General features: G+C 37.6%; 32 protein-coding genes, 1 long non-coding RNA gene, 2 other non-coding genes and 2 pseudogenes across 76 annotated transcripts; 25 read left to right on the top strand and 12 right to left on the bottom strand.

Moving 5' to 3' along the window:
* Window positions 1-35140: 35140 nt before the first annotated feature.
* LOC135676351 (arogenate dehydratase 2-like) lies at window positions 35141-38725 on the bottom strand. The gene is made up of 11 exons (XM_065187437.1): window positions 38465-38725; window positions 38317-38381; window positions 38105-38197; window positions 36598-36798; window positions 36417-36497; window positions 36158-36253; window positions 35987-36064; window positions 35776-35865; window positions 35630-35697; window positions 35450-35531; window positions 35141-35375 (listed from the first exon to the last, which is right to left on the bottom strand). The coding sequence occupies exons 1-11, from the start codon at window positions 38571-38573 to the stop codon at window positions 35316-35318; spliced, it is 1023 nt and encodes a 340-aa protein (XP_065043509.1). The 5' UTR covers window positions 38574-38725; the 3' UTR covers window positions 35141-35315.
* A 751-nt stretch (window positions 38726-39476) lies between these two features.
* LOC135676350 (protein RETARDED ROOT GROWTH, mitochondrial-like) lies at window positions 39477-43934 on the bottom strand. The gene is made up of 7 exons (XM_065187436.1): window positions 43554-43934; window positions 43336-43447; window positions 42043-42205; window positions 40796-40944; window positions 40562-40713; window positions 39843-39957; window positions 39477-39754 (listed from the first exon to the last, which is right to left on the bottom strand). The coding sequence occupies exons 1-7, from the start codon at window positions 43907-43909 to the stop codon at window positions 39560-39562; spliced, it is 1242 nt and encodes a 413-aa protein (XP_065043508.1). The 5' UTR covers window positions 43910-43934; the 3' UTR covers window positions 39477-39559.
* A 1386-nt stretch (window positions 43935-45320) lies between these two features.
* LOC135676349 (uncharacterized) lies at window positions 45321-48655 on the bottom strand. The gene is made up of 2 exons (XM_065187435.1): window positions 48405-48655; window positions 45321-45735 (listed from the first exon to the last, which is right to left on the bottom strand). The coding sequence occupies exons 1-2, from the start codon at window positions 48502-48504 to the stop codon at window positions 45467-45469; spliced, it is 369 nt and encodes a 122-aa protein (XP_065043507.1). The 5' UTR covers window positions 48505-48655; the 3' UTR covers window positions 45321-45466.
* Window positions 48656-48908: 253 nt separating this feature from the next.
* Window positions 48909-49898, top strand: LOC103987906 (large ribosomal subunit protein uL10c). The gene has a single exon (XM_009406368.3). The coding sequence runs from the start codon at window positions 48969-48971 to the stop codon at window positions 49671-49673; it is 705 nt and encodes a 234-aa protein (XP_009404643.2). The 5' UTR covers window positions 48909-48968; the 3' UTR covers window positions 49674-49898.
* Window positions 49899-53249: 3351 nt separating this feature from the next.
* On the top strand, window positions 53250-57159 carry LOC103987905 (probable serine/threonine-protein kinase PBL7). Of its 4 annotated transcripts, none has more exons than XR_671928.3 (6): window positions 53250-53428; window positions 54380-54597; window positions 54927-55116; window positions 55215-55606; window positions 56306-56662; window positions 57008-57159. XR_671928.3 is itself a non-coding variant. In XM_009406367.3 (5 exons), the coding sequence occupies exons 1-5, from the start codon at window positions 53359-53361 to the stop codon at window positions 56594-56596; spliced, it is 1158 nt and encodes a 385-aa protein (XP_009404642.2). In that variant the 5' UTR covers window positions 53251-53358; the 3' UTR covers window positions 56597-56931. The 4 variants fall into 4 exon arrangements, 2 of the variants coding, with proteins under 2 accessions (XP_009404642.2, XP_009404641.2); XR_671927.3 differs by lacking the exon at window positions 57008-57159 and adding an exon at window positions 56753-56931; XM_009406367.3 differs by lacking the exon at window positions 57008-57159 and having other exon boundaries at window positions 53251-53428; window positions 54383-54597; window positions 56306-56931.
* Window positions 57160-60259: 3100 nt separating this feature from the next.
* LOC135583853 (probable protein phosphatase 2C 38) lies at window positions 60260-65279 on the top strand. Its single transcript, XM_009406365.3, has 4 exons — window positions 60260-60815; window positions 61380-61747; window positions 63693-63929; window positions 64458-65279. Exons 1-4 carry the CDS (start codon window positions 60491-60493, stop codon window positions 64671-64673), a joined length of 1146 nt encoding a protein of 381 aa, XP_009404640.2. The 5' UTR covers window positions 60260-60490; the 3' UTR covers window positions 64674-65279.
* Window positions 65280-65829: 550 nt separating this feature from the next.
* LOC103987902 (uncharacterized) lies at window positions 65830-69634 on the top strand. Of its 2 annotated transcripts, none has more exons than XM_009406363.3 (4): window positions 65830-65986; window positions 67471-67583; window positions 68299-68513; window positions 69040-69634. In XM_009406363.3, exons 2-4 carry the CDS (start codon window positions 67491-67493, stop codon window positions 69338-69340), a joined length of 609 nt encoding a protein of 202 aa, XP_009404638.2. In that variant the 5' UTR covers window positions 65830-65986; window positions 67471-67490; the 3' UTR covers window positions 69341-69634. The 2 variants fall into 2 exon arrangements, with proteins under 2 accessions (XP_009404638.2, XP_065043506.1); XM_065187434.1 differs by lacking the exon at window positions 65830-65986 and adding an exon at window positions 66033-66053.
* A 645-nt stretch (window positions 69635-70279) lies between these two features.
* LOC135676348 (serine/arginine-rich splicing factor RS2Z33-like) lies at window positions 70280-76194 on the top strand. The gene is made up of 7 exons (XM_065187432.1): window positions 70280-70331; window positions 71628-71741; window positions 72492-72531; window positions 72699-72794; window positions 72918-73114; window positions 73215-73304; window positions 75565-76194. Exons 2-7 carry the CDS (start codon window positions 71635-71637, stop codon window positions 75977-75979), a joined length of 945 nt encoding a protein of 314 aa, XP_065043504.1. The 5' UTR covers window positions 70280-70331; window positions 71628-71634; the 3' UTR covers window positions 75980-76194.
* A 135-nt stretch (window positions 76195-76329) lies between these two features.
* On the top strand, window positions 76330-85197 carry LOC135586488 (uncharacterized). Of its 5 annotated transcripts, none has more exons than XM_065187431.1 (4): window positions 76330-76777; window positions 79502-79622; window positions 79706-82485; window positions 82586-85197. In XM_065187431.1, the coding sequence occupies exons 2-4, from the start codon at window positions 79599-79601 to the stop codon at window positions 83817-83819; spliced, it is 4038 nt and encodes a 1345-aa protein (XP_065043503.1). In that variant the 5' UTR covers window positions 76330-76777; window positions 79502-79598; the 3' UTR covers window positions 83820-85197. The 5 variants fall into 5 exon arrangements, with proteins under 5 accessions (XP_065043503.1, XP_065043499.1, XP_065043501.1 ...); XM_065187427.1 differs by having other exon boundaries at window positions 76941-79622; XM_065187429.1 differs by having other exon boundaries at window positions 76330-76964; window positions 77082-79622.
* Window positions 85198-87332: 2135 nt separating this feature from the next.
* LOC103987896 (protein SIEL) lies at window positions 87333-99263 on the top strand. Of its 6 annotated transcripts, none has more exons than XM_009406352.3 (15): window positions 87333-88046; window positions 88154-88234; window positions 88387-88617; window positions 88857-89048; window positions 90311-90451; window positions 91722-91811; window positions 93330-93787; window positions 93892-94101; window positions 94177-95060; window positions 95327-95542; window positions 95696-95805; window positions 95884-96914; window positions 97105-97248; window positions 97841-97931; window positions 98006-99263. In XM_009406352.3, the coding sequence occupies exons 1-9, from the start codon at window positions 87339-87341 to the stop codon at window positions 94802-94804; spliced, it is 2739 nt and encodes a 912-aa protein (XP_009404627.2). In that variant the 5' UTR covers window positions 87333-87338; the 3' UTR covers window positions 94805-95060; window positions 95327-95542; window positions 95696-95805; window positions 95884-96914; window positions 97105-97248; window positions 97841-97931; window positions 98006-99263. The 6 variants fall into 6 exon arrangements, with proteins under 6 accessions (XP_009404627.2, XP_065043494.1, XP_065043493.1 ...); XM_065187422.1 differs by having other exon boundaries at window positions 93892-94724; window positions 94801-95060; XM_065187421.1 differs by having other exon boundaries at window positions 93892-95060; window positions 98006-98125; window positions 98509-99263.
* LOC135677447 (uncharacterized) lies at window positions 98530-99060 on the top strand. The gene has a single exon (XM_065189805.1). It carries the CDS (start codon window positions 98530-98532, stop codon window positions 99058-99060), a length of 531 nt encoding a protein of 176 aa, XP_065045877.1.
* A 2451-nt stretch (window positions 99264-101714) lies between the features above and the next one.
* LOC135676347 (calcium-transporting ATPase 1, endoplasmic reticulum-type-like) lies at window positions 101715-109413 on the top strand. The gene is made up of 8 exons (XM_065187418.1): window positions 101715-103446; window positions 103919-103988; window positions 104102-104223; window positions 104809-105087; window positions 105172-105555; window positions 106226-106335; window positions 107348-107576; window positions 108563-109413. Exons 1-8 carry the CDS (start codon window positions 102043-102045, stop codon window positions 109139-109141), a joined length of 3177 nt encoding a protein of 1058 aa, XP_065043490.1. The 5' UTR covers window positions 101715-102042; the 3' UTR covers window positions 109142-109413.
* A 768-nt stretch (window positions 109414-110181) lies between these two features.
* On the top strand, window positions 110182-112434 carry LOC135586333 (probable LRR receptor-like serine/threonine-protein kinase At1g05700). Of its 3 annotated transcripts, XM_065187426.1 has the most exons (7): window positions 110182-110329; window positions 110409-111404; window positions 111498-111630; window positions 111696-111764; window positions 111847-111918; window positions 111995-112066; window positions 112156-112434. In XM_065187426.1, the coding sequence occupies exons 1-7, from the start codon at window positions 110251-110253 to the stop codon at window positions 112349-112351; spliced, it is 1617 nt and encodes a 538-aa protein (XP_065043498.1). In that variant the 5' UTR covers window positions 110182-110250; the 3' UTR covers window positions 112352-112434. The 3 variants fall into 3 exon arrangements, with proteins under 3 accessions (XP_065043498.1, XP_065043496.1, XP_065043497.1); XM_065187424.1 differs by having other exon boundaries at window positions 110409-111630; XM_065187425.1 differs by having other exon boundaries at window positions 110198-110326; window positions 110409-111630.
* Window positions 112435-115520: 3086 nt separating this feature from the next.
* On the top strand, window positions 115521-119645 carry LOC135676346 (calcium-transporting ATPase 1, endoplasmic reticulum-type-like). Its single transcript, XM_065187417.1, has 4 exons — window positions 115521-115786; window positions 116458-116567; window positions 117580-117808; window positions 118795-119645. The coding sequence occupies exons 1-4, from the start codon at window positions 115577-115579 to the stop codon at window positions 119371-119373; spliced, it is 1128 nt and encodes a 375-aa protein (XP_065043489.1). The 5' UTR covers window positions 115521-115576; the 3' UTR covers window positions 119374-119645.
* Window positions 119646-120413: 768 nt separating this feature from the next.
* LOC135676345 (probable LRR receptor-like serine/threonine-protein kinase At1g05700) lies at window positions 120414-122666 on the top strand. Of its 3 annotated transcripts, XM_065187416.1 has the most exons (7): window positions 120414-120561; window positions 120641-121636; window positions 121730-121862; window positions 121928-121996; window positions 122079-122150; window positions 122227-122298; window positions 122388-122666. In XM_065187416.1, the coding sequence occupies exons 1-7, from the start codon at window positions 120483-120485 to the stop codon at window positions 122581-122583; spliced, it is 1617 nt and encodes a 538-aa protein (XP_065043488.1). In that variant the 5' UTR covers window positions 120414-120482; the 3' UTR covers window positions 122584-122666. The 3 variants fall into 3 exon arrangements, with proteins under 3 accessions (XP_065043488.1, XP_065043486.1, XP_065043487.1); XM_065187414.1 differs by having other exon boundaries at window positions 120641-121862; XM_065187415.1 differs by having other exon boundaries at window positions 120430-120558; window positions 120641-121862.
* Window positions 122667-125752: 3086 nt separating this feature from the next.
* LOC135676344 (calcium-transporting ATPase 1, endoplasmic reticulum-type-like) lies at window positions 125753-129877 on the top strand. The gene is made up of 4 exons (XM_065187413.1): window positions 125753-126018; window positions 126690-126799; window positions 127812-128040; window positions 129027-129877. Exons 1-4 carry the CDS (start codon window positions 125809-125811, stop codon window positions 129603-129605), a joined length of 1128 nt encoding a protein of 375 aa, XP_065043485.1. The 5' UTR covers window positions 125753-125808; the 3' UTR covers window positions 129606-129877.
* Window positions 129878-130645: 768 nt separating this feature from the next.
* On the top strand, window positions 130646-132898 carry LOC135676343 (probable LRR receptor-like serine/threonine-protein kinase At1g05700). 3 transcript variants are annotated; one of them, XM_065187411.1, is made up of 7 exons: window positions 130646-130793; window positions 130873-131868; window positions 131962-132094; window positions 132160-132228; window positions 132311-132382; window positions 132459-132530; window positions 132620-132898. In XM_065187411.1, exons 1-7 carry the CDS (start codon window positions 130715-130717, stop codon window positions 132813-132815), a joined length of 1617 nt encoding a protein of 538 aa, XP_065043483.1. In that variant the 5' UTR covers window positions 130646-130714; the 3' UTR covers window positions 132816-132898. The 3 variants fall into 3 exon arrangements, with proteins under 3 accessions (XP_065043483.1, XP_065043481.1, XP_065043482.1); XM_065187409.1 differs by having other exon boundaries at window positions 130873-132094; XM_065187410.1 differs by having other exon boundaries at window positions 130662-130790; window positions 130873-132094.
* A 3627-nt stretch (window positions 132899-136525) lies between these two features.
* Window positions 136526-136599, bottom strand: TRNAR-UCG (transfer RNA arginine (anticodon UCG)). Its single transcript has one exon. It is a non-coding gene; the product is annotated as a tRNA-Arg (tRNA).
* A 75-nt stretch (window positions 136600-136674) lies between these two features.
* Window positions 136675-136748, bottom strand: TRNAR-UCG (transfer RNA arginine (anticodon UCG)). The gene has a single exon. It is a non-coding gene; the product is annotated as a tRNA-Arg (tRNA).
* A 161-nt stretch (window positions 136749-136909) lies between these two features.
* Window positions 136910-141575, top strand: LOC135676340 (UDP-glucuronic acid decarboxylase 1-like). 6 transcript variants are annotated; one of them, XM_065187402.1, is made up of 8 exons: window positions 136910-137669; window positions 138113-138259; window positions 138447-138526; window positions 138701-138784; window positions 138887-138997; window positions 140567-140659; window positions 140750-140902; window positions 141328-141575. In XM_065187402.1, exons 1-8 carry the CDS (start codon window positions 137048-137050, stop codon window positions 141436-141438), a joined length of 1401 nt encoding a protein of 466 aa, XP_065043474.1. In that variant the 5' UTR covers window positions 136910-137047; the 3' UTR covers window positions 141439-141575. The 6 variants fall into 6 exon arrangements, with proteins under 6 accessions (XP_065043474.1, XP_065043478.1, XP_065043476.1 ...); XM_065187403.1 differs by having other exon boundaries at window positions 136913-137669; window positions 138887-138961; XM_065187406.1 differs by lacking the exon at window positions 141328-141575 and having other exon boundaries at window positions 140567-140678; window positions 140750-140889.
* Window positions 141576-142081: 506 nt separating this feature from the next.
* LOC135676342 (aquaporin TIP1-2-like) lies at window positions 142082-143186 on the top strand. Its single transcript, XM_065187408.1, has 3 exons — window positions 142082-142216; window positions 142299-142549; window positions 142650-143186. Exons 1-3 carry the CDS (start codon window positions 142084-142086, stop codon window positions 143022-143024), a joined length of 759 nt encoding a protein of 252 aa, XP_065043480.1. The 5' UTR covers window positions 142082-142083; the 3' UTR covers window positions 143025-143186.
* A 14931-nt stretch (window positions 143187-158117) lies between these two features.
* On the bottom strand, window positions 158118-159350 carry LOC135583826 (transcription factor MYB59-like). Of its 4 annotated transcripts, XR_010514249.1 has the most exons (4): window positions 159116-159350; window positions 158900-159029; window positions 158379-158837; window positions 158118-158283 (listed from the first exon to the last, which is right to left on the bottom strand). XR_010514249.1 is itself a non-coding variant. In XM_065187397.1 (3 exons), exons 1-3 carry the CDS (start codon window positions 159237-159239, stop codon window positions 158429-158431), a joined length of 663 nt encoding a protein of 220 aa, XP_065043469.1. In that variant the 5' UTR covers window positions 159240-159349; the 3' UTR covers window positions 158317-158428. The 4 variants fall into 4 exon arrangements, 3 of the variants coding, with proteins under 3 accessions (XP_065043469.1, XP_065043471.1, XP_065043472.1); XM_065187397.1 differs by lacking the exon at window positions 158118-158283 and having other exon boundaries at window positions 158317-158837; window positions 159116-159349; XM_065187399.1 differs by lacking the exon at window positions 158118-158283 and having other exon boundaries at window positions 158317-158825; window positions 159116-159344.
* A 2921-nt stretch (window positions 159351-162271) lies between these two features.
* Window positions 162272-162991, top strand: LOC135676339 (zinc finger protein ZAT12-like). Its single transcript, XM_065187401.1, has one exon. It carries the CDS (start codon window positions 162392-162394, stop codon window positions 162869-162871), a length of 480 nt encoding a protein of 159 aa, XP_065043473.1. The 5' UTR covers window positions 162272-162391; the 3' UTR covers window positions 162872-162991.
* A 2001-nt stretch (window positions 162992-164992) lies between these two features.
* LOC135677718 (type I inositol polyphosphate 5-phosphatase 8-like) lies at window positions 164993-168369 on the top strand. Its single transcript, XM_065190096.1, has 10 exons — window positions 164993-165244; window positions 165514-165601; window positions 165688-165763; window positions 165836-165980; window positions 166162-166269; window positions 166382-166784; window positions 166858-167030; window positions 167107-167215; window positions 167288-167427; window positions 167515-168369. Exons 2-10 carry the CDS (start codon window positions 165590-165592, stop codon window positions 167792-167794), a joined length of 1446 nt encoding a protein of 481 aa, XP_065046168.1. The 5' UTR covers window positions 164993-165244; window positions 165514-165589; the 3' UTR covers window positions 167795-168369.
* A 2493-nt stretch (window positions 168370-170862) lies between these two features.
* LOC135676338 (soluble inorganic pyrophosphatase 4-like) lies at window positions 170863-174928 on the top strand. Of its 3 annotated transcripts, none has more exons than XM_065187395.1 (10): window positions 170863-171046; window positions 171597-171705; window positions 172122-172262; window positions 172360-172388; window positions 172693-172758; window positions 172829-172936; window positions 173207-173272; window positions 173374-173494; window positions 174074-174155; window positions 174675-174928. In XM_065187395.1, the coding sequence occupies exons 3-10, from the start codon at window positions 172130-172132 to the stop codon at window positions 174715-174717; spliced, it is 648 nt and encodes a 215-aa protein (XP_065043467.1). In that variant the 5' UTR covers window positions 170863-171046; window positions 171597-171705; window positions 172122-172129; the 3' UTR covers window positions 174718-174928. The 3 variants fall into 3 exon arrangements, with proteins under 3 accessions (XP_065043467.1, XP_065043466.1, XP_065043468.1); XM_065187396.1 differs by lacking the exon at window positions 170863-171046 and adding an exon at window positions 171463-171481; XM_065187394.1 differs by lacking the exon at window positions 171597-171705 and having other exon boundaries at window positions 170872-171046.
* Window positions 174929-176826: 1898 nt separating this feature from the next.
* LOC135676337 (organelle RRM domain-containing protein 2, mitochondrial-like) lies at window positions 176827-180528 on the top strand. The gene is made up of 3 exons (XM_065187393.1): window positions 176827-177132; window positions 179861-179929; window positions 180028-180528. The coding sequence occupies exons 1-3, from the start codon at window positions 176913-176915 to the stop codon at window positions 180261-180263; spliced, it is 525 nt and encodes a 174-aa protein (XP_065043465.1). The 5' UTR covers window positions 176827-176912; the 3' UTR covers window positions 180264-180528.
* Window positions 180529-181965: 1437 nt separating this feature from the next.
* LOC103987885 (uncharacterized) lies at window positions 181966-183599 on the top strand. Its single transcript, XR_010514247.1, has 2 exons — window positions 181966-182137; window positions 183280-183599. It is a non-coding gene; the product is annotated as an uncharacterized LOC103987885 (long non-coding RNA).
* Window positions 183600-196514: 12915 nt separating this feature from the next.
* Window positions 196515-198193, top strand: LOC103987884 (actin-depolymerizing factor 7). 3 transcript variants are annotated; one of them, XM_009406336.3, is made up of 3 exons: window positions 196515-196712; window positions 197502-197767; window positions 197860-198191. In XM_009406336.3, the coding sequence occupies exons 1-3, from the start codon at window positions 196710-196712 to the stop codon at window positions 198008-198010; spliced, it is 420 nt and encodes a 139-aa protein (XP_009404611.2). In that variant the 5' UTR covers window positions 196515-196709; the 3' UTR covers window positions 198011-198191. The 3 variants fall into 3 exon arrangements, with proteins under 3 accessions (XP_009404611.2, XP_065046167.1, XP_018683001.2); XM_065190095.1 differs by lacking the exon at window positions 196515-196712 and adding an exon at window positions 196720-196872 and having other exon boundaries at window positions 197860-198193; XM_018827456.2 differs by lacking the exon at window positions 196515-196712 and adding an exon at window positions 196725-196890 and having other exon boundaries at window positions 197860-198193.
* Window positions 198194-204621: 6428 nt separating this feature from the next.
* Window positions 204622-208997, top strand: LOC135583808 (THO complex subunit 4A-like). 2 transcript variants are annotated; one of them, XM_065187392.1, is made up of 5 exons: window positions 204622-204959; window positions 205065-205211; window positions 206220-206288; window positions 206365-206522; window positions 207001-207587. In XM_065187392.1, the coding sequence occupies exons 1-5, from the start codon at window positions 204801-204803 to the stop codon at window positions 207062-207064; spliced, it is 597 nt and encodes a 198-aa protein (XP_065043464.1). In that variant the 5' UTR covers window positions 204622-204800; the 3' UTR covers window positions 207065-207587. The 2 variants fall into 2 exon arrangements, with proteins under 2 accessions (XP_065043464.1, XP_065043463.1); XM_065187391.1 differs by lacking the exon at window positions 207001-207587 and adding an exon at window positions 208590-208997 and having other exon boundaries at window positions 204627-204959.
* A 386-nt stretch (window positions 208998-209383) lies between these two features.
* LOC135676336 (ACT domain-containing protein ACR9-like) lies at window positions 209384-213105 on the bottom strand. Its single transcript, XM_065187390.1, has 6 exons — window positions 212819-213105; window positions 211703-211918; window positions 211519-211624; window positions 210588-210930; window positions 209791-210075; window positions 209384-209710 (listed from the first exon to the last, which is right to left on the bottom strand). Exons 1-6 carry the CDS (start codon window positions 212970-212972, stop codon window positions 209564-209566), a joined length of 1251 nt encoding a protein of 416 aa, XP_065043462.1. The 5' UTR covers window positions 212973-213105; the 3' UTR covers window positions 209384-209563.
* A 1148-nt stretch (window positions 213106-214253) lies between these two features.
* LOC103987881 (glutathione hydrolase 3) lies at window positions 214254-220911 on the bottom strand. The gene is made up of 7 exons (XM_009406330.3): window positions 220715-220911; window positions 220281-220630; window positions 218319-218837; window positions 217734-217969; window positions 217074-217338; window positions 216528-216665; window positions 214254-214723 (listed from the first exon to the last, which is right to left on the bottom strand). The coding sequence occupies exons 1-7, from the start codon at window positions 220821-220823 to the stop codon at window positions 214439-214441; spliced, it is 1902 nt and encodes a 633-aa protein (XP_009404605.2). The 5' UTR covers window positions 220824-220911; the 3' UTR covers window positions 214254-214438.
* A 698-nt stretch (window positions 220912-221609) lies between these two features.
* Window positions 221610-223449, top strand: LOC135676335 (uncharacterized; annotated as a pseudogene).
* A 341-nt stretch (window positions 223450-223790) lies between these two features.
* LOC135676334 (heat shock 70 kDa protein 4-like) lies at window positions 223791-229905 on the top strand (annotated as a pseudogene).
* LOC103987880 (wall-associated receptor kinase 2) lies at window positions 229842-232346 on the bottom strand. Its single transcript, XM_009406329.3, has 3 exons — window positions 231400-232346; window positions 231155-231325; window positions 229842-231066 (listed from the first exon to the last, which is right to left on the bottom strand). Exons 1-3 carry the CDS (start codon window positions 232280-232282, stop codon window positions 229913-229915), a joined length of 2208 nt encoding a protein of 735 aa, XP_009404604.3. The 5' UTR covers window positions 232283-232346; the 3' UTR covers window positions 229842-229912.
* A 562-nt stretch (window positions 232347-232908) lies between these two features.
* Window positions 232909-234343, bottom strand: LOC135676333 (wall-associated receptor kinase-like 10). The gene has a single exon (XM_065187388.1). It carries the CDS (start codon window positions 234209-234211, stop codon window positions 233102-233104), a length of 1110 nt encoding a protein of 369 aa, XP_065043460.1. The 5' UTR covers window positions 234212-234343; the 3' UTR covers window positions 232909-233101.
* On the bottom strand, window positions 234238-235451 carry LOC135677445 (wall-associated receptor kinase 2-like). Its single transcript, XM_065189804.1, has 2 exons — window positions 234593-235451; window positions 234238-234524 (listed from the first exon to the last, which is right to left on the bottom strand). Exons 1-2 carry the CDS (start codon window positions 235449-235451, stop codon window positions 234238-234240), a joined length of 1146 nt encoding a protein of 381 aa, XP_065045876.1.
* A 613-nt stretch (window positions 235452-236064) lies between these two features.
* LOC135583800 (E3 ubiquitin-protein ligase PRT6-like) lies at window positions 236065-257507 on the bottom strand. 10 transcript variants are annotated; one of them, XR_010514240.1, is made up of 20 exons: window positions 257149-257507; window positions 255794-256885; window positions 254360-255552; window positions 254133-254273; window positions 252374-252617; window positions 251503-252288; window positions 248515-248709; window positions 247602-248263; window positions 245065-245116; window positions 244301-244949; window positions 243190-243398; window positions 242528-243060; window positions 242321-242425; window positions 242128-242194; window positions 241967-242044; window positions 239846-239914; window positions 239583-239671; window positions 239389-239454; window positions 238042-238631; window positions 236065-236385 (listed from the first exon to the last, which is right to left on the bottom strand). XR_010514240.1 is itself a non-coding variant. In XM_065187387.1 (18 exons), exons 1-17 carry the CDS (start codon window positions 257212-257214, stop codon window positions 239597-239599), a joined length of 6216 nt encoding a protein of 2071 aa, XP_065043459.1. In that variant the 5' UTR covers window positions 257215-257507; the 3' UTR covers window positions 236065-238631; window positions 239583-239596. The 10 variants fall into 10 exon arrangements, 1 of the variants encoding a protein (XP_065043459.1); XR_010514241.1 differs by having other exon boundaries at window positions 236065-236364; XR_010514239.1 differs by having other exon boundaries at window positions 236065-238191; window positions 238437-238631.
* Window positions 257508-258743: the final 1236 nt, after the last annotated feature.

Here is a 258743-nt window from a genome sequence, read left to right as displayed (position 1 = left end):
TCAATCTCTCAATAGTCCTCAATCAACCAAAACCCTAATTAGAATAACTCAATTGACTTAAACCAAGCTCAATTCGATTATCACCCAACATAACCAATCTCAAATTATTATAAAACGTGTCTGGAATCACCATAGACTAGTCTAATTTAGATTTGATTGATCTCGATTAGATCAAGTAGGTTTAAATTAGTCTGAAAAGGAGGTGATCCAATCGCACCTTCCAGTACAGCTACCTTGTTATGACTTCACTCCAGTCACTAGCCCCACCTTCGACATCCCCCTCCTTGCGGTTAAGGTAACGACTTCGGGCATGGCCAGCTCCCATAGTGTGACGGGCGATATGTACAAGGCCCGGGAACGAATTCACCGCCGTATGGTAAGAATGAAACTCAAAGAATTGATGGGGCCCACACAAGCGGTGGAGCATGTGGTTTCGTTTCTCTTAATTCATCAACGTCACTAAACACAATATATCAAATCAAATAACAATTAAGTAAATTAATGAGTTCAAACCAATAAAGGATGAGTCACATGTGTTGCACATGCTTCCAAGTAATATGTTAAGTTGAGATACAACGGGCTAGATAGAGGAGCGACGATGTGTCTAATGCTAATTGTATAGTTGGGCAAGCTTAACTTCATGGACTAGGCTAAGCCTCACTTATAAATTGGACTGAGCCTTACCACTGAATTAGGTCATGCTTGGCTTGCGAGTTGGTCATACCTAGACACATGAGTTGGAGTCATATCTGACTACATGGATTGGGTCGTACATAACCACACGAGCTAGCACATGCTTGTCCACATGGACTAATTTATATATGGTCACACGGAGTAGATCATACCTAGTCACATGAGTTAAGTCATACTTGTTGAATCTCGGATTTTGATGATGAAACCAATTGATAAGTGTTTATGATTTAATCTGCATTTTGAGTGATGTAGGATGCTTCGATCGGGGAGAGACAATTAAAGTAGGAATAATCATGTTGGGCCGGAGAAACATGTTAGAAGATTGGACGTCGGGCCGGAGGATTGGTCAACGTATCGATAGAAGGCTTCGGGCCATGGATTTGGGCATCGGGCCAAGAAGAGCGGATATTGCACCAAAAATATCGGAGTTGTGGAGTTAATTGGCCGATTGGGTAATAGACCACAAGAGAGGACGATGCGTCGAAGAATCGAACGAAGCGTTAGGGACCAATGACATGTCGTACAACATGATTAATGCTTAGTATTAATTGTTTAGATCGAAGTGTGTTTTACATGTACAGAATTAACTACGATAGCAAGGCATGAAGCAAAATGAAGTCTTAGAGTTAAGGATGCGATTTCATTGGGAGTTCGAGAGTTCGTTGGAAGTCCGGACGTTCGTCGAAAGTTCTGTTGAAACCAGTCGAGAAGTCTCGAAGTTTGCTAGAGAAGCTTGTCAAAACTCTCCAAGAAGATCGTCGTGAAGTCCAGGAGCTTGTCGGGAGTCCATCGGAACATTGCTGAGAGATCGTCGGAAGTTCGCCGGAAGATTGTCGGAAGCTCGTCGGAAGAAACCGGACTTATCTTGCTTAGATTATGTCTTAGGAATCGTAGTTAGCACATAATTAGAGTTGGAATTGAGAGATAAGCCCATCAACTCTGTTAGGGGCCAACTAGGCTCAAAGTTGGGTTGGTTTGGGCCGGATTCAAGGCCCAACCAAGGTGCTGAAAACCTGGTTGGTGGTGGCACCGCTTGGGGAACAACACCCCAAGAAATCTGGGCGATGGTACCGTCGGCAGCAATGCTGCCAGCGGTGGTACCACCCCTGTTCGGTGATGATACCGCCCCTGTTCGACGATGGTACCGCCTAGCCATAGATTATCTTGGGCGGTACTACCGCCAGTACCTAGGAAACTTGGGATGAGACTTTTTTAAGCTCCAAGTTTGAATCAACTTGAAGCCTATAAATACTCATCTCATCCCTGGTTAACATACACAAGCACAGAGAGTTTTAAAGTGAGAAAATGCTGTAGAAATCACTTGAGAAATCCCTCCTCTCAAGTAATATAAATAAATATTCATGTAATATAAATAAATATTAATAATTCAATAAGAAATGATAATATATTGATTCATCATAAAACTTATGCATTATAAAAAGATAATAATTTCTTACATAATAAACAAAATCATGCATCAACCATATGCAATACATGCATGATAACTAGATAACAAAGGTGTACATGACATCCGATGGTGCACTCTCTCAATAACGGATAGAGAGACATAGGCCACGGGATAGATTCCTCCAAATAACGGATGAAGATAATTCATATCGCACTCCCAACAGTGGATAGAGTGGTATCCCTTACCCGCCTAAGTGGAGATATGTTCCTCCCAACAGCAAATAGAGGAACCATCTAATCATTACGTTTGACGATCCACTAATCTCCGAAGGGAATTATTATACTTGCCCTCGACATGGATATATAAACATTCATGATCATTCATTTACACTTATCTATTCACTCACGGATGCATCAAGAAATCAATATGATTAAATATTATTAGAGACCATACTTGATGTAAATATGCTAGACTATATTCATTGGTGGCACCTCACTATAATAGGCCCACAGCTCCTTTCACAGGTTGCACTTCCAATGTGAACTATTAGCCTAGTTACATCTACTACATGATAACAATCATATCGATACCATAAACTTAAGAAATATAAAAAATCAATAATCATTTTCAAATGATGTCTTCACATAAAACCTCTAAGTTCATCAAATTATAAACGCATGAAACATCAATCTCTCAATAGTCCTCAATCAATCAAAACCCTAATTGGAATAACTCAATTGACTCAAACCAAGCTTAATTAGATTATGACCTAACAAAACCAACCTCAATCCCTTATAAAACTGGTCTGGAATCACCCTACACTTGTCTAATTTAGATTTGATTGATTTCGATTAGGTTAAGTAGGTTGAATTAGTCAAGTTAATCTGGAATCACCCTAAATCGGATTTAACTGATCAAACATATTTGATTTAGTCAATTAACGAGCTTAAATCAATAAAAGACGAGGAAATTGGACTATGTGATATAATGCTAGCACAAACCGAACCAACCCACTTAAGTCTTGGATTGGTCACATGCGCTGCACAAATCATATTTAAATTCACTTAAGCTTAAGAGATCAATATAAATCAAATAATCATTCTAACATCACAAATCAATTATCATTATTTACTAATCATAAAATTTTGAAATTAAAACATCATTATGCATCATAAAATTATAATAATCTCAACATTAAGATTTCAAAACATAAATCAAAGTTAAGTAAAAAAGAAATGATCATACCTCTCTTCGGCTTATCCTTTACTCGATATTATCTCGGGAAGTCCTCTCCTTAATTCTCTCGTTATTAGGCTCGATGAGGAATAAGGGAGGAATAATCCCCTTTATATATAAGAAGACGAGATCTCTCCGAAAGGTAAATGATAATTTAGTTTTATTTTTAATTTATTTTTAATTTACTTTCATACATAAAGAAAAAAAATATAATATTCATTTCTTATAGTTCACACACAAAAATGGAATGTAAACTATTAATTTCCTAAAAATCAAATCATTTATTAAGAAATAAATAAATTAATAATTTAATTAATTAGTAGAGTTATTAACATATCGATATGATTAAGAAAATCAAATTTAATCATTTCCTTAACTATAGTATACAAATATAGAAGTTAATAATAAAGTAATACATCAATTATAGTAATTAATTTATATTAAGGGAGAAATTATCGGTGATTACATTTCTCCCCCACTTAACAGAAATTTGGTCCCCAAATTTGATTAAAAATAACATTAATCAATATAGTTAGCTTTTGAAATACTAAGTCGAAGGACAAAAATAAATTAGCTTGAAAAATATTTTGATTAAATGTGTCGCTCGAAAACTTTTAAGTCAAAAATATATATTTTTTTAACATAAAATATATGATAGATTAATGCAACTTATTGAATAAATTTGGTTTTAGATTACCCATAACAAGTATATCAAATTATATATCTAATAAATCAATAATTTTTAAAGTTTTAAAAATTAATTGATTGTTGATATAAAATATAAGTTAGGTACAATTCAACAAATAAAAGCAATTGAAATGATAAAAATTTATCCAACTATTCAACATATATTATTTTATAATTTTAAATTATTTATATATTTTATGTGTCAAAGAAATAACATTATATTTAATTCTCATTAAACTCGTCATTGCATTAGACAAATAATATCTGATAATTAATTTGACATTAAATCAAAACTCTATTTAAATTAATTACTCATACAATTAAGTTTAAATATCAATACATCATCAAATTTATTCAATTTTAAAGACACATATTTTATTAATATCAATAATAATTTCTAGAAACCATCCTAGCACATGTCAAATCTAATCTCAATTTTAAGAATAATAAATGGTAACAAAAATTATAAAGGTAAATACTTTTTAATTTATATTTTTAAAAGATCATATAAAATTTTGAACTTAAAATTATCAAAACTTTTACATCCGAGAAAATAATTGATACTTAATATAATTTTCAATTAGTAAAACTAGATATGTTAACTATAAATATTCATAACAATGTAAGACAAAACTGTAAAAGATAATTAATCCCTAAAGAATCCATACAGTAATAAATATGTTTTATTAAATTTATCCTATTCATAATTATAGATAAAATAATATTCTAGAACAAAGGGTAAACAAAATAATATGTTAAACTATAATAGAAATTATGTCAAACTTCAATATAATCTACTTTAAATTTATAACAAAATTATATGAATAAATTTTTGATCCCCAACATAAAAATGATATGATCGAAATAATAAATGCTATACAACTTATGCAATAAAATTAATTTATTTATTTTTTATAAAATAAAATAAAAATCTAAATATTTACAATGAACATAAGCATCATATAATATTTCTAGTTAGATTACTAAATTATTAATATTATTTTTTAGTATTGGATATAAATCTAATATGTGTATCTTCACCGATAACTAAGCCAATTAATATTATTTATTTATCATATATATCTTAAAAGGAAAATAATACATTTAATAATTAAATTAATAACCCTTATCTACTTTGCAAAAAAAGGGAGAAGAGGGCAACGACAAAATCATATTCAAAATGTAAAATCTATAAAATCATATTTAAAATGTAAAATCTTATGAGAGTTTATAAGATAAACTAATACAATACTTATTTTAATTTAGAGAAAAAATTAAAATTTTGACCTTTTACTCAATAATCTCATTTCAAATCATTTAACGAGATTCTCTTTTGAGTAACATCTTTAATCAATTATTTTTTTATAAAGAAACTTATATTTGACTCACTAAGATCCTAATATCTTAAATTCATATTTTAGTTGTATTATAATCTAATTCTCAAAATTTAAATTTCAAAAATGAATTGGATAATCTAATATTCCAACCCTATGATCCCATATTCTAATAGGTCCTCAAAATCATTGCTATGATACCATTAAATTTGTCACATCCCAAATTTATAAAAATAAAATAAAATCAGTATTTTATAATCCATAATTTGCATTATAAACTCTCTCTTTTTTTTTATTTTTATTCTTCAACTTAAATCCTTGTCTTTACAATACTAAATATTATATTAACTAGAAAAAAGGATGACATTTTCTTAGTAGGGTCATAAGTCTCTTTCACCAAAGCTTCATATCTATTACAAAGTAATAGATTACACTGAAAATAAATATAAGATAAAAACATAGCACCAACCATACATGCTACTAGGAACCTCAAGAAAAATCATAAAAATAATCTTTAATATTCGTGTAATATAAATAAATATTAATAATTCAATAAGAAATGATAATATATTGATTCATCATAAAACTTATGCATCAGAAAAATAAAAATAATTTCTTACATAATAAATAAATGGAGTCATATCCCTCCCATTAACAGATGGAGGACTCGTCTAACCATCATATTTGACGGTCCACTAATCCTCGAAGGGAATCGTCATACCTACCCTCGGCATAGATATATAAACATTCATGATCATTCATTTATACTCATCTATTCATTCACCGATGCATCAAGAAATCAATATGATTAAATATTATGAGAGACCATACTTGATGTAAATCTACTAGACCATGTTCATTGGTGGCACTACATTGTAATGGGCCCACAACTCCTTTCACTAGTTGCACTTCTAATGTAAACTACTAGTCTAATTACATTTACTACATGAAAACAATCTTATTAATATCATAAACTTCAGAAAAGTAAAAAATCAATAATCATTTTCAAATGATATCTTCAAATAAAATCTTTAAGTTCATCAAATCATAAATGGATGAAACATCAATCTCTCAATAGTCCTCAATCAACCAAAACCCTAATTAGAATAACTCAATTGACTTAAACCAAGCTCAATTCGATTATCACCCAACATAACCAATCTCAAATTATTATAAAACGTGTCTGGAATCACCATAGACTAGTCTAATTTAGATTTGATTGATCTCGATTAGATCAAGTAGGTTTAAATTAGTCTGAAAAGGAGGTGATCCAATCGCACCTTCCAGTACAGCTACCTTGTTATGACTTCACTCCAGTCACTAGCCCCACCTTCGACATCCCCCTCCTTGCGGTTAAGGTAACGACTTCGGGCATGGCCAGCTCCCATAGTGTGACGGGCGATATGTACAAGGCCCGGGAACGAATTCACCGCCGTATGGTAAGAATGAAACTCAAAGAATTGATGGGGCCCACACAAGCGGTGGAGCATGTGGTTTCGTTTCTCTTAATTCATCAACGTCACTAAACACAATATATCAAATCAAATAACAATTAAGTAAATTAATGAGTTCAAACCAATAAAGGATGAGTCACATGTGTTGCACATGCTTCCAAGTAATATGTTAAGTTGAGATACAACGGGCTAGATAGAGGAGCGACGATGTGTCTAATGCTAATTGTATAGTTGGGCAAGCTTAACTTCATGGACTAGGCTAAGCCTCACTTATAAATTGGACTGAGCCTTACCACTGAATTAGGTCATGCTTGGCTTGCGAGTTGGTCATACCTAGACACATGAGTTGGAGTCATATCTGACTACATGGATTGGGTCGTACATAACCACACGAGCTAGCACATGCTTGTCCACATGGACTAATTTATATATGGTCACACGGAGTAGATCATACCTAGTCACATGAGTTAAGTCATACTTGTTGAATCTCGGATTTTGATGATGAAACCAATTGATAAGTGTTTATGATTTAATCTGCATTTTGAGTGATGTAGGATGCTTCGATCGGGGAGAGACAATTAAAGTAGGAATAATCATGTTGGGCCGGAGAAACATGTTAGAAGATTGGACGTCGGGCCGGAGGATTGGTCAACGTATCGATAGAAGGCTTCGGGCCATGGATTTGGGCATCGGGCCAAGAAGAGCGGATATTGCACCAAAAATATCGGAGTTGTGGAGTTAATTGGCCGATTGGGTAATAGACCACAAGAGAGGACGATGCGTCGAAGAATCGAACGAAGCGTTAGGGACCAATGACATGTCGTACAACATGATTAATGCTTAGTATTAATTGTTTAGATCGAAGTGTGTTTTACATGTACAGAATTAACTACGATAGCAAGGCATGAAGCAAAATGAAGTCTTAGAGTTAAGGATGCGATTTCATTGGGAGTTCGAGAGTTCGTTGGAAGTCCGGACGTTCGTCGAAAGTTCTGTTGAAACCAGTCGAGAAGTCTCGAAGTTTGCTAGAGAAGCTTGTCAAAACTCTCCAAGAAGATCGTCGTGAAGTCCAGGAGCTTGTCGGGAGTCCATCGGAACATTGCTGAGAGATCGTCGGAAGTTCGCCGGAAGATTGTCGGAAGCTCGTCGGAAGAAACCGGACTTATCTTGCTTAGATTATGTCTTAGGAATCGTAGTTAGCACATAATTAGAGTTGGAATTGAGAGATAAGCCCATCAACTCTGTTAGGGGCCAACTAGGCTCAAAGTTGGGTTGGTTTGGGCCGGATTCAAGGCCCAACCAAGGTGCTGAAAACCTGGTTGGTGGTGGCACCGCTTGGGGAACAACACCCCAAGAAATCTGGGCGATGGTACCGTCGGCAGCAATGCTGCCAGCGGTGGTACCACCCCTGTTCGGTGATGATACCGCCCCTGTTCGACGATGGTACCGCCTAGCCATAGATTATCTTGGGCGGTACTACCGCCAGTACCTAGGAAACTTGGGATGAGACTTTTTTAAGCTCCAAGTTTGAATCAACTTGAAGCCTATAAATACTCATCTCATCCCTGGTTAACATACACAAGCACAGAGAGTTTTAAAGTGAGAAAATGCTGTAGAAATCACTTGAGAAATCCCTCCTCTCAAGTAATATAAATAAATATTCATGTAATATAAATAAATATTAATAATTCAATAAGAAATGATAATATATTGATTCATCATAAAACTTATGCATTATAAAAAGATAATAATTTCTTACATAATAAACAAAATCATGCATCAACCATATGCAATACATGCATGATAACTAGATAACAAAGGTGTACATGACATCCGATGGTGCACTCTCTCAATAACGGATAGAGAGACATAGGCCACGGGATAGATTCCTCCAAATAACGGATGAAGATAATTCATATCGCACTCCCAACAGTGGATAGAGTGGTATCCCTTACCCGCCTAAGTGGAGATATGTTCCTCCCAACAGCAAATAGAGGAACCATCTAATCATTACGTTTGACGATCCACTAATCTCCGAAGGGAATTATTATACTTGCCCTCGACATGGATATATAAACATTCATGATCATTCATTTACACTTATCTATTCACTCACGGATGCATCAAGAAATCAATATGATTAAATATTATTAGAGACCATACTTGATGTAAATATGCTAGACTATATTCATTGGTGGCACCTCACTATAATAGGCCCACAGCTCCTTTCACAGGTTGCACTTCCAATGTGAACTATTAGCCTAGTTACATCTACTACATGATAACAATCATATCGATACCATAAACTTAAGAAATATAAAAAATCAATAATCATTTTCAAATGATGTCTTCACATAAAACCTCTAAGTTCATCAAATTATAAACGCATGAAACATCAATCTCTCAATAGTCCTCAATCAATCAAAACCCTAATTGGAATAACTCAATTGACTCAAACCAAGCTTAATTAGATTATGACCTAACAAAACCAACCTCAATCCCTTATAAAACTGGTCTGGAATCACCCTACACTTGTCTAATTTAGATTTGATTGATTTCGATTAGGTTAAGTAGGTTGAATTAGTCAAGTTAATCTGGAATCACCCTAAATCGGATTTAACTGATCAAACATATTTGATTTAGTCAATTAACGAGCTTAAATCAATAAAAGACGAGGAAATTGGACTATGTGATATAATGCTAGCACAAACCGAACCAACCCACTTAAGTCTTGGATTGGTCACATGCGCTGCACAAATCATATTTAAATTCACTTAAGCTTAAGAGATCAATATAAATCAAATAATCATTCTAACATCACAAATCAATTATCATTATTTACTAATCATAAAATTTTGAAATTAAAACATCATTATGCATCATAAAATTATAATAATCTCAACATTAAGATTTCAAAACATAAATCAAAGTTAAGTAAAAAAGAAATGATCATACCTCTCTTCGGCTTATCCTTTACTCGATATTATCTCGGGAAGTCCTCTCCTTAATTCTCTCGTTATTAGGCTCGATGAGGAATAAGGGAGGAATAATCCCCTTTATATATAAGAAGACGAGATCTCTCCGAAAGGTAAATGATAATTTAGTTTTATTTTTAATTTATTTTTAATTTACTTTCATACATAAAGAAAAAAAATATAATATTCATTTCTTATAGTTCACACACAAAAATGGAATGTAAACTATTAATTTCCTAAAAATCAAATCATTTATTAAGAAATAAATAAATTAATAATTTAATTAATTAGTAGAGTTATTAACATATCGATATGATTAAGAAAATCAAATTTAATCATTTCCTTAACTATAGTATACAAATATAGAAGTTAATAATAAAGTAATACATCAATTATAGTAATTAATTTATATTAAGGGAGAAATTATCGGTGATTACATTTCTCCCCCACTTAACAGAAATTTGGTCCCCAAATTTGATTAAAAATAACATTAATCAATATAGTTAGCTTTTGAAATACTAAGTCGAAGGACAAAAATAAATTAGCTTGAAAAATATTTTGATTAAATGTGTCGCTCGAAAACTTTTAAGTCAAAAATATATATTTTTTTAACATAAAATATATGATAGATTAATGCAACTTATTGAATAAATTTGGTTTTAGATTACCCATAACAAGTATATCAAATTATATATCTAATAAATCAATAATTTTTAAAGTTTTAAAAATTAATTGATTGTTGATATAAAATATAAGTTAGGTACAATTCAACAAATAAAAGCAATTGAAATGATAAAAATTTATCCAACTATTCAACATATATTATTTTATAATTTTAAATTATTTATATATTTTATGTGTCAAAGAAATAACATTATATTTAATTCTCATTAAACTCGTCATTGCATTAGACAAATAATATCTGATAATTAATTTGACATTAAATCAAAACTCTATTTAAATTAATTACTCATACAATTAAGTTTAAATATCAATACATCATCAAATTTATTCAATTTTAAAGACACATATTTTATTAATATCAATAATAATTTCTAGAAACCATCCTAGCACATGTCAAATCTAATCTCAATTTTAAGAATAATAAATGGTAACAAAAATTATAAAGGTAAATACTTTTTAATTTATATTTTTAAAAGATCATATAAAATTTTGAACTTAAAATTATCAAAACTTTTACATCCGAGAAAATAATTGATACTTAATATAATTTTCAATTAGTAAAACTAGATATGTTAACTATAAATATTCATAACAATGTAAGACAAAACTGTAAAAGATAATTAATCCCTAAAGAATCCATACAGTAATAAATATGTTTTATTAAATTTATCCTATTCATAATTATAGATAAAATAATATTCTAGAACAAAGGGTAAACAAAATAATATGTTAAACTATAATAGAAATTATGTCAAACTTCAATATAATCTACTTTAAATTTATAACAAAATTATATGAATAAATTTTTGATCCCCAACATAAAAATGATATGATCGAAATAATAAATGCTATACAACTTATGCAATAAAATTAATTTATTTATTTTTTATAAAATAAAATAAAAATCTAAATATTTACAATGAACATAAGCATCATATAATATTTCTAGTTAGATTACTAAATTATTAATATTATTTTTTAGTATTGGATATAAATCTAATATGTGTATCTTCACCGATAACTAAGCCAATTAATATTATTTATTTATCATATATATCTTAAAAGGAAAATAATACATTTAATAATTAAATTAATAACCCTTATCTACTTTGCAAAAAAAGGGAGAAGAGGGCAACGACAAAATCATATTCAAAATGTAAAATCTATAAAATCATATTTAAAATGTAAAATCTTATGAGAGTTTATAAGATAAACTAATACAATACTTATTTTAATTTAGAGAAAAAATTAAAATTTTGACCTTTTACTCAATAATCTCATTTCAAATCATTTAACGAGATTCTCTTTTGAGTAACATCTTTAATCAATTATTTTTTTATAAAGAAACTTATATTTGACTCACTAAGATCCTAATATCTTAAATTCATATTTTAGTTGTATTATAATCTAATTCTCAAAATTTAAATTTCAAAAATGAATTGGATAATCTAATATTCCAACCCTATGATCCCATATTCTAATAGGTCCTCAAAATCATTGCTATGATACCATTAAATTTGTCACATCCCAAATTTATAAAAATAAAATAAAATCAGTATTTTATAATCCATAATTTGCATTATAAACTCTCTCTTTTTTTTTATTTTTATTCTTCAACTTAAATCCTTGTCTTTACAATACTAAATATTATATTAACTAGAAAAAAGGATGACATTTTCTTAGTAGGGTCATAAGTCTCTTTCACCAAAGCTTCATATCTATTACAAAGTAATAGATTACACTGAAAATAAATATAAGATAAAAACATAGCACCAACCATACATGCTACTAGGAACCTCAAGAAAAATCATAAAAATAATCTTTAATATTCGTGTAATATAAATAAATATTAATAATTCAATAAGAAATGATAATATATTGATTCATCATAAAACTTATGCATCAGAAAAATAAAAATAATTTCTTACATAATAAATAAATGGAGTCATATCCCTCCCATTAACAGATGGAGGACTCGTCTAACCATCATATTTGACGGTCCACTAATCCTCGAAGGGAATCGTCATACCTACCCTCGGCATAGATATATAAACATTCATGATCATTCATTTATACTCATCTATTCATTCACCGATGCATCAAGAAATCAATATGATTAAATATTATGAGAGACCATACTTGATGTAAATCTACTAGACCATGTTCATTGGTGGCACTACATTGTAATGGGCCCACAACTCCTTTCACTAGTTGCACTTCTAATGTAAACTACTAGTCTAATTACATTTACTACATGAAAACAATCTTATTAATATCATAAACTTCAGAAAAGTAAAAAATCAATAATCATTTTCAAATGATATCTTCAAATAAAATCTTTAAGTTCATCAAATCATAAATGGATGAAACATCAATCTCTCAATAGTCCTCAATCAACCAAAACCCTAATTAGAATAACTCAATTGACTTAAACCAAGCTCAATTCGATTATCACCCAACATAACCAATCTCAAATTATTATAAAACGTGTCTGGAATCACCATAGACTAGTCTAATTTAGATTTGATTGATCTCGATTAGATCAAGTAGGTTTAAATTAGTCTGAAAAGGAGGTGATCCAATCGCACCTTCCAGTACAGCTACCTTGTTATGACTTCACTCCAGTCACTAGCCCCACCTTCGACATCCCCCTCCTTGCGGTTAAGGTAACGACTTCGGGCATGGCCAGCTCCCATAGTGTGACGGGCGATATGTACAAGGCCCGGGAACGAATTCACCGCCGTATGGTAAGAATGAAACTCAAAGAATTGATGGGGCCCACACAAGCGGTGGAGCATGTGGTTTCGTTTCTCTTAATTCATCAACGTCACTAAACACAATATATCAAATCAAATAACAATTAAGTAAATTAATGAGTTCAAACCAATAAAGGATGAGTCACATGTGTTGCACATGCTTCCAAGTAATATGTTAAGTTGAGATACAACGGGCTAGATAGAGGAGCGACGATGTGTCTAATGCTAATTGTATAGTTGGGCAAGCTTAACTTCATGGACTAGGCTAAGCCTCACTTATAAATTGGACTGAGCCTTACCACTGAATTAGGTCATGCTTGGCTTGCGAGTTGGTCATACCTAGACACATGAGTTGGAGTCATATCTGACTACATGGATTGGGTCGTACATAACCACACGAGCTAGCACATGCTTGTCCACATGGACTAATTTATATATGGTCACACGGAGTAGATCATACCTAGTCACATGAGTTAAGTCATACTTGTTGAATCTCGGATTTTGATGATGAAACCAATTGATAAGTGTTTATGATTTAATCTGCATTTTGAGTGATGTAGGATGCTTCGATCGGGGAGAGACAATTAAAGTAGGAATAATCATGTTGGGCCGGAGAAACATGTTAGAAGATTGGACGTCGGGCCGGAGGATTGGTCAACGTATCGATAGAAGGCTTCGGGCCATGGATTTGGGCATCGGGCCAAGAAGAGCGGATATTGCACCAAAAATATCGGAGTTGTGGAGTTAATTGGCCGATTGGGTAATAGACCACAAGAGAGGACGATGCGTCGAAGAATCGAACGAAGCGTTAGGGACCAATGACATGTCGTACAACATGATTAATGCTTAGTATTAATTGTTTAGATCGAAGTGTGTTTTACATGTACAGAATTAACTACGATAGCAAGGCATGAAGCAAAATGAAGTCTTAGAGTTAAGGATGCGATTTCATTGGGAGTTCGAGAGTTCGTTGGAAGTCCGGACGTTCGTCGAAAGTTCTGTTGAAACCAGTCGAGAAGTCTCGAAGTTTGCTAGAGAAGCTTGTCAAAACTCTCCAAGAAGATCGTCGTGAAGTCCAGGAGCTTGTCGGGAGTCCATCGGAACATTGCTGAGAGATCGTCGGAAGTTCGCCGGAAGATTGTCGGAAGCTCGTCGGAAGAAACCGGACTTATCTTGCTTAGATTATGTCTTAGGAATCGTAGTTAGCACATAATTAGAGTTGGAATTGAGAGATAAGCCCATCAACTCTGTTAGGGGCCAACTAGGCTCAAAGTTGGGTTGGTTTGGGCCGGATTCAAGGCCCAACCAAGGTGCTGAAAACCTGGTTGGTGGTGGCACCGCTTGGGGAACAACACCCCAAGAAATCTGGGCGATGGTACCGTCGGCAGCAATGCTGCCAGCGGTGGTACCACCCCTGTTCGGTGATGATACCGCCCCTGTTCGACGATGGTACCGCCTAGCCATAGATTATCTTGGGCGGTACTACCGCCAGTACCTAGGAAACTTGGGATGAGACTTTTTTAAGCTCCAAGTTTGAATCAACTTGAAGCCTATAAATACTCATCTCATCCCTGGTTAACATACACAAGCACAGAGAGTTTTAAAGTGAGAAAATGCTGTAGAAATCACTTGAGAAATCCCTCCTCTCAAGTAATATAAATAAATATTCATGTAATATAAATAAATATTAATAATTCAATAAGAAATGATAATATATTGATTCATCATAAAACTTATGCATTATAAAAAGATAATAATTTCTTACATAATAAACAAAATCATGCATCAACCATATGCAATACATGCATGATAACTAGATAACAAAGGTGTACATGACATCCGATGGTGCACTCTCTCAATAACGGATAGAGAGACATAGGCCACGGGATAGATTCCTCCAAATAACGGATGAAGATAATTCATATCGCACTCCCAACAGTGGATAGAGTGGTATCCCTTACCCGCCTAAGTGGAGATATGTTCCTCCCAACAGCAAATAGAGGAACCATCTAATCATTACGTTTGACGATCCACTAATCTCCGAAGGGAATTATTATACTTGCCCTCGACATGGATATATAAACATTCATGATCATTCATTTACACTTATCTATTCACTCACGGATGCATCAAGAAATCAATATGATTAAATATTATTAGAGACCATACTTGATGTAAATATGCTAGACTATATTCATTGGTGGCACCTCACTATAATAGGCCCACAGCTCCTTTCACAGGTTGCACTTCCAATGTGAACTATTAGCCTAGTTACATCTACTACATGATAACAATCATATCGATACCATAAACTTAAGAAATATAAAAAATCAATAATCATTTTCAAATGATGTCTTCACATAAAACCTCTAAGTTCATCAAATTATAAACGCATGAAACATCAATCTCTCAATAGTCCTCAATCAATCAAAACCCTAATTGGAATAACTCAATTGACTCAAACCAAGCTTAATTAGATTATGACCTAACAAAACCAACCTCAATCCCTTATAAAACTGGTCTGGAATCACCCTACACTTGTCTAATTTAGATTTGATTGATTTCGATTAGGTTAAGTAGGTTGAATTAGTCAAGTTAATCTGGAATCACCCTAAATCGGATTTAACTGATCAAACATATTTGATTTAGTCAATTAACGAGCTTAAATCAATAAAAGACGAGGAAATTGGACTATGTGATATAATGCTAGCACAAACTCAATTATTTTTTTATAAAGAAACTTATATTTGACTCACTAAGATCCTAATATCTTAAATTCATATTTTAGTTGTATTATAATCTAATTCTCAAAATTTAAATTTCAAAAATGAATTGGATAATCTAATATTCCAACCCTATGATCCCATATTCTAATAGGTCCTCAAAATCATTGCTATGATACCATTAAATTTGTCACATCCCAAATTTATAAAAATAAAATAAAATCAGTATTTTATAATCCATAATTTGCATTATAAACTCTCTCTTTTTTTTTATTTTTATTCTTCAACTTAAATCCTTGTCTTTACAATACTAAATATTATATTAACTAGAAAAAAGGATGACATTTTCTTAGTAGGGTCATAAGTCTCTTTCACCAAAGCTTCATATCTATTACAAAGTAATAGATTACACTGAAAATAAATATAAGATAAAAACATAGCACCAACCATACATGCTACTAGGAACCTCAAGAAAAATCATAAAAATAATCTTTAATATTCGTGTAATATAAATAAATATTAATAATTCAATAAGAAATGATAATATATTGATTCATCATAAAACTTATGCATCAGAAAAATAAAAATAATTTCTTACATAATAAATAAATGGAGTCATATCCCTCCCATTAACAGATGGAGGACTCGTCTAACCATCATATTTGACGGTCCACTAATCCTCGAAGGGAATCGTCATACCTACCCTCGGCATAGATATATAAACATTCATGATCATTCATTTATACTCATCTATTCATTCACCGATGCATCAAGAAATCAATATGATTAAATATTATGAGAGACCATACTTGATGTAAATCTACTAGACCATGTTCATTGGTGGCACTACATTGTAATGGGCCCACAACTCCTTTCACTAGTTGCACTTCTAATGTAAACTACTAGTCTAATTACATTTACTACATGAAAACAATCTTATTAATATCATAAACTTCAGAAAAGTAAAAAATCAATAATCATTTTCAAATGATATCTTCAAATAAAATCTTTAAGTTCATCAAATCATAAATGGATGAAACATCAATCTCTCAATAGTCCTCAATCAACCAAAACCCTAATTAGAATAACTCAATTGACTTAAACCAAGCTCAATTCGATTATCACCCAACATAACCAATCTCAAATTATTATAAAACGTGTCTGGAATCACCATAGACTAGTCTAATTTAGATTTGATTGATCTCGATTAGATCAAGTAGGTTTAAATTAGTCTGAAAAGGAGGTGATCCAATCGCACCTTCCAGTACAGCTACCTTGTTATGACTTCACTCCAGTCACTAGCCCCACCTTCGACATCCCCCTCCTTGCGGTTAAGGTAACGACTTCGGGCATGGCCAGCTCCCATAGTGTGACGGGCGATATGTACAAGGCCCGGGAACGAATTCACCGCCGTATGGTAAGAATGAAACTCAAAGAATTGATGGGGCCCACACAAGCGGTGGAGCATGTGGTTTCGTTTCTCTTAATTCATCAACGTCACTAAACACAATATATCAAATCAAATAACAATTAAGTAAATTAATGAGTTCAAACCAATAAAGGATGAGTCACATGTGTTGCACATGCTTCCAAGTAATATGTTAAGTTGAGATACAACGGGCTAGATAGAGGAGCGACGATGTGTCTAATGCTAATTGTATAGTTGGGCAAGCTTAACTTCATGGACTAGGCTAAGCCTCACTTATAAATTGGACTGAGCCTTACCACTGAATTAGGTCATGCTTGGCTTGCGAGTTGGTCATACCTAGACACATGAGTTGGAGTCATATCTGACTACATGGATTGGGTCGTACATAACCACACGAGCTAGCACATGCTTGTCCACATGGACTAATTTATATATGGTCACACGGAGTAGATCATACCTAGTCACATGAGTTAAGTCATACTTGTTGAATCTCGGATTTTGATGATGAAACCAATTGATAAGTGTTTATGATTTAATCTGCATTTTGAGTGATGTAGGATGCTTCGATCGGGGAGAGACAATTAAAGTAGGAATAATCATGTTGGGCCGGAGAAACATGTTAGAAGATTGGACGTCGGGCCGGAGGATTGGTCAACGTATCGATAGAAGGCTTCGGGCCATGGATTTGGGCATCGGGCCAAGAAGAGCGGATATTGCACCAAAAATATCGGAGTTGTGGAGTTAATTGGCCGATTGGGTAATAGACCACAAGAGAGGACGATGCGTCGAAGAATCGAACGAAGCGTTAGGGACCAATGACATGTCGTACAACATGATTAATGCTTAGTATTAATTGTTTAGATCGAAGTGTGTTTTACATGTACAGAATTAACTACGATAGCAAGGCATGAAGCAAAATGAAGTCTTAGAGTTAAGGATGCGATTTCATTGGGAGTTCGAGAGTTCGTTGGAAGTCCGGACGTTCGTCGAAAGTTCTGTTGAAACCAGTCGAGAAGTCTCGAAGTTTGCTAGAGAAGCTTGTCAAAACTCTCCAAGAAGATCGTCGTGAAGTCCAGGAGCTTGTCGGGAGTCCATCGGAACATTGCTGAGAGATCGTCGGAAGTTCGCCGGAAGATTGTCGGAAGCTCGTCGGAAGAAACCGGACTTATCTTGCTTAGATTATGTCTTAGGAATCGTAGTTAGCACATAATTAGAGTTGGAATTGAGAGATAAGCCCATCAACTCTGTTAGGGGCCAACTAGGCTCAAAGTTGGGTTGGTTTGGGCCGGATTCAAGGCCCAACCAAGGTGCTGAAAACCTGGTTGGTGGTGGCACCGCTTGGGGAACAACACCCCAAGAAATCTGGGCGATGGTACCGTCGGCAGCAATGCTGCCAGCGGTGGTACCACCCCTGTTCGGTGATGATACCGCCCCTGTTCGACGATGGTACCGCCTAGCCATAGATTATCTTGGGCGGTACTACCGCCAGTACCTAGGAAACTTGGGATGAGACTTTTTTAAGCTCCAAGTTTGAATCAACTTGAAGCCTATAAATACTCATCTCATCCCTGGTTAACATACACAAGCACAGAGAGTTTTAAAGTGAGAAAATGCTGTAGAAATCACTTGAGAAATCCCTCCTCTCAAGTAATATAAATAAATATTCATGTAATATAAATAAATATTAATAATTCAATAAGAAATGATAATATATTGATTCATCATAAAACTTATGCATTATAAAAAGATAATAATTTCTTACATAATAAACAAAATCATGCATCAACCATATGCAATACATGCATGATAACTAGATAACAAAGGTGTACATGACATCCGATGGTGCACTCTCTCAATAACGGATAGAGAGACATAGGCCACGGGATAGATTCCTCCAAATAACGGATGAAGATAATTCATATCGCACTCCCAACAGTGGATAGAGTGGTATCCCTTACCCGCCTAAGTGGAGATATGTTCCTCCCAACAGCAAATAGAGGAACCATCTAATCATTACGTTTGACGATCCACTAATCTCCGAAGGGAATTATTATACTTGCCCTCGACATGGATATATAAACATTCATGATCATTCATTTACACTTATCTATTCACTCACGGATGCATCAAGAAATCAATATGATTAAATATTATTAGAGACCATACTTGATGTAAATATGCTAGACTATATTCATTGGTGGCACCTCACTATAATAGGCCCACAGCTCCTTTCACAGGTTGCACTTCCAATGTGAACTATTAGCCTAGTTACATCTACTACATGATAACAATCATATCGATACCATAAACTTAAGAAATATAAAAAATCAATAATCATTTTCAAATGATGTCTTCACATAAAACCTCTAAGTTCATCAAATTATAAACGCATGAAACATCAATCTCTCAATAGTCCTCAATCAATCAAAACCCTAATTGGAATAACTCAATTGACTCAAACCAAGCTTAATTAGATTATGACCTAACAAAACCAACCTCAATCCCTTATAAAACTGGTCTGGAATCACCCTACACTTGTCTAATTTAGATTTGATTGATTTCGATTAGGTTAAGTAGGTTGAATTAGTCAAGTTAATCTGGAATCACCCTAAATCGGATTTAACTGATCAAACATATTTGATTTAGTCAATTAACGAGCTTAAATCAATAAAAGACGAGGAAATTGGACTATGTGATATAATGCTAGCACAAACCGAACCAACCCACTTAAGTCTTGGATTGGTCACATGCGCTGCACAAATCATATTTAAATTCACTTAAGCTTAAGAGATCAATATAAATCAAATAATCATTCTAACATCACAAATCAATTATCATTATTTACTAATCATAAAATTTTGAAATTAAAACATCATTATGCATCATAAAATTATAATAATCTCAACATTAAGATTTCAAAACATAAATCAAAGTTAAGTAAAAAAGAAATGATCATACCTCTCTTCGGCTTATCCTTTACTCGATATTATCTCGGGAAGTCCTCTCCTTAATTCTCTCGTTATTAGGCTCGATGAGGAATAAGGGAGGAATAATCCCCTTTATATATAAGAAGACGAGATCTCTCCGAAAGGTAAATGATAATTTAGTTTTATTTTTAATTTATTTTTAATTTACTTTCATACATAAAGAAAAAAAATATAATATTCATTTCTTATAGTTCACACACAAAAATGGAATGTAAACTATTAATTTCCTAAAAATCAAATCATTTATTAAGAAATAAATAAATTAATAATTTAATTAATTAGTAGAGTTATTAACATATCGATATGATTAAGAAAATCAAATTTAATCATTTCCTTAACTATAGTATACAAATATAGAAGTTAATAATAAAGTAATACATCAATTATAGTAATTAATTTATATTAAGGGAGAAATTATCGGTGATTACATTTCTCCCCCACTTAACAGAAATTTGGTCCCCAAATTTGATTAAAAATAACATTAATCAATATAGTTAGCTTTTGAAATACTAAGTCGAAGGACAAAAATAAATTAGCTTGAAAAATATTTTGATTAAATGTGTCGCTCGAAAACTTTTAAGTCAAAAATATATATTTTTTTAACATAAAATATATGATAGATTAATGCAACTTATTGAATAAATTTGGTTTTAGATTACCCATAACAAGTATATCAAATTATATATCTAATAAATCAATAATTTTTAAAGTTTTAAAAATTAATTGATTGTTGATATAAAATATAAGTTAGGTACAATTCAACAAATAAAAGCAATTGAAATGATAAAAATTTATCCAACTATTCAACATATATTATTTTATAATTTTAAATTATTTATATATTTTATGTGTCAAAGAAATAACATTATATTTAATTCTCATTAAACTCGTCATTGCATTAGACAAATAATATCTGATAATTAATTTGACATTAAATCAAAACTCTATTTAAATTAATTACTCATACAATTAAGTTTAAATATCAATACATCATCAAATTTATTCAATTTTAAAGACACATATTTTATTAATATCAATAATAATTTCTAGAAACCATCCTAGCACATGTCAAATCTAATCTCAATTTTAAGAATAATAAATGGTAACAAAAATTATAAAGGTAAATACTTTTTAATTTATATTTTTAAAAGATCATATAAAATTTTGAACTTAAAATTATCAAAACTTTTACATCCGAGAAAATAATTGATACTTAATATAATTTTCAATTAGTAAAACTAGATATGTTAACTATAAATATTCATAACAATGTAAGACAAAACTGTAAAAGATAATTAATCCCTAAAGAATCCATACAGTAATAAATATGTTTTATTAAATTTATCCTATTCATAATTATAGATAAAATAATATTCTAGAACAAAGGGTAAACAAAATAATATGTTAAACTATAATAGAAATTATGTCAAACTTCAATATAATCTACTTTAAATTTATAACAAAATTATATGAATAAATTTTTGATCCCCAACATAAAAATGATATGATCGAAATAATAAATGCTATACAACTTATGCAATAAAATTAATTTATTTATTTTTTATAAAATAAAATAAAAATCTAAATATTTACAATGAACATAAGCATCATATAATATTTCTAGTTAGATTACTAAATTATTAATATTATTTTTTAGTATTGGATATAAATCTAATATGTGTATCTTCACCGATAACTAAGCCAATTAATATTATTTATTTATCATATATATCTTAAAAGGAAAATAATACATTTAATAATTAAATTAATAACCCTTATCTACTTTGCAAAAAAAGGGAGAAGAGGGCAACGACAAAATCATATTCAAAATGTAAAATCTATAAAATCATATTTAAAATGTAAAATCTTATGAGAGTTTATAAGATAAACTAATACAATACTTATTTTAATTTAGAGAAAAAATTAAAATTTTGACCTTTTACTCAATAATCTCATTTCAAATCATTTAACGAGATTCTCTTTTGAGTAACATCTTTAATCAATTATTTTTTTATAAAGAAACTTATATTTGACTCACTAAGATCCTAATATCTTAAATTCATATTTTAGTTGTATTATAATCTAATTCTCAAAATTTAAATTTCAAAAATGAATTGGATAATCTAATATTCCAACCCTATGATCCCATATTCTAATAGGTCCTCAAAATCATTGCTATGATACCATTAAATTTGTCACATCCCAAATTTATAAAAATAAAATAAAATCAGTATTTTATAATCCATAATTTGCATTATAAACTCTCTCTTTTTTTTTATTTTTATTCTTCAACTTAAATCCTTGTCTTTACAATACTAAATATTATATTAACTAGAAAAAAGGATGACATTTTCTTAGTAGGGTCATAAGTCTCTTTCACCAAAGCTTCATATCTATTACAAAGTAATAGATTACACTGAAAATAAATATAAGATAAAAACATAGCACCAACCATACATGCTACTAGGAACCTCAAGAAAAATCATAAAAATAATCTTTAATATTCGTGTAATATAAATAAATATTAATAATTCAATAAGAAATGATAATATATTGATTCATCATAAAACTTATGCATCAGAAAAATAAAAATAATTTCTTACATAATAAATAAATGGAGTCATATCCCTCCCATTAACAGATGGAGGACTCGTCTAACCATCATATTTGACGGTCCACTAATCCTCGAAGGGAATCGTCATACCTACCCTCGGCATAGATATATAAACATTCATGATCATTCATTTATACTCATCTATTCATTCACCGATGCATCAAGAAATCAATATGATTAAATATTATGAGAGACCATACTTGATGTAAATCTACTAGACCATGTTCATTGGTGGCACTACATTGTAATGGGCCCACAACTCCTTTCACTAGTTGCACTTCTAATGTAAACTACTAGTCTAATTACATTTACTACATGAAAACAATCTTATTAATATCATAAACTTCAGAAAAGTAAAAAATCAATAATCATTTTCAAATGATATCTTCAAATAAAATCTTTAAGTTCATCAAATCATAAATGGATGAAACATCAATCTCTCAATAGTCCTCAATCAACCAAAACCCTAATTAGAATAACTCAATTGACTTAAACCAAGCTCAATTCGATTATCACCCAACATAACCAATCTCAAATTATTATAAAACGTGTCTGGAATCACCATAGACTAGTCTAATTTAGATTTGATTGATCTCGATTAGATCAAGTAGGTTTAAATTAGTCTGAAAAGGAGGTGATCCAATCGCACCTTCCAGTACAGCTACCTTGTTATGACTTCACTCCAGTCACTAGCCCCACCTTCGACATCCCCCTCCTTGCGGTTAAGGTAACGACTTCGGGCATGGCCAGCTCCCATAGTGTGACGGGCGATATGTACAAGGCCCGGGAACGAATTCACCGCCGTATGGTAAGAATGAAACTCAAAGAATTGATGGGGCCCACACAAGCGGTGGAGCATGTGGTTTCGTTTCTCTTAATTCATCAACGTCACTAAACACAATATATCAAATCAAATAACAATTAAGTAAATTAATGAGTTCAAACCAATAAAGGATGAGTCACATGTGTTGCACATGCTTCCAAGTAATATGTTAAGTTGAGATACAACGGGCTAGATAGAGGAGCGACGATGTGTCTAATGCTAATTGTATAGTTGGGCAAGCTTAACTTCATGGACTAGGCTAAGCCTCACTTATAAATTGGACTGAGCCTTACCACTGAATTAGGTCATGCTTGGCTTGCGAGTTGGTCATACCTAGACACATGAGTTGGAGTCATATCTGACTACATGGATTGGGTCGTACATAACCACACGAGCTAGCACATGCTTGTCCACATGGACTAATTTATATATGGTCACACGGAGTAGATCATACCTAGTCACATGAGTTAAGTCATACTTGTTGAATCTCGGATTTTGATGATGAAACCAATTGATAAGTGTTTATGATTTAATCTGCATTTTGAGTGATGTAGGATGCTTCGATCGGGGAGAGACAATTAAAGTAGGAATAATCATGTTGGGCCGGAGAAACATGTTAGAAGATTGGACGTCGGGCCGGAGGATTGGTCAACGTATCGATAGAAGGCTTCGGGCCATGGATTTGGGCATCGGGCCAAGAAGAGCGGATATTGCACCAAAAATATCGGAGTTGTGGAGTTAATTGGCCGATTGGGTAATAGACCACAAGAGAGGACGATGCGTCGAAGAATCGAACGAAGCGTTAGGGACCAATGACATGTCGTACAACATGATTAATGCTTAGTATTAATTGTTTAGATCGAAGTGTGTTTTACATGTACAGAATTAACTACGATAGCAAGGCATGAAGCAAAATGAAGTCTTAGAGTTAAGGATGCGATTTCATTGGGAGTTCGAGAGTTCGTTGGAAGTCCGGACGTTCGTCGAAAGTTCTGTTGAAACCAGTCGAGAAGTCTCGAAGTTTGCTAGAGAAGCTTGTCAAAACTCTCCAAGAAGATCGTCGTGAAGTCCAGGAGCTTGTCGGGAGTCCATCGGAACATTGCTGAGAGATCGTCGGAAGTTCGCCGGAAGATTGTCGGAAGCTCGTCGGAAGAAACCGGACTTATCTTGCTTAGATTATGTCTTAGGAATCGTAGTTAGCACATAATTAGAGTTGGAATTGAGAGATAAGCCCATCAACTCTGTTAGGGGCCAACTAGGCTCAAAGTTGGGTTGGTTTGGGCCGGATTCAAGGCCCAACCAAGGTGCTGAAAACCTGGTTGGTGGTGGCACCGCTTGGGGAACAACACCCCAAGAAATCTGGGCGATGGTACCGTCGGCAGCAATGCTGCCAGCGGTGGTACCACCCCTGTTCGGTGATGATACCGCCCCTGTTCGACGATGGTACCGCCTAGCCATAGATTATCTTGGGCGGTACTACCGCCAGTACCTAGGAAACTTGGGATGAGACTTTTTTAAGCTCCAAGTTTGAATCAACTTGAAGCCTATAAATACTCATCTCATCCCTGGTTAACATACACAAGCACAGAGAGTTTTAAAGTGAGAAAATGCTGTAGAAATCACTTGAGAAATCCCTCCTCTCAAGTAATATAAATAAATATTCATGTAATATAAATAAATATTAATAATTCAATAAGAAATGATAATATATTGATTCATCATAAAACTTATGCATTATAAAAAGATAATAATTTCTTACATAATAAACAAAATCATGCATCAACCATATGCAATACATGCATGATAACTAGATAACAAAGGTGTACATGACATCCGATGGTGCACTCTCTCAATAACGGATAGAGAGACATAGGCCACGGGATAGATTCCTCCAAATAACGGATGAAGATAATTCATATCGCACTCCCAACAGTGGATAGAGTGGTATCCCTTACCCGCCTAAGTGGAGATATGTTCCTCCCAACAGCAAATAGAGGAACCATCTAATCATTACGTTTGACGATCCACTAATCTCCGAAGGGAATTATTATACTTGCCCTCGACATGGATATATAAACATTCATGATCATTCATTTACACTTATCTATTCACTCACGGATGCATCAAGAAATCAATATGATTAAATATTATTAGAGACCATACTTGATGTAAATATGCTAGACTATATTCATTGGTGGCACCTCACTATAATAGGCCCACAGCTCCTTTCACAGGTTGCACTTCCAATGTGAACTATTAGCCTAGTTACATCTACTACATGATAACAATCATATCGATACCATAAACTTAAGAAATATAAAAAATCAATAATCATTTTCAAATGATGTCTTCACATAAAACCTCTAAGTTCATCAAATTATAAACGCATGAAACATCAATCTCTCAATAGTCCTCAATCAATCAAAACCCTAATTGGAATAACTCAATTGACTCAAACCAAGCTTAATTAGATTATGACCTAACAAAACCAACCTCAATCCCTTATAAAACTGGTCTGGAATCACCCTACACTTGTCTAATTTAGATTTGATTGATTTCGATTAGGTTAAGTAGGTTGAATTAGTCAAGTTAATCTGGAATCACCCTAAATCGGATTTAACTGATCAAACATATTTGATTTAGTCAATTAACGAGCTTAAATCAATAAAAGACGAGGAAATTGGACTATGTGATATAATGCTAGCACAAACCGAACCAACCCACTTAAGTCTTGGATTGGTCACATGCGCTGCACAAATCATATTTAAATTCACTTAAGCTTAAGAGATCAATATAAATCAAATAATCATTCTAACATCACAAATCAATTATCATTATTTACTAATCATAAAATTTTGAAATTAAAACATCATTATGCATCATAAAATTATAATAATCTCAACATTAAGATTTCAAAACATAAATCAAAGTTAAGTAAAAAAGAAATGATCATACCTCTCTTCGGCTTATCCTTTACTCGATATTATCTCGGGAAGTCCTCTCCTTAATTCTCTCGTTATTAGGCTCGATGAGGAATAAGGGAGGAATAATCCCCTTTATATATAAGAAGACGAGATCTCTCCGAAAGGTAAATGATAATTTAGTTTTATTTTTAATTTATTTTTAATTTACTTTCATACATAAAGAAAAAAAATATAATATTCATTTCTTATAGTTCACACACAAAAATGGAATGTAAACTATTAATTTCCTAAAAATCAAATCATTTATTAAGAAATAAATAAATTAATAATTTAATTAATTAGTAGAGTTATTAACATATCGATATGATTAAGAAAATCAAATTTAATCATTTCCTTAACTATAGTATACAAATATAGAAGTTAATAATAAAGTAATACATCAATTATAGTAATTAATTTATATTAAGGGAGAAATTATCGGTGATTACATTTCTCCCCCACTTAACAGAAATTTGGTCCCCAAATTTGATTAAAAATAACATTAATCAATATAGTTAGCTTTTGAAATACTAAGTCGAAGGACAAAAATAAATTAGCTTGAAAAATATTTTGATTAAATGTGTCGCTCGAAAACTTTTAAGTCAAAAATATATATTTTTTTAACATAAAATATATGATAGATTAATGCAACTTATTGAATAAATTTGGTTTTAGATTACCCATAACAAGTATATCAAATTATATATCTAATAAATCAATAATTTTTAAAGTTTTAAAAATTAATTGATTGTTGATATAAAATATAAGTTAGGTACAATTCAACAAATAAAAGCAATTGAAATGATAAAAATTTATCCAACTATTCAACATATATTATTTTATAATTTTAAATTATTTATATATTTTATGTGTCAAAGAAATAACATTATATTTAATTCTCATTAAACTCGTCATTGCATTAGACAAATAATATCTGATAATTAATTTGACATTAAATCAAAACTCTATTTAAATTAATTACTCATACAATTAAGTTTAAATATCAATACATCATCAAATTTATTCAATTTTAAAGACACATATTTTATTAATATCAATAATAATTTCTAGAAACCATCCTAGCACATGTCAAATCTAATCTCAATTTTAAGAATAATAAATGGTAACAAAAATTATAAAGGTAAATACTTTTTAATTTATATTTTTAAAAGATCATATAAAATTTTGAACTTAAAATTATCAAAACTTTTACATCCGAGAAAATAATTGATACTTAATATAATTTTCAATTAGTAAAACTAGATATGTTAACTATAAATATTCATAACAATGTAAGACAAAACTGTAAAAGATAATTAATCCCTAAAGAATCCATACAGTAATAAATATGTTTTATTAAATTTATCCTATTCATAATTATAGATAAAATAATATTCTAGAACAAAGGGTAAACAAAATAATATGTTAAACTATAATAGAAATTATGTCAAACTTCAATATAATCTACTTTAAATTTATAACAAAATTATATGAATAAATTTTTGATCCCCAACATAAAAATGATATGATCGAAATAATAAATGCTATACAACTTATGCAATAAAATTAATTTATTTATTTTTTATAAAATAAAATAAAAATCTAAATATTTACAATGAACATAAGCATCATATAATATTTCTAGTTAGATTACTAAATTATTAATATTATTTTTTAGTATTGGATATAAATCTAATATGTGTATCTTCACCGATAACTAAGCCAATTAATATTATTTATTTATCATATATATCTTAAAAGGAAAATAATACATTTAATAATTAAATTAATAACCCTTATCTACTTTGCAAAAAAAGGGAGAAGAGGGCAACGACAAAATCATATTCAAAATGTAAAATCTATAAAATCATATTTAAAATGTAAAATCTTATGAGAGTTTATAAGATAAACTAATACAATACTTATTTTAATTTAGAGAAAAAATTAAAATTTTGACCTTTTACTCAATAATCTCATTTCAAATCATTTAACGAGATTCTCTTTTGAGTAACATCTTTAATCAATTATTTTTTTATAAAGAAACTTATATTTGACTCACTAAGATCCTAATATCTTAAATTCATATTTTAGTTGTATTATAATCTAATTCTCAAAATTTAAATTTCAAAAATGAATTGGATAATCTAATATTCCAACCCTATGATCCCATATTCTAATAGGTCCTCAAAATCATTGCTATGATACCATTAAATTTGTCACATCCCAAATTTATAAAAATAAAATAAAATCAGTATTTTATAATCCATAATTTGCATTATAAACTCTCTCTTTTTTTTTATTTTTATTCTTCAACTTAAATCCTTGTCTTTACAATACTAAATATTATATTAACTAGAAAAAAGGATGACATTTTCTTAGTAGGGTCATAAGTCTCTTTCACCAAAGCTTCATATCTATTACAAAGTAATAGATTACACTGAAAATAAATATAAGATAAAAACATAGCACCAACCATACATGCTACTAGGAACCTCAAGAAAAATCATAAAAATAATCTTTAATATTCGTGTAATATAAATAAATATTAATAATTCAATAAGAAATGATAATATATTGATTCATCATAAAACTTATGCATCAGAAAAATAAAAATAATTTCTTACATAATAAATAAATGGAGTCATATCCCTCCCATTAACAGATGGAGGACTCGTCTAACCATCATATTTGACGGTCCACTAATCCTCGAAGGGAATCGTCATACCTACCCTCGGCATAGATATATAAACATTCATGATCATTCATTTATACTCATCTATTCATTCACCGATGCATCAAGAAATCAATATGATTAAATATTATGAGAGACCATACTTGATGTAAATCTACTAGACCATGTTCATTGGTGGCACTACATTGTAATGGGCCCACAACTCCTTTCACTAGTTGCACTTCTAATGTAAACTACTAGTCTAATTACATTTACTACATGAAAACAATCTTATTAATATCATAAACTTCAGAAAAGTAAAAAATCAATAATCATTTTCAAATGATATCTTCAAATAAAATCTTTAAGTTCATCAAATCATAAATGGATGAAACATCAATCTCTCAATAGTCCTCAATCAACCAAAACCCTAATTAGAATAACTCAATTGACTTAAACCAAGCTCAATTCGATTATCACCCAACATAACCAATCTCAAATTATTATAAAACGTGTCTGGAATCACCATAGACTAGTCTAATTTAGATTTGATTGATCTCGATTAGATCAAGTAGGTTTAAATTAGTCTGAAAAGGAGGTGATCCAATCGCACCTTCCAGTACAGCTACCTTGTTATGACTTCACTCCAGTCACTAGCCCCACCTTCGACATCCCCCTCCTTGCGGTTAAGGTAACGACTTCGGGCATGGCCAGCTCCCATAGTGTGACGGGCGATATGTACAAGGCCCGGGAACGAATTCACCGCCGTATGGTAAGAATGAAACTCAAAGAATTGATGGGGCCCACACAAGCGGTGGAGCATGTGGTTTCGTTTCTCTTAATTCATCAACGTCACTAAACACAATATATCAAATCAAATAACAATTAAGTAAATTAATGAGTTCAAACCAATAAAGGATGAGTCACATGTGTTGCACATGCTTCCAAGTAATATGTTAAGTTGAGATACAACGGGCTAGATAGAGGAGCGACGATGTGTCTAATGCTAATTGTATAGTTGGGCAAGCTTAACTTCATGGACTAGGCTAAGCCTCACTTATAAATTGGACTGAGCCTTACCACTGAATTAGGTCATGCTTGGCTTGCGAGTTGGTCATACCTAGACACATGAGTTGGAGTCATATCTGACTACATGGATTGGGTCGTACATAACCACACGAGCTAGCACATGCTTGTCCACATGGACTAATTTATATATGGTCACACGGAGTAGATCATACCTAGTCACATGAGTTAAGTCATACTTGTTGAATCTCGGATTTTGATGATGAAACCAATTGATAAGTGTTTATGATTTAATCTGCATTTTGAGTGATGTAGGATGCTTCGATCGGGGAGAGACAATTAAAGTAGGAATAATCATGTTGGGCCGGAGAAACATGTTAGAAGATTGGACGTCGGGCCGGAGGATTGGTCAACGTATCGATAGAAGGCTTCGGGCCATGGATTTGGGCATCGGGCCAAGAAGAGCGGATATTGCACCAAAAATATCGGAGTTGTGGAGTTAATTGGCCGATTGGGTAATAGACCACAAGAGAGGACGATGCGTCGAAGAATCGAACGAAGCGTTAGGGACCAATGACATGTCGTACAACATGATTAATGCTTAGTATTAATTGTTTAGATCGAAGTGTGTTTTACATGTACAGAATTAACTACGATAGCAAGGCATGAAGCAAAATGAAGTCTTAGAGTTAAGGATGCGATTTCATTGGGAGTTCGAGAGTTCGTTGGAAGTCCGGACGTTCGTCGAAAGTTCTGTTGAAACCAGTCGAGAAGTCTCGAAGTTTGCTAGAGAAGCTCGTCAAAACTCTCCAAGAAGATCGTCGTGAAGTCCAGGAGCTTGTCGGGAGTCCATCGGAACATTGCTGAGAGATCGTCGGAAGTTCGCCGGAAGATTGTCGGAAGCTCGTCGGAAGAAACCGGACTTATCTTGCTTAGATTATGTCTTAGGAATCGTAGTTAGCACATAATTAGAGTTGGAATTGAGAGATAAGCCCATCAACTCTGTTAGGGGCCAACTAGGCTCAAAGTTGGGTTGGTTTGGGCCGGATTCAAGGCCCAACCAAGGTGCTGAAAACCTGGTTGGTGGTGGCACCGCTTGGGGAACAACACCCCAAGAAATCTGGGCGATGGTACCGTCGGCAGCAATGCTGCCAGCGGTGGTACCACCCCTGTTCGGTGATGATACCGCCCCTGTTCGACGATGGTACCGCCTAGCCATAGATTATCTTGGGCGGTACTACCGCCAGTACCTAGGAAACTTGGGATGAGACTTTTTTAAGCTCCAAGTTTGAATCAACTTGAAGCCTATAAATACTCATCTCATCCCTGGTTAACATACACAAGCACAGAGAGTTTTAAAGTGAGAAAATGCTGTAGAAATCACTTGAGAAATCCCTCCTCTAGATCTAACTTTAGAATTTTGTTTAGAGAGGAGTGTGTGTGCTTGTAAGGGTTGTCTCCTAAACCCGGTAAAAGGAGAAGAGGGGTGTAAGAAGGAGGTTGATCTTCGCCTATTAAAGGAAGATCAATAGTGGATGTCGGTGGCCTCGACGGAAGAGGAATCAAAGGAGTGGATGTAGGTCACGACGGCCGAACCACTATAAATCGATTTGCATTTCTGTTTTGTCATTTATCTTAACTGCAAACTGTCTTCCTTGCTTTACATCAACTACACTTCCGTATGCCTTCAATTTAAAGATATTTTTGAAACGATTTTCGTAGAAATCAGATTTTATCGTATGAAGGTTTTTCTAACCGACTTAATTTTTACCGCTGTACTAATTCACCCCCCCTCTTAGTGCCACTCTTGATCCTAACAATGCTTAACCACATGAGTTGGGTCATCTTGGCTACATGGGTTGGATCATATCTTATCACATGAGCTGACTCCTACTTAGCCATATAGGTTGAGTCATGCCGAGTCATATGGGCTAAGTTGTACTTTGCCACATGGGTTAAGTCATACATGAACACATGAGCCGAGTCGATCCGATTTGATAGATCAACTTGACTTAAGTCAGACCCCAATTAGACTTCTCTTATCAAATTAGATTTCAATATATATAATTATTAAATAATAATTCAAATCCATTAATTAAAATTTTTAATTCACGATCTTAAATTTAAAACTAATTACATTACAGAAATTCACATATAATTCTTGAAACATAGATATATCTAATTAAATAAATTAGAACTATTATGCTAATCCAAAAATAATAATTTTAATAATTAAATTAATATTAAAATTTACTTGAGCTTAAGAGATCAATATAAATCAAATAATCATTCTAACATCACAAAACAATTATAATTATTTACTAATCATAAAATTTTAAAATTAAAACATTATTATGCATTATAAAATTAGAACAATCTCAACATCAAGATTTCCTTGATATCATCTCGGAAGTCATCTCCTCAATCCCCTCATTGTTAAGTTCGATGAATCGAGTAGTCCCCTTTATATAGGAGAAGATGAGATCTCCCCGAAAAATAAATAATAATTTAACTTAATTTAATTTAATTTTACTTTTACACACAAAGAAAAAAATATAATATTCATTTCTTATAGTTCACACACAAAAATAGAATTTAAACTATTTACTTCCTAAAAATTAAATCATTCATTAGGAAATAAATCAATTAATAATTTAATTGATTAGTAGAATTCTTAAATTATCCACATGATTAAGGAAACCAAATTTAATCATTTCCTTAAATATAATACATAAACATAAAAATTAATAATAAAATAATATATCATTTATAGTAATTAATTTATGTTAAGGGAAAAATTATCAGTGATTACATTAGATACAATAAGATCATAGATCAAACACAGTTGAACATCCGAGCAACGATCTCAAATCTAAGGTTATGATAGATACAATCATAAAAACACCACGAAATCCCCACCTGCATACATACTCCAATTTGACTCAACAAAACTTTAAATCAGACTCACGCTAGAAAGAGTTCGGATGTACCCTCCAAGAAGAGAAAAAATCACCAATATTATTTGCTAAAAGGATAGCCAAAATCAAACGCACATATCAAGAGAATGAAAGAAAATTGTTTAAAGATCACCCCGACAAGATTAAAAGCCAAATGAACTGATCGACAAATTATTTGTCAAAAAAAAAGAAGAATCGCCAAAATCAAACATAGAAATCAAGAGAATCAAGCAAACCACAAAAAAGAACCCCCAACGAGATTAAATAGCAAGGGATTCGACCTTACAACGCAAAGCAGAAGGACGCCGAAGCAACGAGCTCAAATCTAGAGTTTAGATCATAGGCAACCATAGGAACCCCATAAAACCCGCAGCCGCATACATTCTTCAATTTGCCCAAGAAAAATACAATATCAGACTCAGAAAGAAATCGAAGAAACGATTGGATTCCCTCTAAGAATATAATGAATCGTCAAAATTATATGTCGAAAAAGAATGAGAATCACCAAACCAAATGCACAGATCATGCGATTAAAAAAAACCATTAAAAGATCGACAAAGGATTTATCAAAAAATAACGACAATCACCAAAATCAAACACATAGATCAAGCGAATCAAAGCAGGGGATTCGATTTTACCTTATGGAGAGGGATGGCTGAGAGAAAGCGAAGAATAAAACATAACCCGAGGATTGCCCCCGAGTTCCTTACATAGAGATCCCCTGTAGTCGAATGTCGTCGAGGGTTCCTTTGCTTCGTCCGATCCTTCCATCCAATGGTCATATGAATCGAACGACCATTCGAGGGGTGAGAGCACGAATCGTAAGATATGAAGATCCCGCTTAACATGGTTGGATTTGAATTATTGGACAATGGAAAATGTCACATGGTAAAAGACTGACGTCACTACATTTTAAATAAATTTGGCGGAAATATTTATTATGCCCATTTTTTTGTTACTTATTATTAGATAAACATGAATCCATTTCTTCATCTTCAATGGACGCTAATATTAAAGAACTCAAATCAGATTAATAGAAATTTTAGAAAATTGAATATATGCTAGACCTTTGAGTTATACAATCTTGAATGAATTATAAGCCAACGTTTGATTTTTTTAATCCAAATTTATTATCATCAACAATAATAATAAAATCATAAATCTCAATTATTTAAGATCGATTATGTAAATCTTTTATCAATCTATAAAAAATTATATATCTAATTAAACATAAAATACTTATAAACTTTATTTATAATTTTTATTAATTTTTTTAAAAACATATCACTAATATTATTTTATCTCTTATGACTATTATATTTAGAGATCTCCTTAATAAAACTAATATCATCTTAAACAATTTTTTTTATCTTATTATTTATCGAATCAGCATATTTATGCCCATACCATCAATAGATATTTAATAATCAACAGGTCCACGACAAATTTATTTTTATTTTCCTTTTGATAAAAGAGAAGCAACTCAAAATAATAATATACAAAACCAAAATTTTGGCTATATTCTATCTTTTTATAGAACAAATTTAGTCCTATTCTATCTTTTTATAGAACACATTTACCAATAGATAAATAAAATCTTTAAAAAGTCGCTTATCCTAGAGTATGTACCTACAAATAAAAAAATAATTAACAATGAACGTTTACACCTTCAGAAAAAAGAAAAATTATGACCAATTTACTAATTAGTGTTCCAATATAGTATACCAAGACACTTATTTTTTATCAACATTTGAACTCAAGAGTATGATAATTAACATTCAATCATGATAGCACAAAGTTAATATACTGAGAAACAAAAATCTCATAGGTGAAATGTCCACTTTTATCTAGGAAGTGATTGTCATTACCAATGCCCATCATTTTCCTAAAGTAAGTCATGCTTCACTCATGTCCCTAGGGTAACTCCCTAACACTCTCAAGAATGTGGCCAGCTCCTGTATGCACAAGATAACTTGTATTACTTTTAGATTAGCAACATGATTTTGGGGTGACTCAGAACAGTTTATACCTTCAGGTGCCCAAGAGCATTTTGGGCATTAGGAGAAGCCATTGATGCCTCAAAATCTACAAAGAATAGATAGTCGAAGTACCTAACCAACACATGTACAAAAAAAATTAGTACTCAACAATATTAAGAATCAATAGACATTCAGATTCAGTGAAACAAAGAAAAGGTTATAGTAATAACTTTAGACGTCCATTGGTGCCATTGTCAGTTATGCGTAAGGGTTTAGTTCTCTTGGGACGACTTTCAATCTGAGGAGACAAGTAGTAATCACATTAAGCATGCCAGGCTATAAAACTCAATACCTTTGATGAAACAAGATGTCAAACCTTTGTAAGGTTGATATTCCTCAGTGCAAAAACAGCAAGTGCCTTGAAAAGTACACCTGGGCCTTCTTCAAGAGAGAAAACTATGCTTGTCTAACAGGCAAAAATAATAGCATATCTGTCAACTAAAGTTGATAAACTGTCTATCATTACTGGTATAGAGTTGAAAATATAAGCTCAAAACATAGATTTTAGTGGCACATTTTAATGATACCTTAAATGGCTTATGGGTAACTGGAATAATAGGTTCTCGTGCCAGCATCAAGAATCTAGTAATATTATCAGGGTCATCCTAGAAGAGGTTTGACAATTTGATAAATAGAATACAAGTTAACCACCACAATTAGTTAACTGCAATGAATCGATAAGTAACATATATTATTACCTGAATATCTAGGGAAAGGATATCCAATCCATATATTTCAGCAGCCAATGAACTGGCAACAGCCCCTGCATCTTGGAGTTTGTGGGTAGCAATAAACTAGGTAGAGTACATGTTCATATATGTTTGGATCAGCCATGGTACTCAGGATAATCAAGCATTAAAACAAAGAACTTCAGTCTGAGTCTTTTATTGTCAGTTTTGTTGAACTGACATTGACAAACCAATCAAGGAAACATTAACTGAAGCATAAGCATCTTACTTTTGCAGCTCCTGCTGTATCATCTACAGCTTCTCTAACAACTCCTATTTTTGCAAGTGTGTTCTCACACTGTGCAAGAGCCTGAAGTTATGGTGTGTTAGCACTAAACACAATTAATCACCTACAACCAAAAAATGTTCTCCCAAGTTAAAAAAACAAGTGAATGGAATGATAGTTGCACCTGAGGATGACTGAGAACTCTTTTCAGATTTTCCTTCTTCACACCAGAATTGGCTAGTAAACAATGTCGAACTGCATATTTTACTTCCCCAATGATGTGCAAATTATGGCGAAGTAAAAGATCATAATTGCGATGAATGGTACCACCTAGTGAATTTTCAATAGGTAGAACTGCCCGATCAACAAGCATGCATTCAACAGCCTGCAAGATCATAGAATGAGGATTACCTTGTAGGCAGCAGACATGTATTTGTCATGTCTTGGAATGTATCGTTATGCTCTTTTGCATCTGACAGGACCCTGCAACAAAGAGTACATCTGATCCTAGAATGGATCTTCATGTTCATTGTCCGTTGGATCATTGAGCCTACATTGCTTACTCTAAGGTGATTCTTCTCATTCTTATTTATCTGAATATTCTCACTTTGAATTTTCTCTTTAAATTTTGGTTTAATGATTTAGCTTTATTTCATGCTATGAACTCAGAACATGAAAAATAAAAAGTACATTTATGTATTTCGTTTATTTCATGGAATGAGCAAATCATATAGTAAAATTTGATTCCTAGCAAGAAATTTTGATTTCTTTATTCCATCAAATATAATGATTTTATTTCGATAGATTAAGTGCTTAAAGGAACCATATAAAAACCTTCAAATTTGTAATTGTACTTTAGTTATCTATCCATCAATGCTTGACTAAACAAGGAACTATAACCTTTCACAATCTTGAATTTTTAATTTAACCATGAAAAGAAATCACCTTCCGGCAAAGCTAGAATTGCTAATTGGGTTTACTGTGTTGTTTATTAGCATATCTTTCTCAGATCTTCTTTCTATCCAAATCCTACCAGTGCATAAGATATGTGAGACCTTTTAGACTATTAAAGATATAAATTTTATCCAAAATATAAACATTTAGAACAAGAAATTAACATATAGTAAGTCGTGATTATTGCTACTTAATACTGATAGTAGGTCAAACCATGGGTCTGTTCATGCCTAATCTTAAGGTACATAAACTGGAATTAGAGCAAGGGAGATCCTAGCAGGCCTGTTGAAAATGAAGACTTGTTTAAGTGCAAAATCAGCACTACTCATAAAATGTCTGAGTCTTGCTTTTAATGGCTCATCATCTGAAAATAGTATCCACTTGATAAATTCAAGCTGTCATGACAGATCGCTTTACACACTAAGAGTAAACAATAGAAGTGTTCAATAGTATTTGGAGTTTTCAACAGTGTCATGCATCACTGGTAAGTGGCAGTGCCAGCATTTAGGCAAGAAATCTAAATGTTCTCTACATTCAAACCAGGAAATGTATACTTCCAAAACCCCTATTTTGTGCTCAATATCTCCAAGAACAGGTTAAGCTTTCATGCAGGAGGTTAACCAACAAACGCTGGAAATGCAGATCTCGGAAAGCAACAGAGGGGGGCAAATAACAACAACGAATTCAAAGATGCGGAAGCATTTGGAAATGAATACAGAAATAACCGCAAATCTCACATCGAAAGCCGTTTCAAACAGCTCGCACGGGACCGCTTCACAATCAGGATACGCCTTTGCTGCCGCAGCTTCACTGTATGCACCCGGGAGCCCCTAAAAGCACAAGAATTCAATGGACTCCAAATGTAAACTATCACAACCATATCGCAAGATGAAAAGAAACCAATCCAGTCAAATGCAAATGAAGAGACAAGAGAAATCGTTCTCCAGACCTGGTATGCAACACGAAGTCGATATCCATTAGCCGAATCAGATACATCAGATGCGGGTTTGGGCCCTAAACGAAGCCATGCCACAGACCAATAAGGACCGGAAAATGAAAGGGAAAAGGAAGGGCGAAAGGTGAGATCTAATATTCACCCGCGACGTCGGGAGGGGTATCGTCTAGCGATGCCCTCAATTCGAGAGCTCCGGCGCCGTTGCTACAGCCATTGGAGGCAACGAATACGCCGTCATGGTTCGATGCCATCGCGAGGGCGTTCGGGCGACCGTAGGGGCTGCTTCTTCCCAGTGGGTCTCCGCTCCCCCTCCACGTCGAATCGGCGTAGGAATGACGGATTCATTCCCCCGCCTGTCCCCGACGTGGGTAAGTGAGAGCCGGCAGGCAGCTCGACCATTCCCATGAAACATAAATCATGGTTTACGTGTCCGATGAAGATTAAAAAGAGGATCCGTTTTGTGACTCATGTCATTGATTATTAATGCTGAAGATTATTAACTTTTTTTACCTCAATTTGTGATAGGTATGAATAAGAGGATAGACGGTTAAAACAAAAAATAATAGATTATTCTTAAAAAAATTATATTAAAGTCTTTATAATTTTTAAAATAAAATAAATAATCTCATTTATCATAACATATTAACAAAAAATATAATATAAAATAAAATAAAAAATAATTTTAATATTTCAAGAATAAAATAAATTTTAAAATTATTTTTTTTATCTATTACTTATATGTCGATCCAACTGTTACATTTTCCATCAATATAATTAACAATATTAGAATAAATGAGATATAAAAATAAAAGATAATATATAATTAGACCGAGAGAAAAGGAAGACAGCCACTTACCACGGACTTTGCAGGCCCCACACAGCTACTCCCACCAACAAACACGAAGACAAAGACATATGAGCACCAACTAAGGTTCATAAAATAGGGATGACTGTGTTACCATTCGAAATCCACTTTGCTTGGTTGGTATTGTGGACGGTACTTTCCATCAGTTGTATCTAAAGCATCAGATTCTGCATCTCAACGTCATTGCTGACTACAAACCAGATGTAGTTTCTTCTTCAAATATCTTGGTCAAGATTCAAGAGGCAAAATTTCCACGAGAGAGCATTAGCTTTAAAGTTGATCTACTATTTTATAGCAAGTCAATAATGGTATCCAAGCAAGCTATACAAAGATCCAAAAGCCTACTGCTTAAATAAGAATCATATCACAGATCTAATTGCTGTAGTAGGCAGATCCTTCAACAATTTTCGGAGTGCCTGCTTTTGGCTGCAGAATTCTTGGTGTTGGATGACAAAAGACATTATACACAGAAATGAGGATCGCCACAGTAATTAAAAGAATGATTAGGCCCTCCAGAAAAACGGATGTCCTATTCTGAAGAATATCCTGGAGGAAGCGAATATTATGCTGCACAAGCGAAGTAATAGAAAAATTCAACCAGACAACCGGGGTAATTGAAAGTAAAACTTTCGAAATGGTAAGGGCACCAAGTTACCTCAACAAACTTCAACTTAAAATCAAGATTTCCAAATCTCTGTGTTAGCTCATATTCATCCCGTAGGTACTCCCATATCTGTGCATAATTAGCATTCTTCCAGGCGATATCTGACCTGCAGGGCATCATGGAAGAACATGGAATTCATGTATTTTAGCAATTAAAGTCATGTAAAAGATTTTCATAGCAAATATTAAATCCCCAAAATCCTTGCAAGAACATGGGATTCATGTATTTTAGCAATTAAAGTCATGTAAAAGATTTTCATAGCAAATATTAAATCCCCAAAACAATAATTGATGCACTGATAGCATCGCAGAACCGTTGGACGTATTTTGCAACTTTAAAGGCTTATTAATGATAATATGCTTCACATACAAGTTCGACCAATTGAAGTCAATGCATGTCTATACAATGAATATCACAGATACTGGAAATTCAGTGGAAATTCAGCAATGAGCATCGTATAGAATTTTGCTGATGAAATAGTTCGATTAATCTCCTCCATGTTGACAATCAAAAGAAATAAAATTCAGCCATCTCTATTCTTTAAAGTTCAAAACCTTCTGATTTAGAGTCTAGTCAAAGGAAACAAGAAGACTTACCAAAGGTAAACTTACTCGAGACCATAAGGCCCGCTATAGGTCTAAATTGTAAATGGCTAAAAGTATGTTACCATCCAGACATCAAACAGATTGGTTTTTGCACATCAAAATTACCTCTCAAAAAGCCCTAGTTTAAGAATGACATCAGCGAGATTAGAATTTGCTTTCCCCACTAACTGAAAGAGCTTTCTCCTTTTCATGGTAAATGTTCCAGTTTTCTCCAAACCACGGTTAATATCTGTGAACTCTGCAACCATACCATCAACCTAAGGAAAATGGCAGTGTAAGTTTTCTGTTAGTGCTTAAGATTAACACATTCAATAATCCAATGGATATCTTGCAACATACTTGTCGGATGTAGTAATCCAGAGCAATGCTTTGACCAAGAACACTTCCAATGGTACGTACACCGTCTATGTCCAGAGACTTGAGCACTATATAGTCGACTCCACCCTGCATCCAAGTCTCCAGATTTGGTTTTACAACTACTGCATAATCTAGATTTTCAAAAATCAAACCACTGTCACTAAAAGTTCAAAAACATTTACCTATATTCATTAACTTCGGTAAAAGCAAGATCAAATAAAAGAGGGAAATCTGACTGAAACCGTAGTTTAAAGAAAAGGATTTTCAGTCACATATACAACTGTCAATCTCTCTAATACAGGGACCTATGTCAAGTACCATATCAGTAGATTCTTGATGCAGAGCGTCGCACATCATTATCAAAATGCATTAATAGTGAATTGCAAGAAGAATAATATATAGCTCCTTATGTTGACAACTTTTTATACCATACAAAAACCTAAATGATTCTAAACAACACAAGACAGCCAATTCTTTATTTGGAACAGTCTGAAATCTCCATAGTGATGTTGCCTTTCTTAAAACATAATAGTATGCCCCAAATAAAATATCTAATACAATGTGATGCTTAGGCAACAAAGGAAAACCATGGTGTTTTAGTTTTCACTTTATTTATCACATATAAGCTTCCACCTATATAGGCAATATATCTAAAATCTAGATCACAATTTTTTGGTACATAACAATTTAAAAAAAAAAGCCAGAATATAGGACCTCCATCTTGATATAAGTTCCCAAGCTTCCTCCATTCCTATTGACAATATTTCCCCATAAAAAGCCCAAACGTTGTTCTAAAACTTTCTTCATATACTCAGACCCAGAAACATATTGATTGTTCATTCTAAATCAACAAAGTTCATATCATATTGGGATATATCAGACTTGTCCAAAAATCAAGGGAATCCAAGGGATGAATGGAACTTCTACCAAACTAAGTCATTATTCAACTCTTTGTATTCCTCTCACATACTTATATGTTCAACAAAATCTTAATTATATCAAGCATTCTGAAAAAACACCACCAATTCTGCAACAAATCAGACCAAGGATATATACATGTATTGGACTTCCTACTATTGCAAGAACTAAGGCATGAGTATAAAATTTTCTCCTATATTATTTTCTTACATTTGCATTCTTGCAGGTGCATGGCAATACATGATGGTTGCTTTGGTAAACTAGCAAAACAGAACTAGAGAAAAGCATATAGGCAACTTTGGCGTACTTACCATCCTTTCTCATCTCTGGTAGCAATCCGGAAGCATTTTTTTCAACAATCTTCAGATACCCCTGAGCTTCATGGTCAGAAACATTAAACAACACGGTAGAACCATAATGAAACACTACCATATACCGACAAATGCTTTCAGTTGGAAAACCAGTCTCGATTACCTGCAATATGAAGACAATTATCTTAGTTTACATGGTCTTAACTTGAAAGTAAATAGAATTAGGATGTCCATAAAGTCTATGAAGCTTCTATGAACTTCAACACAAACTCCATGGCACCATACAAGAAGAAAAATAGTGGCAGAACAAATACTATTTATTTCTCAACAAGTCCAGTCATAACACACAACATTCTTAGCATAGTTAACAGCCCTTTATGCCCTTAGAATCGTGATCCATGTCCCTCATTCTGATTCATGATACTACTGTATACTGAATCCTTGTGGTATGTGATTTAGAATGCAAAATTTTGGATCCAACCTCAGTGAGGTCACTCAAGTTTCTAGACATAAAGAAACTAAAGATAAATAGATGCATGCACATTCCCACACTAGAATCCTTCAGTAAAGTACTAAATATTAGAAACAACAATTTTCTGGTTACTGAGTTCACTACTACCATTGTTAGTAACCCAATTAGATGCTTACTTAACAAATTAGTAAGACCAAATATCTTATCTAGTATTGCTAATAATTTAAGTAAACGATTTAATATAAATCACAATAATGAACTAACTGATCTACCTCATGGTACTATAAGTGATGTATCCTATCGTCACATACATACCATGATCCAAAACATACCACATTCAAGATGACTAAGATTGTTAAATAAAGGAAAATCTTATTTTCTTAACCAAAAGAGAAACTTTTATTTACATTGTCAGTCTGTATCAATTAGTTGACTACATAACCTTTTCCCTTTTATCAAAGGATCAGATTTATGATCCTACTTTTAGTCTTCTCATTGCAGGAGGAACATATATTGATGCATCGTATAATGTACTTTGAAACTAATAGTTGGATTAGTGCATTGTGTAATGCTGCACTTTGAAACTAATATTTGGACAGGCAAGCAGATACAGTATCCAAACTCACAACCTGCGCCGGTTCCATGTTAGCATTTTTTTTCTTGGGTAAACATTAATCCAACAGCTTAAGTTGTTAAGAAATGACAGAACTTATATTAAACTCTACTATTTACTTATGCCGGAACTATAATGGCTATCGATTTAAAATATTTATCAGTAAACAAACGTTAAGAAATAAGCAGTATAAGAAACAGCAACTTACTTGAGGACCGTTCTTAACATCATAGTATCGGAGTACAACGTAATTGGTGGCACGAGAGGAAGGCGGAATGACGTTGGTCGCGTTCTGGGCCTGCAGGCTCCTCAAATCAATGCTGCAATTCAATCCATCACCACCAGAAACAACAATTTCACAACAAAAGAACCAAATCTAAGCCTCAGTCAGCTGTAAGCGCACATATGAGAGACGAATCAAGACACCTGGTGCATAAGAAGTAGGCCTTGACGGGGACGAATCGGCTCTGTTTCTCCTGCTGGGCCTGCAAAAGCGGGTCCTTGTACTCGTCTTCCGCGGAGCGCGACGAGGGGGACTCCTTTCCCTCCCGCAACTCGAGATCCTGGTCGGAAGAGATGGACGAGAAGAGCCTCGCGAAGCGATCTCCGGCGGCGGAGCGGAGGAGGGAAGCCGCACTAGATAGGCGACAGCCAGGGAGCGCGAGAGGGAGTAGGGTTTTGGAGGGGCGGCGCCGGAGGGGAGAGAACAGAGGAGGCAGAGAAGAAGAGGAGAGCGTGGCCTTGAGATGCCTTGCGAGAGCGCGGAACGCCGATGTCTCCATGGGGCGCGCGGAACGCTCAATTGGCACGCCGGCATAAAGGATTATAGGGGAAAATTACGTATTACCCGGCCTAATTTTTAAATTTTAAAAAATTATATTAAAATTTTTATAATTATAAAACTGAAATATTTAACTCATTTATCCTAAAAATAAATAAATAAAAAAAATAATTTTAATGATGGTGACTATTGTGATGGTAGTTAGAGATAACAATGCGATGATCGATCTTACCGATATCGATCTAAATATTGATGATGAGAAAAAAGATGAAACAAAATGGTACAATTTTAACAATGGTGACTCAATGGGTGATTGTTGTGGCGGTGGTCGGCGATAACAAAGTGGTGGTCGACCTTGTTGATGTCAATCCAAACATCGATGATGAAGAAGAAGAGGAGACAAAGCAATGAGGCATCTGCGTCAATGTTGCATCGCTTTATCTCATCTTTCGCGTTCGATGTCGCTTAGCATTTGTGTCGACACCAAAGGAGGAAGAGGAGACAAGTAAAGCCACCACCATGATGTCGTGCTCAAATCCTCGGATGATCATTTCGTCTAATGTCACAACGAATTCGATGAAAGGGTAGTAAGTGGCGAAAAGGAGGGAGAGGTTATAAGTGAGCTCGATGAAAAGACATGCCTACTTCGAGCTTTAGTCGGTATGTGAACGACATGTGCTCCCTGACCATAACGATATGTTGACCTGCTTCTAAATTAACTCCACCCATAATCGAAGGAGATCCGATCGGACGATGAGGATTGATCGTCACACAAAATGAAAACCCCAAGAGTACATATCTGATGACAAGAGAGACAACAAAGTCTCAAATTAGCGAGCCCTAATTTGATTTTTTTAAACATTAAATATGATTTTATATTTATTATTAATATTATTATTTTAATTTAATCGTTTGAAATAAGAATAATCGATATATCGACTGATGCTCAAAACAACACCTATCGAGATCAATACCTATCAACCGTACCATATAGTTTCCAAGTGGTAAAATAGTCTTTGCATTTAGGTAATTGCCTGATCCTAGAATTTTCGCCAGTGTGGACTGTCTCATGAACATAACAGACAAAAGAATGTCATATGTTCCAAAGAATCTTTAACATGATAGATTTGACAGCACGAGAGAGCAATGACCTTATCAAAACTCATGCACTAAAGCAAATAAAGAAACGATATTTGTTCGCTTGTTGTGGAAAGCGAAAATACTTCTTTGAATCAAGCTGTTACAAAGTACATTATAAACATCATTTCAGATCGCTCTTTAAGAGCTTGCCAGATATTTCATCTTCTCCGTCATGGAGGACATAGACATTAACATAAAACTTATCTTTTTTTTCCTGAGATACGATTACAAGTTGCCAGAATTCAAAAGCAAATAAAAGAGAGGTTAATAAGTGATAAAAAGAAGGAAGCTGGTTATAATCACATGGATAATTTTACATAATGCAGTCATAGTTTCTGTTGGCCAATCAATCCATACTACATACTGTATATAAGACTATATAAGACTTCTACATGGATTCTAATACGGAACGAGGAGATCACTTGAGCGGGGCTAAAAGAGTGTAAATGAGAAGCATTGAGACCACAATGATAGCTCCAACCAAGGTAAACTGTGGACTTGTCCATAACATGAGGTTGGACCTCTCTGTTCTTTTTATGGGATCTACTTCTTCTGACAATGGGTAGTCAGAACGCCTTGGATTCCAGCTGACATATTTGTCTGGCTTCAACTCGGAGAACATAGATTTCTTTGCCTTCTTCCGAAACTTAGACCAGGCCTTGTCCCAATCTGTAGACAGCCTATCACCTGTGTCTCAATAAAAGGCATGAAGATTCAGAACAACAAAATTTTCCATATATCCAGGAATTGCAACTATATTTGTAGAACATAAAGCACAGAGATCCATACCTTGTGAAGTTTGTGTACTTACGAATGTTGATTATTCACAGTAGAAGTTGTAGGTTTTTCACAGTATCATATATTTTTTTAACTATAAAGAAACCCCAATAAGTGGTGGAACAAGATATAAACTCCAGATTGTTACTTTATCACGAAAGAGTTTTTGAAAGAGATAAACTAGTGCATGAGGTTCCAATCAATACAGGGTGTGAGGAGAGTCGATTTTTACCTTCGGAAGTAAAGAGGTTGTTTTCTCGACTAAGACCTGGTCACTCAGGCTAAAAAAGGCAACCTTGACATGTGCTAAATCTCAGCTTTTCATCACAAATATCGTTTTGTACAAAAAAATAATAACTTTTCCAGTGTGCAAACAACAAAATGCAGAATTATCAACCTGTAATTCCAACCGACAGTACTTTGTTTTGTGGACAGAGACTAAAGACCCAACTGCAGAGTTCCACCAATACCCAAATGATGGTGCTAATCAGAATAACTTGTTCCAGAATGGACAGTCTAGTCGCAGGTCCCTTAGATAGCAGACCAGTCATTGCCACCAAGAGAAAAAGGACAAAATTAACGAGTTAAAAAGCAGACACTTGCAAAGAAATAGACATATGGACTGCCAGCCTGGAGATTATCTAAAAGCTGAATCGATGGTATTGAGTAGTTTCATATTATCATTCATCTGCTTCATGAATTTATATATGAACATGTCGTACCACCATAATCAGTGGTAAGTAGCTGGTTTAAGAGAGCTAGATGACTATGCTTTCTAAATTGTTTATAAAATCTAAACAATTAGCATATCCAGGATACTATATCATAAAAAAATCTTACAGAATTGACAGTTTAATTTGCTAGGTGAAATGCACCATCAAGTCACATGAATTCCAGTTTGTCAGGAGATTGACAAATACCGAGCAGCATAAAATTAATGGTGCTAAATATGCACTTGATTAAAGATGAACTTTATCTATGAAGTATTACAAATTGACAAACACAGCCAAGATCATACGGACAAAACTTCATCTATAGTAAGATTGGAGCTTATGATTTTGTTATGGTAGGAAACATTCACCTGACAATGAAACAAGCATCATGTATATATATTGTCTTTTGCATATCTAAGAATCACAATGAGAGCAAAGAAGCATTCTATATATGCTTCTGTGCTTGTGAAATCGAGGATACAAGCGACCAATTTAATTGACATAGTCTCTCCAAAAAAACATCAGGTTTTAAATTCCAACCCTACACAGAAAATTAGAATATACACATCAGATGATAAGTTTATTATTCTTTTTAAGATCACGATTAGAGTAACAAAACAGTGGTCAAACATTCTAGTATCAGTCCTAGGTGCCTGAATACATATGCTTATCTGTCCAAATCCATACATCATGGTTCAAACTTGTACATATTAATGCTAAACTATTGCATCTAGGCTTCTAACAACTCAACATTTTGATTTGTGTGAACAAACCAGATGACCATATGTGTTGGTAATTCTTGATAATGTGACGAAGGACCATTTCTCTTGACATCTAAATGGAAAAAAGAACTATTGTTGGCTCCTTATGTTCGAAAAAGATAATTGATTTATCAAACTTACCATTAGATCATTATTTGGATCATCAGCTTTGACGAAACTGAGTTAACGAACATGATAGCTGAGGCATTTTGTACAACCAGAAGCCAAAAAATATTGTATTCTAGTAAATCGATCGTTTAAGTAACTAATTCGTGATATTAAATGGGACAAACATGCTGCAAGCTTGTATAATAAGTGGAGCAACTAACTCGGGCATTAAGCAAAGTGATACATACTAAGATCTAGAAGGTTGTGGTATCTTCACTTTTATTATTTTGTTATTATTTGCACAAGTCTCATCTTGATATTAAGAACTCAATTTGATCTCCACAAGAAAAATTTCATAACAACAAGTTTAAGGACTGAACATGAAAAGGAAAAGTCTAGGACATGAAAAGGAGATTGCTTAAGGTACGGTTTAAAGTACTCCTTGACACTAGATGCTGTCGATCATATCTGCATATTGCGAAAAAGTTCTCCTATTTCCTAAATCCGAAAACATGCCAGTGTGCTTCTAGTTTTGAGCAACTTCCTGATAAATCGAAGATCTGTGCTTCTAAGACCAAACACAATTACAATATAACCAATCCGTTCAACAGGTGGTAGAATACTTGATCATGAACAAACGTTCTAGAAGACCTGCATCGCAACAGCATTTAAACCCCCAAATCAGATTATCATAATATCCAAGACATCATTTTTATGCACTTATCCCACATTAGATAGATCGTTTCTGTTCTGGAATTGCATTTCCAACAATTGTTTCCCTTTCTTTTTTTGACATACACAAACAATTTTGCTACAACCAATACAATTGGTTTAGAAACAAGAAAGATGCTTTTTTTGGCCATCTCTAATGAATCCTAGGCGATCAAACAATTTTTTTCTCATTTCCAAGCTTTTGAACAGAACAAAGGAACGATTGTACGAGCATAAAAAGGCAAGAAGAGAAGCATAAGCCTCATTTAGGAGGAAGAGGCTCGACCTTTATCGTTCTTGCCATTCTCCGGTGATCGAGAGTCGTTCTTGGAGCAACGAGGTCGGAGGGGAATCCGCGCTACGAGTCTCCCCAGCCCTAGATACATCTCACCAAGCCAATCGATTGACTAATGTGTTCCTGTGTATATAGAGTATTGAGGAATCAACAAGGGAAGCGAAGGAAAACAAGCAAGACGAGCTTTCGGGAAGACGAGAGCGGCTCTCTTCCGCCACACGATACAAGTCAGGGGAGTGTCCGGTCTGATGCGGTTGAGGCCGAGGATAAAAGAGGGCCCGGTGGTTTTGTCCTCGGTTCTTGGGTGAGTTGGCATATTACCTGTCACTTCCACGCCACCAATCAGGGAAAACGTCCTTCTATGGGGTAACAGATAACAGCGGGGCCCACTTCAGCGGGATGGGACCCTCATTTACATACTGAGTGAACCTGAGTTCTACCTTATCTCAGACAGCTGAGCCGCAATTTCCCAGGATAAGGCACGCATCATCATCTCACGTCTCACCCCCCTTCGCCTTCTTCCGCTTCCACTCTTCCCTTCGCTCCTAATCCCCAATGGAGGCCTCTCTCTGCTGCTTCCCCAACTCCAAGCCTGCTGCCCCGCGAACCCAGACGCAATCCCTTGCCCTCAGCCGTCTCTGCAACCCCTTCTCCGCCCCCTGCCGACCCCGCCGCAAAACCCTTTCCTCCAACACCATCGTCCGCGCCGCCATCAGCCGCGCCAAGAAGGAGGAGACGGTGGAGACCGTCAAACAGCAGCTGGAGGGCTGCCACCTCGTTGCTGGCATTTGCTACAAGGGCCTCACTGTCAAGCAGCTGCAGAACATCCGCACCGCCCTCCCCCCTACCTCCCGCCTCATCGTCGCCAAAAACACCCTCGTCGGCAAGGCCTTCGAGGGCACCCCCTGGGCCGCCATCGCCCCCTGCCTCAAGGGCATGAACGCCTGGCTCTTCGTCCACTCCGAGGAGATCCCCGAGGCCCTCAAGCCCTACCGCGCCTTCCAGCGCGAGTGGAAGCTCGAGGACAACGACTTCACTGGTGCCGTCTTCGAGGGCCGCTTCTACGCGCCCGACGAGTTCAAGTCCCTGGAGACCATGCCCAGCCGCGCCGAGCTCTACGCCAAGATCCTAGGCGCCCTCCAGAGCCCCGCCATCTCCGTTGTCAGTACGCTCCAGGCTCCGGCCAGGGACGTCGTCCTCGTGCTCAAGGCCTACGTCAAGAAGCTCGAAGAAGAGAGCGGCGGCGCTGCAGCTGCGTAATTCCTTTGCTTGTTCTTTTGTTACATGATCAAGTTGTCATTTTGAATTGGGACAACGAGAGTTCTTCTCGATTAATTCTGAAAGTCTATACATCTTCAATTGCACATCTCTTATGTTGTAGGTTTTTTCTTCGTTGCATGATCAAGTTGTCATTTTGAATTGGGATGATGATAATTGTTCTTGATTGATTCTGAAAGTCTATATACATCTGCAAATTTGCAATCATCTCTTATGTTGTAGGTTGTGCCAATGTCATCTAGTAACAAGAACTAAAGGAAATGCTGTGATAGAACCAATCAAAGGGTTTTCTTGACCTATAAATGTTGTTAAAATTCTGATTCATTAGGTACAAGGCAATGATGGAGCTGTCTCTCACTTCAGGTAATTGATTACGGTTCGATAAGATGTTTGGGTCATCGGGTAGAGATAGTTTAGGGCAAAGCTTAGACTTTTTACGACTCAATCAGTGTGGTAGGTTTGGGGGAGCTAAAACTAAAAGTGTTCTTCAATTATTTTGTTGGTAACTGCAATCAGAGTTGATTGGATGTGATCAATAAGGAGCAAGAGTTGTAGAGAGTTTAAATATTGTATGTTATGAAACGGAAAGTCCTTGTTAGTATTTTTGATTAAACCAGATAGTAACTCCTCTTTATACATACACCTCAGTTTTCTTGTGTCTATATCTTAGTATTTCTCATAGTAGGTTTCTAGTATCTGAGTATATAAATCTGGCAGGAGAGATGATTTTGCTATATCAATGTGTCTGGTATTGCATCAAGATTCCTGATCACAGATTCTGAACTTACGCGTTTCTTGGTCTTTGCGTAAGATTTAAGTCTGCTTCACTTTGGCTTCGTATCATTCTTTTAGATGATCCAACCACTTAAATTTACAGGCATTGATATACTAATTAGTACGAAAATGAAGATATTTGAAGTCTGGAACACATGCCACTCAAGCAATGCTTTATATTGATTATGAATTTTCAAACTAAAAGGCCAACAAGAAAGATTTGTTGCAAATTATATTTTACCGTGTTCCTGTCCTCGTCACCCAGGGATTGAACTGGAGCATCTTATCATCAGTTTGTTGGCTTGTTGCTTACTTCTGGAAACTGTGTTATGAATTTTCCTTAAGAACTAGCAGATCATGTGGCTTTGTGTGGTCAGCGATAAATGGTGAAATCAGAGGTATAATGACTTCAAATTCTGTCTTTATTTCCCCGTGTTAACAGAAACATGATATGATCGGTGAAGTTTCTGATATGGCCATCCTTATTGCCATCTCACTTCTATTTTGTTGAATTCTTTTAGTAGTGTTCTTAAAGGATCTTTCAGTATAGCACACCAATAAGCTGAACCAGGTTTGGCTTTCTGCATCCTTGCTGATACTTTTGTTGCAGATGATTCTTCTTGTTTTGGACAATGAATCAATCTTCAATTTTCTTTTAGGAAGCAGACTACTGATCAGTATATGCTTGCCATCCTATCTGAATATATGATTTGATTCAAACATTGTCAAACAGAAATATTCCAAACATGATGAATACATGATTTGCCAAGATGATTGAATGATGTGAATGTTTCTCTTCTAAAGATTTTATTTCTGTACACATTATTCTTGCCTGTGTAGATGCTAGTAATCAGTATTCTTCCTCATAAATTTGGCATTTTATGGAGTTTGTGTAAGATCTCGAGTGTTGGGAAACATCAGTGCAATCTTGATATCTGTCAAGGTTTGCTTGGATGTCAGTCGAAGTGATTGTAGATCTTGAAATCTCTGTGCATCTTGTGTTGGATCATGGAATCAATGTTTGACCAAATATGCCAGAGTTAGTCAAATAGCGAGAAGTCAAAAGAGAAGAAACAAAGTGCATCTAATTATAGTTCAAACAAGAACAATAGTGAAAGCGATGCTCACATTCTAGCGATGGAAACATTGACCGAAGAGTCCTACTCGGAATTCACAACCCAACTACGATATGATGCCTACGTATGATTGATCACAAATCATTATTGTGAGCAGAAGTAGTTGGTCGACCCAAAGCAATCTTTGTTCTCTTAGAACTGCACGCACGTTATTAGCCCATTGAAACAGTGGACTAAGCTAATCTCAAGACAGTTTTGTTATGTGTTTTGGCACTAATAATATCATGTTCTTTACCTTGTAAAATAATATTGGTTGGAGAACCCTATTAATCTTCTTTTTTTTATATTTTTTTATGTTTACATGTCTCATAACATAAGCAAATTGATTTGAGAGAGATTTGAACTTTCAATCAAAAAAAAAAATATATATATATATATAATTATTCAAATAATTCTTCTGTTCCTTTAATTCTGAATAAAATCGAAAGATATGTATGAAGAAAATTATGCGGAGTCAATACCCCGAAAACTTAGCTTTCTTAGAACAATAATCATGAATTTATTTTTATTTTATTTCACAAGACCCATAACAACTATTCAAGATAATGTCAACAAATCCATAAAAAGACATTCACACCCGAAAAATTATAATTTTGTTTATTGAGTTCAAACACTTAGTTCCTTATTCAAGGTGAAAAATATTTCTCAGCTGAGCACTTAGATGAAACACGGCCTGATTTGATTTACATCTGTTCAGTAATTACACATAAGGTAGAAATAAAAGAGAGGCAATTTTGAATGTATAAAAATATAAATCCCTTAAAAAAATTAATGTTGTGAGTGTTCCTTTAAATTTAAGTTTAGTGTATATATGTATATCAATTTAAAATCTAAAATCTTACATATGTGTCATCATGGCTAATCGTCCGCTAATTATCATTTGATAACTTTATTGTGAGTACAATAATATTAAACATATTTTAGATATTTTTATTTTTATTAAATTAACAAAAAAAATCATAGTTAGCTGTAATTTTGCTAAGTATTTTTGGAAAAAATGCCAATTAGAGGAATATTTTAGAAAAAAATTTGGTGTTTGGAATTATGTGTATATATGTTACATATCGGAATATTAGGAGGATTTGTTTGAAAAAGAGAATATTAGGAGGATAAATATATTTTTTTTGGATTTTAACTACACATATGTGAAAATTCTTAATAAAAAATAGCATATGCAAGAAAATTGTTATTTTTAATCCCAAAGCGAAATATGATGTAATTTTTAAATATAATAGACGAAATTATGGAAAATGTTCATTTTTTTTAAATTCCCACTCCAACTTTCAAAATTTTTATTTTTTAACTATTTTTTAACGATGATATTATTCCTATTGATGATGGCCTCTGCCTAGCATAGCGATTGTTATCGAACATGTCTCTACTTATATATATATATATATATTCTTGTGCGTCTAAGTAAGAATTATAAGAAATATATATATATATATATATATATATATATATATATATATATATATATATATATATATATATTACATGAAGAAGGATGTTCCGCTAGAATTGCTTAAACTAAGGGAGTTTTTCGAGAATGCGTTAAAATATAATTTATTTAAGTTATATTTTCTTTTTTATCTGTAAAATGTCCGTTAGTAATTAATATACTGAATACCTGAGTAGCTCTTCGTCTTTGTTTCCTCTGCCACTGTCTTCTTTTGTTTCGCTTCATCTCACCGGCTCAAGAGGAAGAGGCCAAAGGGGGAGAACCCTGCGAGGGATTGGTGGGAGAGAGAGGGAATATGGGAGGGTGCTTTCCCTGCACCGGAGAGCCGAAGACGGACGACGAGGATCCGCCCGACCTTCCGACAGGTATCCGAGGAGGAATCCGTGGGAAAAACTGTCTTTCTTCTAATGTTTGTGAGTTGATTTGTTGCGCACGCGATGGTTCTTGCCAGGCCGTGTATGTACGAGATCTAGTTTGGTTATTTTGGTCTCGGCAATTGGTTCTTCGTTGGAAGTTGCTAGATTTTGTCTCCAAGTTGGGTTTTTTATTCCGATTCTTTGGGTTTTGGGATGGAGCTTGGATTCGTGTTGCTGATTGCCTTCTGGGTATCTTTGATAGTTTCCCATTTATGATTTCGCCATAACTGATTAAGAAAAATGGCAACGATCGTTCGCGCTATGGGAATCGCTTTCTTTCGTTCTTGCTTTGTTTCCTTCTTTGTCTTTTCTTCTTGTGACCGATTTCTGTGAAAGACTTCCTTTCCTTTTCTTATTATTTTGACTGGTTACGCTTAGATTACCATTTCATGATGCCATATTTCTCTCTTTGTTTTGAAAAAAATCATTCTTGATGTCGACTTTTGCCAAAGTCTTCCTTTCCTTATTCCTTTTCTTCTTATTTTGATGGGTGACGCTGAGATTAGCATTTCACTTTGCCATATTAATTCGACGCATATCCCTACAATTTTTTGGTTTATTTTGTTATTAGGGCCTTTAAAAGCTAAATTCTATCTGCTCTCGCATCAGATGTAAATATTTTGCATAAATAGGTATTCCTTTTATCTCAAATTGTTCTTCGAGCAAGCTGGTTATCGGCTCACGTTGAGGCAGTTCTGGTCTCGGTGACCGGGTTGTGAGCTATAGAGATACATGTTATTTATACGTTTAATTTTCATAAGGATAATATGTATTTATGTTCTACTTGCTATCTTGAGTATCAATTGTTATCTTTGGTTTCTATTGTTCTGTATTTTTTTCTTTATTTTTCATGCATTTTTTCAAGTTTTTAATAAACGTTCTTCCTGTTAAATCTTGTAGCAGATAAATCAAAATCCAATCTCTCGTTCGATGTTAAGAAAGAAACCTTAATGAATGATAAGAAAGAGCTGTCAAGTAGTGGATCAGGATGCATTGCTGCGCAGACATTTACATTTCGGGAACTGGCTGCAGCAACAAAGAATTTTAGAGCCGATTGCCTTCTGGGAGAAGGGGGATTTGGTCGAGTTTACAAGGGAAGATTAGAAAGTAGCAACCAGGTCAGCTCATGCTGTGCCTCAGTCACTCATTTTCTTCTTTTCTGTTCATTGTATACTAAAGAGATATATTTTCCAAGAATCTAAGATTCTGATAGGTGGCTCTTTTAGTACAATCTTCTATATAATATACTCTAAAATACTTGATTTTTTTCATGTATCAAGTTTCCGTTGTGGTGGTTTTAAGTCCTTAAGAGTTGTTATTGCATATTGCAATTTCCAACTTAAAAACAAATGACATGTTTGAAATCCTTATTAAAGAAAATGGTTCTTTTGTTTCATACTGAATTAACATATCAAGATAGTTTACACAAACTTTACCTTGTCTACAGATTGTGGCTATAAAGCAGCTTGATCGGAATGGCTTGCAAGGAAACAGGGAATTTCTTGTTGAGGTTCTTATGTTGAGCCTACTTCACCATCCTAACCTTGTCAGCCTGATCGGCTATTGTGCAGATGGAGATCAAAGGCTTTTGGTTTATGAATATATGCCATTAGGATCACTGGAAGACCATCTTCACGGTAGTTCACCTACAAATTCTCATCATAATATTTTCTACAAGTACCTTCAAATGTATAATTCTTTACACTGAGAATATCTATTCTTATGATTGCAACAGACCTTTCCCCAGATAAGAAGCGGCTTGACTGGAATACACGAATGAAAATAGCAGCTGGTGCAGCGAAAGGATTAGAGTATCTACATGATAAAGCCAGTCCTCCTGTTATATACCGTGATTTAAAATGCTCTAACATTTTGCTTGATGAGGGTTATCATCCCAAGTTGTCTGATTTTGGCTTGGCTAAGCTTGGTCCTGTAGGTGATAACACACATGTATCCACTAGGGTGATGGGTACATATGGATATTGTGCACCTGAATATGCAATGACAGGACAGTTGACACTAAAATCAGATATTTATAGCTTTGGAGTTGTTCTTTTAGAGCTTATCACTGGAAGAAGGGCGATTGACAATTCTAGAGCTGCAGGAGAGCACAATCTTGTTGCATGGGTAAGGACCTTGTCCTTCTTCTTTGTCCATCTTCGAATCCATTAGTCAAATCTTGTTTTCCTAAATGTTTAATGAATTTTCATCAATCATGATGCTCTTTTGGTAAAGATGACAACTTTTCAATACTTTATAGTGTTAAATGTTGATATTTATATCGTCCTGAGTTTAAAAAGGACCAGTCTCAGATATTTAGTTCTGTAGTTCACAACTAGATTATATGGCATTAACCATAATACCCATAACCTATTTCATTTTTTGATTTTACATTTCCATCTTATTACAACATTAGTTTCTCTTAAACATGGTCTTCAGTTCCCTGTTCTGTGATTTTGATTGGATCTTGGGCAGGAAGTGTGATGTCGTTATTGGCATCCAGTTTTTGATCCGCCCCTTGAGCTGGCTGCGACAGGGACCTTAATACACCTTGGTAACTTTGACTCTGTGGCTTGAACTAAGATGCAAGTTTTCTCGCTAAACAGCATGCTCTGAACCAAGTTGCATCACAAACTACAAGTTGGTTTATCAATTTATTGTGGTTTCTAATTGTTCAAAATTACTCTTGCTGATCATTTTAGTAAATCAAATCTCTTTTAAGCTTGACTCTTCATGACGATGGAGAAGTTTTTTTGCCTCAGGATCAAGAACCTCTGGGTTCCTCCTTTGCATCAAACTCTGTAAATTTGCTCTGTTTGGATGCAGGCACGACCATTGTTCAAAGACAGAAGAAAATTCTCACAGGTGGCTGATCCAGTGCTTCAGGGTCAGTATCCTCCAAGGGGTTTATATCAGGCGCTTGCAGTTGCTGCAATGTGTGTGCAGGAGCAACCAGCTATGCGGCCCCTAATAGCCGACGTCGTTACAGCTCTTACATACCTTGCTTCACAAACTTACAACCCCGACAACCAACTGAGTCAGAGCACCTCTCGCTTGGCCACACCGGGAACACCCCCTCGAACAAGAAGGGACATCGAGAGGAAGTCAGGATATTGAGAACAGCCAGTGGAAGAACCTAATGAGTATAAATGAGTCCATGTGACACTCTTCCAGGAGCTAATGGTGAGTGCCTACATCTTGCAGCAGAATGTACATTTTTTGTGGTCTCTTGGCTGGTTCCTTGATGACCGATGTCAATTCTCGATTTGCCAGGTTGGCCTTGCTCGATTCAGGACTAAGTTAATTTTGGGGAATTAGATTCTTTTGTTGTGGTATATGTAGTTTTGTGTCCTTGTATCTAAGTGCATGTACCAGACGGCAAGTCTCTTGATATTTCTTATTGTCTTGCTTAAGAATTTAGCAAATTGTGTTGTTCCCAGTGCCTTCATATACATACCTTGCTTTAGAATTCAGTAAAATTTGGGCCTGTTATGGTGAAAACAGGAATTCATTATTGAAATTGTACAGGCATGAATCAGCTCAGCTGGCACATTATGAACAGCAATGTCATATGACTGCCAGCAGGCAAGTGGTGGCTTCCTCAGTGGGAATCGGTGTACTATCAGGCATAAATGGCATGAAGGCCACTAGTTGTTGCCTCAGCATTCTCAGGTGATCTGTACACCAGAAAGGCTGTTCACCTACTCCCAGAAGGTTCAGCCTTTTTCCTCAAGTTGCATTTTGCTTTATTGTCCTGCATGTGTTTGATCAAACTGTTTGTGTTCTTGCACTGCTGTTATCTACTATAGAAAGAGTAATGGCACCCTGTGTTCAAGTAAATGTGAGGTTATCATCATATCTAATTTGGACAGTTAATTGGATCCTTAACTTCTTTCATCTTACATCTCAATCATTTCATTGATGACAGTCACAGTTTTCAGTGTGGACTCCACCTCAAGAAAATGAATTTTTCATTTTATGTTTTGTTATTTTCTTTATTAATATAACTTATATAGGAAAAAAAAAAGTACAGAATGTGGTCTCCCCTGATGAAAATAGGGGGATCAGAAGCTTTCAAACATGTCCAGTATGTGAGACCTTCTCTAGATCTTGTAATGTAAGCATGCAAAGGAAATTTATTGGGTGGTAGGACAGTACCACCTTTGCCAACTGGGTGGTCCTTCACCAATAGATGAAATTATCAAGATATTTGTGTCAATCCAGATCTCAAATTACCGATATTAATTTTGAATAATCTTTTAGGATTATATTATATAGAGGTTATCATTGATCTAAAATATTTAAGTCTAAACTAATAATACTACGCCCATTAGATTCCTTATAAGTCAATTTCTATGAGACTAAACTGGGATGTGACATAAAGGAAATGTTGTAATTGGACATGTTAGCAAGTTGCTGCACCTTTGTTTTTAAGTAGAAGCATCAGCCTTCAAGAGGAATGTGGATGCACATGATGTGTAATTAGCTTTCTCCATTCCTTCAATGCTCTGCTTTCTCTTCTATCTGTCCTTGTCTTGTCTTGCATTTTATCTTGAAACAAATCTTGGTGGACCTAACAATGGAGCTAAAAAAGATATATGAATTACTGTGTGTTGAGTGGATGAGCTGCAAGCAAGCTAAAACAGCTGGAAGTTGGTCCTCAAGAGACCTCCTTTTTGGTAGAGTAAGTTTGATAGTCAATTCTCATAGTTTCATGTGGCATGCTAACTGAGGATTTTAGTATAATGTATTGGCTAAACTCCAAAAAATTATTTCTATTTTCTAGTGATTTATGAAGCTCCTAAAAATAATAATGTTTTGGCCTCTTTCTAAATGGAATGGCATACATCTTTCAGCTCCATCAAGGCCAAATTGTTTTTGCAGTAACTTATATCTCATATACCTCACTGTCTCTGCAAAAAATCTAATTCTTTAATAGGTGCTGTGATTATTGCAAGATCTAAGTAGGTTTCACTGGTTTCCTCCTCAGTAGGTGGCCCATAGAATTTCAATGCAAGCAATGCCAGCAAAAGCAAGGCCTCACCAAACAAATCTCTTATCAATTCCATCCTCCAGATTCTGCCAATTGGATCACAGAAAAAGAAAAAGGCATTTTAGCTGGAGAAAAGTAAGCTGCATAAGTCAAGTAAAGATCTTGAAACAACAAGAAAAAAGAACAAGCATATCCTGTTGTTGACTAATGTATAGAAAGCATGATACCCTAATGGAATCTCTTAAGGGGCTTAGCCTATAAAGCAGCTAAGCTCCATCTTCAAGGGTGGTTTAGGCAAATGATGGAGGACATAGTGCTTCAGATTAGACTGCAAAAGTTTGTCATTGAACCACATATAAAGACAAGGTAAAGAAGGTCAAATGACATAATCATGAACTCTCATGGATTGGGTTTTTCTATTTCCTTTTCTTTTTCTTGTAGTATTATGTATGTGTGTGATCTCTGTTCATTTTGCCACTGCTCATTAAAATGTAATAATACTTTTGAGTTCATCAAATTGCCGAGTGTTATTTCTATTACTGCGAAACAGTGATTATAAATTTCTGCTGAAGTTATATAATAGGAACATCTCATTCAGCAAACATAGCCAGTATAGCCTATTAAGCATGTTAATGTAGGTGTGATTGTTGTTTACAGTTGATAGATATGGAAGGGCGAAGTTGATGAAGAAACCAAATGCCGGGAAACAGATGAAATGAGTCCATAAACTTGCATCGAGGAAGATGGAATTCCTGATGGGTTTGGATGTGAAGAGTCAATTGGTTCTCGCAGACATCTCCCTGATGGTTGCTGCTGCAACAATGGCGATTTGGTGGACATCATTAGGAGGCATTCGATCATCATTTTGTTGCTGCTGGCAGCTGCTGCAAAATGCATGGCTTCCCCAATTCTCTTGAGAACAACTGAACCAGTTCAAGCTCAGAAGCTATCCGCACTGCTCTGCCATTTACGGCCAGCTTATTGTGCTTAAGCTGAGATGTGTCTCATACAAGCATTCAAGTCGTGCCGCTGCTTGGTTGACCTTCCATCAATCTGCACCAGTCTCTGCTTGCTTCACGGTCTTCTTTCTCACAAAGGTGAGAAGATTGCCTGTTCTACACAGTCGAACTACATCTGTAGTAAGTTCTATGGCTTGCCCACCTGCAAAAGAGATAACATCAACAGATATCTGTGTCTCATTTTTGGGTGTATAAGATTGATTCTGGGGCACGCAATCACGAGAAAACAGCTATTATTTCAGCTGGAGGAACAGCTCCCTCACATAACTTGGTCAATCTGGACACAGAAAAAGCCTCACCTAACGCAGCAGGAGCTCCACGAAGAAACGAAGAGAAGAGAGAGAGAGAGAGAGAGAGGCATAAAAGTAGCCAATAAAACAGGGGGCAGTTTTGGGCCCACCCGTTTACTCGGTCAAACCTCCGGCGTCCTCCCTCCATTATTTTGTTCTGTGCCTTCGCCGATCTTATTATTATTATTATTATTATTATTATTATTATTATTATTATTATTATTGTAGATAAAAGAATAAATAAAATAAACTATATATATATATATATATATATATATATATATATATATAAAAGCTTGAAGTAACTATATATAATATTGGGTTTTGAAATAAATAAAGAATTAAGATAAAAGAAACAAATGGGAATAACAGATTTTAGTTATTTAATAGTCTAAAGGAAAAGAAAATAAAAAGAAAAATAAAAATAAAAAATAGAAATAGTTGTTGCCCTCACATCAGCCTCCTCGAGAGGGAAAACCCCACCGCCGATCCCAACGCGGGCTCGCGGAAACCCACCCCCTCCCTCTTCCCCCCTTCCTTTCGCTTTCCTCATCGCCCGCCACCACCCACCCACCACGAAACCCTCAGCATTGCGGTCCCCCCATCGAAATCGGTGACTCCCCATATCCATCGAGACCGGTCGGAGCCTGGGGAGTTCCAATCGGAGTGCGTGGTTGTTGTATCGGCTGACGGCGCGGATGAGAGGTGGATGATCGGATCCTCCGCGCTGATGAAGATCGTGAGCCCTTGCTGGAAGCCGGCGGCCGAGGGTGGGAGTGGCGGCCGCCACGGCGGGTCCGCTGCCCGCGCCGACGGCCTTCTATGGTACAAGGATCTCGGCCGCCACGCCGTCGGGGAATTCTCTATGGCGGTGGCGCAGGCGAACAACCTCTTGGAGGACGGGAGCCAGATCGAGTCCGGGCCGCTGAGTTGGAACGAGGCGCCCCACGGCACGTTCGTCGGGGTCTACGACGGGCACGGCGGTCCGGAGGCGTCCCGATACATCACGCAGCATTTGTTCCCGAACCTCAAAAGTAAGCCTTTCTTTTTATGTGTAATCACGTGTCGATGTATTTCTCATATCTCATTTATCCGTTGACTTGGATTTCGTTTCATGTGTTCTTCGTTCGGATCGTGTCGTCGGTATCTTATAAATGACATGGACATTTTCCTCATGGATTGATCTTTTGTGTTGGCAGTTTCACAAAATGCTGATCCAAAATCCATTTCTTTAAATATTGGAACTTGTGTGTCTTTTATTATTGAATCCTATATATGTCATATTGCCTGTATCTGTGTGTCTGCTTTATCATCTTCTGATTGTTATATTTCATAACATAATTAGTTTCTTCTGAGACAACTGCCACTTATTGGCATTTATTCTGCAGTCTTTTATCAGGTAATTCCAAGCTCATCATTCCATTAGAAGATTCAGGTTTGGAATATAGCTTAGATTTTTGCTATTTGGGATCAAAAGATTCACAACTCTTATTCACTTCTTATTCAGATATTTCTACTATCTTATGATTTATGGCATCAAGATATGCTTGTGTAGCCTTTTTTTTTTCCATTATTGTAATGGTGTATACGATATGCAGAATTTGCTTCAGAACAAGAAGGCATGTCAGTAGATGTCATAAGGAAAGCATACTCAGCAATGGAAGAGGGCTTTATCTCTCTTGTGAGAAAGCAGTGGCTCAGTAAGCCACAGATGGCCTCCGTCGGTTCATGCTGTTTGACTGGTGTCATATCTGAGGGGATGCTTTATGTCGCAAATGTTGGAGATTCCCGTGCAGTGCTAGGGAGATTTGATAGAGGTATTAGAGAGGTTACAGCAGTACAAATGTGCGCTGAGCACAATGCGAGTGTTGAATCTGTGAGGGAGGAACTGTGTTCGCTGCATCCTGATGACCCACAGATTGTGGTTTTAAAGCACAAGGTTTGGCGAGTCAAAGGCCTTATACAGGTAATCCATTTTCTATTACTATTATGGTCATTACTGAGTTGGAGCAAATTCATGTGCATTGTAAATGCTTCTAGAAATCTTTGTTTTAGTACCTTGGTATAACAATATGCACTTTGAATAACTTTTATATGTTACGCTCTAGTCATCCTTGTATGCTTGTTACAGTTTACTTCAAATGGCAATGTAGCTGCAAGGAGAGAAGGATGGTTTTTTGAGATTTTCTTTTGCATGAAGCTTTTCAAGAACATTGAAAGTTTTTTCTTGGGCTATAATTGAAACATTAATTTGATCATTACATACCTTCATATACATTAGAATATGAATGCTTATGAATGCCTTCTCTGGTAAAATTGGTCTGCATATTACTTTCATACAGATCTTGCCCACACATTGTTGTGAGAAGTGGAGGAAAGATTACGTTTCAGCCACTTTCATGCTTGTTTAGTCTTTCTTTGTTATTATGTTTTGATTTTATTGCTTGCTTTTTAATGCTTAGAAGAAGTACCAGCCATACAAGAAATTATTCAACAATAAAATTTTCCAGTTTCTTCTTTTGGGCAAATAGTTTGACAAAATGGAATCTAAGTTATTTTATATTTATTTATCTGAAAGTATTTTATCTGAATCATCCAGTTACTCTGTTTCTTATTCTTATGATTCAAACAAGTATTGTTCTTTTTCCAACCATCATTTGTTGTTCTCAATATGTTCTCCTATAGACATAAAAAATCTCTTACAACCCATGTAGCCATGTATGAGATGAGAAATTGCCAGATAATAAGCACATTACATTTCTTCCAAATTAAAATATCAGAATTAGTGTTGAAAGTTGAGCAAATTCTTATAAGTTTATTTGAGCAGCCAAACATTTACAAGTGCAATTTGATAGTGGTATTTTCGATGTTGAATCATAGCTGTGATACCAAATTAGTTTCATTGGTAACTTTATATATGATCACCTAGAAAGAAATTTTATTCTACTGGATATCAAGGCTCAGTACTGAATGGCAGGGTTCTCAATTTCGATGTGCATCACCCGATATGGGCGGTACATATCGGTCCGAGAGGATACCGGTACGCAGACCGTCCTCTACTGGGCAGTACCAGTGTTTTGACCGGTATCGAGGCGTACCGATCGATACTGCCTTGGATTTTGACCGTTACTGAGGCATACCAATCGGTACGGCCTGACGTGGTAGGTGAAGGTATTTTTAAGGTTTTATGGTGTACCATCAGTGTGTCCTAGTGTACAGACAGTATATACCGGTACGTCGATGCAGACCGGCATTCAAAACCCTGTTGTATGGCACATTTAGAATTTGGATGCACAATGGAATGCCTAAAGTGGATGCTTTTTTTTTTCTTTATATTTTCTTCGAGCATGTCAATGCATATTTTTGTTTGATTTTTTGTAAAATGTTACTTTTAGATGAGTATTTGTGTGATTGGTTTCTGTAGCTTGGACCAGACTGAGAGTTGCAGGTTATATGACTTTGCTTTCTTTTCAAGCACGGGTACTGGTGTTAGCATTTGACTTTTTTGTCCAAATTCTGTGCATAAGGATGGCAACATAATATTATAATGCAAGCATCTTTCAAGTTTTATATATTCTGTGAAACAGCATAGATGTATCTTATGGACCATTTGAAGTTGTTGTGCACATGTGATATCAAATATATATTGTAGGACTTAACATTTTGTGCTTTCAAATCTTTGATAATTTGTAGTTTATCTAGGAATTCTTAAGATTAGTTCTGAAATCTTTCCTTTTTTACTTGATCCTGAAGGTGTTATTATAACGTGTGGTGTTTTTTATATGATGATGGTTTCTGTCAGTTGCAGTTCCTCTTGTTTGGCTTGCATTACAAGTAGAATTTTGGCATTTGCAAACATTGGACTGTGGTTATAATTATTTTCTGGCTTTTGCTATGCTTTATTTCTGCAGGTCTCAAGATCTATCGGAGATGCTTATTTGAAAGATGCAGAGTTCAACAGGGAGCCATTACTATCAAAATTTCGGCTTCCTGAACCATTCCAAAAACCGATCCTTAGTGCTGAGCCATCAGTAGTGACACATAAACTCTGTCCTGAAGATCAATATTTGATTTTCGCGTCAGATGGTCTATGGGAGCATTTGAGTAATCAAGAAGCTGTGGATATGATTCACAACTCACCTCGAAATGTAAGATGCCTTTCCTTTTTCCAGATTCTCTTTTCTGAATGGTGAAGGATGCCTCTCTATGCTTTAAATTTTTTAAGCATTTTTATTTAACCTATACATTCCATTATTTTTTGGAAACCTTCGTACATCTATCTGTTTAGGATTAAATCATGGCAGTGAATATACATACTGCAGCGGTACGTATCAAATTGTCAATAACTGATAAATAAGTCCTTCTTAAGGACTTTTCTATTTTAAATTGCTTGGCATTACAGATGCATATATTAGTTAATAGCTTCCAGTTTATTCAGTGAATATGATTTTTTAATCATACTTCAGCATTCTGTTCTGTAAGTTTCTTATACTTGTAGTATCAACAGAGTCGCAACCTGTGACTTCAAAATTATGTTAGTTTCATTAGCGCCTCATCTTTATTGTCGAGTTTTGCTCAGAATTTACAGTCTCATGCTTAAGGTTCAGCTTTCTGTCTGCTATCAATATTCAAATATAAAACCAGCAGTCATCTCCTGGCGCTTAATAATCTTTCAGGGTATAGCAAGAAGACTTGTCAAAGCTGCACTTAAAGAGGCAGCAAAGAAAAGAGAGATGAGGTACTCTGACCTGAAAAAGATTGATCGCGGAATCAGGAGACATTTTCATGATGATATAACTGTCATAGTTGTATTTCTTGATCCCACCATGATAAGTAAGAACTTCTACCATGGTCCTGTACTTTCACTAAAAGGAGCTGGTGTCCCTGTCTAAGCCGATTCCGTCCAGAGCTCCTAGATGCTTCATCCAGTGTCTCATTGGACATGATTCAGAATCTTCTCTTTACTAGCTTGGACTGTGGTTTCAGCTGTCAGCAAAGCACACAAAGTGCAAAGGATAGAATCCTAGGAGGAAGATGTTTCTCTAACATGACAATCTGCAATTTTGCACTGGAAATAGATACAATTAGCAAATATGAAACCTTCTTTGCCTTGACAGTGGAAGTCTGGCCTCATTGTGTCCAAAACTCAAAATCTTGTTCCAAGTTACAGCCTCTGGACTGCAGGTACATGGATTTGAGTGGTCTATAATTTGCATATCGTGAACGTTATTTTGCATGCTTAGCCATCATTTTGCTCTTTGCTTTCGCAGTTGGCTGTGTCCAGCTTCCAATCTTTTTCTCTCTTGTGGAAGTGTGTGTTTGAGGGTGAGAAGATGAAGCTGGATCCAGTTGATTCTCTGGTTTTATTTGTTATATCCGTCAATTGTATTTCTATCCCATTTATGATTCCCGATTATGTATCCTATCTCTCGAATGCATAAATGTATTATTTGGACATATAGGATTTTTATGCTGCTGCATCAGAAAATTTCCATCAATCTCATTCTAATTCACCCAAAGTAGACCTACAATTGAAACTTCTCTAGGCTTGTACATTTTTGGGACTAAAATGAGTTTTCGTCCACTGGTGTGGAAGGATTCTTTGTAAATTATTATACATGTTCATAGTAGACCAGTCTATGTAGTTTGATAGTAAATTCCTGAGATCAAATTTATTCAAAATAATTACCCAATGTAGAATTAATGTAAGCAATTTAGAACGAGATGTGTTTATAACTCAAGAATTAATTATTAGAACGTAAAGAAACAATTTACATCAATTTTAGAATGATATGTACTCGATCAAAATCTCGACAAGGCGATTCCAATATTACAAATGACAGCATCTTTGCTTACTAACTACGATCGAGGCCTAATACGTTCCCCCATATTTGACATCGACTTTGGAAAGCAGATGTCAGCGCGGTGTCAGTTTCGTTAATCTTGCAATAACGATGAATAATTGGAATCGGTCATCTCTAACATGGTGGTGGCGGTTTCGTTAATCTAACTATAAGGATGGATTATTTCGTAATAGATGCCCAAGGGAGTCATCGCTATTATTTCGTTGTAGTTATTACCACACTCCACCTTTTTCTCTTTATATATATATATATATATTTATTTATTTCACGGCCGACCATTCCTAAGTATCTCCTCGAAGTCTCTCCTGCTCCCTGTGATCGCCGCTTGAAGGATCCGACTGGTATGAGATTGATTCCTCACTCACTCACCCACCCTGGTGATTTCTTGCGGAGCTTTGTGCTTCATGTGTGAGATCGGCGCTAAAGATTGATTTTGTTTTCTTTCTCTCTCTCTCTCTCCTCATCCTGATCGGAAGAGTTTGGTTCTTGTGGTTGAAAATGGCGTAGAAAGTTGATGCCTTTAGCTGGGATCTGAGTTAGAAATTGTTTGTTTACTTGACCGAAGTGGTTGCATCTCTGGTTCTTTTGGCAAGAATTAAATTGATTTTGACCTGATCTCTCTTTTTGTATGTAGTCTTTTTGGGTGATGCTTTAATATCTTTGAAGAAAATATCAGCTTTTTGAAAGGATAATCTAAATTTTAGGTGTGGACTTCATGCGGTTCGTCTTTTGTCTGTTTCGCCTTTTGATTAAAATTTGTTAATGGGATCGATTTGTTCCAGAATTTAGCAGTTTGGTTGGGAGAACTTAAGCTTAGCTCCCGTCTTTCTGAAAGATTTTGCATCTTTGTGCCCCACCATGTTATAACACATGTTAGTGCGGTTAGGAAACCGTGATTATTGCTCTTTGCTTTCTGTCTTCTTTCGTTCCGTCACTTTTGTCATATTTTCGCTCTTTAACTAACTTGATAGGGTTCTATGGTCAATTGTGGTTTAAATTTTCTTGGTTTCCTTCTTTACACCGGAATAAAGTGTTTCTGTAATTTTTCCTTTTCATTGTTGTAGTCAGTTGTTAGATCCATAAATTTATAGTGTTCTTCTTTTCATTTGAAGCTTTCAGATTGATGAGTTTTTCTTTACATATTGCAACTGCAATTATTGGAGGTTAATAAAATTATGATAGCATTTTTAGATAATAATTTGTGTTATGAATGGAACCAAGTGTGGGCTCATAATATCATTCTTAGCCTATGGTGGTTCGAGCACTCTAATATCAGCTAAGGACTAAGAATTAGTTGCTATATAACTTGCTATATGCTAGAAATATCACTATTATTTCGTATTGAATATTGAGAGAGTTTGCTTGAAAAGAACAGTCAAGATAGTAGCTAATTGGTTATTGTTTAAAGCGCTTTAAAAGATTAAGTTGCAAAAAAAAATGATATCCTTTATTCAGTATGAAATTTGCTTATAATCATAATCTCTTCGAAATTTTAAAAATATCAGATTGCAGGCGTGATTACGACAACTGGTAAATCTGCAAAGATACTAGAAAAAAATTATTGAAACTCAATTTCTTGGTTCTTTCGGTTTTGTGAATAGTCATGCATTAACATCGTTTGATTCCTTTAGCTTTAAATAATTGCTACAGGCACAAATGAATTTTAGGAAATCAAGTAAGTTGATGACTTAATCAATTGGAAGTTTTCCGAGATCTGAATTTTAATTTGTTCATACACCTTATCTTTTAGGTCTAAGTTGAGAAGCACCACAAGAAGGTACTTTTTATATTTCTTTCTCAACATCTCTCACTATTTAATTTGCAGGGTGTTGGGGTATCGGACTGATGGCTCTAAACCAAACCACAAAGATTGCCCTTGCTGTGGCATTTTTTGGGTCACTGTCCTTTATATTTGGTGTAATTGCTGAAAACAAAAAGGTTCCTTTTCCTTACCTTTTTTTCTTATATTTAACATATACTGTGAAGATGAATATCAACCTAGTTCGGGGCACCTATTCCCTTGCTTTTATCAATTCCTTTACTGAAAAGAAAATCTTTTGACTGTTGATCTTCCAAATTACATAGCCCAGAGTTGAAAATTAAGACATGTATATATATATGTGTGTGTGCATAAATACACACGTATCTATATCACTGGTCCAATCATTGCTTACATCATAGATAGAGGAAGCGAATTAGATTTTCTGAGATTACTTATATAGTTAGAGTTGGAAATTAAGACTGGTTCTATACACACATTTGTACACCATAAATATGTATGTATACATAACATACACAACTATAATCACAACTTAACAGTGTGGAGAGAGGAAGCGAGTTGGGTTTTTTGAGGTTAATTAATTCTCACAAGACTCTATACTTTTTCTGCTCCGATCAACTGATACATCAAAAGTAATTTTATAGTTAAGGTAAAGAGTAATTTTATAGTTTGCTGTTGACATGCATCTGGTGGTTGCTTGTAACCCTACAACAAGTCCATGCAGAAAAAATCAGTGTCTTGGAACAAACACATTTTCAGTTTTTTTTTTTAAATTTTGGCTTGTACTTTTTTAATTAAAATTTATGTTTGCCTACATATTTTATTAGTAACTTCAATCACGATTATTATTTTGGTTGAGTATTTTCTTTGCAGCCACCTTATGGAACTCCGATTAAGGGAAAGGATGTTGTCATCTGCAAGTTCCCGAGTGATCCAACAGTTGCTTTGGGAAGTTTATCTGTTGTGACTCTCTTTCTAGCTGCTGTTATAGGGCACATTGCTGTGTATTATCCGTACAAAGGCAAGACAGTTCCCAATCAAGCTTTGTTCTGCAGTACTACATTGATTGTATTCTTGATGATTGCAGAGTAAGATCTTTTTATCTCTTTCTGAGGTGACTTACTTTTCCATGCACTACTGGTCAACTTTGTTGATAAAACTTAAAATACGGAATCTGGATGTGAAATATTAGTGATATTTAAGCATGAGGAAGTCATACCATGATTTTAGGAAGATTAAGGTATATGTAATCACACTTTTGATGGCTTATTTCGGCATCAGTTGTTGCACTCTGCGTACATATAAGATGCTACTGGTTGTATGGGTTCATCTTTGTTGCTGCATCTTATGGTTGCTTTTCTTATTTGCTGTTGAGCTAATGGAGATAAATTCTTTCAGGAGTCTTGTAATTTATTGTTTTTTAATTGGCTGCTTTGTTTATCGTTTGGTTGTGTTTTATGTTTCACAACATTGTCTTCTCAGAACATAATATTGTTCATGACCTTTTGAGGGATTGTCATTCATGATTTTATACTCCTAACCTTCTTGTTAGCTATTAGATATTGCCCAGCCGTCATTATGACTTTCTCTGATATGCAAATGTTCTTGCTTCAGGGTCGTCTCAATTCTTGCACTGGGGATGATGATGTGGGCTACCATCACAGAAGGCCTTTCCCGTTCACGCAATGTTCACCATGATCTTGATACAGAGTGTGCTACTGCCAAGACCGGTCTCTTTGGTGGTGCAGCTTTCCTCGCCCTCGATGCATCCCTCTTTTGGCTTGTCTGCCAGATGCTGACGCTAAATGCAAGAGCTGATTACCTGGACGAGGATGATCCAAAGGGAGAATACGGACAGGTCTATGCAACTGAATTTGATTCCAATGGAGCTGGGCATCCAGCACCCAAGGTGTGAAGTGTGAACCAGAAGTATATATATACAGAATTAGACAGCAGTGTGGGCACTTGTGTTTGGTTTGCAGCTCTTTATCATTTATGTCAGAGTCCTGGAACTTGTATTTTCATATGGATCAGTATCAGTTCATGATGGTCTTTCCAAGATTTGCTTAGATAATTGTTGTCCCATCTGCTGGAATCATGTACTTCCTAGATTGGGACATGAACTGTTTCAAGGCAGTACTTCCTTGCATTATAGTTTGGATTTACCCGGTAGTGTAATAGGTATTGACAGTGCCTATTCATCTGAGAAGTGCGTGTGTGACGTAGTTGAGTATTTGCTAACATGTTGCGATCAGTAGCAGTTGTGTTTTCGTTGTCCGGATGGGAGAAGAATTGCTTGAGATAGCCGGACCCGGTTTGATTCAAACTGAAATCGAATAGGAATCAGATCGGATCAATGATTCAATTGCTTCGAATAAGAATTAGGTGATTCAAATCAGATCGATTGTTCAATGAACCGGAGTGATTCGGTTCAGTTTCAATTCTAATTTTCAAACAAAAATCGGAAATCGGATGTTTCGGTTTGGTTTCAAACAAATAAAAAAATTTTAAAAATAAAAATCTTTATAAATGATGATTTTTTAATACAAATATAATCAATAACCTAAAACATGCTAAATATATTAAGAATATTTTAGTTATTTTTTAATATTATTATATATATATATATATATATATATATATATATATATATATATATATATATATATATATATATATATATATATATATATATAGGAAAATAAAAGCGTAGAAGCCTCGCACGAGTTATCCGCTCATCATACCGTTTTTCTACAGCGTCATCCAGCCGTTGGTAAAACCAAGAGGCATCACAACCGTCAAAACAGACAGAGGCCAGTACATCTATATATACCCTCGAAGGGGCCCCTAAGAGCCCCAAGCGTGATCTAGAAGCTTAGGGTTTTCGAGGTGCCATCCGACCCGAGGTGAGTCTCTCTCTCGAGCCCCTCGGTATTATTATCTCGCTGCTTATTTCTCTATTGATTCTCTCTCGTGTTCTTGAAATCATCGATCTTGAGCCATTTTTTTTGGATATGTTTTTCTTTGCCAGAATCGTAAAGATATAAAGGTTTCCTTTTGCTCGATTGTTATTCGTGTCTTTAGGAAATCTTGATCGGTCTATAGTCTTGAGTTGGGTTGGGTTTTGTTGATTGTTCTTTTTGTCAAAGATCAATTCGTGTGGGTTTGATAGGCCGGGATGTTAAAGAATGATAATGCTATTTGACTCTGCCTCGATCCATAAAGAATTATCTTATTACGAGGTTTTTTTGGTTGAGATAATGCGGCAACAGTATCAGATGGTTGGGTATTTATATATCGATCTTCTTCTAGAAGATCAATTCATGTGGGTTTGATAGGTGGCATTCTATTTTATATATAAAAGGCCGATAATAGAAGATGGATTTTGTACATCTTGTCAAAGTTCAGTGCATGTGGAACTGCAAGGAGAAAAGATGGTTGGTCTTTTAGACATCTTATTTGCTCAGTTCATGCTGAACATGTGAGGATAAAAAATTGTAGGTTTTTGTCCAAGTGCCTATGGAATAGATTAGTACCTCTTGTAGAATTAGTTTTACAATTCTTTGTTTCTTTTAGCCCTTTCATTTATTCAGTAGGTAGATTTGTGCCTCTATATACCTAGGAATGCTTGATTCTATAAACAACTAAATATTTTAACAAAGTTTTTCCATCTATTTCTTTGAGGAGGTTGTTCACTTCATCTTAAGGAAGCTTCTTTTCTACTCTTTTTAAGTCACTTAGTCTTGAAAAAAATAATTGGCAATATTATTAGGTAGCTTGCTATTGACCAAAGTATCTCAAGTGATGTCATGCTTCTGTTGGCATATTGATCACCTTTCTCCTTTAACAATATGCATACATATATATGTATATATGTACATATATATGAATGTATATAAATATATATAATTTAACTATTTGATAGGCTTGCAACTTATAGAGATTAATTACAGAAACTTTAATAGCCTATCATATTTCGTGACAATGACTATATATGTAAATTCACATTCTAGGATGGCATGTCTAAGCACCTGTTTTAGCCATAGAAAAGAAAAGGCATATTTAGGAGGAGTATAGAGACTATAAATGTGGTATTGTTAAAAGTAAGATGCTCAGTTTGGTTGGATCTGCTTCAAGTACATATTTTATATCAGTCTCTTGATCCATTGAAATTGCATGTTGATTATATTTATTTGTTGCAGTCCGAAGATGCCTCGTTATGATGATCGGTATGGTAGCACACGTTTATATGTCGGTCGAATATCATATCGCACTCGTGCCCGTGATCTTGAAGATCTCTTCAGCAGATATGGAAGGTAATATGTTATAGAAAAATAAATGATTATGTGATTCCATTGAAAAGGCTAATTGTTGCTTGTTGTGTTGCTTAAAAGCATTGTTGAGATGGGTAGTATTTACATTTTTTTTACTTGTTTTCTTTTCAGTATTTTCACTTTTGTTCTGTGAATTTAAAGATGCATAAAACCTGATGTTTAAACAATTACCATTATTTTGTGCTGCTCTGTCTTGAAGATGAATTATGAAAACCTCTTGTATCTACCTTAAATCTAACAGTCTATTATTCCTATGATGCTATACCTTTTACACTCATTTTCAGATTAAAGCATTTGGATTCTTCTTTTGGTCATCCGTACCTTTTTGTTTTTGACTTTTTTTTTTCATTCCAATTAGAGTAATTCAGGCTGGGTGGTGGGATGTCTTTTCAAAGTGCAGTGAGAAAGGCTATGTGCATTCTTATTCATAGTGTGTCTGAAAACATTAAACCACAGGGCATGTGTGTTTTAACTTGAATGATCTTGTTGAAGGTTTTTGGGGTTTTTTCCCAAACTGGAGGTCTTTGGTTGGAAGGTGCCCTTGGTGGATTTGGTGGCTATCTTTCCAAGTTTATAGGAGCCTTTGGCGATTCTTTCTGTAATGTTATTGCATGTTTTTGTGGAAATCACATCATCAAATGGTGTCTATTTCGTCTTCTGAGGGCTGAAGTATCATCTCTTTCAGTATTTATGTCCTGATGGCCTTACTCTTTCTGGCAACAATTTCCGCAGAGTACGAAATGTGGATTTGAAGCATGACTTCGCCTTTGTTGTATGTTCATCTCTACTACCCTTCCTAAACTTTGTATTTTTTTAATTGTGTTGCTGAAGTCAATGAAATATGTTTATACTAGCCTAACAAGATTGTTAAATATAGTCTACCTTTGTATATATATATATGTGTGTACATATATTTTTTCTGTGGTTTCCATTTTTTAGGAATTCAGTGATTCTCGTGATGCTGATGATGCAAGATACAGTCTAGATGGGCGAGAATTTGATGGAAGTCGTATTATTGTGGAATTTGCAAGGGGGGTAAGAATATTGTTTAATGTCATTGGTTTTGCAATTCATGTATCATTTTCATTTGATTTTATTTATTTTAAATAAGAGGGCACTCTAACTCTTAAACTCTTAAATGTTGCATCATGGATGAAGGGTCCTCGTGGCTCTGGAGGTTCTCGTGAATATCTCGGAAGAGGACCACCTCCTGGATCTGGCCGTTGCTTTAATTGTGGAATTGATGGCCATTGGGCACGAGACTGTAAAGCAGGAGACTGGAAAAACAAGTGTTATCGCTGTGGAGAGAGAGGACATATAGAAAGAAATTGCCAGAATAGTCCTAAAAAACTCAGGTCATGAAAAGTATTCATTTATTTTACTGCCATAGTGATGGAGATACTTCGCATGCTTTTTTCCTAGTTGACAAATAAGTGACACTTGTTCGTATATCAGACGCGGCCGGAGTTATTCACGTTCAACTTCTCCTCGTCGTGGTAGGAGTCGGAGCAGGAGTCAAAGTTATAGCCGAAGCCGCAGTTACAGGTACTGGTACAATTTGTTGGTTATCAAATTGATGTTGTATTACCTTGAAGAATTATAATGGAACGTAGTAGTTATTTAGATGGCAGCTGCAATGATTTAATTTTTTTTTTAATTATATTATCACTTTACTGTTTAAGATGCAGTTGGGATATTTGTTGCTACTGGAGACAATTTTCAAGACTATATGGAAACTTAGTGATATTTCCACCTTCTAGTCCACTTGCGTTATTTTTTATTCCTTATTCACTTTCTATTTACCTCTGATATCAACAATTATCTATTAGGTTGCTTAAAATTTCTCTTTTTTTGGGTTGGGAGTGGTGTGGTGAGCATAGTGTTTGCATATTTTAATGTGAACCTGAATTGTTTTTGCCTGGTATTTTTGGAGGTATACTCCTGGTCCTTAAGATTTCACTTCATTTTCTCCTCACACGATTGTTTTCAAGCCTTTTCAAGTGTTTTGTCTCATAGAACAAGAAAACATTACTAGACCTGCAATGTCAATTTCTATGTGCTTCTTGGACACAGGTTCATGGTTACCATAATTTAAAATCTTAGGAACTTAGCTAGGCTTTGAAACAAGCCAAATTGAGTTGACGTGAAAACTTACTGAAGTTCAAAGTTCTTAATTTATTTTAGATTTTACTGCTCAATATATAGGTGTTTAGTAAGAAGGTCGATAGAGTATAATGTACATCTGAGGAAGGAACTGTTGTTCATTATAATGCAGGAATTGGTGCTTGCATAATTCCATCAATTATCAGACAATTGGTTATCATTTAATATTCTACAGATGGCAATATAGGCATGCGCTTGTGTGAAGTGTTCACATTGTCATATGGTTTTCTTTCTTCTTAAATGTGCTTAATCTACAAAACTATTGTAGTCAGATTTCAAGTTCTGGTTTTGTGTCCAAGTCAGCTCAAAGATTAGCTTAGTAATTACCTTGTCATGATCTGGCCCGATAGAATAATTGACCCATCAGCATGTTTAGCATGAATGGCCTACCCAAAATGTTTAAGTCCAAGGTAAAGTTAATGCTAGTCATGAAACTTAGCCTTATGCCATTTCCAACATTAGACTAAATTGAGTGTTATTATTTTCCCACTTAAGGGCTTGACCTTCTCATCAAGGATTAACATAGTTCAAAATTAAAACTTAGTATGTGCATTAGAGGGCTGTAGGCCTGTGGTGGCTCCACTTCACGATATATGCATAGGCAAAATTTTCTTTTCTGCTACTTGAGCCTCTCGATATACTCAATCATTGGATGGCTTTGATGTTATTTGTCATAAATAATTGACCCATTAATTTGTTAAGTCTGAACTATGCCCAAAATATATCTAAGCTCAGCTTAAATGAAGTATTCCTATCAAGTAGACCATTAAGTATTATTTTACATCCGAAAAATGGGGGCGTTACACACCTGTCCCTTACTAATCCATTTCTATGAAAAAGCAACATAAATTTGAAACAAAGAAGGGGAAAAAAAAGAAAACCTTTTTTGCTGACATCTGCATTTCACCTCCTTTGCTGGCATCCTAAACTGCTTTGGGAAACCACCATCTATGAGCAGTACCTGCTTTGTGGTGCTTGTGGCATCCTAAGCTGCTTTGGGATACCACCATCTATATAAGCAGTACCTACTTTGCTGTGCTTGTGGCATCCTAAGCTGCTTTGGGAAACCACCATCTAAATGAGCAGTACCTACTTTGTGGTGCTTGTGGCACTCCATTCCTGCATGATTGAAGTGGACTATTGGTAGCATGGTTGGAATGTGGTGGGACTTGGGATTCAGATGGTGACAAGTGACATGATATCAACATCCACCTCTTAAGGTAACCTTAAATCCCAATGAAATAATGAGTTTCTAATCAATTCAATTTGAGTTTTGTTTGAGTTCAGTGAACTTTGAAGCAGTGATGTGGTGAAAGATATTGGAATCCAAAACATGGTAACAAAGCACATTTTCATCCATGATTTTCGATATGCTATTTCCCACAAAATGTTAAAGTAGAACATGCTTTTGTTGGAATTGCACATCGTGTCTTATCTAATTTTCATGTAATATTAGATGCTTTATTATGTAGGTAATTTTCTAGAGCTGGACCTTTTTGATGGTTTATGTTGATCATTCACCTTAATGATAGGTTAGCGTGTCCTAATCAAACAGTTTAGATCTTGAACCATATGTTGCTCCTTGTTACATCTGTTATCTGTTATGTTGGGTATACTTTATTAGCACTTGCTCTGTTTCTAGTCGATCAAGATCTCCTGTGAGAGATGGACGTGGCCGAGACCGCGAAGTTCGCAGATCAAGGAGTCCCGAATACAGCAGGAGCCCACGGAAGAGCCCGAGGAGGAGCCCTCCACCATCAGAGGACAGGAAGCGCAGCCCCTCACCTGACGGCAGCAGGAGCCCGAGAGACAGGATGAGCCCTCCACCAAAGGAAGAAGCCGAGCAATTGCGATCGGATCATGGTCAGAGCCCTCCAAGGGAGAACAGCAAGAGCCCCATGAGTCAAGAAAGGGAGAGCCCTCGGAATGGGAGGTACAGGAGCCCGGCAGCCAATGGGGGAAGCCCTAGCCCTAACTCTAACCCGAGCCCCCGGGACTACGAGGAAGACAATAATCGCCATGCTTCACCCAGGGGCAGCGAGTCTCCTCGAAGCTAACTTTGATCTCTGACAGTCGAACAGAACCTTCAAGGTACATTTGTGGGATGCTAAAGTTTGAGTGAGTTATGCTGGATTTTGCAAAAAAGATGTCGTTAATTAGGGTGTAATCTTTTTGTTTTAGCAGACCTGGAACATTGTTATTTTTAGAATCATGGTTGTATCTCGTCGTGATTGAGAGGCCGCACCAACATGGCTCTTACAAAGTTCTTCGAGATGCTTGCTCCTCTGTTTGACGCTAAATGGGCTATCTGGTAAGGCGTCTTAAAATATGTTATGATGTAGTGTCAATAATGAATAATTCATTAGTCAATGGAGCAACTGCGGAAGTGCCATAGAGTTTGCGTTCCTCGACCACCTGTCGTGGCGCCACCACGCCATTCCTCACAGGGGAGAAAGCTTCGGGGGTGGCTTTCATGGTTGTAGACACGTTTCGTTCACCTACCCGGTGAGACTATGCCCGCACCACGTGGCTTCACTGGACGTTGCTGGATCAAAAATGCTCTCCCTACTCTCGGGCATCGACCCGTTCATCTACTCGCTTTCGAATATGTGACGGATGGGTGAAATCACGACTACCAAGCACGCGAATGTGATCCTACGGGTTGGTGAGCAGGGGCTCGGCTCTTTTAGATTGGGCGTGTGGAAGATATATGCGATCTCTCCTCTCGGAGCGAGACACGTGGCGGTATGATGACCGGCTGCGAGGGTCCCTAAATGGACGGTGGAAGCCAATTCGCGGAAACCCTTGTGACGGCGTTCTCCCTTCTCTTATCCGGCGGTGTTCGATCGAGTCAGGTAATGCCGACTGGGGCTTAGCCTTTCTTCGCTGTAATCGTTTCTTTTCTTCTCTAATTTCCCCCTTTATTTTTGCTGGGTTTTTGTGGTTGATTCTGAGATCTTTCGGGTTCGTGAACTATGCGCTACTTTATTCTTCTTCTGCATGTTTCGAAAAGTCTAGACGCTCGAGATAAGGGCTTGGGAGGTGAGCCCTGATGTCTTATACGCAGTCCTGGCTCTTCCGATTGTTGATACTGGAAAGTCATCTTATGGCTTTGGTGGTGGTGGCCAAATTGTGACCTTTCGGTGATAATTTGGACAGATTTGCTTTGCCAAGAGCTTTTATATTTGCGGTTACCATTTCGCTGATCGATATGATTCGTCAGTGGAAGCTGGATGTTTGATAACGATCAGGAGACTCCTTACCTTTCGAGGTCAGCTTGTGGCGTTTTGGCACTCCAGAGGAAGAACAAGGAGGGCCTTTTGTGGTGGCTGCTGCTGCTGCTGCTGTTGTGATTCTGCAAAGAAAATCGCTGTTGCTGCTGCCGTGTCTTTTTAGATCTATTGATAATTGGTTTGTTCGATTAACGTGGTGCTTCATTCTAGTTGCTGGCAATATGACAACAATTGTGATCTCGGGTTAAGAAGAAGCATTAGCCACTAACTTCTCTGGTAGTCCTGCATCTAAGTAAGGTGTAGAATGGAGTTGATGGCTGCCACCGTTCCAATAGCTTTATGGAGTTCTGTTCAATGATTGAGAAGCATTTAAATCTTTAAGTAGCCAAATAGAGTCGAAGATATTATAAATCAGGACCAGTAAAGTGGTTATTTCACCTTAAGAAGAACTTTGGTACATCTTGATCATTGTGTGCATCTGATACTGCTTTGCTTCACTTGTACTTGGCATCTTCTCAGCTTTGTCGAAGTTCTATTACAGCTATCAATTGAGATCTTTGGTGATCATGATATAATTATTTTTAGTAAACTTTGGAATAAAAACTGGGACATTTCAATTTTGTTATCGGTCAATTGAAGACCTAGATCTTTCAGGTTTCTAGTGTAATTCATGATTTTTAAGAATGCAGAACTAGTTACAAGTCTCAGTTAAGAGCCATGTGAGCAATATAGGTTATAATTCTTTGCTCTCTATATATAAATTGTTCTTCAGAATGAGTAAACATCAGTTGTTGTTGCATGCTATGGATAGCTGATATGCGATGACTGATATTTCAGAAGCAGAACATCAACTCATGCCTTTGCTAGATATGAATATTGACAGACATCATGGTGAACCACTGGTTGGTGCAGTTCGTACTTTAGAGATTTGGAATGAACTACATATGTTGTGATATCAAACTCATGAATTTTACTGATTTCTTGGAGGAAAGCACCTTAATGGATGTTCTTGTGTTGAAATGCATATTTCATCTTGTGCAGTTAGGAGGTTTAGCATTAAAACCAAATATGGGATAATAAAATGAATGCATCATATGCATCTTTAGTTGAGGAGCTTTGCTAGTAGCAGGCAAGTTTTCGGGTAATGTAAGCAAGAAATTCATCCTGTGAGAGCCCTTTGATAAATCTTTGCTGATGTTCATTAGTAAACAGAATATGTCATTAAAGATTTGTGCACTGGATGAATACTAGAGTGGTCATCGGTTCATTCTTTTTATCTGGACTGCCTTCCTTCTGTCGTTCTCATTATTGAACAGATTGCTGGATTTTTATTTTGGAGTTGTCTTTTTGTCTTTCTCATCCTATTATCAGCTTGTAAGGTTGCAACAAGAATTAGTCAGTAGATCTTACCTAAAGGATGTCAAAGGTTACTTTTCATTATTGCCGCTATTATGAATTTGGGACATGGAATATTATGGATGGCTAGGCTGATGGTCTGTTACCTCTTAGCAACTATGTTTGAATGGCTTTCTTACTTTTCAAGATATATAACAGGGTAAAGGAAAGTCCCAGTGAGTTACATGTTTCCCATTGGAGAAATTTTCCTTCAAATACTAGTGCTGCTTCAACATATTTGGCATATGGACATTCTCCTCAAATGTTAGAAATGAAAAAAAAAATGAGTTCCTTGTAAACAGTATTATTATGCATTTCCTATTCAATTCCATATTGATCTGAAATCAAGAATTCATCTCAAAAGGTTCCTTTGGAGTTCAAAGCTTTGTTAGACAGTCAAGGACTAACTTCCAAAGGCATATCCTATTTGTCTGTGGCGGCATCATATTTTTTCTTTTAGAATAGCTAGTATCTTAGTTTATCCTTTTTTCTGGCCTCTATTATAATATCTTTTAATCAATTTACACTCCTAAAATATTTTGCCCATTCCAATTTAATTTAGACTTTCAATTTAAATAAAACCCAGAATCTTCAAGTTAAATAAAATCCAGAATCTTCTTTTTCATAACCTTCAACTTATATTCGTTTGTTTGTCCCGTTAGCACATATGAATGGTCAAGTGGATTTGACTGTATTCCTTCCAGCTGATCTTTGTTACCTATTGTGACATTAAAAGGTAAATTGTGTTCTTTGGCTGTACTCATGTTTGCTTCTGTTGGTCATATGAGCTTTGATATGAGAGATGAAATAGACTTCTAAAATAGCTTATGGTAGTATTTATGCTGGATTTCACCTGTTAGAGATTTTACAACTCTGAATCAGATAATTACTACTTCATTATTTTCTTTTTTGTATTTATATTTTCTTATAGCCTCATTGATGTCTTCTCAGGAGTGTGAACTTTAAGGTGCCTTCTATAAATAGGATCTTGCCTTCTGCCCGGTGCCAAAGAAAATTTTTGTAGACTTGCCAGCCATCACTTGAAGAGATGTCAGAATCAGACAATAATGAGGTTCTTTTATTCTTCATTGAATATAAATTATATGGAGATTTCATGTTTCCTTGGAATTAACATTTTAAAGTCTGTGTTGGCAGTCTGGACCTAATCTTGCATTCCAAAATTCTAGTGACTCTATTTTTGGCATGCCTATCAAGAAAAGGCAGTTTCATTTATCTCAGTGCCCATCTCCTAGATCTCAGGAAACAGATGTGTCTCCACAAGATTGTGGGATATCAATTAGTTCTACTGAACACATTTTACATACTGATATTATGCCAATTCCTGGAAGTTTCAGCCGAGCTAGTTCCCAGGAATTTGCATTAAAAGATGCTAGATCCTCTGGTCAGGGAACTAGTACTGCAAGCTTAACCATGGGTCACAAGTCTTTTGGATTGTCAATTATGGATACCAGCAAAAACATGTCAACTCCAAACAGACCACCTGGGCTGCCTGTAGGTGAGATGGATGTTGAAGAGAGAATTTCTAGTGTTAGGCCTACATACCCAGCAAATTCAGAGTTACGATTGACATTATCATCGGATGCAAAAAATTATGGTTACAACTTGGTTCAGCAAGGCATAACTGAAACATGTTCATCAGATCTGCCTCTTGATCCTCTGATAACAGTTAGTGAAACTGATGCCAAGACTGGTTCTTTTAATGTGGTGAACCGGTTTAATTTGGATCTAAATATTCCAGTTGACACATGGGATGCTACTGTCGGTGAGTCTGTTATTGAACATAGCATGCATGAAATGTTGAATGGCATTGAGGCATGCTCTGAACAAACAATTCGGGCTGATGTCACATCAGGTAAGTCTATTATTGGGAGAAGTCACTATGACCATTGGTTGTCTAATTTGGGGAAGACTGATGAGAGGCATAAGGTGTCTGGGCTTGGCTTAGATTTGCAGCTTAAACCACCCAGCAGACCGGAATCATGTATCAAATGGGGAGATGTTGCTCCTGATTTAAGCTTGTCCTTGGAAAGAAATGTGTCAAATGCTTCATTCAAAGTTATAAAGCCTGAACCACACATAGACAATAGTCAAAATGACTGTGTTAATGCTTATCTGAGTGGATCAAATCTTGCACTTTCTATGTCTGTAAAACCTCAACTATGTAGTGGACATTTTCAGGATGGAAGTGCCAAAGTAACTTGTTCTGGTGACGAGAAACAAGCAGTCAGAAGGGTGATGAAGATGGAGCTATCTGAACAGTTATCCAATGAGTACTTTAGTAGACCTGCTGTTAAGGCAGTTAGCATGGAGTTTCACAACAATAAACCAACACATCAGCATATAGAGATTCCATTGAGCATGACTGAACCCATGGATTCGAATTCTGTCACTGCTTCTGATGAAAATGTTCTTGATGTTGATGGCTCAGTGATGATTGTTAATACAGACATCAATACTAGTCCTGTGGCCTCGCCTTCTATTGTGAATCCATCTTCCGAAGAATGTTGTAAATTTGAAGATACACTTGATAGCACTTGTAGTCTTGAGAAGGCAGAAGTAAGTGCTTCAAAGGCAGCAGATTTGGATGTAGATTCCCTCAGTTTGGATGTTAAAGAGAAGTTCAAAGGCGCTGTAACTTCGGAAGATACTTGCTTGGGTTCTAACTCGTTTTATGAATATGTAGTACCTGTGGCACTTAATGGTACATCTGAAGGTATTGTACGCTCAGATGATGAGTACTGCAAATCATTGAAATCAATTGCAGAAAATAATCTTCGTTTGGATTCCATGGGAAAGGGTACAAGAGGTGAGGAAAAACAGGAAAGTGTAGACTTATTTTCTAAGATTCAGGAACTTTATGATGACAAGCAAGTCCCATATGATAGTCCTCATGGTCCCAGTGTTGCTAGAGATAAAGCTCTTACACATGGAGCTGGTGTTGGTGAATACAAAGATGGCAAACATGGGGATCTTGTCCCTCGTGAGCCAATTGAGGCTTCCTGTGAGGAACGAGAAAAGGCAGATAACGAGATAGCCGCCGATACAACTGCTGCAGTGGATGTTTCTGTCAATATGTTATCAAATTTGGAAGTTAATGGAAAACAGATACAAATTTTGGATGTAGTTGCTGATGCAATTGGTGCAGTGGATGTTGCTGCCAATATGCCACCAAATTTGAAAGTTAATAATGAACAGATGAAAATTTTGGATGTACAGATTGGTCATCATGGTGAAGCTTTTGATGGCAATTTGTGCAATTATAAAAATAAGACAGGCTCTAGTTTAACAACAGATTTGCTTGAGTCATCAGGAGTGAGGGTGCCAATGACTTCAAGTAGTACAAGACTTGCAAAACTTTTACAGCAAGCTAATAGGAAGGAAAGAGGCCCACCCATGAAGTCGAGGCGCACTAGATTACTTAGCTCAAAAGTTGTGAAAACTTGTGAGGATGATGTAAGCAGCCAACAGGTGAATGCTAAAGAGGAAAGAAGCCCACCCATGAAGTTGAGGCCCGTTGGATCACTTAGCTCAAAATTTGTGAAAACTTGCGAGGATGATGTAAGTAGCCAACAGGTGAATGCCAAAGAGGTGGAAAGTGGCCCACCCATGAAGTCGAGGCCCGTTGGATCACGTAGCTCAAAATTTGTGAAAATTTGCAAGGATGATGTAAGTAGCCAACAGGTGAATGCTAAAGAGGATGATATCCCTGTGAAAAATCCAGTGACATTAGAGAGTGATTCAGATGCCAGTGGTAAATGTAGTCAGATTAGGAAGGTAAATTCACCGGGTATCAACAAGTTATCTTCTGGAAAAATGAACTCAATTACAGCTAGACTTGTTTTTTCACAAACTGAGAGGAAAGGGTTGATTGATAAACCACACAGACATGAAGGGTCACACACTCGAGGTGGCAGGTGATGATTCTCTCTAGTCTTCTCTCTAGTCTTTCCTTTGGCATTTTCTTTATGTTGCAATTTGCAGGTTATTCTGATCTTTACTTCCTCTAAATTTTAGGAGTGAAAGATATGACAATAGGTCTTTTAGATATGGAAGCAATGATCAAGATCAACCGGTTCAAAAACGTGGTATGGATTTGATGAACACCAGAAGGGATGGTCATAATGTGAGTGCATGTGCCCGAGACTCTGGCCGTCGATATGCACCAAAAGTTAATGACTCTAAAGGTTACAGATTCACAAGGCCTAGTAATAGACACGAGGTTCCCTTGAGAATTGCAGCAGATGGTTCTGCTGGGAGTGATGGTCGGATCATCAGAAGGTTTATGAATAATGAATCACCACATTTATCTCATTTTTCATATAGTAGGCATTCTCTTGGGGCACATGATGGACCATCAATTGCTGTTAGGATTTCCAGAGGAGTCTATCAGGAAGATAGCTCCAATACGTTCACCGGTAGGCATGTCCCAACCATTCTACCAGATCATGAGAAGATGGTGAGAGGCTTGCCAAATTTAGTGATAGACCCCTTTTTTAATTCAGACCGATATGTGCAATATGAACAAGCTGATAATTACCCCTCGTTGAGAGAAAGAAACCTTTCACCTACTGGGAGGAGGGGTCCTCCCAAATGTCTACCTCGAGCACGCTCTCCTTATCAGTTTTCTCCACCTAGGTCGCCTGGTATAGTTTATGAGGGACATGTGGAGCTATTGCGACACAGGTCACCACCACTGAGATCACCTCCTCGACATCTTTGCTTACCTGAACATGCAATGGTCAGAAATGGTTTGCCACCTTATTCTCACTTAGCTAGTGACATGAGAGAAATGCATCCCATGAGGGAAGTGGATTTGTCAAGGCCTGTTAGGGGTTCTCAAAGGAACATCAGGAGGTTTAATTTGTGTGTTCAACAAGAGAATGCAGAGGACTATGGGTCTATGCACTTTGCTCAACAAACTCTCCACGCAGAAGATGAGCTGGTTCATAGGAGGAAGTATGATGGCAAACGTGCTTATCTTCAGTCTTGTGGGAATCACCATCCTGTTGGTGACAGTGGAGAGGAGCCTATTACTTATCCAGTCGATGGTGATCCTCCTAGACCTATAAGGTTTTGTCCTGACAGAGAAGGTTTCTCTGATAGAAGCAGCTTAAGGGGCCCTGTCATGCGAAGCACTTCAAACACATCAAGAAGAATGGCAGAACGAGAAGATTTCAGAAACCGTGGCCTGCCAGCAAGGCGTGACAGTGATTTCAATTATATTCAGCTAAAGAGGAGAAGAGTTTGACTATGAGATGTGTCATTTTAGGTGATTGCTTATGGCCCTTTAGTAGCAAATCCTGCTGTACATTTTGAGAACCAAATTGACATGAACAGTTCTTGCCACAAGATTTGTGGGACTCTTAAGAACCACCAATGGCCGGGCTTGACAAGTTTTGCTATGAATTATACCATATAGAGTAATGGTTAAGCCAGATGATGAGGTTGAAAACATCTCGAGTGACAGATGTTCTTATTGTCAGCCATGTTTGAGTTATTTGTCTTTTGGACATTTACAGTATTGAGACATCTTGGAATGTCAGGGCTCAGTCGACAGTGCCTTCCTGCTTACTCTGCTGGCAAATCGGTGCCTCTCTGCAAATTATATTTATATGCACATGTATGCATATGAAATTCTGGTTCCAAGATGAATGAGTGCTTCTGACTTCATTGATTTCATGATTGGATTCTTAGATGCTGCAGACACCTCAAACCTTGAAAATGAGAAAGTGTTTAAGATATTGTTAAAACATGCAACAGTTGTAATCCAAAATGAACTAGTGCGTGGCAATTTTCCTCCGGTTCTGCTGCTATTTTGGATGGCTTTGCTCATCACCTCAGAGGAGGGTTTCCAACTGGAAAACATTCTTATGGATCATTTTGCAGTTTCAATGGATATTTTTTGGGATCAAGGACTCCATTGTCTCCTTGGTGTCTATCCATAGATAAGAGATGCTGCTTGAAGGGAGTTGTTTCATCCTAATAAAAGAAAAGTTACAGTTAATGTCATCAACAGGTGCAGACTTGCTCCGTCATTTGAAACTTCCAGACTTTCCCGTCAGTTAATGGTTCCCATACAGCTTTCAGTTATCAGCATTTCTCAGCTCCCAGAGTTAATGCCTTATTGGGGTGTCTTCCATTTTCAATTTATATGGTTTGGATTGTTGGAACAGCTACCTAAATTCCATACTGAGCAAGTGGACTGTCTGAGTTTGACTTTATTGGGGTTCATGAGAACCAAAAGATTCTGGTTGACTTCAAAGAAGGTATTTTTAGACAGCTTAATTATGAACTTAAAACTGACTTAAACATGGGCAGAGGGATCTCTTAAATATTTAGCTTTGGTATAATGAAACCTGCAACAAAGAGTATAAGACTGGTGGCAATTCATAATTGAATGAATTGTCGAAGGACATGACATTTTAAGATGCTCAAAAAGGCATGGTATTTGTCACTTAACCAAGGCTTAAATATATAGTGCTCACAGTTAAATGAAAGGCTAAACAGTCAAATAGACATGTCTCATTTTGTACACTAAAGAAATGCAGATCACTGTGGTACAATATCACCAAGTGTCCATGTTATTTATACTTGTTAGCAAGTAGTCAAATCTATTCTACAGGGCACTGTAGCATCTGCAAGTTGAAGGATGGTGGTTGGCTTGAGCTTTAATCGCTCTTCATTTCCTCCAGCGGTGTTGGGACATTACTGTGTCACCCTTGTTAATGTTGATGCAAAGAGAAAGGGTAGTCAATGAAGTCATACAGTTTCTCGCATCTCGTAGACAAACTGCTTGGACAATGGAGAGGTTTCAGTGCCATGTAAGTCTTCCTCTCCTTCGTCATGTTCACGCGATGTCTTCACCGGATACGAAGAATATGGTATCGATGGAGATGGCGAAGAAGCCCCGCTGAGCAAGAAGCCCGGCGAGTGTGGATGCGCCCTGAGGCTTCTCGAGCTCGCGAATGGCGTGCTCGTACTGCCGGGGAAGAGATGCTGGATGCCACTCGGAGGCCCGTTGGATACCATCTTGGCCACGAGAGAGAGGAAGACGAGGAGGCCGAGCGTCCGTAGATCTGCCTGTGCTTTGACGTGATCACCATGCTCCCACTACCGTGGGCGATCAACTGCAAGAATTGGATCACCATGAGAGCGCTTGCGGAGTCCAGCCCCGAGGTGGGCTCGTCGATGAAGAGGATTATGTGGCCGTCGATGTCAGTTCCGATGGACACCCGGCGCCCCTCATTCCTATCCCAAACGATGGTTTTCGCCGCCGACTGCAGCCCGAGCTGGACGATCACCTCTTTCACTCCTCCTCCTTCCTTGACGCTGGGACAGAACGAGGCTGCCGCAACCTGACAGCGACCGTCAACGTCTCCTACACGGTCAGCGTCGGGGAAAAAGGTGGTCGACCTGCATCACGTACGAGGATATTATCTTCGAGACTCGCGCCATCGAGGGTGAACCTATCCTTAGAGGCCGGCCCTCTCGATTCGCTTAAGCTGTGCGTCGACGATGGTAGTCTTCCTCGAGCCGCTCGCCCCGAGCACATGACCTCCCCAGTCCTCACCTCGCCGGAGATGGAATCCAAAAGCTTCCTGCTTCCGGGTTGCTTCTTCCAGAAAAGTGACGACCTCCGTGTCTCCTTAAACGCTGTCGGAGAGAGAAAGAGATCGGCGAAGGCGAGGACGAAGATGCACGGCTACTCGCTGGCGGTGGCTATGGCGGGGAGCTGGGTTTATTCGACGGAATATGGTGTGGTGGTCGGCGTTGGAAACCATGCAAGGTTTTCGACAGTTGGTGGATTTCGCTGTTGCAAGCTATCACTGGTTTTGTCGCTTTGACGGCATGGTGGTGACAAAACATATATTTATTTTAACTAGATTAATTTATGTCAACTATAATTTAATCATTATTAATTGGGATGCTATAGAAAGGGATAATATATTTTATACTAAAATATATAAGGGCTAATACGGTCATTGAACCTCTTTCCTACATTTTACTTAAGTCTTATTGGTGGAATACGATTCCTAAATTGTCAGCCACACAAGCAAATAATTTGTTGCGAAATATCTCTGTTAATCGGTAATATAACAGATGATAATATGATTTTATTATATATAATTATAATATCTTTTAGAAATATATATATTATCTATAGTACTCGTTCGATAGTTGTCTTCATTGCTCATCGCCAATGCAAGGATAGTGTTAAGGTGGGGGACAAAACCTAGGGGAAGAAGGCAACTACAATGCCACCTTTGTCCTCTACTCTTGAAGTTGTTTTTCGTCTCTTCCTTTGTCTCTTGCTCCCAATATTATCATTATATTTTTATTTTTAAGGTGATTTATAAAAGTATTATAAAATTGATGTTATCTTCGGGGTAGGAGGCAAAGGTTGATTTCATTGTGTGACGTATGACAAAGGCGATAATGGTAAGATAGAATTCAGAAATAATATTATTTTAATAAAATAAGAGATGTTATGGGAGAATAAAGTAAAGAAAGGATGTTATGAAAAAAAAAAATTTAATTTTTTAAAAATATTATATAATAATAATAATAATAATAATAATAATAGTAATAATAATAATAATAATAATAATAATAATAATAATAATAATAATAATAATAAATATGTATTCCATCAAACGATAGCAATGACAGCGGGCCCAGAACGGGCCGGTCCGTCACGGAAACGGTTGGCCCAGTAGACTCTACGTCACTAAAACCCCGGAACCAGTTTTCGATTGGGGAGGAAGCTATGGAGCGTGCCCTCCTTGAGAGGCTCCAACGCCGCCTCTCTCCCGGCGCCGCCGATGCTCGCGGCCGCATCCAGGCCCTATACTCAGCCCGATCCCTCATCGCCAACCCCGATTCCACCGAGTCCACCCGGCGCTCCGTCATCGACGCTCTCGTCGCCTCCCTCCGCTACCACCAAGACGACCCCGCCTTCGTCCACCACGCCCTCAAGCTCCTCGGCGATGCGGCTGTCCTTTGCCGCCCCTTCGCCCACACCGTGGTCGCCGCCGTTCGCCCCTTCCTCGACGGTGGCCACAGCCTGACCGCTGACGCCGTCGCCGCCCTAGCCTCCGTCGCGGAGGCCGACAATGGAGGGGGAGGAGAAGGGTATTCTCTCGTTGCGTCGGCATTGGACGGCGTTCGCATTCTTTCGCTTGCTTCTAGCCCCATCGTGGTCGTTCGGTCGCAGGTTCTTGATCTCTTGGTGCGGAGTGTGGAGAGGGGTCGATTCTGGGATTCTTTTGGGCATCATACAACGATTCAAGTGTTCCTTGGGCTCGCGATGGATCTGTACCCACTGGTTAGAAAACGTGCTGTCGATGGCATAATAGCATTGCTAAGGGAAGCCGCAGGTGGCGTCGATTGTTTAATCGTGGAATGCTGCTATGATCGTGCTGTTGTGCTTCTTAAGGACGAGGAAAAGCTCGTTAGATTGACTGCCGTTAAGTTGGTGAGGAACATTATCCATAGACTTTGTTATACTGTCAAAATTTTGGCTTTATGATCAGTCAATTTTTGATTAAAAACCAGCTAATCTGCGTGATATTTCATGATCAGATCAGTGAGTGTGGGGAGCTTTTTGCAGCCAGCCAGGGGGAAACTGAGCACAGCGAGCAAATGGATGTGGTATTTGTTCAAGTATGCATTGTGTTGTTTAAAGCTTATTGCATTTTCTTAGTTCTCAGTGCTTGGGTGAATATCGTTGTCCAATTTAGTTTAATCTTCTACTTTCTTAGTATATATCTTGGTTATATTTAGGTTTACTATAAATCCATTACTCTTCTTTTCAGCTTTGTTTGATGGCAAGAGATATGCATATGGAAGTTAGATTTGAAGCTTTTGTTGCGCTTGGGAAAGTAAGACTGGTACATGAGACTGTTCTGTTACAATCCCTCTCTAAGAAAATTTTGGGCATCAAGAGCGGAAAAGCCATTGTTAAATGCTCCACAGAAGGAACTAAAATTTCACTGTTATCAGCTGCTGGCGCTTTTGTACATGGAATTGAAGATGAATTCTATGAGGTGAACTTGGTGCTTATCATCATGTTATTATTATTTTTTCTTTTGAGTGGTACATCATAATTCAATGAAACTTCACACACACACACACACACACACACACACACACACACACACACACATATATATATATATATATATATATATATATATATATATATATATATATATATATATATATATATATATGCAACCTCTTTGTGGTTTCTGCAATATATTATATTGTGCTAATTGTTTTCTAGGTACGGGAAGCTGCCTGTAGATCATTGGGAATGCTAACAATTTTCTCTGTCAAGTTTGCATATGAGGCTACAAACTTACTAATGGACATGTTAAATGATGATACAGAGGTGGTTCGATTACAAACCTTGCAAACATTATCTCATATGGCAAATTATGATCGTTTAACAATGCAGGACAAACACATGCAAATGGTATGCCATGGACCTTTATTTATTTGAGAGAATCATTTATTATTGATATGCATCAAAATTACACATTATTATGAACTGTTTAAGATTTTTCCTGTGCTATTTTTTTTACAAAATATCTTGAAATTTATCAAAATTATATAGTAGTATGAAAATTTTAAGATTTTTCGTGTGCTATTCTCTTACAAAATATCTTTTGCTAATATTGAATGTGCAGTGTTGCTTGTGTCACCAGTTGATGGTGAAGATTGAGGATAGTTGCAAGATCTTGCAGTATATTTCTGGATAGCATAGCTCGCAGACTCTTGGTATCAACTGCTTGCCTTTCAGTTGACATGTCAATGGAGAGGAATGAGAATAGCAATTGTGGGTCTGATATGTTTATCATTAATCTAGAGAAATAAATCTGAAACTTGAAATTCTTATTCACATAGTGGAAATGTTACTATTTTAACAACTTTAGTGTCAATTCTCTATTTGTGAGATGACAGAATGAACATCTCCAGCATATCTTTCATGATGCACATGGCGAAGAATATGTTATGCAGAGACACTTCTTATAAATGTTTCATGTGAAGGTCTAAAGAGCATTTATTTTCAATGGGAATGCTGAACTACGTATTGTGGTTTATGCATTAGCCAAGATTGCCTTATTGGGAACATTCCATTCTGTTTCCTTGTCAGACCAATATGCTGTAATGATGTGTGGTGTTCTGGTTGGTACCAGCGCCTTGCTGCTGGAAAATAGAAAAGATCATTACAAGTACATAATTCCTCCTCCTGATTTACTTATTGTTCACCTTCTTTTCTTTCACTTTCATCTACCACAATCCTCCTCCTACTATCCTTTTTTCAGTCATTGCCATGTCAAGTTGTGCTTCTCTTCTTGTTTTTGCTATTGTCACTTCATCAAGCTCAATATGAGGTTAATGACACTATTTACACTGATTCAATTTTGACTGAAACATGTGAAATTTCTTGACTGAAACCGCATATTGCAAGTTATTTAATGCAATCAGACTTAATATTGTTATGTGGCATGTGGCTTCTTATCATGTTCTATAAAATATCTTAGAAGCAGGAGTTTGTTTCTATTAATAAAATTGTTTGCCCATTTTTGACTGCAACCGCATATTCATTACTCTTGGTTTTCGGTTAATATATATTTCAAGGTTGTTTTGATTTCTTCGTGTACTTTTCCCATTATTTACTTGTCTTACAATACAGAATTTAGCTCACACTATGTTATTTGTGAAATTCTGCAGTTTCTTGGTCTATTGGCTGATATTAGTCCCTCGATAAGATGCGTGGCAAGAAAACTGCTCCAGCTAATTAAGTTGCCTGATTTTGTATCGTTTAGAGATACAATTGATTGTCTCGTCAGCAATTTAGAGGCATTCCCAGAGGTTTAATTATGTAGAATATTTTCTAGTATATTCATATACTATGCTTTGTGGAAGAGTCTACATATTAGCAACTTTCAGTTTTGTTGGGTACTTCAGGAGCTTCATTCATACTATAGGACTTGTTGGTACTTGTAATAGAACTTGTTGGTACTTGTACTTGATTAAGTCAAATGAAATGTATACTTTATTCTTAAGCCAGCTCAGACTTGCCTATAAGATTTTCATCTCATGCCATTATGTACATGTAGTGTTAATGGATGAGGATTAATTGCCATCCATACTACATCTCTTCAACTGCAGGCTTGGAATTGTGCATGTAACATGAGTCTTGTGTCATGTACCCTGGCAGTTTATAAGTCTGGGCATGCACCTATGTTAGATGTGATGACCCAAGCCCAAATACCATTTGAGCTGGGCATGTACCTTTTGGAGGTGGGTTTTAATTTATATAGTAAATCAAAGCCTAGTCTACATTTGATATGGGACTAGTCAGGGTATTACACTGGATCGTGGCATGGCACTACATAGCTTTTATGTACCATGGCACGTTTTGCACCAGTGGCTGGATACGGTGCGGCACGGCACTATTTTTTGTTGACAAAGAAAAAGAAAAAAATAAAAAAGATAAAGTTAGGTGAATTTTGGCAATTTGACTTAAGCCTTTTTAGATGTGGATAAAGTTAATTGAGTTAGGTACAATTTTTACATATACAATTTTCATCTTTACTTTTTCATGTTTTTTTAAATTTGACAAAAAGTAAATCTGCATAATTTTTGGCAGTTGACATGTGATATTTTTGCAAATATTTAATTAATCCTTACTATGATTAGACAATTGCCTCTCAGAATTGATGTCACCTCTTTTATGATCTCATGCTTATTTCTTGTTAAAAATATTTCTCTTTATAAACTTATTATTTTCATGTGTATGTTGTTTGAAAACTTCTGATGTTCAGTAGCATAGTGATTTGGTTCAAATTATACTGCATTTCCTTTTAACAAGAATATTTGAAATTATTGTTAATTTTTAACAGCCAATGATAAATGAATGCTGTTTATGTTTGTAAAATATAAGGTGATAGTAATTTTTATTTAAAGATTCTTCAGATTAAAAGTTTAAAAAAAGATGATGTAATGATAGCAAAATGGGAATAGACTAATCCTTTGTTTTCTATTTTTTAAATATCTTAGTTTAATTCATTGATATATTTGAACTTGTTAAGCATTATGTTATATATTTCTTATCAGCATCCCTGTTTTCTATATTCAGGAAGAAGAAGATATTTTCTTCGTTCTGTTTTCTGTCGGCAAGCAGCACAAGAACTTTTCAGCCAAGTTAGCAAAAGAATTTGCAAAAGAGGTGCATCCTTCTTCTTTGTCCATGGATATTAAGGGAGCAATATGACTTATTGTAGTATCTATTATTTAAAACTGACTTTCCCTGTTTGGAATTTTATATGTTTGTTTTGATGGATGAAGTAGGTTTTAGTAATGCACAAAATATTAAGCCCCTGTTTCATCTCATTTACTAAAGTATGTCAACACATGTACTTTACATCAATCTCTTTGCAGATGAAATCAAGGATAAATGATTCTGCTAATGGCAAATTAAAAGGACTAAAGAAAATTTATCAACTTCTATTAATCTTAAACCTGGAGCGATCTGGAACAAATCTTACTTTTGGAGATTGAAACCATGCCTTAAAAGTCATTGAAGTTGGGATGTGTAAATAATGAAGGAATCAGGGATTGCTGACCTTACAACCAACCTTGTCCTTCTTTGCTCACCTTTCTTGCTTTCCTGACTTTATCAGTAGTATCTTTCTTTGTTGGAGCTGTAATCTTAGAGTCCTTGCTTGCTTGGGTTGTTTCCCTGGAGGTGAAGAAAATTCCTTGATTCCTCTTTCTTGGACAGGATCCTCATTAATTGTTTGAAGGAAGCTAGTATCTGTATCTTTCTCTTCTGCTTGCCAAAAATGAAGAAGCCTTAATTGTTGCTTTTACATTGCTTATATACACCTTCAGCTGGTTCTTGTGCTTCTTGCCTTCTTTACATAGGCAGAAGTCAAGATAGTCCAAGATGGGCTCTTTTGTTATTTGAAACTGGCAACTTATATTATCATGGACCTTGATGAACTTGAGGCATAAGTCATTCATATCTGGATGCCGCTCAAGTTCACAAAAGGTTTGCTGGCAGAAGTGCTATGATATAATTGAATTAAGTGGTTTTATATCATTTGCCCTGAAGGCCTCGTGGATTTACTCATGTTATGAGAATACTGATAGTTTTTAATATGGATTACATGCAACATTTATAGAAAAGGTATCCCACACTTGTGCGGTGACATGCAGTAAAAATAAAATTCTACAGAAAGGCGGATAAACCTAACATCTACAGTTGTCTTATAGGTAGAATATGGATAATGGGGGCATTTCTATCGTAGTGGTCCAATTTTAGTTAAAGTTCTAACTCGGGTAGTTTACTGAACTTAGAAACAGAGATTTCACTTCGTAGAATCTTATTTACTTCAAGTGTCTGTTGCAAGTTATTTGAAGTTAAAATATCAAAGGTCATCAGATTGTCAAGGTGATGGTCCTGGCCTACTGCCCTCGGTGGTTGATCAATTTGTTGCCATGTGAGGGACAGAGTAAAAGTCATTGCTCTTTTTTTTTACAACCCTAAATCTTTAATTATATTGTTCATATGTTGGTAATGAATGCAAAAGTTTGATAGTTCTAAATTCTTTTAGGGTGAATGCTATGATGAATCCAGATCATGTAACTCACCTTTTATGGTTATTGTAGTTTCTAAGTTTTTAAAGTGACTTGTTACTGTTGTGTAATAGATATGCTGATTTCCACTTTGTCTGTTTTATAGATAGATCTATCCTGTGGAGAGCTGATTTTGGATAGCCATGAAGTGGCAGCAAAGTTAGTTTTATTCATCTCATCGTCTTTCTCCAATGGACAACGTACAACTGATATTCCTATGGCTCTATATTCTTATGCAGTCCCTTTTAGTGGAAGAATCACTCATGCCCTGAGAGGTGCTGTAGACCAAGATTCCCTTTTGGCCTATTTGTGTTCTTATAGTAAAGAGATCCACAAGATATGCACTTCATCGATGCCGATTCATGTTGCAATATCTGATATTACACGTAAGGGAAATGTGCTAGATTTTAGTAAAATATTGACACGCTCCGAGCAAACACAAGAGAAGTGTGTGTTCTTGAATGAGGAAACAATGCAGTCAATAAAGCTTAATTTAGAAACAGTTGGGAAAACTTGGTCTCTGATGAAGTCACATTGTACACAAGTAGTGCAAAACATGTTAAGGTATTCTTTATTTGTTTTCTGGTCTTTAGGTTCTCCTAAATAGTTTACTTTCTTTTTTATATGTCTAGGTTACTTAAGTATGCTATGTTATCTATGGCATGTAGGGCTTGCAAAGAAGAGTTAGAAACCATTGCTTGGAATGCTGATGACGGAGCTGCCAGTTCATTTTTAGACTTTGCAGCTCTGTATATTCAAGTAATCCAGTTGGTTACTGAAATATTGGACAAATCTCTTCCAAAAAAATCTTGCATTATTGGCATGACATCACTTGATATCATACTGGAAAGATTAGACATGAATCTCCGAAGGCTGAGGTATGGCTTTTCAGGTTTGCAAAGAGACGAAGAATGTCATATTCTAGAGTTGACGTTGCTTAGCTATGCTTTTAGACTATTGGAGATTGGAGTAAGCCCACAACCTATATTGGCGAGGCTGACTTCTACAATTTCTCGTTTGGAGTTCCTTTGTGAAGGACCATCTAATCTTTCTGATTTTGCCAAAGAAGTAAAGCATGCTTGTACTGAAGGCACAGCAGCCTTATTTTCTAATACATATGTTTTTCGTAAGTTACTTGAACTCTTCTATCCTGAGCAGATAACATTTACTGGAAGATTTAAACAGAAAAAGGCAGAAGTGTTAGTCATTGGTAATGATTCAGAGAATCCTCTGACTTTCGTGTCAGGTTTGCCTGTCGGAATCTTCTTCCGTATAACACTGTTTGAAATACTAAATAGTGACAGGTTGTGGCTCTTGTTGGCCGTGGGTGAGTCAATTCAATATGTCTTTCTTGATTTAATCCAATTTGAAGGCTGTGATGCAGTGAGAAGCTGCACTCTTAATGTTCCATTTCACGGAACTCCAAAAGCAGCATCATTTTTGCTAAGGGCTTCTGTAGGTATTGAGTGTCCATCTGAAGACGTCACAAGCCACAGTAAAGGTCAGGGAGGGCCATTAGATGATTATGCTATAATCTGCAAGGAAAATGATGTTCATTTTATTAGTGTCAATAACAGATGATATTTGGAAGCTGTGAGCTGGGAGTCAATGCTACATTTCTGCATATGTTCTCTATGGGGTAAGTCTGTGATCAACTTGTGCAAAGCAACTAGGTCTGGAGTAACCAGGTGAAACCTTTGCATGATCATCAATAGAAAGAACTGGTGTATACAGCGACACAGAGAAGCAGATTGAAGCAGTGAAACAGTTGGTCAATGAATTAGTGAATCATGGATTATATGAAGTTCTTTGTTATGAAGAACTTTGCTAACTTGGTGTAAGTTTCCTCTATTGTCCTTCCACTTGTGACAACTTGATCATACTCCTTACAACTCATTAGGATAGGTGGGAATTCAGTGTCACCTGAAATTGGTTTCCTTTTCTTTTTGGTCGATGCTTCTATTACTTAATACCATGCTTGACAATTGCCTTTGTTTACTATGCTTTCTTTAAGCCTTTTCTTATTACTCACGAATATTTTTTCTTTTGTGTTGCATGCATGCACGAGTTCCTTAAATTCACATGAAGTAAGTTTACATGCAGAATCATGTCAAGAATCCAGTATCGGATGGGAGATGCCCTCAGCATGACTATATTTTCCACCTCATCCTTCAACAAGCTTGAGGTTCCACCTGGTGCACCTCCCAAACAACAACCCGATTACCATAGACTAGATACACTATTGAGTATTGAGTATTGACAATCAACAAGCAGTCCAACTTCAGCAGCAGCCACTTGAAGAATCTTCTGCATCGGCTGGTAGGATAAGCTATATAACCATGACCACCCACTTTCTGATTAGAACAATCATGCCTTATCATGCTGCTTACTGGAAGAATTATTTGGAGACAAATGAATATTAGAGTGAATATGATTATTTTCATCTCACCTCAATCTGGTTATTTTCAACAGCCAGGAAATTCCATGATCAACAGGGTTATGATTCAACACCTTCCTATGGAACAGTGGACAAACTGTCACAAGAAGGATCCGCCTCTGCTTATTGTGCACCCCCATCTCAGGTCAGCCTTTTAATAGCAAGACAAGGTATCCTACTGATCGAACAAAATCATCTGGTTATGACAATTCTCCACTGGCAGCTAGGTACAGGAGCAAACCTGTGGCTCTGAATCGATATGGCCAAACAACACAACTGATCCATCCTAGTTAGTTATGGGCAGCCTTCACAGATGCAGAAGTCGCCATGTACTCCGGTTGTCAAGCAGACTATATGCAGATGGTTGTAGGCAAAAGCGGTCCTGTGGACTGCCGCCGCATAGCCAACCAGGTTATAGTCAGCAGCAGCACCCATTGACTCATGGTGATGATGGTTATTCACAGCCTCCTGCATGTCCTCAAGGACAATGATACTCTTTTTTATGCTTCTACTGCTGCACCAATTGTTTCAAAAGTAATTGTAAGCAAGGCACTCCCAACCTGATATTGCCCAGTAAGTCCTTTGTAGGGTTGTGGCCCTTGTGGACCATTTTATCATTGTGCTGGTTCAGTATCTAAGTGTTAATGATAACGGGGCTTTGTATTGTGTTTTACAGCTTTCCAATGATGTGATTTAGATTATCAGATTGCTGGTATGTTTTGTTGTCTTTTATGCTAACTCATCAACATGCAGAATGAAGTTATCTGGTGATAAAAGACTTGGCAACTTCGATATTTAGGATGTATTAGAAGCTCCTGTGAATTATAGTCAATAGGCACAGACGTAAATAAATTTATTTGGTGGCAGATTTACAGCCAGTTAGAGCCTATTTGTTTGGACCACATGTTTGTGGCGAGTCTGATCTTGGTAGGAAATTTCTAATTTTATGTTTGACAGTGTTAGGCATTGTCTGTTCAAGTGGCAGTTCAAGTTCACCTTTTGTGGTCTGAGTGGTACTGTCTTGCACTAATTTTTAGTACTCCCCATGTTCCTGCTTTTTATCCACGTTGTTCTGTATCACAGTTTGCCAATCTGTTTGCAGCGGCTATGGGATCCTAAAGATGTCTTTTCTAAAAGTGATGGGGTAGAGATTGTTATACCTTTTCTTGCAGCTTCCTGGAGCTGTTTCTTTAGAAGAATCTTTTCTTTTGTGCAGATGTTTGGAACCGAAAGATTCTGCATAATCTCTAGAAGGTATAAGATGACATCCTGCTATCTCTTTGCACTAATCTGCTGAAAATTCATTATGATCTGATTCTGTTGAATGAACTGTCTTAATAATCTGTTGATTTAGGTCTTACAATTACAAACTTTTCTCTTCTTGGACTAGGATTTCTTTCTCAACACTGACCTTTGATAAGTCTGTCTTTGGTGTTCCTTGCAGGGGAGAATTGGCCGATGTGGTTTTGAGTTAATGATCATTTTATTGCTATCAAAAACTTGCATAAACCAGAAGATCATCGTCTGTTGCATGGGACAGCCCACGCAGGGTGAAGTGTTTCATCTCTCGCAAAATCTTATACAGAAGGTACATCTCTTCCATTCGAGGACAGCATCCGAGGTTCATAACCTTTGTTATGTTTGCGTGGCTGGTAACATCTTTTTTGGCATCCTATGCGCCTGCTTGGTCTGTTCATGTTTCTTAATGACTAAAATTCTGAAATATTCTAATTCTTAATTCATGTGTGACAGCAATGATATGATCACTCTTCCATCTATCTGACAGATCCAACACTGATTATTCTCATCAGCATGTCCATAAATTTTGTTTATCCATCTGGTAGTAGTAATCTATGTCAGGCATTGCAAGTTCCACTATTCTTTTAAAGCATTTATACTGTAAATTCATGATCAATGGTATTTTATAAATACGAGTGTTTGGATGGTTGAAAAATAGCATATATAAAAAGTTTATATCAGTATTAAATAAAAACGTATTTTAAAAGATGTGAAATTATTATTATTAATGGTATGAAAATAAACAAGTTTCAAAAAGTAATTAAAAATTGAATATGACTCCTTAGGTGTGTGAAATGAAAAGGTTGCAGTGGATAATAAATTGATGTGTTTGATCTTTGCCCTTTCCTTTCTTCAGTGGTATCGTCTGTCAACTAATGCAGGTGATTTCTTGGACTCGCATGATATCTACAAACCAAGGACTGGTGACAATGGCCATTTCTCGGAGCGGCGACTGCAATGATAGCCCACATGGTCAGTGTACGCCCTTTTCTCCTCTGCCTGAAGTGACCAATCCTTTCTTCAATTCCAAGGCTTTGTTGGCGCAGCACAGTGGATTAGCATTCATCTTCTGCACCCTATGTCTCGGCTTTCACCGACAACTAACTGGAGGTGTTCGAGCTGCTTTGACCTGCAGTCCCCAACGAAGCTCACTTGCAGAATGGAAGGTAATCTCTTGCCCTTATCAGTAACCAAATGGAAGTCCCATTACCGTATTCTTATTCTCCTGTGTTCATTTAATGCTAACTTAAATGTTGAGTATACCCTTCATTCCCACCAGCCTCTCTGCAAGTACACTTCAAATCTCTTGCCAAATCAGAACACAGCAACTAGACCAAGAATAGATATAGAGAGAGACCAGTGTCACTGTCATTGGCACAACTAAGCAACAGATTGGAGGAAAGTAATTAAGTTTTCGTGTCAATCTCTCTTTTGTTCCTGGCATCCAACTCCCTATTTCTACTTTTTCTTGCGTCTGAAGGCTTTCCCACCTCCTGCTCATCCTTATGCCATATATAATCACCACTAAACAGAGCCCTTCCACTTCTAGGGAGAGGAGAGAGGTAAGAGTATGAGCTCCGGGTGCAAGTCTTCTGTGAGCTGCGTCGACGCACGTCGGCCGGCTAGACCAACCTATGTCAACCTCTACAGGTGGCCGGAGTCCGACGCCGAGTTCGTGAAGTCGATGACAGGAGGAAGGGACGAGAGAGTCGGTGATGACAACCTCGTCGACGGGAGGAGGAGGTGGAGTCCGAGCCCAAGGGTGGTGGATAGTTACTCATGCCGGCAGATGTACCTAAGGAGCTACACCTTCTCCAAGGAGGAGACCGCCACGGAGAAGGCACGACAGTGCCTCGGCAAGGCTAAGCGACGAGCTGTCGTCCTGTTCCCTTTTCTCCAGCAGAAGACCGAGGGCCGCAGCTGTGTTCCTGCTCATGCTGATACCAAGATGAGCAGACGTCGCAGCAGGAGGAAGGAGAAGAAGCGAAAGGTCTGCGGAACAGATAAGAAGCCAAGAGAGATCTCTTACTCCGCACTGTTCTCCATTTTCTTCCGGTTCCTCTTCTGCACCTCCAGCGTCGAAGTAGTCGACAGAAGGTGAATCAAATCAAAAAGGTTGATGATAAACTCTTTTCCAGCTCCAAAGAAGGTGAGTTCTTGGATCTATTCTATCTTATATTCTACTCTCAAAATTACGTGTTTTGCATCTATCTTACTAAAGATCAAAACTAAGAGTGAGAAAGAGTCTTAGTGTTTCCAGTTCCTGCTTGATCAAGAGACTCAGCAAAACTGTTTTCATACTCAGCAGTGCCAATTTCTTGTTATATTTCTTTTGTACATCCAATTCAAGTCCCCAGTAAGGTAAAGCAAAAAAACACCATGCGCTTGATGTAAAGGTTAGTGAGAGAACATGTGCTCCTCTCTCTTTCTCACAGACATCATGCAAATTCTACTCGTTAGTGAGAGAATATGAGAATACAAAAAGGCATGCATGCATTGCAGCCTGCTGTCGACAGACGTCTCTGTTTAAGTGGGCGGCCAATAAAGTTGTGGACGGGGGGTTGGAGGCTGTTACCATAGGTCTCCCTGAGGAAGGTTCTTGGTGTTGTGCCTCGCATGCTTGGAAAGTGATTGGTCCTCCCTCTCTGTCTTCATCTGGTGGTGGAATGGAGATTCAGCTTCCAATTTGCTGGCTACAACTGGGATGGGTGGGTGGGTTAGGTCAGGTTCAAGGTAAATCCTAGTTTAACTTATCCTCCTTCCTTATTCCCAATCCTAAACTCGGGTGGAGTCATTTTCTTAATCATGATCTAACCAGACAACTTGACTGGGGATAAGCTTGGGTGGTTTGAAATGGATAGGATTGGGTGGAGGAACCCAATCTTTTCCTGTTGTCCACCAGTCATTACAATTTTTCTTCCAATGCTATGATGGTGTTCTTCACCTATTTATTTGCCCACCCTTCCTTTCTTCCATGGGAGTGCAATGTTTCACATCTCAACTTTGGATGGATATCAAAACCATATGCCTCCTGTGGTTGCCATAGCAACCAGCCATGGTGGCTACAGGATGAAAGAAAAATTGAGATGAAACTGTTGATGCTTTTTTGAACTGTCATGTCAATTCTTTTATGATTCTGGAATTAGGCAAAACTGAAAAAGACAACAATTACATATCTCTATATTTAAAGAGACTATTTTCAGAGAAGAGATGATGCCACAGCTTATGAGATTTGTTGAGAACATATGGACAGGTTGGAAGAGATGATGGATGAGCCCAGAGGAATATTTCCAATGTTAATCTTACCTTTCCCAGGTTATATTTGCAATATTGAGCCCATATGTAATTTATGCCAAGCACACCAAATTCAGAATTCTAATTCCATGTTTTCATGCATTCAAAGGGGTCATTGCTTGTAGTATCAAAACATAAGGTTAGCTATTACAGATTTGAGGCATGTTAGACATGAAACCATCAGCTTCTGCAAGGAAATGAACCAATAAAAAGGGCATTATTGTATCAGTGAAACAATTTAGTTCAAATTGAGCTGAAGCAGAAAGATAATTCCAAGGAAAAGCACCTCTGAATTGAAGTCTTTACTGAATTAGAAGATGAAATCGATGAGACATTGGTTAACAGATCATCTATCTCATTCCATCATACAAGTTCTTCCAAGTGAAGCTGCTCTTCCTAAACATAGTGTATAAGAATTTGTTTATTAGATAGCGAGCATAAACTACCTAATCTATCTGATGAACTTGGCCATGATTATAACAAAAGGAGAAAGAACAGTAGCATACACTGACATATAGCTGGGACATAATCAAGTCATGCAGCCTTTGCTTTAACACTTTTCTTCTTTTTTTTTTCTCCAGTTAAAAGTCAGAAAAAATCCCCACTCGAACTTTACTCACCCATGTTCTTGGCATTTCAAAAGGAAAAAGAGTGATGTGCCACTATTAATCCTGCAATCCCCAGTGATCACATGTTTAATACTTAAAGAGCTGCTATTAAGGAATCATCAATACTCCTTGCTCTTTCATGCTTGCCATCACACACCATCATCTTCAACTCATCAATTCCATCATTATTTTTAAGAACTTTCACTAGAAATTTTTTTCCTTATTTTGATAGATCCCCCTTAATCTTGTTGAAGTCAACTCAATGCCATCTCTCACTTCTTTCAACAGGTTTCAATTCAAGGAAGCAGAATATACCAAGGAATTGTTTGAAGAAAATGTATCTTAGTCTCTTTTGCCAACAACTAGTCAGTGACTTGATCCATTAAACATTGAAACGGACATAATGCATCATCAGCTATGTGTCCCTGCGTTATTAGACCCAAAACATTTTACAATGGAGGTCAGCATTAAGAAGCGTGCACGTGATATCATCACACCAAATAAATTTACTAATATAACCCTGCATGATGCCTCCCGGAAATTTCCTGAAGTCGCCCTTTATTTACTGCCCATAAAAAATATTGTGCGATGGCCAATAAAATAAAGCTGATTAGGCCTCGGTTCCTGTGACCGGAGGTGGCGTCGGGGCCCGCGGGGACCCCATTGCAGGACAGATAGGTGAACACGACGGGTGACGGAAATGAGGGTGACGCGAGTGTGTTTACGGGGATCGGACTTACTCCGCCTTGAATGTGGGTCCCACGATGGTTTTACGGGTGAGATCACGACGTAGATGCAAACGGGGTAGATGGTGATGAGTGGTCGTGTTCGTTTCGTTGGGAGTCTAGCTGGCGGAGACGGCGTTCTATTTAGGGCGAGCGATCGGGAGATCGCTTCGCCTGAGGGTTTTCTCTTTCGTGTCGAAAGCGAGAAAGGAAGAAGTGAGGGAGGGATCACGGAAGCGAGAGAACCGCAAGCGAAGAAGTCTTCTTCGTGTTGGGTGACGAATCCCTGGTGCCCTTTTCCCTCTCTCTCTCTCTCTCGGCTTCTCTTTGCGGGTCGGTGGGGTCGGACTTTTGAGTCGGTGAGGCATGAAATGGCGTTGTCGGGAAGCATGGATTTGAGGGATTTGTAGGATAGATTTGGTTTTCGCTGGGATTGTCGGTTGGGGCGGCGTGGGGATGGGGAAAGGAGGGCAGGATGACGGGAAGAAGGGTGTTGAGACGCCGATCTCGAATTTTCCCGCCTGGGCGAGGAGTGTCCAGGAGTGCGAGGCCGAATTCAAGGTTTCGGCTAAGTACGGGCTCCGATCCGACGAGGTGCTGGCGCGGCGGGAGATTTATGGGCTGAACGAACTCGAGAAGCACTCTGGGCCATCGATCTGGCATTTGGTTCTTGAGCAGTTCAATGATACGCTGGTCCGGATCCTCCTTGTGGCCGCCGTCGTTTCCTTTGTGCTGGCTTGGTGCGATGGCGACGAAGGTGGTGAGATGGGGATCACTGCCTTTGTCGAGCCCTTGGTGATCTTCCTTATTCTGATAGTGAATGCAATCGTTGGTGTTTGGCAAGAGAACAACGCCGAGAAGGCACTTGAGGCCCTCAAAGAAATCCAGTCCGAGCATGCCACCGTTACAAGGGACGGTGAGCTAATTCCAAATCTGCCTGCTAAGGAGCTTGTGCCAGGTGACATTGTGGAGCTCAAGGTTGGGGATAAGGTTCCTGCGGATCTGAGGATTTTGCACCTGATCAGCTCTACTGTGAGGGTAGAACAAGCATCTCTCACCGGAGAGAATGCTGCCGTGAATAAAACCAACCATGTAGTTGAGTCTGAAGACATAGATATCCAAGGGAAGGAATGCATGGTCTTTGCAGGTACTACAGTTGTGAATGGCAGCTGTGTGTGCTTGGTTACACAGACCGGCATGAACACTGAAATTGGTAAGATACATTCGCAGATTCATGAAGCTTCACAGAGTGAAGAAGATACGCCACTGAAGAAGAAACTGAATGAGTTTGGTGAGGTCCTTACAGCTATCATCGGTGTGATTTGTGCTGTTGTTTGGCTTATCAATGTGAAGTACTTCTTAACCTGGGAGTATGTTGATGGCTGGCCGAGTAATTTCAAGTTCTCTTTTGAGAAGTGTACTTATTACTTTGAGATTGCTGTGGCCTTGGCTGTTGCAGCAATCCCAGAAGGGTTGCCTGCAGTTATCACTACTTGCTTGGCATTGGGTACACGGAAGATGGCACAAAAGAATGCATTGGTCCGGAAGCTACCAAGTGTTGAGACTTTGGGTTGCACAACTGTGATATGCTCTGATAAGACTGGTACATTAACCACAAACCAGATGTCTGTCGTAAGGCTTGTTGCAATGGGGCGCTGGACAGATACACTTAGAACATTCAAAGTGGATGGTACCACATACAATCCTCGTGATGGGAAGATCCATGAATGGCCATCCAGTGATATGGATGCAAATCTTCAAATTATTGCTAAGATTGCAGCTGTTTGTAATGACTCGAGCATCAGTCAGTCAGGACATCACTTTGTCACCAGTGGTATGCCCACGGAGGCAGCCTTGAAGGTAAGAATCCATATATTTCCCTCTCATTGCAGTTTTTCCTTGCTTGCTCTAGTTTGATGCTGAAGCACCTGTTCCTGAAAATTTAATATGGATATTGAAGCAGAATTATCCTTGAATTGGAAAGCTAGAGTCCTTATTTAGGTAAAATATAATGGACTACATAATCATGTGAAGAGAACTGGAAATCAAATAGAAGATCAATTACACTGTATCTAGATTCTTTTGTAAGTGCATATGTGAAATATAAAATGCACTGGTGAGTAGCTTTCTTGTCTGTTTGTTCTTGTTCTGAAGCCATTCAGTTAGTTGTTAAATATGCATACCTATATTTTAGCTGTTTGTATTAGATTTATTCTGGATGTGACTTTGGAATAGTAAATGTAATTCATATTTTTAGTTTTGATATATACTTGATCTTACTCTGTTGATAAATTAATTAATTATATATATATATATATATATATTATATCAGGTCTTGGTTGAGAAAATGGGTCTTCCTGGCGATTGTGATACTTCATTGGTGGACTCGGATGACATATTAAGTATGTTTCGAGCCTCAAATTTCAGTTTGCATTAAAATGATCTAATTATGATACTTTAATCCATGTTTGCTTATTTTCCTATAAATGATTATGATATTCTTTTTAAATGGAAGAGTGCTGTAAATGGTGGAATGAAATGGCTCAGAGGGTTGCTACTCTTGAGTTTGATCGCATTCGAAAGTCGATGGGAGTTATTGTTAAATCAAAGTCAGGAACCAACTGTTTACTTGTAAAGGTATTTTCCCCTCCTTTTTCTGTCTAATCAATTTGTTATCTTAATGGTGTTTTTATTAATTATGGTTTGAGAAAAACTTTGTTTTGTTCAGGTGAAACTGGCCTAAAGGGACTTATAGTAGGAGTAACTGATGGACAACTAATCATTTTGTCTTCATGTGTCTGTCTACATTGAGAATGTTGACCCCATTGTTCAACTGACGAAATAACTTTGACACCTTATTCATAGAAGATGTTTTATTGCCTTTACTCCCTGACCCTAGCATTTTGTCTTCTTTGTCCTAGGAAAAGAGCTATATTTTACACTTTGAGAAACACTTAATTTTGTTGGGCACACTTAAAGGGATTTATTTTCATTCTTTTTTATCACTTTATTTCCCAGCCTTATACTGGATTGCCATTCCTCCAATGGTTGATTTAGATATTATACTTGTTCTGCATGCTTGATGTACTGCTATTTGAAAAAGTTATTAAAATATAATTTCCAAGTCCCTCTCATGTTTTGTTATTTGTTTGTAACTGCAGTTAACTCCCTGTGAATGGAAAGTCTTTAGAATAATAAATAATTAATGTTGCATTGTGGCAGGGTGCTGTAGAAAATTTGTTGGAAAGAAGTTCCTACATTCAACTGCTTGATGGATCTGTAGTCCTGTTAGATGACAGGTCAAAAAGTCTGATTCTGGATGCTCTTCATGACATGTCAACAAATCAATTGCGCTGTTTGGGATTTGCTTATAAGGATGATCTAACAGAATTTGCAACATATGATGGTGAAGACCACCCGGCTCATAAACTTCTTCTTGATCCGTCAAATTATTCATCCATTGAGACTGGTCTCATATTTGTTGGACTAGTAGGGCTTAGAGTAAGACATCTTGCTTCACTGAACATCTTCTTTAGCCTCTGTTGGCACCATTGACATGTCTATATGCTTTTGAAACCATTATAGGATCCTCCACGGAAAGAGGTCCACAAAGCAATTGAAGATTGTAGAACAGCTGGCATCCGAGTTATGGTCATAACTGGAGATAACAAGGAAACAGCTGAAGCAATTTGCCGTGACATAGGTGTATTTACACTTGACGAAGATATACATTCAAAGAGCTTCACGGGCAAAGATTTTATGTCTAGATCGTCTAATGAGAAAAAGTCCCTTTTGAGGCAAAATGGTGGCCTTCTCTTTTCTAGAGCAGAACCAAGGCATAAACAAGAGATTGTGAGATTGCTGAAAGAGGATGGCGAGGTAGTTGCAATGACGGGGGATGGAGTGAATGATGCCCCTGCATTGAAAATGGCAGATATTGGTATAGCAATGGGCATTGCTGGGACAGAGGTATGTGCTGCACTCTTTCTTGTTTTTCTTTTTCTGCTTTCCATTGGCTTTATATTTTGTCTAGATTGTCATACCCAAGTAAGAAATTGTCCCACTATCTATGAGATTTATTGAAAATATGTTAATCTGTAACTATGCTTGGCGAGGATGGATAACTAGTTAGAGCTGTAAGTGAGGTAGTGTAATTGTAGACAATAATGAGCAACTTAATGTTCATACGGCACTGGAAGTTGATGGATATTCTGGACCTTTTATGTCAGCTTTGCCCGTTCCTATTTGTTCTGACCAACATCCTATGTTCACATGTAACCCATTTCCTGGTACTGGACTCTCCATCTTTGCCAGATGAAATTGATTTTTTTTCCCCCCTCTTTTGCCAACATGTTAAATTATCATCCAGTTGCAATTACTTTATCAGAGAATATTGTAATGTGATTGTGGTGTAATTGTAAAGATAGAGTATCTTTTGAAACTAAACTTTGTTTATGTCTAATTGTGTCAGTTTTACATCTAATTTTGGATATTTTGTTCCACTCTTATTTTCTATTCTGTTTGTCATCTTGAGACCTTGATCCTCTTAAACAAAGGTCATTTGCGTTTTTAAAAGATTGTGTTACCCTAACCAGTACTAATTCATGGCAACAGCTGTCTTAACATTGCTTTATTTCAGGTTGCTAAGGAAGCCTCAGACATGGTGCTAGCAGATGATAATTTTAATACAATAGTTGCAGCAGTTGGTGAGGGAAGATCAATTTACAACAATATGAAAGCTTTCATAAGGTCTTATCTTTTTTATTTAATATAGTATTCAATCTGTCAATTTTACTATTAGTAAGAACTGTTATTGTATCTTCTTATCCAGAATGTCCCAACCAGATTTATGCATATAAGCTAGCTGAATGCTTTGTATAATTTGGCTAGTTAAATAGTACGAATGGTACTTTATGTTCTTGTGAATTTTCACTAGTAAAAATGTAATATATAGCTAAGCGTAAAACTTTTTTTTTGTTGTAAAATTGAAGTCTGTTTGCCATGGTGTTTAATAAGATAATAGCTGGGAGGACAAACACTAACATAAAAGGGTAATTCTGGTGGAATACTAGAACCTGAAAGGTGGGATTCGTTGTTATTATATCTCTTTTCTTAAATTTTAACTGTATCTTGGAAATAAATGAGAACTTAAAGATAATTCTACCATTAAGACAATTCATTATTTTAGTTGTTTCTAGATATTTTAGCAGTGTTGGGCCATGAATTGCAATTTACTTTGATCTGTTTGGTTGGTTATTTAGCCTCTATGACTGGGCTTTTTAGTCATGGTTGGCATTGAATTTGATCACTTAATGACCTTTTACGGGAAGGTATTAGTCTGACTGCTGGATCAGAGATGAATGGAATTCTCACAATCAAATGTCGTGCACAGTGGACAACATGCCTTCCTGACATTTTCATTAGTTCCTAACACTACTTTTCTTGTTTTCATCGTTTCTGTATGCTACTGCTGTTCTCTGCTGCAGAAATGAACCTGCAGAAACTTACTCCACCGAGTAATTGGATGTGAGTCAGTCCTCTTGGTTTGGCCAACAGTAGTGCTTTAAATCAACTAATGAACATATGGGATTTTTTTTTTTTGTGGATTTCCTTGATTTTAGAATATACTATTGCTGTTGTCATGCAATACATGGACTCAAAATTCTGTTGAATGCCTAATTGCTGTTTAATCACTTTCTCTTTTTTTGTTTATGTTCATTGACGATTTTAGCTATGAATATCTCTCATTTTCTAACTACAGGTACATGATCTCCTCAAATATTGGTGAAGTTGCTTCCATTTTTCTTACGGCGGCTTTAGGTATTCCTGAAGGGTTGATACCAGTTCAACTTTTGTGGGTCAATCTTGTCACAGATGGCCCTCCTGCAACTGCTCTTGGATTCAACCCACCTGACAAAGATATTATGAAGAAGCCACCTCGTAGGAGTGATGATTCATTGATTACTGCATGGATTTTATTCCGTTATATGGTAAGTCATCTTTTATCTTTGTTTTATGCTATGCATTAACTTGTTATGTGTTTACTTGTATGTCTCATGGCCTAGGTTGTTTCTGTGGTGAATTGCTTATTCTTTTTCTTCTTTCAACTCTGAAATTCCAAGGCCCCATTGTGATTCTTTCTTTTTTCTTAAGAAAACCTGGAAATGAATGCAATTTAGTTTATTATTTTATTGATAATTGCCTTGAAGCATTTTTTTCATTTCTAAAAATTTCCAATAACTGTCTTAGCATGATAACCATCTTTTAGTCCCTGCAATCTAACGTCTGGTGATTTCCTTCCTTCGACCTTTGACCACATTTCTTCTCCAAATTGATATCTTGATAAGTTGATTACCATCTGTGTTCTCTATTATTAGTATTTTTGCAAAAAGATGCATGGATCCTATAAATGATTGAGATGAGGTTTTTGTTGATCTTTGATGCCTAAGCGTTGTATGATAATCCTCATGTTTAATAAAGAAGGGTAATTTCACTTTGATTTTGAACTCCAGCAAATTTTGAGTTAAATTTTAGGCTCTGCATCTTTTATATCCAAACAATTAAAACATACCAATAGTAGTTGTTGTATATACATGTTATGGGTATAAAACCTTTACAGGCATCTGCCAGGGAAAGGATGTTAAGATGCCTGTTAAAATTAGGGGGCTAAAGTTAAAAGAACCGAAAACTTAGATAGCAGGAATAAAGTTTTGATCAACTGGGCTTTTTTAATTATCAGCCGTCCCTGCATGGTATTGTCATCATTTATAGTTCAATGGGTTCCCATCGAATGGTGAGGTGTCATCTCATAGCAGTTAGTTATTTTTATACTTTACATGTAACACTTTTTTTTTATTTCAAAGATTCAGACCTTTTTAGTGGCAGGCTGTAGATGCAAGACTAGTTTTAACTTGTACTATGAATATATTTTAGCCAAAATATTTGATTCTACTGACCTATTTAACTCCATATATAGGTCATCGGACTTTATGTGGGGATTGCCACTGTGGGTATCTTCATTATATGGTATACTCATGGTTCTTTTGCGGGCATTGACTTGAGTGGTGATGGCCATACTCTTGTAACCTATTCTCAACTCTCTAATTGGGGAGAATGCTCCTCATGGGAGGGCTTCAAGGTCGCACCATTCACTGCTGGGGCACGGAGTTTCACCTTTGACGACAATCCCTGTGACTACTTCCAGACCGGCAAGGTGAAGGCTATGACCCTTTCGCTGTCTGTCTTGGTGGCGATTGAGATGTTCAATTCACTGAATGCATTATCCGAAGATGGGAGCCTTCTGAGCATGCCTCCCTGGGCCAATCCGTGGCTTCTTTTGGCCATGTCCATCTCATTTGGGCTGCATTTCTTGATATTGTATGTCCCTTTCCTTGCTCAAGTGTTTGGAATAGTGCCTCTCAGTTTCAACGAGTGGCTCCTGGTGTTGGTGGTTGCATTTCCGGTGATCCTTATCGACGAGGTCCTCAAGTTTGTTGGGCGCTGCACAAATTCTTCAGGTGCCAAGAGACGCCCCACGAAGCACAAGGATGAGTAGATGCTAGCATATAAGATTCATATTGTGAATCATATTTGACCAAGGTGGTCGTTCTGATTCTTTTCTTTCCTCCTTTTAAGTGGGTTGTTTGAGAATCAGGCAACCAGGGCAACATTCAAAATTAGTTTGGCTGGCAGAACTAGTATTGGATTTAGATATTTACCTTTGATTCTTAAACACATCTTTTATGAATCTGGAATTATACCGGAACCCTTCTGTAGTAGTAATTATGAGCTGGAATTACGAATCTGGAATTATGCTCGTCCGTTTAATATACTCTTCTTCAGTGAAGGATCGACATTAATTTTAAATATATTTTTGTTTCTCAGAGACAAATTATGCTGTTTCAAGCGTGCTGCTGCTGGTGGAGCATTTTTGGTTTCCAACTCTGAAACTTCGCCTTGGTAATTACCTTGAATTCCTTCTTCCTCCTGTTATAATCACCTCTGCGCAAACGACCAAATGGGAAGCGAACACTGTTCTGAGGGCTGCCGCTTATTGGGAAAATGTCGGGCATCAACAGCAACAGTGGCTTCCGCACCTTACATGATTCCAACCACAGCCGTTGTTGATACGCCGCCTCTCGTTCTCCAAGCGCGTAAAGCCAGACGCTGCGTCTGGCGACCTGTGTCTCGTCGACGTCGAAGACCTCGACACTGCGTTTGCCGACTTGTGTCTCGTCGAGGTCAAAGAGCTTGTCGGCGCAGGATGACCTCAGAGAAGTCTTCGACTTCCGAGATTCCCCTGGTGAGCAATGCCGACATGAGCATGTCACGACAGTAGGGATCGATTGTTGGTTCTATACGTGTGCCTGATGATGAACCATGGATTCTGCATCATGCGGATGCAGAAGCATTTAAAAAAAAAAAAACTTAAATTTTATTAAAATATACGAAGCTCATTAGATAACTAAAAGATCATTTACATAAATTATGACTTTATTAAATATAGAATGAACGAGGAGAGACAGTTCATGATGTGAAGTGAGACTTTTCCTCCACCACATTTCCACCGCCTCTGTCAGCCACTTCAGTCATGAGACTTTTCTTCTTGCAGAACGTTCCTTTAATTGTAGGTACGCCTCTTCTTCTTCGTAGTCTCCACCTTCCATGGCTAAGCACCTCAAGACCTCCCTTCTCTTGCTGCTTCCACTACTTCCTCTCCTCGTCGCAACTGTTTCAGCTGGTGGTATTATTCCTTCTCCCATGGAGCTAAGATTGCTAACGCTGCGGCGCATTCTAACCCTTTCCTGCTCTGTGACCTGCAGTGTTCCTCAGCATCGACTGTGGATCTTCGGAGTCGTTCATCGACGAAAGTAACATCGAATGGGTAGGCGACAACTTGTACATCGGGCACGGCCGAAGCTTCGTCTTCAGGAACCGCGGTTCGCTCTCGCGGGCCATGACCACACTCAGATTCTTCGACTCGAGGAGGAAGAGCTGTTACCGGATCGACGTTAGCGGCGGCGGACGAGTGCTCGTCCGTGCCAGCTTCAACTACGGGAACTACGACGGGAAGTCATTTCCTCCAAGCTTCGCTCTGCAGTTCGACGCCAACGGCTGGGACACGGTGGTGACGTCGCTGGATCAGCCGGTCTCGCGCGAGGCGATCTACGTGGTGAAAGGCGACGCCACCAGCGTGTGCGTCGCCCTGACGCTGACGAACCAGTTCCCGTTCGTGTCCGCCATCGAGGTCAGGAGCTTGGAGTGGAGCATGTATGCCCATGTCGACCCCAGCCGTGCGCTATTCCTGCGAACAAGGGAGGCCTTTGGTGCACAGCAAATCGTGAGGTACAAGGATGATGTTTATGACCGTATATGGACCCCAAGCATAATATCGAACGGGTTGACAGCACTCGCAAGTGATACAAGCTTCATCGTCCCGGATTCAATGGATAAGCCCCCAGCGTTGGTGCTGCAGACTGCAGTAGCACCCACCCAACCATCGAGCTTGTCGATTCTTCTCACTTATCGACCAACATCCACCCTAACAATCTTCATGAACATGTACTTCTCAGAGATGTCCGAGCTAGAGTCCACTCAGATGCGTTCCTTCGAGATCTATGTCGACGGCGTGAATGTTTCAGCACCTGTAAGCCCACCTTACCAGAATTTCATCGAGTTATCCTTTAACATGCCAGCAAACTCCAACACAGCCATCGAGTTGAGGCCCACGGCTGACTCCACGCTTCCGCCAATCATCAGCGCCATGGAGGTTTTCCTTGTCAGTGCTGCTCTGAGCAATGGAACCAATGCAGACGACGGTACGTCTTTGATCGAAACTTCATCCAATGTGGATAGCCGATGCTCAATCAAGCGAATACGAATGCCAAAAACTCCTGATTTCAACATGATAGTGAACGCACTTGGGACTCTGCAACGACAGTTCAAGGTCCTCCTGGACTGGAATGGCGATCCCTGCCTCCCATTATCCTACAACTGGGAATGGGTGAGATGCAGCTCCGATGAAAAACCTAGAATCACAGAACTGTAAGTTGGACGCACTCAAGCTTCGGACTCGCATCATTCCATTCTTAATCTCTAGTTTGATGCAGAATTCTATCCGGATTTAGACTTACTGGAGTTCTGCCCAACTTCGGTGCATTAACTGCCCTGGAAATTGTGTGAGTTGTATTTCTGAAACCTTGACAGCATTTTGTGTTCTCTGCTCAACCACTCTGATCTGTGTCCATTGGTGAGTTACAGAGATCTGCACGATAACTCCTTGAGTGGGGAGATTCCAGATTTCTTAGGCAATTTGCCCAAACTACGAATACTGTAAGCGATAGAATCTGCTTGGGATTTTAGCTTAGCATTCTGTACTGAAGATTATTGTGCATGCTCCATCTTGTAGAAACTTGGCTTACGACCACTTCAGTGGATGGGTACCCTCCTCGCTGACGCAGAACACCAAACTTGACTTGGAGTAAGCCAATCGAATTCCACAAACGGTTTGCATGCACGAATCGTAGGGTTGCTCAGTGTGTTCTTGCTGTTGTGCTTGTGCTTCCTCAGGGTTTCCGGTAATCAAGACTTGTGCCCGTCGGGCCGATCATGCAACGGGAGGAGAGGCTCGCCGAAGGAAGGGAAAGGCAAGGGACTTTGGTGGAAACTCGCCATTGTTGGTCTTGGCGTCTTTATAATAATATGCGCCTGTCAGATAGCCCCCGATCAATGGCAACAAGTTTATTCCTTTTTACAGAACCAATAAGGTTTAATTTTTGGGTATTTGTAAGATAATATTATTTAGGAATATTTAAAACTTACTTTGAATAAAGTTATTAATTAGCTTTATTCTGTCCTGAGTTGTGATTATGTGGAAAGTATGTCACATTTGGTGTATGTAATAAAAAAAAAATTTACAATTGTGATTTTTTTTTAATGATATTCGAGTATGATTGAAGGTTTACAGAGCCCTCGAATCGATATAAAGCATGGTTGAGAACCCTGATTTTGTAATTTCTTGATAGAAGATCAAGTGTTTAGATATCGCATTGGTATCATGTTTTGTCATTAAACTAAATAGAGACTTGGAGTCTCTTATTAAGACTATATTGGTGGTCATACATATTGATGATTTTTTATTAGTTAACCATATGTTTAAATGATGAAATGCCAGTTTATAAGAGTAATGAGCTACTGATTGATCTTATTTTCTAAGTAATGAGCTACTATTATGTTAGATTGTTTTAGAACAGTGAAACTTTTTTCTTCCATATGTTAGTCATTCTTTTTAATTTATTAGAACCCAAGAAGACTACTAAGAAAAGGTCGCAAATGATTCTTCGCTTTCATTTTAAACTTGGAAGAATCTAAGAAGATCATGCTACAAGATATCCTTGTTGTTAAGGATTTTTTAGAATTTTTTTTAAAGGATTTGCTTAGATTGCCTCCTAAATCGAATTCAACGTCAATCTTCTCCTTAGCACTATACTTATTTCTAAGCCTCTAGTATGATCTGAGTCGAACTACAAGAGATGAAGAGACAAATGTAGGACTTACTAGATGATGACTTCACTTAACTTAGTGTTTTTTCATAAGGTACTCTGTTTTATTTGTGAAAAATAAGAATATGTCGTTGAGCTTATGTATTAACTATAGGCAACTCGACTAAGTCATCATCCATAATAAATATCTTCTTTCTTGGATGAATGATTTATGATCATCTTTAAGGTATTTGAGTACATTCAAAGCTTAATCTAAGATATAAGTACTATTAATTGAAGATAAAAAAAATAGATGTATAAAAGATATAATCATTATAAATTTTTTGGTGATGCCTTTTGGGTTAAATAATGCACCGATTGTTTTAATTGATCTCGTGAACAAAATCTTTCACTCCTAGATAAATTTATAATTATATTTATTAGTGATATTCTGATCATTTTAAAAGTAATCAAATCATGTGGTCTTCAAGATTCTAAGGCATGAAAGACTATATGTGAAAGTAAAATGTTATGTTTATCATGGATGTGAAGTATAGTGTAAATATATTTATTAATCCTCAAAAACTTGAATCTATTTTAAATTAGAAGTAACCAATTAATGTTTTAGAAATCAGGAGCTTATTAGATTGACTAGTTAATATAAAATATTTGTTGAATGATTTTTTAAAGTGACAACTATTTGATAAGATTGACTTAAAAGAATGTAAAACTTGTTTAAAATGATGAATATCAATGAGGTCTTGAGGAATTTAAAAAAGGGTTAAATGATGCCCCTATTTTGGTGGTTCCTGTGAAGGAGAAAGATTTGTGATTTATGGTGATGGTTGTATTCAAAGACTTAGATGTGTACTAATGTATTTAAACAATTAAAGACTCATGAAAAGAATTATTTTACATATAATCCATAATTAGTAGCTATTATTTTTAGTTAAAAATCTATAGATATAATCTTTATGAGCATATTGTTGAGATTTTCACTATTCTTAAATATCTCTTTACACAGAAAAACTTAGATATGAGACAATGTAGATGGATGGATTTTTTTAAGCCCAGGTGTTTGAACACTTGTATCAAAAACTTTATCTAAGTGTTTGAACATTAAGTACCTGTTAGAAAATTACACAAGATGCATATTCTCGAATAGAAATGCGAACAGATTGATGCTAGCTTTTGTTTTAAGATTAGTTAGGATATTGAAGTGTTATAATTTTATTTGAGTGATTATTGATTGATTTATTAAATCTACGTATTTTCTCTCAATTGATAAAGGATATTCCTCAGATTACCTAAGTCAGATTTGAACCTAGGCTTAGTTAAACCTAGTCATAGGGTGTGGCTTAACTCACGTCTCGATCTGACCTAGACCTCGACTCAATTGGGCTTGACCTAAAGCATGCTACATGAGTCCGATATAGTTCCAAATGTTATCACGGAGCTACTCGACTTGACGAGCCATCGATGTGGCCTAATTTGGGAAAGCCCGATGTAGCTTGCGAGTTATGGTTTGATGTGTGCTAGCACGGTCCAACATCTATGACCCAAGTGCGGCTTGGCATTGCAATGCAACTCGATGCTTTTTTTTTTTCCCTCTAGTGAACATGCTAAGCACACAGCCCTGTGTTAGTATAGTTTTGGGCTAGAGTTAGCTTAGAAGTTTCATTTTGTATTTTGACTTGTTTTATGAGTTTGAGATCAATTAATCCTAAATTAAACATGAGATGAATCAATTTGACCTGTTATGATTGTTCGAAGTGATTTTATATCAAAATAGATTGGTTCAAATAGTTTGACCTAAATTGGACCTAACCAAATATAAATTAGACCTGACCTGGTTAGAATGCTTTTAGTTGGATTGAGTCTAATCTGAGGTTATTAGATGAATTCAATTGAGGTTTATACCGATTGAAGGATAATAAGAGTATGATTTTTTATACTGATATTGCTTAATCATTTTCCTCATTAATGGATGTACATTGTAACATAGTCCTAGAACTAACATAAAACATGAGTTTAATAGGATAAGAAGACCTAGACAACTCCTTTTAATTACAAAATATTATTATACCAATAGAATGATTTTATTCGAGGATATAACAGATCGTCAAACATGATAATTAAATAATTTTTTATTTACTATCGGAAGAAACATGTCTTTACTTTGATGAGCGAGGGATATCACTCAACCGTTAGAAACTTCTATATAGATTCACTTTATCGGATTCAGAGAGAATCCATTACGAGAGATAAAGTATCTTCGTATCCACATTATTTGTCGTTATGTAGAGCTGCATGGAGACACTTAGATTTATATATAGCTTTAGTTTAAGCCAAAAAACAAATAAAGGTATTTAAAAAAATATTTCAAACTTTATTATATGCTGCAGTTGTGAACACGTGCTTGAGTTGTGATTACGTGGCAAATATATTACATTTGTGTATTTACACTTGACGAAGATATACATTCAAAGAGCTTCACGGGCAAAGATTTTATGTCTAGATCGTCTAATGAGAAAAAGTCCCTTTTGAGGCAAAATGGTGGCCTTCTCTTTTCTAGAGCAGAACCAAGGCATAAACAAGAGATTGTGAGATTGCTGAAAGAGGATGGCGAGGTAGTTGCAATGACGGGGGATGGAGTGAATGATGCCCCTGCATTGAAAATGGCAGATATTGGTATAGCAATGGGCATTGCTGGGACAGAGGTATGTGCTGCACTCTTTCTTGTTTTTCTTTTTCTGCTTTCCATTGGCTTTATATTTTGTCTAGATTGTCATACCCAAGTAAGAAATTGTCCCACTATCTATGAGATTTATTGAAAATATGTTAATCTGTAACTATGCTTGGCGAGGATGGATAACTAGTTAGAGCTGTAAGTGAGGTAGTGTAATTGTAGACAATAATGAGCAACTTAATGTTCATACGGCACTGGAAGTTGATGGATATTCTGGACCTTTTATGTCAGCTTTGCCCGTTCCTATTTGTTCTGACCAACATCCTATGTTCACATGTAACCCATTTCCTGGTACTGGACTCTCCATCTTTGCCAGATGAAATTGATTTTTTTTTCCCCCCTCTTTTGCCAACATGTTAAATTATCATCCAGTTGCAATTACTTTATCAGAGAATATTGTAATGTGATTGTGGTGTAATTGTAAAGATAGAGTATCTTTTGAAACTAAACTTTGTTTATGTCTAATTGTGTCAGTTTTACATCTAATTTTGGATATTTTGTTCCACTCTTATTTTCTATTCTGTTTGTCATCTTGAGACCTTGATCCTCTTAAACAAAGGTCATTTGCGTTTTTAAAAGATTGTGTTACCCTAACCAGTACTAATTCATGGCAACAGCTGTCTTAACATTGCTTTATTTCAGGTTGCTAAGGAAGCCTCAGACATGGTGCTAGCAGATGATAATTTTAATACAATAGTTGCAGCAGTTGGTGAGGGAAGATCAATTTACAACAATATGAAAGCTTTCATAAGGTCTTATCTTTTTTATTTAATATAGTATTCAATCTGTCAATTTTACTATTAGTAAGAACTGTTATTGTATCTTCTTATCCAGAATGTCCCAACCAGATTTATGCATATAAGCTAGCTGAATGCTTTGTATAATTTGGCTAGTTAAATAGTACGAATGGTACTTTATGTTCTTGTGAATTTTCACTAGTAAAAATGTAATATATAGCTAAGCGTAAAACTTTTTTTTTGTTGTAAAATTGAAGTCTGTTTGCCATGGTGTTTAATAAGATAATAGCTGGGAGGACAAACACTAACATAAAAGGGTAATTCTGGTGGAATACTAGAACCTGAAAGGTGGGATTCGTTGTTATTATATCTCTTTTCTTAAATTTTAACTGTATCTTGGAAATAAATGAGAACTTAAAGATAATTCTACCATTAAGACAATTCATTATTTTAGTTGTTTCTAGATATTTTAGCAGTGTTGGGCCATGAATTGCAATTTACTTTGATCTGTTTGGTTGGTTATTTAGCCTCTATGACTGGGCTTTTTAGTCATGGTTGGCATTGAATTTGATCACTTAATGACCTTTTACGGGAAGGTATTAGTCTGACTGCTGGATCAGAGATGAATGGAATTCTCACAATCAAATGTCGTGCACAGTGGACAACATGCCTTCCTGACATTTTCATTAGTTCCTAACACTACTTTTCTTGTTTTCATCGTTTCTGTATGCTACTGCTGTTCTCTGCTGCAGAAATGAACCTGCAGAAACTTACTCCACCGAGTAATTGGATGTGAGTCAGTCCTCTTGGTTTGGCCAACAGTAGTGCTTTAAATCAACTAATGAACATATGGGATTTTTTTTTTTTGTGGATTTCCTTGATTTTAGAATATACTATTGCTGTTGTCATGCAATACATGGACTCAAAATTCTGTTGAATGCCTAATTGCTGTTTAATCACTTTCTCTTTTTTTGTTTATGTTCATTGACGATTTTAGCTATGAATATCTCTCATTTTCTAACTACAGGTACATGATCTCCTCAAATATTGGTGAAGTTGCTTCCATTTTTCTTACGGCGGCTTTAGGTATTCCTGAAGGGTTGATACCAGTTCAACTTTTGTGGGTCAATCTTGTCACAGATGGCCCTCCTGCAACTGCTCTTGGATTCAACCCACCTGACAAAGATATTATGAAGAAGCCACCTCGTAGGAGTGATGATTCATTGATTACTGCATGGATTTTATTCCGTTATATGGTAAGTCATCTTTTATCTTTGTTTTATGCTATGCATTAACTTGTTATGTGTTTACTTGTATGTCTCATGGCCTAGGTTGTTTCTGTGGTGAATTGCTTATTCTTTTTCTTCTTTCAACTCTGAAATTCCAAGGCCCCATTGTGATTCTTTCTTTTTTCTTAAGAAAACCTGGAAATGAATGCAATTTAGTTTATTATTTTATTGATAATTGCCTTGAAGCATTTTTTTCATTTCTAAAAATTTCCAATAACTGTCTTAGCATGATAATCATCTTTTAGTCCCTGCAATCTAACGTCTGGTGATTTCCTTCCTTCGACCTTTGACCACATTTCTTCTCCAAATTGATATCTTGATAAGTTGATTACCATCTGTGTTCTCTATTATTAGTATTTTTGCAAAAAGATGCATGGATCCTATAAATGATTGAGATGAGGTTTTTGTTGATCTTTGATGCCTAAGCGTTGTATGATAATCCTCATGTTTAATAAAGAAGGGTAATTTCACTTTGATTTTGAACTCCAGCAAATTTTGAGTTAAATTTTAGGCTCTGCATCTTTTATATCCAAACAATTAAAACATACCAATAGTAGTTGTTGTATATACATGTTATGGGTATAAAACCTTTACAGGCATCTGCCAGGGAAAGGATGTTAAGATGCCTGTTAAAATTAGGGGGCTAAAGTTAAAAGAACCGAAAACTTAGATAGCAGGAATAAAGTTTTGATCAACTGGGCTTTTTTAATTATCAGCCGTCCCTGCATGGTATTGTCATCATTTATAGTTCAATGGGTTCCCATCGAATGGTGAGGTGTCATCTCATAGCAGTTAGTTATTTTTATACTTTACATGTAACACTTTTTTTTTATTTCAAAGATTCAGACCTTTTTAGTGGCAGGCTGTAGATGCAAGACTAGTTTTAACTTGTACTATGAATATATTTTAGCCAAAATATTTGATTCTACTGACCTATTTAACTCCATATATAGGTCATCGGACTTTATGTGGGGATTGCCACTGTGGGTATCTTCATTATATGGTATACTCATGGTTCTTTTGCGGGCATTGACTTGAGTGGTGATGGCCATACTCTTGTAACCTATTCTCAACTCTCTAATTGGGGAGAATGCTCCTCATGGGAGGGCTTCAAGGTCGCACCATTCACTGCTGGGGCACGGAGTTTCACCTTTGACGACAATCCCTGTGACTACTTCCAGACCGGCAAGGTGAAGGCTATGACCCTTTCGCTGTCTGTCTTGGTGGCGATTGAGATGTTCAATTCACTGAATGCATTATCCGAAGATGGGAGCCTTCTGAGCATGCCTCCCTGGGCCAATCCGTGGCTTCTTTTGGCCATGTCCATCTCATTTGGGCTGCATTTCTTGATATTGTATGTCCCTTTCCTTGCTCAAGTGTTTGGAATAGTGCCTCTCAGTTTCAACGAGTGGCTCCTGGTGTTGGTGGTTGCATTTCCGGTGATCCTTATCGACGAGGTCCTCAAGTTTGTTGGGCGCTGCACAAATTCTTCAGGTGCCAAGAGACGCCCCACGAAGCACAAGGATGAGTAGATGCTAGCATATAAGATTCATATTGTGAATCATATTTGACCAAGGTGGTCGTTCTGATTCTTTTCTTTCCTCCTTTTAAGTGGGTTGTTTGAGAATCAGGCAACCAGGGCAACATTCAAAATTAGTTTGGCTGGCAGAACTAGTATTGGATTTAGATATTTACCTTTGATTCTTAAACACATCTTTTATGAATCTGGAATTATACCGGAACCCTTCTGTAGTAGTAATTATGAGCTGGAATTACGAATCTGGAATTATGCTCGTCCGTTTAATATACTCTTCTTCAGTGAAGGATCGACATTAATTTTAAATATATTTTTGTTTCTCAGAGACAAATTATGCTGTTTCAAGCGTGCTGCTGCTGGTGGAGCATTTTTGGTTTCCAACTCTGAAACTTCGCCTTGGTAATTACCTTGAATTCCTTCTTCCTCCTGTTATAATCACCTCTGCGCAAACGACCAAATGGGAAGCGAACACTGTTCTGAGGGCTGCCGCTTATTGGGAAAATGTCGGGCATCAACAGCAACAGTGGCTTCCGCACCTTACATGATTCCAACCACAGCCGTTGTTGATACGCCGCCTCTCGTTCTCCAAGCGCGTAAAGCCAGACGCTGCGTCTGGCGACCTGTGTCTCGTCGACGTCGAAGACCTCGACACTGCGTTTGCCGACTTGTGTCTCGTCGAGGTCAAAGAGCTTGTCGGCGCAGGATGACCTCAGAGAAGTCTTCGACTTCCGAGATTCCCCTGGTGAGCAATGCCGACATGAGCATGTCACGACAGTAGGGATCGATTGTTGGTTCTATACGTGTGCCTGATGATGAACCATGGATTCTGCATCATGCGGATGCAGAAGCATTTAAAAAAAAAAAAACTTAAATTTTATTAAAATATACGAAGCTCATTAGATAACTAAAAGATCATTTACATAAATTATGACTTTATTAAATATAGAATGAACGAGGAGAGACAGTTCATGATGTGAAGTGAGACTTTTCCTCCACCACATTTCCACCGCCTCTGTCAGCCACTTCAGTCATGAGACTTTTCTTCTTGCAGAACGTTCCTTTAATTGTAGGTACGCCTCTTCTTCTTCGTAGTCTCCACCTTCCATGGCTAAGCACCTCAAGACCTCCCTTCTCTTGCTGCTTCCACTACTTCCTCTCCTCGTCGCAACTGTTTCAGCTGGTGGTATTATTCCTTCTCCCATGGAGCTAAGATTGCTAACGCTGCGGCGCATTCTAACCCTTTCCTGCTCTGTGACCTGCAGTGTTCCTCAGCATCGACTGTGGATCTTCGGAGTCGTTCATCGACGAAAGTAACATCGAATGGGTAGGCGACAACTTGTACATCGGGCACGGCCGAAGCTTCGTCTTCAGGAACCGCGGTTCGCTCTCGCGGGCCATGACCACACTCAGATTCTTCGACTCGAGGAGGAAGAGCTGTTACCGGATCGACGTTAGCGGCGGCGGACGAGTGCTCGTCCGTGCCAGCTTCAACTACGGGAACTACGACGGGAAGTCATTTCCTCCAAGCTTCGCTCTGCAGTTCGACGCCAACGGCTGGGACACGGTGGTGACGTCGCTGGATCAGCCGGTCTCGCGCGAGGCGATCTACGTGGTGAAAGGCGACGCCACCAGCGTGTGCGTCGCCCTGACGCTGACGAACCAGTTCCCGTTCGTGTCCGCCATCGAGGTCAGGAGCTTGGAGTGGAGCATGTATGCCCATGTCGACCCCAGCCGTGCGCTATTCCTGCGAACAAGGGAGGCCTTTGGTGCACAGCAAATCGTGAGGTACAAGGATGATGTTTATGACCGTATATGGACCCCAAGCATAATATCGAACGGGTTGACAGCACTCGCAAGTGATACAAGCTTCATCGTCCCGGATTCAATGGATAAGCCCCCAGCGTTGGTGCTGCAGACTGCAGTAGCACCCACCCAACCATCGAGCTTGTCGATTCTTCTCACTTATCGACCAACATCCACCCTAACAATCTTCATGAACATGTACTTCTCAGAGATGTCCGAGCTAGAGTCCACTCAGATGCGTTCCTTCGAGATCTATGTCGACGGCGTGAATGTTTCAGCACCTGTAAGCCCACCTTACCAGAATTTCATCGAGTTATCCTTTAACATGCCAGCAAACTCCAACACAGCCATCGAGTTGAGGCCCACGGCTGACTCCACGCTTCCGCCAATCATCAGCGCCATGGAGGTTTTCCTTGTCAGTGCTGCTCTGAGCAATGGAACCAATGCAGACGACGGTACGTCTTTGATCGAAACTTCATCCAATGTGGATAGCCGATGCTCAATCAAGCGAATACGAATGCCAAAAACTCCTGATTTCAACATGATAGTGAACGCACTTGGGACTCTGCAACGACAGTTCAAGGTCCTCCTGGACTGGAATGGCGATCCCTGCCTCCCATTATCCTACAACTGGGAATGGGTGAGATGCAGCTCCGATGAAAAACCTAGAATCACAGAACTGTAAGTTGGACGCACTCAAGCTTCGGACTCGCATCATTCCATTCTTAATCTCTAGTTTGATGCAGAATTCTATCCGGATTTAGACTTACTGGAGTTCTGCCCAACTTCGGTGCATTAACTGCCCTGGAAATTGTGTGAGTTGTATTTCTGAAACCTTGACAGCATTTTGTGTTCTCTGCTCAACCACTCTGATCTGTGTCCATTGGTGAGTTACAGAGATCTGCACGATAACTCCTTGAGTGGGGAGATTCCAGATTTCTTAGGCAATTTGCCCAAACTACGAATACTGTAAGCGATAGAATCTGCTTGGGATTTTAGCTTAGCATTCTGTACTGAAGATTATTGTGCATGCTCCATCTTGTAGAAACTTGGCTTACGACCACTTCAGTGGATGGGTACCCTCCTCGCTGACGCAGAACACCAAACTTGACTTGGAGTAAGCCAATCGAATTCCACAAACGGTTTGCATGCACGAATCGTAGGGTTGCTCAGTGTGTTCTTGCTGTTGTGCTTGTGCTTCCTCAGGGTTTCCGGTAATCAAGACTTGTGCCCGTCGGGCCGATCATGCAACGGGAGGAGAGGCTCGCCGAAGGAAGGGAAAGGCAAGGGACTTTGGTGGAAACTCGCCATTGTTGGTCTTGGCGTCTTTATAATAATATGCGCCTGTCAGATAGCCCCCGATCAATGGCAACAAGTTTATTCCTTTTTACAGAACCAATAAGGTTTAATTTTTGGGTATTTGTAAGATAATATTATTTAGGAATATTTAAAACTTACTTTGAATAAAGTTATTAATTAGCTTTATTCTGTCCTGAGTTGTGATTATGTGGAAAGTATGTCACATTTGGTGTATGTAATAAAAAAAAAATTTACAATTGTGATTTTTTTTTAATGATATTCGAGTATGATTGAAGGTTTACAGAGCCCTCGAATCGATATAAAGCATGGTTGAGAACCCTGATTTTGTAATTTCTTGATAGAAGATCAAGTGTTTAGATATCGCATTGGTATCATGTTTTGTCATTAAACTAAATAGAGACTTGGAGTCTCTTATTAAGACTATATTGGTGGTCATACATATTGATGATTTTTTATTAGTTAACCATATGTTTAAATGATGAAATGCCAGTTTATAAGAGTAATGAGCTAATGATTGATCTTATTTTCTAAGTAATGAGCTACTATTATGTTAGATTGTTTTAGAACAGTGAAACTTTTTTCTTCCATATGTTAGTCATTCTTTTTAATTTATTAGAACCCAAGAAGACTACTAAGAAAAGGTCGCAAATGATTCTTCGCTTTCATTTTAAACTTGGAAGAATCTAAGAAGATCATGCTACAAGATATCCTTGTTGTTAAGGATTTTTTAGAATTTTTTTTAAAGGATTTGCTTAGATTGCCTCCTAAATCGAATTCAACGTCAATCTTCTCCTTAGCACTATACTTATTTCTAAGCCTCTAGTATGATCTGAGTCGAACTACAAGAGATGAAGAGACAAATGTAGGACTTACTAGATGATGACTTCACTTAACTTAGTGTTTTTTCATAAGGTACTCTGTTTTATTTGTGAAAAATAAGAATATGTCGTTGAGCTTATGTATTAACTATAGGCAACTCGACTAAGTCATCATCCATAATAAATATCTTCTTTCTTGGATGAATGATTTATGATCATCTTTAAGGTATTTGAGTACATTCAAAGCTTAATCTAAGATATAAGTACTATTAATTGAAGATAAAAAAAATAGATGTATAAAAGATATAATCATTATAAATTTTTTGGTGATGCCTTTTGGGTTAAATAATGCACCGATTGTTTTAATTGATCTCGTGAACAAAATCTTTCACTCCTAGATAAATTTATAATTATATTTATTAGTGATATTCTGATCATTTTAAAAGTAATCAAATCATGTGGTCTTCAAGATTCTAAGGCATGAAAGACTATATGTGAAAGTAAAATGTTATGTTTATCATGGATGTGAAGTATAGTGTAAATATATTTATTAATCCTCAAAAACTTGAATCTATTTTAAATTAGAAGTAACCAATTAATGTTTTAGAAATCAGGAGCTTATTAGATTGACTAGTTAATATAAAATATTTGTTGAATGATTTTTTAAAGTGACAACTATTTGATAAGATTGACTTAAAAGAATGTAAAACTTGTTTAAAATGATGAATATCAATGAGGTCTTGAGGAATTTAAAAAAGGGTTAAATGATGCCCCTATTTTGGTGGTTCCTGTGAAGGAGAAAGATTTGTGATTTATGGTGATGGTTGTATTCAAAGACTTAGATGTGTACTAATGTATTTAAACAATTAAAGACTCATGAAAAGAATTATTTTACATATAATCCATAATTAGTAGCTATTATTTTTAGTTAAAAATCTATAGATATAATCTTTATGAGCATATTGTTGAGATTTTCACTATTCTTAAATATCTCTTTACACAGAAAAACTTAGATATGAGACAATGTAGATGGATGGATTTTTTTAAGCCCAGGTGTTTGAACACTTGTATCAAAAACTTTATCTAAGTGTTTGAACATTAAGTACCTGTTAGAAAATTACACAAGATGCATATTCTCGAATAGAAATGCGAACAGATTGATGCTAGCTTTTGTTTTAAGATTAGTTAGGATATTGAAGTGTTATAATTTTATTTGAGTGATTATTGATTGATTTATTAAATCTACGTATTTTCTCTCAATTGATAAAGGATATTCCTCAGATTACCTAAGTCAGATTTGAACCTAGGCTTAGTTAAACCTAGTCATAGGGTGTGGCTTAACTCACGTCTCGATCTGACCTAGACCTCGACTCAATTGGGCTTGACCTAAAGCATGCTACATGAGTCCGATATAGTTCCAAATGTTATCACGGAGCTACTCGACTTGACGAGCCATCGATGTGGCCTAATTTGGGAAAGCCCGATGTAGCTTGCGAGTTATGGTTTGATGTGTGCTAGCACGGTCCAACATCTATGACCCAAGTGCGGCTTGGCATTGCAATGCAACTCGATGCTTTTTTTTTTTCCCTCTAGTGAACATGCTAAGCACACAGCCCTGTGTTAGTATAGTTTTGGGCTAGAGTTAGCTTAGAAGTTTCATTTTGTATTTTGACTTGTTTTATGAGTTTGAGATCAATTAATCCTAAATTAAACATGAGATGAATCAATTTGACCTGTTATGATTGTTCAAAGTGATTTTATATCAAAATAGATTGGTTCAAATAGTTTGACCTAAATTGGACCTAACCAAATATAAATTAGACCTGACCTGGTTAGAATGCTTTTAGTTGGATTGAGTCTAATCTGAGGTTATTAGATGAATTCAATTGAGGTTTATACCGATTGAAGGATAATAAGAGTATGATTTTTTATACTGATATTGCTTAATCATTTTCCTCATTAATGGATGTACATTGTAACATAGTCCTAGAACTAACATAAAACATGAGTTTAATAGGATAAGAAGACCTAGACAACTCCTTTTAATTACAAAATATTATTATACCAATAGAATGATTTTATTCGAGGATATAACAGATCGTCAAACATGATAATTAAATAATTTTTTATTTACTATCGGAAGAAACATGTCTTTACTTTGATGAGCGAGGGATATCACTCAACCGTTAGAAACTTCTATATAGATTCACTTTATCGGATTCAGAGAGAATCCATTACGAGAGATAAAGTATCTTCGTATCCACATTATTTGTCGTTATGTAGAGCTGCATGGAGACACTTAGATTTATATATAGCTTTAGTTTAAGCCAAAAAACAAATAAAGGTATTTAAAAAAATATTTCAAACTTTATTATATGCTGCAGTTGTGAACACGTGCTTGAGTTGTGATTACGTGGCAAATATATTACATTTGTGTATTTACACTTGACGAAGATATACATTCAAAGAGCTTCACGGGCAAAGATTTTATGTCTAGATCGTCTAATGAGAAAAAGTCCCTTTTGAGGCAAAATGGTGGCCTTCTCTTTTCTAGAGCAGAACCAAGGCATAAACAAGAGATTGTGAGATTGCTGAAAGAGGATGGCGAGGTAGTTGCAATGACGGGGGATGGAGTGAATGATGCCCCTGCATTGAAAATGGCAGATATTGGTATAGCAATGGGCATTGCTGGGACAGAGGTATGTGCTGCACTCTTTCTTGTTTTTCTTTTTCTGCTTTCCATTGGCTTTATATTTTGTCTAGATTGTCATACCCAAGTAAGAAATTGTCCCACTATCTATGAGATTTATTGAAAATATGTTAATCTGTAACTATGCTTGGCGAGGATGGATAACTAGTTAGAGCTGTAAGTGAGGTAGTGTAATTGTAGACAATAATGAGCAACTTAATGTTCATACGGCACTGGAAGTTGATGGATATTCTGGACCTTTTATGTCAGCTTTGCCCGTTCCTATTTGTTCTGACCAACATCCTATGTTCACATGTAACCCATTTCCTGGTACTGGACTCTCCATCTTTGCCAGATGAAATTGATTTTTTTTTCCCCCCTCTTTTGCCAACATGTTAAATTATCATCCAGTTGCAATTACTTTATCAGAGAATATTGTAATGTGATTGTGGTGTAATTGTAAAGATAGAGTATCTTTTGAAACTAAACTTTGTTTATGTCTAATTGTGTCAGTTTTACATCTAATTTTGGATATTTTGTTCCACTCTTATTTTCTATTCTGTTTGTCATCTTGAGACCTTGATCCTCTTAAACAAAGGTCATTTGCGTTTTTAAAAGATTGTGTTACCCTAACCAGTACTAATTCATGGCAACAGCTGTCTTAACATTGCTTTATTTCAGGTTGCTAAGGAAGCCTCAGACATGGTGCTAGCAGATGATAATTTTAATACAATAGTTGCAGCAGTTGGTGAGGGAAGATCAATTTACAACAATATGAAAGCTTTCATAAGGTCTTATCTTTTTTATTTAATATAGTATTCAATCTGTCAATTTTACTATTAGTAAGAACTGTTATTGTATCTTCTTATCCAGAATGTCCCAACCAGATTTATGCATATAAGCTAGCTGAATGCTTTGTATAATTTGGCTAGTTAAATAGTACGAATGGTACTTTATGTTCTTGTGAATTTTCACTAGTAAAAATGTAATATATAGCTAAGCGTAAAACTTTTTTTTTGTTGTAAAATTGAAGTCTGTTTGCCATGGTGTTTAATAAGATAATAGCTGGGAGGACAAACACTAACATAAAAGGGTAATTCTGGTGGAATACTAGAACCTGAAAGGTGGGATTCGTTGTTATTATATCTCTTTTCTTAAATTTTAACTGTATCTTGGAAATAAATGAGAACTTAAAGATAATTCTACCATTAAGACAATTCATTATTTTAGTTGTTTCTAGATATTTTAGCAGTGTTGGGCCATGAATTGCAATTTACTTTGATCTGTTTGGTTGGTTATTTAGCCTCTATGACTGGGCTTTTTAGTCATGGTTGGCATTGAATTTGATCACTTAATGACCTTTTACGGGAAGGTATTAGTCTGACTGCTGGATCAGAGATGAATGGAATTCTCACAATCAAATGTCGTGCACAGTGGACAACATGCCTTCCTGACATTTTCATTAGTTCCTAACACTACTTTTCTTGTTTTCATCGTTTCTGTATGCTACTGCTGTTCTCTGCTGCAGAAATGAACCTGCAGAAACTTACTCCACCGAGTAATTGGATGTGAGTCAGTCCTCTTGGTTTGGCCAACAGTAGTGCTTTAAATCAACTAATGAACATATGGGATTTTTTTTTTTTGTGGATTTCCTTGATTTTAGAATATACTATTGCTGTTGTCATGCAATACATGGACTCAAAATTCTGTTGAATGCCTAATTGCTGTTTAATCACTTTCTCTTTTTTTGTTTATGTTCATTGACGATTTTAGCTATGAATATCTCTCATTTTCTAACTACAGGTACATGATCTCCTCAAATATTGGTGAAGTTGCTTCCATTTTTCTTACGGCGGCTTTAGGTATTCCTGAAGGGTTGATACCAGTTCAACTTTTGTGGGTCAATCTTGTCACAGATGGCCCTCCTGCAACTGCTCTTGGATTCAACCCACCTGACAAAGATATTATGAAGAAGCCACCTCGTAGGAGTGATGATTCATTGATTACTGCATGGATTTTATTCCGTTATATGGTAAGTCATCTTTTATCTTTGTTTTATGCTATGCATTAACTTGTTATGTGTTTACTTGTATGTCTCATGGCCTAGGTTGTTTCTGTGGTGAATTGCTTATTCTTTTTCTTCTTTCAACTCTGAAATTCCAAGGCCCCATTGTGATTCTTTCTTTTTTCTTAAGAAAACCTGGAAATGAATGCAATTTAGTTTATTATTTTATTGATAATTGCCTTGAAGCATTTTTTTCATTTCTAAAAATTTCCAATAACTGTCTTAGCATGATAACCATCTTTTAGTCCCTGCAATCTAACGTCTGGTGATTTCCTTCCTTCGACCTTTGACCACATTTCTTCTCCAAATTGATATCTTGATAAGTTGATTACCATCTGTGTTCTCTATTATTAGTATTTTTGCAAAAAGATGCATGGATCCTATAAATGATTGAGATGAGGTTTTTGTTGATCTTTGATGCCTAAGCGTTGTATGATAATCCTCATGTTTAATAAAGAAGGGTAATTTCACTTTGATTTTGAACTCCAGCAAATTTTGAGTTAAATTTTAGGCTCTGCATCTTTTATATCCAAACAATTAAAACATACCAATAGTAGTTGTTGTATATACATGTTATGGGTATAAAACCTTTACAGGCATCTGCCAGGGAAAGGATGTTAAGATGCCTGTTAAAATTAGGGGGCTAAAGTTAAAAGAACCGAAAACTTAGATAGCAGGAATAAAGTTTTGATCAACTGGGCTTTTTTAATTATCAGCCGTCCCTGCATGGTATTGTCATCATTTATAGTTCAATGGGTTCCCATCGAATGGTGAGGTGTCATCTCATAGCAGTTAGTTATTTTTATACTTTACATGTAACACTTTTTTTTTATTTCAAAGATTCAGACCTTTTTAGTGGCAGGCTGTAGATGCAAGACTAGTTTTAACTTGTACTATGAATATATTTTAGCCAAAATATTTGATTCTACTGACCTATTTAACTCCATATATAGGTCATCGGACTTTATGTGGGGATTGCCACTGTGGGTATCTTCATTATATGGTATACTCATGGTTCTTTTGCGGGCATTGACTTGAGTGGTGATGGCCATACTCTTGTAACCTATTCTCAACTCTCTAATTGGGGAGAATGCTCCTCATGGGAGGGCTTCAAGGTCGCACCATTCACTGCTGGGGCACGGAGTTTCACCTTTGACGACAATCCCTGTGACTACTTCCAGACCGGCAAGGTGAAGGCTATGACCCTTTCGCTGTCTGTCTTGGTGGCGATTGAGATGTTCAATTCACTGAATGCATTATCCGAAGATGGGAGCCTTCTGAGCATGCCTCCCTGGGCCAATCCGTGGCTTCTTTTGGCCATGTCCATCTCATTTGGGCTGCATTTCTTGATATTGTATGTCCCTTTCCTTGCTCAAGTGTTTGGAATAGTGCCTCTCAGTTTCAACGAGTGGCTCCTGGTGTTGGTGGTTGCATTTCCGGTGATCCTTATCGACGAGGTCCTCAAGTTTGTTGGGCGCTGCACAAATTCTTCAGGTGCCAAGAGACGCCCCACGAAGCACAAGGATGAGTAGATGCTAGCATATAAGATTCATATTGTGAATCATATTTGACCAAGGTGGTCGTTCTGATTCTTTTCTTTCCTCCTTTTAAGTGGGTTGTTTGAGAATCAGGCAACCAGGGCAACATTCAAAATTAGTTTGGCTGGCAGAACTAGTATTGGATTTAGATATTTACCTTTGATTCTTAAACACATCTTTTATGAATCTGGAATTATACCGGAACCCTTCTGTAGTAGTAATTATGAGCTGGAATTACGAATCTGGAATTATGCTCGTCCGTTTAATATACTCTTCTTCAGTGAAGGATCGACATTAATTTTAAATATATTTTTGTTTCTCAGAGACAAATTATGCTGTTTCAAGCGTGCTGCTGCTGGTGGAGCATTTTTGGTTTCCAACTCTGAAACTTCGCCTTGGTAATTACCTTGAATTCCTTCTTCCTCCTGTTATAATCACCTCTGCGCAAACGACCAAATGGGAAGCGAACACTGTTCTGAGGGCTGCCGCTTATTGGGAAAATGTCGGGCATCAACAGCAACAGTGGCTTCCGCACCTTACATGATTCCAACCACAGCCGTTGTTGATACGCCGCCTCTCGTTCTCCAAGCGCGTAAAGCCAGACGCTGCGTCTGGCGACCTGTGTCTCGTCGACGTCGAAGACCTCGACACTGCGTTTGCCGACTTGTGTCTCGTCGAGGTCAAAGAGCTTGTCGGCGCAGGATGACCTCAGAGAAGTCTTCGACTTCCGAGATTCCCCTGGTGAGCAATGCCGACATGAGCATGTCACGACAGTAGGGATCGATTGTTGGTTCTATACGTGTGCCTGATGATGAACCATGGATTCTGCATCATGCGGATGCAGAAGCATTTAAAAAAAAAAAAACTTAAATTTTATTAAAATATACGAAGCTCATTAGATAACTAAAAGATCATTTACATAAATTATGACTTTATTAAATATAGAATGAACGAGGAGAGACAGTTCATGATGTGAAGTGAGACTTTTCCTCCACCACATTTCCACCGCCTCTGTCAGCCACTTCAGTCATGAGACTTTTCTTCTTGCAGAACGTTCCTTTAATTGTAGGTACGCCTCTTCTTCTTCGTAGTCTCCACCTTCCATGGCTAAGCACCTCAAGACCTCCCTTCTCTTGCTGCTTCCACTACTTCCTCTCCTCGTCGCAACTGTTTCAGCTGGTGGTATTATTCCTTCTCCCATGGAGCTAAGATTGCTAACGCTGCGGCGCATTCTAACCCTTTCCTGCTCTGTGACCTGCAGTGTTCCTCAGCATCGACTGTGGATCTTCGGAGTCGTTCATCGACGAAAGTAACATCGAATGGGTAGGCGACAACTTGTACATCGGGCACGGCCGAAGCTTCGTCTTCAGGAACCGCGGTTCGCTCTCGCGGGCCATGACCACACTCAGATTCTTCGACTCGAGGAGGAAGAGCTGTTACCGGATCGACGTTAGCGGCGGCGGACGAGTGCTCGTCCGTGCCAGCTTCAACTACGGGAACTACGACGGGAAGTCATTTCCTCCAAGCTTCGCTCTGCAGTTCGACGCCAACGGCTGGGACACGGTGGTGACGTCGCTGGATCAGCCGGTCTCGCGCGAGGCGATCTACGTGGTGAAAGGCGACGCCACCAGCGTGTGCGTCGCCCTGACGCTGACGAACCAGTTCCCGTTCGTGTCCGCCATCGAGGTCAGGAGCTTGGAGTGGAGCATGTATGCCCATGTCGACCCCAGCCGTGCGCTATTCCTGCGAACAAGGGAGGCCTTTGGTGCACAGCAAATCGTGAGGTACAAGGATGATGTTTATGACCGTATATGGACCCCAAGCATAATATCGAACGGGTTGACAGCACTCGCAAGTGATACAAGCTTCATCGTCCCGGATTCAATGGATAAGCCCCCAGCGTTGGTGCTGCAGACTGCAGTAGCACCCACCCAACCATCGAGCTTGTCGATTCTTCTCACTTATCGACCAACATCCACCCTAACAATCTTCATGAACATGTACTTCTCAGAGATGTCCGAGCTAGAGTCCACTCAGATGCGTTCCTTCGAGATCTATGTCGACGGCGTGAATGTTTCAGCACCTGTAAGCCCACCTTACCAGAATTTCATCGAGTTATCCTTTAACATGCCAGCAAACTCCAACACAGCCATCGAGTTGAGGCCCACGGCTGACTCCACGCTTCCGCCAATCATCAGCGCCATGGAGGTTTTCCTTGTCAGTGCTGCTCTGAGCAATGGAACCAATGCAGACGACGGTACGTCTTTGATCGAAACTTCATCCAATGTGGATAGCCGATGCTCAATCAAGCGAATACGAATGCCAAAAACTCCTGATTTCAACATGATAGTGAACGCACTTGGGACTCTGCAACGACAGTTCAAGGTCCTCCTGGACTGGAATGGCGATCCCTGCCTCCCATTATCCTACAACTGGGAATGGGTGAGATGCAGCTCCGATGAAAAACCTAGAATCACAGAACTGTAAGTTGGACGCACTCAAGCTTCGGACTCGCATCATTCCATTCTTAATCTCTAGTTTGATGCAGAATTCTATCCGGATTTAGACTTACTGGAGTTCTGCCCAACTTCGGTGCATTAACTGCCCTGGAAATTGTGTGAGTTGTATTTCTGAAACCTTGACAGCATTTTGTGTTCTCTGCTCAACCACTCTGATCTGTGTCCATTGGTGAGTTACAGAGATCTGCACGATAACTCCTTGAGTGGGGAGATTCCAGATTTCTTAGGCAATTTGCCCAAACTACGAATACTGTAAGCGATAGAATCTGCTTGGGATTTTAGCTTAGCATTCTGTACTGAAGATTATTGTGCATGCTCCATCTTGTAGAAACTTGGCTTACGACCACTTCAGTGGATGGGTACCCTCCTCGCTGACGCAGAACACCAAACTTGACTTGGAGTAAGCCAATCGAATTCCACAAACGGTTTGCATGCACGAATCGTAGGGTTGCTCAGTGTGTTCTTGCTGTTGTGCTTGTGCTTCCTCAGGGTTTCCGGTAATCAAGACTTGTGCCCGTCGGGCCGATCATGCAACGGGAGGAGAGGCTCGCCGAAGGAAGGGAAAGGCAAGGGACTTTGGTGGAAACTCGCCATTGTTGGTCTTGGCGTCTTTATAATAATATGCGCCTGTCAGATAGCCCCCGATCAATGGCAACAAGTTTATTCCTTTTTACAGAACCAATAAGGTTTAATTTTTGGGTATTTGTAAGATAATATTATTTAGGAATATTTAAAACTTACTTTGAATAAAGTTATTAATTAGCTTTATTCTGTCCTGAGTTGTGATTATGTGGAAAGTATGTCACATTTGGTGTATGTAATAAAAAAAAAATTTACAATTGTGATTTTTTTTTAATGATATTCGAGTATGATTGAAGGTTTACAGAGCCCTCGAATCGATATAAAGCATGGTTGAGAACCCTGATTTTGTAATTTCTTGATAGAAGATCAAGTGTTTAGATATCGCATTGGTATCATGTTTTGTCATTAAACTAAATAGAGACTTGGAGTCTCTTATTAAGACTATATTGGTGGTCATACATATTGATGATTTTTTATTAGTTAACCATATGTTTAAATGATGAAATGCCAGTTTATAAGAGTAATGAGCTACTGATTGATCTTATTTTCTAAGTAATGAGCTACTATTATGTTAGATTGTTTTAGAACAGTGAAACTTTTTTCTTCCATATGTTAGTCATTCTTTTTAATTTATTAGAACCCAAGAAGACTACTAAGAAAAGGTCGCAAATGATTCTTCGCTTTCATTTTAAACTTGGAAGAATCTAAGAAGATCATGCTACAAGATATCCTTGTTGTTAAGGATTTTTTAGAATTTTTTTTAAAGGATTTGCTTAGATTGCCTCCTAAATCGAATTCAACGTCAATCTTCTCCTTAGCACTATACTTATTTCTAAGCCTCTAGTATGATCTGAGTCGAACTACAAGAGATGAAGAGACAAATGTAGGACTTACTAGATGATGACTTCACTTAACTTAGTGTTTTTTCATAAGGTACTCTGTTTTATTTGTGAAAAATAAGAATATGTCGTTGAGCTTATGTATTAACTATAGGCAACTCGACTAAGTCATCATCCATAATAAATATCTTCTTTCTTGGATGAATGATTTATGATCATCTTTAAGGTATTTGAGTACATTCAAAGCTTAATCTAAGATATAAGTACTATTAATTGAAGATAAAAAAAATAGATGTATAAAAGATATAATCATTATAAATTTTTTGGTGATGCCTTTTGGGTTAAATAATGCACCGATTGTTTTAATTGATCTCGTGAACAAAATCTTTCACTCCTAGATAAATTTATAATTATATTTATTAGTGATATTCTGATCATTTTAAAAGTAATCAAATCATGTGGTCTTCAAGATTCTAAGGCATGAAAGACTATATGTGAAAGTAAAATGTTATGTTTATCATGGATGTGAAGTATAGTGTAAATATATTTATTAATCCTCAAAAACTTGAATCTATTTTAAATTAGAAGTAACCAATTAATGTTTTAGAAATCAGGAGCTTATTAGATTGACTAGTTAATATAAAATATTTGTTGAATGATTTTTTAAAGTGACAACTATTTGATAAGATTGACTTAAAAGAATGTAAAACTTGTTTAAAATGATGAATATCAATGAGGTCTTGAGGAATTTAAAAAAGGGTTAAATGATGCCCCTATTTTGGTGGTTCCTGTGAAGGAGAAAGATTTGTGATTTATGGTGATGGTTGTATTCAAAGACTTAGATGTGTACTAATGTATTTAAACAATTAAAGACTCATGAAAAGAATTATTTTACATATAATCCATAATTAGTAGCTATTATTTTTAGTTAAAAATCTATAGATATAATCTTTATGAGCATATTGTTGAGATTTTCACTATTCTTAAATATCTCTTTACACAGAAAAACTTAGATATGAGACAATGTAGATGGATGGATTTTTTTAAGCCCAGGTGTTTGACACTTGTATCAAAAACTTTATCTAAGTGTTTGAACATTAAGTACCTGTTAGAAAATTACACAAGATGCATATTCTCGAATAGAAATGCGAACAGATTGATGCTAGCTTTTGTTTTAAGATTAGTTAGGATATTGAAGTGTTATAATTTTATTTGAGTGATTATTGATTGATTTATTAAATCTACGTATTTTCTCTCAATTGATAAAGGATATTCCTCAGATTACCTAAGTCAGATTTGAACCTAGGCTTAGTTAAACCTAGTCATAGGGTGTGGCTTAACTCACGTCTCGATCTGACCTAGACCTCGACTCAATTGGGCTTGACCTAAAGCATGCTACATGAGTTCGATATAGTTCCAAATGTTATCACGGAGCTACTCGACTTGACGAGCCATCGATGTGGCCTAATTTGGGAAAGCCCGATGTAGCTTGCGAGTTATGGTTTGATGTGTGCTAGCACGGTCCAACATCTATGACCCAAGTGCGGCTTGGCATTGCAATGCAACTCGATGCTTTTTTTTTTTCCCTCTAGTGAACATGCTAAGCACACAGCCCTGTGTTAGTATAGTTTTGGGCTAGAGTTAGCTTAGAAGTTTCATTTTGTATTTTGACTTGTTTTATGAGTTTGAGATCAATTAATCCTAAATTAAACATGAGATGAATCAATTTGACCTGTTATGATTGTTCAAAGTGATTTTATATCAAAATAGATTGGTTCAAATAGTTTGACCTAAATTGGACCTAACCAAATATAAATTAGACCTGACCTGGTTAGAATGCTTTTAGTTGGATTGAGTCTAATCTGAGGTTATTAGATGAATTCAATTGAGGTTTATACCGATTGAAGGATAATAAGAGTATGATTTTTTATACTGATATTGCTTAATCATTTTCCTCATTAATGGATGTACATTGTAACATAGTCCTAGAACTAACATAAAACATGAGTTTAATAGGATAAGAAGACCTAGACAACTCCTTTTAATTACAAAATATTATTATACCAATAGAATGATTTTATTCGAGGATATAACAGATCGTCAAACATGATAATTAAATAATTTTTTATTTACTATCGGAAGAAACATGTCTTTACTTTGATGAGCGAGGGATATCACTCAACCGTTAGAAACTTCTATATAGATTCACTTTATCGGATTCAGAGAGAATCCATTACGAGAGATAAAGTATCTTCGTATCCACATTATTTGTCGTTATGTAGAGCTGCATGGAGACACTTAGATTTATATATAGCTTTAGTTTAAGCCAAAAAACAAATAAAGGTATTTAAAAAAATATTTCAAACTTTATTATATGCTGCAGTTGTGAACACGTGCTTGAGTTGTGATTACGTGGCAAATATATTACATTTGGCCCCCCCCCCACCCCTCTCGATTCTTGCAGATAGTGCAGCTATTCATTCTGATGCTTGACTCCATGCATGTATGTTTCGGCTGACACCTCGATCGAATGAATTCATGGTGGGACACCACAGTGGAAGCTCAAGCAGTACCACCGCGTGTAAACGAAGAGAACAGGATGGAGGTCGAGAGAACTGGTTGACTCCAATGACCCAACTCGGTTGATGGAAGAGACCAACGAGTTAGACTCGACAACAGGAAGCTAAACATATAAAAACAACTTAATTCGACCACAGTGGGAGTCGAACCCACGACCTTCTATTCATTCTGATGCTTGACTCCATGCATGTATGTTTCGGCTGACACCTCGATCGAATGAATTCATGGTGGGACACCACAGTGGAAGCTCAAGCAGTACCACCGCGTGTAAACGAAGAGAACAGGATGGAGGTCGAGAGAACTGGTTGACTCCAATGACCCAACTCGGTTGATGGAAGAGACCAACGAGTTAGACTCGACAACAGGAAGCTAAACATATAAAAACAACTTAATTCGACCACAGTGGGAGTCGAACCCACGACCTTCTGATCCGAAGTCAGACGCGCTAATCCACTGCGCTATGCGGTCTTCCTTGAAAGGCTGCTAACAAGATTATTGATAACAGTTATTTTTCTCGACATATTTCAAACGACTGACTTAAGTCGACCACAGTGGGAGTCGAACCCACGACCTTCTGATCCGAAGTCAGACGCGCTAATCCACTGCGCTATGCGGTCTTCATGGACACTCGCTTCGTCTTCACTTCCTCTTCTCTTCTCTCTCTCTCTCTCTCTCTCTCTCTCTCTCTCTCTCTCTCTCTCTCTCTCTCTCTCTCTCTCTCTCTCTCTCTCTCTCTCTCTCTCTCTCTCTCTCTCTCTCTCTCTCTCTCTCTCTCTCTCTCTCTCTCTCTCTCTCTCTCTCTCTCTCTCTCTCTCTCTCTCTCTCTCTCTGTGCTTCCTGGACTACAGGGGTAGTTCTCCGCAGGAGGCACTGTAGATCTACTCTTGATTCGAGTCTCCGGCCGTACGATCCAGCGATGAAGCAGCTCCACAAGCAAAGCAGCCTCAACCAGAACCAACAGATCCCCACGTACGCCGCCAAGCCAGCCAAGCCGCAAGCCCGCCCCACCTCCGCCTCCTCGTCCCCCTCCTTTTTACGTGCCGCCGCCGGCTACCTCCTCCGGGAGCAGCGCCTCCTCTTCGTCCTCGCCGGCGCTGTCATCGCTTCCACCTTCTTCCTTCTTCAACCCTACTATCACTCCTCCACCTCCGGACTCCAGCCCTCTGATCACCTCGCCCACCGCCATCCGTCCTTCTCCTCCTTCGGCGGCGGCGGCGATGCCGCCTTGGGTGGTAGTGGGAAGAGGGTGCCGGTGGGGCTGAAGAAGCCGTCGAAGCGGGTCGTCGTCACGGGGGGCGCCGGCTTCGTCGGGAGCCACCTGGTCGACAAGCTGCTGTCCAGGGGGGATAGCGTGATCGTGATCGATAATTTCTTCACCGGGAGGAAGGAGAACGTGGTGCATCATTTCGGGAACCCGAGGTTCGAGCTGATCCGCCATGACGTTGTCGAGCCGATCTTGCTGGAGGTGGACGAGATCTACCATCTCGCATGCCCGGCTTCGCCGGTGCATTACAAGTATAACCCCATCAAGACTATCATATCCTTCTGATTTGTAAACAATCTTCATTTCGCAACATTTGTTCGAATTCCATGCTTCTCTCGTACTCTGGTAATGGTTGGCTTCGACCTCAGATGGATCTAGGAATTATGTTTGCATTTGCATAAAAATTGAAGGCATAGATTCGTGGAATTAGGATTGGTTCTGTGAAAGTAACTATTTTTTTTATTGATCTATTGTCAAAGCATGATCTTTTTTGTTTGGGTGAATTGAATAAATTGCTTTTCTAATTCATTTAGTTACCATTTGCATGAATTTAGAGATTGAAGTATGTAGCATGTCTTTTCTTATTTCTTGTTTTGAATTACTTTCATGCTGAACGTCTGTTGGATTCCTTTAGGCACTGATATGCTTTTTAATGGAGTAGCAAAGATGATTCTTTTTGTTTCATATATTGTTTTAAATTCTTAACAATTGAGTACAAGACAAATGTGATGGGAACATTGAACATGTTGGGATTGGCAAAGAGAATTGGAGCGCGATTCCTGTTGACAAGTACCAGCGAGGTGTATGGTGATCCACTTGAGCATCCACAGAAGGAGACATACTGGGGCCATGTCAATCCTATAGGTTTGCCAAATTGTATTCAAGCTTGTTGATGCTTCTTTTAACAAAACATTTTGTTGTTCTCACACATTTCACTGTAGGGGTTAAGCATTTTCTCGGATTTCTTGTTTATTCTGTTCTTTTTGTTATCTGTTTCTCCATTTATATTCACTGGATTGATGTTTTAACATTAATTGTCATTAATCCTTAGGTGTTAGGAGTTGCTATGATGAAGGAAAGAGAACAGCAGAAACTTTGACCATGGATTACCATCGTGGTGCTGAAGTTGAGGTGACTTTATGTACTTGTAAAATTAAGCCTTGTTTCTGTTGATGGTTATGTTGTGGTTTGTGATAGTACAGGACTATGACAATAGCCAAACATGTAGTGCATCTTTGTCAGTTAAGTTTCTGTAATCTTAAACTAACTAACTTGCATTTCTGATTTATGGCAATGCATTTTCAGGTCCGTATTGCACGAATATTCAATACATACGGACCTCGTATGTGCCTAGATGATGGCCGGGTTGTCAGTAACTTTGTTGCGCAGGTATCTTTTCTTCAAGCATAATGTTTTCTCTTTTGGGATTCAAAAAGCAATGAAGATTAGATATCATGAAGATGTAACGATCTTAAGAGTCACACTTTGCAGGCACTTCGTAAAGAACCTATGACAGTTTATGGTGATGGGAAGCAAACTCGAAGCTTCCAATTTGTTTCAGACTTGGTACTGAACAATGTCCTTGTACCTTTTATATTCACGGTAGACCTAATCTATCCTGCTTGCAGTAATATAAACTTTGCATGAATTACCTAATTCTTTTTAAAATATTGCTTTATGAGTCAAACCTTTTTCTTTCTGCACTTTTACTGGTTTGCTCAAGTAACAGGCCTGAAAAGCACTTCTCCTTCTTGACAGATCTTATTTTTGGTAATTGCAGTTAATGTTTACCATCTTAGAAACTTGAGAATGATATGTAGTGTGTGTTGTCTGAGACCCCCAATCTAGGAATTGTCCAGAACGTCTACCATCTATTTTATCATTTTCATGGTAAATATAATGGGCTCATTTAGGAAAATGCTTAACCTATATCCTACCTCTGAGTTGAACTAATTGGAATTCCATTGTCTGGATGCATCAGCAAGAATGAGTTTCTAATTTGTCCAGGCTTCTTGTGGTAGTTGTGATGTTATACTGGATGGCTCTCATTTTCCGTAAAGATAGTTGTCTAGCTTTGACTCCTAGAAGTCAAGTACATGAAAGAGTTGGTTGTTGTGGAGTTCTGGAGACATTTGAAGTATATCCAAGTAAGAGACTTACCAGAGCAGATCAACTTTTGAGTGAGACCAGTGCATCTCGGCTTACATTTGGCTTTTTTTTATCAATCTTACTTTGGGTTAATTGCATAATATTTCAGTCATATATGTCACATTACCTTGTGCGTCTTAGTTTCCCTTTGTATAGTTTGCTTGTATGCATATGTTTATACGTCACAGACTTGGCTCAGGATTCTCCAAAATGTTGGAACTAGCACGATATTCTAGATATTCTCATATGCTACATCATCATAAGATTACACGGATCGTTATGTATTGTATCGTCAATGATTTAGCTGGATTTTACAGTACATGCATGTAAAACAATCATTGTATCGTCAAAGATTGTATCGTTATGTATTGTATCGTCATATTATATGATTTTTTGGATATGATAATCAAGAACAGGGGCAAATGATATATTTGAGCCATGTATTCAAATATGTCTCCTAGTATGTTGATGCATATGTAGCCATTACTTCAAAAATCCTTCTGGTGTTTTCCTTTAATATAACATTTGATATTTGCTTTATTAACTCCTGTAATTTGCATGCTCAAGTTTTCACAGATGTCTATCTTAAGTAGTAGTTATGACTTTCTGAAGGAATATTGTTGTTGTCACTGCTGCAATTGCCATAGCTATAACTCTTTATATAAGAAAATGGGGGAAGAAAATAAATTTTCAATTTCTTATAAAACATTATAATCGACTTGTTCTAAGGCATTCCTGAGTTACACATTTTCCTTTATTTTGTGAAGAATCCAAGTAATGGAGGGTGAGAAAGATCGAAACAGTATTAGAAACAGAGGTGCCTCTGGCAGCCTTTTCCAATCAACACATGCTTGACCGACAAACGTGTGCAATATTCCTGTGTTACTGAGTGCATCTGCTTAAGCAGAACGTGATCGAAATTTGATTGTGAATATCTCTTCATTTCTAGATCATTTGTTGTCATGTGTTTGTTTCGAGCTGGCAGAATAAACTAGTGACGATTGCTACATGAAAATTTGCCAGGTTGATGGATTAGTGGCTCTTATGGAAGGTGAGCACATTGGACCTTTCAACTTGGGTAATCCAGGAGAGTTCACCATGCTGGAGCTAGCTGAGGTACTACCAGAAAGTTGAAGTATGTTATCATTCATTTTCTCCGCCCTTCTTTCAACATGTTAAGGTAACAATGTTCTAACATTTTTCCAGGTTGTGAAAGAAGTTGTTGATCCTTCTGCAACCATAGAATTCAGACCTAACACTGCAGATGATCCACATATGAGAAAACCTGACATATCGAAGGCAAAAGAACTGCTGAACTGGGAACCAAAGGTTACACTGCATGAAGGGCTGCCCCTAATGGTGACCGACTTCTCAAAGCGGATCTTAAGCACTGAGAAATGATTGTTAAGAGTATCAAATTGCATCTATCAGTTATATTAATTGCTCTCTTTGTTGCTGCAATTTTTGGAAATTCTGACTGCAGTTGATTCATTTATAGTATCATCAATAGCAAATTAATTAATATTATTTACATGTGAGATAGGTTTTGAAGACAACTAACTGTTCATTGTAACTCTAATATTTTGCCAGCCATTTTCAAAAAAGATTGATGCCTTTTATGGTACTTAAATTGAGATATAGAGATTGAAAATTGTGGTATTTGTTCTGCGTCACTGCATGCTTCTTGGTTTCTGTAAGCAGGATTGTATTAGAAAAATACATGATTATGTAGCATATTATGTGTTATCAAGAGACTAGTTATTATTGGTCTATTTGGATGTCAGGTGGGGCCCATTTTACGGCGACTATGGGCCCCGACTGTGGCCCAACTGTCCCATGATCCTCGCTCCATCGAACGGTTCGCGTCGCTGATTGATGAATCCCGACGAATCTGATGTGACTTGAAGAGCGACGGACGGGGTGTGGTACCATTGCAGGCGTAGCGACCCGTACTTAATCACGGAATCACGTCGGCGACTGATGAATCCGACGGTTCCGATGTGATTAAAGGTACGAGTCTTCCGTTCGCTTGACGCCCCACCGCCTTTAATCCGAACTCATTGTCCGTCGCACTGCGAAATCACCTTACGCTCTCACCTCTATTTTCCGAAATGCCACTCTCCTTTCCCGCGATGGATGAATACACAGAAGAGGACCTGGAGAGATCAAAGCGTGGATGGACGTCGATCCACCTTCCTTTCCAACGGCTTCAGAGGATGAGGGTTAGGTGCTGGCTTGTGCCTAGTCCTTGCCTCATCAGTGGTTGGAATGGCCGACGGAGACCACCGCCCAACCAATCTATCACTAACCATTTGTGGATCACGCGTTCCAGATCGAAGCAAGAAGAGCATCCACGTTTAGCCACGACCCCGGTGGGCTCGCCGACCGAAAGCGATCCTTTCCCACCGGCTTCAGCGGCTCTTCCCCGTCATGTCGCCGTTCATCTCGCCCACCTATTTAACTACCGCAGCTGCAAAGAGGCCAGCAGAGTGAAGCCGGACAAGAAGAAGAGCTGCTGCTGCTCGTGATACTAGGAGAAGATGCCGATCCTTCGCATAACGATCGGAACGCCAGAGGAGGCGCGCCACCCTACCGCGCTTAAAGCCGCTCTCGCCGAGTTCATCTCCGTGCTCATTTTCGTCTTCGCCGGCCAGGGATCGGGGATGGCGTTCAGTAAGCTCCGTCTTTTCCTGCCGAGTGTGCATGACGAGTAAGAAGAACTAAGCTGGTTGACCTGGGTGAATTGTTTTGGCAGATAAGCTCACGGATGATGGCTCCACAACCCCAGCGGGGTTGGTGTCGGCGTCCTTGGCCCATGGCTTCGGCCTCTACGTCGCAGTAGCCGTCGGGGCCAACATCTCCGGCGGCCACGTCAACCCGGCCGTCACCTTCGGCGCCTTCCTCGGTGGCAACATCACGCTGCTTCGGGGCATTTTGTACTGGATCGCGCAGCTGCTCGGCTCCGTGGTCGCCTGCCTGCTTCTCAAGTTCGCCACCGGCGGCCTGGTGATCTCTCGATACCATGCGCTTAGATACAAGGGCTGGTGACACCCTCGTCGTCCTGCTTGACATGACCGACCTGCTGCCGTTGTGCTTCCATGTGCAGGAAACGACGCCCTTCTCGCTGTCGAGCAGCGTGACCGTGTGGAACGCGTTGGTGTTTGAGATCGTGATGACCTTCGGGCTGGTGTACACGGTCTACGCGACGGCCATAGATCCGAAGAAGGGCAACCTGGGAATCATCGCGCCCCTCGCGATCGGGCTCGTCGTGGGTGCCAACATCCTGGCAGGCGGGGCGTTCGACGGCGCCTCCATGAACCCGGCCGTCTCCTTCGGCCCCGCGGTGGTCAGCTGGACCTGGGACAATCACTGGGTATACTGGGTCGGCCCGTTGCTCGGCGGGGGCATCGCGGCCTTGGTCTACGACGGCGTCTTCATCGGCTTCGGCACCCATGAGCAGCTCCCTACCACAGACTACTAGCGTTCGTGGGCTTTGTTAACGAATAATCGCCAGCGAGACTCGCTGTGTTTGGAGTCGTGGTTTCTGAATAGGGAGGTGCGACAGATGATTCTATTGGTTGGTTGTGTCTGCTGTAACAGTTCATGCAATGCATTTATCTCAGATCGAAGTTCCTTAGTGCAAGTCAGAATATTCGTGTTCATCCACAAATATAAATCACCAAAGTAAATATATATTAACATAAATATCTACTTAAATTGCAACGAGTAATTTGGGAAACAAAAGTTTAACACAATTTCGACGAGTAGTGTCAAAAGGTGCATTGCATGCATACTATACTATAATTAAGGATAATCTCATCTTTTAAAAATAAATAATATAATATCGAATTCTTAGATAATTTTGACAAGCAACATTTTCGGAAGCGCCATTGGTAACAAATAACAGCTCTCTTGTAACGGATTGCAACCGTCTCTGGCGATTCCCGTTATATACTGGCTTGAAAACTTCGTTTTCGTCGCTCCATTTCCCCCGTTGCCCCCTTCGCTCTCCGTGCCGCATTCAAATCCCCCACCGACTCGCCTCACTTTCTTCCGCGATGAATCCTACGAAACCTAGTCGTCTATCGTACTCACCCTTCGGAAGCACCGGTGCGCTGTTTCATCGGATTGGATGTGCGCAACAACGATCGAGAGATCCAATCCGGGTATGAGAATGAATTCCATGTTCATGCCTTCGTAATTTTCTCCATGTTGAACATGCATTGATGGATTTGAGTGTTTCGATCGACCACAAGGATTCCTTCGTGTGTTTCTTAGGGTCTATTCGAAACCCTAAGAAAAGAAAGGTGAGGAAGCACTAAAACTGTCTTTCGTGTTCTGATTCTTAGAACAAACCGTATGCTTGTTTCGAAGAACTCGCAACTCGCGGGACTTGCGTATCAACTGCTCTCTGTGCCAAGTTTTTCCTTCTTCAAATATCTTTAGGGTTTAGAGAGACATTCTGTCTTGATTTAAATTGCTTTTAAGTGACACTGTGCAATTAGGTGACATGATTAACATGCACAATCTTGGATGACAAGGAAATATAGCAATTTGGTGAAAATATTGAATATTTTCAACAGGAAAAATAGTTACATGCACTTAGATCCAAATTAATTTCGGCAAACTTGAGGATGCATTTTGAAGTTCTTTACCCAAGATTGTACATCCATGCTATGAAGGTGACACCTAAAATTAATAGCTGCATTATGAGCAATGCTATATTTTCTCTGGTCAGTGTAGTTATGGTAAATATATCCAAGTTTACCGTCAAAGATGGTGGATGTCCATTACGTGACTATGAACCATACCATGGTGGTATATCAGCTAATGGACGCTTCCAACATGGTGGTATAGCTTTTATGAGATATGATGAAGAGTTTGGGTGTATGAACTTATTTTCCTCACATTTATTGATGCATTTTCTATTGGTAAAAACACTAGAAAGAGGCTAAATTTATTTTAATTAAGTGGTTCTTTCGTTCTAAATGTTTTATTTGTTACGGAATGCAGGGTTTATATATTGAGAAATAAACATCAACATTGAGCTCTATATATTGTGTTTCAATATTAATTGGATCTATCTGAAAATTATGGAGACTATTATTCATGCATTAGATCATAAATTATTTCAATATTACTTGTATTCTAATTTTACCACTTGGGATGGATGGTTAATGTTATTTGTTCAGCATTAGATCATAAATTAATTCTTCAGCTTATGTCTTGACTCTGTATGATGAGAATGCTATAGAAATTGAGGAGCCTTCTGTAACCTGTATCAAGATCTACACCTCAGTATCTTGTGACTTGTAGAATTTGCTGCTTTAAGTTCAATTGATTAATGAAATATGGATCATAGACTTTGTATCTTTTGTGAGAGAAAGTTCTATATATTATCATTACATGTATTTCATATCTGGCATATAAATTTTGTTGTCTGCTTGTTGATGGTTATTATGCTAGCTGCGGCATCAATGATATAATAATTAAAGTGATATTGTCGTCACATATTATGTGATTTATAGCATGAGATTTAAGTAGGAAGATGCCTCATATCGCAAGATTGACCATTGAGTCCTCTTGAGGAGAGGTATAAAGCATTTGACCCAACAAATTGCCTTAGCCTTAATGCATTTGTTTTCTTCAGAATACATGAGTTCCCTTGTATAAAAAATAGTTTTCTCTGGAAACCGATATCTTCTCTCTAGTGAAAATCTCAAAAGATATTTCTGGAACTTTATGGTTCAATAGTATTACAAGTTTGGCATCTTCGTTGTTATCCTGGTCATTTTAGTGTTGAATCTCGTATTTTGATGATGAAACTAATTGATAATTATGTTTATGTTTAACTGTATTTTGAGTGATGCAGGTCTACTCGATCAGGATTAGACAGTTAACGCAGGAGGAATTGACGTTGTGCCGGAGGAGATCACGTTAGGGTATTGGACGGCAGAAGGCTTCGGACGTCGGGCATCGGGCCAAGGAGAGCGAAATTGCGCCAAGGATATCGGGGTTGCGGAGGTCAACCACCGATTGGGCAACAAGCCGCAAGAGAGGACGATGCACCGAAGAATCGGATGAAGCGCCAACCAATGACGTGCCTGGCAACAGAATGTCAATTTGCGTTATAATAATTGTCTAGATCGGAGTAGAGTGTTTGCTTGTGTGTGCAGGATTAACTACGATAACCAGAAAACATAAAGCAAGGATACCGGAGTTGAGCTCGATGGACGTTTAAGAGACCGAAGAATCATCGGAGATGCTGCCGGAACCGTCCGAGAAGAAATCAGGAACGTGTCGGAAGTTCGCCGAAGAGATCGTCGGAGGTTCACGGAGATCACCGAGAAGGCTCGGCTACTCATTAAAGTCATCACAAGTTTGGGAGCTTGCTAGAAGCCCGTCAGCAGAAAGTTCGTCGGAAAGCTCGCTAGAACAAGACTCGACGTTCACGGTTGAAAATTTGCTTAGGATGTGTTTTGGTTATGTAGTCCACTTGTAATTAGGATTAGGATTAAGAGATAATCCTATATCCTGGTTAGGGGCCAACTGGGCCCAAAGTCAAAGTTGGTTTAGGCTAAAAATTAAGCTAAACCAGCGAACTAGAGAGCCAAGATTGAAGCCCAACTAGTGGCTGAAAACACTGTAGTCGGGCTGAAAACACTGTAGGCGGTGGCACCGCCTAGCTGGGCGGTGGCATCGCCCACCACCCGAGAGCTGGGCGGTGACACCTCCTGGCTGGGCGGTGGCACCGCCCAGCACCCGAGCCCTGGGCGGTGGCACCGCTTGGCTGGGCGGTGGCACCTCCAACAGCGGGAACCCAAAGAGAATTCAAATTTTGAAGCCCAAATTTGAATCCTCTTGAGGCCTATAAATACCCCTCAAATCTCAGCTGAGAGAACAACTTTTTGAGCAGCAAGTGTTTGAGAGAAAGGCATTAGAAAAGTCCTAGCTAATCTTGTTTTCATTTTGCTAGTGTTCACCTCCTTCATTGTTGCTAAAAATTTGTAAAGAGAGTGAACCGCTTGTAAAGAGTTGTAAGAGGGGTATTTACCCTTCCATTTTCAAGAGATTTGCTAGTGGAAGGTGGGAGCCTCATCGAAGAGGGGCCTCGCAAGTGGAGTAGGTCATTTGACCGAACCACTCTAAAATCGGCGTCATCCTTGGTTTGCATTTCATTATTGCCATTTACATTATTGCAAACCTTCTTATATGCTTTAGTTCCTTATTACCTTTGCTGCACAACTTTAAGAATACGCCTTCAAGTTAAGCTTTTCAAGTTTCGTTCTTTTCGTACGAAAGATTTTGATAAAATCGAAGTTTTAATCCGCTGCACTAATTCACCCCCCCTCTTAGTGCCGCTTCGATCCTAACAATTGGTATCAGAGCCACGTTTTTCTACCTTGGTTTAACACCCAAATAGAAATGGCTCTTTACGGCTTTCAAGAGGGTCACTCTCTCATTTGTCCTCCCTTTTTCAATGGGACGGATTACACTTATTGGAAAACTCGAATGAGAGTTTTCTTACTTTCTTTGGATTTGAATTTATGGCACATAGTCGAAAATGGATTTAAAATGTCTTCTCTTCCAATGAACCAATGGAATGATTTGGAGAAGAAGATGTTTTCTTTAAACGCAAAGGCTATGAATGCCTTATTTTGCGCTTTGGACAAAAATGAGTTCAATCGGGTTTCTTTATGCGAAACGGCTTTCGACATATGGCACACTCTTGAAATCACACACGAAGGCACTTCTAGAGTTAAAGATTCGAAAATCAACATTTTAATGCATGATTTTGAGCTTTTTCAAATGAAGCCGAGCGAAACCATTGTTGACATGTACACCCGTTTCACGGATGTCGTCAATGGTTTACAAGCTCTTGGCAAATGTTTCTCGAATTTTGAACTTGTTAGTAAAGTTTTACGATCACTTTCTAAAGCTTGGGAATCAAAAGTAACGACAATACAAGAAATAAAAGATTTAAATATTTTTCCACTCGAAGAACTTATCGGCTCATTGATGACATATGAAATAGTGTGCAATGCACATGATGAACACAATGAACACTTGGACCACCTTCCAAAGAACAGGAAGGATTTGGAACTCCGGACAAATAAATACCACTTGAGAGATGACTCAAGTGATGAGGACAATGATGAACTTGAACTTCGAACACTAACTCTTAATAAGTTTATTAAACAAAAATCTAAAATAAACAATGAACTTGAACGGAGGAAGAGGCCAAAGAAGAGGAAGGCAACCAAGGATGAATCAAGAACTTCCAAAGGTGAAACGACGTATTGGGATTTGACGGGCTTCGACTACAAGGTAAGTAACTCAACTCTCTTGAATTATTTTGAAATTACTTGATGTTTTCCATGATGCATTTTCTCTTTTCTTTTGAATAATTATTTTTCTTGAAAATTGTATGTTTTATGTTAATAGAATAAAATTTTAGATTTAAATAATCATATATATGTGCTTGAGAAGCAAGAATGTGTATTTTGATGATTTCCATATTAACTTTCAATGATGATGCATGGTTTTTATATGAAAGGCTTGATGATATTTTTTTTAAACCTTGTCTTTGGTTTTCAAACATGATGTATGTTTTTGACATAAGAACAAAACTTGAGCATGCTAATATAAAGTCAATCACATAAATTAAAACTAAAGAAGTTTTAGTTATCTATAAGAATCATTCAAAATTATGTTCAATAAAAAATGTAAAATGATGGAATGAAAATATTAAATGTTTTAATACCATTTTATGCATGAGATTTTAAACGTTATACATAATGATCTTGATGGTTTTTATGACAAAATTCATTTTTCGATCCTAAATGTTGATGCACATTTTTATCTAGCATAAATGACATGAATTTAAATAACTAAAAAGAGAAAAGCATTGTTCTTGAAAATTATTTTTCTCTATCTTGTTGATTTATATGAATCCCTTGAAAATGATTTTGGTTTGATGATTTGAATTAGAAATGAGTTATATCAAAATCATGATATTGATTTGACTTGAAGTAATGAGTTGAAATCATTTTTTTTTTGGAATTATGTGTTGCACTTTTTTATCTTGATGATCTTTGATTTTTTTTGTTTTAAAACGATGATGCATGGATTTGAAAGAAAAGGAGATGCATGCATGGAATCAATCAATAAGTTGAAACAAAAGGAGGAAAGATTTTTTATTGAAAATTTTCTTTTTCTCTATCTTATTGATTTATACCTAAGAGACCAATAAAATTATTTATGTCATTTTGAATCTCTTGAAATAAATGTTGAGATTTTGATGATTTAGACGATTTGAATTTGAATGAGTTTTATCTAAAATCATGATCTTGATTCCGTGATATTTACAAATTAAGATTTATTATGAATCAAGATTTTTCATTAATCGATCTCCTAAGATTTTCTTTTGATTATTAATGAGTAGGTTTTTCAAAAAGAAATCATGTCTTTTGGTATTCACATGTTCTAATCCTTCATGATAAAATTTTTATGTAATCCCTTATATTCATGAAATGTTTATCTCATCACCAATTATTTTCTTCTTGATATTCCTTATTTGGTGATATAAAATCATGCATGAAATACTCTTGAGATTATTTTGATGCATACAAATGAAAAGTTATGATCATGCATGGTAGGATGCAATTTGACAAATTAATACCGTTATGATTTGAAATATTTATAATTTGGAATGATGCATACAATACTTATGCCTTTTATTATGATAATATATGTGATGTATTGCATATGATGTGAATCATGAATGCTTTAAATGATAAATGTCTTGATATCATGATTGATGATTTTGTTCTATGCATAAGATTTTTAAAATTATGCATAATGAATCTTGTAATTTACAGATTATCGATTTTCTTTTTACCATAATGAAAGTGCCTTATTGATCCTTGTCATAATAAATCTAGCACTTTCGGTTTTAAACATGATACATGTTTTTATTTGACATAAAAAAAAAAGGGAGGCATGCTTGAATGAAATAAATCACATGAATTGAAGCAACTAAAAGAGAAGAACATTTTTCTTCTTGAAAATTATTTTTTCTATATTATTGATTTTGATGAATCTATTTGTATTATTTTTATGAATCTCATGGATTATGAAAATGATTTGAATTTAATGGATTTTATTGAAATCATGATCTTGATTTCTCACAATTTTCTATTGAATGAATCAAGTTTGTTTTCTATTTAAAAGGATATTTATCAAAATTTTCATGGTCTTTTAGTATTCATGATATTGATAATTATATTTTGAAACTCTATGTAAATCAAGATTCTTCATCATGATTCTCTCGTTTTATAAAAGAGGAGATGTTCTATGTGAATCATAAGATTTTATATGCATGAATTGAGATTCTTTTTGCTATTAACTAGCAAGAAACTTGTTTTTGTAAACCATGACATGCTACTTGACATCTTGATAATTTATAACTTGAGTTTTCTTTTTGAATCAAGATTGTTTCCTATCATGTTTTCTATCTACAAAAGAAGAAATTTGTCAAAAATGATATATGTCTTTTGACATTCATTTTTCATCTTTATTATTTACCCTTATCATGATTTGAATATTATAGTAAAGAGAAATGAATTACATGATTGTATTGTTATTCCCTTCTATTTGACACTAACAAAGGGGGAGCAAAACTTGCTAGATAGCAAATTTGCTAGCTTGCACAATTTGAAAAGAGGCAAAATAGTCCATCTTGCACATCTCAAAAGATGTAAAATTTTGCTAACTTTTTATGTGCAAAAGTTGATAGCTTGTATACTATAAATTTGCATACCAAAAATACAATCTTGTTTATCTCAAGATGCAAAACATACTAACTTGCACTTTGCAACGGAAGCAAAATTGCTAGCTCAAACATTGCAAAGGAAGCAAAAATTTGCTAGCTTACAATTTGCATATTTCAAGAAGCAAGAGTTGCTTTCTTGAACATCTCAATATTGCTAGCTTGCATGATGTAGAATTTGCTATCTTGAACATTACCAAAAGTGCTATCTTATATGCTGTAAAACTTGTATATCTAAAACTTGATAGTTTGAATGTCCCAAGCATGATGCATTACTTGCTAAATTTTCTATCTTCAAAATTGCATGATGATAAAAATTTAATATTATGTTTTTCATGCAATGGTTTGAACCCATATAATAAACACATAAGAGTAGCTACTTCTCCTTTTTGTTGATGACATAGGGGGAGAAGTATATTGATGACTTCATGCATTGAATTAAATATTTTATATATTTGCATGATAGTTTAAATGTTTTTCATAACATGTGATGAATGTTACTTGGATTTGGGATAATCCAAGTGTTCTATCAATAGCATATTGATAGGGGGAGTTTGGTTAAACTCCGGGGAGTTAAAGTTAACTCCGTTAGTCATCAATTAGTTGTCATCATCAAAAAGGGGGAGATTGTTGAATCTCGTATTTTGATGATGAAACTAATTGATAATTATGTTTATGTTTAACTGTATTTTGAGTGATGCAGGTCTACTCGATCAGGATTAGACAGTTAACGCAGGAGGAATTGACGTTGTGCCGGAGGAGATCACGTTAGGGTATTGGACGGCAGAAGGCTTCGGACGTCGGGCATCGGGCCAAGAAGAGCGAAATTGCGCCAAGGATATCGGGGTTGCGGAGGTCAACCACCGATTGGGCAACAAGCCGCAAGAGAGGACGATGCACCGAAGAATCGGATGAAGCGCCAACCAATGACGTGCCTGGCAACAGAATGTCAATTTGCGTTATAATAATTGTCTAGATCGGAGTAGAGTGTTTGCTTGTGTGTGCAGGATTAACTACGATAACCAGAAAACATAAAGCAAGGATACCGGAGTTGAGCTCGATGGACGTTTAAGAGACCGAAGAATCATCGGAGATGCTGCCGGAACCGTCCGAGAAGAAATCAGGAACGTGTCGGAAGTTCGCCGAAGAGATCGTCGGAGGTTCACGGAGATCACCGAGAAGGCTCGGCTACTCATTAAAGTCATCACAAGTTTGGGAGCTTGCTAGAAGCCCGTCAGCAGAAAGTTCGTCGGAAAGCTCGCCAGAACAAGACTCGACGTTCACGGTTGAAAATTTGCTTAGGATGTGTTTTGGTTATGTAGTCCACTTGTAATTAGGATTAGGATTAAGAGATAATCCTATATCCTGGTTAGGGGCCAACTGGGCCCAAAGTCAAAGTTGGTTTAGGCTAAAAATTAAGCTAAACCAGCGAACTAGAGAGCCAAGATTGAAGCCCAACTAGTGGCTGAAAACACTGTAGTTGGGCTGAAAACACTGTAGGCGGTGGCACCGCCTAGCTGGGCGGTGGCACCGCCCACCACCCGAGAGCTGGGCGGTGACACCTCCTGGCTGGGCGGTGGCACCGCCCAGCACCCGAGCCCTGGGCGGTGGCACCGCTTGGCTGGGCGGTGGCACCTCCAACAGCGGGAACCCAAAGAGAATTCAAATTTTGAAGCCCAAATTTGAATCCTCTTGAGGCCTATAAATACCCCTCAAATCTCAACTGAGAGAACAACTTTTTGAGCAGCAAGTGTTTGAGAGAAAGGCATTAGAAAAGTCCTAGCTAATCTTGTTTTCATTTTGCTAGTGTTCACCTCCTTCATTCTTGCTAAAAATTTGTAAAGAGAGTGAACCGCTTGTAAAGAGTTGTAAGAGGGGTATTTACCCTTCCATTTTCAAGAGATTTGCTAGTGGAAGGTGGGAGCCTCATCGAAGAGGGGCCTCGCAAGTGGAGTAGGTCATTTGACCGAACCACTCTAAAATCGGCGTCATCCTTGGTTTGCATTTCATTATTGCCATTTACATTATTGCAAACCTTCTTACATGCTTTAGTTCCTTATTACCTTTGCTGCACAACTTTAAGAATACGCCTTCAAGTTAAGCTTTTCAAGTTTCGTTCTTTTCGTACGAAAGATTTTGATAAAATCGAAGTTTTAATCCGCTGCACTAATTCACCCCCCCTCTTAGTGCCGCTTCGATCCTAACATTTAGGTGTCACCTTTTTAAATAAGGTGGTCAAGCATGAAATAAGTCACTGAAATGCAGTGCATGTCCATATTAATTGAATCAGTTGCTAACTGACCATACTTGCTTCATGCCTAACTGGTTTGTAGGGAGATAAATGGGAATGCAAGCATACAATAGATATATTAATAATTGCTTCCTCCACAATTGGTAGCATGAACGCCCATGAAAGTTTTGCATGATCAGGATCAATATCATAGGCTTCTGTATTTTGTTGAACTTCATGTCTACTGCCACCATATATTTGATGCAATATCACCTAATTATGATGACAAATTGTGCATCCCTCATCGACCAGTTTTCTACATTTAGTTGTCTGTCATGATTAATAGTTCTGAAAAAAGGGAGTTTCATAAGCCGTAGATGTCCTGGTAACCAAGTCTTTCTGTCACTTCCTGGTGATCAACCATCTGGCAGATATATGTTTCCTCAAGTGGACTACAAAATTTTCAGCCCAGTTCAATTTAACCACTGGCGTGTTGCCCATTATCACTGTGGAAAAAATAGTTCTTGTTAGAGTTTAGCTGCTTCTGAGGTTGTCTTTAATGGTTTTGTGTAGTATGTTCATCAATTCAAACAGGCTCGGTGTTTTACAAAGTTAACTGACATGTAATCCTTGTTCACTTAATAAATTTCTAGGATTATATCATTCCACAATCTACACCTAATCTGAAAAATCCTGTTCGAATGCTGGAGTAACAACAGCTTCGGCAAAACTAACATGAATTTTTTTTTTTTTTTGTATCTTTTGAGTATGAGCAACAAAAGTTGAATAATATGTATTATCAATAGTAATTGGAAGGATGCAACAGCATTATCGCATAAATGTCATGGTAAATGCATTGGAAGATCTATCATATTAATATAGTTCACTGAAAAAAAAAAAATCTAAAACCCAACAGCTTCTGGCTTTAGTGAAGCACAGCTGGTTCCCTTGCTGGTTGTAAGATAATCTCTTGTACATAATAAATTGTATGATACATTGGTGATCATACATTTGCGGAGACAAATTAATATATGGTTTCTGTGTCATTCACTTAGGTAAAAAGTTCAAGGATAGTGAAAAGTAGTCTTGTTAATATAATTAGATGATATATATGAAAATTAAGGTAGCACTGGAGGATGAAGCTGGGTTATTGATAATGGCTTAGTCGATAAGGATTTATTATATTTGCATTACATTAATTTATCTCTTTATTGCCTGCCTCCCATTTTCCCAGAAGTGCTTTCTGATGTCAATAGAACTTCTGCAGAAGGGAGAGAGATATCGGAAAGGTCTGCATAACACATCTGCCTTGCCAACCAGAAACATACATTGTACAGGTGTCAAGGTTAGCACACAGTTTTACATTGCTTTTTAAGGTGCAGATTGGTCGGTCATTAAAAACCATATCTGAAGTATGATTATGTGTTTTTTCATCATGCTTAATTTTCTTTTGTCTTTATTCTTCTTGAATATCTCATTTATGACGTGATTGACTTGATGGCTTGAATGATAATCAAGAACAGTTTGTTTTTACTATTTAATTGAAAATTATTGATGTGGATCATTTAATCTCAGTGCTACAATTATTATCTGGCATCCTCCATGTCATCCACTATATGGGCTCGACTCCCTTTTTATTTGTCAGTCTCTCTTACTAGCCGACATTCACTTAGACCACCACCACCTTCTTGAAAAGGAACATGAAGTGTTTGAGGACCACCATGTTGATTCCTTGTTGTAGCATTATTTTTTATTAATTGAAAATCATTTTATACATAGATTTAGCTGTGCTCTCTTTTACAGAATTAATCAGTATATGTGAATGTAACACCATTAATGTTGATCATAATTCCAGATAAAAAAGATACAGGATTATATTAGGTCACTGATAAGTAATATAAAATTATATCAGGTCTTATCGATTTTGCTATAGAGTTAGGTTGTTTATCGAAAATGACACGAGGTATTTTCCCACCTAGGTTTCTCGAATTATAAGTCATGGACTATGAGGTTATCTAGAAATAGCCCATCACATCAATGCTCGGATATAGTGTAAAGTAGGTAGAGGTTCTTTCATTATTTTGGATGGAGTAAAGAAATTAATCCAAGAATAGAATATCATATTAGCAACTTGGCACATAGGAATGCCTTTTGGAGAAAATAGAATTGATAAATATTATGATAAAAAAATATATATATTATTTGCTTATAAAGACTAAGTGGGTAAAAAAAATGAAAAGATTGATAGTAAAAAAATTATGCATATAAATGATATAAGAATTATTATTATTATAAGGACCTTAAAAATAATATTATATATAAAAAGATTTAAAGATAAAATTATAATTTTAAAATTTATAAAAGGATAACATATTTTTGAATGTCATTAATGCTTAAATCCCTCCGGCTCGATTGGACGATATAACTGAAAGAGAATTTTGAGAAAACTTAGATAATATAATTCAAGGTATATATATAATCAAAAAACTTGTAATTGAAGAAGATTTAAAGGTCTATATGTAGGAAAAACATATAGAGAATATAAAGGGGGGCTTTAGTTATTAGGAGAGAAATAAAAATATCGATATAATTTTAGATTTCATAACTTCGTATGATCTTATAATTATAAATACTCACTTTATAAAGAAAGTTAAATATTTAATTACTTATAAAAGTGGTCACAACTATAGTCAAATAGATCTTTTTCTTACTAGAAAAGTAGATAAAGTTATTTGTAAGAATCATAAAATTATATCATATGAAAGTTTGATAAGTAAATATAGGTTAATGATATTAGATATTTACTATAGAAAATATAAAAAATAGTACAAAAATTACTAAGACTAGATGATGAAATTTAAAAGATGATAATGTAAACACTTTTAAGAATAAAATTAAAAAAAAATGATTTGAAATTTAGATGAGGATAATATTAATTTTATTTAGACTATAATGGTTGATAAAATTAGGAGCTTAACAAGGAGATTATTGTGAAATTAAAGTTAAAGATGTAATCCTAAGAGAGAGATGGTGGTGGTATGAGGAAGTTTAAAAAATAATTTCTACCAAAAGATAGTGTAGAGTGAGTTTCCTAATAACAATCTTAATTGAGTCTTTTTTTTCTTTTCACATTTACAATGGATGGATGATCTTATTAGTCATTTACCTAATAAATCTCCATAGTATATATTATTTGTTGATGATATTATATTAATTGATAAGAATCTAGATGAAATTAATTATAAACTTTGCTTCTTAGAAGTTTTAGATTAGATAGAATTAAAATTAAATATATAAAATATAATATTAATGATTCCAAAAAAAAATTAAAAATATAATTAAATTGGATAGATAAAAAAGTCTCCATATTTTTAACACTGACGTAAAGTAGCTGTTATTTTACATCAAAATTGAAATTATGTGGTTTCCATGTTTCTTTACCTTTCCAATCGTTTAACCGTATCATTCTGGCATAAGTGACCTAAATCATGAAGACAGCTAGTGATCATTTAGCTGCCATTATAGTGCTGATTGAGCCTGAATACTCTTTTGACCTACACCTCAGGGTGAAGTTTGGTACCTACAACCATGCTTCAACTGTTTAAGCTGTGGGAACTGACTCAAAATTGAGTCAGACTTAGGCTCAATCAACCGGTTAGTCAACATCTCAGTGGCCCCCACGTCCCGTCCTCGTCGCAGCGCACGCTGGTTGCCCTCGCGTCGCCGTGCTCACGCGAGGGTTTCACCGCGCAGCCCGCCACCGCTGACAGCAGCGCCCCCCCCACCGCGGCAGCGCTCACTGCGATCCTCGTCGGACGCGCTGCTGCCTGCGGCCAGCGTGGAAGTCTTCATTGCTGTCTCCCCGTGGGCCCGCACCGCCCGCTGCAGCCGCAATCGCCGCGTGCTGCTCCGGTTACTTCATCTTTTCATTGTATTTGGACAAGCTTGTTTCGGGTTTTCTCCTGGGGAGATGTCGTGTTGTGACTCTCCCATTACCGACGCTCAAGCCATTTATTAGGATTTTTTTTTTCTGCTGTGAATATATTTATTTTATATTTTATTATTCGATTTTTTTCCCGACTTGATATGTATGTCGTGACTTCCGAACCTCCTAATCCTTCCCAACACAAACCTTAGGTTAGTCTGTTGAACTCGTTTGATGCCCATCACATCCTGTTAAGACAATGCATCATGAGTAAATAAATTTACCACCACTCCATTTGTATGTTATCACAGTCTACAAAATCCTTCTGGCTACTGGCTTCTTCTGCAGTTTTGTTGGCACCTTGACTCTGTCGATAGATAGCATTATTTTCACATATAGTAGAAACTTGTAGTTGGATTGCATTCATGTTCCTCTTTCTTAATGTTGTAGATCGCTGCTTTATGATTATTGGGACATCCTATCTTTCCACATGCTAAGAACCTTCAGCGCATCTATATTGTATTCAAATATCCTGTCTTAGAAATTCTGTGTTTCGTCCACTTCATGATGTGAATGCTAATGCTAAGGGATACATGAATCTCCAGTCATCGAGTTTTATTACTCTTATTTGCCTCGTGTATACATGATCTCATCTTGCCAAAACCAGTAAGGTCCAGAAGAATGTTGAAGCAAGTTTTGTGATCATCCTTGACCTGACTGTAGTTCTCATAAAGGAATCCTGAAGGGCATGATTCATGTTAATGGATCAAACCATCATGAACATGCATGTTTAATGTGGCAGCATCACAATCATGCTATTTTATTGGCTTAATTTGTGAAATTAAGTAACTAACAAAAAAATATATCTTTTGCACCATATCAAACATTCCAACAGTATTCTTTCGTCAAATTATGTTCCTAATACTGTTCCATCCACACATATTTTCAATCATGAGAAACAAAAGGAGCCCATAGTGGAATCAGTAGCACTTATGGGCAAGTAGGATCCACCTTTTTTGTCATGGTTTCAGTGGAAATAACCAATTAACATTCCTGAACTTTAGTATAGATTTTAGGTTCTCTCTCGGGTACTGTTTTGGGACTATTATCTGATGATGAAATCAGGACACATGTTCAGAGGTTGCTTTCTTAGCTCACAATCTACGATGTTCAATTTGCAGTAGTGCAAGATGACCACTGTGCCAAACAGTGTGCTTGAATGCGAAAGAGGAGAGCTGCGTTGCTAGTGGAGCCAAAATTCATTGAAGGTGAATTAGTGGGCGCCGGAGACTCGTGCATGTCTACCACCTTTTCTAACACAAACAGATGTTTGACAGGTATGCACTGACGCATTAGCTTTATTTTATCCCTGAAGATAATGCTATAATATTGGGATCACTTCCCTATCACTACTCCAATTGCTCTATGGAAACCACACAGCTTCACCACTTGGGTAGAAAATAGTTTAAACATAAAAGGGGGCAAAAGGTCCTCTTCCTACTATTCCCTCTCTCTCCTCCTCCTCCAAGGCCTTGCCATGAAGGGGGTGTGAGCAACAAAGTTAGGAAGTACAGACAAGACAAAGCGGTTTGGTCGAAGCACTTTGCATTTTATACAGAACGATTCTTGGACTCAATGTGGAGCTTTTCATGAAAGCTTTTTTCAGGCTCTGAGCTTATCAACAAAGTCCAGATCAGAGGATGTTAAGCTTTAGCAGCATCAGCTATTACTACTGAGGGGTGTGGGTTCTCCGTCTATAGATACAATGCATTGAAACAACAGATCGGTTAGTAAAATCGTTCGCCGGATGAGGTATTATAACAAGCACTTGGTGGATGCATGATCTTACTTAAATTTACAGGTCTCGCCCATAAGGCATCTCGCAGTTATAACAAGAGATCAGACACGGGGTGGGTTCGAAATCCTCAGGTCTTCATCTAATCTCCAGAGTGATTCGGACTTGTCTTCCCATATGGAAGAACTCGTCGGAGGGCACTCCATGTTGCACGATTCCGATGCGGCGATCTCGTTCCAGATCTGGTCCATCGTGTACCCCTTGACTTCATCATCGGTCAATTCGAGCCCCGAGGTGAAAGCGCTGCCCTCTGCAACGCTGTCGCCGTCATGCTTTTCCACTCTAAGTTCCGATGGAGGTCCGTTACTCGAAGATGATGAAGATGGCGAGGGCGACGAGCACGTCCTCCGCTCCTGTGCCTTCTTCCTCATGTGTGTCCTCCAGTAGTTCTTGATCTCGTTGTCGGTGCGCCCTGGCAGCCGCCGAGCAATGCGAGACCACCTACGATCAAACCTGGCTAAATAACTTAGACTACAGGCAACGAGGCATGAAGATGTTGCGTGAGTGGATCAGACCTGTTGCCCCATTTAGCATGGAGTTCGACCACAAGGTCTTCTTCCTGGGGCGTCATGCGGCCGCGCTTGAGGCCGGGATGAAGATAGTTAACCCATCGTAGCCTGCAACTCTTGCCCGACCTGTTAAGACCTATACAACGCAGAGGTTAAACCAGAACTTTCGTCGAACACCCTGACTGCACTATGGGCCTACCCATCCCCCGCCACCGCTCAAACCTGACACCTTGGCTAAGAAATCCCAACGACGTTCACCGAGCAGGCGGACGAACCATACCAGTTGGAGGTCCTCCTGCTCCGTCCATGGCCCCTTCCGTGTCATCATCGTCGGCGGCGGCACCATTGGTGAGTAGCACACGGGCTTCACGGACGCCTCACGTTTCTCTCTCGGCGTTGCGTCGCTTTTATAGCCTCACCAACGCCACACCATTACGACATCCTCATTAACCCCTCTCATTTAAGTCGTCTTCTCTGGTTGGTGTTTTCCTATTAATAGGACAAACAAGAATCCGATTGCTTAGGCGACTCCATGTCCTTGGAAAGGACGTGCTCATTATTGCACTGCTTTGTGCACAGACAATTTGTGATTGATTAGAAGTCGGTGGTTTTAATCTATATATTGATATTAGATGTAAACTAGGCGGTCCACAAAAACCCTAGGGAAAAAGAAGCCTCTCTCATTAATTCACAAGCGTCTCATGACATGATTGCTTGAATCACAAGCCACATGTTGTTTTCCCTCATCAACCCACAGTCTTTAACAAACAAGATAACAACACTGTTTGCGAGAAGGCTTGACAACCTCAAAGCTGGGATGACCCATTAGCGGAAGTGCGGAGTGGCATAAAGCCGAGGCATTGTGATGTGGATGCCACCACTTCCTTATCTCGCTCTCGGCTTGCCCTTTTCTTTATCTTTCCTCGCCTTCCAACTTTTGGCCGCCTTCTTCGGACTTGCCATTCTCCTTCTCCGACCGCGCATTATAATCGTTATCCTGTTTGATTTGTCCGCTTGCCATCCGCATGGCTTTCTCGTGCATGTCATCAGCTGGAACGAAGAAACGACAGGGACCAAGCAGTGGCGTCGTCTTCGTAGGTGACGGCGTGCAACGGTGAGCATCTTAACGAGGTTTGTTCCCTGTTCTACTTAGGATTGATTGGGAACGAACCACTAAGCCAGTGCGTGTGCCCCATACCTTGAGCTCGTCGAGGTGTTCGACCGCAGGCACGCACCACAGTGAAGGGGTTGAACGCTGTGTGATGTGCAAAAGGATTCCACGTAGTGGGACGGTCTGCAGCCTTTGCCGCTCCAATTTCTATGGTCCCAAAAGGCCATGGTGATCTCGGGAGACACCGGTGGTGCTGAGTTGTACGCCCGTCGGACTGGTTGAGCGTGCCTTTGGTTGTCCATGACCTGTCGTGTCAGTCTTTTTTATGACGTTGGAGTTCGCACAATGATTAAATCTCTGACGTTAATATACAACATCCCGATTTAACTTCCACCGGTTACGGATCAGATCTTTGAGAACTCAATGTATATGTTCTTATTAATTTAGACTCGAAATATTTTGGATGAGTGATTCAAGCTCATCGAATTAATCAATCAAGGCTTAAGCATTTTGAGTTACGTGATTTTAGAATTATTAAAATAATAAATTAAATTTTAAATGATTAAAAAAGAAATTTAATGTAAGTTGGGCACGCTCATATTCCACTTCAGCGCATTCTAGGAATGCCAGGAATGCAGGGTTCCGAGATGTGTGTTCTGAACTTATCAAAAATAAGATTAATTATAAATTATATCATATAGTTAGTTACATTTAATATTTCAGTTTTTACATCTTAAAAAATTATTTTAATATTTTCTATAATTTTGAAAATAAAATATCTAAGTTTATATATCATAATGATGTCGATTTTACCAACGACAATATGAAAATAAAAGGAACAAAAAGATAATTTAAACGCTACAATTGATGATGATGGATGATGACCGTTGTGGATAAGGAACGATGGTGTTGTTGCTCTCTTTATCCAAAACAGTCACCCGTATCTCTTAGCAACGTAATCGTCCATCATCACCGATTAGAATGTTTTACTTTTATAATTATAAAAATATTAATATAACTTTCTAAAATATAAGGATCGAGATGTTAAAGCTAACTAACTACGGAGAATAATATATAATTAGCCCTTATAAATACTTAATATGTGTGGTGGTTGACCGATCCATAATTTTTATTGAGAAACAAAGGATGTAATTTTCGCTCATGACTACCACCCCAATCATGTAACTTGGAATTCTTGTCTTAGTATTGTTGAGGGTGGTTTCCTTGCAGGTTTGCTTACCACTGCTTTAATCTAGATGTGTTGATTCTTGAAGGCCCAAGAGATTGCTTGTTCCAATCTGCATCATTTCCTAGTAAGGCCTCAACGTTATCCAATCATAGTGGCTCCTGCTACAGAGAGGAGGAGAGAGACAATATTGGGCTCAATATAGGTGTGGGAGATCGTTAGGAATATAGATCAAGTCTGGTCTAACAGCACGAGCTGGAAATTTTTATTACGACACCGCACTTCTCCGGCAATTTCCTGAGTCAGACGTGTGACACGACACTGTCCCTCTAGAAAATATGGACGCGATGGAAGTAAAAAAAGATACAACATTTCAACGCCAATGACTTGATTCTGCTACTCTCTCATCTAACTTTTGGTGGTTGGTTTCCGATATCACGAGCTTTCGCTCATGGTTTCACATGATGTTAACAGAACTCATTACTCTCCAGTCAACCTTCCATGTTTCCTTCCTCCCTCCCGTATTTAAGTCTAAAGACTTGTCTCGATGTACAGTGTTTGGGATCGCATCACGAGACGTATCAATCGAGAGCTGAAATGGATGGAAAGATACACCACTGGGTGCTTGGTCAACCATATCTCGAGCCAGCTGGTGGCTTTTGGATACCCAAGAGAGGGAAGTCCGGTGCCCGTTCACAAGCGCGATGACGCCCGGAAGGCGTTCGGGTGGCCTTTGCCACAAGTCAAAGAATATAGTGATAAATGACGACTTGTATTACGTTGACCTCACACGCATCCGCCTCCCTAATCCATCCATGTGTGAAACCATCAGCATATCGATTCAAAACACGTTTCATCCATTCTTGTATTTCCACTGTGGTTCTTCTCCTACGCCTCCGCGGGTTGGTGCCGTGGTAATACGTCATCCAACACACACTTGCTGACTCTTCCTCGCTCTTTGTTTCAGATTCAGAGCACAGGCCTGAGACCTCCTTGGCACTCTAGAAGATAAGTAGGGCGACTGAGTCCTCTCTGTGCTGGTCTCGTGAAGGCTGCTGTCACCTCTACCTCATCCCTTACCCCTCCCCCACGAAACACTGGTTGAGCCGACTCGAGAGCCTATAAATGTAGCTCTTCCTTCTTCTCCATTTGTGTTTAGGATCTCTTTGACCACCGTTGGTGTTTTAGCGGTTAACAAGGCATGAAGAGATTGGTGGCTGAACAGGCAGGAGGAGAAATGGAGAGCATCAAAAACATGGCTCGCGCACTGATGCTTCGGTCTCACGGCGACGCCGACGTGTCGTCGGGGTCGCCGCCGGCCCGTGTCTTCGAGTGCAAGACGTGCAGCCGGCAGTTCCCGTCGTTCCAGGCGTTGGGAGGCCACCGGGCGAGCCACAAGAAGCCGAAGCTCGCCGAGGACGGCCGCGGCCATGGCGAGGCCGCCAAGCCGAGGGTGCACGAGTGCGCCATCTGCGGGCTCGAGTTCGCCATCGGCCAGGCCTTAGGAGGTCACATGCGGCGCCACCGGGCCGCCACCGACGCCTTCGCGCAGGGAAGTCCGGAGAGGAAGGCGGGCGAGGAGAAGAAGAGGGTCATAAGGATCTTTGGGTTCGAGCTTGTGGATTCGACTCCCAGTGGTGGTGGTGGATTGCTTCCATTGATGGATACCATCACCTTTTGATCCTTATTTAGATATACAAAATCTGATTTTATTTATATACTGTCTGTACACACAAAATCATGAAAATTGATTGGGTTGTAAAGAAATTATCTTTGGGCCAAAAATTTTAATTTTGTGTTATATGATTCCGGCTGAGAATTTCTAGCTACAGAAATATCCAAGGAGAAGATGAATTGCGTAGAGAAAACCGAGTATAAAGTTCACCTGTTTAGAGCACAATCGAAACCATACAAACCAATTAGAACAGATGTGAATGGAACTTAGCAAGTAAGATGTCTATGAATATATGATTTCGAAAAGTCAATGTGCATAGTCTTATCCTATAAATAAAAAGTATGCTCTCGTGATGCAAGCCCTAATCACGTTGAAATTTTGAAGTAGCATTAAGTAATGCAATTTCAACTTGGTTCACATTACTGTTCTGCTAATTTTGGGCTTGTTATGGACGTCTCGAGGAAGAAGGCAGAAGCCACTTAACCCCTTCTCTTCATCACGTCTTAACACAAATATTTTAGTACACTCAGTACGAGATAGATACGTTTCATTTTGGATAAAGAGAGAAAGAATCATAAATAAATAAATAAATAAATAAAAATATTCTTTGGATGTTGGATTTGGTTCATCAAGTCCACCAAGACATAATGTGTGAACGTGGGAAGCACAGGGACTCAAAGTCGCTGTCACCCCAACTCCGACGATTACATATAGTGATATCAATGCACTTTCTTCTTCATCATGCCTTGTCATGCTCTCCACTCTCTATCTATCGAGGTGGCAAAAGGCCTACCAAAAGCACCTATTTGTTATTGCCACCCCTCACCTCACCATTACGACCGACGGAAAGCAAGATCCCGATGACAGCACACTCCCTTCTCCTGCCAAATCCTGGGAAGCACACCTGGCAGAGAGAAGATCGCCTTCGATTTGGATTGAGCCATCGAAAGGGATCACCACTTATCCGGCTGCGTTCTTTATCTACTACTTCATCCGGATGAGCTTGCCATGCAAATGGGACAACTCCATTCTACTGTTGGATTGCGATCCCTAACCACTCTGCAGCTACTTCCGGCCGGATAATTGCTGGATGTCCGGCGAGCTCACCACTGAGACGGGAAGATTGTTATGGCCTGAACAATCTGTGTGATTAGATAAACAAGATCGAGAGTTTGTGATTGATTATATGCATGAATTAGAAGTTGTTTGATTAGCTTGGGGGAGGATCTTAAGGGAGCTCCCACCCAGCTGTCCTCGAGAACTCAATGATCGGACTGCATCTCTCACCACATAAATATTGATGGAAGAGGGCATCCTTTCTTCTCCATTGTGTGCATTAAGGGCACGAGTAGACCACTCTAAGAAAAAGTACGCATAACGAATAGTCAAAGACGTACGTTTGATGTGCAGAATGATACAGCAGCACGTGTCAAAGACGAGCGTTACCCAACAAAACTCTGTATCTTCTTCTTTCTTTTGCTTCCCGTATCTTTGAAGTAAGCTTTAAGAGCTCTTTTTATATGTGATATGAAGCAAAGAATGCGAACCACGAGTGGATGTCGGATCTCGGTAGCTTCCATCGGCTTACATGGAACGATTGTTATCTCTGATTCGGTCGTCCAGTTTTTGACTTGTATATTTGGGATTTCGATTGTTCGGAATCGACCCACCCATTAAATTCATGCTTTTGGGACGAAAAAGATGGTCAAAACAGCGATTAATCGAGTGGCTATTTGGTACATCTGCTGGAAGATGCAGAGTGGAGCTTCTTCATGTTTGGTTCCTTAAGAATGATGCCGTCTGCAATCCTCTGTTATCGGCGTGCACTGCTTTCTGGTAGAAAAAGACATGGTTAAGCACTGCGGTGCTGCTCTTGAGAACACCCATGATGATGATGACATGGAATGGAATACAGATGTGTTTCCTGGAATGTAGACTGTGGTCAGTCTTTTGCTTGTTTCAGGCCAAAGCAGCAGCGGATGGGCACTCATTTGGCCTAACGATTGCTCTTTTCTTGCATCAAACATCTTATAATATCTCTGAAACAGGTTAAAGATTTATAGAGAGAGAGAGAGAGAGAGAGAGAAGAGACAGATCACATAGGCGACCCCACTCCGACGGCAGCGACACCGTCGTTGACTCGTACTCCTTATAAAAGCCGGAGGAGCAGCTCCTCCGTCCTCCTCCCTCTGTCTCTCTCTGCTTCGCTTATCGTTCCGCGAAAGCTCTGAGCCTCTAAGGAGGGAGGAAGAGAAGAATCGAACCTCAGTCGAAGAAGGGTAAGCCTCCTCCTCCTGCTGCTGCTGCTATGGCTCTTGGTTTCTTTCCGCAGTAGTACGAGACAGTTTCTTCTGCTACAGATCTCATAATCGAGCAAGTGTAAGTACCTTCTCGTGCAATCTTATCTCAAGTCGACACCTTTTTCATGAAACCACTCTGTTCTTGATCAACCGTAGCTGCTCTCTTTGGTTTCTCTTTACTGTTTCTCCCAAAAGAGTATCGTACTTGTGTCATGGAATTCCGCGCAGACGCTTTGAACTTCCGTCGTCTTCGGTTTCCTTTTACTCGAAGTGCATGTTGCTTTACAAGCTGCAGCGAAGAGTTCACAAAGGACACTCTTAATTTGCTCCCCTTCGTCTTCTCCGCAGCTTCTCCTTCGCGACAGGCCGCTCGCAGCAGAAAAGACTCCAGCTTGCCGCTTGAGCAGTGAGAACACAGGCCTCTATGATTCCCCAGGTGAGATGGTACCCATCACATCGTACAGCTCGCTATGACATACATGTCTTTCCGTTGAGATGTCATATCGATGTATCCTTTCGCAGTCCTCTTCTTGGCCGAAGACGGTGCTGCGGAAATGGCTCAACATAAGGAGCGGGGAGTTCTACTCCGACTGCAACAGTAAGTCTATTTTCCTGATCAAAACCTGTTCCTTCCCTCTGTTCACTAATGATTTTGATTAAAACAATTAAGAGGAGGAGTTCGCGGAGATGCAGAGGAGAAGGAAGAGCTGCTCCGACAAGAACGGCAGCGAATGGTCGATAATGGTCTCCGAAGATGTCAAACGACCCGAGACCAGTTCTGTGGCTGCGTCTTCTTCTCCCATCGATAACCTCAAGTAAACCCACGAACAAAACCAGAGCTTTCTAAGCGGAATATTTTGGAGTTGCTACTCATCATTAGTCTGTGTTGTAATCTAAATGAATGACACAGCTTTAACAGTGTTATGGATTGGAATGCGTTCGATGTTTGGGTGTGTATATAAATATTGGTTTGATGATGATGGGATGCTTCTGCAGGCTGTTCGTCGGGACGTGGAACGTGGGAGGGCGAGCCCCGCATGGGGAGCTCCTCCTGAGAGATTGGCTGATGAGCTCGCCTTCTTCCCTCGACATCTTTGTCATCGGGTATGCTTCTTCTCCATGCTTGCTTACCCCCACCCCTCCTCTGTTGCTCTTCCCTTTCCCCTTGGATTATTGGCGTAGAAATACCTGCACACTGACACTTGGTGGCGAACAGGTTCCAGGAAATCGTCCGCTTGAACGCCGGGAACGTGCTGGGGGCAGAGGACAGTGGCCCCGCTCGCAGGTGGCTGTCCCTCATTCGCCAGGCATTGAACTGCCACGAGCCGGGCCCGCCACCCGCCACCAGCACCGTGACCGCCGCCGGAATCCCCTCGCTGGTGGACCAGAAGCCCAGACTCAGCATCTCCGATCTCTTATGCTTGGAAGATGAAGACGACGAAGCCGACGCCGCGAGGAGCACGAATCCTTACTCCGGCGGGGAGTACCGTCTCGCGGCGAGCAAGCAGATGGTGGGCGTCTTCCTGTGCGTGTGGGTGCGAGCCAGCCTCGTGCGACATGTCGCCGACATTAAGGTCTCCTGTGTCGGGAGGGGCATCATGGGCTACATGGGAAACAAGGTTCGTCCGCGCGCGTCCCTAAGTTGAGCTCCGCATTCGTTTGTCGAATGATTCCCACCGTGGTTGCTCGCAGGGATCGGTGTCGATCAGTATGACGGTCCAGCGGACGACGTTCTGCTTCGTCTGCACGCATTTGGCGTCCGGAGAGAGAGACGGCGACGAAGTCCGGAGGAACTCAGACGTTGCGGAGATCACGAAGAGGACCCGATTTACTGGATGCTCACCGGAGACGATTCTGGAGCACGAGTAAGCATCAAAACCGATAAACTAACTTCGTGATTCTACGATTACTAAAGGAACGATGCCTCGACCCGCACTGCAGTAAGATCATATGGCTGGGAGATCTCAATTACCGGCTAGCTGCCACCTTCGGCGACACCCATGAACTGTTGCAGAAGAAAGACTGGCAATCGTTGCTGGGGAAGGATCAGGTTGGGAGTACTGGCTAAGCTTCGATTTCTTCTTAGACACTGCACGAACACTAATCCGGGCAAGCCCTGCAGCTCCGGATCGAACAGAGAGCCGGCCGTGCCTTCGCTGGTTGGGAGGAAGGGCAGATACGTTTCCCGCCGACGTACAAATACCTCGCCAATTCCGATGTTTATGCAGTCAAGCCCGGCAAACCTAGGCGAACTCCAGCTTGGTAAGGTCTAATCCCCGATCTCGCGTCGTTGTTTATGGCGTGCGAGATCCAGTTCTAACGTCGTGGATCGGACATATGTGGCGATAGGTGCGACCGAATCCTGTGGCGAGGGAAGGGGATGAAGCAAATGTGGTACGTCAGAGGCGAGTCGCAGTTCTCCGACCACCGCCCCGTCTACTCCCTCTTCTCCGTGCAAGTAGACGACGAAGCAAGAAGCGGCGATGTTGGAACGACAGCCACTGTCACGGCAGCAAAGAGTTCCAGCAACAGCAGCTCATCATCTTCATCGTGGGGGAGGGTGCAGGCCGAAGAGCTGCTCCTCTTTACAGGAACACAAGGCCGTCGTCTTCAAGCCGCCAGATATTGACACACGTAGTCGAACTTAAGCTCTCATTCATTGTTTCTTCGTCCACCAAACCAACCACAAGAAACAGCGACAGCAGGTGGAGTCGCTCCCACGCAGCTGCAGCGGCGTGCAGTGTATCGATTCCATACGGCAAACATCCGCGAGCGGGTCGCTCAGTGGAAGACAAAGCGGTGGCGTTGCAGCTTTGGTAGTTCTTATAAGTATTGTGGTAACCAAACCGAGGAGAAAACAGGATAATGATTGGGTGCGCTGCAAGCAGAAAAAATCGTAGAGAATAAGCTCGATTAATAGCAACAGTGGAAGGGTTGCTGTGTAACATGGAGATCAAATCGAGTTTGTGGGAATGTTTCAATCCGATTTGAGGAGCGTTGATAGGCCAATTTAAGAAAGAAAGTGATTATATAATCCTTTCTCAAATCAAATAATAATAACGAGATTCTATAAATTTAATATTAAATTAAATAAAAATAAGATTAAAAAAAACACGTAATATCTTGAAATATTATATCCTATGATAATATCTTATAATTAAAAAAAACACTTATAATATCTTGAACTATTATATACTATTCTTGGATTTGTTATATATTTATAAAAAAATAAAAAAAAATCAAGAGACTTATACTATATCTTGAACTATTTATATTATAATAAATAATATAAAATAATAAATAATTTCTTGAACTATTATATACTATAATAAATAAGATAAAAATAAAAATAAAACACTTTGTAATATCTTGAACTATTATATACTATTCTTGGATTTGTTATATATTTGTAAATATAAAATAATAATTTAAATCAAGAGACTCTTTCCTCATCAATTTATTTAAAATATAATAATATAATATTTTTCTAAAATATATACCTTAAAAGTAAAATCATGAGGACAAATTAAGGTCAGACGCATGTAGTCTACACAATCGAATGATATGATATGACATTACTTGAGCCAACCAAGCTCAGTCGACATCACAATAATGTGGCATCATTTAAACGTGTTCAATCAACATAGTATTAGGATAAAAATATTGTTAATATTAGGCAGAAAGTTTCTCTGCACTTACTTCCATACTCTTCCAACCATATCCACTCCTCATAATGATCACAGGGTAAGACATTAAAAAGTGCTTTCATCGTATATAATAAAGATAATAATGATTCCACACGTAATAATTCAATTAGCTCGATAAAAAAAAAGAGATAAGTACTAAACAAATATTTTGCTCATATCTTAAAATAATCTCCTGAGTTAAATCCACTATAAAATCCATTAGGTCACAATAATCAAAGTAAATAATTATTTATTAAAAAATTTTACTCGATTCAATGATCGGATTATGTCATAAATCATATAGATCGATTATCGAGCATTTTAGTCACACTAGACTTTTTATGCATCGTATCGTATGGGACTTATTTAAATACCGTCTATTTCAATATCATAAGTGCTCGTTCAATTTTTAAATAGAATAATATATATTTTTGATGCTAACAATTATTAAATTATCATTCGAATATGATATTGCTCGTACGATGATATCCAAACAACTAATCATCCAATTATCTTCGTATATTTCGAGTATCGAGCATTCGATCACACTAGACTTCTTATGCATCTTATCGGACTAATCCAAACGCCACTGATTTCAATATTAAGTGTTTGTTCAATTTTTAAATATTATATATATATATATATATATATATATATATATTTCTGACATTAATAATTATTAAATTATCATTCGAAGATGATATTGCTCGTACGGTGACATCCAAACAACCATCCAATTGCAAGTCCAACATTGATTCGCCGATGCTCGAATCGTAGGCACATCGAACACAGCCACCACGAAATTATTGATCGAACACAGCCACCACGAAATAAAACTAAAGACACACATCAGTTGGCAATCTTTTACTACGAGGGGGGAAGTCTTCTGACTTGTCAACACATACTGCCTTGCGAAACCTGAGATATGTAAGGGAGGAAGTCATTTGACTTGTCATTTGTTTTGACGAGTTAGATGATAGTTGGCACGTAGCCACAACGTGACAACTTCAATGGTGGACTGAGCTTTAGCTGTTTCAACTCTCTTTAGAAAACATGACATGCTTTCTAATTCGGTGATTAGCTCGCAACCAATTTGCCATTATAATTTATTCTTAGAAAGTTCAAACCTTATATGCATAAAATAGAAAGTTCAAACCTAATTTATCTTGGATGAATTAAGATTTAAAATATCGATAAAAATGCTCGACCAACAATGATATCCGGTAACGCATCATATGCAATATATTTCTTTATGTCAAGTTGATTTACCAATCCGATCCACAGGGATTTTTTGATGTTTCTTTTATTTCATGTTAATTTGGAAATAAGAGTCTTGGTTGGTATATGATGATTCATCATTTTAAATAAGATAAAATTGTTAGAGTTTCTTAACATCAATGAGAGAAAATATTATTTTTATATACCTAACCTTTGCATATATATATTTTTATTTGATATGATATCTAACACATACACACTGTTTTGACTCCCCAAATAATGCTTTATTCGTTCCATCATAAAATAAATATTAAGATTCTCTGATTATTATTATAATACGCCATAAATGGAACCCCACAACTCCATTGGCATAAACCACAGCTGCCACGTGCCGACCGCGTGGCAGTTTCCTCGGGTCGCGGCGGCACTTTGCTTTCTCCGCAAGCGTCCCCAAACGCACACCCGCTGGCCAACCCACGCGGGACCCGATGCGTCCCCTCCACGCCATCCGGTCCGCACCGTCAGCGGTGCAATCGCAGCCGTCCGATGGCAAAACCCCTGGGCCCACCAGAAACGCGTCTTCCATGGTCCTTCCCATTAGGACCGACGCTGCACGCATCGCGAAGCCGTTCCAACGGTCAATGATGGTGCGCCGCGACGCGCGGGGGGACTCCTTCCTCGCCGTCTTAGAACGGTAGAGACGCGTCGCGCTCCCCGGTGGGGCCGGACGGTGGCATTGGTGGTTCGGACTCCCGTACTCCCGGAGCCGATTTGTTTAGGCCAGTGGCAGCAAAAGCCTCTATTTAAGGAGAAGAAGCGGGAAGCCAAACTCCATCTCCTCTCTGTCTCTCTCTCTCTCAACCTTCTTTGCTTTCCTTTACCGACAAGTGGAATCCATTTCCGGCCCTTCTTTCCCATCTCGCTTCGGTCTCGTGGACACCCGGGGCCGGGTTCAGCTCCTCCGTCCCCGTTTCGAGGTACAGATTCGCGAACATCCTTCTCCGGAGGCCTTGGATCTGGTTTTCTCGGGGTTTTGATTAGGGTTTGGGCTTCGACTTGATGCGATTTTGATTACTTGGATCGGATCATTTGGGGTTCTTTCATAGGTTTTCTTTGCTCGAGCTTAGATGATTCGTGTTTTATTTTTCACTCGTTCAGATCTCTGCAGGCTGTTCTGTTATGTTTCCCAGACTCGCCCATGTTTTGTGTTGGAATCCGTGAGTTTGAACGTTTGTGTTCAAGAAACATGCTTCCATTTTCTTTGAAAAGATCTCTCTCTGTGAGGGCTACAGATTTAGCTGTCTTCTCTTCCTCTTGGTAAATCTGCAGTGACGAGTCCGGTGATCTAAAATGTGACTAGGGTTTTACTACGCAAATACCCTTATATGCCCCTTGTTTATAGCGAGACAAATGTATGCCATATGTTGCTTTTTTTTTTTTGTTTTGAAATTACTTGGTGCTTCAATGCAGAAGTCACATAGATGTGTAGGTTTATTGTGTTGATTTTGTGTGGAATCCGCGTAACAGGGGATGAGGTTTAGCTGTCTTCCTTTCTTTCTTCGGATCTGATGATGGACTATGAGCTCCGAGCTATGTGATGACGTTGCTGCTTCATGATCGCTTTTTGTCCATGAAGGTCCTTCACCTGCCCATTAGAGTAACGTGCATTACTTTAGGCCAGAATATTTTAGATCTTTGGACATGAACAGTTGGTTAGAAGAGGCCCAAATCATGTGCCGATTTACTAGCTTGTTGATCGGCAACGATCGTCTTCTCCGTATGATGTATCATGGATCTGGTTCATAAATCAGCCATAATTAAGCTAGGGATGTACAACTTTTGATGAATAATTGTCTTGACATGAAGAGGGTTCGTCCTCCTCTATACATCTGATGATCTAAATCTTTAATTTTTTTAAAATATTTTTGTTTGAATAGGTTTTTAACATTTCATTCATAGCCGGTAAATACCTCGTCTACGTTTGGACAACTACACCTTTATAATAAAATTATGAGTATTATTGATGTTGAAAATTGATTGTATGTTTATCAGGTGCTGTAATGTCTCCGCCTCTTCAAGCATCAACTAAGGCTTCCGACTTCCAACTTTCTCGTTCACCTCTCAATGAAAGAATCCTTTCATCCATGTCTCGAAGGTCTGTTGCAGCACATCCTTGGCATGATCTTGAAATAGGTATTTGATATCCTAATAAGAAGTTTCATACAATTTTTTCCTCATTTGTGTCTCCATTCTAATTCGTTTCTAATTGGACTTTGGATTTTGCATGCAGGTCCTGCTGCCCCTAAAATTTTCAACTGTGTGAGGACACTGCACTTTTTATGAATGAATTCTGACTTCTTTTAAAGTTTGATGTTAAACAGTTAAGGAAATGAGGTGTTAGAAAATTAAAGTTCGTAACTTTGTTTGGTTTGGCATGAATATGATGTATGTGTAACCTAGCTAACATATTCTACCCTGGGATTCTTTGTCACTTTATCATCACTTCACTATTCGGACATACAATTTTTTAAGTGTTCAGTTATGTGGATCAAAAGGATACTTTATATCTGTACTCAAAATAGGACACCAGAAATAAGGTTAAACAAATACTCGAACCTTTCAGGTGGTGGAAATAACAAGGGGAAGCAAAGTGAAATATGAACTTGACAAGAAAACTGGGCTGATCAAGGTATGCATGGCTACTTGACTCTTCCTTTTTGCTTTCTGAAATAATTTTCATATGTGCTTCATCTATACAGGTCGATCGTGTGCTTTACTCATCAGTGGTGTACCCTCATAATTATGGTTTCATCCCACGCACTCTTTGTGAAGATAATGATCCTATGGATGTGTTGGTTATAATGCAGGTTTGTGGCATTCGAGTTCCTCAGGGTCGTATTGCTTAGATGTGAATATACATTTTTGCAGAGAGAGCATATCATAGATACCACTGCATAAGCAACACCTCTCACTTCCCAATACTTGTAGTGTGAGATAGAATATGCATAATGGCCAAGTTGCAAAGGGCTCCTCTAGTTCATTATTTACGCTTGCATCCTTTTCTTCTCTATCCTTATAGTTGTTCCGCTAGTTTAGGGGAACCGGTTAAAAGAGTTATAACTGTTGCTGTTCAACAGGAACCAGTGATTCCAGGATGTTTTCTTCGAGCTAAAGCCATAGGTCTGATGCCTATGATTGATCAGGTCTGGTTTCTGCATAACAGATAAGTTGGACCTTTTGATTCATAATTCTGGAATGACCTTGGTAAAGAGGAGCTGACTCAATTTTATGCTGTCTGAAACAGGGAGAGAAAGATGACAAGATAATTGCTGTTTGTGCAGATGATCCTGAATACAAGCATTACAATGATATCAAGGAGCTCCCACCTCATCGTTTAGCAGAGATCAGGCGCTTCTTTGAAGATTGTATCCTCTTATATCTGCCACCAGAATCATATTACATAGACAACTTATATGTGTGATGTTATCTGCAAAGAGTTGTTGCCAATCTAATCACCAGACTTAGTAGGTCCACTCCACACCTTTAAATGTTTGTCATTTGCAACGATTGATCAGTAACTCACCAAGAAGAGCGGCAGCCAGTTGATGATACACTCACCAACACTGATTTTGAAAGAGTCAATATATGCAGTGATATCATGACTTGAATCTAGTTTATCCATGCTGCTGATAGGGTAGAAATTCTGCACTGCATAATAATTTTTTTAATCCTGCTTCTGGAGCACTGGCCTTCAAATTAATTGTAATGTGTGTTCATCCCCTTTTTTGCCTTTTACTATCTTTTGCTAAGCAGTTGGCAGGTATTGGTCTCGTAGCGACAGTAGACTTCTGATGATGTTCATTGCAAAAGATACATGCAACTAGGCCATGTGTTAACTCAATACGTTCTTCAAAATATAACTCCACAAGTCAACTAGTACATTCTCTTAAGATATGAAGTTTTTGCCTCGGTAGTGTAAGTTCTCCTTGACCATAGGATCTCAGATAAGAAGAATGAAAACAAGGAAGTTGCTGTAAATGATTTCCTGCCTGCATCTTCAGCTTACGAAGCCATTCAACATTCCATGTAAGTCTTACCCTGTTGTCATTTCTTCATATAATTGACTGACTATTTGCTTATCTGATGCATACCACAGGATTGGTGTGATGTGTTCAAACAGATATTTATGCAAAACTAGATGTATTGTATTTCATGATATGGAAGGGATTAAATTCTTTAGGTCTCCAAGGTCCAAACGTGGAACCTTTTCTATGATATGGTTCCCAACCACTCGTTCAAAGCCTCACTATTTACCACAAACATTTGTGTTTTTGTATGTGAAAAAAATGAATAGGACTGCAGGCATAACTTCTTTTCTTGTAAAACGAAAAGCCTAAAATCAATTCTAGAAAATGCAATTTGCAGTCTTCAACTCTATCGAATATTGAGTATTCAGATGCAAAATAATTTGGGCCATATTCAATTCTGGATCGAAACCTATGTCTAGGTGGTTTGTTTTATTTCTGTAGCAGAAAAACATCAGATATGTTTATTATTTTCATATCCTGATCTATCTAATTTTGACTTTTTAAACGATGTTTGCAGGGATCTTTATGCCAATTACATTGTCGAAAGCTTGAGGAGGTAGGAGGCAGGAGGCGAACCGAGGGATGATGCATCTGGACGATTTTACTGTTTCTTTCACGTGGTAATATTTTATACGTAAGTAAATGCTTATATTCGGAGGGATTCGAATGGTATTGTCGAGACAGAAGATAAATATGCTTAATGAGTTTGTTGTTGTTTATCTTATATGAAAATTTGCCAATTTGAGTATATCCAAAAGGGCATTGTGCGCATTTAATGTGCTATATATATATATTCTCTCTCGGTGGGTGCGATCAGTGAAGGGAAGTTGCTCGTTCATGTGATTGTGTACGCTGATTTCTTCTAATCTTATAATCAGCAACTATCTACATGTATCACATCCGAGCTGTCTATTTCAAAATGTGAGCATCAACATGTTTATGAAAATTATGCATTAATAGGTAATTGGATTAGGGTGAATTTTTATTTTTTACTTTTAGTATTTCTCGTAGAGCATCCAAAATTTTTTGAAATAATATCCTTTTTTCAAATGATTATTTTGTCCTTATCGGTCATTACTCTTTATCACACTCGAAAGTCTCGCTTGTTGATTTTTGTTATGATCGATTGTGGTCCTTACTCGCACGATGAAGGACTCTCCCATTGGCCCTTGTGTCGATGATCAAGTATGGGATGAGGCATGACTAACGTTGGGGCTACAATACAAAAATTTCTTAAGATTTTTTTTCGGGAATTCAATAATTGGATTTTGCCTTTTTTTAATCATTTTTTTTCTTTTCTTGAGAAATTAACCATAACTTTGAGAGAAAAGTTCACGCATATGCAACGAGATTAAAATGATTCTAACACATCTAATATATTAAGAAATTTGATCTACTATTAACTAGAAAGGCCGAGAAAGTTCCAAAAAACGAAAAAGTGCAAACGAAGGGGTCTGTCAACTCAATGTTGAATAAATTAAGGCGAGTAATTGTTCGATAGAGTGATGGCTTTGGACTCGATTACGAATCGGGCTTCAATCGACTATCACATTTAGTTAATATATTTAACTTTTCTTAGTAATGCACCATTTCTCATTTCCAAATTGTCGAAAGAGATACTTTTAAAATAATAAAAATATCATCACTAATAGCTAACATGTTTGATTTCTGAGTTTTTTATTATTATTATTGAAACACAATTAGATCGAAGTAGTTAAACCAGTTCGGTGTTAAACCGAGCCGATTACCCTTATTTTGAATAGGGTTATTGAACCAAAAATACTAAAAATCAATCTATATTAATTCATGTTCTTATGGATATTAATTATGAGTCTTATTATATGTATTAAGTTTCATAAAATATTTTTATTTGAGAGTTTTTAAGTGGTTTTTAATGAAAATTAAGAATATTTTGATATATTTTATAATAAAGGATGATGATTTTTTATTTCTTTTTTATATAACCTTAAATGTGGACCTATAATTTTTAAAAGATCTTATATTTTTATTTATTAAAACTATGACAATATAAAAATCATTCGTATTTTTTATCATTCAATTAAAATAAAAACATTGTGACTTAGTTTCAAGTAATTAAAAATTTTACTAACAATAAATGTCAATTTTATCATAGGCTCAGAGGTATTATAAAATTATTAATATAAGAATTTGAATGATTTTGGAGGAGAATTATAGTGTTTTTCATTTATTTTAAAATAAATCAAGCTAAAAGTTTTGATTTTTCTACTTTGTCTTATATTTAGGAATAAATATTTTAAAAAATCTTATAATTTTATTAAAAAAATTATCAAGGAATGATGATAACAAAAATTATTCTATTATATCATTTTCAATTGAGTTATAGTGTTTTTGGATCAATAATAAATACATTGTACTATAATTCTATTCCGATTTAATCTTAATTGAATTTTGATGGAAATTTATATTGAAAAAAATATTTTGATCTTTTCACAAAGGACTTTATTTGGGAATTATGGAAATGATGACTCTACCGCTTAGATCATTTGTCGGCTCACAAGATCCAGGCCGTCTAACTTACCTTACACGCATCTTAAGAAAGGCATTCATCTGATGGACGGCCTTGATTCACAAGAGCCAACTTCCACTGCTGAGGGCCCAATCACCCGGTTAATTACCGAGCTCCGATCACACCACTCCCGTGTCCTTCCCCCGTTGCAAGCCAGCGGTTCCCTTTTAGGGTTTTGGCCATAGTTTCGCCGCCTCCCCACGACGAATGGCGCTGTCGTCTTCTTCGTTTGCGCTACGCCGCCTCCTCAGGGTTTCTTCTTCTGCCTCCCTGCCCCAGTGGACCTGGTCACCCCTTTCAGCCTACCGCCAGAACTCTTCCTCCTCCTCCTCCTCCTCCTCCCCCTCTCCATCCATCTTTCCCTTCGACGACGACGCCGCCGCCTCCAACCTTCCTCCCCTTACGACGCCCAAGTTATTCGTTAGCGGTGAGCTCTCGTGTTTATGTATGTTTCGAATCCTTCTATTTGCTTGGAAATTCTCATCGATGTTGCGGATATTCCGTCGAACATATGTCGGGTCGAACGGATACAGTTGTTCATATAGGGAAAAAAAGAAGAGGTTTGCTCAGAAGGCTATTAGTTTTCCAATTAGTTTCAGAGTGCAATCTATAAACACTATTGCGTCCGCTCAGTTTTTATATTCTGTCTTGGTCAGATTTCTAACGTTCGTAGCCCCTCCGGTATAATTGCTTAATAGTGATAGCATTCGGAGTCCTATTCTGTAAGTGGTCTAATAGATTGGCTGCTTCTTTGTAATCCATTTGTTAGATTGAGTGCCCCAATAAGATGCATGGCAGAAATTTTTTTTTTCTGGATTCTTCACAAGGAGCTTTTTTTGTGTATATGATAGTTTTCGTGAACAAAATAGGGAATAAGACCAGCTGTTTGAACTATTTGTTGCAATATGCTTAATGGATGTGTGGTCTCTGAAGGTCTAAATCCTGTGTTATCTAGGCGTGTCAACTAGGTCATATGGGTGCACAATCTCACTTGGCCTCTTCATGTGTCCTATACTTTATTGAACATAACCCCTAAGGATTGTTTCCAGTCTCGCATTTTGGACTTTGCTTCATGCAAACCATTCTTTTGAAATGGAAATTGTTGGGCCAACTTGAGAGAGTGGAGATTACAGGAGTATACGGCTGCTCTTTTTTTGGGAGATGTTCATGTGAGTTCTAGATACTCAACACAAGGATGCTTTAGGTTTCATTTCTAATGTTTAAACAATTGAATATGAAGCCCAAGGTATAAGATTAACACTGGACATGACACCATGGCTGGTTTTGCTGTGTATTTGTTCTTAATTCACCTACATTAGAATGATATTCATATCAAAGTTCTATCTATGGGGCTAAGCATGGTATTGGAGCAGCCGTCTTATGGTGTTTGTTTTGATATATTGCCTTTGACTGTAAGAATTAATTAAAGTGCCTGCCTATTACATGACTTGCCAATCGTATTTTGACTTTGTATCTTCCAAACTATTTGACAGAATACCTTAGCATTATCCAAGAAAAAAGGCCAAAAAATTGCCCTGTGTTTTGTGATGACATCCATTTAGTGTAAAATTGTGTATAAGGTCCATAGGGCACATACTAAAGGATGCCATCAATGGAGTAAGACATGAACGTAATTGGAGGTGCAAGACTGGGATGTCCTCTTAATCATACTAAAGGATGCCATTTATGCATAATTCTCCATGAATGATGCTCAGAGATTTATGTTTCCTTTTTTTGTCTTTTGCTCAAATAGTCCATCTGATTCTCATGTTAAACTACAGTTTTACGTTTTTTTTTTGCTCTTTTCTTTTTTAGTTCCTATTTGCTTCTGAATGCAATGATTCCATCGAGTCCATAGCTCTTTGCGTGCTATGGACTATTGCCCTAGTGTAGCCTAGCCTTCGCGTGCTATGATTTGTTTTCTACAAGCTACAGATTTGCAGTACGGTGCAAAGCGTTAACCATCTCAGCACCCTAGAACCACCCAGGTGGCACAGGGTTGGATGGGGGTTTGGGTTAGAGTTGGGCATTGATTGGATTTACAAGTTCGCACGTAAAGCTTACGAGAACTTGCTAACGTATCTAACATCATTGTTTGTGGAATTGTGACTGTTCGTTTGCCTTCTAAAGTCATTGTTTTTTCCTTCCTTTTTTTTTTCTCTCTTGTGCATCAAATGCTTGTTGAATTGCTTGTAAAGCTGTCTTCTTTTTGAGATGTCCAGGCTTGTCCATCACTCGTTTTTGAAACTAATCAATTTGTTCTTTTACATGTCCTTTGAGACCAAAACGAGGTTGCAACTAGGTTGATCATTTGCGGATAGGTAACGCAAGGGTGCCTCACGACCTAGATAATTCTAGTTAAGTCCGTGATAGTAGGTTTTCATCACTTATGTCGGTTTCCTTCATTTTAATCGCAAAGTGCATTAGTGAATGTTGATGTTATCTTGAAAGAGTTTCTTATACTTTAAAAGTCCTGGTAAGTGCCTCTTATGTATTACGGCATGGAATTAAGGTTTGTATCTCTGTATCAATAGTAATGTAGCATGTCTAGCGGTGTAGTGTGACAGCACATCATCAACACACCAATGACATGTACACAATGCCTGAATCTGCAGTCTGAAACAGTTATGGCCTCTGTATGACAAAATAATTAACTGAATTCGAATTAAAAACTGCATACAAGATTGAGTTTCTTGGTGATGTAAAGCTCTTCATATTTGAATGTTTTTTGGTTCTTGTGCTGATGCTGTACATAATAATCAAGATACTGTTTAAGTGAGCCTGACTTCCCCTAAACAATGTTCCCAGTTTTAGTTGTGCTTATACATTTTATGACAGTGAATTGATTGCATATGAAGTATCGACAATGACAGAATGGAGGGCTCTATTTTAATATATTCTCCATTATCGTGGCCATGGGCAAAACAATAGTCATTAATGAAAGCACTTATGTATGTCAAATAAATTCCAGAGATCTCTGCCTCAGGATGTCAACAATTTTCTTTTGACTGATGTGCAAGTCCCATGGCCTCTGCAGGCAATATTTATGTGAAAGAAAGTTCAATTATTTGAAAACAACCTGCTTCTGCATGTTTAGGAAAATGATTCAAAGTTATCCACCTGCTTTAATTGTTGTTCTACTTCATTTGCTGCAGGGCTTTCAAGGTTAACCACTGATGATAAGCTTAAAGAGGCATTCTCTCCATACGGGCAACTTCTTGAAGGTACTTATTCTTTCTCTTGTGAGATTCTTCTGTTCTCTTTTTTTCTTAATCCGGAACCTGAATTTGTCTCTGGTGATCACCACCATCATAACTTGCAGCAAAAGTCATAGCCGATAGAATCTCAGGAAGGTCGAAGGGGTTTGGCTTTGTTAGGTATGCAACGATTGAAGAGGCTGACAAGGCAAGGCATGGGATGAACGCCAAGTTTCTGGATGGATGGGTTATTTTTGTCGATCCAGCGAAGCCAAGAGAGCCCAGACCACAGAAGCCAGCAGAACCAGAGCCTTCCGAAGCTGGTTTAAGGATAAACAAAACGGTTGGATGGTGTGGGTGATTGCATCTGCGGTGACACGGCAATCCTCTTCTCGAGTGATAGAGATAATTTGAAGGAATTATGGAGCTATTACTGTGATGAACTTGGCATTCTCATTACCTTTAGCAGAACTCAATGGTGGGACAAGTAACATGCAATAGAATACCAACTGTTGAAACATTAAGATTTATGATGGTGTCTGCCTGAGAACTTATGTAGACATCGTTCATTCAGATTGTTGCATGCAGCTTCATGAAAGTTACCTTATATAACCATTATTTATACATGTACTGATGGAACATAGCTGATGGTGCATTGTCAAAGATTAAAAACGTGCTCAGGGAACATCAACAAGAACCGGATGACGACTGACACAACGCCGGTGGTGGTAGTCAACGATGGTTAGTATCAGAAAATGACACTATATTTCCGGAATGCTTTCTTGAACTGTTCCTAAAATGCGTTAAATTTGCTTGGATCGTAACATATGGCTTTGATTTAATTGGAGACCAGGAATGGTTTTGATTTATTATCATACAAGTTTGCGTTACCATCAGCTGCATCTTGATGGTTTCTCTTGCAAGATTAGAAGATCGAAGAAAGAAAGAAAGACAAAAAAAAGGTTGAAGGCATAACTATTAACTATTCTTTCTTTGTGAATTTTGTATAATAGTAAACCCATGTATCATATCAGAGTGAAAGAAAAACAGCTTGAAGACATAACTATTAACTATTTCTTTTCGTGAATTTTGTATAATAGACCCATGTATTCATATTAATAATATTATTATTATTATTATTTAAAAGATTTTTATTGATAATTTTTTATTTATAATTTTATTTTAAGATTTTTAATATTCCAAAGATATCCCTCAACAAATAGATGTAAATGCTCTAAAAGTAACATAGAGTGATATTGAGTAATGTCAACGGGATGAGTGTCCAATAGATAAAATAAGATATTATGAGAAATAAAGATATGATTGATAATTATTATTTTTAAGTAAAATATAATTTTTATTGATAATTATATTATATTTACTATATTATATATTATATATTTAGTATATAATTGATAATTATATTATATATTTATTTAAGATGATAAAGTAGTGTCATCGGGTTGATTGTCCAATAGATAAAATAAGATATTATGAGAAATAAAGATATGATTGATAATTATTTTTTAAAGTAAAATATAATTTTTATTGATAATTATATTATATTATATTTATTATATATTTAGTATATTATTGATAATTATATTATATATTTATTTAATGTGATTGTCAAAAGGGTTTATCGATAGCGAAAGGGCTTCTATAATAAAATGAATATTTTATATATGTATCCAACAACATATGTGTATTTACATGCAAGTCATCCTTGGGATTTTATGAGAAGTCGGGCATGTGTTTGTTATGTTTCCATTAAATTTGGTGTAATAAACTCTATACGAAATTCGAGATAAGTCAAATTTACTAAGACACTTAATATTTGGTGTACTGACATAAATATCCTCCATTTATAAGGATATACATAAAATACCCATGTACTCTTTTTTTCAGTATAAATACACGTATAATATGTGTCAAAACTACAAAACATGCGTGTCTAAGCGTGAATAAACAACAGGCATTTATTTGGTGTAACGTCGCTGCGTCGCGGGGAATAGCTCCAACGTACCGTAACGTCGTTGGATAGACCTTTGCTTTATGTCGGCGCCTCGTGTGATGACCGTCACGATCTACCCATCCCTATTTAAGCCAAAAGAAAGAACACATTCTACCATCACTGCCACCACCTTTTGATCGCTCATCTACATTCCCTGAATCCCTACTTCTCGAGCCCTCGATTTCTTCCTCCGATCTCCCATCGTCGTCGCCCCCAAGATGGTACTTTCTTTCCTCTGTCTCTTCGATGCTAGATTTCTTTTTTTCCTCGTCCTATCCCGTCCCTTCTTGACTAGTGATCTAGAAATTTATGGTGTTTCATGCATCCATGTCCGGTGATTGTATGCTGTTTTGGAATCCACGAAATCTGTCTCCGAATCATGTAGGTTCGTCTTCGGGGGTTAGTTCTTGTGCTTGATCTCATTTCGCTAGGGTTTACGAGAGGGTCTGATGTGATTGGTGTGTGTTGGATCTTTGTCAACCAGATCCTTGAAGTTTGATCGTTGTTTCCGCATGTATTTATATGTGGATTGTTGAACTTCTTCGCTGGTTTGTGTCGATCGAAGTGGTCGATCGTTGGTCTTGCTTGTTTTGACGGATAGATTGTCATTCCTATTCATGGATTGAGCCATTTAACTTTATTCTATTGATAAAAGGCGATAGATCGAGTGGATTATCCAAGGTTTTTGGGAGGATCAGATTGCAGTGATGCTAAGAGTACTTATTTTGTCGATCTACACAAGCACGTATATACGTACGTGTATATGAATTTGTGTATATTAATACTTCCCCCACTCCTCGCCACCCGCCCCAGAAAAAACACTTTAACTCTTATTTTTTGCCACTAGAATAGAGAATCAGGGCTTGTTTCGTAGGATGTTTTCTGATTTGTTATTTGTCATATGGTCTCGAGTAACTATATTTGATTATCTTGAAGAATAAGATTTGATTATAGTAACTAAGTTTGACATTTATGGGAATGACTTGTTACTTTGTGATATGAAAGGCAAACGCAACATCAGGAATGGCAGTAAATGATGATTGCAAGCTGAAGTTCTTGGAGCTAAAGGCTAAGCGAGCTTATTGTTTCATAATCTTTAAGATTGATTAGAAGCAGAAGCAGGTCATTGTGGAAAAGCTTAGCGAACCCAATTTGACCTATGATGATTTCACTGCTAGCCTTCCTATAAATGAATGCAGATATGCGATATATGATTTTGATTTCGTGATTAAAGAGAACTGTCAGATAAGCAACATCATTTTTATCGTTTGGTACATTAATTCATTGTATCTAGTGGACTTTATTTAGTATCCTTTTGATGTATAGATAATAACTTCCTATTACTTTTCATATTCATGTGAAGGTCACCTGACATATCAAGAGTGCGAAGCAAGATGCTTTATGCAAGCTCCAAGGACAGGTTCAAGAGAGAACTAGATGGCATCCAGGTGGAGTTACAAGCAACTGATCCAACTGAAATGGGTCACGATGTGATAAGAGGCCGTGCCAATTGAATATGTGGCTATTCACCTCTTGTTTGTGCATTGGAGTTGTTATCCTTTAATTGTTTTGCTCTTATTGAAATTTTCATAGTTTTGAGGGACGTTTAGATCCCTAGATATTGTGTGGGCTTGTGGTTTAGGTACTAAACAGAACCTTTCTAAAGCATCTCCATTTTGACTATGTCTTGCAATCTATTTCTGTGTGGTACCTATTGTGTGAGTGTCTACTAATATCCTAATGTCTACAAGCTAGTGGTATGCAACATCTTGCTGGAGAGCTTGGTGCGCAATATTTCGAAGACAATCCAACTACTATTTTCTTGTTTACGTAAATTGCAAATTGATAAGTTTGAAGCTTCCCGTCCTGTTATTTTGTTTTTGTTTGGCCTTTCTTTATCTCTGTTTGTTTTTCTTTTCTTAGTCTTAATCGCTGTGCATCAGATAGTTAATGAAATTGTGTGTGTAATTTCTACAAAGACTTCAAAATAAGTTTTTCCTAACTTAACCAAAGCTATGCTATGTGCAAATCTTTCATGTCTCTTGTAAACAATTTTCTATAATTTTGTATTTAGCATCTTTCTGGTTTTCTTTTAGTATTCGAGTTGAGAAACTATAGTATTCAATCTTTGATGTTTTTACTTTCTCTGTATTTATTTTATTCTTATATGTGAATGGTTCTTCAGACAATCCAGTAAACAATAGCTCTTAGAATTTGAAGTACTGTGTGATATTTTATAAATTGATAGTCTGTGTGCCATACCTCAACCTGGAGCAGTTTATCGAGTATGTATTCCATTTCCATATGAAAAATGCCAATATAGTATTGTCTTTTTGAGCAATTCGGTTGTTATTGCAGTCATCCTTGCAGGACATGCCTTTGCTTGTTAATATGCTAGTGCTTGTATTAGTCTCCGATCACCCGACTCTGAAATGAGCTTCGGTAGGTCTGTATAAGATGCCAAATGGATTAATCATATAGGTGCCGCACTTTCTACTTCTTTAGCTGTGTGTTAGCATATTTTCAACTGAAGTTGCGGCTTTTATATTAGTATTTTGATCTAACTTGTGGATCCTCTGAATTTTTGTAGTTGTCACTCTATGACCATGATGCCTAACCTAATTGAAAAACATTGGTATATTTTTGATAAATTTTTCGATGGAAGTGTTATTTCTGTGATCATAATGCCCAAACTGATTGAAAAACATCTAATGTATTGGATTTGTCTGATAATGTTTATATTTATCATCACAGTTCTAAAAATATAGGTATGTTTTCTTAATGTTATTGGACGTATTTTACTTGTTACAAAGGTTAGGGGAAGAAGGATGTACTTTGCTTTAAATTTTTTTGTAGGTAAACCTTTATATTTCTTAACTTTTAGAATATTTGTAAGTACTACATAAATTTAAAAAAAGAATGGTTAAAAAACATTGTTTTTTTTCGAGTGTTTGTTAGTCTATCTGCTTTTATAAATAGTAAAATATAAATAAATAACCAATGCCAATCATTAGTCTATCTTTCAATGATTACAAGTACGTAGAGAGCCACTTTTGTCTAGCAAAATCATAACTAAATCTTATGATCTTAATTACTTGTGAAGGTTTTATTTAGGATTTAAGCATTTTAATTAATAGATATATTTATGCTAATGATAATAATTTTAGCCAATGATAATTTTTTGTTTAATAATAGCAAGGTTAGATTTTGGTCATCGAACGTTGATAAATTATAATTATTATAATACCACAATCTTTAAATATACTAAAAGATTTTATCAAATGTGGATTTCGATTGAGGTGTAAAATAGAATCATATATTAGATATATGCTTAATAAGTCAAACAACAATGAGATTAATATCTGATTTGAGTCTCGATAATTTTGATTTTGATACAAATCTTATTCTTTTTTCGATTCGATAATGGTGTATCGATGAAGCAATTTTGTCTCTACATCTACAATATTCATTGAGATTATAAAGTACTTCGACTTATTGATTATAAGTCGAAAAACTAAAATTGAATCAAATATTATAATATTAGTTTTACACAACATTAATTGAAAACACCAATAAAAAGAATCGCGTGTCCGTTATAATATATTAAGAAAATATATAAATAATAAAAATTCAACATACAAAATGTCAAGAAAATGTACCCCAAAAAATTTTGTAGTTGTCACTCTATGACCATAATGCCCAACCTGATTAAAAAATATTTGTATGTTTTTGTTAAATTTTTCGATGTAAGGGTTATTTCTGTGACCATAATGCCCAAGTTGATTAAAAAACATATAATGTGTTGGATTTGTCTGATAATGTTTATAATTATTATCACAGTTCTAATAATATAGGTATGTTTTCTTGATGTTATTGGATGCATTTTACTTGTCACAAAGGTCAGGGGCTGAAGGATGTACTTTGATTTAAATTCTTTTATAGGTAAACCTTTATATTTCTTAACTTTTAGAATATTTGTAAATTTTTCTTAAACAAAAAAAAGGTTATAAAATATTATTTTGTTTTGAGTGTTTGTTAGTCTATCTGCTTTTATAAATAGTAAAATACAAAGAATAACCAATGCCAATCTTTAGTCTATCTTCCAATGATTACAAGCATGTAGAGGGCCACTTTTGTGTAGTAAGAGCATAACCAAATTCTATGATCTTAATTACTTGTGAAGGTTTTATTTAGGATTTGAGCATCTTAATTAATAGATATATTTGTGCTAATGATAATAGTTTTTAGTTTTATAATAGCAAGGTTAGATTTTGGTCATCGAACGTTGACAAATTATAATCATTAGAATACCACAATCTTTAAAAACACTAAAATATTTTATAGATTTTGATTGAGGTATAAAATAGAATCATATGTTAGATATATGTTCAACAAGTCAAACAATAATGAGATTAATATCCAATTTGAGTCTCGATAATTTTGATTATGATACAAATCTAACTTTTAGAATATTTGTAAGTACTTTTACACAAAAGAAAAGAAATGTTATAAAATATGGTTTTGTTTGGAGTGTTTGTTAGTCTATCTGTTTTTATTAATAGTAAAATATAAATAAATAACCAATGTCAATCCTTAGTCTATCTTCCAATGATTACTAGCATGTAAAGGGCCATTTTTGTGTAGCAGTATAATAACCAAATCCTATGATCTTAATTACTTGTGAAGGTTTTATTTAGGATTTGAGCATCTTAATTAATAGATATATTTGTGCTAATGGTAATAATTATAGTCAATGATAATTTTTTGTTTAATAATAGTAAGGTTAGATTTTGGTAATCGAACGTTGACAAATTATAATCATAATAATACCACAATCTTTAAAAACACTAAAAGATTTTGTCAAATGTGGATTTCGATTGACGTGTAAAAAAGAATTATATGTTAGATATATACTCAATAAGTCAAACAATAATGAGATTAATATTCGATTTGAGTCTCGATAATTTTGATTTTGATACAAATCTTATTTTTTTCGATTCGATATTGGTGTATCGAGGAAGCAATTTTATCTCTACATCTATAATATTCATTAAGATGGTAAAGTACTTCGGCCTATTGATTATAAGTCGAAAAAATAAAATTGTATCAAATATTATCATATTAGTTTTACACAACATTAATTGAAAACACTAATAAAAAGAATAGCGTGTCCGTTATAATATATTAAAAAAAAATATAAATAATAAAAATTCAACATATAAAATGTTAGAAAAATGTACCCGAAAAAATTTTGTAGTTGTCACTCTATGACCATATGCCCAACCTGATTGAAAAACATTGGTACGTTTTTGTTAAAATTTTCGATATAATGGTTATTTCTATGACCATAATGCCCAAGCTTATTGAAAAAATCTAATGTGTTGGATTTGTCTGATAATGTTTATATTTATCATCACAGTTCTAAAAATATACGTATGTTTTCTTGATGTTATTGGATGCATTTTACTTGTTACAAATGTTAGGGGCTGAAAGATGTACTTTGCTTTAAATTCTTTTGTAAGTAAATCTTTATATTTCTTAACTTTTTAAATATTTATAAGTACTTCTTAAACAAAAAAAAAGAAAGATTATAAAACATGGTTTTGTTTCGAGTGTTTGTTAGTCTATCTGTTTTTATAAATAGTAAAATACAAAGAATAACAAATGTCAATCCTTAGTCTATCTTCCAATGATTATATGCATGTAGAGGGCCACTTTTGTGTAGCAAGATCATAACCAAATCTTATGATCTTAATTACTTGTGAAGGTTTTATTTAAGATTTGAGGATCTTAATTAATAGATATATTTGTGCTAATGGTAATAATTTTAGTCAATGATAATTTTTTGTTTAATAATAGCAAGGTTAGATTTTTAGTAACCGAACATTGACAAATTATAATCATTATAATACTACAATCTTTATAATACCACAATTATTATTATTATTATTATTATTATTATTATAAGAGTGAAAGAAAAAAAGCTTGAAGACATAACTATTAACTATTCTTTTTCATGAATTTTGTATAATAGACCCATGTATTCATATTATTAATAATAATAATATTATTATTTAAGAGATTTTTATTGATAATTTATTATTTGTAATCTTATTTTAAGATTTTTAATATTCTAAAGACATCTCTCAACAAATAGATGTAAATGCTCTAAAAGTAGCATAGAGTGATTTTGAGTAATGTCACCAGGATGATTGTCGACTAGATAAAATAAGATATTGTGAGAAATAAGGATATGATGGATAATAATTTTTTATGTAAAAAATATTTTTTATTGATAATTATATTATATTATATCATATTTTATATATTATATATTATATAATTAGTATATGATTGATAATTATATTATATATTTATTTAGGATGATAGAGTAGTGTCATCGGGATGATTGTCCAATAGATAAAATAAGATATTATGAAAAATAAGGATATGATTGATAATTATTTTTTAAAGTAAAATATATTTTTTATTGATAATTATATTATATATTATATATTTAGTATATGATTGATAATTATATTATATATTTATTTAATGTGATTGTCAATAGGGTTTACCAATAGCGAAAGGGCTTCTATAATAAAATGAGTATTTTACATATGTATCCTACAACATATGTGTATTTACATGCAAGTCGTCCTTGGGATTTTATGAGAAGTCGGGCATGTGTTTGTCACGTTTCCATTAAATTTGGTGCAATAAACTCTATACGAAATTCGAGATAAGTCAAGTTTACTGGGACACTTAATATTTGGTATACTGTTATAAATATCCTCCATTTATATGGATATACATAAAATACCCATGTACTATTTTTTTAATATAAATACACATATAATATGTGCCAAAACTACAAAACATGTGTGTCTAAGCGTGAATAAACAGCAGGCATTTATTTGGCGTAACATCGCTGCATCATAGAGAATCGCTCCAACGTGCCGTAACGTCGTTGGACAGACCTTTGCTTTATGTCAGCGCCTCGTGTGACGACCGTCACGATCTACCCATCCCTATTTAAGCCAAAAGAAAGAACACATTCTACCATCACCGCCACCACCTTTTGATCGCTCATCTACATTCCCCGAATCCCTACCTCTCGAGCCCTCGATTTCTTCCTCCAATCTCCCATCGTCGTCACTCCCAAGATGGTACTTTCTTTCATCTGTCTCTTCGATGCTAGCTTTCTTTTTTTCCTCATCCTATCTCGTGCCTTCTTGACTAGTGATCAAGAAATTTGTGGTGTTTCATGCATCCATGTCCGGTGATTGTATGCTGTTCTGGAATCCGCGAAATCTGTCTTCGAATCATGTAGGTTCATTTTCGGGGGTTAGTTCTTGTGCTTGATCTCATTTCATTAGGGTTTGCGAGAGGGTCTGATGTGATTGGTGTGTGTTGGATCTTTGTCAACCAGATCCTTGAAGTCTGATCGTTGTTTCCGCATGTATTTATATGTGGATTGTTGAACTTCTTCGTCGGTTTGTGTCGATCGAAGTGGTCGATCATTGGTCCTGCTTGTTTTGACTGATAGATTGCCATTCCTATTCATGGATTGGGCCATTTAACTTTATTCTATTGATAAAAGGCAATGGATCGAGTGGATTATCCAAGGTTTTTTGGAGGATCGGACTACAGCGATGCTAAGATTACTTATTTTGTCGATCTACAGAAGTGCGTATATACGTACGTGCACATAAATTTGTGTATATTAATACTTCCCCCACTCCTCGCCACCCACCCCAGAAAAAAAACATTAGATTTTATTTTTTGCCATAAGAATAGAGAATCAGGGCTTGTTTCGTAGGATGTTTCATTGTCTGGTTTGTTATTTGCCATATGGTCTCTAGTAACTATATTTGTTTATCTTGGAGAATAATATTTGATTATAATAACTAGATTTGACGTTTATGGAAATGACTTGTTACTTTGTGATAGAAAAGGCAAACGCAACATCAGGAATGGCAGTAAATGATGACTGCAAGCTGAAGTTCTTGGAGCTGAAGGCTAAGCGAGCTTATCGTTTCATAATCTTTAAGATTGATGAGAAGCAGAAGCAGGTCGTTGTGGAAAAACTTGGCAAACCCAATTTGACCTATGATGATTTCACTGCTTGCCTTCCTACAAATGAATGCAGATATGCGATATATGATTTTGATTTCGTGACCGAAGAGAATTGCCAGAAAAGCAAGATCATTGTTATCGCTTGGTACATTAATCAATTGTATCTAGTGGACTTTATTTAATATCCTTTCGGTGTGTAGATATATAATAACTTCCTATTACTTTTCATATTCATGTGAAGGTCACCTGACACATCAAGAGTGCGAAGCAAGATGCTTTATGCAAGCTCTAAAGACGGGTTCAAGAGAGAACTGGATGGCATACAGGTGGAGTTACAAGCAACTGATCCAACTGAGATGGGCCTCGATGTGATAAGAGATCGTGCTAATTGATTATGTGGCTATTCGCCTCTTGTTTGTGCATTAGAGCTGTTATCCTGTAATTGTTTTGCTCTTACTGAAACTTTCATAGTTTTGAGGGACGTTTAGATCCCTGGATATTGTGTGGGCTTGTGGTTTAGGTATTAAACAGAACCTTTCTAAAGCATCTCCATTTTGACTATGTCTTGCAATCTATTTCTGTGTGGTACCTATTATGTGAGTGTCTACTAATATCCTGATGTTTACAAGCTAGTGATATGCAACATCTTGTTGGAGAGCTTGGTGCGCAATATTTCGAAGACAATCCAACTATTGTTTTCTTGTTTATGCAAATTGCAAATTGATAAGCTTGAAAATTCTCGTCCTGTTATTTTATTTTTGTTTGGCCTTTCTTTGTCTCTATTTGTTTTTCTTTTCTTAGTCTTAATCGCTGTGCATCAGCTAGTTAATGAAATTGTGTGTGTAATTTCTACAGAGAATTCAAAATAAGTTTTTCCTAACTTAACCAAAGCTATGCTATGTGCAAATCTTTCATGTCTCTTGTAAACAATTTTCTATAATTTTGTATTTAGCATCTTTCTGGTGTTCTTTTAGTATTCGAGTTGAAAAACTGTAGTATTTAATCTTTGATGTTTTTACTTTCTCTGTATTTATTTTATTCTTATATGTGGATGGTTCTTCAGAAAATCCTATAAGCAATAGCTCTGAGAACTTGAAGTACTCTGTGATGTTTTATAAATTGATAGTTTGTGTGCCATACCTCAACCTAGAGCAGTTTATCGAGTATGTATTCCATTTTCATATGGAAAATGCCAATATGGTGTTGTCTTTGCGGAGTAATTCGGTTGTTATTGTAGTCATCCTTGCAGGACATGCCTTTGTTTGTTAATATGCTAGTGCTTATATCTGTCTCAGATCACCCGACTCTGAAATGAGCTTCGGTAGGTCTGTATAAGATGCCAAATGGATTACTCATGCAGGTGCCACACTTTCTACTTTTTCAACTGTGTTTTAGCATATTTTCAACTGAAGTAGCAGCTTATATATTAGCATTTTGATCTAACTTGTGGATCCTCTAAATTTTATAGTTGTCACTTTGTGACCATAATGCCCAACCTGATTGAAAAACTTTGGTATATTTTTGATAAATTTTTCGATGTAAGGGTTATTTCTGTGATCATAATGCCCAAGGTGATTGAAAAACATCTAATGTGTTGGATTTGTTTGATAATGTTTATATTTATCATCACAGTTCTAAAAATATAGGTTTGTTTTCTTAATGTTATTGGATGCATTTTACTTGTTACAAAGGTTATTGGCTAAAGGATGTACTTTGCTTTAAATTCTTTTGTAGATAAACCATTATATTTCATAACTTTTAGAATATTTGTAAGTACTACATAGATTAAAAAAAAAGGTTATAAAACATTATTTTGTTTCGAGTGTTTATTAGTCTATCTGTTTTTATAAATAGTAAAATATAAAGAAATACCAATGCCAATCCTTAGTCTATCTTTCAATGATTATAAGCATATAGAGAACCACTTTTGTCTAGCAAAATCATAACCAAATCCTATGATCTTAATTACTTGTAAACGTTTTCTTTAGGATTTGAGCATCTTAGTTAATAGATATATTTATGCTAATGATATAAATTTTATCCAATGATAATTTTTTGTTTAGTAATATCAAGGTTAGATTATGGTCATCGAACGTTGACAAATTATAATCATTATAATACCACAATCTTTAAAAACACTAAAAGATTTTATCAAATGTGGATTTCGATTAAAGTATAAAATAGAATCATATGTTAGATATATGCTCAATAAGTCAAACAACAATGAGATTAATATTCGATTTGAGTCTTGATAATTTTGATTTTGATACAAATCTTATACCTTTTTCAATTCGATAATGGTGTATCAAGGAAACAATTTTGTCTCTACATCTACAATATTCATCGAGATGGTAAAGTACTTTGACTTATTGATTATAAGTCGAAAAACTAAAATTGTATCAAATATTATAATATTAGTTTTACACAACATTAATTGAAAACACCAATAAAAAGAATAGCGTGCCTGTTATAATATATTAAGAAAATATATAAATAATAAAAATTCTACATACAAAATGTCAAGAAAATGTACCCTAAAAAATTTTATAATTATCACTCTGTGACCGTAATGCCCAACTTGATTGAAAAACATTAGTATGTTTTTGTTAAATTTTTTGATGTAAGAGTTATTTCTATGACCATAATGCCCAAGTTGATTGAAAAACATCTAATGTGTTGGATTTGTCTGATAATATTTATATTTATCATCACTATTCTAAAAATATAGGTATATTTTCTTGATGTTATTGGATGCATTTTACTTGTTACAAAGGTGAGGGGCTGAAGGATGTACTTTGATTTAAATTCTTTTGTAGGTAAACCTTTATATTTCGTAATTTTTAGAATATTTGTAAGTTTTTCTTAGACAAAAAAAAGAAAGATTATAAAACATTATTTTCTTTCGAGTGTATGTTAGTTTATCTGCTTTTATAAATAGTAAAATACAAAGAATAACCAATGCTAATCCTTAGTCTATCTTCCAATGATTACAAGCATGTAGAGGGCCACTTTTGTATAGTAAGATCATAACCAAATCCTATGATCTTAATTACTTGTGAAGGTTTTATTTAGGATTTGAGCATCTTAATTAATAGATATATTTATGCTAATGGTAATAATTTTAGCCAATGATAATTTTTTGTTTAATAATAGCAAGTTTAGATTTTGGTCATCGAACGTTGACAAATTATAATCATTAGAATACCACAATCTTTAAAAACACTAAAAGATTTTATAGATTTCGATTGAGGTATAAAATAGAATCATATGTTAGATATATGTTTAATAAGTCAAACAACAATGAGATTAATATCCGATTTGAGTCTCGATAATTTTGATTTTGATACAAATCTTATTCTTTTTTTGATTAGATAATTGTGTATCGAGGAAGCAATTTTGTCTCTACATCTACAATATTCATTGAGATGTAAAGTATTTCGGCTTATTGATTATAAGTTGAAAAACTAAAATTGTATCAAATATTATCATATTAGTTTTACACAACATTAATTGAAAACACCAATAAAAAGAATAGAGTGTCCATTATAATATATTAAGAAAATATATAAATAATAAAAATTTAACAGACAAAATGTCAAGAAAATGTATCCCAAAAAATTTTATAGTTATCATTCTGTGACCAAAATGCCCAACATGATTGAAAAATATTAGTATGTTTTTGTTTAATTTTCCGATGTAAGAGTTATTTCTTTGAGTATAATTCCTAAGCTTATTGAAAAACAAAGTGTTGGATTTGTCTGATAATGTTTATATTTATCATCACAGTTCTAAAAATATAGTTATATTTTTTAATATTATTAGTTGTCTTTTACTTGTTACAAAGGTTTGAAAGATGTACTTTGCTTTAAATTCTTTTGTAGGTAAACCTTTATATTTCTTAACTTTTAGAATATTTGTAAGTACTTTAGACAAAAAAAAAAGTTATAAAATATGGTTTTGTTTCGAGTGTTATTAGTCTATCTGTTTTTATTAATAGTAAAATATAAATAAATAACCAATGTCAATCCTTAGTCTATCTTCCAATAATTACTAGCATGTAGAGAGCTATTTTTGTGTAGCAAGATCATAACCAAATCCTATGATCTTAATTACTTGTGAAGGTTTTATTTAGGATTTGAACATCTTAATTAATAGATATATTTGTGCTAATGGTAATAATTATAGTCAATGATAATTTTTTGTTTAATAATAGCAAAGTTAGATTTTGGTAATCGAACGTTAACAATTTATAATCATTATAATACCACAATTTTTAAAAACACTAAAGATTTTGTCAAATGTGGATTTCGATTGAGGTGTAAAAAAGAATTAAATGTTAGATATATACTCAATAAGTAAAACAACAATGAGATTAATATTCGATTTGAGTCTCGATAATTTTGATTTTGATACAAATCTTATTGTTTTTTCGATTCGATATTGGTGTATCACGGAAGTAATTTTGTCTCTACATCTACAATATTCATTGGGATGGTAAAGTACTTCAGCTTATTGATTATAAGTCGAAAAACTAAAATTGTATCAAATTTTATCATATTAGTTTTAACAACATTAATTGAAAACACCAATAAAAAGAATAGAGTGTCCGTTATAATATATTAAAAAAATATAAATAATAAAAATTCAACATACGAAATGTCTAGAAAATGTACCCCAAAAAATTTTATAGTTGTCACTCTATGACCATAATGCCCAACCTGATTGAAAATCATTGGTATGTTTTTGTTAAATTTTTCGATATAATGGTTATTTCTATGACCATAATGCCCAAGCTTATTGAAAACATCTAATGTGTTAGATTTGTCTGATAATATTTATATTTATCATCATAGTTCTAAAAATATAGGTATGTTTTCTTGATGTTATTATATGCATTTTACTTGTTACAAATGTCGGGGGCTGAAGGATGTACTTTGCTTTAAATTTTTTTGTAAGTAAACCTTTATATTTCTTAACTTTTGGAATATTTGTAAGTACTTCTTAGACAAAAAAAAAGAAAGGTTATAAAACATGGTTTTGTTTCGAGTGTTTGTTAGTCTATCTGTTTTTATAAATAGTAAAATACAAAGAATAACAAATGCCAATCCTTAGTCTATCTTCGAATGATTACAAGCATGTAGAGGGCCACTTTTGTGTAGTAAAATCATAACCAAATCTTTTGATCTTAATTACTTGTGAAGGTTTTATTTACGATTTGAGCATCTTAATTAATAGATATATTTGTGCTAATGGTAATAATTTTAGCCAATGATAATTTTTTGTTTAATAATAGCAAGGTTAGATTTTGGTAATCGAACATTGACAAACTATAATCATTATAATACCACAATCATCATCATCATCATCATCATCATCATCATCATCATCATCATCATCATCATCATCATCATCATCATCATCATCATCATCATCATCATCATTATTATTATTATTATTATTATTATTATTATTATTATTATTATTATTATTATTATAAGAGTGAAAGAAAAAAAGCTTGAAGACATAACTATTAACTATTCTTTTTCTTGAATTGTGTATAATAGACCCATGTATTCATATTAATAATACTATTATTATTATTTAAGAGATTTTTATTGATAATTTATTATTTGTAATCTTATTTTAAGATTTTTAATATTCTAAAGACATCTCTCAACATATAGATGTAAATGCTCTAAAAGTGGTACAGAGTGATATTGAGTAATGTCACCAGGATGATTGTTGAATAGATAAAATAAAATATTATGAGAAATAAGGATATGATTGATAATTATTTTTTAAGTAAAATATAATTTTTATTGATAATTATATTATATTATATTATATTTTCTATATTATATATTATATAATTATTATATGATTAATAATTATATTATATATTTATTTAAGATGATAGAGTAGTGTCACCGGGATGATTGTCCAATAGATAAAATAAGATATTATGAGAAATAAGGATATAATTAATAATTATTTTTTAAAAGTAATATATATTTTTTATTGATAATTATATTATATTATATTTACTATATTATATATTATATATTTAGTATATGATTGATAATTATATTATATATTTATTTAATGTGATTGTCAAGAGGGTTTACAAATAGCGAAAGAGCTTCTATAATAAAATGAGTATTTTACATATGTATCCTACAACATATGTGTATTTATATGCAAGTCGTCCTTGGAATTTTATGAGACGTCGGAAATGTGTTTGTCACGTTTCCATTAAATTTGGTGCAATAAACTCTATACGAAATTCGAGATAAGTCAAGTTTACCGAGACACTTAATATTTAGTGTATTGACATAAATATCCTCCATTTATAAGGATATACATAAAATACCTATGTACTCTTTTTTTTAGTATAAATACACGTATAATACATGCCAAAACTACAAAACATGCGTGTCTAAGCGTTAATAAACAGCAGGCATTTATTTGGCGCAACGTCGCTGCGTCGCGGGGAATCGCTCCAACATGCCATAACGTCGTTGGACAAACCTTTGCTTTATGTCAGCGCCTCGTGTGACGACCGTCATGATTTACCCATCCCTATTTAAGCCAAAAGAAAGAACACATTCTACCATCACCGCCACCACCTTTTGATCGTTCATCTACATTCCCCGAATCCCTACCTCTCGAGCCGTCGATTTCTTCCTTCGATCTCCCATCGTCGTCGCCCCCAAGATGGTACTTTCTTTCCTCTGTCTCTTCGATGCTAGCTTTCTTTTTTTCTTCCTCCTATCCCATCCCTTCTTGACTAGTGATCAAGAAATTTGTGGTGTTTCATGCATCCATGTCCGGTGATTGTATGCTGTTATGGAATCCACGAAATATGTCTCCGAATCATGTAGGTTCGTCTTCGGGGGTTAGTTCTTATGCTTGATCTCATTTCGCTAGGGTTTGCAAGAGGGTCTGATGTGATTGCTGTGTGTTGGATCTTTATCGACCAGATCCTTAAAGTCAGATCATTGTTTCCACATGTATTTATATGTGGATTGTTGAACTTCGTGGCTGGTTTGTGTCAATCAAAGTTGTCGATCGTTGGTCCTGCTTGTTTTGATGGATAGATTGCTATTCCTATTCATGGATTGGGTCATTTAACTTTATTCTATTGATAAAAGGCGATGGATCGAGTGGATTATCCAAGGTTTTTGGGAGGATCAGACTGCAGCGACGCTAAGATTACTTATTTTGTCGATCTACATAAGCGCGTATATACGTACGTGCACATAAATTTGTGTGTATTAATACTTCCCCCACTACCCGCCACCCACCCCAAAAAAAACACTTTAGCTCTTATTTTTTGCCATAAGAATAGAGAATCAGGGCTTGTTTCGTATGATGTTTCATTGTCTAGTTTGTTATTTGCCATATGGTCTCTAATAACTACATTTGATTATCTTGGAGAATAAGATTTGATTATGGTAACTAGATTTGATATTTATGGGAATGACTTGTTGCTTTGTGATATGAAAGGCAAACGCAGCATCAGGAATGGCAGTAAATGATGATTGCAAGCTGAAGTTTTTGGAGCTGAAGGCTAAGCGAGCTTATCGTTTCATAATCTTTAAGATTGATGAGAAGCAGAAGCAGGTCGTTGTGGAAAAGCTTGGCGAACCCAATTTGACTTATGATGATTTCATTGCTAGCCTTCCTACAAATGAATGTAGATATACGATATATGATTTTGATTTCGTGACCGAAGAGAACTGCCAAAAAAGCAAGATCATTTTTATCGCTTGGTACATTAATCCATTGTATCTAGTGGACTTTATTTAATATCCCTTTGTTGTATAGATAATAACTTCCTATTACTTTTTATATTCATGTGAAGGTCACCTGACACATCAAGAGTGCGAAGCAAGATGCTTTATGCAAGCTCCAAGGACAGGTTCAAGAGAGAACTGGATGGCATCCAAGTGGAGTTACAAGCAACTGATCCAACTGAGATGAGCCTCGATGTGATAAGAGGTCGTGCCAATTGAATATGTGGCTATTCGCCTCTTGTTTGTGCATTGGAGTTGTTATCCTGTAATTGTTTTTCTCTTACTGAAATTTTCATAGTTTTGAGGGACGTTTAGATCCCTAGATATTGTGTGGGCTTGTGGTTTAGGTACTAAACAGAACCTTTCTAAAGCATCTCCATTTTGACTATGTCTTGCAATCTATTTCTATGTGGTACCTATTGTGTGAGTGTCTACTAATATCTTGATATCTACAAGATAGTGGTATGCAACATATTGTTGGAGAGCTTGGTGCGTAATATTTCGAAGACAATCCGACTACTGTTTTCTTGCTTACGCAAATTGCAAATTGATAAGCTTGAAGCTTCCCGTCTTGTTATTTTGTTTTTGTTTGGCCTTTCTTTGTCTTTGTTTGTTTTTCTTTTCTTAGTCTTGATCGCTGTGCATCCGCTAGTTAATGAAATTGTGTGTAATTTCTACAGAGACTTCAAAATAAGTTTTTCCTAACTTAACCAAAGCTATGCTATGTGCAAATTTTCATGTCTCTTGCAAACAATTTTCTATAATTTTGTATTTAACATCTTTCTAATGCTCTTTCTCTGTATTTATTTTATTCTTATAAGTGGATGGTTCTTCAGACAATCCTGTAAGCAATAGCTCTGAGAACTGGAAGTACTCTGCGATGTTTTACTAATTGATAGTCTGTGTGCCTTACCTCAACTTGGAGTAGTTTATCGAGTATGTATTCCATTTCCATATGGAAAATGCCAATACGATATTGTCTTTGCTAAGCAATTCGTTTGTTATTGCAGTCATCCTTGTAGGACATGCCTTTGTTTGTTAATATGCTAGTGCTTGTATCAGTCTCAGATCACCCGACTCTGAAATGTGCTTCTGTAGGTTTGTATAAGATGCCAAATGGATTACTCATGTAGGTGCCACACTTTCTACTTCTTCAGTTGTGTGTTAGCATATTTTCAACTGAAGTAAAAACTTATATATTAGAATTTTGATCTAACTTGTGGATCCTCTGAATTTTGTAGTTGTAACTCTGTGACCATAATGGCCAACCTGATTGAAAAACATTGGAATATTTTTGATAAATTTTCTGATGTAAGGGTTATTTCTGTGATCATAATGCCCAAGCTGATTGGAAAACATATAATATGTTGGATTTGTCTGTAATGTTTATATTTATCATCACAGTTCTAAAAATATAAGTATGTTTTCTTAATGTTATGGGATGCATTTTACTTGTTACAAAGGTGAGGGGCTAAAGGATGTACTTTGCTTTAAATTCTTTTGTAGGTAAACCTTTATATTTCTTAACTTTTAGAATATTTGTAAGTACTACTTAGATTGAAAAAAAAAAGAACGGTTATAAAACATTGTTTTGTTTCGAGTGTTTGTTAGTCTATCTGCTTTTATAAATAGTAAAATATAAAGAATAACCAATGCCAATCCTTAGTCTATCTTCCAATGATTACAAGCATGTAGAGAGCCACTTTTGTCTAGCAAAATCATAACCAAATCCTATGATCTTAATTACTTATGAAGATTTTATTTAGGATTTGAGCATCTTAATTAACAGATATATTTATGCTAATGATAATAATTTTAGCCAATGATAATTTTTTGTTTAATAATAGCAAGGTTAAATTTTGGTCATTGAACGTTGACAAATTATAATCATTATAATACCATAAACTTTAAAAACACTAAAAGATTTTATCAAATGTGGATTTCGATTGAGGTGTATAATAGAATTATATGTTAGATATATGCTTAATAAGTCAAACAACAATGAGATTAATATTCTATTTGAGTCTCGATAATTTTGATTTTGATACAAATCTTATTATTTTTTCGATTTGATAATGGTGTATCGAGGAAGCAATTATGTCTCTACATCTACAATATTTATTTAGATGGTAAAGTACTTCGAATTATTGATTATAAGTCGAAAAACTAAAATTGTATCAAATATTATCATATTAGTTTTACACAACATTAATTGAAAACACCAATAAAAAGAATAGCGTGTCCATTATAATATATTAAGAAAATATATAAATAATAAAAATTCAACATATAAAATGTCAAGAAAATGTATCTCAAAAAATTTTGTAGTTGTCACTCTGTGACCATAATGCCCAACCTGATTGAAAAATATTGGTATGTTTTTGTTAAATTTTTTAATGTAAGGGTTATTTCTGTGACCATAAAGTCAAGCTGATTGAAAAACATCTAATGCGTTGGATTTGTCTGTAATGTTTATAATTATCATCACAGTTTTAAAAATATAGGTATATTTTATTAATGTTATTGGATGCATTTTACTTGTTACAAAATTCAGCACCCGAAGGATGTACTTTGATTTAAATTCTTCTGTAGGTAAACCTTTATATTTTTTAACTTTTAGAATATTTGTAAGTTTTTCTTAGACAAAAAAAAAGAAAGATAATAAAACATTATTTTGTTTCGAGTGTTTGTTAGTCTATCTACTTTTATAAATAGTAAAATATAAAGAATAACCAATGTCAATCGTTAGTCTATCTTTCAATGATTACAAGCATGTAGAGGGCCACTTTTGTATAGTAAAATCATAACTAAATCCTATGATCTTAATTACTTGTGAATGTTTTATTTAGGATTTGAGCATTTTAATTAATAGATATATTTGTGCTAATGGTAATAATTTTAGCCAATGATAATTTTTTGTTTAATAATAGCAAGTTTAGATTTTGGTCATTGAATGTTGACAAATTATAATCATTAGAATACCATAATCTTTAAAAACACTAAAAGATTTTATAGATTTCGATTGAGGTATAAAATAGAATTATGTTAGATATATGTTCAATAAGTCAAACAACAATAAAATTAATATCCGATTTGAGTCTCGATAATTTTGATTTTGATACAAATCTTATTATTATTTTATTAGATAATGGTGTATCGATGAAGCAATTTTGTCTCTATATCTACAATATTCATTAAGATGATAAAGTACTTCGGCTTATTGATTATAAGTTAAAAAACTAAAATTATATCAAATATTATCATATTAGTTTTACACAATATTAATTGAAAACACTAATAAAAAGAATAAAGTGTTCGTTATAATATATTAAGAAAATATATAAATAATAAAAATTTAACATACAAAATGTCAAGAAAATGTATCCCAAAAAATTTTGTAATTGTTATTCTGTGACCATAATGCCCAACCTGATTGAAAAACATTGGTATGTTTTTGTTAAATTTTTCGATGCAAGAGTTATTTCTATGACCATAATGCCCAAGCTGATTAAAAAACATATAAAGTGTTCGATTTTTCTGATAATGTTTATATTTATCATCACAGTTCTAAAAATATAGGTATGTTTTCTTAATTTTATTAGATGCATTTTACTTGTTACAAAGGTCAGGGGCTGAATGATGTACTTTCCTTTAAATTCTTTTATAAGTAAACCTTTATATTTCTTAACTTTTAGAATATTTGTAAGTACTTTTAGATTAAAAAAAAAGAAATATTATAAAATATGACTTTGTTTCGAGTGTTTGTTAGTCTATCTGTTTTTATTAATAGTAAAATATAAATAAATAACCAATGTCAATCCTTAGTCTATCTTCCAATGATTACTAACATGTAAAGGGTCACTTTTGTATAGTAAGATCATAACCAAATCCTATGATATTAATTACTTGTGAATGTTTTATTTAAGATTTGAACATCTTAATTAATAGATATATTTGTGCAAATGGTAATAATTATTGCCAATGATAATTTTTTGTTTAATAATAGCAAAGTTAGATTTTGGTAATCGAACATTGACAAATTATAATCATTATAATACCATAATATTTAAAAACACAAAAAGATTTTGTCAAATGTGGATTTCAATTGCGGTGTAATAAAGAATTATATATTAGATATATACTCAATAAGTCAAACAACAATGAGATTAATATCCAATTTTAGTCTCGATAATTTTGATTTTGATACAAATCTTATTATTTTTTCGATTTGATATTGGTGTATAGCAATTTTGTCTCTACATCTACAATATTCATTGAGATGGTAAAGTACTTGGGCTTATTGATTATAAGTCGAAAAACTAAAATTGTATCAAATATTATCATATTAGTTTTACACAACATTAATTGAAAACACTAATAAAAAGAATAGCCTGTCCGTTATAATATATTAAGAAAATATATAAATAATAAAAATTCAACATACAAAATGTCAAGAAAATGTACCCCAAAAAATTTTGTAGTTGTCACTCGGTGACCATAATGCCCAACCTGATTGAAAAACATTAGTATGTTTTTATTAAATTTTTTGATGTAATGGTTATTTATGTGACCATAATGCCCAAGCTGATTGAAAAACATCTAATGTGTTAGATTTGTCAGATAATGTTTATATTTATCATCACAGTTCTAAAAATATAGGTATGTTTTCTTGATGTTATTGGATGCATTTTACTTGTTACAAAGGTATGGGGTTGAATATGTACTTCTTGGAAAAAAAAAACATTATAAAACATAGTTTTGTTTCGAGTGTTTGTTAGTATATCTACTTTTATAAATAGTAAAATATAAAGAATAATCGATGTCAATCCTTAGTCTATCTTCCCATAATTACAAGTAGAGGGTAACCAAATCCTATGATCTTAATTACTTGTGATGGTTTTATTTAGGATTTGAATATCTTAATTAATAGATATATTTGTGCTAATGGTAATAATTTTAGCCAATGATAATTTTTTATTTAATAATAGCAAGGTTAGATTTTGGTCATCGAACGTTAACAAATTATAATCATTATAATATCATAATATTTAAAAACACTAAAATATTTTGTCAAATATGTATTTCGATTGAGGTGTAAAATAGAATCATATGTTAGATATACGCTCAATAAGTCAAACAACAATGAGATTAATATCCTTTGAGTCTCGATAATTTTGATTTTGATACAAATCTTATTCTTTTTGCGATTCGATTATGGTTTATGGAGGAAGCAATTTTGTCTCTACATCAACAATATTCATTAAGATGGTAAAGTATTTCGGCTTATTGATTATAAGTCAAAAAACTAAAATTGTATCAAATATTATCATATTAGTTTTACACAATATTAATTGAAAACAACAATAAAAAGAATAACATGTCCGTTATAATATATTAAGAAACTATATAAATAATAAAAATTTAACATACAAAATGTCAAGAAAATATACTGTAAAAAATTTTGTAGTTGTCACTTTGTGACCATAATGCCCATCCTGATTGAAAAACATTGGTATGTTTTTGTTAAATTTTTCAATATATGGGTTATTTCTGTGACCACAATGCTAAAGCTAATTGAAAAACATCTAATGTGTTGGATTTGTTTGATAACGTTTATATTTATCATCACAGTTCTAAAAATATAGGTATATTTTCTTAATGTTATTGGATGTATTTTACTTGTTACAAAGGTCGGCTGAAGGATGTACTTTGATTTAAATTCTTTTGTAGGTAAACCTTTATATTTTTTAACTTTTAGAATATTTGTAAGTTTTTCTTAGACAAAAAAAGAAAGGTTATAAAACATGGTTTTGCTGAGTGTTTGTTTGTCTATCTGTTTTTTTAAATAGTAAAATATAAAGAATATAACCCATGTCAATCCTTAGTCTATCTTCTAATGATTACAAGCATGTAGAGGGCCACTTTTGTGTAAGATAATAACCAAATCCTATGATCTTAATTACTTATGAAGGTTTTATTTAGGATTTGAGCATCTTAACTAATATATATATTTGTGCTAATTGTGCTAATGGGAATAATTTTAACCAATGATAATTTTTTGTTTAATAATAGCAAGGTTAGATTTTGGTCATCGTTGACAAATTAAAATCATTATAATACCACAATCTTTAAAAATACTAAAATTTTTTATCAAATGTGAATTTCGATTGAGGTGTAAAATAAAATCATATGTTAGATATATGCTCAATAAGACAAACAACAATAAGATTAATATCCGATTTGAGTCTCGATAATTTTGATTTTGTTATAAATCTTATTTTTTTATCGATTTGATATATTGAGGAAGCAATTTTGTCTCTACATCCACATTATTCATTGAGATGATAAAGTATTTCAGCTTATTCATTATAAGTTGAAAAAATAAAATTATATTAAATATTATCATATTAGTTTTACACAACATCAATTGAAAAAATAAATAAAAAATATAATGTTCGTTATAATATATTAAAAAAAATATAAATAATAAAAATTCAACATACAAAATGTCGAACCGGAAAATAGCTAATAAAAAACTAAATCAAAGAAATGGCCTAGCCCGGACTTGAACCGGAAACCTTCAGTGTGTTAGACTGACGTGATAACCAACTACACCACGACACTCGTCTCTGAAATTACGAAAGCAGAAAATATAAAATTCTATAATAAGAACTCGAACCGGAGAATACCTGAAACATAAAATTGGCGTCGCACAGACTTAAACCGGAGACCTTCTGTGTGTTAGACTGACTTGATAACCAACTACACCACGACACCTGCCTTTACTATTGTCAAAGCAACAACATTAATATACATGGAATAAGAACGTGATGGAGAATGTCCACCGCTCCTTTGTCCGGTTCTTTCCTCGAAACCCTATCCCAACCTCCCTCGCCGCCTTCCCGAATTATTCCCCCAACGTCCCTTCCTTTCCCGCAACCCTTCTTCGCATACCCCGTTCCAGGATTCTCCTTCCTCTTCCGCGGTCGCCCCCCGTGATCGATCGACGATGTCGATCGCACTCGACATGTCCCTCGACGACATCATCAAGAACAACAAGAAGTCCTCCGCCGGGAGCCGCGGACGGGGCGGTGGCTTGGCCACTGGCCCCGCCCGCCGTGTTTCTATTCGATCGGCGAACCGATCCGCTCCCTACTCTGTCGGGAAGGTATGCGCTTAGGGTTCCCCCAATGCCCCCGATCTTTGATGCTGACCGATCCGACCGAATCGCCGCCTCCGGTTCTTGGGTTTCTCACTCGGTATCGGATCCCAGGCTCCGGACTCAGCGTGGCAGCACGACATGTACGCGGCTCAGATGGGTGGCCTGCCTGCTCCAGCGGCTAGGGCGTCCGCTATAGAGACCGGCTCAAAGCTGTATATTTCGAACTTGGAATATGGGGTCTCGAACGAGGACATTAAGGTGATGTTTCCTTTCCTCTTTTATCCTTTTCGCTCTAGACTGATTTTGATTGTTTGATACTTTTGATATCTTGCCTTTATCAATATTGGATCTGTTCATGATGTCGTTCTTGTTCATAATTCTTGTTCGTTACCTTGAAAGAAACTTGCACATCTGGAATGAATCGTATGCATTCTTTCTTTTCTAGCAAGTTATGGACCCATAGATTTATATCGTGGAATGAATTTTCCGGTGTTGCAATTCAAGTTTTTTGGAGTGCAATTACTTGTATATGATGAATGAAGATGTTTCAGAACCGAAGCTTATGATAAGCATGTTTAAGGGAACGTTCAGAAATGGTAGGCGGAACATGTAGTAGAATAGAAATGTAGGTTTCTCCATCTACTTGATTTCTTGAATCACTCTATGAAGTTGGAAGCAAAGAACTTGTATGTGCTTCTGTTATTTCATATTGTCTTCCTTTAAATGTAGGTTTGGTGCGCACCCTGTTTGTTGAATTTTGTTAATTGTAATCTATCTAGACACTGCCATCGAAGTTTTCTGAAATGAGAAGGCTTCTTTGCACTTTAGGGTCTTTACTTCATCGTTTTTTGAAGGTTGGTTTGCAATATTTTGATCTTAGATGAAATATTTTTCGCTGCAAAGAAGGATGAAGACCCACAATGATAACCAAGAGACAATGATAAAAGTATTTGATACTTTTGATTGTCTAACAAGGGTTTCTTTTCCATGTGTTTTTGTCAGCAAAATTGTTATTTTTTAATGTATTTCTGGTCACATATTTTTGAAGATGTTTATGAAAGTATATTGTTTGGTCTAAATACTTGTTTCATGGAAAACAAACTACTGAGTGCACATATGAGCCTTAGGTCCAAATGTCCAATTGTATGAAGATTTCATATCTCTATTGTTGCCATGTGTCCACTTATCTTTTTTTTTTTTCACTTTTGTTATGTTAATAAATTGTTTTCTTTGTGCCTTTGTTTATGATGTTATTTTCTGTTTCAGGAGCTCTTTTCAGAGGTTGGTGATCTGAAGCGTTATTCAATAAATTATGATAGAAGTGGAAGATCTAAGGTACTTCGTCAGCTTGATGTGGCTCTTTAATTTCAATGTGGTAGTCCCTTCTCATTTATGAAATAAATAACTGAAGGGAACAGCTGAAGTGGTCTTTGCTAGAAGAGTTGATGCATTAGCAGCTGTAAAGAGATACAACAATGTGCTGCTTGATGGAAAACCGATGAAGATAGAAGTTGTTGTGCCTCATTTCACTAATGGTGCCTTTAGAAGCACTAATGGCTCTTCCAAAAGGTTTGCTATGTTCTTGCTTCTGGAGATGCATCTCAGATTTATTTTGATCTTTTTGTTTGATTAAGCTTTTCAATTTACAAGATGGGAACTCTCTTTTCACCATATTCTTACATATATGATCTGTGGATTTCATTGATTTAGTCATGCAAGACACGTACATATGCAAACACCTTCCTGTTATCCATTACCAAATAATTCTGGATTAAGAAAATATCTCTTTGTGTTTGGTTATCTGTAGTTTCTCTATCTGTATTTGTTTCCTTCTTTAGAGGTCGCTTTTCTATCCGGTATATGGTCCATAAAACCAAGGCTTAAGTGTAATTCATTTTTATTTTGAATGTTTGGTATTTTTCTGATTCAACGAAGTATTTGTACCAAAATATATAAAACTAGATCAATATATTTACATTTTTTATTTCTGAATTTTGATATTCAATGATGCAATGTGGTTTAGTTCAATATACCAGTTTTTTAATAGGCACCTGGGCCCTTGGGCGAGTCCCAAGCGCCTCGCACCACCTTCGGGTGACGCTATTCACTGAAGTGCAACCTAGGCGCTCGCTTGAGCCCAGGTGTCAGGCACCTCGGGCAAGCGCCCGAGTGAAAGTGGTGTAGCACAAGAGATTGGAAGAGAAAGGGGCCCAAGCATGGAGGAGGGCATTGACCTAAAGGCGTATACAACAGAATTGATCACTGCTCAATGGCAAATGGGAGGGCAAAAGACATGATCTCGTTGGAAGACGAAGAGCTAGGGTTTTTAAGGAAAGGTAATTGGGGGATGTTAGAAGCCGATCCCTTTTGCTCTCTCTCTCTCTCTCTCTCTCTCTCTCTCTCTCTTTCATGATCTATCTTTTCTCACACCAAAGACCCGGTGCATGATGGACGGATGTGAATATAAATGCAATAAGTAGCGCACTAAGTATTACATCACAATAAGTGCGTTCTTGCTTCCAATTCCATTGCCTCAAGATTTGGGTTAAGAATCACCCTATTGAATGGGATTGAACTCAAATTACGAGTCAACTCAGGCATAGCGGTCAAAGAATCACATCAATATATGTATATATATATGTGTGTGTGTGTGTGTATATATATATATATATATATATATATATATATATATATATATATATATATATGTGTGTGTGTGTGTGTGTGTGTGTGATAACTGAATATAAATGTGCAAATACTATTGGAGCTCAACTAATGTCTGGATTTGCTTGAAAAAGAATGGCGAAGGGCTGGACTCGAATCTTGAAGAAGGAATCATCTCTTCATCATGTTGCAAGTCAAATAAATCTGTTTTAACACTACAATGAAGAAGTTTATGCTGTGCACTTAGTACAAGCAGAGAATCTTATACTTCTTTCATATACTAATGCACCTCATTCACTTTTTCATACTTTTTCCATGCCTTACCTCTTGATTCTGTGTTTCCTATTATGTTGGTTTAGTGGATCGATTAAATTAATACTAGTGATCTTTGTTTAAATCAGTTCCAAGTTAATCATGTTTACCAATCACCATTATACGATCTTTATATGGTTGCATATGCATCAGTTTTTCTTTTTCTAGTAAGTAGTGGAAAGGTGCATGATACTGAAGATATGTAATGCTAGTTCTTTGCAAAGAGAGATATCTCATACATCTTGAATACCACTATACTGGTGAGGTGTTTTTTTGACACACACATCATACAAGTGAACTGTTAAAACATAAAAATCAAGATTTTCTATGATCATTTTGATATTATCAACTATTTGCAGTGGCAGTAAAGTTAGTTCTTTAGAAAACTAGAGCTTTTGATTGGTTACCACACTCTCCACATGTATGGTAATTATATTTAGTATAATTACTTTTGTATCTTGGTTTCTCTTCCTTAGATGAATCCAACACTGGTTGATGTGTCCTAACTAACTTCAGTGGTTTCTGTATCAATACATACTCCTTTCATTGCTTTATTTTTATATTCAAAGAAACACAAACTAAATGTTTTCCTTGCCTTGCTATTTTCTGGCTCTTCTTCTTTGATTAGAATGATTTTGCTAACTTGCTTTGTTACTGCAGCACTAGACCAGGAAGGGGTTCCTCAGGATGGCCGCGTGGTGGTGGCCGTGGGAGCAGCGGGGGCCGTGAGCGAGGTAAAGGACGTGGTGGTGAACCAATATCTGCTGCAACACTTGATGTTGATTTGGACAAGTACCATGCAGAAGCAATGCAAACCAACTGAGTGCTTCTGGTTGGTTTCTTTAATCTACGATCGCTGCTTCCATGATGCTCCTCAGTAATCTTATTATTCTGCTAACATGCATAATATAGGAAATGGAAGATGATGTCAAAATACTGAGTGGGTCTTGGGGCTTTCATTTTAACATTGTTGTTGCATTTTGATTTCATCTTGTTACTGGGGTTACAAAGTGAACTTCTGGTGTCTGGCCTTGGTGATCGTTCTTGGTGAAGCTTCTTTTATCTCTACTTTGTGGTATGTGAGTTTCTTAGCTCAACCAAAGATTATGTTATCATGCATGGTGTTGCACTGGGCTCTTTGGGAACCATCAGTTAAGAGAAGCGCACTGCTTTGCCTGTTCTAAAGACATCATATCTAGTAACGATCAGTTTTGACATAACTGTAGGTTGTTGTGAAAGTGCTGAGGCCTTGGTGAATGCTCAATCCCCCAGCGAACGGATTCAAGAACACGAGGCAACCAACGTTAGTCCCGTAGTCAGTGGTTCGAAATTTGCGACACGCCATAACTGAAGCGAAATTGACGAAGAAAATGTGGGATGAGGGCAGAGAAAACACATACGAAACGACTACTACTATCCCACTGCTACGCATATAAACCATCAAAAGCAGCAGGGAAAATCAAACGCGCTTTTTAAATGAATACCGCCTCTAGTAGGGATGAACACGAAATCAGAAACAAGGATGACAATTAGACGTCGATCGCACTGTACAGCATCACACAGCGTTAGCCACACACAACCTGGTGGAAGGAAATCAAAGTTTCAGATAGGTGGCCCACCACCTTTTGCCGTCGTCACCAACCCATCAGCGTTCGCCTCACTCCATCCACAATCTCACCTCTAGCCTGGCTGCCTCCCACTGGCAGCTCCCTGCTGTCATCCAACAGAAATCTGTAAACCTCCCACTGTCTTTCAAAAGCCGTGTGCCTGCCGATTTCAGCCTGCACACAACATACATAGAATGGCTAAGACATTGACATAAATCTTTGGACGACAACCAGGGTACTTCCAGTTTGCTTACAGAGAAAATGCAGATTCCAAGCACTTTCAGAGCCAGTGTCACATCATAGAAGACCCGAGGCCTCCCCTTTCCGCACAGCTCAACCGGATTAGCAACAAATAGTTCCATGTCTGGTCCACGATTTACAATTATCACTCTTAAAGGATGAAGCATTTCCAGTTTCAAACGGGAACACAGCACACCCTGCTTGTCAGGATCCACGATTTTCTTCCCGTCACTTTGCAGGATGAAAAGGTCTACCTCTCGTGAGCCTTTCATGTCTGACAGAAATCGCCCATACGCCACCTACATGACAAGCAACCCACTGTTATCCTAATTGTACATGTAGTTAATTTGAGCAAGTTTGACTGACACATCTTTAACAAAGCCAGTTGAGAGATTGCAGAGCATGAGGCTGACCGCCATTTGAGTGTCTTAATTGAAAAACAAAAAAACAAAAAAAAACATTCAATCAACTTCTTTAAATCTTATTAACATGTACATTTATGAAAAATACAGAACAAGATATCTTCTTAAAATCTTCCTTAGATGTACGGGACACATAAGCTATTCATGCCACCAGCAGTACCCTCAAACTATTTTAGACCAGTGTACCTGATAGGATCAGAAGTCGTCGAGTCATCAATATGATTGTGTTTATATCTAAATCACTAAAAAATCATTAGTTTATTATCCTTCTTTTTTCATGTCAAGCGATTTGGCAAGGTTTATAACATACCTGATAATCAAGAGCATATTACTATGGAACCATCAAGGTCAGATTAAAGCAATTGGGTATAAGATAGAACATGGAATACCTGAATACTGCAGTCCTTTAAGGTCCTCATAATGTCATAGAGTAGGCCCTTCTGATCAACACAATGGATTTGAAGTAATGTGTGGGAAGGGCTCAATGAATTGTCAATGTTTACATCCGCCTTCTTCAGCCTTTTCATCTCTGGGCTAAGTATCGCTGAACATACTTCATTGCCTGACAGCTCCAGCTTAAATAACTCTTCTGCAACTACTGGTGGAAGAGAAGAAAATCCCTGCTGAAAACCTTCAGCAAGCTCAATCTCACAGCTATTTACAGACTCGCCTAGAACTGCATTTAACCTTTCACACAGATCGTCCTGTCTCATTTTTGTGTGCAATAACTCCCTAAACACATGTACGGAAGTCATAAGAAAGTGACAAAATGTTAACAGATGCTAGCTTAGAAATATTAAAGAAAGTGCAAGAAAATGATTCACATGCCAGGAAATTCAAAAATTCTCTAAATGAGTTATTCCATCTTAGCCAATAAGAGTGAATAAGCAGACTAAAAGGATTAAAATGAAACATTTGACGGGTCATCATCCATAGGCAGGAAGATTGGTATTCCCTGCGGCCAGTGAAATGAAGCCATCGAATCGGCTATTACACAGATACACAGAAACAGACAAGGCAAAATTACTAACTCAGCAGACCTACACCAGAAGAATGCTATTATATATTTTCTTTTGAATAAGAAACAGGAATAAAAGTGATCTGTTCAAAAGTGGTAATACTACATCAGAACTAGTCTGAAAAGAGTTTAATGGACAAAGACAAGAGTTAAGGTCAACCAGTATATGGTATAAATATGCTGCCATCAGTTCTTAATCTCTTGTGTAAAAGTGCCTTGGAGATTAGGAGAAGGCATCAACTAAACAGTCGCTGTTAGACCAACATGCAATCAATAAGCTATTCTGATAGAGGCATACTCACATGGCATCTGTAATAAAGAAAAAGTCCACAACTCTACCGTTTGGAGTTGTCGAGACTTTCACTCGATGAATCGTAAGCTCAAGCTCACATAGTACCTTAGTGACATCTGCATCAAACGGCACATGTATCAGAAATAAGTCAATCCCCAACCTAACAAACAGACAGACAGGTTACAATTGGTTACCGTGCAACAATCCCTTGCGGTCGATGGAGAACAGCTTCAGAAGGTAAATTTGCGAGCTCGTAGGCCTATTCACCATGTCAAAGTAGAACGGAATGGAACAAGATGGACAGAGAGACAATAGCCTGTTCTTCAAGCTTGGCCATTGGATATTACTGGAGGTGGGACGTGGTACGACCCAGAACACTAAGTAGCACCACTGCCCATCAGTCGATATGTCTTTAAAGAACACAACAGAGTAACATCACAGATTAGACAAGCATATGGACAAATAAACAGGGCAAATTGTAGAGAAAAAGACAACCAAGAAGTCAAATCATCAACCTTAAATAAAATTAGTTCTTCCTGCACTAAACGCAACGTTAGGAATGTCAATTATGCTGTCAATTGTATGTCTCATTCAATAGGAGAAAATAGTAGAATGTTCAGTGAACATTTTCGAGAAACGTATCAAGAAAAAGAAACAAACGAGATAACAGATCGTCTCAAATGTATAACCCTAAAACAGACAAAACCTAAACCCCAATCAAGAGAATAATGCTAATTTGGTAAGCGAAACAACTATGGCGGTCGAAAATAAACGAAAATCGATAAAATAAATCAAGAAAAAATAGCAAGAAAGATCAAGGAAACCTCCATTTCCCATAAGTGACGGTCTCAAATTTATAACCCTAAAACAGAGTAATAGACAAACCCTAAACCCCAATCAAGAGAATAACGCTAATTTGGTAATCGAAACTACTATGGCGGTGGGAAAGAAAGGAAAATCGATAAAAGAAATCAAGAAAAATAACAAGAAAGATCAAGAAAACCCCCATTTCCCATAAGAGATGGTCTCAAATTTATAACCCGAAAACAGAGTAATAGACAAAGCCTAAACCCTGATCATCTATATGCACCATCAACTGGTGAACGAAACCACTACGGCGGTGGTAAAGAAAGACGAATCGATAAAAAGAATCAAGAAAAGATCAAGAAAGATAAATTTAGGAAAAACTGCGATGGAATTAGAAGAACCCAACTCATCAAGAATCCGATTGAAACGGGAAGAGGAGACACGAGAAAGTTATCACGGAAGGTAAGAAGCGGCGACTGTCAAGATGGCGCTCACGGACGGACCTCCTCGGGTGATGCAGAGGCCGAAGTCGAGGATGGCGCGGCAGAGGTCGCATCCAAGGCCGGTCTGGTCAGGGCAGTTGACGGTGATGATGGTGGGTTCCCCGGCCCGCTTTGCCGCCTGGATGACCACAGCATCCTCGCTCGCCGCCACCATCACTTCTCCGGCGCCCCCCGACCCCGATTCGTAGGCCGTCGTCAGCCCCCCGACCGCATCGAGGACCGCTCTACCAGTCGAACGGTATATCCCGTCCAGATTCCTCTCTCTCTCCCCCTATCCTCTTCCCCCACGCCCACCCGCCCGCCAGCCTAACCCTCCTTTCTCTCCCTCTCTCTCATCCGATGCGGTGCGTTATATGGAAAGGTTGGCCGCCGCCACCGATTCGAGCCACGTCATTATGGACAGCGGCTGTATTGTCCCCACGTGACGCCACCTTAAACGTCGGTAACGCCGCCTAAGCAAGCCTGCGAATGACGTGGACCCCTCTCTTCATCAAGATTATGTTATTCCTCAGTATAGCTGCATTGCATTTGGCAACTTAATCGTGTGGATCAGATTCACCATCTGCCCAGCACGATTTTTAAAGGTCTCAGCGCATACATATCTCGATCCGCATACTATCTTATCTATATGACTTGTTGGAGAGGCAACCCCAGGCCACCAACATTGCTTGGATCTGCTGTTTGTGTGTCCAACCCAATCACCGATTCTTTCGGTTGACGAGGTCAATCCAATCAACGAGCCGCCTCATTTGACAGCTTGGTCCTTTTATCGATCAAGAAATCCTTAGGTGGAGCCAATGCGTGCTTTCGTTTCCACGGAAAAGGAGAATATGAAAGCACCTGGGGATCGACAAAGTGACAATGGGATGTAATGCAGTGGAAATTGGTGGGACTCGATTTAAAGCTGAAAAGAAATACGAAGGTCTCATTTATGCAAGATCATATGGGGACTCGAACATTCTGTATATCCTGATCGGCGGAGAGGACCACCGGGGATCGAGTGCGTGGCAGACAACGTCCGGTAGCGAAAGTGGGGTCAGCGGCCAAGGAATTTGACCGTGGTCCACAGGCAGCGGTGGACCGGGCAATGAGTGGTCGATTCCAACTTGCTGCTGTCAAAGACGGTCTGCTTGCAATTACGACAAAGTTGGTACTCATGAAGTCTTACCGAATCCAGTTTTTGAAGGAAATGTACTTGTAATCATCACCGCCAAAGGGATTTTATGCTTTGAGATTGTCATGATGATTATGGGAACGTTTTTGAGTTGGTGGTGGGGCGACAGAAATGTTTTTGTTCTGGTTTACCAACTTGACGAGGGCCGCCCACCGCGGCCACTTCCAATGGATTGCAAGTTGCAGATGGATGCCATGCGAGCTTGATCTATCCGCAGGGATGGGCATTATTACTTGTATGTGGTAGAAGACTGCTGGCATCTACTGCAAGGGCCGCCTTGAGTCATATCAGGCCATCTGTTATTTGCTTTTGTACACATACATAGTGTGAGGGTTTGGCCAAAAGAGAAGCCGTTGGTTGCCACTTCAAATACATTTCTTGATAGCAAATATATGACATGGCCAAAAGTTTATTGGCATAAATAAATCTTATCACCTGTGAGACACCTAAAGCCCGGCTGGGCTTCCATCTTTCCTTGGATCACTGATGGCGATTAGCTTACCGTGGAAGATGTTGTTACCATTCTTCACCTTCCTGTTGTCTTTCCTGTGGGTGCTCAGAATTGGCACTTGAAGGTTATGCACAACAAGCTGGGAGACGGCAGCAGCTGATGATAACCTACTGACGATATGGCCTCTCTGCTCCAAAAACAGCTTCGCCTCCTTTCCGAACTCGATCTTCTCCCCATCAATCGCTGTGAAGTTCTCGTAAAGAACCTTGTTTGGAATGAGCTGCATGAATAGAGATCATTAACTCCAGTTGGCTGATAACAATAACGTGAAGTGTATGAATCTAGTACTCTAACCATTCCATATCTTTTCTTTTCGTAATACATCATGAAATGGTTCTGCTTAGATGTTTTTTTCTTTGTCAGCTATTAGTGAACTGTTATGGGCTTAGCTAAAATTGCCTAAATCATAAGGCACTATTACGAGAAAGTCATGAACTTAACTGGAGTTATCTAAGTTATAAAGTACCCTTACGTCAACTTCTCAAACATAATTGGGATTGCCTAAGTCATGAAACGCCCTTGCGTTACCCGTCCGTAAAGGATCAGCCTAGTCGCAACCTCGCTCAGGTCTCATAGGACTTGTAAAAAGAGCAAATCGATTAATTCAAAAGCGAGCCGCAGACAAGTCCTGATGTCTCGCAAAGATGACAGCTTTACAAGCAATTCAGTAAATACTTGGTGTGCAAAGAGAAAAGAGATGAAGGAGAAAACAAAGACTTTATAATACAAAACGAATAGTCGCAAGTCCACAAACAAGTACTCACCGGTGTGCAAAGAGAAAAGAGAGAAAGAAGAAAATAAGGACTTTAGAATGCAAAACGGATAATCGCAAGTCCACAAATGAATGCTCACCAGGTGTCAGGTGTGATGGCATATTCCCGTCAATTGTCTGGAGCTACACACACAGGACAAGTCCTGTAGGAGACTGGGTCATACAGAGGTATGATCAGGAGCTACTGGGAGTAGAATGTCTGTTTCATTTCTTAACAGAATGTCAATCGAAACCGGAAGTGATGCGAATCTACCTAGAAGTGATAACTAAGTGAAAGAAGAATTGATGAGCAAATTTTGTAGAGGAAAGACCCCCAAAATTTTGATGCTTGTTAAAGTTTCAACGAGCATCCATCTAGTTCAAGTGACATGATACGTTTAAAAGACTAGCGCATAAAAAGGAAGGTTTTTTTCCTTTATTTGAAGGATACATAGGAATCAACAAAAATCAACGTAACTCAACCGACCCCACACCAGAGTCAGAGTCATTGGTGAGTTGAAGCAGCATAATAAATCAAAGTTCGACTACTCAACAACAGCGGTAAAGAGCAACTGAGAGCCAAGAGGCATGTTGCAACTAGAGTGAAAGATTGAAGACTTATCAAAGGCGAGGAGATGCAGTATCTGCAAAGACTTCGACGAGAACATCGATGGAATAAGTGAGGGAGAATGTCACGGACAAAGTTGTAAGTGGGATGTTTGATGTAATGCTCATGTATGCTTGTGTCTTTCGGTTTTGTTCAGGCTTTGCACAACATGTAGAGGGCTGGTTATAGGCTTGGCAACCCCATTTTGGTTGGCTTTGATCATCGTTTTAGGCTTGTAAACAAAGGTTATGTCATGTGGATACTTGTGAGGATTTCGATCTGTAATGGACCATCTTGAACTCTTTGTTGTGCAACTGTTCAGAGCTTACAAAGTCTATATTTGTAATTTGCATTGGCTATAAAGTGTTTGTTGAAATGATTGCTTGGGGATCTCGAGAGAAGCATGTTCTATAACCTGTTGTCTCTTTTGTAGGTCTTAAGGGATCATAAGAGGTTTCGGGAAGACTGACCCTTAGCAGATGGACATACAAGGGTGCCGCATGACTTAGACAAAACCAGTTAAGTTCATGATAAAACGGTATGCAAAAGTTCCTTATCGAGGCTTGTCAAGATAATTGTTCTGAGCAAATAATGGAATAACAATAACGACAAAATAGTAAGTCTCAACTAAGAAATCCACACAAAAATATGACAATGAAGAATAACCTTGTGGAAGACCCTTGGATGCCGAACAGCTGCTAGAGGTTCCATTCCTAGGACAAAGTGATTTAGGAAAACCTGGACAACTGCTGGAATTATATTAAGTCCACCACTGGCTCCCACCACTCCTGCAAGCTGATTGTCCTGAACATAAAAACAGCATTACTTGGTCTTAATAAGTTGTTAAGAATAATTGCAGTTGGTATATTAACAATTTATTGAATAAGAAGAATATCCAATCATTCATCAAGATAATTATGCAATAAAAAACAACCATATTGTTCTATAAGGGCCACATACCAGGATTAGAAGGATCTCATCTTATATTAAAGCATTCACAGTTATAGAGAGGACCCGTATGAATTGCTAGATTTTAAGTCTTCCTCAGTATGATCAGTAGGAATCATCAAGGAATGGATGCAAACCATATTTGATAACCAGATACCCAAGTTAAGTTTCAAATGTGTGTATGAACAAAATCCATGTCAGACTGCTTTGAAATTTAACAGTGCAGAATCTTTGCTCATATAGATGATTCTGGTAATATAGTACCTTTAGGACAATAATAGGTGCCATGGAAGAAAGTGGTCTCTTATTTGGCTCAATAAAGTTTGCTGGTGCTGGTGGAAGATGATCTGGAGTTGCTTCTGTTGGTGTAGAAAAGTCATCCATCTCATTGTTCAGCAAAATACCTGTTGATGATGACAGCACCCGAGCTCCAAAATATGAATTAACTGTCGTTGTCAAAGACACTGCATTTCGATCAGTATCCACAATGCACAAGTGGCTTGTTCCATGGTCTCTTAACTGACTCCACCTGAGAACATGTACTATAACTTAGCCAAAGTAATTCTAGCATTTGAATTATAGACAGTAAAGTTGCTAATGTAACCATGTTTACAAGTAAACTAAATGGCATCATGTGATTTGCACTTATATTCCAAGGGGAAGACATGAGGTTACTCTGTGGTATGTTGCAACTTGCAATAACATGTTTAAGACCTGAAAGGAAAATTATTTGAGACTCCCAAATAATTTACTGAGAGACACTGCCCAAATTCACTAGTTACGTAGATTCTGTCTAAGAATATTTTTTTATCTGAATAAAATTACCATTCTAGCCACCTCTGGCTCTTCCCTAAATTTTGTGGGATTCTCCCCTAGCACATTAATAAAACAGTAACAGTTGAAAATAAGATAGACAAGAATCACCTTGCCATATAGTAGGATGGCTCAAATGTGGTATTGTCAACAATCTTCTGCTGAATTTTCTTAGCAAAGAAGGGAGAAAGCATGTCAGTAACATATTGATTGATTTTAACAAAATCAGGATCCCCAAGATTCATCCGCAAGGCAAACATGTGCTTGAATGCTTCAATGAGCCGATGGAGACCAAGCAAACCTTTCACAGCATCCAAGGACTCATAGCTTCCTAAAATGTTCAGAACCTAATTAATACCATAAAATAATTTTAGTTAAAACACAAAAAATTTTGAATCAGAAAATTTTATCCATAACACAAGTTTTTTGAAGGAACAGACACTACTCATATGCATTGGTGAAACAAATAGTGGATTGTTTTGAAAAGAAATCTATCAAAATTTCACGTGCATCAGAATTACAGCAGCAACTGAAATACTTATGGGGAACCAGAAAGTAATATTATTATCAAGATTACAGCAAACAAATGAAATATCTAAGGGGAAATAGATACAGAAAGATGTTGTCTTTTCAACTACATCAGACATAGTCGTAATATCTGAACCACACCAAATAAACAAATAAGCAATAACTCACCAGAGACATTCCCAATGTTCCACTGGAAGGTGGGGGCATACCGAGTATTGTATACCCCATAGCATTGGCTACCATCGCTTCTGAGACCTTTACGGCATATCTACTCAAATCCTCCATCGTTGCAATCCCACCAGCATTTTTCACATCCTCAATGAATTTTTCACCAATGCTTCCATTGTAGAATGCCTTTGGACCCTCAGTTGATAACACTTCCAATGTGTAGGCAAGTGCAGGATTGTAGCAAGTGTCATTTGTCTGCAGTATTTTCCCGTTTGGTGCCAGCAATTCTTGCAACCCATGATCTGCTAGTATATCATCCTCCTTTTTCTTAATAGCATCTGCTAGAAAAGGTACAACAAGGAATCCATCTTTTGCAAGGCTTATGGATGGTTGAAAGAGAGCTTTCCATGGGAGCCTTCCGTACTTCAACCAAGCTTTGTGGAGGCCAGCAAGCTCTCCTGGAATCCCCATTGAGAGTGCACCCTTGGACTTGGATGATGGACTATTGTCATACATATTCTGTTAAAATTTCAAAGATAGATAGATAATCAAAATTTCGTATGATGCACTAAACTCAAAGAAACTAGCATTTTAAGATAGTGTCCATTGACTTCCACGATGATCAACAATGATGTTAGCTGTTTTACACAAGGTTGCTGGCTTCAGAGATTTAGAAGTAAATCTTGAACAACATATAAATTCAATTGCAAACTGCAAGTTTCATAAGAGTCTAACATAATATTTCTAGATTTCTTTTTGTATAGCAAACAGAGAAGTTCAGCTTTCCTTTTCCACTACAAAGAAGGGCTAGTGCAGTCATCAGTACTTTGCATTCATTAGATCTTGGCGTCCCAAGAATGATTGGAATTGGTACCTAGTGTGACCACATTCGATTATCCTGTATCACAGGATTTAGATGAATGTTGCAAGAGAAAATACATGCATGAGGATATAGTATCCATTAAAGAAAACATACGCTGCATTACGTCAGCTAATGGTATGCAGGGAAATGCAAGCTACCAAACACACCCAAGTATCACATGGGAAAAATTATGGACTGATAAAGGGGTATATATATACATACATATATGGGAGTATCTAAGACTTGATAGCTTAAACTTATAGGCCAAGTGGTGGCTCCCATAAGTACATGTACCCTGCTACCAGGCCATTCGAGACCTAATTCCCTTCTCATCAAGTGCTCAAGAGCCTGTGCCTCAGCATGGGCAATCAGAGTTGGCGGATGAGCAATGAACGCAACAATAAGTGGGCGTCACAAACTAAGAGACGAGACTCATGCTGAGAACTAATGCAACCAGTTGAGCGGCACGTTTGATAAGCAGATGCATAAGGAATCTGAAAACTGGTATGTGGCATATCAATTGCCGATGGTATGGACCACATGTATTTTTGAGTGGTACACAAGAAAGCACGATGAGCTTGGGCAGCAACCCATGCCATCGAGAGGTAGGACCTTGCACAGGAGAGATGCCTTAAGGGAATGGGCCTCCAGTTTGAGGGGACGAATTGCGTTGGCCAATAGAAGAGGTCTACATACTGTCCCCCAAACCTTCTACAGACCACCATATAAGCTATCATGTTAGTCTACTAATACGTAGAAATTGATCCCGCAAAGAAGGAAAAACGGATCGGAAAGCCTGGCTCATCCCAGTGAGCGAACGCGACCCCACAATATCAATCCACTGGATGCATGCCACGCCTGTTGACGAGACGCGTGGCACGACACAGAGACAGGTGAGCGGTACAATGAGCCGCATCGGACCCCCTCGAATCCAGTAGCAGCAACTAATCGCGCAACGTGCGCGTCAGATACCTCTCACTTGGTCACCATCATCGACGTCGCCGTCATCGTCATCGTCGGGATAATAATACGAATCCACAGAGGGCAAATTGGGGATTCAAAAGGAGAGTGAGTAAGAAGAGGAAGATGGGTGGGAGAACCTTCGATGCCGCCGAAGGGGCCGTCTCGCGAGAATCGAAGGCCTCGGCCTCGCCGGAATCCGCCGATCGGACGACGATGAAGGCGCCGCCACCTATCCCGCTCGACACCGGATGCACCACCCCGAGACACAGCGCCGCCGCCACGGCCGCATCCACCGCGTGGCCCCCCGCCCGCAGCGCCGCCACCCCGATCTCCGAGCACCGCCCGTCGTCCGCTGCCACCACTCCCACCTCCGACTCCACCACCTCCGGCCCCCCGGTGCTCCCCCACCGCTGCCGCGTCACCTCCAGCCTCACCTCCCGATCTCCGCCGAGGGACCGGATGAGCACAAAGAAGAGAAGCCCCCAGGCTGCGAAGAACAATACGAACTCGCTTAAACGAACCCAAGCCAAAAGGCCAATGAATAAACGAGGACCGGCGACGAAGCGGATACCGACGATGGCCGCGGCGGACGACCACCAGATGCGCCGCCTGGTGGCGGCGTCGGGGGCGGGCGCACGATGACGGAGGAGCGAGGATCGGATGCCATCGAGCGTCGCCATGGGGGCGCGTCGATGGGCGGAGAAAGCGAGAGGTCAAGAATCGACCGAGCTCCCTCGGCGATGTGATGATATACGCCACCAGCCCAGTGCTGGAGTCGAAATTACGGATGAGCCACACAAGGGTCGGAAGGTATATATCGACGTCGAGGGAGGTTAGTGGGGGCCAGCGAGGCGCTTGATTCGAATTCCGCACGCAACGATGACATGGACCAGACGAGCCGATGTAGGGTACGGACCAGCGAGGCGCTTGATTCGAATTCCGCACGCGGACGATGACATGGATCAGACGAGCCGATGATGGCTTCCTTGCTTTCATCACAGCCATGAAATATTGCATATGACTATACGCTAAACAGGTACAAAGTCGTCTCGTGCTTCGTTTTGGTCGATTCAAATCCCAATTTGGTCCTAATTCGTTCATGGAAGTCCCGTGAATTAGTAGATTTTTCATCTCTTTGTTGCGTGAGGAAGTATATATGGCCATCGAATTATCAAAGTTGACAATGTTGCAATTAATTGTTACATAATTGTTAGTTTATTGGGTGCCTACGTGACTGATTCAGCCCTTTATGATGTTGACATTCTTGCTCTGGTACATTTTTCTGAGCTACTCGCTAATTTACCTTTTCTCCTAATGGATAGCAAAAGTGGTCCCAATAGCAAAGGTTATCTACAGGGGTGTTGCTTTTAGTGTTGAAATGATTAGATCAGTGGGCTCCCCATCCGGATTGAGTCGAACAGGAGTTCGCGAAACACTTGCGAACTTTGACTGACCCAAGTCAAAGCCCTGGATTCACTCGTGCGAACATTTTAGGCCGGATTGGGTCTGGTTTCTACCCCTTAGTCGGCGGCGACAGGGCGAGCAAGAAGGCCTCGTCGACACCACCACCACCATCGCCTCGACCTCTGAAGAAGGTGAGGTGAAGTGAGTGTCTCGTTCTCTTCCTCTCTTCTTTTTCTTCGCTATCCTCATTTAACTTATTCCTCCGTTTCGATACTTTCACGCCAAACCCTAAAGACCTCGACCTCTCTCATCCACCTGTAGTTCAACACTCGCCTCTCAACAGCCCGTCTCTTGTGCCTGCTACCACTATTCCTTTCAGATCCTTGCCCGTCTCTCTCTCTCTCTCTCTCTCTGTATCATAATATCTATAGTAAACCATTGACTGCCTTCCCTAAATAACTCTTTTTACATTGTTATGGTTTGGAGAAGGTTGGAACAACAATAATAATACTATGGTGCTTTTGTAGATCAATGTTATTTCTGTCACCAATAGTTTATACCTTAGATAAAGATGAGAGGTTTGAAGTAGAAAAGCATCATATTATGCTCTTATGTAGATAAAAATTATGGTTCCTGGGTTAAAACTTTAGATTAGATTGCCAAACAGGGGAACTACTTTTTGCCTTTTAGTTATCTAATTCCAAAGTTTATATGTGACTGTGATCTACTGCTTCTGCTGAAGAGAAAAAAGATTAGTGTTGGATTTTCAGTAACTTATTCTGGATATAGAAAGGATTTTGCATAGAGGAAACATATTACAAGTATTCTGCAAGAATTGGCACAACAACAATGCTTGCTTCTTATGAGTTAGATTAAGAGTAATATAAAGGAAATCTTTCTAGGAGTTAACAGTTGAATGTCTTTCTTGTTGTTGTCATGATTTTATTGAATGCCATTGGAGGTGTCTAATGTGCTTGCATTGAGTGGTCCAAAGGGTAAAGGTTGCAGAACTTGATTCAACTTTTATCGGATTACATTTTGGACGGGGAAATATTCTTGGCAAAATCAACTTGCTGAGATTTCTTTGCAAATGGGTTTACCTTTTGTCTCTGTTCGAGTACATTAATGTCATTTTTGCCTCCTGAAATTAATGAATAGGTGCAGGAGAAAAATCTACAGTGAGCACATTACTTTTGAATCAATTCAGGTTCATAATGTTCAGATGTTAATTCTTAGTGTAGGCTCATAGATCAAGATGAAGCTGTGGGTGGTATGTTGGAAACTATACGATTGTGTTCACTATGATCTGAAGGAAATTGCTTTCGCTTCTTCTCTGCCTGATCCACCACATATCAAGTAGACTCTATGCTGCTAGTTGGGTGCAGGATATTGGTCCTGTTCTTAGACCGGTTATAAAAGAAACATGAAGTTTGATGGTGAGATTCATCATCAAGATTATACTACAATAGAACCTTCAAGGAAGATCTTGCTGTGGCAGCTAGAGGTGGAATGGAGACATTAAGACCTGCAGTGCAGCGTGTATATATGATGTGTGCCTCAGAATTCAGAGATACACTTAAAAGCTTTATGCTAGGGTATCAAGAAGGGATAAAACAAATCATGGAGGGCAAAGAATGTGATAAGTCTCTGTCAAGAGGACAATCCAAAGAAATCTGTATCATATCTTTTTTACAAAGGAAAATTTTCAGCTGTTCTAGAACTCATGGGATTCACTAGTTGGGTACCTAGTCAGAAATTTTCTAATACATATATAGACTAGTTGATTGTTTCTTTTTTTCCTTGATTGTGAAGAATTTGTCTGCATCTTTATTTGATTTTTTTTCTTCCTACGATAGAACAATTTATGACTAATTGTTCGAGCTTCTGCTCTGGATTTTTATATTGATCCATGTATGTGTTTGATTTCCTTTTGTATTTGGTAACTTTGTGTTGTGGGTGGATTTGCTATGCTTGCATCTTATAATATTTATTGCTGCAGTTCGCATTTTCACCCGAAAAATCATGGGATTTTAATTTGTTGATGTACTCAAAAGGAAATGATGCAATATCTGAGGCCAGGCAGGGTCGAAGGTTTGTGTGGTGCTAAGCTTCGTTGGGCTCGTCTGGATTCGTCGAACCCTTCAAGCCATTGGTCAAGAGACTGGAGGCCACCAATATTGTGACCAAAAAACCCGTCCTACGTCGCCTTCACCGACACCGAGCGCCTCATTGGCGACACTGCCAAAAATCAGGTCGCCATGAACCCCACGTACACCGTCTTCGGTGAGTTCTTTTGTATCTCGATTCGCCTTCTGTACATCATTTGTTTTCGTTGATGCAGCACGTCGATTTGCTTATAAGCCTTAAGCTTGATTGCAAGATCTTCATCTGTTGCTTTGGTTTCCTGCCTGGGGGCAGTGAGAACAGAGCAGAGCAGAACAACATGAAGCATCTCTTCTGTCGCTTTCTATTCTTGAAAGATTGTAAGACGAATTAGGTGTTAAAGATTTGTTCTTTCTGCTAAATCTGTGGTGTAGATGCGAAGCGGTTGATCGGTAGGTGTTTCAGTGACCCCTCGGTGCAGAGCGACATGAAACTATGGCCGTTCAAGGTGGTCGTCGGACCCGGCGACAAGCCCATGATTGTGGCGCAGTACAAGGGCGAGGAGAAGCAGTTCGCCCCTGAGGAGATCTCTTCCATGGTCCTCACCAAGATGAAGGAGATCGCCGAGGCGTACCTCGGCACCCCCGTCAAGAATGATGGGGATATAAACAGGAATAACCTTTGTATAGGAACAAATACTAGAAGACCAAAATACGCAGCGGAATAAAATGGAAACACAATCAAACAGAACACCAAGATATACGTGGAAAACCCCTTCAATGTGAAGGGTAAAAACCACGGGGCAAACTAGAGATAATCCACTATGAGAATAATGAATATACAAATCTCAATCTCTTGCCCAAAACCCAAGCAACAACCACAAGAGAATAACTGGGATACAAGGATCACGTTACTGCCCACAATATCTAAAACCTCCCAAGTAATCACAGCAAGAGCCTACTGTAGATTTGATCTAACCTGAGATGAGAACATTGCTAGATGATTGTGAACAGTCTCTCTGCGTTGTCCTTGTCTTCTTCCCTTTCTTTCTCTTCCTCTTCTGCCTTGTTCTCCTTCTTCTCTTTGGAATCTCGTCGCTACCAAGATCTGCCTCGTTGCTGCCTTTTTATAGCTTTAATCTGCCTCTAAAACGCAGCCACCACACCCCCCTAATCTTAATTAGGGTTAGGTTAAGAGGGGGTGTGAGCTGTGGGCTGATAAAGCCCACATGGGCTGAATATGGGCCATCAGCCCAACAACCTCCCCCTTCAGCCCATAAGGGAGGCTGTCCCATGACTCCTCAATGTGAAGCCATGCCGACCAACTGTCGGCATATCTCCTGTCTTTCTTTTGGTAAAGTCTTCGTCAACATGTCTGCTCCGTTGTCATCTGTATGAATTTTTTGAAGCTGCAACTGCTTCTCTTTCTACTCACTCTCAACTGCTTCCTGGTAATTCTCTAGTTCACCTGCATCAGTAAGCATTACATACTCATCTATAGAGTATCTTCTGGAAGGTTGACGTTGTCTAGAAGATCTTCTCAATTGCGGTTCTGCGGGAACTTGCTCTCCTACTTCTTCTTGCTCAACATGTCCTGCAGGTAAATGAATATCAGGCTCTACACTATTTTCCTGCACATCTCCCCCATCACCTTGATATACTGGAGGAATAACTGGGTCACAATCTGCTAATCCTTCTACAGAAGTCTTGGCTGGTGCCTTCTTCTTCAAATCCTCAAAGGTTTGATCCTCAAAGAAGACCACATCTCTACTCCTGAACACCTTCTGCTTTTCTGGATCCCAAAGCCTGTAACCAAACTGATCATGTGAGTAATCAAGAAAAATACATTCTTTAGACTTACCATCTAGCTTGGACCTCTCATTATCTGGAACATGTGCAAATGCACGACAACCAAACACTCTCAAATGCCTGTAGGAAACATCTTTCCCTGACCATACATGCTCTGCAACATCACCATCTAGGGTTGTACACGGTGATAAGTTGATCACATCAACTGCAGTCCTCAAAGCCTCATCCCAAAACCTTTTGGGTAGTTTGGCTTGTGAAAGCATACATCTGATCTTTTCCATGATGGTGCGGTTCATCCTCTCTGCAATTGCATTATGCTGGGGTGTACCAGGAACTGTCATCTCATGTTGGATCCCATGCGACCTGCAATAGTCATTAAACAATCCCATATACTCACCACCATTATCTGATCTTATGCATTTCAATTTCCTTTCTGTCTCCCTTTCAACCCTGGCATGAAACTCTTTGAAGACATTAATAACCTGATCTTTGGTCTTCAAAGCATAAGCCCAAACTTTCCTGGAAAAATCATAAGTGACAAAATAAAGTGCACCACTTATACCAAGAACATCAACAGATCCACCAGGAGTTTTTGTCCTCAAAGGACCACATACATCTGTATAAACACGGTCTAAGGCATGCATTTTTCTAGACAAAGCAGCACTAGTAAATGAAACTCTATGTTGTTTACCGGCCAAACAATCAATACAAGGGTTCAGATGTATACCTCTGAGATCTGGTAATACCTCTCTCTTGGAAAGAGCTTGCAGCCCCTTCTCGCTCATGTGTCCCAATCGCCTATGCCACAACTCCATACTGAAGTCTTTCTCTGTAGCATTTAACTGCTCACCATAAGCTTTAGCCTGCAACCTGTACAAAGTATGACATTTCTTTCCATTAGCTATAACAAGAGAACCCTTACTGAGCTTCCATTGCCCTCTGTGAAATCTGCTTTCATACTCTTCATCATCTAGTCTTCCAACTGAAATTAAATTTAGCCTCAAGTCAACCACATGCCTCACATCCTTAAGTACCAACTTACAGCCAAGGTTGGTCTTTAAATGGATATCACTCATGCCAATGATGTCTGCTGTGCTATAGTTGCCCATCTTGACAACACCAAAGTTTCCAGACCTGTATGTAGCAAAAAACTCCCTCCGTGGTGTAGCATGATAAGAAGCACAATCACCCACTCAAGATCCTGACACACACAAGAAAAAATATCATCAGAAGGAGACAAAATCAAATAATCACCACCCTGCACTGTAGCTGTAGTATTATCCTTTGACTCTGTAGACTCCACTTCTTTTCCCTTTTTCTTGTTCTTCTTAGGTTGCTTACATTGGTTCTTGTAATGTCCTTTCTCACCACAGTTATAGCAAACAATATCTTTTCTTGATCTTGACTTGCTCCTACCCATACGTGAACTGCTTCTAGACTTTGACCTTCCTCTGTTCTCTGAGATAAGTGCCTGTGAATCATTCTGAGATGTTGCCGAACTCTTTCTTCTCAACTCCTCATTCAACAAACTGCTTGTTACTTGACTCATAGTGACAATACCATCTGGCACAGAATTACTAAGGGAAACCACCAGTGTCTCCCAACTTTCTGGTAATGAACTGAGAAGTAACAATGCCTGCAACTCATCATCAAGAGACATTCTCATAGAGGATAACTGGTTAGTAATACTCTGCATTTCATTCAAATGCTCAGCAATAGAAGCACCCTCTCTATATTTTAGGTTCACAAGTTTTCTGATCAAAAAAGCTTTGTTGCCAGCTGTTTTTCTTTCATAGAGACTTTCCAATTTTTTCCAAAGAGAATATGCAGAAATTTCAGTAGAAACATGGTGAAATACACTATCATCAAGCCACTGTCTAATAAATCCAATTGTTTTTCGATCTAACCTCTTCCACTCATCATCTATCATAGTTGTAGGTTTTGCACTATCCCCTTGCAAAGGTCCATACAAATCTTTGCAATACAAGAGATCTTCCATTCTTGGTTTCCATATCATCCAATTATTTCCATTCAAACTAATCATGCGAGAAATATTACTGGCCTCCATGTTCAAATACAAAAATTAAATCACCAAAACCCCGCTCTGATACCAGTTGATGGGGATATAAACAGGAATAACCTTTGTATAGGAACAAATACTAGAAGACCAAAATACGCAGCGGAATAAAATGGAAACACAATCAAACAGAACACCAAGATATACGTGGAAAACCCCTTCAATGTGAAGGGTAAAAACCACGGGGCAAACTAGAGATAATCCACTATGAGAATAATGAATATACAAATCTCAATCTCTTGCCCAAAACCCAAGCAACAACCACAAGAGAATAACTGGGATACAAGGATCACGTTACTGCCCACAATATCTAAAACCTCCCAAGTAATCACAGCAAGAGCCTACTGTAGATTTGATCTAACCTGAGATGAGAACACTGCTATATGATTGTGAACAGTCTCTCTGCGTTGTCCTTGTCTTCTTCCCTTTCTTTCTCTTCCTCTTCTGCCTTGTTCTCCTTCTTCTCTTTGGAATCTCGTCGCTACCAAGATCTGCCTCGTTGCTGCCTTTTTATAGCTTTAATCTGCCTCTAAAACGCAGCCACCACACCCCCTAATCTTAATTAGGGTTAGGTTAAGAGGGGGTGTGAGCTGTGGGCTGATAAAGCCCACATGGGCTGAATATGGGCCATCAGCCCAACAAAGAACGCGGTGGTCACCGTCCCTGCCTACTTCAACGACTCCCAGCGCCAGGCCACTAAGGACGCCAGCGTCATTGCCGGCCTCAACGTCATGCGTATCATCAATGAGCCGACCGCTGCGGCAATCGCGTACGGCCTCGACAAGAAGGCCGGCGGTTCGTCCGGCGAGAAGAACGTGCTCATCTTTGATCTCGGCGGTGGCACCTTCGACGTCTCCCTGCTCACCATCGAGGAGGGCATCTTCGAGGTGAAGGCCACTGCCGGCGACACTCACCTCGGTGGCGAAGACTTCGACAACCGGTCGGTGAACCATTTCGTGCAGGAGTTCAGGAGGAAGCACAAGAAGGACATCAGTGGCAACCCGAGGGCGCTGAGGAGGTTGAGGACGGCTTGCGAGAGGGCGAATCGGACGCTGTCGTCCACAGTTTAGACCACCATCGAGATCGACTCGTTGTACGAGGGCATCGACTTCTACTCCACTATCACCCGGGCGAGCTTCAAGTTGCTCAACATGGACTTGTTCAGGAAGTGCATGGAGCCAGTGGAGAAGTGCATGAGGGATGCCAAAATGGACAAGAGCAGCGTGCACGATGTCGTTCTCGTCGGCGGCTCGACGAGGATTCCCAAAGTCAAGCAGCTGTTGCAAGAATTCTTCAACGGCAAGGAGCTCTGCAAGAGCATCAACCCCGACGAGGCCGTCGCCTACGGCGCTGCTGTCCAAGCTGCGATATTGAGCGGTGAAGGCAACGAGAAGGTGCAGGACCTGCTGCTCTTGGACGTCACTCCTCTGTCCCTGGGAATCGAGACGGCCGGTGGAGTGATGATGGTGCTGATTCCGAGGAACACCACCATCCCCACCAAGAAGGAGCAGATCTTCTCCACCTACGCCGACAACCAGCCGGGAGTTCTGATTCAGGTCTACGAGGGTGAGCAAGCGCGGACGAAGGACAACACTTTGCTGGGCAAATTCGAGCTCTCCGGCATCCCTCCTGCTCCAAGGGGCGTGCCTCAGATCAATGTCTGCTTCGACGTCGATGCCAATGGCATACTGACGTCACCGCAGAGGACAAAACGACGGGGCACAAGAACAAGATCACGATCACCAATGACAAAGGCAGGCTTGGCAAGGAAGACATCGAGAAGATGGTCCAAGAAGCAGAGAAGTACAAGGCGGAGGACGAGGAGCACGAGAGGAAGGTGGAGGCGAAGAACGCGCTGGAGAACTACGCGTACAACATGCGGAACTTGATCAAGGATGAGAAGGTCAGCTCCAAGCTGCCTCCGGCCAACAAGAAGAAGGTCGAAGACGCGATCGAGCAGGCGATTCAGTGGCTGGACACGAACCAGCTTGCCGAAGTCGACGAGTTGGAGGACAAGCTCAAGGAGCTCGAGAGCCTCTGCAATCCAATCATCGCCAAGACACCAAGGTGCAGGAGCTGCCATGCACGGTGGAATGCAGGAAGATGGTAATCCCAGTGGTGCAGGGCCTAAAATCGATGAGGTTGATTAAGCAACATAGTTGAATACAAACGTAAAGATCTGCTGCTGATGTTTATCGATCTATGGAGTACATGCTCAGAATGTTCTGATGATAATAACCACGCATGTATGAGCCTTTTTGCCTCCAGGAAGGAGCACAAAATTACATCAGTGTATCATATAGACATTAAAACAAACACATGTAAGGAGTTATTATAGGAAATGAAACATGAGACATATATATTGACCAAGTAGAGATCAATCGATGGGCGTGCTGATGTTATCGATCGAGTCCATATCCGATGGATAGCCGGTTCTACCCAACAATCGTCCACTGCCTTCGTCACTGGATTGCTGAGCCCATGGATGTCTCTCAAACCTCCTCAACCTCTCCAGCTCCTCTGCTACTTCCTTCATCGAAGGCCTTTCCTCCCCGGTGAGTCTCAAGCATCTTTCCGCGAGCTGTGCTACTTCCTCCAGCTGCGCCCTGTCACCCTCGGTGGCAACCCGCCGTTCCAGGATCTCAAAAAGCTGGCCCCTTTCCATGGACGAAATGAAGTGCATTGCCAGCAACTGCTCCTCGCGGGACCTCTGAGAAGAAACCGGTGGCTTCCCGGTTAGCAGCTCCGCGAGCACCACCCCGAAGCTGTAGACGTCGCTCTTCTCGGTGAGCACGCCGGCGTGGAAGTACTCGGGGTCCAAATAGCCTAGTGTCCCCTGTACCAGCGTGGTCAGATGAGCTCTACCTAATGGCACCACCCGCGACGCGCCGAAATCAGACACCTTAGCGGTGTAGTTATGATCCAAGAGGATGTTGGTGGACTTGACGTCCCTGTGAATGATCGACCTGGCTGTTGCAGAGTGGAGATAGGCGAGCACTCCTGCAGTTTCCACGGCGATCCTTAGTCGCGCTTGCCATGACAGCGAGGAGTAATCGCGGCGGCCGTGGAGGCGATCGGAGAGTGTCCCATTGGGGACATACTCATAGACCAGCAGCGGGACTCGAGTCTCCAAACAGCAGCCCAAGATCTTGACCACGTTCCGGTGCATGACCTGGGAGAGAACCACCACCTCGTTGATGAACTGTTCCACTTGGCTCCTGTCGAACACCATGGACTTCTTAATGGCGACCACGCTGTTGTCTGGGAGGATCCCCTTGTAGACCGTACCATTGCCGCCCTTGCCGATGACTCGATCTTGGCTGTAGTTGTTGGTGGCCTTGGCGAGCTGCTTTGCGGTGAAGATCTTGGCAGTTCGAGCTGCTCCTTCGCGCGAGGCGATCTGCTGCTGCAAGAGCACTCCCCCGTTCTCCTCGAACAGCTTCTCTCTCATTTGTACCAACCTCCTCTTCTTCACTCCCCAGTAGATCAAGGAACTGATCACCAGCAGGAACATGAAGCCTGATCCACAACCTACAGCGTGACAGAGACATGGTGGAAACGATCGGTGACTCCAAAAACAGTAGAACAGAAACAACCGGAGGGCATATGAGTTGACTACCTAGAACGACTTGTACCAATGGAAATGTCTTGGTTGCTGATCTGCAGCCACTTCCATCTCTTTTGCCATCACCTGCCGTGGCATCCGTGCAAGAGCAGATATAGCTTCCAGGAGTGTTGGTGCAGATGCTTACACAACGATTTGAGCTTGGATCTTCACACTCATTGATATCTACAAAACCAAATGCACAAACATCAAGGGAGTTTATTAGCAGCTGAAGACCAAGTGTTCGATGAAATGCCTACCTTCGCATCCGACAGCAAGGTACGGATTGCCATGGTACCCCTGGTTGCATCGGCACTTGTACCCCGGACCGTTGTCAGAATCCACGCATCCGCTATTTGGCCCACAGATGATGCTTCCCGACTTGTTCGCGTCGCCGCAGGTCTGGTTGCCCACCGCCCAATCCAACACGATCGGCACGGTGCTCCTGCTCCGGAAACGGATGAAATCCGGAACGCTGAACTCGAACTGCTCCTGGTCGATCAGGAAGGCAAAACTGCAGGGGCTAAAGCTCTTCGTGGTGGTGTGGTTCTGCACGCTGCCGAGCAAGGCGTCGAACCTCTTCATCCCCATCGGGATGGTGGTCTGGCAGCAGCCGCTGCCGGCGCAGGTGCCATTCGCGACGCTGTCGTCGTCGGCGCACAGCGAGATGCAGCCGCTTGTGAAGTCCACGAGCGTGGCTCGGTAGAGGAGCGCTAACGTGTCGCACCCGATGGCCGTGAACCTGTTGCGGGCGTAGGAGAGGGTGTAGGGGGTGTTCTCTATGTTGGTCCACACGTGACTGGAGGTCGACAGCTCGCCGTAGCAGTCGCGGGCGACCAACCCCTCCATGAACACGTTGTCCAGAGTTACTTGGGTGATCTCGATGTTGCCGGAGCCCATGAAGAGCTTGGGAGGGTCATAGAACGTGTCGTTGCATGTCATCTTGAAGCCCGGCATGTAGCAGTCCTCCTCCATGCCGAACGGGTAAGGGAGAGTGAGGTTGCCGCAGGCAGTGCGGCAGCCTGGTAGCGCAGTGGAAATTGGCGATGTCGCTTGGGCGAGGCATAGGAGGAAGAGAAGGGCGATCAGGGACTGGGCAACCATTGCTGAAGCCAGCAAGCTGCCTGAGCTTGAGGCTCTCATGCACGCTCTTTAGTTGCCCAAGCTTTGACTTCACTTGAAGGCTAATTAGGTAGAAACGCGTCACAGGAGCCATTATTGTTGACCACTTCGAAGCTGGGGCGATCTGCACAGATCATGCCCACACTTCTGCCCTGCTCGATCAATATTCTATCGACATCATTTCCAATGCCTGATGTCTTCTTCTTCGGGGCAAAACAAGAACGTATACATCACGAAGGATATCGGAGGGGGGCAGATATGGTGGCCCAAATTAAGATTACTTTGTTCGTTGTTGTTGATCACAGGTCAAGTCAACGAGATGCAGTTGACTTCCTTCCATGTGAGGAGAGCCACCGAATCTGACACTCATCACGCCGGACGTGACAGCCACGCAAGATCATCAGCCGCTTACGTTGACCTGAAGGATATGCATGTTGACTTTGCGTCATTTTATATAGGTATAGAGTATAATGGAGGCGTCAGTAGTATTGACTCTTTGCCGGGCAGTGCGTACGTATCTCAGGAAAGTTCCTTTTGAGACGGCTGGTTATTAGTTGCTGTCGAAATACTATTAACGAATTTGATCTTCAGATTAGGAGGTGTGATTCGAATAGTAGAATTAACGTTCTTATTCACTTCCGATCGAATAGATGAATTAATGATCTTATTCACTGAATACATAAAAAAATATAACATAAAACTGTTCTTCGCCTTAAAATAAGACATATTATGTTCTGCATGATCGCGACACAAACAGATTTGGATACAAAAGTGAGTCAAAGGGAAAACGAAGTCCTGACGGCTGGACAATCATCATCATCATCAACCTTCGAGTCTTCGTCATCCTCTGGTCATTTCCAGAGAGAGCATGATATGTGCATCTAAGTCTTCGTCTCCGGTGATAGGACTTGTGTAGTACACGGTTGCTGGTTCCCTGAGCAAGCTCTGACTCTCTCCGTGCTCGTTTTCCAGCCATGGGTGCTCCCTTTGCCTTCTTGTCCGCTCGAGCTCCGCTGCCACCTCCGTCATGGTAGGCCTTTCGTTCCCTCGCAGCCTAAGGCATCTCCTGGTCAGCTCGGCCACCGTGAGCAGCTGCTCTCGGTTTCCCTCGTTGCGTACTCGAGGCTCCAATATCTCGAACAGGCGGTCTTCCCTCATGTGAACGAGGAAATAGATGGCTAAGTTCTGCTCTTCTTGCCGTCTGGCTTGAGAGATGGGCAAAAGCCCCGTCAGGAGCTCCGCGAGGACGACGCCGAAGCTGTAAACGTCGCTCTTCTCCGTCAGTTGTCCGGTCTGGAAGTACTCGGGATCCAAGTAGCCGAGTGTGCCTTGGACCAACGTGGTTATCTGCATCCTGTCCATGGTGATCAGCCTCGAGGCTCCGAAGTCGGACACCTTCGCCATGTGGTTCTCGTCGAGGAGGATGTTGGCGGACTTGACGTCCCGATGGAAGATCGGCCTGGCGGTGGCGGAGTGGAGGTAGGCAAGCGCCCCGGCGGTCTCCGCCGCGATCCTCAGGCGCGTCTCCCAGGAGAGCGACGACGCGCGGCCCTGGCCGTGGACATGGTGGTGAAGGTTGCCGTTGGGAACGTACTCGTAGACCAGCAAGGGGACCTGCGTTTCCAAGCAGCAGCCCAGGATTCTGACCACGTTCCGGTGGATGACTTGGGAGAGGATGACCACCTCGTTGATGAACTGCTCCAACTGGCTCTCGTCGATGACTCTGGACTTCTTGATGGCCACCACTCGGTTGTCCCGTAGGATTCCCCTGTACACGATGCCGTAGCCGCCTCTTCCGACCACGCGGCTCTCGCTGTAGTTGTCGGTGGCCCGTTCGAGTTCCTCTGCTGTGAAGATCCTGGCGGTCTCTGCAGCGCCCTCGCTGGAAGCGATTCGCTGCTGCAGCAACAGCCCTCCGTTTTGCTTGAAGAACTTCTCTTGGAGCCTCATTTGCCGCCTCTTCTTCAGCCCCCAAATCAGCCAAGAACCAGTGATGAGCAGGAAGAGGAGTCCCAGTCCGCAACCTGCAGCACGATGAACAGAGCAGGTCTCAAAAGCTCACACAGGACATGTACAGAGACAGCCAACTTACCAAGCACGACTTGGAAGAGTGGAAATCTCTTGGCGTCCTTAATGCAGCCGCTGCCGCTCCTCCTGCCATCGCCAGAGAATCCCCGCGGACAAGAGCAGATGTAACCTCCTGCCGTGTTCTCACAGATTGCAGCGCAGGGATTGGTCGCCGGATCCTCGCACTCGTTTATATCTGTCGATGAAACCAATGGTAATTTAGACCGGTGATCCTTCGGTCGATAAGAAGGCAGCGTCCTGTACCTTGGCATCCACGGGTTAGATAAGGATTCCCTCGATAACCAGTATTGCAGCTGCAACGATAGCCCCGACCATTGGTGGAGTTGACGCAGTGGCTGTTGTCGCCGCACGAGAAGTCCGGCGACCCGCTCGCGTCCTCGCAGCTCCGGCTCCCGATCGCCCAGTCCATCACCACCGGCACCACGCCGTTGTTCTTGGTGTAGAAGTCGTCGAGGTCCGTCAAGTTGAAGACGAATGTCTCCCGGTCCACCAGGAAGGCGTAGCTGCAGGGGCTGAAGGTCCATGTGGTGCTGTGGTTCTTCACGCTCCTCAGAATGGTGTAGATACTCTTGAGACCCTTGGGAATGGAGGTCTGGCAGCAGCCGATGCCGGCACACGAGCCGTTGACGATGCTCGACTTGTCGCTGCAGTAGGAGAGGCAGCCGCTGGAGAAGGAGAAGCTGGACTGGTAGTTGAGGGCGACGGTGTCGCAGCCGAGCGCCGTGAACATGTTGCGGGAGTAGGAGAAGGTGTAGGGGAGGCCGGTCACGTCGGTCGATATGCTGTTGATGTTGGTGCCCAAGCCGAGGCCGGAGAAGCAGTCGCGGGCGATCGGGGTGTAGATGGTGACGCCGTCTTGGGAGATCTCGGCGACCTCGATGTCGGTGGTGGAAAGGAACAACTTGGGGGGGTTGTAGGTGGTGTTGCAGGAGACGTAGAATCCATGGCTGAGGTAGCAACCGGAGGAGGTGCCGAAGGGGTACGGAATGGACACGTTGCCGCACTTGCCGGAACAGCCCGGTAAGGCGTCGGTAGGGATGGCGATGGAGGCCAATGAAGGTGCGAAGAACAGGAGGTGGAACAGCAACAGAAAGTGGAACATGGTTGCTTTCTCCTACTTGTCTTCCTTACCTCAAGAAGTTGTTTGGCGATGACAAAATGGAGTAAGGGGGGCGGTATGTATGTGAGACGCAGGGAAGGCACAATCGTGCCGAAGGCGACCCCAGCACCGGCGTAGACCGACTTTTTAAGTGTCCTCCCCCTTCACAAGTTAGTAGCAGTGTCTCCCGCCACATAAAAGAGTCCATTGCGGACGAAACAACATCTCAGAAAGTCACCCGCTGATCAATAAACAACTTGTTTCTTCCGAAGCTCCAACCAGTTTAGCACGCCTAAATCAACGCAAGGAATACGCCTTTCTAGCCCTATTTTTCTTCCTCTCTCTCTCTCGAGGAAGACGAAACAATGTCATTGACTTCAAACCTGCATGACAAAGAATGCCTCTGAATAGTTATTGACAATAGCATCCTCCGGATTACGTGAACCCCACAACAAGAGGGTGAATAGCTCAAATTGTAGACGATGGGTACTCAAGCTGTCAATTTGTTCACCAGAACGTGGTGTGCGTTCCCTAGTGATCAAAGCATGAAGCAGGGAACTCAAAACCAGCTAACATAGCCCATAAAATAAAAGGATAACAATTCAATAATTAATCATTAGCAGAAAAAAAAGGCACAAGAAGCTCTATTAACAATTCCATAATCCCATACTCGTCACTTGTTACGCTACAAGTTCATCATCATCCGGATTTACGATCTACACATGATGTATACATTATCAACCCAAACATCCCTTTCATTTACAAGCAACAAAAGCTGCTTAGAAAAAGATATGCACAAGCAGTATTGCAATCTGTGCTAGCTTGAACTGCAGGAGAACAATGGCACGGTCGGCATTAGCAGGGCAACCAAGACACCACAAATCACCCATGGAAGGCATCAAACATGAGGACTGCACTGCAGAACCAAGTGGCCAATCTTTGGAGAGAAGAGAGGCATCCAAGGCAAGGTAAACAATTAGGACAAGCTGGTAACTAAGCAAGCAATTGTAACAATTAGGAGAAGCTGCTGCATCAAGCTGGTAACTAGTTGAATCACGAGATTTCAAGGTCAACAAAGGCTTGATGTGGAAATCAAACGAGATAGTTCTACAGTTCAGAAATAACACCAATATGTCTTATAGCAAATTAACAGAAAAGGGGGGAAAAGTTCATAACATAAATAGTAGATAAGAGTCGCCTTAGCTTGTTGGCTCACATATTTGTCCATACACCATTACTGAACCTTTCTCTTAAAAGAAAAAGGGTAGATATTACACAGATGAGCTCCAGCACAAGAGTACATTAATTTAGCTTAGATCAGTGAACGAAATCACCATCATTTCCACACTCTGGACCCATAACATCATATCATAAAGAAAAATTAAAAAAAATGGAATTACTAGTATATGTTACAAGATAGTATTTGAGTCAAAAATGAAAAGACAACCCTAGAAATTTGTCATAATTTCACCATTTGGTCATGCTGAATATATACCAAAACTATAACTTATATACTTGTATAGTTCTGAGCAGCAGTAAAAGCAAGACTTAGATTTTTTTTTTTTTGGGGGCACAAAAATGAAAATTTCCAGCTTGATTAAGTAAAAGCTCAAAACAACAAAATTGTTTAATTAAACACTGCACAGCTGTAAACAAGATTTTAGATATTTTCTTAACAAAATATTTTTGCACTATTGTTCCAATATTCTCTTCAAAGCAAATACTCATATGCATAGTTCACCAAAAAAGAAAGTGCTTTGCAACTTATCTAGGTTCTTGCCAACTAACTACTTTCACACACATTGTACAAGGGATACTGTAAACAGCATCCCTACTGCATGAAGCTCCCACCAATTCAGGATCTGTTGTGAATCAAGGCATCGAAAGCTTATTTGAAAATGTAACCATATTTGCTTCCTTGACACCAATTATCTTCCATATGACAGAAACCTATATTATCTTAATCACTGCAGTTCTGATGCCAAACAGTTACATGCTGTTATCTTTTAATTATTTCCACAAACAGCACCATGAATACTTTGTGGCTACAGATTAAAAAAAGGAATAAATTGGAAAATGTGCAACGAAGAACTTGCTGACCCACCATAGAAGTGCCAAGGGACAACTAAAAAGGACAATTGTAAAAGAAAAACCATGCCCTAATGCGACCCTTATCTACTAGCTAGACCAAATCAAACATGACCCAATTGTAATTCATCAAAACGCAAAAGTTCTCAATATTAAATCGATGTTAACTCCAATTCTGTTAAACATTTTTCCATCAATCGTCAAAAAATAAAAATATGAAGAAAATAAAAAGAAAAACCAAAAAGAGCACGACCATATTATTAAAATCTAAATATACCATGCCCTAACATGACCCAAATATTCTAGCTAGACCAAAAATTGCACATTACCCACTTGTAATCCATCAAAACACAAAAGATCTCAATACTATATCATCACTAACTCCAATTAAGTTAAACATTATTATATTATTTGTAAAAAAAATTAGCTCACATAAATTGCAAGACCCAAATTGAAAGTGTGCCAAGATAAGATATGCTTTTCTACAGAGTATTTATTTTCTAACCTCAAATTTTGTTGCCCTCAAAATCACTTAGCTAAGCCTTAGTTCCCAAAAGCTGATACAAGTGCAGTGGTGGCTGCAAATGACGATGAGTGTGGCAAGTTCTAACAGTACAAAGGTAGGAAGAAGTTTGGAAAACACCCATAAATAAACCTATGAATCAGGAAAATTTAAGTATTACAGAATTTTAAATTAACAATGAACAGTAATTATTACAGCTACTTTTTAAGATGTGTTTCCTCTTTTGTTCATTTTTTATTTCTTCCTTTCTCTTCTTTTCATTCTCTAATTATTCCTTTAGTTTGCTCTTCATTTTCTCATTGTCTTCCCCTTTTCTTTTTCCTTCTCTTCTTTTCTTTTACATGAAAAGAGAAATTCTTGGAATTCAAATCACTTACTTCATGGGAGTTAAATCTCTCACATCTTTCTCTTTCAGACTTGCACAGTTGAATCCCTGATCTCTTTTTGATGGCACATCATAATGGAACCTGCCCAACAGCAAAGCCTGATGACAGCAGCATTCCAGTGACAATGATTGACAGATCCATCAGCTTCTTTCCTAGCCACTTCTCTTCATCTTCTTCACAGAAGACCTGCAGCAATGTGATGTATGCCCACTGCCACTGCTCAGTAGTCTAGGATGGTAAGAATCACGATTTTAAATGTCTGTCAAAATTCCTAACCGTTTACACTTTGTCTCAATTCCAAAACAAGTACCCTAGGTGCATTACCATCCCCAGCTACTACGAACTATCCAAGCCCTTCAAGGCAACCCCCACATTCACCTAAAATAAAAATTGTAATGAAAGAAAACTATACGTACCAACTTCAAAATAAAAATTGGTCTTTGTATTATATTAATGGACTTGGAGTAAGAAAATTCAAAATGATTTTTGACATTGTCTTGCTCGGATTCAAAGCTTAAGGTCAAAGGAATATCAAGATCATGGTTCTAGATGCTGCTGAGACCAGTCCATATCAATCTATCAACAGAATTTCCTGCCAACTACCTTCAGAAGTGATGCATGGGTTTTCAAAGTCCCTAGAAAAGTTGCAACCAAATTATCCCAGCAAGAATATTACCACATGCAAATTAAAAAGATTGAAAGCAAACAAAGAATATGGATATCACTTCAAACTCGATTACCAAATCAAAAAAATGTGAATTTAACAAAATATCCTTTCACTTCTCAAGCAAATGCAAGAAGGAATCTGACAGCAGAAAACTCTCGGGCATAACAAACAGCTAATGGTTTTAAACTATGAGAAAATGAAGTCATGTATAGGCTTAGCAATAAAAATCCAAAATATGAAGTCATCAGGAACTACATAACAATACAAGGGTCTTACAATTAATTATTGGAAAAAAGGGCCCTGCTGATACATACGATTCTCATGCTGCACCATCATTGGCTCCTGATAATAATTATGATCGATAAGCATATATAGAGCACACTTGTATCTGAATTTTAATTTATCGTTCTTACCGTTGGCAAAATATATTCCAAAAGTCCTAGCAGAAAAAAGACTAAAGGTATATATACCTCTTAAAATAATCCTAATAAAGACCATTTAAGTTGGTGGTCGTTTGTCGAAGCACTTCAGAACTCCGGTCGAGACCATGAGATGCCACCTTGTGCAATTTATAAAAGGAGCACAATCAATTAAAAGTTATACAAAACCATGCAAACCAAATTATATCAACCAAAAACATTAAAAGAAACAGCAATGTCAAGGATTCAATTCATTCAATCGGTTGTTCAGATCCAAAATAATTTCACAAAAAAGACCATAGCATATTACTCACCAAATATGTAAGAGCAGCATAGCGCTCCTTGCTCAGATACAAAGGCTTCCCTCGGGACATGTCATGGTCCTGCATACAAGTGGTATAATATACATGTCAGAGACCACAGAACACTAAAATAAGACATGAGAGAAGGATCATCAATGTATAAATTGTCCAAACAACCATGACAAACAGACATTCATGAGGACCAGCTTGCTTGAGTTCAAAAATCCCCTGACATCGGCCAGTAGGCATGCCATAAATAATTACAGGTTATGATATACCCATAGTTTATGGCATGCTCTAGGTGTGTACCTTAGTAGCAGCGAACCAAAGCACTAGTATTGGAAACATGGGACAGCAAGCCTATCATAGGCAATACATGTGACTAGGGATTAGGGAAGAAAAAAACATCATTTCTTTTTTTTTCAAATGGCTCACAGAAAACCCTAATATGATACCTTCTAGAGCAGTATCGAGAAAATCATTATCCTTACACAGGACTCAGGAAAAAGGCTGAATAATTCCTTATTATGACTCCAAATTTAAAAAAGCCCAAACTAGTAGGGTAAGAAACAAACTACCAATAAGTTATATCAAAAAATAATGTGTGAGCAGTAATTGAGAACCTAATATGGCAATTTGATAGTAACCACCCTATTATAATTCAAGTTTTACCTGCTGACTTTTTTGAACTAAAACCATAAGAAAAACGAGATACAAAACAGCAGATATCTAGGTCAACAAGATTAACCAGCAAAGAGGAGCCACTAAGTTCAACCAAAAAACAGAATTCACTAAAAAAATTACTAGTATGCCACATCATGACCCAACCCAACAAACATACTAATCCCGTAACTTGGATATTACAAACCTTTTATCATGTTTCCCAACTTTATTAAACCAACTTTCATCATGTTTTCCAACTTTATTAAACCAACTTTCATCATGTTTCCCAACTTTATTAAACCCAAGTTACTAGTAGCCAGCTTGTCACATGTTGCATTCATCATTATTGTCTACTGTGGGACTTTGGAGGAGTCACAAACCACATGGCTTGGTTCTTAAAAGTCTAAGTACCATAAAATCATAGAACTCCAGAAGATTTTGTGACAAAGAACCAGTGCATGATCATAATCTCCTTCAAAGTCAACCCCTCACCTAGCCTGTCCATATTCTTCCTTGAATGCTACCTCTCCACATGTTTGTGTGTGCATGATATTTCTTGGTCACAACCAACATCTCTGCTTCTCCACCAACACACACAAACACCTTCAGCTAATATACTGGATAGTGCCAAGGTGTGAAGCATCTCTGTATGCCTTCTCTGCTCCGTCAATAAAATCATCTTTCCACCAAATACCACCTTGCATTAAATACCATCTCACATCCCCAGCTTCCAATACCCCACTAATGTACTCATCTTTCTCATCTCCAAACTCTCCAAACACCTCGGTTACCTGGTTGAGCATATTTACCCATTATTTAACCAGGAACATATGACTGACCACAAATTTGTGTATACTTTATGCATGGAGCAGCAATTACCAGTATGTATACTTCAGAAAATTTTCCAACCTCCCAGCAAGGTTTTGATTCCATAACAGCAATATTCCTAAGCTTGCTAATCATCTACTAATCAGACAAAAAAACTCTTCGACATCAACTTTGGAAATGAAATCCATTTTACTGAATTAGATTATGTATTATCATATATAATACATAATCCAAATACTGAATTACCATTAGAACAGAATACATAATCCATCATAAGTTGAGATAGCACTGCATTCTGTTAAATGATCACAGATTTTACAAGAATGCTGTGCAAAATATACATTTAATACACAATGCATTTTCTTCATAAATGATTCCTTACCCACTTAAAAACTTACAGATAATATCAAATTTTTTGATTTGTCACTCAACTATCTACATTTGGAATTGAAAAGCTTCAATCATTCCTCTGAAATGTTTGTACCTTTACAATTTTAGTTCCCGAATGTGTATATGACAGGATAAATTTATAAGCTGATACAAAAAATATTCAGAAAAGCAAAAGCAGCACAGCCCATAACATCAAACTGAGGACTTTCTTATCTGACCAAGTACTAGAGCAATAAAATATACCACAATTACCTCTTCACCAAAGGCATCCAAATAAAGAGATGGCCAGAGGGTCCGACGAGCTGACCTCTGCAATAAGATTGTGGTTTTCTGCAGATATGAATAAGGCAATGAAGCTAAATAAAATGTGACCTTTACCAAACACAAAGCAGAAAACAGTGTGATATACATACCCTGACCAGCAAGAATACACCAATACCAGCCCCACAGATCATTGCATGATTTAAGCATTTGCTTTGCCTAAAGGAGAATAACCAACTACTAAGGTGACAGCTTTCCTAAGATATGGAAAGTACAGAAATATACCAAACAAAACATGGTCAACCATAGATTATAAGTACATGAAGTTAAATAGTATTAAGGTACCTGCAGCAAGACTTCCGGTATAGCGAACATAATTTACCACAAAGCAAGCACAAAGCAGGTTCCTCTGGGACAGACTTGCAATTAGAGCATGGTAGCTTTATGTACCTGGTAAAAGATTACAATACTTTAGCAACTCTTGACAGCCTTACCCTTTATAAAAATAGACCTTTCACCATAAAACTGCCTGATATTTTGAAGTACACTAACTTTTTCAGTAGATCCTGATAGATGAGAGGAAGTTCCATCAGCTTAAAGGGAACAGCAGGAGATGAAGCTAAAACGCCTCTGTACTTACGAACTCCAAACTCATCACAGAAATGGTCACACCATCTCAAAGCCAAGGCATGCACAACCTCATTCTTGAGAACCAATTCCAATGAGCAAATCATAAACATGTCCTCCAATTCCCTTATATTATTGAGCTCTACTCTTAGTTGGCTATCACTATCCAATTGTACATCTTTTGAACAAAGATATGACCTTTCCCATGTGTGACTGTCATATGACAGGGACAATGTTGAAGAGTTTAGCAAATTCCAAAGTAGTGCACATCTACGAAGGTATGGAAATGTTAGTCTGCGTATCATATCCTTCGGATGGTAAAGGTGATCAATATAGCTGGAGACAAAATACTGTCTCACACGGTCGGATTCTGCCATTGTCCTGCAAACATCATTAAGAACGTTGCTGCCAAAACTTGATACATCAAAACTTTGATTGCCATAGCATGTAATCATAGCCTGCAAAAAATACAGATAAGGAATAAAAACATATTATACTGACAGTCAATATTCACAGGGTCAGGTATTGATACAAAGGGTTAAATATTAACAAAAAAATATTAGCATGACATTATACTACTTACATACCTGAACAATGCAAACAGCATAAAATAAATGCACAAGAGCAATGAAACATTCTCTTGAGGCTTTAAAAGGGGCTGGGAGGCAGAAAAGAACCCACATAAAAGAAGAAAAAGGATCATGAGCAAGAATAGGATCCGCAGCACGTTTCCAGAATTGTATGTCAGGAAAAGCTTCCCCATTGTCATAACATTCAAACGAGGAAGAAGTTGTGCCTGCAAGGGCATGATGAATAAAGGTGAGTTTCATAATTTCTTCTCTGAATTTAATATTCTCCCCACAGAGAGTCAAATCAAAAGCTGCATTTTTCGAACTGTCACTGCCAACTAATAACTCAAAGTACCAATTCATTATTACATTTCTTCATATTCAATATTCAAATGATATTAGTTCTTGCCTTAGCAAATATATACAGGTTTTCCTGTGAAGGTTTTTCCACATTATTATCATTACTCCAGAAATAACTAATATGGTTATCCAAGGTTGCTTGGAAAGATAATTATAATCCAGGAAACTTTCACCATGATTGCAAGAGTATGTCTACAATTTCACAACTGGAACTGGATTGACAATTTTATAACAATTCTGATGAATACAAATCAAGCAGTTACTTATAATTTCTCAGTTGCTCCCCTTTCAGATAGAAAAACTCTAAAACAAAAGAATCTTGTTCATGTTACATGAGAAATGAAACTGTACACAAAAACTTATTAACAAAACTATCAGAAATTTTGTCTTCTTATCGGACTACCAATTTTCATCTTATTCATCAATGAGTCAACTTTACACAAGATAGTCAAGTATAAAAAACAAAAAATATCAGCTTCCCAAGAATGTAAAGATCACTCATCTATTAAAGCACACTACTAAAAGGAGTAACTTCATCGACTTGTAAGGGATATTTAGAAAATCATTATATAGGAGAGAGATTGTTTTACAAATTGGATAATAGCTTAGCAACATGATAATACATTTAAGATATCCATATCCCATCTGATATTTATTTACAAGCTTTTTAAAAACTCAAAATGACACTAAATAATCAGTGTGCTACATATACTAAGGATAACATTATTTCTTATTGAACAGAACAAAAGGTGCAAGTCACTATCAATACCTTTTTGCTTATCTCCATTGGACAAGTAATTATCACCGGACACACCAGAACAAATAGACCCTGCTAGAAGTTGAAGACTGCTGAACCTCAAGAGAACTTCAAGACAATTAGAACTGCCAGCAGACTGAGCAACATGGACCAGAACTGACATTATATACCCACTAGAAGAGCGAAGTTCCTCAGTCAAAGATTCTAAGCAAGATTGAGATCCAAGTGAATTTGTGTTCAACTTTGCCCGGGCAGCAATTTCTGTAGCTGTAACTGAGTACCTAAGTGTGTCCCATAGAATTAAGGATCGACTGAGCCAACCAGGGGCTGACAAACTACTGTAACTGTGAGAATAATACAGCATATACAATTTTCTGAGGGAAGGCTCTAAAACTGAATTCATGGTCTCATTAATTTTTCCAGACAAAACCTTTAGATTTCTGCACTGTCCAACAATTTTTGCTGTATTTTGAAGAAGAGATGATGCAAGAACAATGTGTAAGTTGCTACAGTTCATATCTGATGAGGTTGAAGGAACGTCATTTGGCATTGAACTGCTGAAGGCTGATTCTTTTGTCGTTGAAAGTTTATTGGAGAAACCAGTGCATGCTGGGAGGATGGCGTTCGCAAATCTCCGGCATACTGGACAAAGTAACTCTCCCTGAAGTCAAAAAAGACGAAGTAACAAAATTCATCTAAAGATAGTAAGAAAAACGTCAACGTAACTAAACAATTTAAAGAAAGTACAATAACAAGAATATGACAAAAAGATTTACCAGGTCAGGATCCACAATATGACTTCCTTCAAAGCCAAGATTCCCAATGTATCTGAAATTACAAGAGATAACCAAACACATGAAATTAACTTTCACTTCATGAAAGAAGATAAATGAAAAGTTATAATGTTGGTATCTTATCGAAAGAGTATTTCATAATCCTATAACATCTGGGTTTTTTTTTTTTGTGAATGAACTATGCCTGTCATATTCACAATCAATTAAATTTGGTAATCTAAACACCTTCTCTAAATATTTATTGCTTCACAAACTTAATAACAAACAAAATTGTTTTTTCGGAGACACAGATTTTGTCATAGAAATATATTTAAACAGAACTAGGGTACTATTATGTGACTTTAGGGTAAAGAAGAGTGAACTATAAGGTCATGAAATTTAAATAACAATTTATTGACGAGATAGCAAAACTATCTTTACTGGATATATGTTGCATGATACGATACCGTAATATCAAGTTACAAGTACAATATAATCACAAATCAAGGAAAAGGCAAAACAAAACAAAAAAGCACTTCAATTAAACTGAAGACCATAGAAGCTAAGCTTTCCTCACCATATAAGACACAAACAGATAGGGAAGAGTGGCAAATAATCCAAACTAAAATTCATGCTGATCTGATAGTAATTAGAAGCCACCAGTTGTTATGATGCATTCATCACAATCTAACTCCAAGGACTCATAATTTCTATGACGATGCCAATGAAACTAAAACTATTCAGCAATTTAATGAATTTCAGAATAATTTGAGATACATGCTGTCTCCTTGGATTTAGTATGCACTAAAATTATTTTTTTTATTCTAGACTACCATTAACCATTCTTTTCCAGCCTATGGAACGTCCACTGACAATATTAATACTTAGGAAAAAAAAGAAGATAATTTTCATTCCAATATTGAACTTGAAAATAATTGCTAAAAAGTATCTGGGCTTTCCTTTCTGTAAATACATTTTATCTAAGGATCCAAATCTGTTAAATCAGTTAAGGAGTCTCTGAAAATCATAATAGGCTAGCTATGAGACAAAACAAATTCAAACCAACCACAAAAGTAGCTATAGATTATATCAGATAACCTCCATTAGCTCTATAACCAAACACAATAAAAGTAAGAGGTACTTAAATGATGATTGACAATATAATTCATAATACAGTATAATGAGTGCTACTGTCATACATAGTAAAAGCTTTCGAATAATAGTGAGGAAATCATAATAATTCGAATGCCCTTTTACCTTCAAAAGTTGGTTTGATTTACTTGTCTAGCTCAGTATGCTAAACACTCTGTCTACTTAGACCTCAAAATAGAGGGACATTAACACAAGGATTACAGCTTACATAAGTAAAGAGTTGCTGCACTTCTACCAGAAGATATATAAAAAATTTCAACTGCTGACTTCAAGAGGATAAAGAACTTTGAATCCATGAGCAGAGAAAAGCTTGTTTTACATCTAATCGCCACATGCAGTAAGCTACATCTTGGACCACTAATACACAAGAAGGTGCATGCACTTGCATGTAACATGCACCAATGTCTTGCAATAGTGCATTAGCATACATAGCACCCTGAAATAGCACCTTAGCATGCACCAAATGTGATGTGGGTACCACCAACCAATTGTGTAACTTCCACAGCAATCATTTACAGAAAATGTCAGCGCTACAAATCAAATTTGAATCTGTGCATGATATTTTTACAGAAACTTATGATGATCGAGCTTGTTCACTTTTGTCTGTTCTTTTTTATTATTATTTTCATTGATCTGCCCACAAGTGTTTCTCATGATCCTAGTCCTCTTGGTAGATGGACAAATATAAATTACATGAAGGACTTCCATGGAATAGATTAATGTGTCCTCAAATAGAATGTTCAGTATTGCAGTTGTCAACTATTGACTAGTTCGACTTATAAATACCAGAAGGAAACTAAATGACAAAGGATGGCATGGATTATGGCCATAGCCATTGTAAAAAAAACAAGGATGTTAGCTTCTAGACTGTCTTCCCGTAATAAGTTCATCATGATATTTGATACATTACCAGATTCCGCTGTTAAAATTCCTACCATTAACTGATCACTAATACATCAACAGCTAGAAAATGAGACCTGTGAGATCAAGAAGAGAAAGTGCTATTTCTTTGTTGCATTTAGTAAAACATTCAGGAACATACGTAGTTACGTACACCCTTGAGTATGAGATCTTACAATGTATTTTCTGTTTTTACTATAGAGAAGTCAACCATATAAAAATTCTAGTATTGAAAATCAACAATAAATTTAAGATTATGTGAAAATTAGAAAGCATCATCTATATTTGGCATAAATTTTCTGTAACTTTATTTAGCAAAATTATATAACCTTATATTTTTTCCCTCCTCAAGAGTGTAAAATTAGTTATTGAAAAAAATGGATATTTTCTATTTGTATTATCAACAGCCTGCACGATTCAAGGATCTGAATTATAAAAAATACAATATCATATGCCGACAAGATCCAGGGTCTATTTGCATCACATACCTTTGCTTCAAAGACACCTGATATCTATCATGGCATTCCCGATGCACAGCATGCCCACAAGAAGAAATATGAATTCCATCACAATCACTTGGACCAAATCCACTAATCGTAGTACTTGAAGCAGTTGACCTTGATGCTAAATTCACAATGCGTTGAGGGCCAAAAATGAAAGAGTGATTTTGTTTGGACTCTCTTGATAGACTTAAAACATACTCGCCAAGCGCAAAAAATTCTGCAATGCTTCCTTTTCTTGAACCCAATACAGCATCCTTGGTTAAATATTTCTTTTCAGCATCCAGAGTATCTAAAATAGATTTAGAATTGTGCATATCCCTTATAATAGACCGGTAAATATCATCCTCCATACTCTCAAGGGATGCACTAAGTTCTGTGTCAGTACCAGGAAAGACATCAAGTGGTTGAATGTTTCTAAAAGCAGGCAGTTGTTCATTCAGAAAGACCAAAGACCTATCAACTTCTGCAGGTTCCATGTCAAAGGGGAATTCAACACCTACATTCTGAATTGACTGCACTATATTTTTTGAATCAGATCCACCTGGACCATTTGATCCTTCTATACCAGTTGAAGGAATTTCGTTTTGCTGGCCGACATCTTCCCAGGACAGAGGAGCTCTCTCAACAAAAGTTGTAAGACAGGATTTCTGGTTATAACAAAATATGCCAATGATTAAAATTAACAATCAGAAAGGTAAATACACAACTAAAATATCAGCAAGCCAAACGGCTCACAACTCATCGATTGTAAAACAGAACAAACAAGAAAAAAAACAAATAATACTAAACAAATTTTAATAGATAATTTTATGATTTTTATCAATTTTTAAGCATACTTTGAAAACCAACTTTATGGACAAAAAAATTCACAAATGCACGGGAAGGAGTATATCTTAACCTGGAGAAGAATCAGGAAACACAAAGGACTTTGGGAGTGTGGATCTCGACAAAAAGAGCAAACAATTGCTGATTCCTCAGAAACATTGTCCTCGTGGTCTAACTTTTCCTCTTTGGATATCGAGCCATCTGCCTCACTGTTAGGTGTTGACTTCAAACTGGCCATGAATCTTGATTGTTCAGCTCTCATTTTTTCCTTCAATGTATCCAGAAAGCAAAAGAAAAATGTTACTTATCGCAAAACTGTTCAACCAAAACCCTAAACATTTCAGTTAAAATGACAGCAACATGTTTTATCAAGCCTACGAGCCATGTTCATGAATAGCTATGACAATATGTACTAAGCAATGTCCGATCCTTTGTACACTTCGACAAAACAACTGCCAAGAAATAGCTATGGAGATTCTAGTGCCTAACAAGTGGTGAATAATTACCATAAGCTAGTCATGAATTTTATCAAATGTTTATTTAGGGCCATAACATACTAATGTTACACATCCATAACAGGGCCACTTTTGCATTCTGCAACTTTACACACTCCAGTAATATCTCAGATAACCAGAAAAGTGGAACCTCATGAAGCTCATTCACATATAATAGTTAAAATAAACAGACTGGACTAGTTCCAAGCCAAAGCATGGAGTGACATCAAAAACTCTAAAGGTCATATATATTCCTATCAACCGAAAACAATGACACCAAATGCATATTTACAGCTCGTTCTCTATTCTTCCATTTATGTGTGATGGAAGACTGCAGTCACATTATCCAGGAAATCATTTCCCTCCACCAGATAATAATGGCACAAAGCTAGTAGGAAGTGTATTTATTTCCTGCAAATTTGTAATTTGAAAGCTTTTTTGGCTCCACTCCAAGGGAATTTTATAGTAGATTAATTGACACAGCTCTAACATCTATAAAAGAACTCAAAGAAAGGTAAAGTTTATTTATCGTTATTATGAAGTAAAATGAACATTGCAAGTTAAAAAATATGCCCAAGCATAATTTCCTGGTTGCCATTATATTAATGCTTAACCAATATCTTTATCGGTATGTTATGCCAAGTCCTAGCTTAACTCTGATGAACAATTAGGGCTTCATCCATAAGGGCCTTGTCATCCAGAGGTCTGCAATGAACAATTGATGATTGAAGCTAAACATAGCACCTGCAAAAAGCCCATCCTCACCTTCATCATTGCCCCCTTTATTTCTTTTTATCATTTCCCATGTCCATCTTATACACCACTTCCAACTAAATGCATAATGATAGGATATGACATTATGACCCTCCTACCACTGCATCTGAGGAAAAAGGACGTAGCCACAGAATTAAGCCATTATTTAGTACATGAAAATGAAAAGAACGTCCTAGCATGAGCCCTTAGATCGCATTGTAAATATAGCCAGTCAAAAGATACTGTAGACAAAAGTTTCCCATTTATAGTAACCACTTTATCATTTAAATTTCCACCAAAAGAGATATCTAAAACTCTCCAAAAACATATCATAACAGATCATCAGCCTGTCTAACCTTTTCTACAACTTATGAGGACTATTAGACACAAATAAACTCATTATTAAAAATAACGACAAAAATCAATATGAAAATTACTAGAAAATAATTTAAAAAAAACAGAATCTGCCGTTCAAACAGAAAATTAGTTCGAAGTTCATCTAAAATAGTCTTTAGCTGCCATCATTGAAATTGTAGTCGTTGAACATCATATGGACCATTTTCCTTGATCAATCCTGGCTCTGTAAAGAGAGTCAGCTTGTCTGCAGCTTGGTAGAGTAGGACCAAGTTTAACCATTGCTTCCTACAGTTTAGTGGCCTTCATTTTCTTCACATGTTGATATAACGAGGCACCCGAGTTATCAAAGTAAATCATTGTGATGTGTATTTGTTATGATGGGAAAATAAAAACCTTCATGACTTTTTGATCCCTTGACAATAGCTCTATTTTAGTCCCCAATCTTTCAATCTTTTCACCCTATAAACTTCCTAATATAGCTACTAGAAATGATGATGAAATTCAATTTGCAAGTCACTAGAAAATAGAAATTTTCTAATTCAATTTTGTTCCAATTAAATCACTTGGAAGTTCTTCTAAAATCAATGTCTCGATGTCAACACGGATACAAGAGTCATTAAACATCATCTGACCATCATCTCACTCAATAATAGCCTAGGCTAGAAGTGGTGGTCAAGGATCTGGCTGCTGCACGGCACATTTTATATTTCATAAGGACCAGAATTACCTCCCTTACTGATAAATATTTCAAGTTATTTAACACGCATCTCCAGTCATAAAATTGATGGTACAAAGTCATTTCATGACAGGTGAATATAACACAATGGAGGCACAGCAAGGGAAGACATAAATCACCCAGACATCAACGAAAGATGCTACATCATGAAGCTGAATAGAAGAAAATTTTCATGTTGCCCAAACCTGAATGTTGAAGCTTATGACTTTGATTGTTAACATATTTCCTGGATGTGTATAATCCAAGAATTGTCCCAGGCTCCCAGCACTCATACATGAGTGGCTAAGTGCTTGACCTGCCAGGCAGATCTGGTGTGATGCCACAACACATGATGCACTATATATGGGTAACATCTGTGAGCATATCGAACCCAGTACCATCATGACTAGCACAAACAGATTCCTTATTAAATTCACCCGACATCATAAATATCAAAATAACTTTTAAACATGATGCAAAAATAAGGTATACTCTTGTGCTGATAGTAAGATGTCATTGAGCCATTTAACTGATACAAGTGTCAGTAGATACATAAGCTACTTCATATTAATACTTGTTTATAAAGTCCAATTCAATCAATGTTTTCTGCACCAAACAGATCATACATAGCAGATATTACAATTCCTTACGATCATAGTGGAAACTTAAGTTCACAAAGACAGAACAGAGTTAAGAAAATAACAGTCTAAAATAACTAGCAGGAAAGACCACAAAATCTTACCATTATAGCGGCCTGTCGCTCTCGGGCTTTTGCCCGCCGCTCTTCAGCGTCAGAAGCTGATGCTGACCTCTCTGGAGCATCTTCTGCAGGCTGCTTACGCATATGATAGACCACTTCTGGTGCTATTCTTTGAAGCATAACCAAGCAATCGATGTTCAGTTCAGCAATTTTCTTCACTAATGTCTCGACGAGTAATGAAATGTTACAATGCCTCGTCTCAGAATAATGACTGTCACTTTCTTTCTTGTATTTCCTCATCAGTAAAACTAGCAAGGATAACATGCTTTGGTTTTTGCACAATGCTGATTCACCATGTGCAGCTATGTCAAGTTGTTCAGTAGCATGAGCCAGTATAGGAGGTAAATCTTCCACATAATGTGAAACTTCCATGAATGAGTGGTCAGGATGTGACAAATCAATACCAGAACCATAATTAGTACTACGTGTTTGACTCTGTGAGCCACAAATATCTAAAGCAAGAGAAAGTAAGTGTAAAGCTGTTATAAGAACTCCATCAGGAGCACGAGATGCAAGTGAAACATCCACAAATGCAGCATAAAAGAAAACTGCACGGACAATTTTGAGGACTGCTTTTGATGTAGCTATTCTAGAAATTGTTTTCAAGGGAATATAAATGTTCGTCCATTGTGGCAACTGGACGTTTCGAGCAGAGACTTTACAGAACTGAAAATATCTCTCCTCTGCCACTTGCAAGTCCCTATAATTCCAGCGAGGGTGATACAGGTCCAACTCTTTCCAGTAAGCTTTTCGAAGAGAATATTTACCCTGAAATTCAATAATCATCAGTTAAGTTTATTGATTGAGACGAAGTTTCAAGAAATCTGAAGCATAGTATGTTATGGACCATAACCTGCTTCATGCCAGATGGATTCGAATATGTGGCAAGCATATCCAGAACATTTTGAAGTTGATCACTGTTTGAAAGATCACGAGGAAGAGCCTTCACCAGATGGCTACGGGTGGCATCACCAACAGTGAGTTTATAAACTAATTCTCTCTTCAAATTATCAACAGAAGAAAGGCCAGAAAACCGGCGCTCTTTGACAACCTGTATGATAAGAGTAAGCATCTCTTGCACCAGAACTGCCTCATACCTGTGGATAATGTGTTTTTTCAGTATGCATATGAGTAATAAAATAAAAAACAATTGCAAATTTAATCCTATTCGTATAAATAGACAGCAACAGTATGACTGAGATTGAAGTCGAAGGTCACAATTAATCAAGATGATTAATCAAAAAGATGATTGTTTGGCTCCATTAGTATGTGTAATTCTGTTCCACAATCAAAAGTTGAAGCTCAATCAAATAGTGAACTGCCAAGCATGTATATGAAAAGTATCCGCATATGTAGCTATGTCCACAATCAAAAGTTGAAGCTCAATCAAAGAGTGGACTGCCAAGCATGTATACAAAAACCAGCCATAATTCCAAAACTACCTCTTTCTCTAAAGGAGATTCTTAAGTTTATATAAATAATGATGTCAAAGTAAACAACAGAATAGGTTTTTCCCAGCTCTACCTACAAACCAATGAAAAAGGGGACATTAACCTAAGGTAGAAAAAGGGGACATTAATCTAAGGTAGAAAATAATGACAGAACTTTGTAGGTTCCCACAGGGATCACTTTTCAATCAAATAGTTTCCAGAAATCCATTTTTGGATACTCAAAATTAAGATATATGAAAATGGCTTATCTGACAAATACTCATTAGCAAGCTTATGAAGGATCCACCATGCGGCATGTTAAATGTCAAATGTAGTGATTTTGCAATCCAAGCTGAAACAAGACTGTACAACCTTATGATGTGACAAAAACTCAAGAACTTTTCAATCACCATCACTAGTGGTCATGACTGAAAGCCAAAACTAGAAAGAAAAAAAAAAGACAGCAACCGACCAACACATTCATATTTGTTCATCAAACTTGTGCAGTCTATGTGCAGTCTATGCTGACCCTAGATTCAATCGTTCATCCTGCAAATCCTCCAGAGGTCACCAGTATTGACTAGCCAAACTCACAAGACAAGTTCTCTCAAAAACTCTTGGCTCCTCAAAAGTAAGAGTTTTCCATGCAATCAAGTCACTCATGACTCATCAACATCTTATTCTTGCATTTTGGCATATCCTATTAATTTTAACAATGACAAGTGCTCAAACATACCGTTTGCTTTTTCCCCTTTCTTCTAAACAACACTGCAAATATTATACCCAATGACATGGGATTACCCTGTCAATGGGATACCAGCTAGGAACAGATATGACATCTCACAAACACTTCGATCATGACCTTTTAAGGTGCACATATAGTACCCATGCCATGCGACCTTATATCCACAGACACACACAAACACAACCCAGCACCTTGCTGAAATCATGGCAATGATTAAGGCCAAAGTAACTACGGTTGCATTATACCCATAACATTTTTGGTTCGCAGCAACAACTAAAAAGGCAAAATTATATGTTTTGCATGCATCCAAAATTATAAAAGAAACTATTGCCTTGAACTTAATATAAAAAAATAAAAAAAATGTTAGAAGTATCCAAAGTACTGGAAAAGGTCATTTATCTCACTTTGAAAAAATGCAAGAAACAAAGGAAACTTACTCATTGCACTCTGAAAGACTCAAAGATGTATAATTTACTAATCCAAATCTTTCTTGAATTCTCTCGACAAACAATTCTGGTGGAGCTAATGCAGCACAGCATTGCAGCAAGAAAAGATCAGATTCTAGCCCTTGATTAAACCTGGATAAAACAAGTGAAAGAATTGAGATCAACAAGTATAGGTACTATGTTATAATTTCATGTGTTCTTTTTTAATATGAACTAACCACTGGACAGCACGATAAAACTCAGAGTTAAATATGGCTGCATCACCATTCCTGCGCCACATGCCAGCACGTACTTGGGCACAAAACACACGTAACCGAAGAGGATGCTCCATCAGAAAGGCCGAAAATCCACAAGGTTGTAAGCCTTTCAAAACTTGCCCAAAAAACTCATGACCCCATGCTGATGAAGGAAGTGATAAGCCACTACTTGCCTTCTCTGGCTTTTCAATCTCATTGTGACAATATTCCATCGCTTTTCGCAATATTAATGAAAGCAAACGATGTAAAGGAATGTGAAATGATATTTCCTGTGAACTAACATCATAAACTATGTCAGGCCAATCGGCAATATTTAACATACCAAATGCTTCTGATTCAGCACCAGAATCTACCTCCACGATACTATCATCTGATATCCTACTTGAAGTTGTATGTTCAAGGCATCCGTCGGTGTCCATTAAATCAGAGACCTCATGGTGCTCACCAGAAGGAAGTGACTGATGCTTATCTACTCCCTGCCTAGACACAGACAACCCAAAAATTTTGCTACTATTCGCACCCTTTTTTGACTTGAATAATTTCTTTCTAAAACAACTAAGACTACTGTAGTTCATATCATCAACAAAGAGTGATATGTTCCTTGCATGGCAGAACCAGTCATCAATTGCTTTAAGGCACTCGAAAATCAACCAAATAGCAGGTGATGGAACAGATAGGTGGTCAACACCACCGTACTTCACATCACTATGTTGGGATGAGCCATCCAATCCACTGCTTGTTCTATTTATACTGCAAGCAGAGCTGTCTTGTGAAATTCTGCCTACTTTTGAATGACGATAACCTTCGTTATCATCTAACCATTCAGAATCTGGGCAAGAAAAAGAAGTGATCTTCCTTTCTTTGGTTTCGAAAGCAGAAAATGCTCCTTGCACCAAAAGATTATGAACTTTGCTTAGGAAATGTCCCAGCACGAAAGGTGCAGAAAGATACTCATGTTCTTCTTCAATAGGGGTAGTTGTTACTCTCTTTTGGGGATCCATGCCTTGCACAAGAGATAAAAGCTTCAGCCAAGCTCTTGAAATATCAGGTCTCTCATGAGTTATGTATGCAAGAACCTCTTTGTGACTCAGGACAAATCGTGTGTCTTCCACCAAACGAATTATTGTCTCATAGAGATGTTCCCACTTCCTTACCTGCAAAAGTGCTGAGATCTTACCCTGATGTACCATGTAATCATGAAACCACTTAAAAGTCAAAAGAACAAAGGACATAAATAAGACCAAATAAATAAGACCAAAGGACTTCCCTAACAGCAAATGCACTCAAAAATAGGATGCTGAAGCTTCACAAGGGACTGCTTCAGAAAGAAACAAGAGAAAGATTGCTAATTGAAGTAGTAGCACGGGTGCTGTGGTTGAACACATCAGTTCTTACCTGTAATTGACCGTCTTCCTGAATGCAAAAAAGGAACAGGTCCTTCAAGCATCCCAAAAGTACACCCAGCAGGTTCACCTCTCGTACAAGTCGTGGTGTCAACGTAGGCACAGTGAACAATTGCACAGAGAATGTTGATAGTAGCGAATACTTCTCAAATGCTTTAACAGTCCACTCTTTGATAATTTCACTTACAGAAACAGGATAATATCTCGTAAAAGCTTTAGCAAACTCATATTTAAAAACAGGCTCCCCAAGCAATTTTAGAAGTAATTCATGTAGCTTCTTCACAACGTTCTTGTGCAAGAACCTCTCTGCCCTCACAAGAACATCGAGCAAATCGGTACACTCAAACATTTTCTTTGATATGAAACTAAGAAGGCTTTCGCTACATTTGCAGAAGTCCAGCAACATCTCAATAACTGCAGAAGATAACCTATTCCCCATCCCTGCAGACACATCAGTTTTGTTATGTTCCCTTGGATTCCTCTGGTTTTCAGCGAGTATTAATTTGTCCTTCCAGAGTACGAGAAGAACATCTAGAACAGGCCTGATGGAATTTGCCAACTCTTCTGGTAAAGGTTGCATCTGCTCAGTTCCTTTGTGCTTGGAACAGAATCCTTCACGTTTCCAGGCTGTCACATCTCCGCAGTCACAGCATCCGCCACCTGTATACATAATTGAGTAATCATGATCCTTGTGATTGCCATTCTGGAAACATGGAACGCATATAGCACAGGTTGGATCATGCTCGCATGTGCGGCAGCGATAGGCCAAGTCATTCTGACCCCAAACGGCTCCACACACAGCACGCTGACCAACAGCTTCTGATGCCAAATTCTCAAGAGATGATTGTGGTTCAGCTTCGAACATCAACCACCCTAGCCACGACATACTCTCACAAAACAGATCCTCAGTGTTGCCACTGCTGGACACATCTGATGAGATTCGCAGCTCCGACAAATCATCTTCGGTTGGTAAGATGGAAGAGACCAACACGGGATACATAGGTTTGTTTTCCTTGAGATATGATATAAGCCCCATTTGAGACTGCTCTAACACCTCGGAGGGAACACCATTGGTGATAAGTCTCTGAAAAAAGAAACAAATGAATAGGGTATAGACATGTAAGCCACAATGTGTGGAGATTCTTCATCCACTTCAAAATGTATGTACCAAAGGACCAGGATTGTTAATCATGGACTAAGAACAGAAGAAAAGTAACAATAATATGGTATTTCTCTTCTACACATCCACGCATGTCTCGTTTTTAGTCCTTGCTGTCCGATCAGAAATCAAACAAAGATAAATCACCACAACGTTCAAGAAATGAACGAGGGTTGATGAAATCATACCTGGACGATGCGATCTCTCGGAGACAACACGGTGTCCCGCGGCGAATCGAGCTCCATGCCGGCCATGACGCGAAGCCAATCGGCGCAACTCCAGGGGCTCGATCGGGAGCTTCCCCGCCCCAGGGTTGCGGAGGTGAGACGACGCCGACAAATGAAGACGAAAGAAAGAAGGCAGGAAGGAGAGATCGAGAGTCCACGACGATCTCACGAGAAACCCTAATCCTTCCGCTCTTCGCCCCCCTTCGTTTCTCCCTTCCCTTCTGATGGGGTTATCGGTGGCGTCGAGAATCCAAACAAACGACCTCTCTCGGGTAGCGGTGTTTTTGCTTTTGTACTGGTTTATTTTTGTTGAATCGTTTTTAGGGAGAGGCGGTGTGGGGCGGGGGTAAAAGTCGGCAGAGTACGGTTTGTGCTGCTGTCTCGAACCGTCTCTTCCGAGCCGTGATAAGACTTCACCACCCTCTTCTCTAATAAACACACAATCTAACCCATCCCCCGCATGGAGGTCCACAACCACCACCGCCAGGTTTGCGGTGGGTCCCGTTATGAACGATAGAGATGATATAGATGCAGATGCAGATGCAAATGTAGATTTAATAAATTTAATAATTAAAAATAATAATTTTGAGAAGTTATACTTGGAATATCTATCGTCTTAGTTAGTCGTGTGTAGATTTAATAAATTCAATAATTAAAAATAATAATTTTGATAAATTATACTTAGAATATCGTCGTTAGTTAATCACGTGTAGATTTAATAAATTTAATAATTAATAATAATAATTTTGAGAAGTTATACTTAGAATATCATCGTTAGTTAGTCGTATGTAGATTTAATAAATTTAATAATTAAAAATAATATTTTTGAAAAGTTATACTTAGAATATCGTTGTTTTAAAAAATTTCCTTAGTGTGTTTTTTTTTTAAATGATTATTTAAAAAAATTTGAGAATTTTTTATAGAATATCCTCATTTCCAAATATTTTCATCTAACACACTTTCTTTCATAAAAAGATAAGTTTTTCGTATTTTTATCGCACTTGTCACTTTAGCTCATGACTATCTCCACATGTAAATCTCTTGTCATCTTCATGTGTAGCCCTCATCCCTTCTACCCCTTACTAGCTACTCTCATTCCTCTCATCATTCACCTCCATTTATACCTCATGCCTCATCGACTATCGTTATCATTGTCTCTCCTCCCATCTTTAACATGCTCTAATTTCATCTTGACATGATGGTAATATTTGTGAATAAGATATCAAGACTTTGTTTTTCACAATAACTGAAGAGGGTAGATGAAAATCATTGAGAGCTACTAAGAGCAGAGTAGGAGAAGGGGAGGAGACAATAAACATCGGGGAAAGACGAACGACAAATGAAAGAGGTGATAATGATATTGAGGTAGAGGCAATATTAATGCGACAGAAGCAATAGTAAAATCATCTTTTAAAAAATAAGTGACGTTCTACTAAATTTTTTGAAAATGAGAATACTCCGTGAAATTTTCTTAAAATTAGAAACTCCTATTCTAAGAATTTACCGAGAAATATTATTTTACCTAAAAGACCGATGATAACATAGATAGGAAATCG

The sequence above is a fragment of the Musa acuminata genome, chromosome BXJ1-6, assembly GCF_036884655.1.
Source record: "Musa acuminata AAA Group cultivar baxijiao chromosome BXJ1-6, Cavendish_Baxijiao_AAA, whole genome shotgun sequence".
Taxonomy (NCBI): Eukaryota; Viridiplantae; Streptophyta; class Magnoliopsida; order Zingiberales; family Musaceae; genus Musa; species Musa acuminata.
The sequence above is the reverse complement of the archived record's forward strand: the minus strand, read 5'-3'. Positions and strand labels throughout refer to the sequence as shown.

What these genes read in the sequence shown, in the direction of transcription:
- LOC135676337 (XM_065187393.1), top strand. Translation starts at nt 176,913, where the DNA reads ATGGCGCTGTCGTCTTCTTCGTTTGCGCTACGCCGCCTCCTCAGGGTT. An exon ending in GCCCAAGTTATTCGTTAGCG is followed by an intron (nt 177,133 to 179,860) that starts GTGAGCTCTCGT and finishes CATTTGCTGCAG; the next exon opens with GGCTTTCAAGGTTAACCACT. An exon ending in ATACGGGCAACTTCTTGAAG is followed by an intron (nt 179,930 to 180,027) that starts GTACTTATTCTT and finishes CATAACTTGCAG; the next exon opens with CAAAAGTCATAGCCGATAGA.
- LOC135676348 (XM_065187432.1), top strand. Translation starts at nt 71,635, where the DNA reads ATGCCTCGTTATGATGATCGGTATGGTAGCACACGTTTATATGTCGGT. An exon ending in CTCTTCAGCAGATATGGAAG is followed by an intron (nt 71,742 to 72,491) that starts GTAATATGTTAT and finishes CAATTTCCGCAG; the next exon opens with AGTACGAAATGTGGATTTGA. An exon ending in AGCATGACTTCGCCTTTGTT is followed by an intron (nt 72,532 to 72,698) that starts GTATGTTCATCT and finishes TCCATTTTTTAG; the next exon opens with GAATTCAGTGATTCTCGTGA.
- LOC135583808 (XM_065187391.1), top strand. Translation starts at nt 204,801, where the DNA reads ATGTCGATCGCACTCGACATGTCCCTCGACGACATCATCAAGAACAAC. An exon ending in TCTCGAACGAGGACATTAAG is followed by an intron (nt 205,212 to 206,219) that starts GTGATGTTTCCT and finishes TTTCTGTTTCAG; the next exon opens with GAGCTCTTTTCAGAGGTTGG. An exon ending in ACTAATGGCTCTTCCAAAAG is followed by an intron (nt 206,523 to 208,589) that starts GTTTGCTATGTT and finishes TTGTTACTGCAG; the next exon opens with CACTAGACCAGGAAGGGGTT.
- LOC135586333 (XM_065187424.1), top strand. Translation starts at nt 110,251, where the DNA reads ATGGCTAAGCACCTCAAGACCTCCCTTCTCTTGCTGCTTCCACTACTT. An exon ending in CGCAACTGTTTCAGCTGGTG is followed by an intron (nt 110,330 to 110,408) that starts GTATTATTCCTT and finishes TGTGACCTGCAG; the next exon opens with TGTTCCTCAGCATCGACTGT. An exon ending in TTGCCCAAACTACGAATACT is followed by an intron (nt 111,919 to 111,994) that starts GTAAGCGATAGA and finishes TCCATCTTGTAG; the next exon opens with AAACTTGGCTTACGACCACT.
- LOC135676342 (XM_065187408.1), top strand. Translation starts at nt 142,084, where the DNA reads ATGCCGATCCTTCGCATAACGATCGGAACGCCAGAGGAGGCGCGCCAC. An exon ending in GGGATCGGGGATGGCGTTCA is followed by an intron (nt 142,217 to 142,298) that starts GTAAGCTCCGTC and finishes TTGTTTTGGCAG; the next exon opens with ATAAGCTCACGGATGATGGC. An exon ending in AGTTCGCCACCGGCGGCCTG is followed by an intron (nt 142,550 to 142,649) that starts GTGATCTCTCGA and finishes TTCCATGTGCAG; the next exon opens with GAAACGACGCCCTTCTCGCT.
- LOC103987880 (XM_009406329.3), bottom strand. Translation starts at nt 232,282, where the DNA reads ATGAGAGCCTCAAGCTCAGGCAGCTTGCTGGCTTCAGCAATGGTTGCC. An exon ending in CCTTGCTGTCGGATGCGAAG is followed by an intron (nt 231,326 to 231,399) that starts GTAGGCATTTCA and finishes TTGGTTTTGTAG; the next exon opens with ATATCAATGAGTGTGAAGAT. An exon ending in ATTGGTACAAGTCGTTCTAG is followed by an intron (nt 231,067 to 231,154) that starts GTAGTCAACTCA and finishes GTCACGCTGTAG; the next exon opens with GTTGTGGATCAGGCTTCATG.
- LOC135583853 (XM_009406365.3), top strand. Translation starts at nt 60,491, where the DNA reads ATGATCGGATCCTCCGCGCTGATGAAGATCGTGAGCCCTTGCTGGAAG. An exon ending in GAGTCAAAGGCCTTATACAG is followed by an intron (nt 61,748 to 63,692) that starts GTAATCCATTTT and finishes TTATTTCTGCAG; the next exon opens with GTCTCAAGATCTATCGGAGA. An exon ending in TTCACAACTCACCTCGAAAT is followed by an intron (nt 63,930 to 64,457) that starts GTAAGATGCCTT and finishes ATAATCTTTCAG; the next exon opens with GGTATAGCAAGAAGACTTGT.
- LOC135676351 (XM_065187437.1), bottom strand. Translation starts at nt 38,573, where the DNA reads ATGGCATCGAACCATGACGGCGTATTCGTTGCCTCCAATGGCTGTAGC. An exon ending in TACCCCTCCCGACGTCGCGG is followed by an intron (nt 38,382 to 38,464) that starts GTGAATATTAGA and finishes GGCTTCGTTTAG; the next exon opens with GGCCCAAACCCGCATCTGAT. An exon ending in GAGTTCTCAGTCATCCTCAG is followed by an intron (nt 36,498 to 36,597) that starts GTGCAACTATCA and finishes CCATAACTTCAG; the next exon opens with GCTCTTGCACAGTGTGAGAA.
- LOC135676350 (XM_065187436.1), bottom strand. Translation starts at nt 43,909, where the DNA reads ATGGAGACATCGGCGTTCCGCGCTCTCGCAAGGCATCTCAAGGCCACG. An exon ending in TGGATTACTACATCCGACAA is followed by an intron (nt 40,714 to 40,795) that starts GTATGTTGCAAG and finishes CATTTTCCTTAG; the next exon opens with GTTGATGGTATGGTTGCAGA. An exon ending in AAACTAGGGCTTTTTGAGAG is followed by an intron (nt 39,958 to 40,561) that starts GTAATTTTGATG and finishes GATGCCCTGCAG; the next exon opens with GTCAGATATCGCCTGGAAGA.
- LOC103987884 (XM_018827456.2), top strand. Translation starts at nt 196,819, where the DNA reads ATGTCCGGTGATTGTATGCTGTTATGGAATCCACGAAATATGTCTCCG. An exon ending in ATGTAGGTTCGTCTTCGGGG is followed by an intron (nt 196,891 to 197,501) that starts GTTAGTTCTTAT and finishes GTGATATGAAAG; the next exon opens with GCAAACGCAGCATCAGGAAT. An exon ending in AAGATCATTTTTATCGCTTG is followed by an intron (nt 197,768 to 197,859) that starts GTACATTAATCC and finishes ATTCATGTGAAG; the next exon opens with GTCACCTGACACATCAAGAG.
- LOC135676345 (XM_065187414.1), top strand. Translation starts at nt 120,483, where the DNA reads ATGGCTAAGCACCTCAAGACCTCCCTTCTCTTGCTGCTTCCACTACTT. An exon ending in TTAACTGCCCTGGAAATTGT is followed by an intron (nt 121,997 to 122,078) that starts GTGAGTTGTATT and finishes GGTGAGTTACAG; the next exon opens with AGATCTGCACGATAACTCCT. An exon ending in TTGCCCAAACTACGAATACT is followed by an intron (nt 122,151 to 122,226) that starts GTAAGCGATAGA and finishes TCCATCTTGTAG; the next exon opens with AAACTTGGCTTACGACCACT.
- LOC135586488 (XM_065187431.1), top strand. Translation starts at nt 79,599, where the DNA reads ATGTCAGAATCAGACAATAATGAG. An exon ending in CAGAATCAGACAATAATGAG is followed by an intron (nt 79,623 to 79,705) that starts GTTCTTTTATTC and finishes CTGTGTTGGCAG; the next exon opens with TCTGGACCTAATCTTGCATT. An exon ending in TCACACACTCGAGGTGGCAG is followed by an intron (nt 82,486 to 82,585) that starts GTGATGATTCTC and finishes TCTAAATTTTAG; the next exon opens with GAGTGAAAGATATGACAATA.
- LOC135676344 (XM_065187413.1), top strand. Translation starts at nt 125,809, where the DNA reads ATGTCTAGATCGTCTAATGAGAAAAAGTCCCTTTTGAGGCAAAATGGT. An exon ending in TGGGCATTGCTGGGACAGAG is followed by an intron (nt 126,019 to 126,689) that starts GTATGTGCTGCA and finishes GCTTTATTTCAG; the next exon opens with GTTGCTAAGGAAGCCTCAGA. An exon ending in GGATTTTATTCCGTTATATG is followed by an intron (nt 128,041 to 129,026) that starts GTAAGTCATCTT and finishes CTCCATATATAG; the next exon opens with GTCATCGGACTTTATGTGGG.
- LOC135676346 (XM_065187417.1), top strand. Translation starts at nt 115,577, where the DNA reads ATGTCTAGATCGTCTAATGAGAAAAAGTCCCTTTTGAGGCAAAATGGT. An exon ending in AATATGAAAGCTTTCATAAG is followed by an intron (nt 116,568 to 117,579) that starts GTCTTATCTTTT and finishes TTCTAACTACAG; the next exon opens with GTACATGATCTCCTCAAATA. An exon ending in GGATTTTATTCCGTTATATG is followed by an intron (nt 117,809 to 118,794) that starts GTAAGTCATCTT and finishes CTCCATATATAG; the next exon opens with GTCATCGGACTTTATGTGGG.
- LOC135676339 (XM_065187401.1), top strand. Translation starts at nt 162,392, where the DNA reads ATGAAGAGATTGGTGGCTGAACAGGCAGGAGGAGAAATGGAGAGCATC.
- LOC135583800 (XM_065187387.1), bottom strand. Translation starts at nt 257,214, where the DNA reads ATGGCCGGCATGGAGCTCGATTCGCCGCGGGACACCGTGTTGTCTCCG. An exon ending in AGCGACAGGCCGCTATAATG is followed by an intron (nt 248,710 to 251,502) that starts GTAAGATTTTGT and finishes GATACATTGAAG; the next exon opens with GAAAAAATGAGAGCTGAACA. An exon ending in ATGCTGCTCTTACATATTTG is followed by an intron (nt 239,672 to 239,845) that starts GTGAGTAATATG and finishes AAATTGCACAAG; the next exon opens with GTGGCATCTCATGGTCTCGA.
- LOC135677447 (XM_065189805.1), top strand. Translation starts at nt 98,530, where the DNA reads ATGAGCTCCGGGTGCAAGTCTTCTGTGAGCTGCGTCGACGCACGTCGG.
- LOC103987905 (XM_009406366.3), top strand. Translation starts at nt 53,359, where the DNA reads ATGGGAGGGTGCTTTCCCTGCACCGGAGAGCCGAAGACGGACGACGAG. An exon ending in GATTAGAAAGTAGCAACCAG is followed by an intron (nt 54,598 to 54,926) that starts GTCAGCTCATGC and finishes CCTTGTCTACAG; the next exon opens with ATTGTGGCTATAAAGCAGCT. An exon ending in ACTGGAAGACCATCTTCACG is followed by an intron (nt 55,117 to 55,214) that starts GTAGTTCACCTA and finishes TGATTGCAACAG; the next exon opens with ACCTTTCCCCAGATAAGAAG.
- LOC135676338 (XM_065187395.1), top strand. Translation starts at nt 172,130, where the DNA reads ATGTCTCCGCCTCTTCAAGCATCAACTAAGGCTTCCGACTTCCAACTT. An exon ending in TTGGCATGATCTTGAAATAG is followed by an intron (nt 172,263 to 172,359) that starts GTATTTGATATC and finishes TTTTGCATGCAG; the next exon opens with GTCCTGCTGCCCCTAAAATT. An exon ending in AGAAAACTGGGCTGATCAAG is followed by an intron (nt 172,759 to 172,828) that starts GTATGCATGGCT and finishes TCATCTATACAG; the next exon opens with GTCGATCGTGTGCTTTACTC.
- LOC135677445 (XM_065189804.1), bottom strand. Translation starts at nt 235,451, where the DNA reads ATGTTCCACTTTCTGTTGCTGTTCCACCTCCTGTTCTTCGCACCTTCA. An exon ending in TCTAACCCGTGGATGCCAAG is followed by an intron (nt 234,525 to 234,592) that starts GTACAGGACGCT and finishes TTTCATCGACAG; the next exon opens with ATATAAACGAGTGCGAGGAT.
- LOC135583826 (XM_065187397.1), bottom strand. Translation starts at nt 159,239, where the DNA reads ATGGTGCCGCCGCCGACGATGATGACACGGAAGGGGCCATGGACGGAG. An exon ending in TTTCTTAGCCAAGGTGTCAG is followed by an intron (nt 159,030 to 159,115) that starts GTTTGAGCGGTG and finishes TGCGTTGTATAG; the next exon opens with GTCTTAACAGGTCGGGCAAG. An exon ending in CATGCTAAATGGGGCAACAG is followed by an intron (nt 158,838 to 158,899) that starts GTCTGATCCACT and finishes TTATTTAGCCAG; the next exon opens with GTTTGATCGTAGGTGGTCTC.
- LOC103987906 (XM_009406368.3), top strand. Translation starts at nt 48,969, where the DNA reads ATGGAGGCCTCTCTCTGCTGCTTCCCCAACTCCAAGCCTGCTGCCCCG.
- LOC135676333 (XM_065187388.1), bottom strand. Translation starts at nt 234,211, where the DNA reads ATGAGGCTCCAAGAGAAGTTCTTCAAGCAAAACGGAGGGCTGTTGCTG.
- LOC135676343 (XM_065187409.1), top strand. Translation starts at nt 130,715, where the DNA reads ATGGCTAAGCACCTCAAGACCTCCCTTCTCTTGCTGCTTCCACTACTT. An exon ending in AAACCTAGAATCACAGAACT is followed by an intron (nt 132,095 to 132,159) that starts GTAAGTTGGACG and finishes AGTTTGATGCAG; the next exon opens with AATTCTATCCGGATTTAGAC. An exon ending in TTAACTGCCCTGGAAATTGT is followed by an intron (nt 132,229 to 132,310) that starts GTGAGTTGTATT and finishes GGTGAGTTACAG; the next exon opens with AGATCTGCACGATAACTCCT.
- LOC135676349 (XM_065187435.1), bottom strand. Translation starts at nt 48,504, where the DNA reads ATGTATCTAGGGCTGGGGAGACTCGTAGCGCGGATTCCCCTCCGACCT. An exon ending in GAATGGCAAGAACGATAAAG is followed by an intron (nt 45,736 to 48,404) that starts GTCGAGCCTCTT and finishes ATTGAGACACAG; the next exon opens with GTGATAGGCTGTCTACAGAT.
- LOC103987902 (XM_065187434.1), top strand. An exon ending in TAATTGCTGAAAACAAAAAG is followed by an intron (nt 67,584 to 68,298) that starts GTTCCTTTTCCT and finishes TTTTCTTTGCAG; the next exon opens with CCACCTTATGGAACTCCGAT. An exon ending in GTATTCTTGATGATTGCAGA is followed by an intron (nt 68,514 to 69,039) that starts GTAAGATCTTTT and finishes TTCTTGCTTCAG; the next exon opens with GGTCGTCTCAATTCTTGCAC.
- LOC135676347 (XM_065187418.1), top strand. Translation starts at nt 102,043, where the DNA reads ATGGGGAAAGGAGGGCAGGATGACGGGAAGAAGGGTGTTGAGACGCCG. An exon ending in CCACGGAGGCAGCCTTGAAG is followed by an intron (nt 103,447 to 103,918) that starts GTAAGAATCCAT and finishes ATATTATATCAG; the next exon opens with GTCTTGGTTGAGAAAATGGG. An exon ending in TGGGCATTGCTGGGACAGAG is followed by an intron (nt 105,556 to 106,225) that starts GTATGTGCTGCA and finishes GCTTTATTTCAG; the next exon opens with GTTGCTAAGGAAGCCTCAGA.
- LOC103987881 (XM_009406330.3), bottom strand. Translation starts at nt 220,823, where the DNA reads ATGGCGACGCTCGATGGCATCCGATCCTCGCTCCTCCGTCATCGTGCG. An exon ending in CCCCTTCGGCGGCATCGAAG is followed by an intron (nt 218,838 to 220,280) that starts GTTCTCCCACCC and finishes AAATTTTAACAG; the next exon opens with AATATGTATGACAATAGTCC. An exon ending in ATCCAAGGGTCTTCCACAAG is followed by an intron (nt 214,724 to 216,527) that starts GTTATTCTTCAT and finishes CTATTCATGCAG; the next exon opens with CTCATTCCAAACAAGGTTCT.
- LOC135676340 (XM_065187402.1), top strand. Translation starts at nt 137,048, where the DNA reads ATGAAGCAGCTCCACAAGCAAAGCAGCCTCAACCAGAACCAACAGATC. An exon ending in TAACCCCATCAAGACTATCA is followed by an intron (nt 137,670 to 138,112) that starts TATCCTTCTGAT and finishes CAATTGAGTACA; the next exon opens with AGACAAATGTGATGGGAACA. An exon ending in TTGTACCTTTTATATTCACG is followed by an intron (nt 138,998 to 140,566) that starts GTAGACCTAATC and finishes AAAATTTGCCAG; the next exon opens with GTTGATGGATTAGTGGCTCT.
- LOC135677718 (XM_065190096.1), top strand. An exon ending in GAGACGATTCTGGAGCACGA is followed by an intron (nt 167,031 to 167,106) that starts GTAAGCATCAAA and finishes CCCGCACTGCAG; the next exon opens with TAAGATCATATGGCTGGGAG. An exon ending in CGTTGCTGGGGAAGGATCAG is followed by an intron (nt 167,216 to 167,287) that starts GTTGGGAGTACT and finishes CAAGCCCTGCAG; the next exon opens with CTCCGGATCGAACAGAGAGC.
- LOC135676336 (XM_065187390.1), bottom strand. Translation starts at nt 212,972, where the DNA reads ATGGTGGCGGCGAGCGAGGATGCTGTGGTCATCCAGGCGGCAAAGCGG. An exon ending in CCGCAAGGGATTGTTGCACG is followed by an intron (nt 211,625 to 211,702) that starts GTAACCAATTGT and finishes CGTTTGATGCAG; the next exon opens with ATGTCACTAAGGTACTATGT. An exon ending in TAAAGGACTGCAGTATTCAG is followed by an intron (nt 210,076 to 210,587) that starts GTATTCCATGTT and finishes CTTGTCATGTAG; the next exon opens with GTGGCGTATGGGCGATTTCT.
- LOC103987896 (XM_065187421.1), top strand. Translation starts at nt 87,339, where the DNA reads ATGGAGCGTGCCCTCCTTGAGAGGCTCCAACGCCGCCTCTCTCCCGGC. An exon ending in TTGAAGATGAATTCTATGAG is followed by an intron (nt 88,618 to 88,856) that starts GTGAACTTGGTG and finishes ATTGTTTTCTAG; the next exon opens with GTACGGGAAGCTGCCTGTAG. An exon ending in AGGACAAACACATGCAAATG is followed by an intron (nt 89,049 to 90,310) that starts GTATGCCATGGA and finishes GAAATTCTGCAG; the next exon opens with TTTCTTGGTCTATTGGCTGA.